At 39.6% G+C, this 209934-nt stretch overlaps 2 protein-coding genes and 1 long non-coding RNA gene across 4 annotated transcripts; 2 read left to right on the top strand and 1 right to left on the bottom strand.

Moving 5' to 3' along the window:
- The first annotated feature begins 30272 nt into the window (after positions 1-30272).
- Positions 30273-143221, top strand: TGFBR3 (transforming growth factor beta receptor 3). Its single transcript, XM_030455118.1, has 17 exons — positions 30273-30452; positions 44564-44738; positions 77518-77702; positions 94525-94662; positions 107339-107522; positions 113275-113443; positions 114859-115006; positions 119470-119659; positions 120359-120684; positions 121330-121479; positions 123321-123452; positions 123715-123882; positions 126584-126883; positions 127687-127804; positions 131745-131780; positions 133230-133337; positions 139453-143221. Exons 2-17 carry the CDS (start codon positions 44678-44680, stop codon positions 139569-139571), a joined length of 2532 nt encoding a protein of 843 aa, XP_030310978.1. The 5' UTR covers positions 30273-30452; positions 44564-44677; the 3' UTR covers positions 139572-143221.
- A 9692-nt stretch (positions 143222-152913) lies between these two features.
- Positions 152914-198391, top strand: LOC115598662. Of its 2 annotated transcripts, none has more exons than XR_003987814.1 (4): positions 152914-153393; positions 196413-196548; positions 197559-197729; positions 198235-198391. It is a non-coding gene; the product is annotated as an uncharacterized LOC115598662 (long non-coding RNA). The 2 variants fall into 2 exon arrangements; XR_003987815.1 differs by having other exon boundaries at positions 196417-196548.
- CDC7 (cell division cycle 7) lies at positions 189135-205797 on the bottom strand. The gene is made up of 12 exons (XM_030455302.1): positions 205763-205797; positions 203315-203462; positions 201207-201293; positions 199279-199414; positions 198588-198681; positions 198363-198505; positions 197011-197260; positions 196352-196447; positions 195341-195519; positions 194021-194103; positions 191008-191157; positions 189135-190172 (listed from the first exon to the last, which is right to left on the bottom strand). The coding sequence occupies exons 2-12, from the start codon at positions 203406-203408 to the stop codon at positions 189796-189798; spliced, it is 1689 nt and encodes a 562-aa protein (XP_030311162.1). The 5' UTR covers positions 203409-203462; positions 205763-205797; the 3' UTR covers positions 189135-189795.
- Between the last annotated feature and the right edge of the window lie 4137 nt (positions 205798-209934).

Below are 209934 nucleotides of genomic sequence, written 5' to 3' on the forward strand. Positions count from 1 at the left end.
TATATATTCTGGTGGAGGGGGGTTAATAATACAACAGCTCTGCTTTGGAACAGACATCTTCAGCAAGTTTGTCTATCCACTTGGTCACAGATCGTCTTTATAGATCTGACCTGAGGGAGGGGGCAAAAGAGAAAAATTAATAATAAATTCTAATTTAAAATAAATTATTAAAATTTAATACTATTAAGGGACAATACCTAGATTTAATGCTGTTTATGCATACACTTCTGTTTGTGGAGTGTTAGTAGTGCAGTCACAGGCATACCTTCATGGGTTAACTGAGACACATTTGCTTTACAGTGCATAACTGGATGTGCTGGACCACTAGAGATTGATTCTTTAGGTTCTGAACATTCTATTTGTAAATGCTTAAAGAGAAGATACATTGAGATCAGTAAGATTCCTCTAGAAATAAGCTTCCTCAGCAAGGTTAATCTATCAAATTCCAGGGATACATCCTCTGCCTCCCTCCCACAGACAGAGAACTAGAAGAGATTTAAGCTAAGCAGCAGGTTGATACTTGCAAACACTGCAAGTCTCTTAACACACAGGTTTAGCTACGTATTACCTTCCTTGCTTATCTCAGCCAAGCCACCACATAGAAATCCTGCAACTGCCAATATTTATGCTGTTTTAGCATAAATGTATTTTGTAACAGTACTTTCCATGCTTGTCTATATTCGTAACTGTTCTCTGCTGCTGTGCATCAGTTTTTTTTTTGTTTTTGCTTTTTTTAAATGTACCAGAAGGTTCATTCCCCTTGCCAAATAGTTTTGGATTACTTAAAATGCAAGGAGCAACCATGGCAATTTGTCTTTAGCCAGCACAGTAATGCTGTGCTGGAGTAGAATATGCAGATACTTAGGAATGGCAGAGGCTGTGTTTTGGGGTGCATAACACCAGCACTAAGTTAGGTGAGGCATTCATCAAACACGGTTATAAAAGCTTCAGTCCTTGCCCACCTTCTTGGCATATTGTGTTTATAGCTAAGAGTCTCACTTTCTTATCTATTAAAGGAAAAAGGCTTATTTTCTCATTTGCATGTTAGTTCCTTGCTTTACCAATGTAGCAGTTTCTTTCTGGGCATGCATTTGATCAAGCTTTACTTCATTCTCAATTTGTCCTGCTTTTTTCCAAAAAAACAAACAAAAAAACCAAACAACAAAAAACAAACAAACAAACAAAAAAAAACCAAAACCCCAAAACAACTGTGATAGCCTGCTTTTCATCCTGGTGTTCCATTCCTGAGTTTCACAGGAGGCTGTAAGAAGCTAAATAGCTACTGTTATCAGCACACCAGTAGAATAGTACCTATGCCCCACTCTTCTAATAAATGTAAGATCCCATAAGACATTATATATCACACACCTAACATTTTAATCCTCGTTTTTTATTTCAGCATTCAAAAACCTGCCTCTTAACAGCTCTTGAAATTAAAGAGGCCTCATAAATACTAGATCCTGAGAAACCAGTGGCTTACAGGTGATAACCAGCCAGCCTTATTAGCTTTGGGCAATTCACAACTAATTGCCACCTTCAGAGCAGAAAACCTTTTACCTTAGTTTTAGGGAAAACCACAACCCACTTCCCCCCCCCCCGGAGATAAAGAAGAACAAAAAGTAAGAAGAAAGCTAGAGAAATCTTTATAATCTACTCACTCAGTGTTTTAGCTCTCTAGCACACACCTGTAACTCCTAAAACCTGCCCTGTTAGTGGTGCTCATTTGAAAGTTAGAAGTGCAAAATAAGAACAGCTGCTAAGCACTAGGACACACCAGATGGTTATTTATGCCAGACCTACTCCCTAGTTAGTCAATGAAACAAGGTGGAGGGATGCAGAAAGATTAGATCGATTTTGGTTTGATTTTCTTCTCAGTTTTAAGGTGTTAGATAATTGGATGCTCATGTTTTATCAGCTATCCTTAATCATACTGTGCTGTGGCATAAGAATGATGTATGAGTAGTGTATCTGGTCCACAGTACTCACGCATTACTTTGCTCTTCAGTTCCATTGCTTAAATTAGAACTATATATTTTTAGTAAATGCTGTTGTAGCTTAAAAATGAGGACCAGGTGGTTTCCTAATAAATTTGATTTACTGTCATTAAAACTAAAAAGACATGGAATGTAGGTAGCTTCTTTTGAATGTTGACTATTGACTAAGCTTTTGTTTCTCTTGGTACACCTAGAAATTTCAGCCCTGGCACATCATAGTACAAAAATCAGATGTGTATATAATGTGTTGTTTCATTCAGATGTGTGTGTCAGCTTGGGACTGTTTGAATTCTTATCATGCAAGGAATGAATCTCTTTAACTTTTTAATACCTTCTCTCCCCCCCCCCTTTTTTTTTTTCCTTTCTCCCCCACATGGTCTCACAGAAATAGATTGATTAACCCAAGTATTACATTTGAAATAATTAATCTGTTTTGAATGTTAAAGCAAGTATCAGTGACCATTCTTATATGTCTACAAAGGCAGATAATATGTTTTAAATTGGAGCTGACCTACTGAACAAAGTCATTTGAAGGTTTCATGAATAGAAAGTGAATTTTTAAATGCTTGCTAGGGAGATTTGAGATAGTGTACTATCTATTTCTTGCAATCTTTAAGTAAAATAAAATATGTTTTACTACAGGGTATGTTCTTCAGTTGCTATAGATCATGTTAGGTGAAATCTGTAACTTTTATGCATTCTTATGAAAATTGCTATTACACGTAGCCATTTGTCCTTGAATCTTGATGAACTTCCTGGTTATAACCATCCATGTAAGAATTGTCTAGTGGTAAGTAACAACACCAGTCACACACTGGGTCAATATATGGTGACAGTTGAGGTTCAGAAATTAAAAAATAGTATTATCAACAAAGAAACTTAGGCTTGTAGCTTAAGCTAAAAGGGAAAGTTTGTTTTTTTGTTGTTGTGTTTTTTTTTTTTTTTTTAACTGTGACTGGGAGGACCTCTTGGCTTACTGACTTTAATCTCCTATAGTTTCCAGCAGCCATGTTCTCTATCCCTCATAAAATGTTTAAGCTATGTCTTAAGGATAGTTGAGTTTTCAGCCCCTATTCCTCAGCATTTGAAACCTATAATTCCTTTGCTAGCGAATCTTTACACCTTTCATATGAGATCATTCCCCAAGTATAGTTTCCAGAGCTGCTCTAGCGTGTGCCATGTGGTAGAATTTCTCCTTTTTGAAAAACTTTGCCTGCCACTGATATGCCTTTCATCCTATATCATTCTAAACTTTGAAAGGGAGGGTATCCTGTGGAAGAGGGTGTTCAAGTCCCTCAGTACATGATGGGAAATATACCTGGCATGGAGAAGTGGCAGCCCCTAGATGAGATACTGTGAAACTAGAAAAGGCTCTTCGGTACAGGAAATCTATCAAAAAACCACGCAGAAGCTTTTTGTTGAGAAGACCGGCCAGTTACAACAAGAGATGGAGACCTGGCAGAACAGTGGCTGCCACAGGGGACCTCTGGCCAGCACAAACTGAGATTTCTCTAACATCACCAAGACACTAAGTTCCCAGAACCAATAGATTACTGGTATGTTTGGGACGATTGGATGCACAGGGGGAAACACCTAAGCCACGGGTGCGGGATGAAAGAGGCATTACCAAAGGTAGCGCTTGCGGTAGCGGAAGCTGCTGCTCTTGTCAAACCCTCAGGGTCCAACCTGCCTAATGTGGCTTCTCCTGCCGCTTCTGCTCTGCCAACTGCCGGACTCTGTCCTGCACCTCCGACTGCTGTGCCTCAGCTGTCGCTGAGCAACTGGGGTGACGGTTGGAACCCCCCTTCTGTTGAGGCTGGTTACCAACCAACCTTGGAACTGATGACACGGCTCTTGGTGGAACTGAAATGCTGAGGCTGGGGGAGGTTGCTGAAACTGTGTTCCTAAGCACAGTCACAGCTGGGCAGATACCCAGGCGTTGCTGAGGGAATTATTTTGACCCAATGAGAGAGAGAATTTAATTCATAGTGGTGTTGAGTTGGCTCCTCATGCAGGAGGAAGCACAAACCCTTACCAGGAAATGATCCATATTGGGACAGTAGTAATGGAGAGGATAGAGCCACTTGTCAGATTGAGCTCTGAAATAAAGTAAAAACATTAGAGCACGTGGGGAATGGGGGAGCTGAACTGGATTGGAGTTCAAGAATGGTGGCAGAGACCTGATGAGTGTCCTAGTGATTTCTGGGAACAACTCTGAAAGGCTCTGCTAAAATACAGAGGAAAGACACAGCAAAATTTTAATGATGTGCTTGGAATTTTTGTCTTTGTGAATGAGGCAGCCCTTGACACAGAGAAATAACTCAAAGAACACATGAGCTGGTGTCAGGGAAAAAATCTGCAAAAGATTTTGAACTGCTGTGTTTGTATACAGTGTGTGCCAGTAAAGGCAAAAAGTTGAGTTGATAGGAAGGCAAAACTGAAAAGAGCAGGAGGAAAATTTACTGACTACTGCTTTGGCAAGGAATCTGCAAGTGAAAGACAGGGGCTTGTAAAGGTGAAGACCAGATTTGTGGTCTGAATGAAGACCAGGAAAAAAAGGAAAAAGGAACAGGAGATGTTGGGAGAGTTTTTGGAAGAAAACGGACATGTGAGCAATCCTGACTATTTAGCTTTACCCAGAGTGAGCTAAGGGCCTTGAGGCCGAGCTGCAAGGTTACTAAAAGATCAGCTATATGCAAAATATAAGGGAGTTGGCAGCAGAAAAGAAGAATAACAGGATGGGAAAGCATCTCATAGACAACACATAACAAGTTGTATTTAACCAGTTAGATAGTGTTAGATGTATTTAACCAGTTAGATGAAGAATGTCTTGTACAAACCAGCAATATGCTTATATTATGTTATCAGCCTGACTGTGTATAAAAGGGCTACTGCTACTCTCAATAAAGGGCAATAGTTTGATTATATTAATCTGCGTGTTGTTCACTGCTCTCTTCCTGACAAGGAAAGAATAGTGGAAGGGAGTGCTGTTACTGAGAGAATTTGAAACATTTACAGAGGGAATGCTCACTCCAGCTGTGGGAAAGGAAAAAAGGAAGATAATATTACTGGGGAGAATTGAATTGCCCCAGGAAGACTGACAATCACAGTAACTAGAGCAATGGGATCCTGCAGATCTGGGGGAGACTAGAAAAATTATAAATTTTTAGTATGTGAGTCAACCTACTGGACCAGTGAGGACATAATATAGATAAAGTTGAAGGTCATGAATTCATGGTAGACACAAGAGCCCTTTTTTTTTTATTATTTCTCCCTTTTGAGTCTTACCCTGAGAGAGGTCTAGGACCATGGACAGATTTTTAATACATGGAGTCCCAGGTCAAAGACAGCAGCATTTGAATTTACCCCTATTAGCAACCATAGCAAACAAAAATATATGGGAGTGATTTGTATTATTGGAGAACTCTTTGGTGTGCCTGTTCGGGAGAGATCTCTTGCTGGTTCTGGATGTGGAATTACACTTGTCACCTGTAGGGATAGAATTATGGATAGAATCAGGGGAGTGGCTGTGGTCACTGAAAGCCCTAATAATGATCTAAAAATACTGGAGATACTAAACTCCATACTAGCAAAGCAGTGACAAATGGATGTGGTATTGATAGTTTCTGCTCAGCCTGTAAAAACAAAAAATAGAAAATCTCCTTCCATCTCTACCAGAGCACCCTATTCGCCAAGAAGCTGAAAAAACCCCAAGCATTCAAAAGCAAATAAACTGGTATTTAGCCCAAGGAAAGTTGGAAGTGTGTGTGTGTTGCAGTATAGCACTCCTATAGTTCCTCTAACAATGAATAGATTAGGTGAAGATGGAGACCTGTATGATATCTGTGGGTAAATACCTAGCATGTAGTGGCTTACTATATCTTCGCAAATACCATCTTGGGCAAAATATTTTACTAATGCCTGCCTTCTTTAGTATCACTTTAGATGAGGACAGGCAGCTTTTGTTTGCCTTTCTGAGGAAAGGACAGCTAACCTGGATGTGTCTCCTACAAGGGTTTGGAGGGTCTCCTACATTTTTTTCACAATTATTTGAAAGAGAACTACTGGAGAACTACTAGGTGAATCAATTGTACAGTATGGAGATTATTTTTCTTGTATAAAATAAACTATACATCCATGTTTTGTCTTAGCAGAGGAAGGTCATTGTGCATCTCCATCCAAGTGTCAGCTGTGTCAGGAGAAAGTCAAATATTTAGGGTTTATCCAAAGATAAGGGCAACAAAAGATAGATCCAGAAAGAACAGAGACAATAGCAAAACTTCTGCATCCAGTAGCAAAAGAACCAGTTGTGCCTGGTTCCTTGTGCTGTGGGAATCTGTGAGCCATGGATTCCCAAGTATTGAGAATTAACAAAACTTCTGACAGAATCAATAATAAATGAGGAGGTAGAACCTATTGCATGGGGTCCAGAGAGGGGACAAGTTTTTAAAGTGATAAAATGAACTTTGGCACCAACTCCTGCTCTTGGGCTCTGGGATTATAGAAAGCCTTCAAATTCGTGTATGCATGAATGGAGCATCCAGTGGAGTGATAACTCCACCAGAGACCAACTGTGTACTCTGTGTATTACTGTGTGCAACTAGATATTGTTGCAGCAGGAACTCTGTCCTGTATTAAATTTTCTGATTTAACACCGTGACACGTAGGCATTCAGAGAAAAAAAAATTTACAAGATCCCCTGACACAGAAAGCAGGGCTCTTTTCACAGATTGTAAAACTGGAAGCACCAAATTATCAGCATGCTTTTCAGAACCAAAGATTTAATTATGTTGCCAAGAAGAAATGACAGTGTTGTTCAGTATATTTTTGTACTCCCTGGGAAGTCCATACTCTGTATGAACACTAAATTTGTTTAAAGTTTGTGGTTAGTGAAAGCAACAAGGGTGCAAAGTACCAGAAAGAGAAAATAGTGTATTGAGTCTGAATTTCACCTTTTTCTTCTTCATGGTATGCTTTCTTTGAATATGTCAGAAAGGGACCTGCTCTTCTCTAGGAGGTCCTGTAATCTCTACAAAAACAACAGGATATTATAAAATCCTGTGTCTTTAAGTAATGAATTAGGGATCTAATATCTGTTTTGTGAAATGCATTAAATCATGTATTTTTTGCAGTTTGGACAGAATCCATGGCAGTAATTTTCAAGTGCAGCTATGGTGTGGCAGTGCTGCCATCATGTGATGGACTTCAGAGAACCTGAGTGCTACTTCCACGTGTGTTGAAAGGTTTGATGGTTCCAGTGCTGCCAATCTCTTTGTTCTGCTATGTGAGAAACTGAGGATGGAAATCATGCACCTTGTGGCCTTACTTGCAAAGTGAATTGCTTTTTTATGAAGTTATATTTTTACATTAGTTCCATTTCCTGAGTAAAAAATCCTTTTCTGATTTGTTAATGGTTTATTTCGGTATAATTTGAATTTTAAACCTTCTTCACTGGTGTCTTTGTGCAAGCTGAGTTGACTCTCCATTGTGGCCAGCTGGGAGGATGTTTATGTTTTACATGTCCATCATTACTGTGCATCAGCTGAGACCTAAGAACTTCTTGGCTGTTCTAACACAGTTACAAGGTATTATGTGTTAGTACCCTTCATGATCTAATCTAACCCAAAGCAGATCTGACTAAAATGAATATCAGCCAAATTGTTTGTATTAATAAAATTGTCTCAAAGTTATGCTTGAAACCCAAAACTTGAATTGATGATTGAGAAGTAACATCTTCCAGCTATGTGCCTGATCCCTCCGTAAAAGATTAGTGCCCTCACAGGAGAATTTAATTAAATTTATACTTTTATGAGTTCTCATCATTTGCAGTCATCAATCAGTCACCATATATCAGTTGGAGATCCTTAAAATATTTTGCTATGTGTTTTCTGTGTACAGTGTCCTGCTCTGTTGCGATCTTTTACCAGTAGATGTCAGCTCAGAACCAGTGAAAGTTTATTCTGTTTGTTTCAAGTGGTTAAAATTAGTGGTTTTGGGGCTTTGGCCTTGACTTTTTCTGTCAGATTGATTGCTCAGAACACCAGAAAGCATGATTTCACTATTCAGACATTAAATGTTTCACCAGTGTGACACCTGTACTCTCTTTGATGTTTGTAAAGACAGAGAGAGTTCAGACTGAATAAACATGTGTTTGAAAAAGAAAGCCAATTATTCTGATAATAATAAACTTTAAGGAAAGATTTTTCAATATAGGACTCATTTTCCATGTTGACAGACTTCTAGATTAAGCCAATAAGCCAAGCCAAAGGAACTGCTGTGGTGCAGGGGGAGGCAGTAGTTTGTGGCAGCCTCTACGCTACCAGAAACAGAACTGCTGGAGCATTCAGAGAAGTCTCTGCCCCAGTAAAATGGTCCCCCCTGTGAGGCAAGGTGAGCAGGACATATGCTTAGTCTGAACTGTTCTGTTGGAATTTTTTTCTTTTCTTAAAATTATAGGGATATTTGTAGCTTGTATATATTGCTGCAACATAAACAGAGAGGAAAAAAATTGACCATCCATATTTAGGGTAGTGTGACCCTGCATACAGCCACAGGATCTGCCTTGCCACCACGAACTTACCTGATGATCACTGGACTATTGGCCAGCCCTGGTTACTGTTGTCAGACCTGCTGTGCTTACCTTGCTTGGGGGCTTTGGGATGGGGACCTTGCTGGTGAGGTCCTGTGCACACCTTCTGTGATGGAGCAGCCAGCTCATGCTGCTCCCTGACCCTAACCTGCTGCTATAGTCCATCTTATGTTATGTATATTACAAACTATAATTTGTAAATACATGTATAAATTTAAATTATACTTGTGTTGGGAGTTTGGTTCTCTGTAGTAGTACCATAGAGCCTGTAAAATGATTTATGACATGTCTCCTCAAAGATCAATGAAGATAGGAAATAATAGATAATTTCAGAGATTAGGTCTTTTAAACTGGTGTTTTATAGGTGGCATATCTGCTGCCACTTGGTAATCTAAAAAGAGGACATGGATACATCAGTTCCAAGCAAATGTTATTCCTTTTTTTGCAGACTTTGGCCTAGCTCAATGCAATAGTGAATACCAATATCTTAAATTCAGGGGAGTCAAGTGGCACAGTGTTTTTAGGAGACTTAACTGTCTTTTTGTCAAAAAGCGTGATTGAAGGGACATGGATACTTACCAGGTATCATTACTTCTTGGGAGAGAGGCTTTCTTGCTATTGCCAATGCTTCACAGCTGGTACTTCTTTGACATCAGAGGGCCAGGAACAGCAGAAGTGGCTGTGTTTAACAATAGGCAAGAGACGGATTTTGTTGGGCTGAGTGAAGGTTGGTGCTGGTGACAAAAATCCATTTGAATACCAATGTGGTCAGGGCCATCAATGAGACTGAGCTAACAAGCCCTGCACCTCTAGCAGAAAGTTATTTTCAAATGGGGTGTTTCCAGTAGCCTAAATGTTTAGAGAGCTAGTATGGGCAACCAGAGAGACTCCCTGTGTTCCTGGGGTTGGGTCAAGGCAGGTGAGAATACTGTATATTTACCTCCAAGTGATGTAGGATGAGAGTTTCTGAGAGGAGCTATAATGGTTTGAAAATTTTTAATTACCTTGCAATTAGTTTTCACTAGACAACCATCAGTTAATTTGTCATGGATGTTATTGAATTGTAGGTTTAGTGTATTTTTAAAGTGACTATATGTTTTACATGCTTTTGTGTGACATTCCACAACTTTTTAAAAGGTTGCTAATTTGTTTCTTGGCTCTTCTGTGTGTGGAGAACCCCTGTAGCACTACATTTTAAAAAAACCCAAAATAACTATTCAATTCAAGCCAATACATTTTAAGCCTACTAGCTGCTGCTTCAGATATAGAGAAAATAAGTCCTATGCAGTGTGCATTTGAATGTTCTGTGTGTTTATGTGCTCAAAACATCTAAAATAGTTACAGTGAAATGGTGCAAATTGCAAATAAGTTTGTTGAAGGTCAGTCTCATTGGTAATGGCTGTCTGAAGAGCTCTTCCACTTCTTGGCCATCCCCAGGTTTAGCAGCTCTTAACTCCTTGTCTGAAGAAGCTTGAAGCTCAGCACGTGGATGCTGGTGCTTCAGAACAGTGGCACTGATACTGAGGCTGGTAGAGAAGCTGCTGTGAAACTGTGTATGCAAGCTCTTGGCCCCAGGCTGGTGGGTGATTTCATGAGCATGAGGTCCTGCTTTTAAATATCTCTCCTTCTGCAAGGAACCTGCCCCATTGTTTCTGCCCATGCAATGCTTCATTCTGCATCTGCGTCTGTGGAAAACTCATCCTAGGCCTGCCTGTCTCTCCTCCATCATTAAACATTTCTCCCTCCGTTCATGTCAGCAGCAGCTCTTGCTATCAGTGTCTACAGGCACAGTATGTTAAGCACAGTTTAATAAGCTTAGAATTTGGCCTTAGGGAACCTCAACAGAGGCTCCAGTGCTGGTTTGAGCTTTGTTTTAGGCGAGAGAAGTCCTGGAGAGTATAACTGTTTCTGAAATACCAAAATGGAAAAAAGAACTAATATTTGAGACCAGTGGGAATATTCCAAATCTCTGTGCCAAAGAGCCTGTATCAGCAAATGGAGAGGCTTTGTAAGTGATCAGCACAGTCCTCGGGGGCTTGCTCTGTCCAGATAGATCATAGACTGTTCCTGCTCTTGCTGTAAGAAGCAATGCTGGCCAGCATTATTTCTTAGGGAGGAGAAATGATGATCCAGTGCCACACCAGGATGCAGATGCTTGCTGTCAGGAAGAATGGCTTCTCCTTCTTCCCTCTCTTACCTCAGCTGTGTTTTGCAAATAAACTAAGAAGGATAAGCAGCACGGATGTACATCTTCATACAGCTCTGTTCTGACAATGCTAACACTCCTCTGCTAGTGGAACATGTTAATCACTGTAGCAGTGTGGTGATATGTGACTGGTGCACAGGGGGAGGTGTCATGTTAACCAAAACTGTAATCCATAGTGAGAGAATGAGGAACTTCACGTGGGAAGACAGGAGAAGTCCTGAGTCCCACTCTTGCATCTTGGACTGTCCGAGCTTCTGCATGTTCTCAGCTGCTGCCTGAAGCTGAGCAATTGATACAGGGGCAGCTTTGAAAGTGGTAATGGAGAACAGACTGCTTGGGCAGCCTGTGTGCTGATACTTCTTAACCATCTCCAAGATCTGAAATGTCTTAACCTCTAATAGGCAGGAAGGGGAATATATGGAGAGATGTTTCTGAGGGTGAGAGAGATGTGGATAAATTCTGAATAATGAGCAGAGAGCAGGGAAGAGGATTTTGGTACAATCTTTCGTTTAACAATCTTTTTGTTTAAGTTGAATGTTTGTTCAGTAGCAGGATGTAATATTTGAAGAAATGTGGAGAATAACCCCTCTGTAGAGTGTGTGCAGAAGTTTCTGCATCTGTTTCTCTGAACCCTGCACTTGATGCATGGAACTGCACTGTGCATATCTGGTTGTCTTCATGGGAGGCTCAAAAATAACCTTTAAAAACAAAAATTGAGATGTTGAGGCTTTGTGGGGGAGAAAGAAGCTGAAGGCAAGTGGTAGATAGGAAAATTTTCGTTTCTTTCTTGAGATAGATGGCTGACTGGAATCTGTTTTAGCTTCAACAAGGGTAATAGCATTTGTGCAAGACTGCAACAGCAGAACATATTTATCTAACTTTAGTTTTCTGAATTTCTAAACCTCTGTTTCAACATATTTAGAATTCCTATTTTTTTTCACGAGCCACTACATTCTGTGTTATGCATTTGGCTGTATTGCGTGTGCAAGGGTTACAAAAAAGTCACTGGATGTGCGTTACTGCTGTACCTTTATAGTTATCTACACACCAAGATTAATCCAAGTTGTGGTAATGTTTTGCCTTAGAGCAATTGTACCAATAAGCCTTAGTCCTGATCTTAAGAGACGTACTCTCTGTTCCTCTGACAGTTTGTTTATTCTTTACTTCAGGGCCTCTTTGAGCTAAAACAGCCATTAAGAGCAAATCGTTCTGGACATCTTGTCTACCTCTTAGTAACAAACCCCATGCAATTTACTTTGATTTCTTCCTATACCTTTTCCAGGTGGAACATTCTAAATGTGGGGAAATCTTGTGACTCACTAACAGTGTGACCTTTCAGCATTCTCTTTTGATGATAATTGCTGCATGCATGGACAAATGACAAAAAATACAACCATGTATTCATGTATTTTCAGTTATTAGTATAACCTCTTGTGCTGTGTGAATAGTAGACAAAATTATAGTGGTATTGTTAAAGAGTGTGTTGGGGATTTAGTCCTAAAATAGATCTAGTCCCCTGTAATTCAGTGGAAGGTATAAGTGTTCTGAATTTGATTAATCCAATTATGTACTTAAAAATAATAAACTCAACAAGTGACTGAAAAATATATCCTCATATTAAACAAGATAATTTTTTTTTTTACTTTGTTATAAACAAATTATCTGGAAAAGGTAAAATAACAGAAATGAAAAAGCATTGTTTGCCTGTAGTACAGTATAGGTATCAAGGTAAAACGGAGACACCACTTCAGCTGCTGTTAAAGTTAATAAGAGCTGGATCAGCCCTAGCATTTTGTACATCTCTCATGAGGCACCACAGCTCTTGACTTCACTAATCCAGAGTTAAAGGTGAATAATTATGAATTTTATCCTTCTATTCAGAAAAAAAACCCAAACCCCTGGGTAGATTTAACATGGTAAAACTTGCTTTGTTAAACCTTTTTTAATTGACCAAATACCTTAAATTATTTCAGGTGCTGATATACTTTGTCTTCTTGCAGGAGAACTACTGAAATGGAGACAAAGGTCTGTTTATGAATTCAAAACTATTTATTTTGGAATTGTATCTATAATGACATTATTCAGAGATGAAGGTATCAATCTTTATCAAGCTAAAATCTCAGTCAGACAGTGCAAATAGGTTTATAATAGAGCAACAAGTAATCTACTGTCCTTTTAAGAACATTGTAGTTGCAATGCAATTTACAAATTGCTAGAAAGGAAATAGATTTTTTTCTTTTCATTTTCATAAGGATTTTTCTTTACATGTTGTAGCCACAGAAGAGGCAGAGCAATTATTTGTGTTGTTTGGCAAGTATTCTTCCTTTCTTTTTGTATAATCCTGACCTGAAACATTGCACTGCTTAGAATGAAGAAAAAAATATACTTTTATAGATCCATATGTATAGTGTTTATGCAATTTCTGATTTTTAATGCAAGCTTTTGTTTTTTTAATTATAGTTGAGGTTTCTGTCTTGTCACCTCTGTTTCTATTTATTAAAAATTTTGATCCAGGAAAATATGAACAAGTGAAAATCTGATTTAGTGTTTCGTATTGCATCACATTAACACCCAAGCTGCATAATTGTAAACTCTGCAGTAAAAATTCTGAACAAATTTATTTATAGGTAGTTGATTAGATAAATTGAGGAGCTGAAGTATGTAAGATATTCTGTTAACACTTTGTACCACATGTTTTAATGCTAAATTTTGAGAAGTGTTAAGCATTGATGGATAGGATGAACAGAGCTGGGAATGAGTTCTATTAGAGCTACAGCAGCTAATATGAGGGTTATGACAGCTTAGAGAAGCCAAAACCAAGAAATTCTTTAGAATTAGCACCTGCTTATCAGCTATGCTACCAAGAAAAATGAAGCACTGAGAGAAAACTCAGATTCTTTTTTTCTGTGCAAAATTTGCTTATTCTCAGGTGTTATTGCCCTGTAGTGAGGATCTGAGGACTTAAGTAGATTTTCCAACATGAAGAAATCTTGTCTTGTCTGTATGATTTTACACAGAATATGTAAATTTCAGAGGTGGTGCTCAGCTCTATTTCTCAGCAAAAATATGTGGGAGCATAAATAAATATTTTATGAAATATGAATAAAGGTCTATTAAATACTTTTTTTCAAAGCTCATGGGAAACCTAAATTGAATGGTGTCGCTGAAACTCTTTGAAGAGATATTTGAAGTTTTTAACATGCCTTTTCCATTTACTTGAGATACTTTCAAATTCCTTTCAGTGTTGCCGTGTAATTAAAAATTCTGTCAAACGCCAGTCCTCAGTTGTGCAAAGTTTCCAGCAAGGGCTATTGGATTTGTCCTAAAAGGATTTACCCCAGTACTGGAAACACTGCTTTTCTACATTGCTGCTTCTTTTTGTTACAGAAGGAAACAGTCCTCTGTAGTTGTCAGGGAAAATGTTTTGCCTCTAAGTAAAGTTATATTGTTAATTGTTTATTTGACATCTAAAAGAGACAGACAAGGAATCCTCAATTCCCTGTGTGTCAACTCATGGAAGTGGCTTTCTCTGCATCACATCATAGAATCATAGAATTTTCAGGGAGGGATCTTTAAGATCATTCAGTTCCAAATCCCCTTACATGAGCAGGGACCCCCAACTAGATGAGGTTGCTCAGAGCCCTTTCAAGCCTGGACTTAAAAGGTTCCAGGGATGGGTTTCCACCTTCTCTCTGGGCAGCCTGTTCCAGTGAATGTAACAGGACTGGAGAAGACAGAAGATGCCACGCATGCTGGTACAACACCTGCTTTGCAAAATCTTTCTTGCCTGGAATTGCAGCAGGCAACAACAAGATAAGTTTGGAAAAAAAAAAAAAAGAAAAAAAGAAAAAAAAAAAAGAAAAAGAGAAAAGAAAAGAAAAAAAAAAAAAGAAAAAGTGATAAAAACACAGGTAAGCTTTTAAATAAAGAGGTGAAAAACTTCGATTAGGATAATTATATCCCTTAGCTAAATGCACTGTGCCATCATGCATCTAGTGTTTTACAAAGTAATAGCTAGAGCAGGAACAGCTGTTCACTTTATCTTACAAAAACAGTGAATAAGATATTAATAAAACTCATATGTTTTTCCTTGAAAGTTGAAAGGAAGCTTTTTCCATACAATCTGCACTTTCCTTGCGGAAATAATTATTTCAGGATACTGTTTCACATCTAGAGTTTAATAGGATCTAGAAAAGGAATTGACAATTAAAAATACCCAGCAAAACCAAACCTCAAGTGTCATAGTCTAAGTATGAGGAACTAAAGGAGGGCTTTCATACTCTTGAGAGGGGCAGAACTCAGAGGCATCTGTTCCCTTCCATTTCCTCTCCATACTCTGTAAGGTCAGGCTCTGTAAGGTTCCAGCTTTATGTCTCTCATCTTTATTCCCCTTTTATCTTCCCTTTGGGAGAGTAGAGGAGGGGATAATAGAGAATAATTCTGTCCTCTGGTTTTGGTCTGCCCAAACTTCTAAGCCATGACACTAAGCTTGCTTGATTTTACAGTACTCTTAAGTAAAGAATAAAGCATTTCTGAATCATGGGATTAAAAAGAACCTTTACCTGAGACAGATGTGACCTAACTGTCTCTTGCATAGGTTTTATGAAACAACTGTGGCCAAGGACAAAGCTCTGCACCAGCTGAACTGTGGGCCTGACCCAGCACAACACTGTTACTCCTCCAGTCTCTCTGATTCTCCCTGACGTAGAATGAGGTCTTCACCATACCTTGACACCTACTGGTTTTAGAAGGAATCTGTGTATCTGCAAAGAGGGCAGTTTCCTAGGTCATACCAACAGTCACAGTCCAGCTCAACATCCTATGTTGCACTAGCTTATAGAATCACCAAGTGTTTTAAAATAGTGCTGCAGTTTTGGAAACTTAAATGTAACTCAGGTACATCATGTTCACAGGCTCTGGTGACTCCCACATAACTGGTGAGGAGCAGGAGCTTCCATTCATTTTGCCACATCTGTGCTATTCCAGATGGGGCCCAGGTACATCTTGCCATACATAGTTTGCTTAGGACAGGGGGAAGGAGCATTGGGCTACCTTCTGCTGACCTCCACCACAGGGTCTATGAGACTCCAGGCCTGTCTTTTCTTTCTGTATTGGCTCCCTTTTCAGCTTTTCCTGGGGAGAGACAGAGCTCATGCTTCAAGGCACACTCTGGTGTCTTTTGTTGCTAAAAATGCTGATTAAGATTCTGAGGAGAATCTAATTGATGCAATAAGATTGTCTTGTGTTGATCCTGAAGTACATGTGGTAAAAAAATCCCTTTTGTGGTGACAAACACTGTAAAAAATTTATTTTCATGTCTAAATAAAATAGGTCACCTCCACTGTGCCCTTGTTTTACCTCAAAGATACACTGTTGAAGAGATTTATCTGATAATTAAGAACCAGCATGGAGATCATTAATTTACACAAATAATTTCTATTAAATAGCTTCTGTGAATAAGACTCTGAAACTGAAGCCTTGAAACTGATTTTTAGTAAATGAAACATTCTACATCATAGTATTTACTGCTAAAATATTACTTGCATGTTATGCTGCTTACTGTGAAAGGTGGGTGCATGTAAACATAAACTCTTCTAGATATATCAGGGCTGCCCAGATTGAATACTTTTTCATTCTCTTCTTGGAAGTGGATTTCATATCTTTTAAGTGACAACTCCAGTCTTTCTCATTACTGTAGCATGTCTAAATGCAAATATTTATCTTACAATGCAGGGTGTAGTTTTACTTGCTTTATCATTGGCATTTCCTATAGTTTCATGTTGCTTTGGAATAGTAGAGTGTAGCGGGAGGAGCCCTTCTTGCTCCTAGGGCTGATCCTGAGGCCTCGGGGTTTAGCCCATTCCTGGACGATGTCCTAGGGCTGTTCCTGAGGCCTCAGGATCTACCCCTTCTTGCCTGCTCCTGGGGCTCCTCGAGCTGTGGGCTTCTCCATCCTCACTGAAGAGTGAGAGCCCCCTCCGTGGGTGTCAGCTGCTCTCTTATTGGCCCCCTGCTCCTGCACATGCTCAGGAGGGAGGCCAGACACAGGTGAACCCACACCCACTCATCAATAACTCAGGGCACCTGGTCCTGTCTCACTACAGTAGAGTCGTTCCATCTCTAAAGTAATGATAAAATTATAAGAAAAACTAAGTTTGGTACTGCAAAAATAGACCCCTTTTGCCCCCATTGTCTCCCTGCCCTCAGTGCTGAAGTTGGTGGAGCCACAACCAGTTTGAAGTTTGTTTACAGTCTTATGCAAGGGGCTTTTATTCTACATATATTACAAATAATGGCTTTGGACTAATAGGAGGATCCTAGAATATTACTCTGACATCTGCAAGTCATTATAGGCAGTTAACATTCCTGGTCTAAAAATCTCTCCAACTCTCTCCCCTCCTTCTCTTCTCCCAGATCTCTACTGGGAAGAAAAAGCCAGCCCCTGTGTATTAGAAGAAACTGGTTCTGATATGTCTTACAGAAGGTATGTGGATAATCCATACTGTCAAAATCCTATCTCTCTCCTGTGAATCAACAGTGGCTTGACTACATGACAAATAGTTTGATAATAGAAAACCCCCTTACTTTTGTGAGAGCAAATTGCCTAGGGAACATCCATCTAGATGCTAAAGTTCACAGGCTTTTCAGTCTGAAGAGGCCACTCTTATTTGTGTCAAATAATGTGTGAATTCCCCCAGTGAGCAGAGCAAACAGGGTGGGGGCTTCGACTGAGTAATGTGGTATCCTACAAAATCATACGTACTTCTTTCTTCGATGATTTTGGCCTGGCTCTTGTCTTTTAGGTGTCGGTCTTTGGCTTGTGTTTGTTTGCTAGTACCACTAAGAGACCTGAACTCATATAGGTGGAAGCAGTGAGGGGTTCCAGTTTGCATTTTTCCAGGCAGGTTATCGCATGGCAGTAGTCAACGCAACTTAGACTCTCAGTTTCATAACTTCCAGGGAAACAACTTACTAACTTGTTGGTAGACACGTCAGTGGCTGGTTGAGCTGGGGCTTGATGAAAGTGTGCATTATGGATAAAGTTCCCTAAAGACCTCACTGTCAAAAATGGGTAAGTTGATACCCGAAATCAGAGTACCAGAGTAATCCATGTGCTGTTCTGGCATGCAGAAGAAATTAATATTAAAACTAGTAGAGTAAAACAAATTTGTTAAAGTTGGTTGTAGTATACAGATAAGGGGAGAAAGTAATTTAATTAGATGAAAATATTTTATGAAATTTCTCAAATTTCAATTATCAATTTCTCATATTATCTGACAATTTTGTAGGCTCTTTTTCAGATCAGTATATCAGATTAAATTGATACTTGCTTCATTGTTGGTTTTTTTTTTTTAATTGAGAGGAGAAACATTAAAGTTTCATCTGACCAGATTTAGTGTTTGCAGAAAATGTGTGGTAGGTAAGTGTGAAAGACTTGCAGCTTGCATGTGCAATTGATTGCTTCTCTTTTCATACATGCTAACTTTAAAATCAAAGTGATAGCACATTTCTTTATTATATAGTTGCTAAAAATAGAATTTAAAATTATAGTTAATTTTGAAAGTTTTAAAAATTATGCTTACTCTTTGGAACGTTACAAGAACTTTAGGAAAGCAGAAAAAGGAGTGAACTAATAAATAGATTGCTCAGATTTACATAGCTTAACCAACAGTGGGCTTGTATAATGCTTTACTTTCTAGTGTGTGATAAGCCCCATGTGCAATATCTGTGTTGGCACATGGAGGATGGGAGCAGAGGGAGGTGTTTCTCATTTAAATGGTGCTGCTTCCTTTTTTCCTGAGCTTGGCTATACATACTTTGTTGCTTAAAATTTCCCTGTGTGTATTAACAGTGTAGCATAGCATTCAAATAATATAATTTGTGGTGGGTGTGGGAGTGACGACCTTGTAGTTGGGTTTGGGAGTACCTACCAGGGGAACTCTCTTATGAAATAACTATTACTTCATGCAGTGTGGTCTATTCCAAATGCTAACCATTTACTCTTCAGACATTTTTCATGAGTCTTACAGATAAGATATCTCTGTGGGGATTGATTTAGCTGTGTTCAGAAAACTAAGCCCTCACCAGAGATGGGGAAATCACCCCACCTCTTGTTCAATTTGGTGGTAGAATATTAACGAGAGGAGTGTTAGTCTCTGGAGTTTCCCCCACCCTTTATCACATCAATTTCATATTAGCAATATTTATTATCTAGGAAGGTGACTCAGTGTCAGCTGTTTTCAGTTTTTGCTTATAGCACCCTAGAGAAAAATGTATATCTAAGTAACAATTTACCTTTACATTTCTATACTTCATTGCAGTGGAGCTCGTCACAATACCATAGTAACAGTTGCTTTGCAGATTCACTTTTGACAGCTTTTGATTCTTTGCCATAGTGGAGATGGTTAAAAAGCTAACTTAAGGTAGGAGCTGATAAACTTGCAATTCTGAGTAATTAAGTGCTATTATTTGTTGAAAGAATTTAAGGAGGAAACATTTGTCTTAATTTAAGGAGCATCAGATATGTACAAAAATAAGTCAAAAGAAATACTCTGCATTCTTTTGCTTCAAGACTCGCTTAATACATAATGTGTATGCATATTATATCCAACAGCGTGTGCAATGTGTAAAGACAATCTTAAAACTTCTACAGCTGTTCACCACATGTGTGGCTGCATGGGGAAAACAAGTATGAGCTCAGAACACTCCCATCTTATGCCCCTATGAGAGATGTGTATAGTTACAGGAAAAAATGTACACATAGCCCATGTTAATAAAATGCTGATAGTTACCAAGGACTAGGTTTTGAGTACTACAATAAACCTGTATTTTAAAAAAATACACATAGAAAAAGAGAATTCAACTAAATTGCTGAATATGTTGGCTTAGATCTTTACCTACAGAAATTCAACAAATACACAAAAAACAACATGGACTTTAGTTTTACTACTTAAGGTAGGAATTACCCTCATATATTAACTGCATTTCTTGTCATTAGAAAAGAGAGCAGTCCAGTCATATATTTTGTCTTTCTTTTGCTATCTTGACCTAATAGATGCTAACTTAGCCTTTCTGCTGAATGGATGGTTTCATTTATTGCCATCACATTTTTTTACAGAAAAGGTAAAAGAAAGCATGTTCCATCAGAAAAATCACAGTTGGTTTGTTTGTTGGGGTTTTTTTAACCTGTGCTAAATAAGCCTGTTTTATTTATTATGCATCTGTTAAAAAAATTACCTTTGTAATCCCCTCTACATTAAAGTGTAGTTTTTATATTTCTAAAGAAGAAACTTTGGACCCAAAGTATTCAGGTGCTTTCTCATCAGGCATCTGAATTCCATCCCATGCAGTGAAATAGACAGTGGTTGAATATTTTTACCTTTCTCTGGCAATGAAGTTCTCCCTAGCAGTGGGCAAGTACAAAGCCAGGACACCACATGGAATCAAAAGAGGGATAAAGAAGGGCAGAGCAGTTCATGAAAGCTGTTTCTCTTCACTGGTGTAAATTTCAACACTTAGAAGCAGGTATCTAAAAATCTTTAGCAAATTTTAATTTTCTTTGACTGTGAACATCTTAGAATAGTGTCAGAGCTTTCTGGCAGACAGCAAGTGTTAGTGCTGTCAGTGTCCTGCAGTGTCTTGTCTGTGAGTTTCTCTGGCCATTGCAGGTCCTTGCAGAGTAGCTAGGCTAAAATTGTGTCCTGTGAGGCATTTGGGATATGCCTACTTCTTCATTTCATGTTGGATCAGGAGCAGGCTTTGGAAATGAACCTCACCGTCATTCCCACCTGTGAAGCTTTGGTTTGCAGTCTCATAGTGTACAAATGTGATTCCTTCTGGATGAAATGAAACTGTAACCCAGGAACTAACATGTTTCAAATACTAATGGAATGTATTCCACAATGGAATTGGTTGGTAGTAACTCTATAAATAGTGTGTAGTGTAGCCATCAGACCTTTAACAGATTCTGTTTAATGTAGAGTTCTTAGGTAGAACCCTTCCTGTTGCACTGCATTAGTTGTTAATAGAGAGATACTCATGCTGTGGTCATTAATACATCTTGCTCTTTCTTTAAGTTATTATGGGAATCTGTTCTTGTATCTCTTGTTCCTTTTGGACTTAATTACTGTTCATTAACAAAGCGGTTGGTCTGTTTCATGGGAGAAACAGGATGAGAGAGATGGAGGCTAGCCATCATGAGGCTATCATGAGGCCTTTCTCACCCTCATAATGATAGTTTTGTGGCTCACACTTTAGAAACTATTTTCAATGTAGTTAACTATTCTGTTTCTGTTGTGTTTTCATATTAAAATATCTTGACATCTGAATGTATAGATATCTAAGTAACATGAAAAAATGTGTTCTCTTAATCTGTGGGATTACAAAGAGCTTTCTGGTTTGTAGATTTTCCTGTCTGTCTGTGTGTACTTGGATCTATTACTTTATTTTCAGAGTGGGTAAATGTTCTCTTTCCAGAAGAAGATGTTGTGCAGGAATGGTTTGTGGGTTTTTTTAACTTTTCTTCTTCTACCTCCTCCAAAGAGCAACTGAGTGAAACAAATGAAGTATCAAAAAGAAAATGCAAGCATGTAATGTTTCTTTTGGGGAAGTTTTGTTCTCTTACACCCTATGCAAGTTTGGGGGGTTTTTTAGGTACATCTTGGCTAGTTCAGAGTAGCATCATTTTTTCTGTATGAGCTTTGAAACCTCCTGCAGATCCATATTGTCATGATGGATGCCTACCATGCCATCATATAAGTATCTCAGAAAAAAGATTTTGGCGAAGATGGAAATTGATCCTTAAGGATCCTTAATTGATCCTTAAGGATCCTTAATTGATCCTTAAAATTAGAAAACCTGAATAGCAAATTTACTGGATACATATTTTTATTATCTCTGCTAGAAGTATAACTTGCTTTGATTATCTCCTTTCACCCATGGTTTTAACAGCACTGAGTGTGGAATTCTGTTGTCTGTCTGATAAAACTTCAGATGGCTGAATGAATGCACATTTCACATATTGTGAGTATAAGCAACCTGTTTTGTACAAAAGGTTCTCAGCCCTGTGATACAGCAGGGCCTGGAATTTCCCTGCTTTTAAACAATTTCCATGTGATAACACTGGGGGCTCTGGCTCTGATGTACTTAGTTTGTTGATGTCTTTCAGCTCATTATCACCATATTTTTGACATTGCCAATTCTATGGAACAAATAATTCAGAAATACATAAAATTCTTGTTAAATTGTGCAAGGCCAGGAATGTCGGTGGGTTACAAGACGCATCTGTGAGAATTACCAAGGATTGTGTTTGGGAATATTAATGACAATACAGCTAGCTGAATATAGTCTGGACAGCTTGTGAACTGGTATTTCACAATTTTTGCATTTGGGTCTGTGATTGGTGGTGCTGGTAGTTTATTTCGAGGTGCTTGCAGCTACTTTCCACTTAGCTATGTGGATTTTTCTGTAGCAAGATTGTCTTTCTCCACAAGCCCCATTCTCACTACTGCAATCAAGAGACATAAGAATTAGAAAGATCTTTTCTCTAAAGGTTTGGTAAAGAAGCAGGTAGGAGGTGAGGTTGGTTTTCCTCCTCTTTTTTATTCTTTTTTCTCAAGAAATCTCTTTTGTGTATATGCGAAAGAAAAGGAAAAGTGCATTTGGATTTTTTAAGAGGTGAATAGCAACAAAGAATGGATTTTGATTGCAATTCACACATATCAACATGAAATAATTGATAATTTATGAATCAATATATAACATGAGATGTCTTCCAGCAGCAAATTATGTGTCAAATTTAAGTTTAAACCCTTCAAATGTTATATGTATGCACTTGTCTTACATCTTCACTCAGACTCAATGAGACATTTGAGACTGATAGGTCACATTCCCTGACACGTGTTACTGTAATTCCAAGGATGATGAACTAACACATGTGAAAACCAATCAAATATCCAACAAAAGGCATTAATCAGTAGCATTCTAAAGCAAAATAAGGAATGTAACATATTTTAGGTCACATATTTCATCACTTGGATGAAATTGGCATCCAACTCGTGCCAAAAAGCTGATTTTTAAAAATACACACAAAGACAAAAGAGTATATCCTCTGAAATAGTTAATACTGCACAGTTTATGCGAAGGAGGATGGAGCAGCAGTGCACTATCAGTTCCTCAGACTTTTGGAGTTCAAACAAGAAAGGAATTGGAGCCTGAGCAATGTGTTCAGTGATTTCCAAATCCAGAATTTTCCCACAGGTTGGTGTTTAAGTTCATATAGCTGGTACATTTAAATGGATGACTTTTCCTTGTGGTGGAGCAATTTTGGAAGAAATAGGCTGCTGAAAAGAGACTCATTCTCTATGGTTCTGCTTTTAAATTGGGCTGAAAAAATACTGTATTAAAATAGCTTATAAGCATCTTGTGACCTTCTCATCTTTGGGCCCCTTCGCTTTATTTAATAAAATAAGAACTTGCAACTTTTGGGTTTTTGGTTGGGTTTTGTGTGTGGTATTTTTACTTCATATGAAATCTAATTTCACTGGGATTTGTAGCTAGGTTCTGATCATCTAGCCAATTTACTATTTTGGGACAGAAATGTAGCTTAAACAGTCATTTCAGGCATTTTTACTGGGCTAGATGAAATCTGCTTTATGAAAGACAGTGATTATGTATCTAGCAGTTTGATTTTTGGCTCTGGTTCATCTGTGAAGCACTTGGTAGTTGAATCTCCTCCCATTTCTGTGTCATGACCCAGTGGTTCATGTCCTTGCACTCAGATCAGCTTGGAAAAGAAAGAAAAAGAGGAAAACCAAATGAACAAAAGATCAAAAGGGCTAAAAGAAAATACCCAAGCCACGTAACTAACAGGGTGAGTCAAACTTCTATGCTTGAATACTTTGTCTGGCATTCCTTTCTTTCACTTACCTTTGCTAACTTGGGTTGTTAGCTCTCTATGCAGCAGCTCTGTCTGGATGTTTATCAGTAAAACATGTTGCACCCTGTGGATATTGTATAAGTAAAAAATTATAAAGTAATGAGGCCATTGTATACAGGAGAAGATTTTAGCCTGGTATATTTACATCTTGGCAGCAAAGAATTCTACCCATAATATGGTCTTGAAACCACAACCACAAGCATAATGTTCATAACAGAATACAGCAGTTTGGGACCTAATCCTGCAAGCCTCGTGTGCAATTTTAGTCATATGTGTAATTCCGTATTTTAAATATTAGCAAGGCTGAATATGAGTTATTTAATTTTATTAATTTTTGAGTTATTTAAAATGTGGGCTTTAATCTGAAAGTATATGAATATTTTTGTGTTTTGGATTTTTTTTATATGACTAAGTTACAGGTATGTTAAGATCAAACACCAAGAGAATTGTCCAGAACTGAAGAGTTTAACGTCACCTTGACTTCTGCATAATTGATCAGATTTTGCATTGGACTGAATTGTGGTTTAACCCCAGGTGGCAACTAAGCCCCACACAGCCTCTTGCTCAAAGAGTTGGAAGAGTAAAAGTGAGGAAACTCATGGGTTGAGATAAAGATGGTTTTACAGGTAAAGCAAACACCACACACACACTAACAAAGCAAAACAAGGAATTAATTCACTGCTTCCCATCAGCAGGCGGGTGTTCAGTCATGTTCAGGAAACCAGGGCCTATATGCTTAACAGTTACTTGGGTGGAAGAACAGCATCACTCCGAAAGTCCCTTCTTATTTCTTCTTCCTCCAGCTTTTATGCTGAGCATGATATCATATGGTCTGGAATGTCTTTTGGTCAGTTCCTGTCAGTGGTCTCATCTGTGTCCCAACTTCTTGTGCACAGCCCACTCACTGGTGGCATGGTGTGAGGAGCAGAAAAGGACTTGATGCTGTGTGAGCTCTGCTCAGTATGCTCATGAAAACATCTCACTGTTATCAACAGTTTTCAGCATAAATCCAAAACACAGCCCCATATTAGCAACTATGAAGAAAATTAACTCTATCCCAGCCAAAACCGACACATGCTCTAAACTGTCACCATGCAATGTGAGGAAGGGGATCCAAATAGAAAGAAGTGATTGACCAGCAAAAGAGGTTCACATTTTTCTTTTTTGATCTTTTGTGGATTTTTCCCTTCTCCCATATGATCTCTCTTTCCTCCCTCTTCTAGTCTGTTGTGTTTGCACTTGTTAGGTTGAGGACTTACAAACATCTTATCAGAAAAATGTTGGAAGGAGGGTAAGGGGCATATTAGAGTCAATAAAAGAGGAGAACTGGGTATAGGGGAGGCAGTGCAAGGCATGCAGAGGTAAGAATGAGAGGCACACAGGATGGTAAATCATGCTGGAGGGTTTTGATCTTTTTCCTTCCTTTTTTAAATCCAAGCTCTTTAAGAACGAGTTATTTGAGTTTGATAAGTAGTATCACTCTTGAGCTCAAACCCCACCTTACCTTCCAGGATTGCTTTGTATGGGACTTGTTTGTGTTTGGAATTCCTCCAGATTTGCTGCTGCACTTGAAATTCATTCCTTAATCCAAAGTAACTTTCAAGTGTAGACAAGCCTAACTGTTCAACACTAACATGTACTTACCTTTGGCAAAAGTTTTAGGTGTTCAAGGAATGTGGGATCATTCAGTAAGGAATGTAGAATTTTACCTCATTAGTTTGTATTAATGAGTTATTTCCTAAGGAGCTTTTAGTGGCTTAGTTTTATTAACTGAATTTTAGAAGATTGTATGGTTAGAGTCATATAATTGTAATGAATTAGTTACGGCAGCATAACAACCCATACCTATGTTAACAACCTATGGCTGTTAAACCTTTCCTTTCCCTGCCTCCCTTTGCACAACAAAACATTTCCTCTTAAATCACAAAGTTAATTTTAAATAATTGCATTTTACCACAGAGAGGTACAGAATGAGTGACCTGGACAGTAACTGCACTCATCTAAACATACTCCTTGTATGATTCCAATTCCAAATCAGTCTTATGCACAAGATGCCCTTTCAAGATGCCTGTTCATCCATCCCTTTTTTTGAAATTTAGTGAATTCGGATATTTACTCTTTTCGGGACTTTAAACATTACCAATGTTTCTTTAGCATCCAGCAAAATAAGCGGCTGGCCTGTTTTCTGGATCCAGAGCTACATCATCTCCAATTATTTAGTGTAGAACATGGTCTATAATTTAAAAGCAAATAGTCAAACAGTTCTTAGAACAGTGTGGTCTTTCCTATCTTTGATTTTTTTAATTATTTCTTTTTAAAGCTGTAGTGTCTGGTACAATCCGTCAGCCTTGAAAAGTTTCTAAACATTGTGTGATGTATGAAGAATTTTGTAGAGAATTAGCCCTTACTAATGTCTGAGAACCACATTCATCGTGCTTGGAAAGGACCTTCAAGGTCATCAAGTCCAGCCGACAGTCCTACCCCACCATACCCATTAAATCATCTCCTGAAGCTCCACATCTACTCATTTTTTTTAATACCCCCAGGGACGGCAACTCTACCACCTCCCTAGGCAGCTTGTTCCAATGCTTGACCACTCTTTCACTGAAGAAATTTTTTCCTGATATCTAATCTGAACCTCCCCTGGTGGAACTTGAACCCGTTTCCTCTTGTCCTTTCACCCATAACTAGGGAGAAGAGGTCAACACCCACCTCACTGCAGCCTCCTTTCAGGTGCTGGTAGAGAGCACCAAGTTCTCTCCTCAGCCTCCTCTTCTCCAGGCTGAACAGCCCCAGCTCCCTCAGCCTCTCTTCACAAGACCTGTTCTCCAGACCCCTAATCAGCCTCGTTATCCTTCTCTGCACCCTCTCCAGCACCTCAATGTCCTTCCTATTACCTTGATACCCAAAGCTGCACACAGTACTCCAGGTGTGGCCTCACCAAGGCTGAGTATAAGGGTAGGATGACCTCCCTGGTCCTGCTGGTCACACTGTTCGTGATACAGGCCAGGATGCTGTTTGCCTTCTTGACCACCTGGGCACACTGCTGGCTTGTGTTCAGCTGGCTGTCAGCCTGCACCCTCAGGTCCCTCTGTGCTAGGCAGCTCTCAAGACACTCCTAGCCCATGCCTGTAGTGCTGGCACAGAATGTTGTGGTGGAGATGCAGGACCCAACATCTGGCCTTGCTGAAGCTCATACAACCAGCCTTTGTCCTTAGGTCAAGCCTGTCTAGATCCCTCTGCAGAGCATCCCTACCTTCAAGCAGATCGACCCTTCCACTCAGCTTAGTGTGGTCTGCAAAATTACTAAGGATGCACTTGTCCCCTTGTCCAAATCATCAATAAAGATGTTAAACAGGAGCTGCCATAGCACTGAGCTCTGGGCCACAGAGAATAATGTCTCTGACGTTGAAACACTTTGTGACAAGGAAACATTTAAGTTGCTCATTTATGGAAGTCTGTGCTTTCAGTGTTAGAATCTCCAAGTCAGTTTGAGAATAAACATTTTGCAGAGCTATTGTACCCTCTATTTGTTTTGGTCAGTGGATTAGTTTTAAATAGTACTATAAATAGGCAAGTGATCATCAGATGCCTACATCCTGCAGCGACTGTTTAAAGCCCACTTGTATCTGTGGCAGCAGATTCATCAAGAGTATGATCATTAGCAGGAAGTATATTCAGTGCTGTACCAATTACAGCACGTAGTCTCTAGCTTCATATTTAGTCCCAAGGCCCCAATTGAGTGTCATTATATGAGGCAGAGAGGATTCTGTTTCTTAAAACTGCAGAAATTACCCAGGCAATAATGATTTCAGTATGGTAAGGTTCTGAGAACAAGTGAACTTTAATTCTGTTAAACTCCAATGTACTAAAAAATGTTAGTTTATGTGAAATTTGATTTCACAAGGAGTACTGTGGCTTTGGTTCAATAAATTGGCATTGGTTAAGTATAAATACATTGAGCTTTAGTCGTGTCTGCTTAAAATTATGTGCTTGAAGTTATTTGTTGGATCACTGGTAACCCTGCTCAGCTGAGCTCCTTGCTTTTGGGCACTCAGGAACCTGGCTGACACCCAGGCTGATGGGCTCACGTAGACCCAAAATAACATGAGATATGCCTGTACCTTCTAACAGACTGTGACGTGAACACGTTTGGCTTAGGGCTGATGAAGGCTGCTCTATGTATGTTGCTTATTACTGTAAAGATCTAAAATAATCTGAAGAAAGGCTGGAAGGTTGTTCAGCTGAGAGAAGAGAAGGCTCCAGGGAGACGTTATTGAGGCCTTCCAATATTTAAAGGGACATATAAGAAAGATGGGGCAAACCTTTTAGCAGGGTAATGGTTTTGAACTAAAAGAGCATAGATTTAGACTAGATAGAAGGAAGAATTTTTTTACAATGAGGGTGATGAAAGACGAACAAGTTGCACAGAGAGGTGGTAGATGCCCCATCTCTGGAAACATTCAAGGTCAAGCAGGGCTGGGCTTTGAGCAGCCTGATATAGTTGAAGATGTCCCTGCTTTGTGTAGGGCTGATGGACTAAACAGCCATTAAAGGCCTTGTCCAACCCAAACCATTCCATGATTGTATGCATATGGAATGATACCCAAATAAATCAGCCCTCTCCCTGGGGGTGAGTAGTTAGTTCAGGCTGGATGTGATTTTTATGGGTTGGTATTTCTTCTGGCTTGGGTGACGTGCACTCAGATGACTCGTCAGTGCAGGTTAGAGCTTTATGACCATGATGTGGAATTAGTAATTGAAGCTGGCCCTTAATTTTTTGTAAGTTTTAAATTAGTGGTAGTTATTCACAGAAGTATTCCTACTGCATTTCATGGGCAATAAATAAAAGTATTGGTGCAAATTTGTTGCAAATTGATGCTGTCAAAAAGAAAAAAAAAACTGTCATTTCCTTAGGCTTGACTCTGTAGCACACTGAAAACCCCTAAGCCTCTTGCAAAAGTGAGCTGTCACAGCTTTCATACATCTTAGTGAGAATAATACATTACATTGCTGGACTGGGTCAATGCCAGCTAAGTGAAATCATCCTGCCCTGGATAAGCTAGTTACTAGATCAGCAAATATTTAAAAATTAAGTAGAAATGTAGATTATATATATAATTGTGTTCTACAGCTGCAAAGATAGAACACTGCACTAAGATAAGACAAAATTTCCTTGTTTTTAATAGTAAATTGGGTGTTTTATGTCTATTCTGCCATGAAATTAAAATTAAAAAAAATATAAAAAATTTACAAAGCCAACTGTGTATCATTATGTTCCTGGCTGAGCATTGTGAAGTGGGAAGTATGGTCAAGAATGTTCTGGGTGCTCTGTACATAACAGACTTGACTTCAGGGGCAAGAGTCAGTTGTTAACCAATACCAGTGAAAATGGTGAAAATACTTTGGCTGGGGTCAGGCCTGTGTGCAGAGAATTGGAGTTTGCCAAGACTTATACACACCTTTGACTTCACACACTGTAACAGCTCTCATTTGAGTGAACCGAGTAATTTGATTTAATTGTATTGGGGTTGGGGTATAAATGAGTATTTTACAATAAAAGTAACTTTTATTTATTTATTTAAGTTTCAATCCCATTTTTAATCAGTGCTCTGGAATTTCAGCCAGAGGAAATAGAGTAGGCATACAAGACAAATTGAAATACAAACATTTCATTTAGTTATGCCAAATATTAATTTTCTTCTTAGTTGAAGTGACTTCCCCACCTCCACATCTTTCTTGCAAAGCACAAGGAGCATCCTTCATATAGACAGAGAGTGACAGGAGTCTGACGTGCTCCAACATGTGCAACTTTTTCAAACACTAAAAATAAATAAAAAATTGTCTAAGTGGGCTTAGGCTGCCAACATGCAGTCTGAACTTGTATTTCACTTGTTTCTGCAGGTTTTATAGGCCTGAAATATTTAATGCAGACTAAATACTTATTATAGCAACCTTTGATTTACTTCCTAGGAGTCTCTTACAAACACAAGCTCTGAGGCCCTGTTTTCAGGGGTTCTCACCACCTCCCAAGGCCCTGCCATCCACTGATGCCCAGCAGTGCAGCAGAACTGCAGGAGTACGACTTGTTCGAGTGGGCAGAGAGAAAAAATAATAATTAAGTGGCAGTGGATTATCCCAGCTTGCAAACTGGCTGAATGTCAAGAGTGGCTAAATTAATAAATGAGTAAGTTAATTGACAGAGTAATAAATCTCTGTCTCTCTGCATGGTCTCCATGCCTACACAGGAACATTTGCTTATCTGGACGGTCAGACTGGGGTCCGGGATGCCCCCATCCCCACTGCCAGTCCCGGGACAGGGGGACGCGACCGCCGCCCCCGGGCGCCCCCTGAGCGGCCCCGCGCGCCGCCGGCTGGGCGGGGGCGGTCACGAGCGCCCGTCACGCCGCGCGTCCCCGCCCCGCGCCCAATGGCGACGCGGAACCGCCCGCCCCCGGCCCGCCCCGCGCTGCCGCCCCGCGGGGTTACTGGCGGGCTGGGGGCCGGCCGGGCCGCTGCGCTCCTCCTCCTCCACCTCCTCCTCCTCTTTGCCGCTCCTCCCGCGGACCGCCGGCCGGGCTGTAGTGGCCGGCGCTGGGCGGCCTCAGCGAGGGTTGCCCTGACGCTCCGTCCCGGCTGGTCGAGCGCCGCTGCTGTGTCCATGGCGTAGCCGCGCTGCTGCGCGCCTGGCCCCGCGGGACGCGGCGTGGGCAGCCCTGCTGCCAGGTAGGTGCCGTGGGCGACACCCACCCTGTCCCGTCGGCGGGCGGCCCGCGCCGGGCGGAGGCACCGGGCACCCCGCAGGGATGCTCCGGATGTTGGGGCGGACGCGGGACGTTTCGCTCCGCGACATGTCACCCTGTGCGGGGCTGAGCAAGGGCAGCAGCGGCGGGAGGTGGCTGGAGGGACTCCGGGGGGACCTCTGGTCCCTTGAGGAGCTGCCGAGCTCAGGGGCGCTGGAGCTGCGAGGGGGCGGGCGGTATCCGTGCCAGCGATGGAGAGCGGTGGCAGCGGGTCACCCGTCCGGACCGTGCAGGCAGCGTGTGGCAATCAAACGGGGAGCAGTGAGGTGGGCTTGGGGCTTGAGGCGAGTGAAAGCTACAGGTGTCCCAAGGAAAATCGTCTGCGTGTGGCTGGTGGGTACGTGCTGAGTGAGTTACTCGCTGGCATCAGGTGCCTTTACAGCTGCTAACACCGGCGTGCCTGTCAGGGTCATCATACCCCTAACGAGGCCAGCTGAGAACGTAGCAGGGTGTAAATTCAGTGCATGTGAGAATAAGACAGAGGCCCATTTCATGTCACTTCATTACAACTTCATTGAGGAGTTGTTGACCTGTGGGGTTTATCGTTGCCTATTGTGCAAGGCATGCACTGGAATCGATGCTCTGCAGCTTCCTGTATCCATCTGTCCTAGCAATAATATGCCATTCAAGTTATATGTAAATTAAGTAACTTTTCAACTTGTCCCAGTTTCAGATACACTTTTAATTCCAAAGTTATTGTGATTCAAGTCAAACAGCATGGGATGTGATACTGCCTGTTCTTTTAAAAAGGAAAGACTTGTGCTGCATGTGTGGTTATACCTTTTCCAGTTGCTGTGGATGTAATCAGATATAAATCTAATTATGTCAGTTTTGTTAAACTGATTAAACTGTTAAAATTTAATTGCTGTAATTTATTATTTTATCCTTAAATACATTAACATCAGCACTGTTCAGTTTTAACAGAAAACTCTTGACAGGGTTTGTAACCAATTAGACAGAGACTAGAATGAATAATTGCCAGTATTTTGTGCTAAGAAAGGAATTTTCCTGGTTGGCTCTGTATTTATACCAAAGTATTTATTTATTTATTATTTTGATGAGGCCAAACAGGCTGATATTGGATCCCCTCTGAGAAGGAAATCCAACGTGTGTGAGCCACCTGCTTTTTGACAGCTTGTGGGACCTTGTTAGGTTCAGCCCATCATGACCTGCAGCACAGTTGCTATTGTAGTCTCACACACGGAAGACTTTAAAACTACACGTGTAAATACAACTTCTTCCAAAGACAAAATCTATTTGTTTATCACTTCTTGCCAGGAATACTTTTTTTTTGCCTTTACAGTCCTTGTTTTTTCTATGAATGTTGGTAGCTGTGATTTATTTAGCACTGCACAGGTGCCCTGTCAAAGCATTTCCAACAAGAATATTAGCTAAATGTCAATGGAAGATGCTTATTCATTTGAAGAGCTCCAGTTTAACCCATGAAAGCTTACAGGGCTTTAATCCTAGGTGGGGTAGGTCTGCTCTTGTGAGGATGCAGACCTGGGCTGATACCAAGTGCTGCAGCCTGTGCTTGGTGTTCCTAGTTAGCTGGGGGAGGAAGGGAGGGACGGGTGCTGGAGGGGGGGCAGGTTGTTGGCTTCCTTCAGTGAAGAGTCCTTTACTCTGAAACTTGCTTCCCCCAATTGTTTGCTGTAGTCCAACCTTGTTATGTTTAAAGGGACACTTCAAATTTTTTTTCTTCTGCTGTTTTCTCTGTCTGGGGATGTCTTGTTTGGTCATTGATTCTGATGCACATTTTGTGTGTCCAAAGCCTCATCTAGTCAGAGTGGGTAAATGATGTTTACCCTGGATGTGATTTCTTTTAAAATGTAAGCCTCAATATTTGTTTCTCTTGCTTGCAAAACATCTTTTAATACCCCAGCATCTTGGTGTCTGCCTCTAGGAGCAGTGTTTTGAAGCTAGTTGCTGAACCAGCAGGGGGAACACCAAACGCTCTCTCTCTGAAGTCTCTTTTCCTACTGCAGTTGTAATTTGCTAAAATTTTGGGCCTATATTTCAGTAGTATTTGTTTAGAATATGAATGTCAATTTTCTTGACAAGAAGAAAAACAAACAACACCACACAGCCATGCATTGGAATAAACACCTTATTTTTGAATGCTTGTTTATTAGTTTGCTCTAACAGGCTTGTTTCCTGCTCTTCTAAATGGAATTTTTGTCATGTTAGCCATAACTGAACTTGAAAAAACATGAAATGTTTATTTATGTGAAATATCTCTTTGAAGATGTTTGACATGAATTAACCCAAGAAATTATATTTTGAGGAATTCTTTAAGTCTTATGTAATGAGCTAGACAAAATATTTTCACAGTAAAACTGTATTACTGTATCACTTTTATGATGGCAAAGAGAAATCTTGGGAGCTAAAGTTGAAAAAGCAAAAAAGCTGTTTTCTCACAAGGAACAATTCCTAGTATTTAGGGTTTCCATAAGGGAGAATATTTTTGGACAGTCTCCTAGGTTTTAAGAAGTCATTACTATTTTTTTTTTTTTTCATGTAAGTCAACCAACCTTCTCAGCATGGGTCAATAAGGGGTTTTCTTTTTTATTTGTATTGGTGTTACAATTGATTAAGTCTTTTGTGCCAGGAGTATTGAAGGTAAAGGTTGTTGCCAAAGAAGGTTATCTGGATTACTTGCATAGATCCATATTGCTTTCCAGTCTGTGAAGCCTGATGCAGCCAAATGCCAAATACCGAAGTATGGGTGTACAGTTTGCTGAATGGGAAGCGAGGATGGGAATTTGCAGCATGTCAGCTATTCCCCAGTTAGAGCCAGAGAATGGGTTCTTACCTAGCAGTAAATGTGAAATATCTTGCTGGTTAAACTTTAAGGTTGAGCTGTTGTTCACTCATGGTGGGGCAAAAACACGTCTGGGAGCATTTGCACAGAATAGTCAGCAAATAGTAATTTGCTGCTTGGGAGTGATCACATTCTCCCAGCCTTAGGCCTTCCAGCAAGTGGGGACAAAATACAGTTAAATTGAAATTAACCAGACCCGTGTCAGGTTTAAAGGAAGAGGCTCCTCTGATTCTGGAGTGGCACTAACTGCAGACTGAGGTGTTAAATAAATATCAATTGACTTCCCATTGTTTCAGTGACCAGCTACACAGGTATTCCAGTGGCCACACATTTTTCTCCAAGAGCATTGTCTGAGCCTTGCCAGATACTGAAGGTACAAAAAGATGCATGTTAAGTTCCATTCAGGATCTCCTTCTTCCACAGTTTTTGTGGAATCACAAAACTTTTCCCCATATGGTTTCTGAGATGGTGAAGTCAGAGTGAGATTTCTGTTTTAATGTTATTTGAAATATAGAACTAAAACTAAGAATTCTTTTGATATGTCCCATAATATTCTGGTAAGACATGAATTGCCAAGTTTTGGGCAGCTTATGTAGATCTCGGAAACTACTCTGTGGGATACAGATTACAAATATCTTTGCAATCACATTACTTTTGATCTAGTTCCACTAAATATTTTGTATTATAAATAGGCAGTACTTCTATAGCAGTAATGTTTGTGGTGATTAACAGCGGCATACTAGTTTCTAGCCATTTTATGAATAGAATCATATTTTGCCATAAATTTTTACTAGCAAAAAAGTAGTGCAATTGGAATTGCTTTATCCGTAACTGTGGATTCACATTTTTATGTGCTGGCAGTCATCCAACAGAGCAACATTTCTTGTGCTCTTACAGCAACAATTAACTCTATGGTAGCCAGAATGAAAGATTTACACATTTCTGGAAATCAGTGAAAAAGGGACCTTAAGGCTTCTACTTACATATCATACTTTTTTATTTTCAGTCTGGCAAAATGGACTCTAATATCCATTACAATCTTGAGTATCTAAGTAGCTAGATTTGTCAGGTTTAGCAGAAAGCATTTTATATATTATAAGTTCAATCGTAGAGCTTACAAGTAATTATGTCTGGCAAAATGTGCTATTTTGATGTGTTTATAACAAAAAATAATTTGAGAAAAATACGAAAACCATTATTTCATACTCATTCTGTGATCAGTATTTTGAAATGAACTACATTTGTTTATTGTTAAATCGAATTCCATTATACTTCATGTCTTTCTTTCACAGTCTAATTTCAATGCACTAGTTAGCAGAGTTAATTTTTTTTATTTCTTCCCCCTTACTCCCCCTGCTGCAACATGTTGCAAGATTTTGAGAGTCAACTGGAAGGTAGATAGGGCCCCTCTTTTAAATAAGTTTGGTCGTGACCTTGCAAGAGAGTTGTTGAGTTTGCAGGAGAATAGCTTATCTAGAGGTCACAATGGGTCTGAAACAGGTTAATTATAGAGCTAACATGTAGAGGTCATTTTTCTCCACAGAAAGCAAAAGGGGCTGGTAAAAGAACGCCAGTTCACTTACATTTCCTTTGTAAGCATAGGCATTTTCTGTTGGAAATCTGTTTATGTCCATTGTGTAAGTCAGGGACAATAAAAAAATCCCAGAGTATCCAGTGAGCTTACATGTATTCAGCAGATCAATACTACACAGTATTTCTTTGTCAAGAAGCTGAAGGTGAAGATTGTGAAGTGATCTTTTGTCTTGGATTTCTAAAAGTAATTTATGTTGTGTCAAATGCAGCTATAATATTGATTGGGAACTCTTGATGGTATTTTATCACCAATGCAGATTTTTACAATGATTGGAGTGAAGCCACATTCTGGTTTGATTTATGAAACAGCTGTTGCAGTTTTGGGGAGCATTGGCCTTTTCTTATTTTAAGTTTATTACATTAATGATCCCAATTGCTTGTCCAGTATATACAGGCTCATGCTAGGTGATGGATTAGTTTCTCCATCTTCAAAATGACCACTACTTCTGCATACTTGTAGATCTGGTGATCTGTTTCACTCTGGTGATGAGGTACAGTGACTTCTTTCTGGTACATGAGGTGGACAAATTATTTATATGAATGTAGGAATTTATTGTGACCTTACATCTCCTTGAAGTTGTGTTCTGAGGTTTTTCTCCGTCACCATGTATACATTTAATATAAAATAATGAAAGGCAGGAAATTCTACATGGTAAAAATTATATGGGAGTTTGTCTACATTCTGTGTTAAGACCATGTTTCTCTGCCCAACAAATTAAATTACCCTGGTTATTTGGCAGACAATTAGGGATAGGGTTGATGATGCCTACACAAAGGGAAGCTCCTGTTGCCTTGTGCTTTTAACTGTGTAGTGCTTTGAAGGTCTTGCCTGTTTGTGTGTGAGAAGTGTCAGATCTTGCAGATAGAGGTGCACCTGAGAGTTTACTGGCTAACAGCTTACTTTTGATAAACATGATTATCTAGGGTCCATGTTTAGCAACCTGAAGAAGTAATCTATCAGTCTGCCTGCTTTCTGGAGTATGTCTTATTCCAGAGAACACAAACCAGTACATACTGGTTTTTTGTGGGGTTTTTTTGGTTGTTTTTTTGTTTTGGTGTTTTTGGGGTTTTTTGTTTGTTTGTTTGTTTCTCAAATGTGGTTTTGATACTGCATACAGTTAACTTTAAAGTATCTAGTAGTTATCAATTAGTAGTTATATCAATTCCCCTATAATGGGAAATGCTAGTTTTCAATCCTGTTTAATTTGCTGATATTTCCCCTGTCCCTTTGCCTCCTTTTGCCTTCTCTTTGTCTCCCTCAAAGGGAATTGCATCCTTATATAGTGAATTTTTACTTACTAGTTTTGCTTTTCCTTATTGCCGCTTGTGGATTTCCTACAATTAATCCTGAAAATTTTGGGTATTTATAGGCTATAGTTTCCAAACCACTTTTCTAAGTGTATATAGATAATTTCAAGATTAAAATCCAACACAGATTGATTTAGCTTTTTTCTTGGTAGGAAGGTTCCAGCTAGAATATTTCTGGATGCAGTTCTAAGGTTTTGCAGTTAAGTCTTGAGAAAATAATGGCATCAAGCATTCATTGACAGAATAATTTGCTGAAATCTTTTATCCTGAGTAGAAGAAGCCTTACTGAGTTGTTTGTAACTTTCCACCCTGCTGTGGCTCCTTCTCCACAAAGATGTCTTCCCTAGGGTTATATCTTCCTTGATAGGTACATTAGAGCTGTTATCTGTTTGGTTTAGGTGTGCAATTAGAAACTGAGCCAAGTAAAACTTAAGATAAATGAAATTTTTGTGAGGTTGTTGGCTGCTACTGTGTTTATAAAGAATAAGATATTCTAGTGCCAGGAAACCTATTCTGTTTCCAATTAGAAATCATAAAAATAAAGTAATTAAGCCAAAAAAGTTTAACTATGAGGAGGAAAGGTTGTAGAGATTTGTTTAATGTAATTTATTATCCTCTTGTCTGGCATGAAGATTCCTGTGCACTAGAAGTGTTTTTGTTGCAGGGTAAACTTTTCAGAAGCTGCATGTCCTTTTAAAAAACATGAGCCTGTTTCCTGTGAGTTGTGGTGGGATATTACTGGTTGAGTTCATTGGGAACCTGAGTTTTATTTAACTGTAGATTTGAGACTCGGAGTTCTTATGCTGCCATGAAAACTTTAATCCAGTCTTTATGTACATTTCTAGAAGCCTCTGGTTTCCTATTCCTCTGCTACCTGAATATTTATCAGGAAGGTTCTGTATAATTGTGCCACTGATATTCCCTTGTAAGAGCAGTGAGATTTGAGATTTTTTTTCATCCATCTTCTAACTAGAAGACAGAAGCAGAACTGCCTGAAGTACTGTTGTCTTTCTAAGCAGACATTATGGAGGGGCTGTGTCGCGGTCCTGTTATGACTTTTTTGCTGTGAAAGAATAGTCCACCTACAAGTTACATAGAAAATACGTGGCTGAAGCTGTTACTAGATTGCAGACTGCTTGAGCCATAACATAAGAACAGTACAACTAACATCTTTTTTCCATTTCCTTTGGAGATGTTCTGATGTAGGGTGTCCCCAGGGGCTCTACATTAGAGCAGGAAAGTTCTGATTCAGTACTCAAGTTACATGTAGAGTTTTGGTCGTAAACTGTATTTGCAGTGCTGTTTGTATTCTATTGTTTAGATATTTGATAACCTCTAGGAATTTCTGCTGTTGTCAAAAAGGAGTCTGTTCGGAAGAGTCTTGTGTACTCCTTCCACTGAAAGACTCCTGGATGCACTTCCTTCCCTTCCACCTATTGAAACCCTCCTACATCCTGATCCTGTAAGAGGCTGGTCTCTTGTTTACACATGGTAAGCAGAATGTTGCCGTTCCATAAAGATTCAGCTGTGTATCTCTCAGTGCCTGGGGGAAGGGAAGTCCTGGGAACATAGAACAGCAGGATTTTTATCCTGTTTCTGTAAACTGTCTCTTATTTTGTGCTGTTGTATACAATATCATGACTATTTTTCTGATGTAAGCTCACAGCAGTTCATGTCAGGTGATTTAAAACAAAATGTTGTGAAGCTGAAGAGAAAGTTGGTTGTACTGAGAATAGGCATCCCCATTCAAGCTGGAGCTTCATGCTGGCTGAGCAAAATACGTAACAAGTAACAAAACCAGCCTTGTTAAATTCTTAGCAAAAAAGGTGGAATGGTGTCACATCTTTTATGGACTCATTTTTGTACATTTTGTAGCTTCCTGTCATTTGGCAGGCTGCATTGTAAAACATTAATAAGAAAATAAATAAACACAGAAATACTAAAACAAAAGTCAAATGGCATAGAGGGGCACAGTTGCTAAATTGCATGAAACATCTTCTCTTGGCACTTGTCCAGTTCCCATAGCCTTTAGCTGTGACTTGTTGAAATGTCCCATTACAAGCACAGCAGCATGTGAACTGCAGGACATCAGAGTTACTTTTTCATGAGCTTTTGATATGTCAGGATTTTTAGTTTTATCGCTATTCATGTGTTCCCTGAAAATGAAACCACTTTGTTGTTTCTAGAACAGAATTCATCCACTTTTCAGTTTATGAATAAGTTACTGTTTCAAGTTCTGAATAGTGGAACCTCATGTATATGCCTTGGACATAGGCATTAAAATAAGTACATACAAATTCTCAATTCCACATTAATATTTGCTAATCTTGTTAGTCAGCTTTCTGACCTGCACATGAGTGGATCACGCAGAATTGACAGAAGATAAATGTCATCTAATAAAAAAATCTGCTGAAATGTATATTTAACTGGAGTAGGGTTATAAAGAAACTCTCTCAAAACCTGTTCTATTACTAGGTTTGTAGAACTGCTCATGTAATTAACCATTTGGGATTTTTTTTCTTTTAATTGAGCTTGTGCATACTTGATTACAAATTATTGTCTTTTTACTTAGGCATGGAATGCATGTGTTCGTTGCATTTGCACAGGAACCAGCATGGAGAAATGGGAGAAAAAACAGTTAAATAAGTTAAATGGTTGCCATGTGCAAAACAAACAAACAAAAAGTGAAGAAGCTTTGGCTGTGAAGGCCTTTTTGGATGGCCTAGAAACTTGGGTCCAAGTTGCTATGGCAAAACAACACCAAGGGACAGATCCTGCTGGCTTCACTCAAGTATCCCCATTCACTTCAGTGGGACTTGTGTGACTTAGAGGAAAAGGATTTTTGGCTCCTTTTGATAGAGAAGTGTTTCTTAGTGTCATAGAGACCTCTGGCACTGCTCATGGAAAGAGGAGAGAATTGCCAGGGCCCATGTAGATAAGGAAGAGAGGAAGTGGAAGTTACTCTTCAGGCAGTAAAGGAAAAGGTTAGACAACAAGGAAGGAGGATATAGTTAAGGCAAAGGAAGAACTTCTATGGGAGAGATAGGTGGTGATTAAAGAAACAGATGGTGGCTGTTAGGGAAGAGACTTAAAGGAACAGAAATAAAAGGGAAAATCAAAAAATACTCAGTTCAGCAATAAATGTGGCAAATACCTGTGCTATAGAAGCCTTAAATAGGAAACAAACAGCCCCAAATCTGTGGCAGTGGCCACCTGCAGACATAAATATTGCTAGGTTGAACTGTGTAGAGAAGCTTTTAAAAAGTAGGCAAAAATAAATTTACCTGGAGAAAATGGTTAAAAACTGAAGCTACAGAGACCACTGATCTCAGAGGAATCTGTAGTAGGTATTCTGCTAGAAGTACAGAAACAGGCTGAGTAGAAAGGTGCTCAGGTGTTCTGAATACAGAGCTTAGTCTGGGTGTTTTCTTTTTTAGAGTAAGCAGCATGCTTCTAACTTCATATTAGTATAAATTACTTCATGATAGTATAAAAAAACATTCATGTTAGTATAAAGGTGACTTTTTAAATTCCAAAGATACTATTAAAATCCACAGAAGACTGGAATTAATTTCATTCTCTTGTTGAAGGGTAGAGAGATCACAGTGTACTGAAGTGATTTGAGTTTACTAGTGCTAGCTCTGACAAAGTCAGATTTTATGAGTTAAGGTTTATTTGTTGTCCAGCTTAGAGCAGCAATGAGATCTGTCCTTCTGTGGCTTGCCATGCTTACAGGCCACTCAGGGCATTCAGTGTCCTCCAAAGGCATCATATTTTCACTGATTTCTAGCTAAGCATTAAACATTATGCATTAAAATTCTTAACATTAGAGGCTCCTACTTCAAAACTTCATATTCTTCCACCTCTTGTCCTCATGTAATTAAAAATGTTTCCCTCAGTCTTCTTTCAAACAATAAAAACTGGTAGAAGATTCTTCCTGATGTTTCCAGTAGCACTCATTCCTGATTGCATCTGCAAAATGATACTTCTCAACAAAACAGGCTCTTTTGTGTGTTTTAGGCCCTCATTTTTATCAGAACTAGTGGCCTTACAACAGCAAACTTCAGTGAATACAATCCCAGCAGACTGCCCCTATTAAGTGTCTTCAGCTCTGGCTGCAGATGCCCTCTTTTGCCATCCTTCTTGCAGCTCATAGTGATAGAAAGCATTGGCATGAGAACAGTGTGCTTTGTAAACCCAGAGCTCTCATGTCATCTTCTCTTCCTCATTGGGATATTTTGGTTATACTTTTAATATGCCCTTTTGTGACCCCAGTTACTAAAATAGCTCCAGATATACTCTGAAGGAAAAGATGATTCTCTTGGAAATTTCATTTGAATTTCAAAATGACTAGCAGTTGTGTTTATTTCTTGGATAAAGAGTTTAGGTTCACAATCCCTTCACACAGCTTTCTTCTCTTACTTCAAAGGAAATGTCCCCCTAGTCTGTGGACTGCCTCAACTTTTCCAAGTTTGCAGGTTTCCCATAGTCTTCACGTGACAGAAGGTTTCACACCAAAGCAAAATCTGGCATCTTTTGTGCCACTGCTAGATTTTTCTCACCTATTTTCATGTTTGTTTCTCTTTGGTCCTGTCAGATAGTCAGATAATAATACCTTCATAGCTGACTTCAGTCACAGGTTAGAATAATCAGATTTACTCAAAATACTGGCAAATTGCCTGCTTTAGTAGGTTTATTCTTAACAGAATTATTCATAGCACTTTTGCTGGTTCTCTTTGACTTGAATTGCTGCTGTGCATCTGCCAGTTTAGATATCACCTATCCTAAATTCATGAAACTTGTCAATTTGTCACCTTTTCACATAGTTTTTCAAAGTTTGAAGTTTGTCCTCCTTTTAAATTTGTGGATTCATATCTTCAAGCAAGTGAGCCTTTTCTTTGGAAAGCTCTTCCTGATTCTTAGTTCTCCATTGTTCACCCTTCACAAGCTGCCAGAATCAAAGTAGAAGCCTGGGGCTTTTCAATCCTGTGCTGCCTGCTCAGAGTTACACCTTGTGAATGTTACTGATCAGGGGGTTGCAGTAGGAATCAAATCACTTATGTCTTTATGTACTGATGGAAATGTGTATGTATTCTCTCCTTTTAAAATAATCTTCTCTAAGTCAAACTCGATTTGACACTTGGCCTTTTGACATAGTGATGTGGTTGGCACAGAATGGGAAGCTCAGCTGCTCTCAGCAGCAGTGCTTTTTCTCCAATTTTTTCCCTGTGCACATACTCTCCAAAACTGTCTTATAAAAACATCACTGAAGACTGAGAGGTTTGTGCTGATGCAAGAGTGATTAAAGTAATGTTTAATGTGTGTTTTCCTATTTAGTATATAACTGAGTGTATGCGCTGTGGTTGCTCTTTTTCTGGTTTCTCTTTTGTTTGTTGTTGATGAAGTGGTTATACATGAGTAACTCAAGTTTCAGAATGCTTTTCCATTGCCTATCTGCACATATGACGTCTTGCAGAATGTTATGATGGCCTTTTATGACTAATGCTGGGTAGAACCCTCATGATTTGCTGTATTTGATAATGTTTCTTTGTCAGCATTTAAAAATTGTTACAAACCAAATACTCTCACTGAATGGATTTAGGTTTCTTTTTATCTAGAGAAATAGCAACAAACGGTTCCATGTAAATTTGGCTTCCTAAATGATGTTCAGGGTCTGTCATAAATTCCTCATGGTTTGCTGTTTGGCAATAAACCTTGTTTCGTTTGGATTTTCATTTAAAAAACTGTGTTAAAGGGTTGTCTAACACACTTGTCAAGAATTTATTATTTCTTTTTTTTCTGTTCAGTAAAGGTTGGCCTTCATTTACTATGAAGTTCCATCTCCCTCTTGGATTTGAGGGTTTAGCTATGTAACCTTACACTCTAGGGGAAGATGAGAGATATTTAGGAACTTGTGGAATGCTTCCATTACGTTCAGGTTGAATATTTTTTGAATCTTGTGAATTGTCCAAGGAAACCACTATTTTCTGAGAGTTTCCTCTTTTGAACTGTCTCTAGCATTGGGTTTGTTTGCGTTCATCCCTCTCCAGAATTTTTTTCTTGAACATGAGCCCATCTTATTCAAAATGTTGTGGAATAAATCTGGAGGTAGATCATGCATGTTTGAGATTTTAGGGTGGACAGTTGCTGCTCTGTGAGGCTGTGGTGTTTCTTTCTCTTGTAATTACAGAAATGTATTGTTACCTCAGTCATGTGTGGTAGTGTTGTGGTCTCAATGTTTGTGTTGTTTGGGTTTTTTGTTTGTTTTTGTTTTGGTTTTTTTAATGTATAGATCCTAGCAAAGAGTGGAAAGAACAGTTTGTGCCAGAGAACCTGTAAGTGACAAAACATTTTAAGATGGAAATAGGCAAAATTGTACAGAAAACTGATTTCACAGGTTCTTAATTTTTGAGGTCAAGGTTTCAGATTAGTATGGCCAAGCGTTTTCACAAATGATGTCTCAATTTAATTCTGATGGAAGAGAATCTTCAGTTTGGGCTGTATAGTCATACATAACTTGGTGAATAGCAGAGAACAAGATACCTCCATCTTGTTTACACTGTGCAGAGCGCTAAGTGTGCCTCTTCAGTCCCGAAGTAAACTTTTCCCCAGACTGAGCACCAGCAGGTTACTAGGTAGCATTACTGGAGTTACTGTTTCTCCAGGAGTTTCCTTTGTTCTCTCTTGTTGTCTGATTCTAAGTCCCTGGAAGGGTAGCAACAGGGACATGTTCAAGAGAGAACCAGTTATAGAATTTCAACTTAAAATACCATACCTCAAAAGCAAACAGGAAACAAAAGCTGATGTGCTGCTTGTAAGAGAATAGCTGAGGTTGAAAGCAAGCTGTGTGAACCCCCATGTTGTGACGGATGCCCAGCTCCTACCTTGCCCTGCTGCTTTCTGTGCTGCAGGAGCAGGATGTCTGGGTGCTCCTGCAGGGGGGATCTGGGGTGGTTGCTGGACACCCAGTACTGGGGACTGAGTGGTGAGTGTGGGGTCTGTTGGATGCTGTAGATGTGTCCTTGAGCACTGGAAGTCCTCTCCAGATGGGTTCCTCTGCACAGGGCATCACCACCTCTGTCAAATAGCATGTAGAGAAATTCTGCAAAGGAGCTTCTGGTGTTCCTTGTAGGACTGCTGTCAGCAGGTGTCTTGAAGTGCTGGTCTAAACACAGGTTTTCCTTGTGCAGATGTTTGAGCCTGCACAGTGTGGCACAGGGTGTATAACAGGCTTGCCTTTTGCCTGACTTTGTACTTCATTCCGTTTTAATGTCAGCAGGAACTTTTTAAATGGCATTTCTGTTGTCATGGTTTACATTTTTGTCCTGACTCAGCATTTTGCTATCGCTTAGCCCCGTGGTGGTTGTTTGGAATTGCTTGCATTGCTTTGTGGTGAGTGTTAGTGGTTGCTGAGGCACCATCTGTCATTTTCTGCTCCTGAAGGCTGGTAGCAAAGTAGAGTAGCTAAGAATTTTATTAGATTGAAACAATACCAATGTTCTTGTTCCTTACTACTTGCTCCGTTCTCTCATTCTAGACATCTGGATGACTCAGAATAGATTTAACAAAACAAAAACATTGAATAGGATATTGTGTGTCTAGTGCTTCCCCTCAAAAATCTGCAGCATGCATACCAGGGTCAGAAATTTCAGTGTTCTTAATGCCTGCAGGCGTCAGCTGTATTGTCATTTATTTGTATAGCAAGTTTAAGTTGTTTTACTGACCTGGTATATCATGTCTTGAAATCTCTTAAAATAAAGATTCTGAGCAGCTTTACATTTAGCATTGGGTGGCCTTGATAAGATTTCAGAATTTGTGATAAAAATAAAAATGGTGAGTTAAATTTATTGTGGTACCTGTAAACCAGTCGGAGGGCATGTGAAACATTTCTCTGTGGTATAATAAAGGTAGCAGCAGATAAACAAACAAATGTTTGTATGTCCCAGCAAAAGTCTGAATACTTAAAATAAACATGTCTGAGGCTATGAATACCATTGGCAGGCTTCAGCAGGATTTCAGTATTACTTGACAGAAAGAAGTCTGGGATTTGACTTCCAAGTAGATCACAACTTGCAGGATGTATAATGTGAAAAAGCAACAGCTGTGCTGAAGTGGGATAGGGGGTGGGTGGGGGGAGAGCACTAAGCTGTTAGTACCTAAGGTATCTGGCAATATGAAACACAGTCCTCTAGTACCTCTTTAAAGAATGAATTCTGTTTCTCTTGTTACAGGAGAGAAAATTTTAAATATCTAGTAACATTCTTGCAAGTTATATTTGTATTGAAATGTATTTTTACTTCTTTCTGTAGGCAATTAAAGTCTAGAAGATTTGATTTCAAAACCTACCACAAATTTCAAAGGAAGTAAATCCACATGAAGAACTACAAAGGGTGTTGATTTGAGAAGCTACAGTACTTGCAAAAATGTCTTCAAGTTGTGCAACTTCAGTGTTCGCTTTGATGATTTTTTGCTTTGCATCTGCAGGTAGGTGTCATTATGTAAATCATGCATTCGTTGTAACTTATTGTATATATTCAGAATTATTGATCAAGTATACTTTTTCATGCTGGAAAAATGTAGGGCAACTGAAGTTTATATTTATGTCAAGGTTTTATATAAAAGTATTGTGATCATAACTGCTGGTATGATGATGTGAGAAATAATGCTGTTCCTATAAGAGCATTTTATTGCACCAATGTTTCCCCTTAAAATCATTAAAGAACTGCAGTAGTAACATCAATTACTTTGGTAATTTATTTGTTTTTTAAAAAAAGGGGGAATTGCACGGGGCACGTGCTTTGTAAAGTGGAAGGTTGCTGTGGAAGCCTTTGGGAATGGAAGCAGGGTAACTGCCAGTGAGACCAAACTGTTATCTTTGTGAAGAGGCTGGATTTATTACCCTGTGTGCAGGGTTGTTCTGGTAAAGCTGAGCTATGGTCTTTCCACAAAGCTAGGCTGGAAGCTCAGCTCAGTGCTTCCTTCAAGTTTGTAATCTGGAATTAAGTTCTGATTATTTTGATTTATATGTATTTTGTTTCCTGACAAAATCCCAGGAAGGTTCATAATAGATCAGAGTCCATGAATCCTTCCTGCCCTGCTGGGATAAACTTCACCTCTGTTGTTCTTGGTAGTTATTAAGTTAACTGCCATTGGTGATGGCAAAGACCTTTTAAATAACAGTTGTCAGTACTACTGGAGGTCTCATAGGTTAGGAAGATATATTGCCATTTATGGGGGTTGTTCCTGTTCCACATGATAGAGATTTTAAAAAATGGGTTGCAGTAACTTGTGACAGAGAAAGGAAAACTATAGAGTCCAAGTACCTGGCTTATATTGTAGTTTCTTCAAGCACTGAAGTGATTCTTCTCAGTATGTTTGTCAAAGTTCTTCCTGTGGTTGCAAGGGGAAGCCTCTTCTTATGTGTCCAGCTTGCAAACAGCTTGGGTCATTAGAGAAGAGGCCGAGTGGATGTACAGAGAGTCAAAATGAGGTAGTGGGAAAAGTGGACAGTGGACAGATGGCTTGCTTAAATCTGAGATGTCCTCACTGTGGAAAAGATGACCAGCTTTGGAAGAGACAGGGCTGAATAATTAAATGTGTTACAATTTGGCTTCCTTTCATCATCAGCATGGAAAATTGTTGTTTCAAGCCCTCAGGCCTTGTGGGACTTTCTCTGGGGTTGACCTCCTGAAGGCATCCCTCCAACATTAGTAACTTGGATTATTTAATAGTACGCAATGCTAACATTTTGCAATAGCTTTGTTACAGATGAACTTTCAGCAATACGGGGGCGGTCTGAGAGTGTCTGTGGCTCGAGCTGAAGAGCTGAGTGCTGGTCTTGGCTGAGATGAGCCATTACTTGGAGCAAATCTGAATAATTCTAGATGACTAAAAATCTACTTTGAAAGAAGGTGCTAGTGTAGAAAATAAAAAATGTTTTAACTGATCACAACCTCAGCTCCATTTTGCTGCTGAGGAGATTGCTTGCCTAAGAAGCCAGCTTAGGTCTGAAAGCCAGCTTTAATTAAGACCCACTGTTATCAAAAATATTACTGCTACTAGAAAGTTTTGGTGTCCAGAAAACTTTACATATCTGTCTTGAAGTGTATTGTGGTTTTTCTTGGTTTTGCTCCCCAGTTCTGTATTTCCTTCTGGCAGCTACTCTTGAAACAAGCTTTCGAAAAGTACTATGGCCTTGGATTTGATCTGATGCTTATTCATAAGTAGAGTCATAGAATGATTTTGGCTGGAAGCACCCTCTGGAAGTCTAGTCCAGCTCTCTGCTCAGAGCAGGGATAGCCTCAAAGTTATTAATTTCTTGGAGACAGGTTCTTCCCACTGTCTGCATGGGAAAAGATAGCTGAAGGGAGTAGAAAGGGTCATTGTTGGTTAGGGAGAGGTGAGAAAGCACTGTTGTGGTTTCTAGCTGTGCTTGTCTTGTGGGTTTTGGAGTTTTTTTCCAGGCTCTTTATTTTTGCAATAAACTTTTAATGATAACAACTGGTTAATGTCCTTTACAGAGTATCATGAGTACATTAAGGTAGGAGGAATAAGGAACTGATGGACTCTCGTGAAGGGGGCAGGGAGATCTCAGACAAACATAATTACAGCTGAGGAAGGACACTTCGGTGAAGGTTATATAGATAGGAAACATTCTATGTTTTTCTGTTAGTAATCACTGAGTGCTGTTAACCCAAACAATTGTGTTTTAAATGCAAGGAGTTTGTGGCTATCGGTGGAATATATGTGAGAGCAAGCACTGCATTCTAGTTGTGTGCAGAAAAAGCTGTGGAAGATGTCCCTGATCTACTGTCAGCATGATGGCCATGGTACTACAGTCTTGGCTCTTAATTGCCAATATATAGAACCCACACTTTTGCAGGCTGAACCCTTAACATACTAGTATAAACAAAACCGAGAAGTATAAATAAAGCTGAGAAGTATAAATAAAACTCTGGCGTGCCTGTGGTGAGGCCCGGGGGAGGCAGGGGGCAGCATGCCACCTCCCCAGGGCCTTGGGTTTTACAGACTGGGCCTTCCAGCTTACTCAGTGTTTGAGCCTCTGTTGAGGCTGCTGCAGGAGACCACACCTTTCTTCTGTTTGCTAGTCCTACACAGATACTGCTATTAGTGGTCTAGGATTTGATGCTGACTTTCCAGCATCTTCAGCATTGTTATCTTTTCAGATACTGGTGATGATCTAGGCAGAATCTGTGCTTTGTTTTGCGTGTTTTTTCTTTCCATTCTTGCTTTTTAAGGTACTAATGTGTGAAATATATCTCAAAAAGCCTACAAGTTAGATGGCATGATGCACAAAGATGTTTATTCAAACTTGAGCCACAATACTGCATGCTTTTCGTGCTAATAGTTTAAAGAGAATACCTCACTTAACTTTGCATTGAAAATGGGCTGTGTTATTATTCCAAAAATATATTGTCTATTTCTCTACCTCCTCATACTGCCTGGATGTGTGTAGCTAAATGCTGATCTGAACCTGATTTACTCTTAACATATACACAGATTTCTTGTAAGTTCATGTTTATACAGCTTCAAAAAAATGTCTACAAAAAACCCCTTGATTACTATGAGATTTTTCTTCCCCATGGAAAGTTGAAGCCAGGATGGAGAGAAGAATTGCTGGCAAACTACCTGCTTGCCTGAAGGAATTATATTTTTGAATTGGGCTTAAACTGGGGTCTGGCAACCTGCTGCAGGAACTCCACACAAACACTCTGAACACGCTACAGCCTTGGATAACCTCGTAAGCAAGTCTGGCTTTGTAGTCTTGGGAGCAAAAATGTTCTGTACTAATGTGGCTTAAATCAAAGGCTGAAACATATTTATTTTACTTATTGGCAAATTTGTGCAGTTGGGTGCATGATGTATGTCTTGGTAAAAAGTCTTAGACAACAGCTGAAACACATAGCCACCTAAACTCTGTAGAAGGCCAAGTGTTCAGCAAGATAGGTTCTTTCATGAAGGAATAGGAACTTTTTTTTTTTTTAACTTGAACTTATTTTTCCTTCCTTTTTTTTTCCTGCCTTATCTGGAAAAAAGAAAGAAGGGTCATAAAGCCCATGGATCTGCTCTGGCCAAGGGTCTCATTCTGGGACAGATCCTCTGGTGCAAATCATTCCTGCCGATGATGAATCAGAGCAGCCCTGGCATCTGACACCCTGCAGAATTTGCCCATGCAGCTTTGTTCTGCTTCTCTCACCCCCCCGACATTTGGTGTTGCCTGTGCTTAACTTGTAGACACCTCTCTCCTTGTGACAGTTTTGTGTCTGGGGGGCATCAGGGTGATAGAGAGGCTGTAAGAATTGGACATATAGAAGAAGAATTTACTAATTTTCTGTAATACTCAACTTACCAGTTTATCTGCTCATGTCAGATCTACTGCTACGGTTTTCTTTTAATAGCTCTTCATTCCCTGGTTGTCTATTGTTATCTTAGTTTTGGCTTGTTTATTTTTTTTCCCCTGCCTATTTCTTCTTATAAGTAATATTATGTTGTTCAATGTGTGTGTACTTCATTTTCAATAAATGTTTGCTTGTAAGCTAGTGTATCTAGTGTATGTTTTGGATCTGTGCCCCCCAGATACGGTGGTGACAGGTGCCATGTTGATCAGCACAACAACAGGAAGAAACAGGCCTTGTCATGTCATCTTTTATTTTTTAAAAGAGGAACTTCCCCTGACCCTGAATACTGTGTTTCCAAAAGCAATATAGGGTCTTTCAAAGTATAATAGAAAGTTCTTCCACTGGAAGATGGAGAATGTGATCTTGAAAAAAAAAACGACTGCTAGGAGTCACTCACACAATTTTAATTCTTTTTATATTGCTCTTGCTGGGTGGTTATTTCCCAGTTTTCCAGATGGAATAATATTCCCCTTCAAAATATTTGTTGCCAGAGGTGTGTGTAGTTTTGCTTGCATTTCTGAGAAATACTGATTAGGAGTCACTGGCCAGCTTTTGAAGGTTGAAATGGTTCTAAATTTTTATACTTTCAGTATCCAGGTGGTGATTTGAAGCATCTTAATATCATGTTATGATATAATAATGAATAATAATGAATTCCTAACTTCATCTCAACAAGCTTGGTGAAAACTTTGAGAAGGCAAAATGTACATTAAAAAATTATAGTTAATCTTGCACAAAAAGAAGCAATATCTTTCAAGCAGTAAATGACGTTTTTAAGTGAGCAGTTTAAATATGACTGATGAAAACTTGGAAGCTAGACCAGATCTTAAGGTCCTCTGAAATAATATTTCTTAAGCACTACTGTTTAGTGATTTTTTTTTTTTCATGTGCAGATTGGGTTCTTAATCTGGTCTGTCTTTCTCAGCCGGCTCAATTGAATCAGACCCTGTGCCATTCCTGTTGGTTGATGCATAAATAGCATTTTTATCTTCCAGAATCACTCAAAAAATCTGAAGAACTTTGAATATCAGGGTACAGAGAAATATATTTTAGAAGAGGTAATTATATCACAGACTTGGGATGGCTTGAGCTCAGCATACTGCATTTTCCTGTATCAGCAAGGCTCAACCTAAATACATGTGAATTTTAGCAGAGTTCTGCTGAATTCTGTAGGATTCTGTAGGATGTGGGCTCTGATTCAGCAGAGCAACGGAGTCTGTATCTTAAGTGCTTTGCTGATCAAGAGCATTTATCAGTAAATGTGAAAGTCTGGTTCTTTGATTAACACTGACACTGGACAATGCTGAAGCAATTCTAAGAAATATCAAGCCCACCATGTGGTGGTTGCATTGTGTAGATGCAGGCAAATGGCAGAACTACTGAGTGTCTCTGGAGGGAAGTACTCAACTGATGGAAAGTAGTTTTGAAGAGAATTTTTTGGCATGGAATGGTGAATGGCATTAATCTTTGTCTTTCTGTGGAAATTTATTGAAGTTTTTCTAAAAGAGAAACTTCTTTAACAAAGTTCTAAGCAACACAATTCTTTTATAAATAATATACTAAATATAGTTCTTTTGTTTTCTGAAGGGAATTGGGATTTGGAATTTTGCTTCTAGATCTTTTAATATCCTTTCTGTACTGTTGGGCCCTTATTAACCTTTTCTTAGCTTCTCCATTTATTGTTTGTCTTTAAAATAATACAAACTCTTAATCTCTTTAATAAAAGAGTGAAAGGCCATATTTGGTGAACTAAAGATGCCATTTTTGTCTTGTGGAACTTGAAGGAGTTACAGTTTTCTGGACTCAAGGGTCTACAGACTAAAGTGAAAAGTACACTGGGATATAACTAAAGAAAATGTCTTCTAACTAATATGTATTCACCTTTTATTTTTTTACTGTTTAAATTTTTCTTCCATCAGAGTTACTTCATCTGTTGATACGTTGAACTGGCTCACCGTGCCTCTACAGAGTAACTTTACTTTGTGTTTCCTTGTTTCTTTTGCCACAAAATATCAGTTGTTTCATTTGGACTAAGCAGGGCATATGCAAGCATCAAATGGCACAGTTTTATTTGGAGCCACAGGAAGAATTGGGCTCTTCCAGGGGTTTCTTTCACATGAAAAAATGTACTTAGTCTTTTTCTTTTATAACTTTTTTTTCACTGAAATATGTTGGCATGAATCAATGTTGGTTTTACTACTGGTTATGTTACGGTGAAGAGAGAATAAGGGGTCCAGGTATATTCCTTTTCAAAGAAGATAAGTAATGTCATCTTCTGTAGCTAATGACAATTAAAGGAACTCGAGCTGTAATTTGTAAGAGAGATGAATTTGGAGTGAAAAAATATATTTAGTGCAAAGACTGCAATGTTTCTTTACCTGGAGGCACTGAGTGAGATTCTTCTTGGTGTAGTAGACTTGTTTTAAGTCAATTGATTTCACTAAGGATAAATTTTAACCCAAGGTGACAAAGCCAAGGGTTATTAATAATTCCACAAAATGCATCTGCTTCAAGCTCAGTGTGCCTTTCTTAATTTTTTAGAGTATATTTTATGAAAGATGGAGGTATTGTATCTTATTTGGCAGCTGCAGTGCTTTGACACTTAATAATAGGCAGTTAATATAAAAGGGGTTTTATATTATGTCATGTCAGGGATGGAAAGAACTAAAGTGAAAATGTCGTTGTTCTCATTATTGGAACCAGTGCATAAATGTATCAAAGGAATTCGGGGCTAGGTGTTGGAAACCTTTTTAAGTCTTGTTTCTCTCTTCTCAGCAAAAAGTTTACTTTCCTCTGGAACAAGTTTGGTATTTGGTGTTGGTGTGTTTTGTTGTTTTTGTTTTATATTTTTAATGTATATATTAACATTTGATGCCAAGAGTGTGTGAAGAATTGATTTTATCATTATCTTTACTTCTTGTTTTCTTTTTGTTCACTGCCTAAATCACCAAATTTGCCTTGTGTCCAGAACGGTTGATGCAATTTATTTTGGAATAAACAATTTTTTCCTTTGTATTACTAATTTCCATTTGAATAGAGCTGTAAAACATCTTTTCTACTGGAGCTATTTTGATTCAAGCTACTAAGTTAAACCAACATTTTTTTCTTAAAGACTGTGTGCCTTTCATTAAGTGTGAAAATCTGTGGCAGATAAATAGTGATTTATCATCAAAATGTCACCTTGGTTATTTAGGCTTCAGCAATAGATGCCCTCTCCCTGGAAGTCTTCCAGGCCAGGTTGTATGGGGCTTTGAGCATCCTGGTCTAGTGGAAAGTGTCCCTGCCTGTGGCAGGGAGGTGAAGCTGGATAATGTTTAAGGTCCCTTCCAACCCAAACCATTCCAATCCTGTAAAAGTGAGGAAAGGAGGAAAGGTTGTATGGAAATGTAAGTATTGATGACATAGCTACATTCGGTTTACACAGAGGTTGCTGTAAGGCAATATGTTGAAGATGAGAAACTTTTACAGCAATGGCCACAAGTTGTGTGTATTTGTGTGTGTGTTTAGTCCAAGTGGGGGATTGCTGGCTGCTCTTGGGAAACACCTGCTGTGGATCATGAAAGGTCTGTGTATCTCAAGGTACTTGTGGGGAGGTGTGCTCCCTGCTCTGTTGTGTCTGGGGACTGTGATAGTCTCCTGCCTGCTGACTGACCTGGGCTTTTCATACCACCATCACAGAGTTGCACTGTGTGACTCAATATGTGTATATTCATCCTCTGAGGTGACTAAATGCCTTTCTGAAGGACCCTTGGGAGAGGGTTGAGTGAGTTATAGGCTGTCTGACTTATTCTTCCTGGCTGTGGCCTGTTCTTGGCCATGAGCAGGGTCTCCTGGAGAGGAGCACAGTGATGGGTGAATGGCCAGCTGGGTCAGTTCCTCTATTGGAATCTTCCCATAGCCTGATGGATGTGGGTGTATTAACTGCACAGGGCTAACCTGTGGGCCTCAGCTTTTGACTGAAAGACTAGAAGGTAGTGTCTAGATTGGTGACTTTCTCTATGGTCTTGTCATGAGTTATTTTATCTCTCAGTCTTGGTCTCTTGATATGTAATACCTCCTCCACCTGTTTTTGGAGGCATGAAAATGGCAAAGGTTTTATTTAAAGGCCTGTCAGACTTTTTGTCTTCCTTACTTGTATTTAGACTATTGGATGCTGAGCTGCACTAGTTCTTTCTTTGTGATGTCAAATAAGGAACCAGCAGCTGGTTGAAGTCATAAAATAAGTTAGTTATGATGTTCTGAGAAGTGTCTTAACTGATGGAGCTGCTTCTTTTTTTTTTCTCCCCCTCTCTCTCTCTCTTTTTTTTTTTTTCTCTCCTCTAATCACTAGTTTTACAGGAAGTAGAATCAGTCATTCGTAAAGCAAGGGGATGAGAGAGGTGAGACTGCTCTTGCTTTGTGGTAGGTTAAAGGATTTCAGGTGAAATGTGATTCTCATCATTAGAAGAAGACTTAGAACAGCAGGTAGCACTACATTGCATCCCATGAGCAGTTTGACCAATGTGCTGGAAGTTTAATATATGGCTTCAGTTTCTTGCATTAGAGTAAACTTCATCTTTGGAGATGATTATTAAATCACACACTTTGTAAAAGTTACCAGTTTTCTGCATTTTCTGCTTTGAAATGTTAATCTGGCAAAGTTTCTTTCTGTAACACTAGTGAATTCTAAGTAGTAAGTAATTGTTGTATGGGATAGTTTTACCTTCAAGCTGTAAAAGTAAGGGGTATTTGAGAAAACTGGCAAAAAAACTGCTCAGAGATTGCCTTGGATGTTACTTGACTCAATTGCTTTTTGAAACTAGGCCAATAGTAGTTTTTCTTGCTGAAACTGCTAGTGGCCATATCATTCTTCTGGCACTAATGTTTGATCTTTGTGATAACATCTATTGTCACAGATGGCAGTAAGGGAGCTTTAATATGCAAGGACTGTCAGGTTTTTTTAAAAGCTTACAGTTGATTAAACTGTAACACCTAGGCAAATGCTTCTCAAGTGTCTTCTTAAAAGGCCAGCTGACTTCAGTGATAGTTTCTATAGCAAGGAGAAAAAAAAAGTAACTAGAATGCTCAGAATAAGGAATGCTTCCTGCCAGTAGCAGAAAAACAAAAGCAGTTCTGGAAAAGACCCTGTTACATTCTTTGTGAATTCTCTTGAAATCTACGTTCTCTTATTTTTTTAAGTAAGCAGAGCTAGAGTTTTTAAAGCAATTTCATGACGGTAGATTTTTAATAGAAGAATTTAAAATCTGAAGTTACTTAATTTGAGGTCTCTGTTAAAGTTACTGGATCTTAAAAGTACATTTGCATCAAGAATTCTGTGAGTAAGTCAGCACTTATAAATGCCAGACTGAACTTTAATATAGCTGATATGATTCAGGACAAAAGAATTCTAATGAAATTGTTATGAGTATTGAGCTGCATAATGATGTTGTTAAAATCTTCCTGTATGCACAGCACCAAACCAGCTAAGTCTTCTGTTTGCTTTAACATCACAGAAGCACTACCCAAAAGTGTTGAGCAAAAAAAACTGTCAAAGACTTCTCAAGTAAAGGTTGTGAAAAGATAAGTAATTTTGTCTGCCTCAGGGAGCCCTAGAATGTATCTTTCTCTAGAGAAATAATGCATTTAAGATGTTTTTATAGGTCAAGCATTCATGTGTCTGTGTATGATTGGGCAAGATTGCTCTAAGAAAAAGTAGACTGAAATTACAATTTATCAGGGAGGATTTCTGAGTAATGAATAAAAGCTTTTTGGTCTAGTGGACGGGATTAATATAATTAGAGCAATAGTGATTTTATTTTTTTTTGTTCTACCTCACTGAACTGAGTAAGTTGATTCAGTTCTGGTATCTGCTCTCTCCTTGTTACAGTTGCTCTCATTAAATTTTTGAAAGCAGAAATACTCTGTTCCAGTGGAAGGGATATGATTTTTCTCTAGTGCTCGTTGGTGTTGGCCTGTGTGCTGGTGTCCCAGTGCTCCCTGGTGAATCCCTTGCTGGAATTCTTCTCTGGGGATTCCAGTTAGTGCTTTTTGGGCTCCTAGCCTTTGTAGCTGGAAAGGGTTCATGTTCAGATTATAACTTTCTGCACAGTCTCTACATCTTCTGCCCATGAATTCCATTATAAACCAGTCAATAGGTATCTGATCCTGATATAGTCATATGACATTACTCCTCTAGGACAATTTTATGGCAGATATTTTGGAGCAGTATAGCACTGCTCCTTCACCCTTAATGGAATTAATCCTAGGGTTAATTCAAAGAAGCTGTGGAAACCCTGTCCCTGGAAATGTCAAAGGCTGGATGGAGCTTTGAGCAGCTTTATCTACTGGGAGGTGATCCTGCCCATGCAGGGGGGTTAGAACTAGGTCCTCCATGCTATTTTGGAAATAGACCATGAGTGGTACAGTTAGAGAGAGATTTAGTCCTCTTGTCTAATATTTCACAGGAACTGTCTGTATCCAAGATGTGTTTTCTTAGTTAGGGTGATCTCATTGCTAATGAGTAATTGATGCCTTTGTAAGGCTCCTAATGTACACACAGAGCATCTGGCTCAGATTTCTTAAACAACCATCCTTGTAATCTCCTGGATAATTTCACAGAATTTTTAAAGACAACAGTGCAGTTATGTTGGAAGTTTATATAAAAACGGTATTTTCTTATACAATGACTTAACAATGCCTTGTGGGTTCTATATGGGGTCTCTGCATTTATGGTAAATGAAAGGTGTAGTTGTCTGTCCAAGGTGGTTAATTAAAATGTTAATAATTATGTTAAGGGTAGTTAAAGAACTGGCAAATGAGAGCTTACTTCTGTGCTTTCTTTCCTTCATGCTTTATTTTTGAATATATTTGATTTTGTTCTTGTAGTCCTGTTACCCAGAGAAAAGGATGTTTGTACTCAACAAGAACTTTATTCTTCTTTTCCAGTCAAGCTCAATGCACTTGCAGTAGAGTTGAGAGTAGTGGGACTGCTGAACTGCTCTGCCTTTTTCCTCTCATTACAAGTCAGGTCTGTGTTGACCTCAGAGAGAGTCTTTTATTCAGTTGTTTGTATCCCACTAGAAAATGTTGGTATCACTCTTCAGTTGATGGGTGGCTTTTTTTGAGGCAGGGATACAGTCAGGCTCATGCTTAATCAAGTGACTTGCCTTGCAGTGTTGTTAAGGCTGATTCTGCATTGTATGGCCAGTGAATTCCCATGAATCTCCTGAGGTGTTAGTAAGACAATTGGCCTTAACTTTAAAGAAGGGAATGGAAGTTTAATCATTAATTCATTGAGAGGAAAGACAAGATTCGGACTGGCTCTTTTACACTTGCATGAGAACTTTTGAAGTCCTAGAGGAGCATCTTGTTTTTCCTGCACCTTTGTGCAGAAAAGCAAACACAGAGACCCTTGAAGGTGAGTGGCAGGGTTAGTGAAGCCTCCCTATTTTGCAGCAGCTCATGTTTGTACTAGATCAAAATTCAGTTTCTTCTTACAGAAGCAGAGTATCAAAGTATTGTTCAAGTATTTTGAGTAACAACCTTTTGTTCACCTGATGACACAGTTAGACATTAACTACCAAGTAAAATCTGTCTTCTCTGAATTGGAGTGTATCGCAACAAAACTATTGGATTTTATTGGCATGACTACATATCCTTACCCAAAAGCAGATGAAAAGCTGACTGAAATGCATTTTTGTTCATTTAACTCAAGTAACTGTACCCATAAGAAGAGTTTTCCAACTTGGCAATTTCCAACAGTGATATACAATACATTATGGAAAGGAAATGCACCATTGTACAATGTAATGTTGAAACTTGCATTCTTTGCCTATTGAAATCATTAATAAATGAGGCAGCAGCCCTTGTCAGGAGAAACTCTAAAACATCTGAACTTATCTAAACCCTACAAAACAATAAGAAAAAAAACTTAGTGACTTAATCCAGGCCCTGTGTTAGGTTCTTTGTCTGCTAGTTTGTATTAAAATACCACTTAGTTGATACACAACTTTTCTCAGATGAGGAAGACAGTTCCTAGCTCTTGGGTTTTTTTCCTCCAAATCAAAACCTGATGTTACTCCCTAATTGTGGGTACTTTGAAATGCGTTGTTTGAATGTTATTTTAATCTAAATTAATTATATTTATATATGTATATATATATGTATGTATGTATGCAAGATGCATGGCAGTGGCACCTTTAGACTGGTAAATTCCAGCAAAACAGATTTTGCTGTACAAACTGCCACCACCTACTGCTGACTCGATAGCTTTTACATATACCTCTAATGTTTAGCAAGAAGATACATTACTCATTATATTTAATGCCCTTTCTGGGGAACTGTTTCAGAGCTTGGAAAGCATGTAAGAGATGTAAGAGGCCCCACAGACCACTGACTATTGGGAAGTTGTTTTACATCTAGCAAGTTCCAGGATATTGTGACTGTTTTCTAAATAATTATGTCCTTTACTGATTGCACTTGAAAACAAAGTTATGCTGTTCTAGGTGTTGCCAAAGCACTTTGACAATCTCACTGTAAGGTTTCTCACTGCTCACCCGGTACGGAAGGCTGGGCTGTTGGTTTGTCTTTTTCTTGGAAGGAAAAAGCCACCCTCCTTGCTGTGGTATCTGCTTGCAATGAAGTCATGTGGCAAGAAATCTTTTGTTACATTGCAGCACGACTATCCTTAGGCTTTTACATTTATTTAATATTTTGTGGCTAGTTTTTGCAGAATCTATCTGATTTTTTTGTTTGTTTTCCTGAAGCTTTGTTCCTTTTATTGTTCAGGAAGGAACATACAGAGTTTTGTGTACTGTAGAGGACAATCAGTTATGCTCTGTTTCTGGCTTTGCTTCCCTATGGGAGTCCCAGCAGCATCTGGTGTCAGGGGGTCTCTTGCCTTCCTCAGGCAAACCCTAAATGAGAGTTGAACTCTTGCCATACAAGGAGATGGATTTCAGCACCTGTGGGGTCTCTGCAAGGGAAGTACTTGAGGTGTGTGTGTGTGAACACTATATTTTTGTGAAACCTGAATCAGCTTTGAGGTTTGCTGGGACTTTTTTCCAGGCAGCAGTGATACTAAGATACATGCCTTGTAAAGATTATGTTAGCATTGGGCACAAATGACTTATTTCCCGATTTAAAACTCTCCAACTTCCCTTAAAGAAAAAAAATTAATAAAAGATTATTTGAGGAGAAGAGCCATTGTGATTTCATATGGAGGCCATCTCAGTTCTCCTTTTATATCTGGTGCTCGCCTGGGAGTACGTGTTGTACTGGTGTGCTGAGCTTGAATTGTTTTCAGTTTTATTAATAGTTTTGAGAATGCATTTAACAGTTAACTGCCAATGTGCATGCTCTTTGTGGTTACAGCTAACAAGCAGCTGGGCAGTGCATTAACGAAATGTGGATTCAGTTAACTCTTGTAGAACCACATCCCTGCTTTTCTTCAAATGCTCTTCTCTGAACTATATGGGCAGAAGAGGGCATTTGCTTAATAAGGGAAGAAATGAGCAGAAGGAAGTCAAGGAGCAGAAAATCCTTTTTTGTATTTTAGAAGGAAAGAAGGGGTACAGTGTACAGGGCATGAGTTGTTTCCTAGAAAGAAATAATTGAGTGATAGCATTTAGTAAAAAACCCTTTAACAAAATTACCTCAAGGGAAATGGAAAGAGACTTTAGTTCATAATTAATTTCAAAACTCCAGCTGATATTGCAGATAGCCTTCTGAGAGAGATTTCTTAAGTGGGGAATTTTACTTGTTTGTTGAGATTGATTTTACTTTGGTGTGAGGTTTGTTTAATTTCTGTTGGAGCTCTTGGAGGGCAGTGACAAGCCTTTAAGGGTACTGGTTAGCAAGCGTTTTATTTTACAATTGATTTTATTTTATGATTACTTTTGCAGTTCTGAAAATCCAACTACTGAACTCATTATATCAAAACTTACATTTTACATAATTGAAATCATGCCTGACCAGTGATGAGCCTTTCTCTTTCCGATTAAGAGGATACACAAGTATAGGGTATATACCACCAAATCTTTTTACATGTGTCTGCCATCTGCGTGAGCTGAATTACTCCCCGTGAATCAGGCATACAATATGCATGCTCTCTTTTCTGTATAAAGATCTCCCAGGTTGTTTAGAGCCATCCTTTCTCACTCTCCATTTAGTCCTTTCTCTGGCAAGTCTCCCATGGACCTCATCTGGATTCTTGCCTGATTAAGGACTAAGAGCTTGACTCTGTGAGATAATAAAAACCCAGCATCTCCCAACAATCTACAGTTTTCAATGGGAGTTGAAGGCAATATGTGCTGCTAAAGTGTTCAGCATGTGTGCTGGGTTTAAAGTAATGGTTTCAGGACCTGGCTGTGTTACAATATACATACTTGCTGGCCCTAACTTGGTTAAGCTGCAAGTATATTACCATGTTCTAAATCCTCTATAGAAAGGAAAACACATGGTTTCTCTGTGGATTTTGTGGCTTATTTAGAATGAGTTTTCATTTTCTGGATGTGTGTATTGAGATGTTCATCACCAGAAAATTCCAGTTTATTGGTACTCATACACTTTTGGAGCTGTTTTCTGAAAAGCAGGGATCCAAGAGAGCAGATTCCTTTGGGAAGTTGAGGCCATGAAATAGTAAGATCTAGGAAGGGTTGTAACTTTAACTCCTGTTGCACACTGCCTTCTGAAATGATTCACCATTTCCTTACAAGATTCCTGTATCTCCAAAGTTTTTTTTAAAAACAAAGAAACGCAAAGTTAATTATCACATCCCGGAAGAAAACGCATTACAGAATTGGGACTTATAATGAGATAATGAGCACTGTCGGGTAGTGACCTTCAGCTGTTTGTGTGGATAATGCCCTTTAGACTTTATTTTAACAGAACGAACAACCCAGAACCAAGGCTGCTTGTTTAAAAAACAGAACTCCCACAGAGTGTCATGGTTGAGGGGGGAAATAAGTATTGAAATTCTCACATAAGTTCCAACTTAGCTTTTAATTAAAAAGTTGGTAAGTGTGTAATGCAATTGAACTTGAAAATTGTTTCTGATGTACAAAAAGAATGTTCTTTCATGTTGTGATGCTTCATATAGATTTATCTCTGAATGATACTGTGCATTTTAGGTTGTGCACTCAGGTTGAAGGGATAATACTTAAAAGTTCCTCAAGTGGAAGGCTACAGAATGGCTACAGGATGACTATGAAAAAAGTAGCTTTATATTGAAAAACAAACTGCAAACATAGGTTATATTTAATTAAAGCAACTCTTGTTGAAAGCATAGATATATCGATCACCTGAAGAACTACATAGCTTTTTGGTGGTAAAGCTCTTTTCAGTCTTTCAAGACTGGCATCTCTGTTTCTATAAAACCGCTTTTTGGCACAGATAATTTTTTTTTCCTTTATAATTGGCTTCATACAAGATTCATGGGGCTGGGTTACACTGTGATTGGACACATGGTAGTGTCTGGTCAAACAAGATAATGTTCATATGTTAAAACACGTCATGCTTGTTATCTTCCTCCAACATGGATTTCTGTTGTGATGACCTAGTGACACACTGTTTATGCAGATAGGAATAGCTGAGCTTGTAAGCTTGGATAGCCTTTTGCAGAGGCCCAAGTGATGCTTGCCCCAAGGAGATTGCAATGAAAAACATATGAAATAAAGACTGGCAAAGGTGTTTTTGAACATGTGGCAGGATGTACAAGATGATGATATCAACCAATGAATCTGTGGGCATTTACCTTTTTTTGTAAAGACTTAAGGAAGTAAATATGTTTTCTTTTTAACTAAGAGGTGAGAATTTGTGATAAGAGAGTAGAAGGCAAGGGCTGTGAAGGAAAGACTTGGAGGGAGTAAAGCATAATTTCTGTTAACAAATCTGTGTTTTACAGTTCATGAATACCACTTCCATGGTATTCCTGAGGAAGAGCAGGAAGGAGGTGGCATAAGGTTTTCCCCCACACCTGTAAATGCCTTTGACTGTTTTCAGCTGGGGAAGTCCTCTGTGTTCCCTGGCCTATATGGAAAGAAGCTGGTATGGTGCAGTGGAGGAAGATGGAGTACATGCCTTTGTGCACTGCTTGTCCTGGCAACTGATACAAAATAGTCTTCCCAATCCCAATTTTTCTTAAGTGATTCTGAGATTTTAATTTCAGTAGAGTCTCAGCCTCTGTCATTTCTCATTCATGGCTGGTATTGTTTTTCAAGTGCTTCAAGTATGTTCAAGGGAGGAGAGGATCAGGTAGGGCATAAGGCATACACAGAAGAATGGCACTCTGGCCAGGTGGTGTATGATTCTATCTTCTCACCATCAGCTTCTCTTCATTAAATGTTTAACAGTATGCTCTTTCTTTCCTCAGCCCCTCCGCCGCCCCAAGGAAGATATGAATAAAAGTTGTGGTTTGAATGTAAAGCATTCAAAGGGAACATGCTGTGTTAAGTAAATAGAGTGAATTTGAAGTCTCATTTAAAAGCCCCCAAGTTATTTGCCTAAGGACAAGCTCACTTATTTAACTTCTCAATTTCTTTTGCACTGTAAATTAGTGGTAGTCATTTTAACAGGTTATAAAAGGAAAAAAATATAGCCATAGTTATGTTAGTTCTAATTATTTTTCTTAAGTGCTAAGCTACCTTTTAAATGTAATTATGTATTTAGAAAACCTACATTTTTGCTGAATTCCAAGCATTTAAAAAGTCTCAAGTCCTTGACTCTGAAAATACTCTGAAAAATATTTATCTAGCCTTATAGCTCGATCTGGCAATTCTGCTTTAGGTCACCTTGCTTCAAGATACCTTCACTGTAATGATGACAGTGCTGAGCTGTGGAGGAATGGCCTGTGGGCTCGAGGAGAGATGGTTGTTTTTCACACTGCAATATTAGCTTAACAGCTGAGTTTAATATGTAACATCGCACTTTAAACAGAGCTTGTTTTCAGAGTGTGGTGTAAGCAGTGAGTTTGTTAATTTTCAGGTATTGTTTCTGTTGCTTATGGTCAGCCTTTTTGTGCAGAGGTTCAGAACAGGGATTTCTTGGGCCACTTGACCTCTGCACTTGTATTCCACTCATCCTGTTGAGTCAGCCTTGTTAAGAGCACAAAGTTCAGTTCTTTCCAGCTTTGGGAGGAAAAACCAAAGACAGTTTCTGCTTTTCATAGCTATAATCCAAAAACAGTTGGCTTGAATCTATATATTTAATTGTTGGAATATTGACAGTTTTATAGAAGCAGCAGCAGAAGATAAGAAAAACCATGCACTTGATCTGGACAAATGTTGTGCCCAGCAAACCTCTGAATTCTATTGATGGTATTTGGGTTGTGTGTTTTCTATTTGTTTGGGGATCTTTTGTTGTTTGTTTGCTTGTTTTTTTAAAAGCTTTTTTTGCTTTTTTTTTTTTTTTGTTAAAGACCATAGATATGGTTGGTTTTGATTAGGTGGTTTTAGAGCTGATATGAGTCAGAGGTGCTTTTCCTCCTGTAGAAAGCTTTCTCTTACTTTGAGGCAACAAACTGTACATCAAGTAATGCTGCACAATAAAACCCAGTAATTGAAAGGGATTTGAATTTTGTCATTCAAATGTTGTATTAATGATTAAGACTTCATAGTTTTCCAGCTCTGTGTATCATGAGTATGACTGTCTTTCTGCCCTGGAGAGACTGGTGTCTTTAACACAGGTACCTGGCAGCAGGTGGTTGTTTTGGTATAACCCCAACAACCAGTTGTGTGGAATGGATCTAGACACTGAAATACTTGCAGTGCCCAGAAACAATGTGTTGTAATCCTGCTTTGAGTTACTTTCAGCCACCTGAGCCTTCATCTGAATTTAAGATTTAGTCTTTGTATGATGTCGCTCAGCTACATCAGGCTACCCATGACAGTCAGAAAATAATGTACTCTGCCCTTTTTATATAGTGTCATCTTTTTCTGATGGGAAGCTTCCGGAGAGAAAAAGGAGTTGGGCTTTCAGGACTTTCTAGGGTCTAGGAGCTCAGTTTAAGCTACTGTTACTGATCTGAAATTGCTTCCAGGTGTTTGGAAGCCCTGGACAAATGGACACAGTGTGTGGACATCCTGGCTACAGGTGCTACTTAGCTGTGTAACCACCCAGAGTCTCCTGTGTACAATAAGCCTCTTCTGCCATGGCCAAAAGACTTAACTTTTAATACTGACTCTTCCTGTATCCTTCTAAATTTATCCCTGGACATATTGTGATATTTTAACAAATCGCCCTGTTTCATTAGTTATGTAGTTGAAGCTGTGTGTGGTGTGATAGTTGTTTTAGGCCTTCAGATAGTACAGTGGGTTTGTTAGGGGAATGTGGAGAGATGGGTCTGCAAAATAAGAGATGCACAATGATATTCAAACCTGTAACATCTTGTAAACATGTGTTTTGTGCCATAAAATAGCAACATATAAGAGTAACCTTCAATTTTAAGCATATTTAAGTCAAACAGGACCTGTTTAATCAGAAAAATAAGTAAAACCTGCTGATCTTCATTTTCAGCTACTTTTTTTTTTTTAATATCAGTCCCCACCTCCTCCCACCTTGAAACCTGGAGGAAAGTCTAACTTGGTCTGAGAGCTGATCTGTGAAAGCATTTGACAGCTCCTTCAGTCTACTTGAAATATTATTTTGTTTGGATAAGAAGCATTAGATTAATTCAACAGGAGTAAAGTAACTAATGGCATCTGAAGGACTATGCCATGATATTCTAACGATTTCAGTGAACTGAAGCTACAATGTGTCTGTTTAAATTATTAAAACCATTCAGACTTCTCTCATATCAGGTCTTATACTGCTACATCTACAATCTTTGCCATGTAGCTGTAAACGCACTTTCCAGGAGCTTAAGACAGAAAGTAATGAATAGGAGGAAAGGGGTATTTTGAAATGCAATTTGGTTATGACTTAAGAAGGAGGTAGCTCCAGTCTTGACTTCCACCTGATGTATTGATACTGTGGGTTGATGGCAATGCTGGTTAGGAAAGCAATTTTGAGATCTTGTGTCATGATTGCAGTGTCCTGTCGTCGTAAATGGTTACTTCAGTAATGCTGACTAACTAACTACATCACTTCAGGAAAAGCTTCTATGGTCCCAACCAAGTCTTCTGCATTCTCTTCAGAAGTGGAACAAATTACTTTATATGACATTTCAACTTAATTTTTTTCAAATACCTTTGGAGAATATGTGTTTCTGAGTTCGTAAGTATATATATATATATATATATATGCTTACACATGCACATATGTGCATAAATACATATTGAGGTATTGCATGAAGCCTTTTTGGTAATCTGAGCAGTTGCTAAAATCTGATTACTTGTGTTTCTCCACCATAGAAAGATTTAGTCTAAGTGAAAATGCATGAGGGGCTTTTAAAAGTGGTAGTTTGTGTCACTCTTGTGCTGATCGTAGACTGGAAGGAAAATGTATTTGCACAGTCAGCACATTTTCTGAAGTCAGCAGTATCGCTTTATAGGAAGGTCTTTTTATGCTCAGTTTGGGGTTTCATGAGCACAGTGCAGTCTGGTGGCTCCCTGCTGCTCACCCTGGGATGTGCATGCAGGTTCCCCCCCTGTAGCCAGCCTAGGTGCTCCTCAAGCCTTTCTCCATGCCATTCAGTGCTCTGAAGGCTGGACAAAACCAGCAGTCTCTTTATTGGTGGGTTAGTTTCCTGTCCTGTTAGTGAGCTGAATCAGCTTGCAGGAAGGCAGGTTTGATGAACATTGAAATGGGCATGAGGTAGCTGGGAACTGTTGGTGGGAAGGAGAAGAGAGGTGGAGGGAATGAGACACACCACCGTGGTTTTGGCTGTGGTAAGGTGTTGGATGATTCACCCTGTCTTTTAAACCTGCAGCATTAGGTTTCAGTGGGTTTTCATTCCTCTGCCTGTAGAATCAGCTGTTAATCTATAGGTCTGTCAAAGCTGCCACCCCATGAGAGCCATACCCTGGATTCTGGGCACAGAATTTGCCACCCGCCAGCCAGCAGGTTGGTGCCTGGGGTCTGCCCTGACCTTGGGCTGTTGCTGTCTGACCAAGCTTCAGGTAACATCATGGCACGAAGACACCACTCCCAGCTGCTGCCTTGCCTTGGGGCTGCACCCCCGTGTGTGTCCAAACTGCTGAACCTCCCCACTGGTCTGTCTCTTTCTGGGGTACCATGGCTCCCATCTCCAGTGCTGCAGTTTCTGCAGAATTTAACTTATTTATCTGGCTGTCCTCAGACTTTTCACCTCAAATAATGGTCTGCTCTAATTAAGTGAGCTTTATGAATCTGATGTACAAAGTGGAAGTAGATATGAAGGAGGGATATTGTAAGTGCACTGCATGTGCACAACCTAAATTCCTTGATTTTTCACTACTGAAATTTTGTAAGAGGCATCTTTAGAGAGGATTTCTTATGTTTGATTTTTTTGTGTGCTTCTGAGTATGCTGAACCAAGTCCTTGCTTGTTGCTGGCTTTAGAAATATTCATAGTTTTGCTGAACTATATGAGCCATCATGGCCAGAGTCAGCCAGTCCTGTTTGTGTTTACATGACTTAAAAATGGTGACTATTGTGCTTGCAATGGTAAACTGCAGGGGTAATGCCTATTAGCATGATGATTTAGACAGTTTGTATCTCTGTGGTAGTGATGCTTATGTTTTAAATAGAAAGTGTGTCTGTCAGTTTCAATAGGCTCTGCTTCTTTATTTTTGCAATTATTTTCCTGCCCTGATGGTTAAAGTCATCTTGTAGCTGACCTTGTCACACAGCAGGGAATAGATGATTTGATAGTATTTTAAATAATGTTTTGAAGATCCTAGCATGTGGACTCTTTTTTTGTCTTGTTCTATAATATGTCAATTGACACTGTTTATAAATATAGGCAGATGCCTGTGAGTCTGTATAAACATATTATATGAGCTTATTATTTAGGTTAAGATAATCAGGTCTACAGAGGGCTTATAGTACAATGTATATCTTCGCCAAGGAGCTTGAAAACTAACAGGATAAGAGATTATTTTAAATGAAAATGTCACCAGGGGAGAGATTTTTGAGGAGTAATTGGCATATATGGAAATAGGGAAGATAAATGCTTCTAAAAGCCTAATTTAGGTCAGCTGCTCATGCTACTCTAGAATGTGTCTGCATGTATTTTCTTTGCTCCCCAAGTATATCCTGTATTTTTGATGTACTACTTCTTCAAAGGAAATTGAGGAAAAATTTTTGAGCCAGAAAAAGGAGTGACTTTGGGTGATCATTTTGTATTTAAATAAGAAGCAGAAGGAAAGGTACACAAGTAAAAATTTTTCAAGTCACATTACTGACAAGCTTGATGGCAGCTGGGACTCAGTATTTTGACTGTCCATGGCCTGTTTAACATTGTGTTAATTTCTGTCCTTTGCTTAACACCAAGCATACCTAGAGCTCTCCAAATATTTTATTTTTGCTCACTTGGCGGAACTTTTTTTTATTGTTGTTGCTGACTCCTGTTCATAATGACTCAAAGTTTGGGCTGCTTCTGTCTTCTGCAGCATCATCTCAGTGAGTTGTCACCTCTCAGAACTGTAAAAGAACCACCATACACCTGATCAGTCAGATTTTTTAATTGAATTTGATATAAAGAAAATGTGGTCATACGGATCACTTACGAGCAGCTGAGCCATCAGTTCTAGGACCACTGCTCTGTTATGTTCATAACCCTTGTTGGAAATTCTGCTATCACTTGAGAGATCTCCAGCAACCTGGTCCAGCCAACTTGTCTGAGGTACCTCGGTGAACCTGGAAAAACATTTGCCAGCATTTAGCTTTGTGGTTTTTAAAATACTGTGGACACTGTTCCCCTGTCCAAGGGCATGGTGTCCTTGAGTTCAGAGTACAGCAAGGACTTTATAAGCATTCCTCAGCACTGGGGCCAACCTGGTGTTTCCTCCTCTCCTTTAGACACACAAAGCCTTGAACAATTTTGGGCACAAGGTCCTTCCTAGTTAAAAACAAAACAGATAACAAAATTCACAAGTCTCAAGAGGACCTCTAGCAAGGCATATTCCAGACTTAATTTCCTTGCTGATCCTACAACTGAGGCTCAGCAGAGCTGTTTAACTAAGTGGGGGTTGGGGAAGAGTACAGTAGTTTTTGCCAGGTCTCCTATTTGTGTACTTTTTTTTTTTTACATTTTACAAGACAAGACTGAAACTTTAAATGTTTTGAGGAGAGAAGATTTATTTTGCTTAAGCACTCTACACAGATTAGTTTTCAAGGTCTGTGCAGTGAAACGTGTAGCGATAGTGAACTTATCCTTAAAGGGTCAGTTACAGGAATTCAACCTTCAGTTGAACTTATAATCTTGTTATTTTTAATTAGGAGGACTGGTACTCTGAGTTATGGAGCCATCTTCCCCCAAGACTTTTTCTTTCCCTTCAGCTTTTGCTGCTTTTGAGGTCTATTGCATTTGGTGGGACTGAGGCAAGCAGTTGCCACTGCTGCAGCTGGAAGCCTGAGTCACAGGGCAACATTTCTTCATTTTATGAAGGTGCCTGTCCACTGATGAGCATTTTCAATCCCTTTGCAGCTGAGGGAGATTGTAGAGGCAAGCCCTCGAGTGTCTTGGTCTGGCTGACAGCATGCAAATTGCGCATTTCAAAGCTGCTGCTCTCATCCTGACTGCAGCCAGCAGTGTGTTTATCAGATTCTCCTGACATTAGGCATTCAGCAGATGTTCCCTTTTTTAGTATAAAGTAATGTTCCTGATGAGTTAGCTGAGATTGAGGAGGGAGTGTGAGGGGCAGGAAGGCTTATAGAGTTTCATACTTTAGTGAAGCACCTATATGTCAGCACAAAAGGGCTTTTGACAGGCAAAACCAAGGGTGGGGTGTGGGAGGGCAGGAGGGATGACCAGCAACCCCCAAACCAAAAATACTTCTCTATCTGCTTTTCACTGAATGCCTGGTGTTGCAAGCAGGGTCCATGAGCTTCAGTATTGGCCAAGGATTAGAGGTGGTGACTGCTAACCTGTTCTTCAGATGGGTGAGACACAAATGGGAAGTCCCCATGCACCTGCAGGGGGTAGTGGCAAAGCTAAAGCAGAAGATTGCACCCAAGTTGCTGTTCAGCTGAAAGCTGATGCTCTGCATCTCTGTGGCTGTCAAAGAGAAGATACCTTTAAAAGGAACACATGTCTCACTCTCAGCAGATGGGCATGCATCCATATTCACCAGCAACCAGAATTCATTACTTTCTCTCTGAAGACCAAAAAATGACCTCCATGTAATCCAATTGACAGATGAAAGAAGAATGTCTTATTGAAAGAAGAGCCCTACACTAAAAGAAGAGCATACAAGGGTGTAGTAAGTGACAAGTGCTGGTGAAGTGAAATGGACTGTCTAGAAATTATTTAATGCAATAATAAGGGTTGGATAGAAAAGAAAACAACTGAAAGGGAAGTGTAGGAAGGTTGTGGAAAGAAATGCATAGAGAAGGCTCAGACAGAGCCCCTGTAAGTTCAATGTGTCTATATATGTGAAGAAAAGGAAGAATTTTAGCCCAAGTAAAAGAAAAGAAATAAAAAAGAAAGCTTTGACTACATTTTTGTTTTGTGTCTTGGATGACTTATCAAAAATTATGCTAATGTTATACATTAAAGGAAAATCTGTTAATGGTTTGTATAAGTCTGTAATATGGTAATCATTTAGAAATGTTTGAGTGTCTAATAGTAACAACAATTAGAATATTCTCTAAATTGGAAGAGTAGCTATCAAATTTCTCGTTGGTGTGCACCCTGAATTCATTACCATAAGACACCTTTAATTTCTCCTGATCTTCTTGAGGTTGCTGTCACTCACCATCAGATAAAGCTTTGGATATAAGCTCTCTTCACTTCATGGTGGTGTCCTTTGGACAACCAATATAGCACATTGTATTCTGGGGCAAAAGATGGCTAACATATGTAGATCCCAATGGAAGTCAGGATCAAGCATGTGACAGCTATTTCTGTTTCTGGAAACTGCCATAGGATTTTTGTATTTAAATAATGCTGAGCTAAACTTTAAGGGAAAAAAGCCAATCTAATGAATATGTTCTATAATCCTACTATTACTGTGCATTTACCTTTATCTGTACTTACTGATGCTGCTTGAGACAGGGTACCAACATTTCCTGTGTTGGTTCAAAAACCATTACAAATTTTATCAGCACTTTCAACAGTACCCAGGAGTATACGAAGGACTGAAATATACATTTGCAACTTAAATAGGTAACATTTTCCTGGGAGAGACTTGGAAGACTTAGGTTTTTTTAATAAACTTAGATCAGACCTCAGCAGTCTACACTTATACGTGTGTTTTTTGTGCATGCTCTTTCACAATCAGCCACACAGGAATTCAAAGTATGATCTGCCTCCTGAAAGTCATTTTATAAAGCCTGAATTTCCTTTTTTGTCATCTTTAATTTGCACATTTTCCAGAAATACAGTAATGGTGATAGTGTGGGTAGGATGGTTTGAGGAGTTTGAATATTGACTTATTTAAAATATAATGGCTTTGAAACTTATTTTAGTTGTTTTTCCTCTAAGGAGGCATTTAATTTTGGTAGGCTGCTTTCCCTCATTTTGGCCACAATAGAGAGCTTTCGTGTAAACTGAGCAGAATGCTTCCTGTCGTTGTCTGATAAAAAGTGCACTTCCATTCATTGTTTCCATGTGACTTCCTATCCTTTCTACGGTAAAGAGGAATAAATCTGAGACAATTTATGTACTATCTCTGGGGAAAAGAGACTTTCACAACAAAAAGCTGTTTGGAATAATGAACAAGGAATGTTAGAAATAGTTTGTGTTTGTTCATTCCTTCCTCTGTATAGTTGTGCTGCTGAAGACAACATCCATTAACAGTGATGAAAACTGCTGCATTTGGTTTTCCCATTAATGCAGTTAAGGCACAATGATTACTTGCCTTTTAGGTACTGCTTATTGTTTGAAATAATTCTTTTACAGTCTTGATACAATTTGCAATGTAAGTCAGACATTTCTGAAATATAGCCATGTCTGGGGGGTGGAAGCCCTCAGTCTGAATAATGTTGGCCACTGTTTTAAAAAAAGATGATTGATTCAGTTTTCTACAACTTGAGTATAGCAATGGAAGAAACTCAGCAGCCCTTTCTAAAAGTTGGTGGACTACTTTGTTTTCAGTTCTTTGGCAGAAAAAACCCAGAAGTTGTGCTTTCTGGATTTGTTTAAATGAAAGTCAACACATTTGTGCTGTTCTGTTTATACAGATTAAAAGATGCTCTTATGCTGGGGAGTGTTTTCCAAATAGTCACTTGGGAAAAGGGATGGGGAGAAAGAGAGCATGTATGGCCGTACACAGTTAAGCATGGAAAAATACTGGAGAAGAGTTCCTGTAAGCTGTGTTTTGCTGCAAACCTCAAGAGAAGGTAGGGCTCTGACAGTACTTCTGGTCCAAAGTGCAGCAGAGGTTACATAAAATACAGCTCTGTGGTACAGTACATCTGTTTTGAAAGACTTCTTTGTTCTCCTGATACAGATGTTTGTTTTCTAAGATTATGCCTCATGCCTAGCAATGTCTTGAAGTTGTGCTCAGCGGATGTGAAACCAAACAGAGAAGTCAATGAATGAAAAACCTGTTTAATTTAATTAATAGGTATCTAAACAAGACATCTGTAGTTTCTTTTGTTAAACAAAATACTGATGAATGTTACCCAGCTTTGCCTTACTTGCTTAGATATTGCAATGAGTTTTGCTGTATAATGAATGAATTTGACTTTCGTTTGTTTTTTCATAAAACTAATAGTGTAAGTATGATTCATCAGTTCCAAGTAGCAGTACTTTGCTTCAGAAGTTAAATTTTATTTGATGTTTAACTTTTCTGATTGAACTTTCATCAATTTTACATCCTGTTAATGGCAAATATCAGTAAAAACTTATTTTTAAGAAAGTAGAAGAAAGCATTTTCAAAATGTAATTTGAATTTTTTCCCCACGTGGAAAAAGATGTTAGATATGTTCAGGCAACATCTGAACATATCTGTTCAAGTTATGTTAGATCATATCTGCTAAACAGATGAGATAAACCTTGTGATTTTACCAGTAGCTAGGAGTAGTAGGAATAGGTATTTAGCAGCACAACTTCCAGAGAGACATTAAATATTATTTTGCTCAGAAGGAGAAACCAGCATCAGGAATTTACACCAAACATAACAGCAACCCAAAAGAAAAGGTTTGGGGCATGTCATCTGTAGGTCTGAATCGTGATTCAGCTGATTCCCAGTGGGAAGGCAGAAAATGCTAGATAGATTTTACTATTCATAACAGAAATGTCTAGAAAAACTGCAGGAAATAGAGGGTAAAAATATGCTGCAGATTGAGCATAATCTAACATATTGAAACATTTGAATAATTTGCCTGTATGTAGAATAAATCTGTGCACTATAGATGATAGTGGAATGGGAATTGAGGGTTGATAGCACATTGGTTGAGAGCACATAAAGCAAAGATCTGATTGCACATAGCATTAACGTAGAAACCAGTGTCAATCTGAAAAGTGTAGGTTAATGTGTAGTTCTAGAGGATAGATTTTTGTTTGTCTTTCCCTTGGAGGATCAGCGAAGGAGCAGGCATGGTGTCATGAAGTGAAGTTGTTGAAGATTAGTGGGCCTTGAACACTGGAATGGGGAACCTCTGAAGCATTTTTTGCATAAGCACATGTTTGTAGTTAGTACAGCCGGTACGTTTTAACTCCTATAACCAAACCTTTCCACCTGTACTGAATATTTATTAAAGATATATATTTTTCTTCTCGGTTTAATTTTTACAGCTCACTCATTTCAAATGTAGGTGGCATCTAAGTTTTTGGATGTTTGGTTTGGTTTGGTTATTTGTTTGAAAATAGCTAAAATCACTCCATGGATCTTTTCCATCATGAAAAATATTTTCTTGATGACAAGAAGCTTCTACTAGATGTGGTAAGAGCTCTCTGAAAATTAAGGATATGAAGGGAAACTTACCCAGCCCTGTGTACAACAGCTATGCTGTGTTTGTTTTCAGTACAATGCTTCTGTCTCATTTTTTTTCATATGCCTCCAATTGATTTGTTGGGCATACTCTTTTCTCATGGACTTTTTAGCTCCTTTGGTCCACTTCTGCTAAAGCCCTAAAATACATTCAAGGATTTTAATGAACTCAGCTTCAGTCCTGTTTTGGTTGCAGCTCTGCAGTCTGCTGTTCCTTTTGTATCTCCTTTTTCTTGCTTCTCTTCATTGCATCTTTCTTCTATTGGTTACACTTCCTCAGAAAGGAAAATCACACAATCCAAGAGCCTTGGGCAGTCCAGCTCCTTATTTTTGAGGATAGTGGTGGAAATGCTTCTCCTTTTCCTTGAGGAGAAATGTTGCAGTTTCCTCTGTGCCACTGCCTCTCATCACAAAGCAGCTCTGATATTTCCTACCATCTCATCTTGTCTTTTCCATATCTCAGACTTAAGGCTGCTTGCCAGAATTGACTGATCCTGAACATAGGTGTCTTACTTATGTGCTTGCTTAGGAGTGTGAAGCTTTTTTTTCATGGTCATCTATAGTAAAAGTTGCTCTTTATATTAATGGTGGAGGTTGTCCATTACCCTCTAGAGCATTTGGATCATCAGGTATTTGAATTCCCAGGTGGTCTTTTGTGAGGGAGTATGCAGGAAGGAATACAGTAGTTGTTGTTGCAGGGCCATCCATACTAGCTAAGTAGTAATGACTTACATTTTCTCTTCAACTGACAGGGATTATTTCTTTTTGTTGGTTCTTGTTTGCCTCTATCCTTGACTAAAATTTTTGAGTATAAATGCTTCTTTCTATGAGAAATCCTCATGATAAGGGTGTGTAGTTGGTAATAATTACTCCAGGTAGAATAGTGGCCATTCACCCGTGGACTTGTATCTTTAGAAGTGAGTGGTGAAGGTTATAAGAAGTTATTACTAAGTCTGCTCAAGTCCTCTGCAGTGAGTCTTAAGCTTTCCAGTTCGAGAGCAAATGGCTTCTCCTCATCTTGTTTTTGCAGAACCTTACCGTCATTCAAAAGTAGTTTTGAGGATCCTGACTGTTTTCTTCCTCCTTTTTCTAGTCATCATTGTAACTAGTTGATGTAAAAAAAAAAAAAATGCCCATAAATTAACCTCCAAAAGAAACTTTGTGAAAATGTATCATTTAGGCATACTAAAATCTCTGCTAGGTTAGTTAGCCTCCTCCAAGACTCACTTTTTAGCATATAAAGTGATGAATTCTAGCAGGATCTGCAGTAATTTATATTACCTTGTACCTGGCGACAGGGAGATCTCCAGGGAGATCTTTAGACTTGTTTCTCAAGTCTAAATTTTGAATATTTTATCTTTATTTATAATGTCAAAATTATAATTTTATAATCATTTATATATTATATAATTTATATATATAATTTATATTTATATCTATATAATTATATCTATATTATTATTTATATTTATATCTATTTATTTATAGACTTGTCATTCCCTCATTCAAAAATCAATTAGTATACATCTGTCCTCCTGAGGAGTGCTATGTCCCATTGGTATGGCTTGTACCCTCTGGTGTCACTTACGGAACTATGCTAACATGCAGTGGAGCCTCCAGCACAGTTTCATGCAATGTGCAGGAACTGGTCACACTTTTCAGCTGACAGCACTGTAGAAATCTCCATGGAAGTGCATCAGAAAGGTTACTAGCCTTTTATTATTTGAATAAAATCCATCACACTTATGAGTTGGTCTTGGGTTTTTGCAGTACCCCCTTTAGTGCCTTACTCCCATTTGTGCTACTTCCTTATAGGAGAACACATGTTACTCATTAGTAGCATGGATGATATGGGAAACAAGAATGTTGAAATTGTATTGAATATGTTCCAGATGTTGGTATCAAACAAGGTTGGTTCTGCATTAAGATTCCCTTTAAAATATTCTTATTAATTTTAAGTGGAAAATAATTCAATACTAAATGTTTCTCTAAAATTCTAAATTCACTGAACGTTTGCTGTTGTAAAACACATGAATAATGAGTGGTTCTTATAAAACTTCCTAACCTGCTTTCCATCTTCAAAAGGCTTTGCAGGCATTAAGCAACTAAAATTTGATTGTGGTAAGAGCCAGGATTTGCTAACAAGGTTAACTGAATGCATGGTTCAAACAAAAGCCCAGTGATGTCTGTGTGTGCACTGCATCTCAGCAGAGGAGGGGCCAACTGCTTGTAGCTGTACCAGGATGTGTAATCTGGGAGATAACTGCTGACTCTTGAAGTGCTGGTTTGATTGGGGATGATGTGCAAGAGAGTGTCTGTATGTGTCTGGGGTGAGGAGGTAATCTTGATGCCATAATTGGATGAACTGGCCCCTAAGCAGTGATGATAGTGAATCTTGGCAAGATGTCTTGTGTCACTGGTGCAGGGGGGTTTGCAGAAATGTGGGGCTGGAATGGGAAGCTGGTGGAAACTGATTCTGGGGTTGGTGCATTGCAGAGCAGCAGAACAGTGAAGCCCAGGCAGGATGAGGCTGTTGTTTCATGTTGGTTACAAATACAAATACAAGGTGTTGAGGTGATACACTGACTAGTAGTGTCATAGAGCTTTTTTGTTTGCTCATTTTGCTCCTACTGGAGGGAAAGTACCTCAGAGTGCCACCTACCTGTCTTAACTGGGAGATATGCAGGTGCAGTGGGTATTGGCTGAAAGAGATGTTAATGAATGTTTAGTGAATAGATCAGGCAGTGCTCTGGTGTGTGGGGTGTAAGAACAGACAAAGCACAGCATTAATGGAGAGTAGGTGGTAGAAAGAACTGTCTCGTGCCATGAGCATCAGAGGACTTTGTGGTCTTTAAATACCCACCAGAGGGGGTGTGACATGGTGTACCCACCATCGTTCCTTGTTCGTGAGCAGCCTTACAGCAGATGGGTGTGAGTGCAGCGGAGCCAGTCTCCCGCAGGTACCCAGATCAAAGTTCAAAGATCAAGGGGATACATCTCGGTCACTCATGAAGCTGATCTGAAAGCAACTTTACCAAATGGAGTAACTCTTCCAAAATATTGGTTTCTTGTACTGAGCATCTCAGAGCTGCTCTGTGAGCCCTTTCCCTCGCAACGCAGCCAGCAGCAGTGGCTCATCCTGTGCTGGCAAGGCATGAGCCACCATGTATCCAGAGGCTGTGCCACCTCACTGCTGTGCAAGTGGGCCCACACCAGTAAGCCTGCTCAACAAGTCCTGCTGGCAGGGTGAGGTGTTTCTGCAGGAGAGCTGGCCCATGCCCATCTGAGACAGTGCACAGATGGAGCAGGCATGCCTTGATCTGCCCCCCTCTGGGCAGGTAAGTTCAGCTGCACGTGGTTATCCAGGATGTGAACTTCTGCTCCTTCTGGGAGCGTTACCATCTTGCACGTGGAGAAGAACAGAAGGCCTTGGAGGAAAGGCTTTCTTAATGCACACTTGAGGTGCCACTAAGGGAGGCAGTTACGGGCAGCCTGGATGTGCCAGTCACTGTTTTCTTCACATGGATGAATCTTTGTAGAATGTGAGGGGATAATCCAGGTGTCCTCACCTCTAATGTGTCGAATTTATATAGACCAGATGAAGAGTATAGGGCAGGATTTGTACATGTATTGCATGGAAAAAGATGTTTACAAGAGAATCTATCTGCTGAGAAGAGGGTATTAGCTCTTTCTGGGGTCTTTGCTGAGGAAAGTGCAGATTTTTGTCAGCAGCTGAATTTCAGTCTTGTTCTGAGTCTTGCACCTTGTTCTTCATGTCTGTGTTATGATAAAAATATCTTAATAAATGTTAACTCCATTCTGCTCTGCAAGAAACAATTCATTGAACAAGCACTCCTTGGCTCTCAGGTTGTTGCCCAGCCCTAGAAATGCTTGTAGAGTTGAGAAATGCTTTTTGTACAGGTTGTAGAATGTGGTCTGCTGCAGGACTTGGATATCAGTGGCTGGGCTAATTGATTGGTATTCTCTGATCTGCAGCTGTACAGCAGGAAAATGAGGCCTCTCTGCTGGTTGTGTTACTGCAAATATTCTTCAACTGTTACAAAGGGCAACTTCTTAATAGATTTTTTTTAAAACTGAGTATCATTGCTGGGATTGGTCCCATTTTGTGTATGTATACTTAAAAAGGATTTTAAAAAAGCCATTAAATAGATTTCAAATCCTCCAAGCTAGTGGTGAGTGCTGCTCCAAGTTCCTTACATAGCAAGCAGAAAATTTGTTTATCTTCTGTACCCCAAGCACAGGCATGCATAATTTATGCCTTGAGCATTGCTTTTAACAAATACTCCTGTTCTGGGGGAGCTGGCAGGATATATACTATGCACCACTGGGTTTTAGGAATGGCTGCTTTGGCAGGACAAGGCATGTATGGCCCAGGGCACTGTGAAAATCTTCCTGTGCTCTGGGGCTTTGCTTTTTCCAGATAACGTCTGTTTAAAGATAGACTCTGGCTCCTAAATGGCCAGCTGCTAGCTATCTTGAGTGAACTGTCTTCTTAACCAGCCAAGTGTAGATCAGTGCTAATACAGTTAAACACATGTGTACACCAAAGTCAAATGATCTCTAGTGCTACAATAGCTGGATGGAGACTTTACAAAAACAGACAGAGTTCTGCTATTTGATCAGCTGAGGGTTTTCTGTTGAACTTTTCTCAAAAGAAGCATTTTACTTCAATTGCAGATGTACACTACCTGAGGGAAAAAACTATACTTGTAGCTTATATTTCTCTTCTGTGCCCTTCATCCTCTGAAACAGCTGGTTCATGTGAGTCTATTTCTTATTGGAGTGATTTTGGTGCAAATTAGGGGTTAAGACAACTATGTTCTCCTGAGACCTCCTGAATCAAAAACATACTGTATCTGTTACTGTCATGGGTGGGTTTGAGCTGCTTTGGAAAAGCAGGGCTGCTTTCCATAAATATTTGTCTTGCTTTAGTTTCCTGAGATATAGTTTAAATGTAAACTGCTCCGTATGTTTCAGCTTTTGTGCTATCTTGCTATGTCACATCACATTGTCTCAAGTACTATATAAGAGTATGGCACAACATCATGCTGTGGTGATTATTTGAAAGGGCGTACACTCTGTTTTGGACTAGATATCTGTTATCAGTGCAGATAATTGCTGTCAGACACAAAATAGACTCAGTAAACAAACGTTTCATTTTATCATGTGACAGATGCCTGCTGTTTTGTACAATGTATTTGAACGACATTCACTGGAAATCAGCACTGCTTCAAAAGCAACAAATCCAACTCACCCAAATCCTTCCTGATGTAATTGCTTTATACCAGAGATTAAATTTTCATTGTTGTATAAATGTGATTGTATTTTTCATTGTTTGGAGTTAACAATGTTTGACATAAACAGATAATTCACATCTAAGATGAGCCAGTTCCTCCTACCACTATTCTGTTGGGTTTCTTTTTGTTGTTGTGTTTTGTGTGTGTGTATGTGTGTGGTTTTGGTTGGTTGGCTGTTTTGTTTGGGGGTTTTGTTTGTTTGTTTTCTTGATTTTGGTTTTGTGGGTTTTTTCCTTCCTTCTTCAATCTTTCATCTTTGGTTTGTTCCCTGGTAAGGATAAGACTACATTCCATTTTGAAATTCGTAGTTTAAATTTCAACTTTTGGAGGGAAGTGAACCAATGAGTTAGCATATTCAGGAGATCTTAAAAGGGCAACAGAAACCAATGTCTTAATTTTGTAGACAATAAACATGAAGCCTCTGCTTTTGTTCCTGTGGGTTTTGTGATCAAAAGGATGATCATTATTTGACAGGTATAATCTCCGTATTTCTTGTTTCTCCAAATGATGTGCATCTGTGTCTTCCTCTGCAGGTCCAGTGCCTAGGAGTGAATGTGTCTTATCACCTGTTAACAATTCACACCCAGTCCATGCCTTACTGGAGAGCTTTACAGTCCTATCTGGCTGTGCAAGCCGTGGCACAACAGGCCTGCCACAGGAGGTGCATGTCCTCAATCTCAGAAATCCCGAGGAGGGTCTGGGCCATCACGAAAGAGAGGTAAAGGGGAAATTACTTTTTTTCCACATAACTGGACACTTGAATGTGACTGCAAAGGGGATTGTTCTACATTATCTGGCTGAATAATATTATTTCTGAGTTGTGGCCAGAAAGGCTACAAAGAAGTAGGCACAATTTGCATAGATTCTGCCCAGCAAGGCTTTGCATGTCATACGAGTGAACTGCTTCCATACCCGGCCACTTTCTGCATCACCTTTCACAACCATGAAGTATACTTTAAAAAGGTGACAGGGTGGGCAAAGGAAATAAGAAACAGATTTAGATCTACAAGAGGCCTTTACAGAATTGGCTGTCTTCAAAAGCAGATTGTTTACCTAAATGTGTTGTAAATTAACAGGAATACCTTTGGATCCCTGCCATGACTGCTATAAACAAATATTTAAGTTCGGATTCTTTTACCCCTGTAATACATCCCTAATGCCTCACTGTGGAGGGACTGCTGTACAGAAAGCAAGTCTGGCTGACTGTGTTAGTACTAAAGTACAGACCAATCACTTACTTAGGTACATTGAACATGGACTGGCTGCTCTGAAAGCAACAGCACAAGAATAAATTTTTTGATGTTAAGTTGTGAAGTACTGTTGTTTACTTTCAAAGTACATCAAAACAGAGTGTCAACGTGAAAAGAAGGCTTTGCATGCCATGACAGCTGAGCTGCTTAGTTTGTGTTCTTACAGAATTACACACATGGATCATTAGTGCTGTCCTGTGAGACTAATGTGCGTGTACACAACTAGCAGACTTTGTAATCAGAGGACAAAGATAATGATCCAGCAGGCGGAAGCTTAGAAAAAGAGTATCCAAATCTGTGCTGAAAGAACTTTTAAGTGGAGTCTTTTATAGTGATTTAAATAAAGGCAGAGTCTCTTGGCCATAATCAAAGTCTTTCCATGGACTTCAATAGCAGCCTTGTTGGTTTTGTAGTGTGTTCAGCTCAATGTGTATTGTATGTTTCAGTGTAACTTCAGCTGTTGCGTTCATTTTTGTTATATGCACTGTCTGAAATGTCTAGTATAGGATAAAAAAGGTTATTTACTATTTTTTTCAGTAGGCATCTTGGTGTCTGCCTTTGATAAAAAGAATGTCAGGTCTTATTCAGTTCAACTGTCATGAAATGATAGAAAAAATATGCCTGTTTTTTATTTTGGTAGAGGGTGGGAAGGCTCGGAATGAGCAAAAGAGGTTTTTATACTTGTTTTGGGTTTTTGTTTTTCAGAGCTTTTCTTAGTTTGCCAGGGACTGAGTTACCAGCCTGTTGAGTGCACTATGAATGCTGTAGGTAGACCAATTATCAGAGTTGGGGTTTTTTTGGTAACACAGTTTCTTATGAAACCTAAATAGACCTATGCAATTCTGCTATGTATTTGTCAGCGCCTCCCATCACCCAGAAACCTTTAAATCCACTGCTAAATCATAGACAAATTTGATATGAGGGTTAGATCCCACTAGGTAATCACAAATTTTGTTGAAAAGAGGCAGAGGAGTGCCCTCACTATGGGGACATGGTAGAGTGGGAGCTTGTAACTTCATAGTTCCTAAAGGTGCCTGGGGACTGGATGAAGTAAGCTACAGCTGGAGCTTGTACCTCCCAAGAGACCAGAATGAATCAGCTGCAAAGTGCACATTTGCATAAAACCAAACTTCCCCCAGGTCGATGCTCCCAGTGCTGCTTGCATAACAGCACAGGTTCTGCAGCTCTGCGCTCATAGCGTGAGCTGGGGTCATGCATGCATGAGGCTGCAGGCTGTGCCAGTACTGTCTCATTGTCCAGACAGAATGACAGAAGATGTGAATACTTGGCTTTGAATAAAAATAGTTGCTGTCTAGCAGAAAGAGGCGTCTTGTGCCTCCTCTAACATGCTTATAGTAAGAAAGCAGTTTGCCCCAAGCTGCCTTTCCTTTGTACTCCTGCAGTCACAAAAGTGTGTTTCACAATTTGTAGTCTTTACCTCCTTCCATCTCCCAGCCAGTTTCCTATCACAGCCCTTGGTGAAGATGTCTGCCCTTAAAACACTCAGGAAGCTAGAGCAAGGTTTGCTGGAAAGCATGTCAAGCAAAACTTGGAAGTTGTAAACAACTTGAAAAGATCCGATTTTACTTATAGGATCAGACTCAGAAAACAATACAGAGCAAATGTTATCTTTTCCATTATTGTAAAAACCTTCTCCAAGTGGCCTTTTGTCTTAAAGTTGAATGTACCCATCACCTAAAGTTACATTAGCTTGATGCATTGGCTGAGGTATTTCCTGGCGTCTACAAATGCTGATAGCAAAGGTAGAGATTTGTTTGTCATACAGTATTCCTAGTATGCTTCAGAATAAAACCAGTATTTTTGTTTGACAGTACATTACTTAGGCTCAGCAGTATTGAGAGCATGTTTAAAATAAATCATGCATTTGTTCAGAGGTTGGCTGAGGTTCTGATAATGTGGAATGCAAGATCTGAAAATCTTTAAGCAAGGGCTTGCTTTAGGGGAGGAGATCGGGTTTTGTTTTGTTTTAACCTTCCCTGTGCTGGATGCTGCTAAATTACACATTCCTGACTTGCTGGGAGGAGTATAAACTTCCCTAGCAAATTCCTTGGAGAGCTCATGCATTAAACATACTTGTGCAGTTATCTTGATTCTCATAAATATGCAGCATACGTGTACACATTCATTTAACTCACTTTGACATTTATGTAGAATATAAAGACAACAAGCATTCACAAATTTAAACATAGGAGGGAAGGCTGATACAGGGGGAGGGCACAGCAGGAGAGTATGTTCCTCCAGTAAAAACTGCAGGTTTCTCCATGAGGTTTAGTATGGTTTGTGTGCTTTTGTTTCCCTGTAAACCGGGGGAGAAAAAGGTGGACTGGACATCTATGTTTTCTAAACGAACTTTGCAAAACTAACTCAGTAATTTAGTACTTTCAGGTTAAGGCTGAAATCTGGTAAATATACAGTCCATATCATAAAATACTATAATCATATCTGTGATCTTAAAGGAATTTGTATTTTACCGTGTTAATCCCTGTCGGGGTGACATCTTGTTTATTAAGACTGTGAAGATATTTTCTTCAAGTAAGAACCCCAAAAGTTTAATCTTTTTAGAATGTCTTTTTAGAAATGTCTTTTGTCGGAATTCATATTGGCCATGCTTTATCATAGGAAATAGAATATGGCTGCATGTAATAGCCACAACTATATGTATTGGACTTGGCATGAGAAATGCAAGCCTTTTTTGTTTGTTTTGTTTGATCAAATATTCCTGGGGAAGTGAGTGCATGTATGCACTTCTGTACTGATCTGGGTCTCAGCTGAAAGCCGTGGAACTACTGAACTCTTAAAATAACTTTCTCTTCAACTTTGGGTATCTTCACTGCTTCAGCTTCCCAGCTTTTAGAATGGACAAAGTTGTTTTCTCTTGGAGATGCTTATTCTGTTATGAGGAAGAATTGTTGTTTGTGAAGATATTTGGTGGCTCTGGAGCTTTGTGCCAGAAAACTTTATACAAACATATAAAAGTTATTTTCAGATGAAAGTCCTCTCTAGATAAGTATATTCTAAGATCCTAAATTAATGGAGGATTCTTTTAAAATACCTGTTAGCTGATTTTCCCTGAACTGGTTCAGGCACACAGCCACAACTGAAATAGCTAAAGGGGGAGCGGGGGCATAAAAAATTAATCTCATGTGAATACTTAGGACTGAATACATATGAATACATGGAATCAGAGTTCCTGGCAATGGATTCACTATTGTTTTCACTGACATCCTCATCCTCAATGGCTTTAAGATGTTATGCCTAATACAGATGTTTACCATGTGTTATGTGAACTGAAGGCAGGAAAATCAAGGACTCATCTTTGTTTTTATAATTTTGAGCAATGCCACTGAGACTGTAATAATTCCACGGACTTCTTCCCCATTGTTTAATCAGTGTTACTTGGAAATAATTTTTTAATATTTTCTTTTGAGAGCAAACCTGATATTAAAAGGCCTGTTAGCTTCTGTGGAGGAGGCTAATTTTAATAGCCTGCTTATCGCTTACTAGTGACATATCTCAGGTTCCTGAGCCAACATACTTAAGTCTTTAAATGATGGTCAAAATTAACTAAGTCAAATATTTAAGTACTATTTGAAGAGATCTTCCAAGCTGTAAAAAAGGAAAAGACTGATACCATCTTTCCAGAAATACAGATAATGTATTTCTACATCTTGACCTTTGCAATGCCTCCTGAATTGAGACTAATTCTTTGTGTCTCAGTGGTTTTGTATTTAAGGACTATGACCACCTAGACAAAAAGGGTAAAATCAAGTTTAATTTTGCCATTTTCCCCCTACATATTTACTGTGTTATCCAGCATGTTAACTGTTTTTAGAAGTTTTAACACCACAACAACTCTACCCAAGACTATTTCAGGGGAAAAAAGTTTTGTTTCATGCTCAGGCATCTGGAGATGTGGGGACAGCCTTGAGATGAAGCTGTGATAAAGGGGCCACTTTCTGAACCAGGGCCATGGTCAGGGAGGGCCTGGGGGTCTTTTGGCAGCAGCAGGCAGGAAGGGAATTCAAGGTTTGTTATTTAACAGCTCGAGTTAGCTTTTGGTTAGGTGTTGGTTGCCTAGTCATTTGTGTGATTCCATTTTGTTTATTTCTTCCTCTCAGAGGCATCTGTTAAAACAAACTTTTGTTTGGTACCAATCAAATGTCCACTTCAGGATGTTTTCTGAGGGTTCAGAATCTTGCATACAGTAAAAATGAGGTCAGCTCCTTTTTCTACTGTGACTTTTTAATGCTCAGATTTTGGTATCAGCTTGACCAGTTGCTCTTAAGCTGACAAGACAGGCTAGTTTGATTTAAAATTTTGAAACACCTCACAGTTTAATTATCCAAATTACAATTACTAGGCTCCTATCCTATGCAGTCCTGAACTCACACTAAAATAGTCTCAAGAACAAAGATTCTGTTACTTCTGCAAGATTAAACTTTTGAGTGAGACCACAGACTTTACCAACATTAATATTGAATCTGTGCACTGCCAGATCACTTGACTGTATAAATTTGATATTTCTAGTCGGCTGACCAAAACATGTGGTGAAGAATAAGTCTGGGAAGTGAAGGACATGATGCTTGGTTTGCTAGCCTGGATTGCATCTGCCCTCTGCTTGTTCACAGTGGCACACTGCGAAGCTTACACTGCTGCACGTGGGTCAGTTTGGTATTTCTGGTAGTTCAGAGGAGTTTGTATTGAAGAAAAACAGTTCCTACTTTAGAAGATGCTTTCAAAGATGAAACAAAGAGCCATGCCTGTGCCTCCGTCAAGATACAGACTGGATCTGCACACTGAAGGAGTATTTTGCTGTTCTTGCCTCTCCATTATCTGAGCACCTTTGCTTGGCAGCAGGAATGGGCACTAAACCATCAGCAGCAGACTTACAAGTGTCAGTGCAAATATATGTGGGGTTTTTTAACTAGGAGTGGCATGAACTACCTGTGGTGAGGCAGCTAGAGAGAAGGGTGATGTCAGGTGGTTATGTTGCTGCCCACTCTGGGTTTGAAGGAGAGGAGATGGCAGTAGTGGAGAAGCTTAATCTTTCCAGGGATGAAGAAGTCTGCAGTGAGACTTCAGGTGAGAGGACCAGTAACTTCATTGCAAAGGATTTAATTCCAAAAGAAGACTAAAAAGAAGACTACAGTGTGGGAGAGTCTAATAGACTAAGTCATGTAGCCAGACAGTTCAGTGCTGGGAGTTCACAGGCTCCAGAGTAGCTTAGGAAGCGGCTTTTGCTGTTTGGGAAATTCTTGCCCCTTGCTTTTTGTGCTTGACTTCAGTTTTGCTGTGACACACATGCTATGCTTTTCTCATTGCTTTCCTCAGCTGTCCGGGTTTTCTGGTCCTATATTACCAGGAAGGGGTATTTACTTTTGCTCTGCATGGTTTTTATGGGCCACTGTAGATGTAGATCTCTGGGTTTTCAAGAGCACTTCCTTGGCTTCAGCCTTGTGTATGGAAGCCAGCTCTCCTGTTATGCTGAGTCCATCAAGATCAACTTGATCACTTTTACCCTGTTGCTGCTTGTTCCTTGATGCTCTAGCTCACAAAATCGTGCAGAGGCAAAGTTATCAGTCCAACCAGGACCTGCAGAGTGGCAGTGGAAAATTCATTTGGCCACCTGCAAGTCTCTGTGTCAACCTTGAATCTGACTGATGCTTTTTTGTTACATGGTGTTTTGCGTATCACTTATAAGAGTAAGGGAAGGGCCCACATCAGATCAAGAATGGGAAGCCCAAATGAATTACTGCTTCCACAAGTGCTCCGTGCCAGTGAGGTCTCAGAGTCAAGTTGTGAGCAATGCTGTGGCACATGCACTCCAGGAACACTCTGTATGTGTTGCTTGGAAAGCAGTAGTCCCTTGTCACATGCATCTCTTGATCCTGGGTATTTTCCAAAGCTTGCCCACTGCCTGTGGCAGCTCTGCTGGCTCACTAGGGTGATTTCACAGGCTCTTGTTATTCCTGTTCCCCACAGCCTTGCCCAAAAGCCTTGTCTGGGCTGCCAGACCTCAGGACTGTCTCGGAAGTAAAGCACAATAGGCCTTATAAAGCCTTAAAGATACTGTCAATGTGCTCCTCAAAAACTGAAATTATCAGTGTCTATCTCAAATGATGCCATATCTATTGAAAGCTGCAACTCCCATGCATCTAATACACTGATGTCGTCATGGCCTTGATTGATGGACACTGCATTGTGATATCTTTAGAAATGAACAAGCCAGCAGCCACCCCAGCTCTTAGAGGGCCCTCACAACCCTCTTTCCTCTCTTTGTTGGCATTTTGAAGCATCTGCGTTTGCAGATGGTCTTTTTTTTAATGTGGCTTTTTCATCTTGTTTGCTCTGGATGCAGTCTTTGTGGGTGGTTTTTAGCCAGCTCAGGATTTGCTGGTCATTGGCTTTGGCAAGCATTTCAAGTTCTGCCCACCAGAGCTGCCAGAGGAAGTCATGTGTTGGGCAGAGGAGGCTGTTTGTGCAGAGCCTGCTGGCCTGCCGGAGCGTGGCTTGATGCGCGTCTGCCCTTCTCATGACTTGGAAAGTGCAGTGCAAACTCCCAGTATTTTCTCATTTTAGAAATGGGACTGTTTGCTGTGTGCGGAAAGTGAGACCTGGTCTGAGTTTGAGAGCTGCATGGAACTGTGTCTGAAGCTGTGCCAAGCCTCACTACAGAAGGCTAAAGAGTTCAGAAGAAAAAAAGTCAGAATGACTTCTGATCACTCAGTTTTCTGTATTTGTTTCAGATGGCTCTTAAAAATTACCTGCAGGAAGCTGTTAGCTCTGCTGTTAGTGCCCATGAGTACTGATAGGATGTTGCTGGATTGTAGAGAGAAATGTGGCTGCTGCCCCTGTCTTTACTAGATGGACCCTTCTTCCCTCTGTGTTGTTCACGTGTGTGAGCACACAGTGCTCATGGGCTCACATGGGCTGTTCTTTCAGGCATGTGTTTTGATTTTGATCATAAACTGTGATTAACATTCTTGATCACCAATTCTCTCGTCAAAACTTCTGACATTAAGTGTTCTTGGAATACTTATAAATTACTGCTTTGTCTATAGTTAGTTTTCCCAAGTTCATATAAATAAGGAAGTGATGACATTTCCAGGAGTTTGTTTATATCACAAACTTGATGGACAGGTTGGAGTCTAACTTTGGGCTCATACATATGTATGTGCGTGTGAGCAACACTTGTCATGAGTCGTGGTATTCATATTTTTCTCTGGAGCGTATGAACAAAAAGCTGGAATTAATGAAACTGTTCTCCTCCGGCCTGCCAGCATTGGGGAAAATTTCCAACATAAATTGTGTGGAGCTTGCTGTGCCTGACAGCCATGCTCCTGCATCACATGAAAAGTAAAATTTTGCAGTGGCAAGTGTGATAAACACGAGGGTGGCAGTAGTTAGTGTTTCTAGATAAGAGGCAGAATTTGGTGATAACTTTGTCAGTGAGGGAAAGGCATTAAAATCTGACGTCTTTCTGGAGGTAGGTGGTGCCTCTAACCCTGAAGAGTCGTTAAAGTATGGCTTACTCTTCTGTCATCACCCAGGAAGAAGTTTTCCTTTCTTCTCCATGAACACGATTGATCTGCCAGTGCATGTGAATATGCAAGTAAAGTTTTGAGAAAACTTTGTTGGGAAATATGACTCTGAATGGCATTAGTTTTGCAGAGAAGAACAGTGCCATTTGCTTCGTAGTGTCTTTTCAGAATAGACCATTGAACATCCCTTCTTTCCTCTGTTTACTGGATTTCTAGTGATACTTGCAATGAGGTAAATTTGACACTGAAATGCTCCCGAAGCTACATGGAAAATAGTGCATGGGAGGAGCAGCAGTCTGTTCTTACACTGTTAGCTGGAAAGCGAGTCAGTATTTTCTTTAGTAAATCTGTTTTCAAGCAAGAATGAGCAAGACAATGAAGAGAAGAAGTGTATGGAATGGCATAATTGTGCAAGAAAATACTTTCGTGACAGTCTTAGTAACATCTTGAGGATTTAGTCAGTTTTCATGGCTTTGATTCAGCCAGTGTATACAGATTTGAGTAGTTTTACTTATATGGGTAGGCCTGACTAAATAGAAGATTTGGTTCCTGAGGGGTTTGGTGCTTCTGGTTTCCCTGTAGTCAGTATTATAAATTCAGGCTTTGAAATAGTCCCAAATTACTGTTTCATTTGTACAGAGAAAAAAGTCCTGATTATTTTTTGAAGATTGATAGTAGGAAAAAAATGGGAGGAGTGAAGACCTGCCCCATGGGAGTAGAGATACAATATATCGGTTACGGTTATTTTTCACCTTCTGAAAGCAGTTTCCTTTGTATTTAATTTCTAATACCATTTGTGAGTGCATATATTAGGCACAACTCATACTTGGGCTGATGGGTTACTGACAAAGTAAACAAAGCTGTTTCCTAAATCTGGTGGTGCTGCTTAGGTTTTCAGATTTTTATGACTCATGCACACGCGCTGTTCTTTACCCTGGCTTGGAAAGCAAGAATTTTGTTTTAAATGCCCAATAAAACCATGAACTCTGCATTTTACACTTCCCTATGTGACTGCCTTTCTCTAAATGCCACTTGTAGAATGAGATTTCTCTTTTTCAGTCATCTGGATATATGTGTGGTCTGGCTGCAAAACCTTTGAGGAGTAAATTATTTTATATGTGGAGGTCTTCAAATGGCATAACCCTTGTCCTGTGCAGTCTTTAATCTGTTACATGTTTGTTTGTAATCTTCTTTTGCTTTGTGAAGTCATATTGTCTCAGCCTCCTCACCTGTAGCTTTTGAAACAGTGGAAAGTAAGGTGTTCATTTGTTCAAGATTTTTAGCCTGAGATTTAGAAATTTCTGTATTCAGATTCCAGTTTTGCCCTGATGTTCTTATGACACCATGTGCCATGTTTCATCTGCATGAATGAGGTTTTGCAGATGAGATGAGCTATGAACATGATGTGTCTCCTGCCAGGGCCTGCTATAGATGAGAAAGTGCAGATGCTGAATTTTGTAGCCATGCTCAGTATGGTACTGAGCTGTGACTAACAAGACCTGCTAGGAGTCAAAATGTAACAATACTGTAGTGGTACCTTAATGCAGCTATGTGATTTCTAGTTGGGTGGCTAGCACCTATCTTAACTTGCTGAAAATACAGAGAGGAGAAACTTGGGTTTACTTGGAAAACCCTGCATAGCTTTGTTCAGAATGCCTCAAATGCATTTAAGGAAATTGGTCCCAGCAGAAGTTCTATCTTTTATCTGTCAGTTTAAGAAGTATTTTCTTTGAGGCGGAGGCTATTTTTTTTTTTTTTTAGTGTGAACTCATTTATCCTCCAGCTTAGTAGTGATCCCTCCACCCATCTTTGACTTTTCATGGCACTGGACATTGTTACGCAACTAACTGGTAATAGTTTAGGGCTTGCACAAGGCAAGAGGAGTATGATATTAAACTTACTTTGCAACCCAGATGATTCACTGAAAAAAGGCTTAAATCTGCAATGTATGTACATGTAAGTGCAGAATACAATAGTGTCTGGGAAAATATTTACTTTTCACATGAGTCTTGTATCTTAATTTTTAAAGTAAAACTTAGTGTTACAGATTTGTATCATATGGCCCTTTCATAACAGTAGGCTAGATGCTGTCCTGGTGACTTGCAGGAATGGATCCCGTGCCCTTAAACACATCTAAAGCCAACAAGAATTTTTCCCACAAAATGTAAAAAAGGAAGACTTTTCCCATAGGATTCATTATATGGCACGTGAGTGATATTGACATCTACTAATTTATGCAAAACTGAGGGAAACGTTTTTAGGCCTCAAGCACTGGGAAGCCTGATTGTAGAAGGGCAGATGGCACAAATGGTTTCACTTAATCTTTGGGAGCCTGAATGTCTAGTTTGGGTTACAGGAGGAACGGGCAAAGTGTTTCCAGCCTTGCTCTGGTGGACATAGGCTTCCCACTGATCAAACCATGGGGCCATTACTGTGGGGTGGTTGGGTCTGTGGTGCCCATAACTGGAATGTGAAGATGAGATTTGGTTGGCAAAAGCACATGAGCAGAGACTTTCTGCTTTCTTTGAAAAGTGCAACCCTTCCAGCAAGATTACCTTTAAGCAGTAACACCACGTGAGCATATTTTGTGTTTCTTGGAAAAATCAGTGAACTGTCTCTTGGAAACTGTTGGCTACTGAAAGCTGGACACTGCAATCTACCATTGGCTTGCTATCAAATCTGTAATGCAATATTCAACAAGCGTAGCAAAAATACAAGGGGAAAGAAAAGTGTTCCTTTTTGAATTCACAGTCCCTGCCTAAAGAAGACAATTTTTCCTTACTTTCCTGTTTACAAAAAAACCCAACCAAACAACCAAACAAAAAAACAAAAAAACAACAAAACAGCCTGGAGATCCTTCCCAAAGCAAAGATGAACTCTGGAAAAGCATTGCAGTACTAGATCCTGCCCCTTGAGGTGGACTCACAGATTAATCCTTGACTGAATTCTTTTTACATTTTCCAAGTGAATTGCAATAGAAATTCAGCTCCTTTTACAATGGATAATACATACTGTAAAGATAAGGTTTTTTCATATTTGTTTCTTTAACTGTTGTAATATCAAAATAATTTGTCCTGTAAAAATTAATTCAACAAAGAGTAAAAACTCAGAGGGCAGAAATAGGTATAAAACTTCAAATTTCTTCTTTAAAGTTTGCCTCCTTTTAACTGATTACCTTAATCTTTGCAGCTGCGTTATGAGTTGTCATAAAATCTACAGTGCATCATTAGTAAGTCAGAAAATGTGTTTATATGATCCAAGATCATATAAAGACATCTGAGAGTTAAAATTCGCTTTTCTCTTTTCTTTTAGAAAACAGCTGCCCTAGTCTGGGCAGTGTAACTCAATACAGCACAGCATATTTTGTCCTGGTTTAATAGCACAAATTCGTAATGGCTGTTTTGGAAAACGTGCTATGGATTTATCTAAAGGCCTTCACACTAGAATAGTTAATTCAACCTTACAAATCCTTGGCACTTGACTTTCGTCTTTTTAAAACAAAACACAGAGTTTGTTATTTGATGCCTTGAAGTCAGCAAAACAAAATGGTACTTTAACAGCAGTGTTTACTTTGATCCATTTTCAGCATTTGTGCCCTTGCCTTTCACGTAGTACAAATTGCTTTACCAGAGTAACAGGGCAGGAGCCCGTAGACTGTTTTTCTAGTTGGTTTCTGTGGTGATACTCAGCCTTCCATGAAACTCTGATCTCTGGGGACAGAGGAACCTCTGCAGTTGCCTTAACCTTGCTGCTGCTGGAGACCTTAAAAGAACTCTGCAGCATCTGCAGACAGTAGTGCCCAGCATGGATGCTTGCCAATATATCTGGCTAAGTAATGCCAGTGTACGTTGGATAGACAGGGCACCTATGAAATGTGGTACCTTTTCAAGGTCTTTGTTTTGTTTTTTTTTTACAGATTTTATAAGAAATATTGAAAAATGCATCCTAGCAAAAATGCCAGAATTTCCCTCTTGTTCATATCCTAGTCACAGTTATATGCTTTGTGGTTGGTATGCTTTTAAAAAATGAACTTATGTTGTGTTGTAAGATAAAAATCCTAAAGATAAGAATTCTAAACAGAATAGCTTTCATTTTTAATTTTTGCATATGACCAAGTTGTCACATTCCTCACAAGTCAGGCGTGTATTATTTGGAGGAGCATCTGCCAAAGGAGGCCATGAAGGGCAGACAGTGCAGAAGAGCAGCTTGGTTTGACAAACAGCTGCTGAAGCTGGGCCTTGCTAAGAGGACCATTCTAGACACATGTCCAGAAGGTCTAGACACTTCTGTCCAGAAGTGATTACACAATGAAAATGCTGGCTACACAACTCAGTAGTCAAATAAATCCTTCACTGGGACTGAGGGGACTGCTGGACCACGTTGACAGAGCAATTGCAGCTGCTTGTTAAATGGACTACTAAGTGGACTAGGTGGCCTAAAAGTAGTTCAGTTCATTTAATGATTCTGTTTTAATTTTCTTTTGGTATAGTTTTTGTTTGACCAAATGGCATGTGGAGCTGTCTGAGATGCAGAAGACTTTAACAGAGGCAGTATTTTGCCAAAAATTACAAAATGTGTGTATTTTATAAGCTTCTTGGAATCTCTAAGTATAGGTGGAGAGGATCACTTTTTAGATGCCTCCTTACTTCAAAAAAAGAGGAAAAAAAAAAAAAAGGCTTATATGGAAGTTTCAGAAAAATAAATTTTATCACAGTTCAGTGAGTTCAGAATTTCCCACCATGTATTCGTATCTAGTTGCACACTGCTGAACATGTGTAAGACTGGTTTCTGTTGGGGTTTCTGGCCAGTGATTCACAAAATATCTAATCATTATCACTGTTGTGTATATCATGAAGCAGACAGTGACTGGGGCAATCATAAATACTAGAGGAGGAAGTAATTACACTATAAGGAGTCTATAAATTTTGTATGACTTCTCAGTGGGAATAGTTGCATTCAGGGTAGGCACCCCAACTGTTCCTCAGCAGAGATAGCTCTGAAGCAAAAATGAAGTAGAAAAAATATGATGACCAAGATGGTCCTAAGACGTTGAGCAGCTTCATGGGGGTTTTCAAGTCTGGAAAACCAAGGTGGTGCTGAGGACCTTGTTACATCAGAAGCGTAGTGACAGGGTGTGTGTGTGTGTGTGTGTGTGTGTACATACATATATATATATACATATATATATATATATGTGCCAAGCCATACAGTGACAGAGGCTGCTGCAAGAGCATGCTCACATGAAATATATTCTTTCTTGAAAGTTTAGGGCTAGAATATTAATGCTACATTATGTGTTTTATTGCTGTCTTAGCAGTAAACTGAGGAGTTCAGTAATGCAAAATTACATTTGTTCTGAAAATTTCCAGAGGAACATTTAATTTACTTATGAAAAACTAATTGCTTTTGTGTTATAGTCCTGTAGCCTTACTTAACGATCAGTCTGCACTTTTCAGGCAGATATACAGGAAAATTCCATTATATCATAACTTATCCTCTGGTTTCAGCCAAAGGCATGAATAGCTATGTTGCCACTTCTGAGTACAGCTCAAACTTTGTTGATCGTTTCTATGCATGTATGGAAGTAATCATATGTGTAGGAATCAAATCTGTATGTAACACACAAAGCCTAAAGGAACAGCAACTACGAAATGTGACAGTACATCCAGTTGTAGAGAATCTCTGATTTTCTCACTAAGGTTGTGCAATTGCTCTCTCATGTGACAAAACCAAGAGGCAGAAACCTTCATGAAGTCTAAAGCATCTGTCTTGTGTGAATGATATTGCCTTTTAATAAACTTATCTGAGATCAGTTGAAACAGAAGTACTTCTCTTCTCCATTTCCTTATTACCCAAAGGACATGGTCTAGCTATTACTGAAATTAAGTTTTCAGAGTGTGTTATTTCTTGTATCATTTCTGGTTTTAATAAATGCCAGACATTTTAAATAGCAAACATTCTTAACATTTCTAGTAGGACCCTCTTCTTTGCATTTGACTTGACATTCTTGTAAAAACACAATCAGGGTGCAAATCCAAGCTGAATGCCCCTGTTGGCCAGTATGAGAAGACTGTCACTGTTTTTCTGTTTTTTTTGGGGTTTTTTTGTTTGTTTGTTTAAGTACATAAACCTATGTTATAGCTCATTTCATCAATATTTACATCAGTCACTACTTCCTTTTTGGGATCAGAAGAAACCAGTTATCATTGCAGTGAATATGTGGCTCTAGATGCATATAAGAATGGATGTGTCTAATATTTACTCCACTTAGTGCAAAATATTTTTCTTATGTACATTTTGAATTTTAGAGAGTTTAATATTTAATGCACACTATGCCATTTGGAGCTGAAAAAAATACCAAAATAAAATTTGAACTCATTTGCCAGATCAGGCAAAGATGTATGTGGAAGATATAACTGGGCTACTTAGGTAAATTTAGATTACAGTATTTTTATTGCTTTGTAAGAAAAGATAAACTTAGGTCAAGGTAATTATCTTTAATAGTTTAAGCTGCTTATTACTAATTAGCTGTGATTACAGCTGAAAACCCATGAGAATGAGGGCTTTTTAATAGCACTTCTAAATGCCTTTTTCTGTCCACATTTGCATCTCCATTTCTAGACAGAACAACAAAGTGAGAGCCTTGTAAAACAAATTATTTTATCTTCCCCCTTATTGTCAGCTAACACAATAGTTTTGGCTCTGTAGCTTGAGACTGGAAAGCAGTTTTATAGCTAAGATCATGACTGCTTGGCATTTGAAAGAAGTCCCTGTCAACTTGTTTGCCATTCAGAGTGCTAACACCCTGCAGTTTCCCCAGAGGAGGTATTTCATTCTTTTGAGGCAGAAAACGGAGAGAAATGTGGCCCCTGGAAGATGTGGTAGTCTGCCATACTTGATGTTCTCTTTTGGAAATGCATCACTAACTACAGCTGGCCTCCTGCCAGGAGAAGCTGAGCCAGGGAAGGTGGCTGCCTCTGAGGGAGATGGGGGTACCCAACATTTCTGCTGGTACAGCTGCCACTGCCTGCCTGCTGAAGAGGTGCTCTTTCTTTAAAGCAGTTTGGCACAGAATTATTCTTTTATATCAGTTTTCCAACAACTTTTAACAAAGCATGACAAAGTTGAAGACAGGGATGTCTTCAGTGTCCCCAGAGGCGTGCTTATGGGATTTGACATTTCTTTTGCTGTGGGGACTTCAGACACATTCATTCAGTGGGTTTTAAGCATCTAGTAAATTTGGCATGGAAGCATCTGCTTACCATTTGGTCTGGTAAGTAACAAAGTTAGTTGTCTGCTAGCTTTTTCACAAATTCTTAAGTAGGTCTTTCCTCCTCCTCGTCTTCCAGGTGTCTGTCAGACCTGAGACCTAGGTTTGACTTCCACTTTGCAATGATGGTGAACTTGTTGCCTGAGGAGGGGGAAGTAAAAAATAAAAAAAAGAAAGATATATTTTTATTTTTAAAATATTTTCAGCAGTAGTAGGCACTGCTGAATAGTAATATTCTATTTGGTCTCTAGCTTTCATCTAGTTAGTTTTCCAGATGAATCTGCGTTTACTTCAGTGGGAAACTAACTGATGCTTATCACTATGTAAGAATAATGCAACAAAGCATACATAGTAGCTTTGTTTTCTCAGTTTTCCTTTCAAATTCTCTAACATCAGACAAAATTCATTCTGAATTACATGTACTCTCATTTCTGTTGCCACCACTACAATTGGTGATGTTCATGTTCCCTCAATACCTTTTTTCTAGAAAGAGCTGTGATTGAACCCAATCTGCTACTCACTGTTGTGAGCCATCAGCTTGCCAGCTGTCTGCGGGGTGTGTCAGCTTTCCCTTCCACACTAAAGGATTTTTCCTGTAAAGCGGGATGGGACTGTAAAGCCAAATACTGACTGCTTAAAAATCTTATTCGGTATTTCAAAACTAAAAGTTGTTACATGCTAAAAACTGACAGCCTATTCTCTGTTATGCATTGGTTAGGGTTTTGTTTCCCAAATCAGCCCCTTCCTAGAAGAGCAGCACTGGGACATGAGGAGCTGGGTAGGAGAAACTTCTAGGCACCACAATCTGCTTGCTTAAAAATCACCTCTAATAGATTTCCTCACCTGTATTTTTCACTTTCTTGTGATCATTTCCCCCATGTATCCTTTAGTCCCTGAAGACAGGCATTTTCTTTCTCTAGTGTATGTTAAAATTCCTGTTGGGATTCCTTCTATAAACTAGTGTAGTGCTTGCTTGTGTGTCTGGATTTGTTCCTTCTGTTTTTTCTTTTTTTACTTTTATTTGTTTTTCAGGTTATATTTATGGCCTAATAGCATCAGCAGATGAGGTTTCTACTTCAAAGCCAACTTTGTAGGCTACCATCTAGAAACCAGAAATTAGAGTTTGCTTTACAATTCTTTTTATCTCCTTGTTCTCCAGCTCTCAGTTTAGTGGTTTGACCTTTTGCGTAAGCTATTTTTCATCAGCACTTGCCAAGGTCTTCTTAAACACTTCAGCACTGCTTTGCAAATGTAGAGCTCAAATGTTAACTATTTCATTCTTAATATTATCTGTGCTCTGTTGACTGATTTTTTGGGGGGGAAGTAGATTAGTCTGTGGGTCAAGAATTCTGAATGCCATAATTTATTTAAAAGCCCCCTTTGATACATTATTTCAAATTACAGTTTGGTTTAGAAACTTACGAGGAAGTGTTAATCTATTTCTCTGTTTCTACACAGGTCACATTACATTTGAATCCAATTTCATCAGTGCATATTCACCAGAAGCCTCTGGTGTTTCTTCTCAACTCTCCTTTGCCTCTGGTCTGGAAGCTGAAAACAGAAAGACTGGCACCTGGAATTCAAAGATTTTTCTTTGTAAGTATACACAGTCTTCTTGCCTGCTGTATCTCAGCTACTTGTTGCACAAGACATAGAGTTAATGGCATTCATTTGGAAAGTTTATAAACATACATTTAAAAAAATCAAGTTAACGGGAGGTCAAGTTTCTGTGTAGAGCTCTGGGGAACAGTTAGGTGGCAGGGCCAAAGCTTTTTGGGAAAAGTACCCAGTTACTTTTTATGTGAATGCAAGGAAAAGGAACCAAAGCTACTTTTTCAGAATACACATATCATGTAGTTATTAACACTAACAGATATTCCAGTTCAAAAAGCTGTGAGGTTATAGTACACTGCCAGTCCTGATTAAAGTTCAGTAGTACCACAATGCAAAAATCCACCCGTTTCAAAACCACAAGAAATACTATGGTGGATGCGAGTTGGGTGGTCTATGACAAAGACAAAAAGTCTGTATTTGTTAAGCTCAATATATACAATGACAGGTTTTGCTTCTAATGAAGCTTGTCTGTTGAAATGACCAAGCTAAACCCAGAATGATGTAATTTTTTTTCTCAGAAAGACTGCAGTACCGCTTACAATGTTGGATCCAAACATTACCTAGTATTTGTAAATCATGTCCTTACAGTTGGCCAGGACACTCAAGTTTGCTGTTTGTAGTGAAACAGAAAAATTGTTTGGATTAAATTTTTAATGCATGACATCATGTCTAATCATGAGTTGTCTTTATTAAAGTTACAGCTTTTGATATATTCAACTCTAATTACATATATAAACTTGATTATTTTAGTGGCATCCTTATAGGGCTTAATTTTGCTCCTCCAGAACAGCTGACAGTGGTAGGCAAGACTGCTTCTGCAGTCTCAGATGGGATTTTAATGGTGTCACTATGCATCAGCAGGAGGGACAGATGCAGCATTAGTGCACTGGGAAAGGGACTCGGCTCTCACAGTGGACATGATACAGTGATGACACTGTTAAGAGTATCATCACTTGCTGGGCACCAACAGTTTTCTAGGATTATTTTTATTTTTCATGTCACTTGGGTAGGAGCACCCTTGATACTTTGAACTTTGAAAGTTTCTGTCCTTGTGCAATGTATTACTGACTGGTGCAAAGAACATGGACTTGTTTGTATTCCAAGATATTCACAAACTCTGTCAGAGACTCTTGACTCCATCCTTACTGCAGCCAGTACAGTTCAGATCTGCTCAGAAAATGTCTGAGGAACAAGATGACAGCCTCTCCTAGATAGAAGAAATGTCACCTCTCATGAGTTAATCATGACTTGGACCCACTTTCAGTTTAGTTTTGATCTCCTCCTCCTGCTGCTACATCATCACTCCCATTCCATATCAGCAAGTTTGTGTTCAGTTGTCTTTTCTCTCTTCCTCCTCCTCCTCTAGGCTTTTCCCTCTCCCCTCACCTTGCTGCTGGGAGTGAAGCAGTGCTCTGCTGAGAGCCATCCATTTCAGAGACTGTGATAGTGTGCAGGCTCTGATTGTGCTGGGCTGGCTTGGGCTGGCTCAGTGGGGCTTCAACAGGCTGCATTAAGGCATAGGAACAATAGGAATGTGCCCAAGGCCTCAGCTGCCAAAAACTGTATGATTAGCTAAGTGTTTGCTTTAGAAAACTGTTTAAAGCTCTTTTGGCTACAAAAACAGGCTTGAAATGTGAGCAGCAACTGTTGCAATGAGTGCCAAACAAATTGTCTGACCTCGGGAAGTGGCACAGCAAACCTTGCTGCAGATGTTGCAGGAAGGAGTGGGCAGAGCCTCAGGTAGGGTAGGAGAACCTGATAGATGCTACAGATTCAGCTCTCTGTTGAGGGAACTCACCTCCTGTCAGTACTCCAGCTGCTTTTATGCCCTACTAGTCACAGTCAGGGCTGAAAGTTGTGATTCTTCATGATATCCTCCCAGCATGTGTCTGTGGCACTGGAGTAACACTGCTCCTCATAAGCTGTGCAGGTATGAGACCTTGCTTGCCCATTGCAAGGAGTGTGCTGGCTGTTAATGTTGACTCATACCTACTCAGATTTAAACATCTGAGTAGCTCTCTGCAATGATTTTGAATCTAATCAAGTGCCAGGTAATTTATGTATTCTCCCTTCCACTGTGTTAAGGCTTGTATTTGTATTACTTTTGTAGAGACTTGAAGAATGAGGTAGCAGAACAGAAAATACCAGGATATCTCTCCCAATTCAGTCTGTGTTCTCCCTCTTAAGGCAATATTATTGCTGCTAAGAAGCTAACTTCACTTTCTTACCCAGGATTCATCAGCCTTCCCTTTTTGCATGGACCAGTTTGTCAGCAGCTGGTGTGGCTTGGGATGATAGGCTATGAGATACAGACTGGAAAACTTAAACTGGGGTGATCATCTATTGCTTTTCCAGAGTTCCGCTCTGCTCACAAAGACAAGTTAATTGTATTCCCAAAAGCTTTCTGAAAAAAAAGACTGCAGAATCTTGCAGGGCAGAAAAGATGGAAAATCCTGATTAAATTCTAGTAGCACCTGTGGATCAATGCAACGTACCAAAAAGAAACTGAAGGGCTCTAGTTTTGCAGCAGAGCTGTTTGCCTGTGTTGGGCCATGCCAAACTGCAATCCCTGGGGCTTCCCCTGGCCTAGAGGACCTTGTCCCTTGGCACAATTTGAGAGTCTTTGTTTCAGGTGAGTTGTGGGGTAAATGGACATACAACTTCTACTCAAATTGTGGATAGGCTCTCTGCCTCATTACCAGAGCCTTCAACTACTTTTACAAAACTGAGCAGAACTTGCATTCCTGACCCTTTGACAACAGTTGGCTTATCTATGTACTTCTGCAGCTCTGTCTTGTTCATTCTTCTTAAATGTATAGCCAAGCCAGAAAACAGAGTATTTTGAATCATAAAAGATTTCAAATTAAAAAAACCCAACAAAACATGTTTTTAGCAGCCATGAATTCTGTGCTCAAAACAGAAATCTGTGTCACGCATACCATAGGAGTGTGATAACTATTGTGTCTGTCTCTATGGAAGCCTCAGGCAGGATAATCGTTGACTTGCCAGCTTCTCCTTCTGACTTTTCATACAATTTTCATTCACAATTTTATTAATATACTGGATGTGAAGTATGAATTGCACGATTTCATTTATTGAGCCCTAGTTAGATATGTAAGTGTAAAGAAGATTAAATTACAACTTCTGGGACTTAACTGCTAATAAAGACAACACTCCTAGAGCAAGGTTGAAGTTTGTAGCTAAAGCATGATGTGAAGTCCTAGCTGTTTTTCTTATTACTAGCTATTAATTTTCTTTGTAAAGCAGCAGAACAGAGTTCTTAAACTGCTGCAGGAAAGAGTATTTTAAGAAACAATTAATATTTTAAAATTAATTATATTAGAAGATCCAATATTATTTCTAACAAAGAATATAACTCGAGGATTTCAGCAGATAATGAGTCAGAGCATTCTGTGAAGTGACGTTTGTACCACTGTACGGCTGGAGAAACTAAGGCGTGCTGAGCTTAAATTATATTTGTCTTGGAGCAGAGGGCAGACTCAGGGCTATTTGTTGTCAGTGTCCTCATTAGGAAAATGGTCTGCTACCTGCACGGTGTGAATCCATTGTTTGAGTTTCCACTAAAGCTAAGCTGCTCCAGATTGCTTTATTTAAAGGACAGGATGAAAGGATTCAAAGCTTGTGTCAGCACATATCCAAAAGACCAGTACAAGACAGTACTACTGAGTTAGACTGGAGCTTAAGTTCTTTTCATAAAGTCCAAGCTTGGATTTTTGCCTTAGACTTGGTCTTCCGTTAGGCAGAAGTTGAAAATGAATGGTAAAGAAACCCTAACTTTTGGATATCTGGTTATAGAGTATAGGGAAGCATAGTGTAATTTCTTGATAAATATTTGTAATTATAAAAATATACATTTGGTGTATATGTATGGTTTCTGTACTTATTTTTATCATGTGATGCACACAGCTTCACTCAGCACAATGATGTGTCCCACACTTTGTCTTCATTGGGGCAGCTTACAGTTTCATTTTCACAACATGTCTGCCGGTGGCTAAATCTCACAGAGGAAAAAATTATTAAAATTAAGTATCATGTCCCAGACAAACTGAAGGTTGTGTTCTGGGCTTTTTAAAATGTTGGTTTGAAGGCTTTTTTCCAAAGCCATAGCAGTGAGTAGAAACACAGTGATACTTAGGGAGCAATAGTCCTTTGGAGGAAGCCATCTGAGACAGGGCATGGGTGCTAAAGGGAGTTGTTCTTTATTGGCCTTTTGACATATTGTGTTTTCATTTTGTCATCTTAGGGCATCTTTTCCTATTTATAAGCCAGAGAGAACACTAGTAAATAGTCTTAAATACTTTTTTGGCATTTTGATAAAAACCTGAAATAATTTTTGTGTATGTTACAGAAAGGTGAATATATGGTGACAACAGTGTAACAACAACAATACATTTGGCATAGACAGGGTTATTTTCAGACTCTGCACAACATGTATCTTGATGTGTTAAGCAGGTAGTGCTGGGAAATTATTATGATTTTGATAAAGTAAATCTGGAGTTTATTCTTACAGTTTCAAAACTATCATATCGAAAATACCTAAATATCATGACATTTCAATCTGAAAATACTTGAAATGCGTTATTGCACAAATTCTGCCTTACCTAGGTAATCGAAAATCACCACTTTGATTACTGGTGACCTCGTCATTAGTCTTAATTGAATATTTTTACATGTCACAAAAAATACAATGAGTTGGAAATAGGCATTTTCATGTTCCTGGGCTGGCCCATCAGCCCCATCATCACTCAGAAGCACAGTGTATGGGTGGGAAGGACTGTCCAGTTCAACAAGCAGATACTTAGCATCTGTGCTAATGTTTTTTTCCCCTCAACTGGAAACAAACGCCAAAATTTTATCATATAGGGGGAGTGTGAGAGGAAGTTGAAGGACATTTTCACTGGTAATTAAGCTGATTAGATTCTGATAGATTAAGATTTTACACAAACTAGAGAACAACTGTAGAAATGCTTTTACATATGATACTCTTGCAGGTCAGTCTTGCAGAAAAACCTTGCCAGACCTCACACCTCTCTCAAGTTTTTGTAAAACAAAACAATTTCCTCCCTTTCCATTAAGTAATTACTTCTTTCCTTCCCTAGAAGCAGTTTAATGCAAACATATTTTGGTAAAAAGACAGAAGTTTTATGAAACTGCCCAGGAAGAGGGTTTTATGGGTGCTACGCAGCAAGTAAAGTTTTTCTTTAGATTTGGTAGCCTTCTCAATTGCTTTTATACCTTAGGAATGTTTTTAATGGGCAAGTGAAAGTAGTGAGAATTAAAACAAGGAAAGAAGAGACTTAATCCTTTGTGATTTCCTGGTGAAAATCACTGAATAGATCCAAAAAACTCTTGAATGTCTACAAACATGATTTGATTTTATTTAAGGTGTCATGCTTCAGCTCTTTTCCTTAGTTAATCAGGCAACAGATGAGTAAGAACTATGGATGAGAAATCACTCATGCAAGCAAATAACCTTACTCACAAGAACCCTTTTAATAGGACTGAATGTCTGTGTTAAGTTGGTAAAATGGAGGAAGCAAGAGGAGTAATGATAAATGCAAAAGCAGATCACACGCTCTTGGCTTGAGATTTAAAAAGAAAACAAAGTCTTTAAAGAAGAATAAGTGATAGAGTGAAGAGTTTAATTATTCATCATTTCTGTATTTCTAAGAAGAAAAAAATCCATGTTTTTATTACTCCAACAAATATCTGGTTTATTCCTTTCACTTCATGAAAATATGGTTCACATACTTTGGGTCTCTGCCACCAAACCACAGGCTGTTCTATGGTTTGCACTAGATTTTGGATGACTGACAAAACTCACTGAAAAACAAGTGTTATTTGTTTTCCTGTGCCTAGTATTTAACGGGAAATCAGGAGGCTAAATTTCCAATCATTGGTTAAACAGCCCCAGATGTGAACACTGCTCTGCTAGGAGAAGAGTGAGAAAGGATAGAAATGAATGATTAGTGATAGATTCGGCTTATACTCAAAGTATAAGCAGTAGATTTTCAGTGTTCTGTAATTGTGTAAAGAAGAAGTTAAAAGGATGTTTCTAATAATATAGAATCCTGAGTGGGGGGGGTTTGTTTGTTTGTTTTTGTTGCTTTTGTGTTGGGTTTTTTGTCCCCTAAATCTTCAGAGTTCTACTCAGGAGCTGGAAATAATCCTGTAGTTGCCCTTTTCCACTTGGCATAATTCATACTCCCCCTTCCCCTCCCCACACCATTTTCTGGCCTTTTGAAAGAATGTGAAAATAGCACTAAGTGTCTAATTAAAACAGTGTTTAGTAAACAGTAACTCATTTTATGATTTTCACAATAGTAAATGTCCCAGGAGAGATTGTCTCATGGCCTGATTCAACCCTGTGCAAGATCCTGCATTTCTGAAGTCTGTATAACTGGTTTACTCCCAGAAATATCAGAACTTCAGGCTATGTATGGTGCTTGTTCTTACATTCTTGTCAATAGGGTGGAAGGATTTTGTCAGAAGTACGGCTGGCAGAAAATTACAGGGAATGCATATTTGGAAGTGATGCATTGTCCAAATTCAGTAAAAGGAGTTTAAGGGCACAATAGCCCTAGTAAGGCATCTTTAAATATCTAGAGGGGTTTTGTTTTCTGTTTTCTTCTTTTTTCATTTGAAGTGTGCTTCAGCAAGGTGTTACAGAAGGGAAGTGATATTTTTGGCTTAGGAAGCGAGATACAGTATGTGAGGCAGATATGCAGTGTATAGTTAGTCTCTATGTAGCTGCATGATGTCTCAAAATAGGGCAATTTTATTATATATAGGTGTCCTCTGCTTTTGGTGTAAGCATTTTGGATTGGACAGCAGTATTAAATACCAACTTGCTAGTGAATTTCAGGGGTAGCAAGGTGGATCATTGTGCCTTAGTTTCTCCTTTCATGGAATGTTCAAGTCCTGTACTTTTTTGGAGCCTGGTTTGCAAAGAATATTGCCATATAGTCCATACTAGGTCTTCCTCTGTCCCAGGTAACTTAAACCATCTCAAAACTCGGGTTTTATTACTTGGTGTTTCAGCTTCATGAGCAGGCAGGAGGCTGAAGGGCCTAGAACAGACACCTAGGATGGTCTTTTCCCTTCTGTATAGTCATGGCTCCTTCCCTTCTTTGCTTGTTTCAGCAAATGGGGTTTAGATAGTGGAAGTTTACAGAAGCAGGCAGTGGATTTTGGCAGTGTATTGGTGTCAGTGACATGGAGATAATAAATCGCAACAGGTTGTGATACTGAGTCATTGATTCCAGTGGAAACTATAGCTATTGCACAGATATCCTCTTCTTCCACTAAACTGAGTCTAAATTAAAACAGAATCCCTGCAAAAGCTTCTGCTAGTTTATTTTGTTCAGATCAAACATGCGTTACCTTGAGTTAATTAAGATGTTGTTAGATTCAAGTCAGATGAGTGGACAATTACTTGTGTGCAATCAATAAACCTCTGCGGAGCCCTAAATTGTGGTAACAGATTTCCCTTTCACAAGGATTTTTTCATTTCCTTTGAATCATTCTAGTAACCATTCCATGTGGGTTTGAAAGTTGCACTTGCTTTGACAGTTTCAGCTTTTATGGGAAGCACCAGGATCTTCAGATACGTGTGCAGGAGTCTGATCCCATGAGATTCTGCTTTCATCCTGAGAAAATGCTGAGCAGCCTTAATTCTTATAAAAATCTTTAGTGGTTGGTGAACAGAGCATCTCCTGGGAAGCAGAATTAAAATCTAAAATGTGACTAGGATAATGCTGGTTTTTTACATATTTGTTTTAAAAAATGTGAAAACTAGAAGTGGAATTTTATGACGACTAAAAGTGATTCCAAGAACTCTAAACTGAAAATGAAAGATTGCCACTGCCTGGAAGCATCACACCTCCCTGGCTGGTAAGGACTACACAAAGCTGACAGGCAATTCACAAATGTTGCAGGTAAGCACCTTTCAAAGCAGCATGTTTCTTAGTCACTCAACAAACACAGTTATTTTCCTGGTGATCACGTTGTATGTGGACTTAGGAACAACAAAAATATATTTTTGAGTATCTGAATACCTGATATTTCTCTATGACTTTGGTTTTCCTCTGTAAGGGGACCAAAGTGTATCAAAGTAGTTATCACAACACCAGCTGAGCCTGAACCCCATCTGAGCTGCTTTGAAAGTCAGTTCAAGTTTTAAAATTTTATTCTGAGCAGATTTACTGCTCTTCTAAACATTCTGCCAGATGTCTGATATTTCATATATCTCAGCTGAAAGTATGATGGATGCTGTTTTTATTCTGCTAGTATATTTGCCTCAGCCTTGGCTTTATGGGTGGCTTTGTTAGTCCCTTGTGCTGGATGGGTTTGGGTGGGTAGTGATGTAGCTGTGCTGTGAAGGGAGGGATTTCTTCACACTGTGTAGCTGTGGACACTTTGTATTCTGAGTCATCTCCCCAAGGTGTCTAACTCTCTCTCTCGGCTAAATTTATGAACTTGCTTCATACTTGAGAGTTCTGAACTATAACTACGTTAAGTACTTAAGATGTCATAAAGCAAACAAAGCAAATATCTCCCCCTCCTCCCCCCTGATCAGGTTCAAATTAAAAAAAACAAATGGGCAATAAACATTTAAAAGGAGAGAAGGAAGCAAGTGAAGTAAGAAACACAAGACAGTATTTTCAGTGTACAGTGTTCACCCTCACCAGTGTATATATTTGAGATGGCTTAGAGTTGGTTGTAAGAGTTGTTCTAGGAATAGTAATTTATGTCATTTGGCACATCTGCCAGGTAGCTGATGTCTTGAACCACCATGGCAGTTTTGCAAAGGTAGTTTTTCTGTAACAGTTGGAAGTTTTCTTATGGTACATATAAAGGCGCTTTTTTCCTTTTTTTCTTTTTTTTTTCTTTTTCCCCTCACAAATGCACGTTTCCTTGCCTCTGTACAATGGAAAGAAAATTACAGCCTCTGTTTCCTGCAATGGTCGGCAGGGCAATTGAAATATGTGTAATTGAAATATGTTCCTAAACATGTTTTGTTCTTCAGTAGAATACTTGGGTTTTGGTAGCAAATTTGCAAAATACTGTACTTGTTCCTCATTTTCTCTTTGAAGTCTTTGAACCTTGCTGGCCATAGCCAGTATCTTGCAAACTGATTTTCCATGTCAAGCTTTGAAATTTGTTCATTTAGCCTCAGAAATATGACAGGTTCTGTAGGTGAACTCAGTGGCAGAGGATGTTTCCAGTGCAGTCACTTTTAATGTCCTCACAACAGGAGGAAACAGAGCTGGTGCACTCTTTCCACTTTGCACCCTCTGAAAATAACCACTTTAGGAGATCGAAGTGTGTGTGATGGCAGTTTCTTAATCACTCTGTGTAATGGGTGTCCAGATAAATATTCAGGAATATATAAATTTTTAAAACATTCTTTAGTTTTAATCCCCTGGCTTATTGTAAGTACATTAGAGAACTGCTTATGTTTTTTTCTGAAGAGTAAGTAGTTAATGTTCAAGGCAGGTGTTGAAACGGTGATGGTTGCCTTTTTTGGAAGAGTCTGTTGATTTCTTTCCAGAAAAAATAATGTGCTTGGCTCATTTAACCTTGCCTTAGGTCCGTGTATTAAAAATCTCAACATTGGCAAGCACGGCAGAACTCTGCACTCTTTTTAAAAACCTGGTAGTGGAACTAGCATTTCAAACAGACTTTAGAATGCGATTAAAAAAAATAAATTATTATAAGTTTTGTGTTTATTTAAAGAAGTTTACTCATGATAATCTAGTGAGGATGTTTGTGCCATACTTCTCAGTTGATCTGCTTTCTGTCAGTTCCTCCATAGCAGAGCTCAGTAATTTGGGGGTTCATTAATAGGATCTTTCTCACAGGAAGACGTTTGTCATGCGGCAGAGTGATGCAGGAGGTTTCCAAGTTTTACTTAGTAATAAATGGAAAATGAAGTGTATTCTGAGGAAGAAAACTGTTGTGCTAGCAGAAATTTAAATATCTCAAATATCAAATTAAAAATACAGTGAAAATTAGTTATTGCAAGCTAATGCATTTCTTTGGTCAATATTTAGAGGGAATAAATTTTATCTTGCAGTTGCCTCAAATGTCCTTAAAGAAGTATCAGTGTAACCTTTTCTCTGATGCTTACCAGAAAAAAAATACCAGAAACATTTTGAAATAGTGTAAGTGAAAAGCAATTGCTGTACTTATTGGGTGAACTGTAGCATTTTTGAAGTAGTTAAGGAGTTTTGTTCCTGAGGGCATCAGCATCTCTTCAACATCCCTGCAAAATATTAATGGGTCAAGTCCTTAAATCCTGAAATTTTTATGCATGGGAGATTTTCTTTTAGTTAGGCCAGGGCTCTAAAAAGATGTCTCACATGTCCAAGTGGTGCTCTGTATCAGATCTCTGCATGACCTGTCTTGTGCTTTGTCAGTGTACTCTCCATCCTATGAGACTGCACTGTAAAATTTAATGTTAGCAGCATTGGAGAGATGCCTTTTAAAACTAATCCATGGCTTTTTCAAGATACTTTATAGCTATCTTTTTTTAGCATTGTGGATTTGGGGCAGTGGACTTTCTTAATGGCAGTTTGCTTTCTTGTTTGAGAAGTATACTACTTTGATCATTGTGTATTCTGTGTTACAATGAATAAACCTTTTTAATTTAAAGGAACTATTTTATGGTAATCACATGATAAACAGTAAATAAGGACGATCATTAGGAGTTTAAACATGCTAGTTTAAACTTTTAAAACCATTCTGGCAAAGATTTCTAAGCTGTTTTTTTTCTGAGAGGTCTTGTTGTTGAACTCTGAATTACATGATTCTTCTCTTAAAAGGGAGTATGTGGTATATGAATAATAAATGCTAACGTAATAGCTAGAGGCACAACTTTTAAATTCTTTCTATGTGCCAAAAAGTATAATTTATATGTTTATTTTGACAAATATTTGTTGGGGCTAAACAAACTGATACATAACATCCTGAGATAGTGCTGTGAACAATAGCTTCAGGGAAGGTAAAGGTTGGTGACTTCAGATTATCTCTGCTAAATACTTGCTGTTGATGTATTTTTTTGTTTAAAATATTAGAGAGACTTGTGACCATTATTGTGCAATAACATGTAAGGAGTAAAGCAGGTTAGAAATTGTTACAATGTATTTTTCACTCTTTGGATCTTGTCATTACTGGTTTGGGATTTTCAGTTATGAAAAAGTCCCATCCTTTTGTTCCACCCAAGAAATTTGGGTTACTAGAAAGACGAGGAGAGGGAAAGGGAAGGAGAGCAGCAGAGTGACTCAGACATTTTCCTCAGCTGCTCTGGGGACAGCACAAGAAACTGGTGGTACTTCCACGAGGTCTTGTCTCCTGCAGCACTTTGGAAATAGGGGCTGTGTGTGATACCTGGGCAAATGCTACTTCCACACTGCTACAGGGAATACTGTCCAAAGGAAATCTTCACTGATGTGTTCAAACCTGAAAGCTCATTCATCTTGCTGTGCCTTCTTACTCAAGTACATGTAATTCTTGACTTGATGTTTTAGATCTTGGTGCAAGTGTGCATGGAGGGACCAGCCTGGGTAGGGCATGCAGACCCCAACCCTCAAGCACCTTGAAGAAAGAGACAGTGTGGGGATGGGTGATGATTCCTTGAAGTTGGGCAGATGAAGGAATGCTTTTCTTTCACCTCTCACTATAGGTACTTCTTGAGAGCTGGCAAATGTTCTGGAGGTGTTTTCCCCATCCCTGCACAGGGACAGGATTATCAAAAGGCTGCTGTTGGGATGATCTTGAGTTGCAACAAATCTGGAATGACTTGTTTATCTTTCAAAAGCAGTACAAGTTGATGCAGGTCCTAATTTCTGTTTGACCCTGTGCTCTCCTTTTTTCTTGGTGATGCTGTTGCCACTCCAGTGAAGGTGTAGTTAATAATCTTAGGCTTCACTATTATAGAACCCATTGCACTTCTACTTACTGCTTTTCCATTTTGACCATTTTAGTTTTGACAACTTTTTAGTTTCTCCAATTAAAACGTGAGTTAATGTAACCTATTTATAAGGATTTTTCTAAACGTGTAACTTGTCTGCTTTAGGAGATAGACTAAAAGCTTTCCTTATTCTCTGTAGATAAAGCAAGAGTAAATATCTTCCCTTTCTCTTAGTGTTTCTCTGTTGGCTTTATCTGCCTCTGAGCTTTGACTCCTGTTCTTCCTGATCTGGGAATTAATTCAATGGTCCCCAGTTTGAGCTTCATGTTCTTCTCTTGCTTCAATTCCTCAGACCATCTTCTTGCTCTCTTCTGTCTTAATTTTCCTTTTGTCTTCCAGCCCACCCCAGGCCCCCAAAGTTCAGTTCCTTTTGCAGCAGTGTTGTACCATTTCTTGAGCAGTATGACTTCAGAGGGTGGCTCAGAGCCCTCTGTCAGCTGCTCCATGCACCCCAGCCAGGGTGATGGGTACTCATTTTTTAAAAACAGCCCTGGAAAAGGAATCATTATGAAGATGTTAAAGCATGTGAAGTTCAGGAACTGTTTGGAATAAACTGTAATCACATTCAGTGAATGCATTTGGATGTGACAGATCACATTGCTCGAGCATGCTGTCTGTGTGGATAAGTGTATCACATTAAAAATATGTTTTTATTCCCATCAGGTGTCTTTAGGTTCCGTTGTTCAGTTTGAGAAAGGAAATTTCTCCTTGTCAGCAGAAACAGAAGAAAAACTTTTTCCTGAGAAAAACGAACATCTGCTACAGTGGGCCCAGAAGGAATATGGAGCAGTAACATCTTTCACTGAACTCAAAATATCAAGAAATATTTATATTAAAGTAGGAGAAGGTAAAAAACAAAACTAAACCAGCATAATCGTTAGGCACTTCTAACTGTTGAGAATAAGTCTTGCTTGTAGTATTATTTCCCCACTTAATCTTCAAATACCTCTCACTTTCCAAGAGATGTGATATGAAAAGGGAAGGCAGAGAAATAAGACCAAGTCTAAAAACCAAATCTTGGATTTAGGCAAGTTTTAATGGATTCTGGTGTCATAATTTTATATTTATATATGTGGATGTAATTAGTCAGAATCTTAGAGGAGTCAAAGCTTCGCCTTTTAAAAGGAGCAAGGTGCTTCATAATGATTGTTTGGGTGTCTTAATCCGAAGGACTGAAGTGGAAGGTAATTTCTAGAAAAACCCAGTTTATATATTTTTTCAGTATTTGCATTTATAAGTATCCAGACTACTTTGGGCAAAGCATTATTGCTTTCCTTACCAGAGTTGTCTCAATTTGTTGTCCTTGTTTATTTCCATCCCTAGGAGAAAGACTTCCTGTCCCTGTGAGGTATATGCCAAATTCATCAGGTGGTTTAGGGCAGGTGGAAGAGGACTCCCGTTCCTCAAAGATTTCACAGATCCCTTTTTAGGGGAATTGGGTTGTAGCCCTGTAGCTGAGCTGTGTTGGAACAACTTAACAATATGAGTCTCTGCAGCACCTTCTGGCTCATGCTTTCCCTCAGCTGGCTGCCAGTCACATAGCACATAGCATGTCTGCTGGGGGGAGTTGCACCTCAGCTGGTCATTAGCCTTGGATAACACAGGAGAAATGGCTCTTCACTACATGTTTGGAACAAGGCAGCCAGTTTAGGAGGGTTTATGCTCTACTTAGCTCAATTTGTGTTTGTTTTCTGGAAGATATATAGATAATAAAAGGAACTTTACAGGGAGAACAGATTTTCCTGTATTGTGCAGGGTGATTTGGGGTGAAATTTTGTTTTTCACAGATACGAAATGTTTTAAGCTGTCAGTGTTCTTCACCTAATGGTCTGCAATGCAATGTTGGTTTTATTATCCAAAGATCTCATCCAGGCTCAGGCTAAAGCAAACATCTAGGTTTATGCTAAACAAAAGCAGCAAGAATAAAGGCTAGTAAAGGTGAACTGGAACTGATTTGCATTGCAGCATGATCCAGGTGTTTTCAAACTAATTGTCATCTCTCAAGAAGTTCAGTGATGGGAAAAGAAGAAATCAATAAAATGTTATATTAACATCTAACAAATACTGGTGGACTCAGCGTTTACAAGCACCAGCACCCTCATTTAGTAATATTTCAGCAGTATTTCTAGAGAAACTCCTGCACAGCCAAACTGTCTACCAAAAAAAAAAAAAAAAAAAAAAAAAATCAATCAGTCAATCAAACAAAAATCAACAAACCCAGGGAGCACGAAAAACCCAACCAACACACAACCCCCAAAAAATCCCAAAACAAAGCAGAAAGCCAACAACACAAACTTCTGTGGAGACTTTTTTTCCTAACCACCTGTATCTGATCATTTGATTTCCTGAAGCATGAGGCTTGCCCCCCCAAATCAGAACATGCCTGTGTTGGTTGAATCCAAATCCTGCCAAATTTCTACAGGATTCCCCTGCATGATTTTTGCTCTACTTGGCAGCAGTCTTGGATTTTAATGCCAGAAAATTATTCATAAATATATTTATTAGCTTATTAAAGTGCTCTTGGAATAGATATATGGGAGTAGTGGTCTCTGCATTGCAGAGATTAACTTTTTTATTTAGATATGTCAAAAAACAGATAACGTTTTGGTTGTTAGTTGCCTGTATCTGGTTAAACTATACAGGTAAACAGGAGAGCTTTGCATCACTTTAGAATGTGTTAAAACACAGTTTAATTAGGAGTAACTACACAGAATGGAACTTGGCAGGCAACCAAAGTAGACAGTTTCTGAGAAGGCTCCTACAAACTAGCTCAGTTGTAACCATATTTGATTTTGATTTAAATTCTTGGCAAAGGAATGAATGTGTGTATGGGGGGTTATGTGTGTGCTCAGGGGTAGGGAGAGGGTCAGTTCTTGAACTGCAGCAATTGTGCATGGTCCTCTATGGAAACCAGGTGGGCAGTGTACCTGGTTTGCTTCTCTGCCGAGAGAATGATGGAATCACTGAATTCCATAAACCACAGCATACCCTGATGCACATTTCAGCCTGTCATACAAAATTCACACTTCTCAAGTGCTTACTCAGTTACCCTCGTCTGCCAGTCTGTGAATCACTGCCAGTGTTAATCATAATTTATCTCTGGTCATATGAAGCACTGTGTGACCAATACAGAATATAATAGCACTATTTACATAATTGCCCACATTTCAGCTTCACTCAAATTAGAAAAATCTGAAATTGTAAGGTGTTATACTGTTCTAAGTGACTCCACTTAGACTCCACTCCACTCCACTACTCACTGTAGCTGATTACTGCAAACAGAAAATGCAGGCCAAAGGACAGACAGATCTGAAGAAGGGTGATCTTTTATAGCATCAAACTGCTTCTGAAGCCATGGTGCTCTGAAATAGCTTTTGAAGCTGCAAAGGGAAGGAAGCTGAGTGAGCTAACAAACTGGGTCAGGGTCAAGTGCATCTGAATCCCTGAATGAGGGTTTGGAGGAAGGGGGCACAAGAAATGGGGTTCTTGTTCTTCCTTTGCTTTGAGCAGTGAAGGAGATGACCAAGTGATTGCCTTTGATGATCACTGTCAGGTTCTAGAAAGCAGGGCTGGTCATGGTGAAAATTACCTTGATACATTTCACTCAGCAGAATTCAGTTTAATTCCTCCCACCTCAATAAGATATGGTTGTACAAGTCAGGAAGACTTATTAATTAATGTTACCTAATTTATCCAGTACCACCAGTTTAAATCCAGGGCAGGTGTGCTAGCCTGGAGAGAGCCTAATTTCAAGACATTTTTTAGCTAAATATGAAAAAAAGCAACAAACATTAAAAAACAAAACAAAACAAAAAACAAACACAAAGAAACCTATAGTCAACCATGGCAAAATATAGAGTGGAAAATGTCCAGCCTGGTTACAGACAGTAACACACTTCTGCTGTCTTGGAAGAAGCTGAAGGTTCAGTCCTGACTCTGAGTTTGTACCTGTGCACATATCCTACACACCAGAGTTGTTTGGTTTAATGCAATGCAGATGATTGCACTGAGTCAGTCTGGAGCTGTGGTTCCTGAGTGCTGCTGAGAGCTCCCACCTTCCCTCCAGAGATCGCTGCAACCCCTTCCCTGCTCATACCTTGCCATTAAATGTAAGCTGTGGTTCTGATCTCCATCATGCTAAAGGCTGGTAAACAGCAAAATACACATGAAGAAGCCACATCATCAGAGTGGCTGAAGAAAATCCCCAATGCCTCATTTATACCCATCTCGGACTTAAAAAGGCAAGCTCTAATTGGATGGGATTTTTGTTGCTGAATCAAACTTGTGCTGCCCAGGGCATGTCTTGGAGAATAATACCTGACTAACAGTGCTCATTTTTACAAAAACCTCCTAATGATTTTAAGTTGGGATACCCAAGAACCTGTGAATGACAGACACAATGTCTGTCCTCAACTGCAAAATGGAGGTGCTGCCCACAGAAACTACAGATCCCAGTGTGCAGTCTGGAGGCATCTTCATCTGAGCAGCCTGGCACAGGCCTAGGGAAGGTGGCTGCTGGCTGCTAACCACAGCCCCACGAGTGCCTTCTGAAAAGTGGGGCCCCACAGCATCTGGGCTTGCTGGCCAGAGACCTTCCACTGAGGGTGTTGCAGGCAAACTGCCTGTGATTCCATACTGGGAGTCTGTGGAGATTAGAGAGGCACAGGGTCCATAAACTGACTGATTGTTGGCTGGTTTAGTAAGGTTTTTAATTGATTGCTGGCACCTGCAGTAATTTTCTAAAGTAAGTAGACAGTCCTGAAACTAAGAAAGAAAAGTAGTGCAGTGACCAAAGAAAGATGAAATGGATCCTCTTTTCTGTTCCAGCCCAGATCGTGGTGACTGGCACGGATGAGAGTAACTACACATCGGTGAGGGGGGAAGTGAATGTGTAAATCAAATAGCCAGAGACAGGGTTAAAATCAGCTGCAGAGGAAAAGCGTGCTGTCGAGCAGAGGCCCATGCTGGGGAGCCTTGGTGCTGGGGGTGGTGAGAGCAGTGGTTCTTGAGAGCTCCAGACAGCTCCTTCCTTTAATGGAAGGTCCAGGACTAGGAACCAAGTTCTAAGCAGTAGCAAACAACAGCATGTGTGGTAACTATCCACACTCACAGGCTGTTATTTTATGGTTTGATTTGTGTTGTATGGCAGCTGAGGAGCAAATACCTAGTATCTCTGTGTCTGCATGTATGTATGGATATAAATATATAAATTCAAGTCCAGTGCGGACCATTTGGGATCATTTTCCATTCTGTGCAGCTGTGGGAGGAGCTGGCAGAACTGCAGCTGTGTTCAAGGCTAATCTGCCAGGGCACATAGCAGATGTTAGAGGAATGATTTGCTTGTGCAGTATGAATAGTAACAGCCTCATGCAGCTTTCATAGATTCTATAGGAAAGACAGCAAGGTTAATATTCAAAGACTACTTTGTGTAAGATCAGGAGAAGAAACTCCCCTAATTGATTCTGCAGTGGCCAGGGGCACAGGCGTCTCTGGCCTCCCTGCAAAGTTTTGTACCTCGCACAAATGCTCTTTGGGGGTGCAATTTCAGCTCTCATTTAGGGACTGAATGCTAACAGTGGTCTTAGCTCAGATTTTAAGAGATCATCCACAGTTTTGCACATATAATGCATTTTTTTTCTGTTTTTTATCTTGCTAGTGACCTTAGTAGGAAATCTTTCTTTGTAAGGCAAAGGTCAAAGAGCCAACTATTTGGAATTATATTCTTACAGGACTTTTTGAACATGATCCTAGGTCCTTCTATTCATATGTAAAGTTATCTCAGAAATATGAGGTATTCTTATTTTTCAATGGAAATACTGCTTTCTGAGCTGCAGCAATGTAGGCTGTGCATGGGGACTTCATACCAAGTGAATATTTTTTTTTTTTTTTATCATTGTGTACCAGCCAATGCCCATGATACCTAGGCAGTTAAAACCATAAGGAAGATATATTATCTGCTCTTAAATTTTCATAATTTCAGTTATGGATGTTATGGTCAGGCTTAATAGCAACAACTGATTTCATCCTTTTCTTGCTATGCTGTTTCCCATGCACAAGAGAACTGAGGTATTTCTAGACACATAAGAAAATATATTGAGTAAGGAAACAGAAAATGCTGTTATTTTTAAAATATAATAAGTTTGTAGTAACAAGAATAAAGCACTCTGTAAAGAGAGAAGAAATTGATCACAAAAGTTTTCTATGAGTTAATTTCAAAAGAAAGAAATCTTTTTTAAAGTTGTAAGATAAGAAACTACATGCATTTTACTAATTCAGAAAGATACCCATGTATTTTGCTTCAGTGTTGTTTTCAGATTTCTCTTTGTAGGGTTTTTATTCTCATGAAATATTTAAATCCATAAGTAGAAAGTGTTCAGTTTAGAAGTAAATATTTTCCATCTGAGATGTGCTGTGTTGTTGTAGCACTGATATCCCTTTCAATGTTATGTTGATTTGTCACAAGTGCTTATGATAGACAATAGATACACCTTTTAGTCAAGAGATTGTCATAAATTATACTGAAGTATGTGCAATGCAAACATTCATGTAAGCTGATGTGTAAAGGTGCGTATGTTTTCTTTTTTTTTCCCCACCTCCAGATCAAGTTTTTCCTCCCTCATGCATCATAGAAAAGAATTTTCTGTCTTTAAATTACCTTGCGGGATACCTACAACCCAAAGCAGCAGAGGGGTGCCTTATGTCTAACTTAGTCCAGGAAAGAGAAGTTCATATCATTGAACTCATCACTCCAAATTCCAATCCAATCAGGTAAAGTATTATCTAAATGCACTAAATCTGTTTGAAATCAGAGCTAAAGACCTCACCTGCCTGTTGAAAATCAAGAGGGGTAATTAGCTCATAGAAAGATGGTGAACCCAGAGTCTGAGAATATTCTTGCCTAGCAGCATTGGGAAAGTAAGGAAGTGGTGAGATGCAGTGGAAGTGGAGTAGATAAGCCTAAATTATCTGCCTCTGTGTGATGTGAGCTGCAGCCCTATCCTAAACAGAGCTATGCTCTGTGGTATCAACATCATTTTAAGTCCCTCACGGTATTACACAATGACAGCCCTGTCTTCAGGCCCTCTGGGCTTTTGGCTGTAGCTAACTGTGATAGGAATTTGGTTTTCAGATGATAAGACCGCAATTTTTTTAAATAGTATCTTATTAAAGTAAAAAATCTTATTAAAGTAAAGTAGTAAGTATCTTATTAAAGTATCTTATTAAAGTAAAGTAGTAAGTTAAGTTCCTCTTGTTTTAGATTTTTGTGTTATCCACAGCTACCTTTACAAAGTTTGTATCCACAAAGAAACAAACAGAAGCTGAGCTGGGCATACAGGAGGTGAAATGAAGGTCCCAAAATACACTAAGTCACAGTGCAAAATATTAGTTGAAACCTGTTGCTTGGGGTTGAGCACGTTCTTATGATATATGCCCTATATGATGGTTTGAAAGTAAAAGATTTTCTGTTGAATTAATATTTTGCACAATGAGATATTACTGATGAGTAGAAACCCATTTGCTCTACTTATTTTACTGAGATCTTGAAAATTTGGATAGTGATCATCTATTTTCCAGCAAGCAGTAGGCTGGACATCTGCCTTCGTTTCTTTTTAAAGTAAGTATATATCCAGAAGTATTGGAAACTGAATGCACGGCTTAGTTCCTCAACACACGCAAGATTCTAAGTGAGGTAATTTCCACATTTTAACTGCCTCGGCAGAGATATTCCCCAATATAGTATTTGTACTAATTTTTTGTTATTAACCTGATTGATTTGTCTGTTTGCTTTTTTTAAGGTATTATTTTGAAATTTAATAAGTTATAACCAGAGGAAACTGAAACAGATATACTTAGGTGCTGTCACAGGAAAATAAGAAAACAACATTCACTTTGTAAAGCAAACTGCTAGGCATGTAATTAACTTGCTCTTAAATGAGTAGCACACTTGTAAACAAGAAACAAAAATATTCTATTTCTTAGAAGTTTTTCTTTCTACTGTTGCGCAAAATTATTTAAGCATATGTGGAATAACAATCTGTTTAGCACATGTTGTGTTGCCCGGGATAATCTCCAGCATTTTAATCAGCTGGCCAGACAGTGGAAATATGATGGATTGGAAGAAGGTTGATAGCTGAAAATTTCTGGCATTCTGGTCTAACTTTCTCTTTATTTTCCACATACAGTACTTTCCAGGTGGATATAATTGTTGACATTAAACCATCTCAACCAGGCGCCAAACTCATCAGAGACGTCGTACTTATCCTCAAGTGTAAAAAGTCTGTCAACTGGGTTATCAAGTCACACGATGTCCAGGGAAAGCTTGAAGTGATTGTAAGTTAAGGCACCTTTGTTTTTTGAGTGTTACCATACTGAAACAGTATAGAATCCATTTAAATGTGATACAGTGCTAGAGCATAAGGATTTCTGAGTGTTTTCTCTCTGAGCTCTATATTAAATTATTACTACATTTCAAGGACTATATACAGAAACTATGTTTTTTTTCTCATTAACTTTTAATATATGGGCTATTAAGCTGACCAGCATATTGAAGAAGCCCAGTAGTTAGTGCAAGGGCCTATGTCTTTTCAACATTTGTTGAAGTACCCTAAGCATGGAGTTGGATGTTCATTTCTGGTTTTACTATTACTTTGGTGAGTGGATCTGCAGGTTCATCTCAGAGGTTGGAAAGATGCCTATGAGTGCAGAATGAATAGATATGTGGCACATGCCCACACCCCTTTAGAAGTGGAAACTTTTTTACTCCCTGTGATTGTAGTACTCTCTAAGCCCTCTTCCTGCCAGTACCTCTATCCCCAGGAGTCTTTGGTCCAACTGACCCTGCCTCTCTTCAGACTGCAAATAATAAGTTTTTAAAAAGTTAAAACTAAGCTCTCTAAAGCTTTGTTTGCAGCCTTTAAATGTATGGCCTGTTTCTGTATGGAGTGAAGAGTTAGGAGCACATTGTGCAGTTGAGCTAAATGTTTGCTCAGGTAAATTCCCACTTTCTGTATCTATAAGAATTTTACTTTGCTTGGTAGCTTTCTCCTTTTAAGACGTGCAAGGGCAATTCTGACAGGATCCAAAGGTGGTTTGATCTAAATCTCATCAGAGGGCAGACTGGTAGGCAGGATTTCATGCTAGATTTTGACAGTAAGAGAAATAAAAGGAAATTACTTATGGTGTTGCTTGGAAGACTGAATGGAAAAATTTTCTATGGTGGAAGATGACATTCCCTTTTAATCCCTGACACATCTTTATTTTACAGACAGGAAAGGATGTTCTGGTCATTCTGTAGGTCCTAAATAGTCAGCCTTTAAAAAGAAAGATCAAGGTTAGGTGCCCAGGATTGCCATGCTTGTAAGCAGAAGGGCAAGAAATAATGCTTGCCTTGCTATTACTTAAATTTACCATAATTTACATAAATTTACCACTGTGTCTTTAGTCCTAAATCCCTACTTTCTCAGCATAGAGAATGGTACATCGGTTTGATTCATTCTTGGAGATAACCAAAGTACCATATTTCATATTCTTGATTTATATGCTTGTGTGTGATGAATTTTCAGGAAGAGGAACTGTAGAAGATTTCAGAATGTCTCAAGTGCTGCACTTGAATTTAGAAAAGCAATGCTGCTGTTCTTTTAAAAGTTGTTCTTAATAATTATTGAAAGTGTAAGTGAAAAATGTAAGTTAAAATTGTTTCTGTAAATGAATAATAGAAGGTAACATTTTATTTAGATTAACAAAAAAGAATGTAATACTATATATGTAAATTTCAATATATAAAAGACTTCTCATATTTATGCAAGGATTTGTGAGTAACTGTTTGTTATAATGTTTAATTTATACAAATACTTCATTTTCTGAATGTGTGTTTGTTCTCCTTCATTTAGAAGAGGGCTTGGGAGGGACCTAAAGCCACCCCCATGTGATTAAAAAGCCTTTACATCCAGCATTTAGAATTCGTTCATATCTCTATTAGGCTGAAGGCCTTTCTAAGCCCAAATTTAGACAATGCATAAAAACATTACTAAACAATTAGGTAATGTTTCACAATGTTCTTTTTATTACTTGAATCAGTTCCATGCACTTCAGTTTTCCTAACTTCTTGCCCTCAGTACAAATCAGAATTTTCTTGAGGGGATTGGCAAACAGAGAGGGAAAGGTTAGTGCGAAGCTGCCTCAGACCCAGGGCTGTGAATTATTAAGGTCTAAGTTCATAGACAAAAAATGAAAAATACTTTCTAGGTCATCTAGCTTATCTCCCAGCTTGCTATGTTTATTGAAACTCTGAAAGAGGATGGACACAAAACCAAGTAAAATGGGAATAGATGAGACAAAGCAATTGCACAAAATATGCTGTTTGCAGTCTGTCCTTACATCAGCCCTCATGCAGTGCTTGTACGTTTCGGTACTGGAGGAGTCTCTGCCACTGATATTGCATCCTTTGGATTTGCTGTCCTTTTACAAAGCTACACTGGACAAAGAAGTGAAATTACAGAAAGAAAATAAGTGTATTGAGGGGTAAAGACTGAGAGATGTGAAACGCACAAATCAGGCCTGCAATGGTTTCAAAAGCTTGGAGGGACTGTTCTTTACATGAGAACAACTCCCCACCAGTTTCTGAAATGGTCCCTCTCTGTTCTGAGTGGGTTAGTAGGTGGCTCTGATCGCCTGGTTTCATACACCATGTGTGAAGGTGTTGGCAGGGCAGGCAAGTGAAGGAAGGTATTCCTTTGAGCCATTTGCATGGTTTTGTAACACTGAGGTGTTGCAGGACTGAACATTTAAAGGCTCAGCATGGATTAGAGAGGTATAAACAAGCCCTGGAAATGGTCAGGTGCCAGCTATGACAGTAGAGTTTTGAGATATTTATTCAGCTGTCTCTTCATGACTAAAAAAAAAAAAAAAGGAAAGCAGAGAGGGAGATCCAGCAAAGTTGGGGTAGCATAATAATTCCAACCAGTCAAAAGTCAAAGCTATGTGGTAATATGAAAATGTGATAAATCATGTTAATCATGTTCACATTTGTATCCCTTGCAAAATAAAAGATTGTTTGATCCAAAACAGTAATAAGGTACTAAAGCTGGGATACTTCATGTTTCCTTTTTGTTTCTTATCTTCAATGGCCTTTGCTGGTCATTGATAACTGTACTGGTGGCGGTATCCTCAAACCAGACACTCCGCACCTAGAATTTCTTTCACTTCAATTTTGAAGCTGTATTTTAAGGATGTTGAACTGGATCATTAGAAAGAAACTATGGGAGGGAAACAGATATAAATTATGCCATTTCATCAGATTTCTCTTTGAGCTTTAGTCACATCTTTGTTCAGAAGCTCATTTACTGAGGTCAAGTAGAGAACTGCTACTGAGCTCTGTGACACTGGGTAGCAGGACCACCATAGGACCACTGTCTAAAATTGACCTGGGCAAAAGAGATCAGGCTATTAAATCTTTCGATGTTCTAGAGTGAAAGAGAGTTAGGACTTGTTCATAAGGAGGGAAACTAATGGGGATTTTACAAAAAAAAAAAAAAAGGAAAGCTGCCTATATGATGGAGAAGATAATCAGGCATGGAAGGAAGTGTTGTAGAGCATTCAGTGATATCATCTGTATACAGAAGGTGCAGTTCAATTTCCTTGCATGTGTCTCCTGGTGTCTGGATGTTCTTAGTCTTGTTCTGTAGTCCTTGATGTGATTGTTACAGTGATAATAGTAAAGTTGCAAATGTAAAAAGACATACATATATATATTTAGATTTGTGCAAATACATGTTTAAGATGTCAATCACTGAAAAGCAAGTTAAAGTGTAGTACCAATGAATATTTTCCGACAGCCCTTGTAACAGCTAGGAGTGTTTATGTTCCTTTGATTTCCCCATGTGAACAAGAAAATTTGTTGGTTTTTTTTCAAAACCATTTTTCAGTAAACTGAATGATGACAGACTGTGTGACTCATCTGTATTCCATGGTCAACTCTGATTAGCTGTTATCTCTAATTATTTAATAACAAATAAGAGGTCTGCAAATATATTTATGAGTTTGCTCTATTGATGTAAGTATGTAAAACTAACATTGTTAAATACTTTTTATTGTTATAAATTTTATCTATGTTCAGAAAGTGTATGTTGTCTTTTAGGTAGTTTATCCTTCCATAAATGTGTGTGCTCTCACTATCACTCTCTTGAGCATTTCATTCAGTCCCACTTAACATACACAGCATTATGCAGGCAGCACACAACATTTCTAGTATGAAGCTTACTCAGGGAAGCCCAGACTGTCCTTGGTGCCAGCTGACTTCAAAGCTTTAGCTGGTATCAGGTCTCTTTCATAAGCATACTATGTTTTCCCTTTTTCAGTAATGTTCATTTGACCAAAGGTTTTCCCTCATGTAGCTTAAGTAATGCTCTAACCAAAGAAACGAAGGGGATGTTTGAAATATCAGTTGTCATCTTGAGTTCACCTCACTTCACAAAAGTTGTTTCAACTCAGTTTTGAAGAGAATAGGGCATTAAACAAATGGCTATAAATGTCTTTCTCTAGTTTATTAATCTAGAGATTAACAGCTTCTGACTAACTTGATTTATTGTACACCAGGCTGGGAGGAAGGGTGGGCTTTTCTCCATGTGTGCAGGAATTCTGTGCCTAACATGGCAGAATTTGTTTTATTTCCCAGTTCTCCATTTGCTGTTATTTAAAAGTAAAACAGAGTAAAAATCATGTTTAATCAGTGTCACTATTCCATTTTAACTATTGTTGACTGGCTAATCACAAACCAAGCTTCTCTTTGTTTGCAGACATCAAATAGTATTGGTTTTGGAAAGGAAACAGAGCGATCCATGAGAATGACTAAATCAGTAATACCTGATATTCCCTCGTCACATGAGAGTTTGATCAAGTGGGCTTACGAGCATAACTATAGTCCAGTTACTTCCTACACAAAAGCCCCTGTTGCTAACAGATTTCATCTGCAACTTGAAGATACAGGTGAGCTTGAAGACTAAGTTTTAGCATCTAGAAAAAAGTACATCTGGTGTTTCCAGGGATATGTTTATTTGAAAAGTGCTTCCTCAATTCGAAGCTTTGTTGTTGGGAGTTGTACTACTTTCACTGTTTATCATCAAGAATTCTGGTAGCATCTGTGAATACTGATTTTAAAAAATAAAAAATCAGTGGCTCTTATCAGAAGAGTCCTGGCAAGTTGTGTTATTTCCTGATATGTTGGTAGAGTGAAATGGTTATGTTTTATTGAACTCACAAGCCATAGTCATAAAATCATAGTATGTTTTGGGTTGGAAGGAGCCTTAAAGATCATCTAGTCCCAACCCCCCTGCAGTAGGCAGGGACAGCTCCCACTAGACCAGATTGCTGAACTGTTGTAGTAGCTGCCCATGCTCAGTGTCCACTGGAATGGACTTCAGCAGTTGAGTATCCTGTTAGATAATAAATCCAGTTTTGATTTCTACTTTCTTTTTTTTTTTCCAAAAGTGTGAGCATACTGTTTCCTTGAGACAACTAAGTAAACATTTGTTTAGAGGAAGGTAGTTACCTGACAAGTAGAAAGAATTCTGCTCACAATGTCCTTCAAGGGCTTCCTTTGATTATTTTTTTTCAACCAAAATTGTACCCATCAACATTGCAGAAGATTATCAAGTAACTAATGTTTTTGGTTTTGTTTTTTTGTAGAAGAGATGAATGATGAAGAAGACCATTCCCTTCCTCCAGAGCTGACAGAATTGCTGGGTGCTAATCCACTGCCTGCCCCGAAGAATCCTGCATTAAGTGATGGCCTGACTTTTCCTTTTCACATTAACAGAGGAAGACATGACGCAGTGGGAGAAGGAATCTTCCCGTCCAGTGATTCCATGGATACATTAATAAATCATGGCTTTGGGCATTCCCTTTCAAAACATAAAGAACCTGAAGAGGTTCAGGGTAGTGCTGATGTGGCCCTGTCAATAAAGTGTGATGACAAAGTCATGACAGTAGCTGTAGAAAAAGACTCTCTGCAGGTTGGTGTGATCTCAAATTTTGGCAGGCTTTTTGGCCTGGCCATTTGATTTGTGTTTAAACTGAAAAAATAAACATCCTGAGCTCTTCAGCTACCCAACCCTCCAGAATTGGTGAGGGAACCACCAACTGTGAACATTCCTCAGGATCATGTTTCTTCTTTCCAACTATCTAGTATTTTGTAGAGGGATTTCTGAGTAAAGTTTTGCAGAGTTGGTTATGTGAAAAAATTGCAGTGCTTAATCATCAGTCTGAGTTTTTAATGCTCAGAGTAAAAAAAAGCTGCTTTTGATAGCTTTGTGAGACCTGCATAGATCTGTCTTTACCATCTACCAGTTGATAGGTTGCTTTTGTCCATTTGCATCATGGAAAAGAGCCTGGTATAGGCAGCATTCTGAGTTCATTTCAGACCAAACAGAGTCGGCATTATTTATCAGCAGATTAATAATGAACCTGTTGTTGTCTTTGTTCCATGTTACATTTACTTCCTATCTCTCATGTATAATGACATTTTGAGAGTGACCTTCCCTAGATATCTGTACAATTAACTTTACTTCCTTCAACCAGCAATCATGAGCACTATTCTGAGCTTCACTTGTAGCAAGAGCCTAACACTTACAGACACTTACAAAGTGCCTTTGTTTCAGGCCAGCGGCTACACAAGGACAGAACTCTCACTGCTGGATCACTCTTGCAAAGCCAGGATGAATGATACCCATTTCATTTTGGAGTCTTCCCTGAACAAATGTGGGACTCAGACAGCATATATCTTGAACAAGATCGTTTATTTTAACTCTGTGAGTATTTTAAAATGAGGACCCACCTTCTGTGCTGTGTATTGTAGGAAGCCATTTTAGTGAGATTTAGTTTTACAAAAAATCCTGATCTTTTCCTGTCTAGTTCAAACCTAGATGCGTCTACAGTCAAGGATATAGAAGGCTGCACATTCAGTGCAGTTGGACAGTCAGTTGGAAAAAGAGGAGCTGGACTTAACTGCTTCTACCAAATTGCATGGCTGCACGTTGGGGGCCATATGTACCAGTCTCCAAGATGTTGCACCAACTTTTCCTATGCTGTTTTGACATATCTATACATAAGCAGTACTATGTAACTGTAAAGAGAAATAGGAATGAAGTTTTGTGGTTGCACAAAGCTAATACTACTTAATTCATATGCTGAATTATGTTAGGTGAATTTTTTTCCTCTGAAACTGTATGAAAGCAGGTTTCAAAATGTGAGGAAAAGACATTATCTGTGCATGCTTTTCTCTGATAACTTGTTTTCATATTTGCTATCAGTTGATGTACATGTTGTAGGAACTCTTCTTGAGTAGTTGGATATGAGTGATGTCGAAAGGTTGCCCACTTGGGTTCTGAGCTACTGCTTTCCAGGCTGGCTAAGCTTCTGAGCTTCAGTGCACTATAGCTAATATGGGTTTGGAATTAATGACATCTTCCTGAGCTTTCCAGTACGTAGAAGCAACTATGGCAAATGATGGAAAGCCTGTGGTCCAACCCAAACACAACTAAGACTAAGGCAGTCTGATCTGACTTTACCTGGTTAAAAGCATTCTGTGCTGGCAAGTCTGGAGCACCTAACTTTATAAGCAGTCCCAAAACAAGACTGGATAGAAAAATGTCCAGACTACAGAAGAGCACAAGTCTGGAGCTAAATACTGTCACAGAACCATCTCTTCATATGACCCTCATAGAATCATTTAGGCTTCAAGGTCAAGTACATTGAGTCATTGTCTCTATATTCTGTTATGCCCCAAATTAAAATGGATGTTTGCCTCCTCTTATCTCCTTTATCCATCATGTCTTTTGATAGTCTTAGCTACTCACTTAAACTCTGAGTCATGTATGGTATATTTCTGAATTTGGGAGCATTTCTCCTGAAAAATAAACACCAGTCAGGGGAGCATCAAACAATGTATATGTAACTTCTTAGCAGTTGGTCTATGTCCAGGAAAACAAAGAAGAAGTCCTCGAAGGGCGGGAATCAGCTGAGGAGCTGCAGGGTTTACAAAAGAATCAAAGTGCAGAACACTGGAAAACAAAACCAGGAATTGTCAGGGAATGCAATCGAGAAGTGTGCAGAGGAGGAAAAAACAAAAGGGAGGAAATACAGAGAAAAACAAAGGGGAAAATGGGTAAAGGGGTGTCATGTTTTTGGGTGTACATTTCTGAAAAAATATGCAAATGAGAGAAGAGAAAATCCTTTAATGATTGTTCCCCCATCTGGTCCTTTACACCCTAATGATTTCAATGAGTGCCTTAAAGACTGTAAGTTGCAAAAAATCATTGAAGAAAGCCACTTCTTTTTTCAGTGTTGGTTACAGAAATACTAAAAATAGAATGGAAATGCAGGGCTGCTTATTCAGACACAAGCACCCAGACTGTTGTCTTTGATGGCTCTGAATTCTATAAAAAAAAGCCCTGAAGAGAGTTCTCTAAGTATAACCTGCATAGTTTACATGCACAGCACAAAGCTGTTTAAGACATGCTTTCAAGATCTGCTTAGCTGGTGCACTTCCTTGGCCTTTGTATTGTTCTGAAATGAGATGAAAATAATAACCATGAAGTGAGAGCGCTTGGTTATCACCTAATTTTATGCATTTGCAATGCCTTTTGTGCAGATTGTCATTCAGCTGTCATCACCAGCTGAAAGCAGTGGCTTTGATGATGATGACATGGAATCAGGTGATAATGGATTTCCAGGGGATGCTGACGAGGGAGATGTTGCTTTCTCAAGCTGGCCTGAAATAGCGGTAAGTTACTCTCTAGTTTGTACCTGACAACAGGGACATCTCTATTGTAGTATGCACTTCACATAAATTACATTAATTGTATAGTAGTTACTTTGTCTTTTAACACATTTCTTCCCACTTCTATTTTTTGTGATCCTGTTGAAGATTTCCACTAACCAGGTGGAATGTGGGTGGGCCCATATAGAGTGCATTCCAATTTATCCCTGTCCAGCTGCCCCTCCTGACTCTGAGTGTATCTGTATTCTTCTTTGTTTGTTTTCAGTTCAATTGCACACTTAAGCAGCCAGAGGATGACAGAGGCATCTTCTGGCCTCCTGAACCACACATCACCAATGTGACCTTCAACATGGAGCTGTACAAAACAGATCTGTTCCTTGCTCCCTCCCAAGGACTCTTCTCTGTTGCTGAGAATGGACCAATATACGTGGAGGTAATAAACTGAAAAAAGATAAAACTAACGGAAACATTTTGCAATGCCATGCATCTAGGTCAAATTTGTTCCTGTCAGTTGAAAAGTCTTGTTGTGCAGTTGCTTTTTAGGCAGACAGGTAAGTTCTTAGTTGGCTGCAGAGAACAGAAACTGTGGGCTAAAAGCAGGACAATGTTTTGAGTCAAAACCAAAAGGATTCCTGCAAAATGCATTACCTTAACTACAAGGTACAGTGGTCATTCTTGCCATGTCTGCTTTTCTGTGCAGAACCTGAAGTGGTCTCTGAGCTCTTACTCTGAAGTGGCATTTCCTGATGACAATTACAGAGTTTATTGGTAATATGGCTGAACCTCTTCTAAAAGATGTAGACATGCAAAAAATGGTTGCTAGTGTCTGTCTTCTATATGCTTGTGTTCTGGTGTTACAAAGTTAATACAGATTCTGATCTTGCTCTGATCCACTTACAAACCCCAGCTGCAGTCCTTTTGAGTCTTGTGACACAAGAGATCAGACAGCTTTAGATAAATAAACCCGGCAAAGTCAACAGCCAGATACCCCCAACTTCAGGTGTGTTTGGACTTGGTGATATTTCCACATGTTCTTGTGGTGTCTGTGAAATCTAGGGAATTCCAAACCACTATTCAGTATTTCTGAAGATAGTCACAATAACAGAATTTTGCATCTTTAAATTGTGTTATGTATTAATAAATACAACACTGGCAATGAAATAGTATCCACAATTTTTAAATGAGTAAGTCAAGGAAAAGGCTTCTAAGACCAGGAAACTGAGTGAATTGACAGAAGTAAACAGTGTTATGCCATGTTTCTTTTGCCCAAGTTAGTTCCTTTTTGTAAGCCCATTTGCACATTAACATAGTGTCTATTTGACATATGTACAGTTTTCTTTGTTGCTTCAGTATGTTGTGGTTCTTCCTCATTCTCTTACCCAGTGAAAAGTACTTAAAGTAGTTTAAGCAAAAAGACAGCATGTCCTGCTCAGTTAAGAATATATTTATAAAAGATGCACTATTTTTTTGTTTTTTTCCATTTGTATAAAACTGTCTGCTTCCTTCAGCAGCCTGGGATGAATCCTCCTGGCTCTGAGCCCTCTGCTTCTGGAGCTGTTTATTCAGACTGATGTTCTGATTTCTTTATCACCTGTTCTGGCAGAAATCTTTTTGTTTCTGTTTATCCTTCTTGCACAGTGGAAAACCTGTATCAGTGTTCAGCTCCTGTGACTCTGTTTTTATGTTTTCAGCTGATGGAAATCTTTGTTTTTCCACTTTTTTGTTATTTTTTAAATTTTTTTTCTGTTTTGTTTCTCTTATTAAAAAATATATTTTGGTTTTGGTGAATAAATTGCTTAGGTCATAATCTGTAAGAACTCTGTATCTCCCTTTTCCTTCTCTGTAAAAATGTTTTTTGTATTTGAATCTTCTGGCATTATTTTCTTTGCTCTTTGCTCTCATTTTCATGATCTCACTTTATTTTGATCTTACCTTTATCCTGTAGTCTTAATTCTTGAGATATTGTTCATCCTTTTGTTTACTTGATGGTGTTTCATAATACTGTAGTATGCCTGTTCTCCTTGCCATAATCTTTTAAAACTAGTTAACACCATCAGCTTGATTATCTTTCAGTGTCTGTGGCTTGACTTCCATTCAGTTTTTATTTATATTACTTCAGAAGATGCTCTTTCTTCCTTAGATTGTTCAGCACATCTCTTCATCTCTAGTTTGATTGCTGCTCACATAGGGGAGAGAAAAAATAAGAAATGCCTCTATCCACTGCATGACTCTTAGCATCCAGAATTTCTGTGTATACCACAGGAAGATCTGGCAGTCTTTTACTTAAATATACAAGCAGCACTTAAGGATAAGTATGCATTTAAGGCACATTTCTTCTACTAAGGAAATTATTGCTTGTAAAATTGTTTTCATCAGACAGTGTTAATGGTTAGACACAACACTTATATTTATTAAGAGCAACATGCTTCATTTCTTACAAAATCCATGTGAATTTTTTCCTAATTATTCTGTAGCATTGTCTGCATTCCAGTCTACCTTAACAACATCAGTGCCCTGGAAGTTTGCAGTCTTAATTATTTTTCATAAAAGAACATGAATTTCAGACCTACAATATATTAAAAGGATCATTTCATAAGAAATTCTGGCTTTTTAGAGGGCTCCTCTGCCCTCTGAGTCCAGGAATGCCACCCACACATCAGACCATGACCTCTCCTCTGCCTCTGCATTCCTCCCCTGGCTGGGGGTGGGTTCTCTGTTGCGTCTTGGTGCTTTTTTCCTTCTTTCTCATTAAAGTTTCAAATAGATAAAAAGACATGGAATTAGTAATTGACTTCCATACATTTCTGCTTTGTGTCTGGGCAAAGCAGTGCCATCTCAGGTGGCAGTAGCAGTCATTAACTGTATGTCTGATCTGGGCTGTGTTTTTTTATCTGATGTTGGAAAGATAAGGGATTGCTGTATCTATTCGCTGCTAGGCTATTAAACAGCTGGGTTTGAAACCACAGATTCTCTGTCTCTCACTTTGACAGCCTACCCTTAACATCCAGCCTTCAAAATAGTTCAGATTGGAAGCAGCAGTGGAAAACTGCTTAAAAATTTTTTGAAAATGTTAATGAAATGTGATCTAAAAATGTCATTTCTGAGATCTTACTATCTCTTTCTTTTTAATGCAGGTGTCTGTGACTAAAGCTGACAGATCCTTGGGCTTTGCCATTCAAACATGCTTTGTTTCCCCGTTTTCAAATCCAGATAGAATGTCTGACTACACCATCATAGAAAACATTTGTCCTAAAGATGAATCTGTTAAATTCTACAGTATTGAGAGGGTGAACTTTCCAATACCTCATGCACAGAAGGACAAAAAAAGATTTAGCTTTGTGTTTAAACCAATGTTCAACATCTCTCTGCTCTTTCTTCACTGTGAGTTGACTTTGTGTACGAATAAAGACAAAGATAATCAAGGATTGCCAAAGGTTAGTAATTTCTTGAAGTCTAAACTTCTGATTTAGATGAAAAAAAGATATTTTTTTAATATGAACTTTCAAGAGAATAAACAGTTTTCTACGAAATTGATGTAATAAACATGGTATGTCTAGGCTCAAACTTTTGATAAGAGTTGTGATATTATGTGCTTTGCAAAATATAGTTTCTGTTTAGATTTCATTAGGATAATTAGAAATTGCTTTTTACTGTGCAAGTTTTTCAGATTTATCTTTGCTATCCATATTCAAAGCACAAACAACATTAACTTTAATTTCCAAATACATGCGTGGTATCAGAAAATATTGCAATCTGATTGTTTCAAAAAAGAATCACTAAACCCTGCTCTTCAACTAATGGAAATTGATGTAAATTAGTTGTTAATGTGTTCTAAGAATTTGGAATTTATTTTTACTGTGGGGTTTATGCACATCCCTCTTAAACTGTATTTTTTAAAGGTGATTTGTCATTGTTGACCAACACATTAGTGGCTATAGTTCTGGCTACCAGATTTTTTAAAAACATTTATACTAAAATAAAATAATTACTATAATTTGAGTTAAATTGTGAAGTTTAGAGGACCCTTAGTGAAGGCAAAGCTTGCATTGTGCAATACTGCTAAGAATTACCCTTGTCAGTACATTGCATGGGGATCGTTCGGAGGCTTTCTTCTCTTTTTGGCAAATAATAAAGGATAAAACTTATAATGAGGTAACTGTGCAGCTGGCAGAGCTGTCCTGGCAGATGGGTGTCTCTAGCCCCACACTGACTACTTTTTTTGCATTTGTATTTGCAGTGCATTCCTCCTGATGAAGCTTGCACCTCTCTCAATGTGGAAATGATCTTGGCCATGATGCACAATAAAAAAACCTTCACAAAGCCCCTTGTAATAACACATGAAGGAAAACCAGAAGGTATGAAAATTAGCTGGAATTATTTACTAAAGCTATATATAACATATTGTGTAGCATACAGCTGCTTGAAATAAGGTGGTACTTCAAGCAAGTGGCGTTGTATAATCATGTGGTGATACTGTATTTGGAAAGATGTTATTTATTTACACATTTCCCTGGCAGTTGTCATCTGTCAATGGCAGTTCATTGGTGGGTTTTTTGACCATCTTTATTGAGATGGGTGGTTTAGTCAGGCACTGAGAAAAGAATATGGGTTTCAGAAGTATGAGTATAGCAGTAGAGCTTCCAGCAATTTCTCTTTGCATGGAGATTAAAGGCAGTGCTCTGCTCCCTGCTGTATCATTTCTTTATTGTGCTTGTAAATACCTATTTAGGAATAACAACAATGGAATTACAAAGTATTAAGGATGCTAGAGCCCGATAAGTTTGTAAAGCAAAGCTGTGGTCAGTAGAGAGAGACTCATTAGACTGTTGAGCTTCTAAGAGCAAAAGATGCGATACACAAGTGTATTTTAGCTCTGCTTCAGTGGGACTTGTTTGATTATGTAATCTTTATGCCAAAAAATGCATGATTGTGGCTAGTAACTGGTTGAAGTAGCTGGAAAATCTGAGGAGCATTATGAAATAATGCAGACTGCATCATGAGACAGTACTCTGACTTAAGAATATGTCCTGTGAGTGATGAAAAATAAAAACTGTTTTCCCAGTTTCAATTAATTTGAAAGTTTTTCTTGGTGAATCCCTCCGACAACCACATCAATCATGTTTTGATACATTCATAGAAGAAAATGTACCTGTGTTACCCTTTCTGCCATGTGTTAACACAGCAGTTTAATCAGAAGCTTTAGTGTCTGCATGTGCACATCAGAATCTTCCAGTTGTGTCCAAAGCTGTTGGACTTTTGAAATGTTTTTTGAGGAGTGTCAAAAGGATGAGGATCAGAAGTCCTTTCACAGAATTTCAGAATGGTAGGGGCTTGGAGGAACCTCTGCATTATGCAGTGTTTGCTTTTTAGTCTTTAGAGAGTTAAAAGTACTGTAGAGCATTGCTACCGGACATCAGCAACAACTGTTTCTGTTTGGCTCTGCAAGTCAGCTCATGTTTAGTTTTGGGGTTTTTTTTTTATAAATTTGCTAATACAGATCATAGCCACTATGAAATAAAGGCAAGTGTTTGATCTGTCAGTGTGGTATAATTAAAACTGTACTTTGGGCCTGATTCTTCACTCTTTCTTCTTGAAAAGCTCTCATTTTTTTCCAGTGGTTGTTCTATGGGGAATGAGTAAATCCTGCAAATGAAGTTCAGCTTTCAATAAACAGACTTGTACTCTGAGCTCTCTTGCCCTTCCGATGTGTGGAGTATTGTGCACAGCTCCCATCTCGGGCTCTGCTCAGAATGTTGTCTTTGTCAGAGGCACAAGGTCTTAGTGTGCAAAGACAAGCTACATTTATAAAGATTAGTTACAAGACAACAGTGTGATAGAGTATTTTGTTGCATTGTGGGTGATTTAGTCTAATTGTGGGATGCTTGGTGGAAATCTCCCCAGCATATCGAAGCTTTCAGACACAATACAAAGTGGCATAGGAACAAGGTAGCTTTGTTGGGGTGCAGTTTTTCTGCAGTGAATCAAGTGACCCCTTCCAAAAAGCCAAATGCCATTGTTGGCCGCTATATGAACCTAAGCGTTGGAAAATATATATAATATATGTTGACATTACTGAGCAGGAGAACTTACATCTCAGAAGTGCTGTTCTTAATTTTCTCTCATGCAAACAGGTCAGCTTTCATCATTGCAAACCATCTTAAGGGAACCAACTGCCACTGGGTTTGCTCTCTGAGCCAAACGTAGAAGTTATTCACTTCACTTTTGAAAAGTCAGAAGGACCTGGTCATTGCAATCTTTTTTTTCTTCAGACGAGCTTATGACTGCCATTGAGTATAATAGAAATCAAAAGTGTATATTGAAATAACTTCCTCCTCTCCTAATTCTGTTATTTACATGCTCAGTTGCTTACATTATTGCAGTAGATCACACACACTCTCCCCCTCCACTTAAATGAAAGGCGTATAGCTAGGAAATACTTGTTCTGCTCTTGAAATAATCTTACAGTGTCATGGTTCAGGTTCTTGCTTAGTGTGGAAACTTTCACAGCAAAAGCGAACAGTTCATGGAAAGGAGTTCATATTAGCAACTAACAAGTGCCTCTATCCTACAAAGGTATAGAAAATCATGATCATTTCTAGATTATTGTCAGGCTGACTGATAACATTTTTTAATTAGATGCTTTTCTTGGACCCACAAGGATTCCCACTGCTTCTGTGTTGCTCTGAGCAACCCACATTAAAATATATATAGGAACTGACTCACTGGGGAGAACTGATTATGGGCTACACAGTCTATTATCAATTAGCAGACATATTCTCTGTAGAGAGGCCAGTGACAGAATGAGCATGGAAAAATTATTTTTCTCTCAGCTCAGAAAGCATTTTCTTGGCATGTGCGATATGCCAATGGAGTGTTTGGACAATCAGATAGTGCCCTTACCCATGATTGTACTGTTCAGTGTTCCTTGGTTTCAGTCCAGCCCTCCTCACAAATCTTACATTCAGTTATGCTTTTGCTCTTAGTGCACTTGATGGCTTTCCAACTTACCTGGTGTAGGCACAATCCCCCTGACCCTGTTCTCACCTGGTTGGTACTACAGTTCCACCTGGTTCCTGCCATCCTGCTAGAAGTGATTTGGAAGAGATGGTCATGTTAGAACAAGTGGCAGTAATACAGTGGAAGATTAAAACACTTATTTGGATATTGTAGGCATATGTGTCTCAGAGCTTAATGATCTTACAGGATATTGCTGGAAGCTTAACACTCCCATTTGGGTTTTAGAAGTCAGAAGCAAAGTCTTGGGTTTAAGAATACTTTAGAGAAATATTTGTTTTCAGTATTTTTGCGTCACTGTGCAATTACATTTTTTTTCAGTTACTAAAGGTACAAAAACAAGTACCGAGACACTGCTTAATCAGTGTCTCTTACAGCTGTTGCACTGAACACACTTGGATGTGCCAGAATTTAAATGAGGTCTGGGCAATCCAGAAGCAAACTGCAGCTAACCAAACAGGTCCTCAGGTCTGAAGCCAGAATCTCTGCCTCTTCTGCTTGAGGTGGCATTCTTGGAGAAAGATAAGAGAAGCAAGTTAGGCAAAAGAAGGGAAAATTCTTCATTTTTTGATGTGTTTACTTATTTCTCTGTTACATGCTGCTGATGATGTTTGATATTGTTGCCAAGAATGATTAGCTTTGATATCACAGCTATGTTCTTTATTTCCTACATATAACTAAAAAGACAAAACAAATGAAATAAACAATGAAAAAAACAAAAACAAACCACCCAACTTCAAAGACAGAATACCAGGTAGGAATCGAATGTGTGAATCGACATACTCATGCACTCTGGACAAAGCAGTGTTTATCACACCGTAATACTGACTTTTCTTTAGTGGTGATAGCCAGTATTAGGTTTCAAATTTTTTTTTTGTCATTGATTTTGGCATGCTGGTGTCTCATGTTTGTGATCAGTGAGTAGTCAGATTAACATAATCACCTTGAAAGAGCCTTTTCAATCTGTGCTCTTTAAGAGCTCCACATAGGGAGCCTAACCTGATGATATCTGAGTGGGAAAGGTTGTGGTGTTCCTGCCAGCAAAATATATGCTACATAGAACTATACTGTAGGTTTGCTCCTCCAAGGAATGACCAGGATACAAACAGATTGTTTTCTAAGTTAAGCAAGATTATTTTCAGGCTGGTTTTCCTGAAGTTCCTGGTTTGTAAAAACTCTAAATTATGTCTTTCTCTCAGACAGAAGGTTGCTTGCATAGTTTATAGACTAAATGTAGAACTCTGTCTAATGAATGTTTTGTGATTTATTTTTTTTTATCAGATCCGTCCCTTCCAAAGCCAAATGTGAGACAACCACGTAAGTAACTCTTAAACCCATCTTTCTTAATCTTTAAATGTTTGACAAGAAAATATTAGATCAATGAAGAAAATTATCTTCAGGCTTTGAGACTAAATTTATTCAAAACAGTAAGAGGAATGAGAGATTGTTTCTCTCACTTCAGCCTCTCTGTTACTTTCTCCTTTCTACTAAGTTTTCTCCTAAGAGGAAAAGACACTGACTGGTATCTTGTGGCAAAACCAGTTAGTTTTAGGGGAGTCTTTTCTGTTTGTGTTTAAAATTACCAGATGTGGTCAAAGGGATCAGAAATAGTCTCATAGAGGGAAGAGAAGAAAAACCTAAGCCAGTATCTATCAGGTTTTGCCTATGCAAACCTGGTCACAGGCACCCAAGGCCCTTGCCAACAGGAACTGCTGGAGAAGACATATGTCAAAATATGAATTGCCCTGAGGACTTAAGGAGCTTTTGGGCTGAGAGATGTGCATAGGGACAGCTGTCGGATGCAGGAACATATAGTGAGGGTGTTGGTTGTGTTTAAGTTTAAGAACCTAAATTCCACTGAAGAATACTTCAGTATGCTTATTTTCTGGCCAGCTTAGTCAATAAAATGTTATTCACTGGCCTGAGCCATTTTGTGTACTGGGAGACATTAAAAATACTGAAACTAGAAATCATTTTTGTAAGAAGGTATTTCCTCAAATGATTGCTAAAAGAGTGATTATTCTTTTTTAAGTATTTCAAATCACCAAAAAATAAAATCAGAAAAGCTGGAAGTTTCTCTGTTTAGATGATTAACGTTGGGGGGCAATAAATCCAGGAACCAGATGCTGTTACCCTGAAAATGGTAATGCAAAAGGGCCTCTCCCCTAGAAAGTGATTTGCATGTGTATGTTTCTATTTTTGTGTTCTGGAATTAATTTCAGTTATAGAAAGCATTGCCAAATGTGAAAAACAATTGTTTCTATTTATGTTTTCGCTGACTTTTTGCTGGCATCTCTTCCTTCTTAACAGCAGTTCCGTTCTCCACCTAGATTTTCAGACTGAACTTGCAGGCAATGCAAGGGAAAGTTTGCTTGAATGTTAGGGCATTTAAATAAAAAGTATCTTTTGCCAGAAATCTCTGCCTTTTCAAAACACATTTTTTAAGATACATGGCTATTTAATTGAGAGCAAGTTATTAACAGACAACAGAAAATGCTTAATTTTTGTAACATTTTCCTGATATGGGTGTGCTGAGCTGGGGTTTTTATTTGTCATGTGGAACAGTTGGGTGGACTGAAGCCAGTCTCTGAAAGCATCACTTCTATTTCCTTCATGCAAATTTGCTAGTCTATTCCTTTAAAATGGTGCTTAATTAACTATGAGTATTTAAAAAGCTTTTCTATGAAAGTGTAAGGGTGTATTTTTGTAAAATAGTGTTTGCCTCTGAAAATAAAAAATCCTTGTTGTTGTGTGTTTATTTTGTAGCTGTGTTTTACGGTCTGGACACGCTGACTGTTGTGGGCATTGCTTTTGCAGCATTTGTAATTGGAGCCCTGCTAACAGGAGCACTCTGGTTTATCTACTCTCACACAGGTGAGTATGAGAGCTCTTACAGACCTCAGTGCAGCTCATGCTGCAAGAAATGTGGTTGCAAGATGAAAGGAAAGGGGAGGGGGCCTAGCAATAGCTGCCCTGGACCTTTTTTCTTGCTCTCTATTTTTGCAAGGATGTTTTCCAGCAACTTCTCCCATAAGGCTGTTGGTGTGTATCAGCAGATTGAGACACACCCTTCCCTAAAGGGAGGTGTTACACGTTGTAAACATGATTTACAATTTACTAAAATAATTTTAAACAAAAATCTTGAAAACTCACCTGGGACATGAGTAAAACTGAGTATTGCTGGCTTGTGCATTATCATTAACATCTTTGTATTTCAAATTTAGTTAACATTTCAGTTAATGGATCCCTTTTGGTTCCTATATTTCTTTTTCAAAAATTCTTGTGGTTACTAAATTAGGCTCATGTGACTGGGAATATGATGTGATCAGTACAAGAAGTGGGCCAAATAGGTAATACGTGGATATATTCTGAATGTAATTAGACTTGAAATTTTTTCTTGGGCCTTGGTTACACAGGATTTTTGTCCCAAGTAATTATTCTTCCGTTCTTCAACTTGTGTGTAATCTCACTTAATTGTGTCCAACCAAGTAACCAGGAATATGCTTGAATTGGTGCAGGCTTTATGCATAGATAATTCTGCAGTCTCTCCTCAGAATTTTTTCTATCCTGAAGTAAGTTAGCAGAAATGCTGTGCTCTATTGGAAGAGGAGTGTGTTTTGGGAGTTTTCTGTTGCTTGTACAGAGGTGGTACAGGCTAAGCCTGGACACTTAGAGGGCTTTGATTTGCAGTATCTGACCTTGGCTGTTGCTGGATTATGGTGTGTCTTGGGATCCTTACACCATGCAGGATCTCCAACTACTTCCACTTTTGACCTTGCAAGACCACAACAAGATCTCTGGGAGGCAGGGAGAATGTGAGGCCAGAGACTTCAAACCTGTGCAGCTATGAAGCTCTGGAATACTGTCGCCCACTCAGGGTCTTTATGGCATCTAAAACGTCATGAATGCTATTTAGGAGCAAGAATCCAGCCCTGTGGGTCAGAGCTTCTGTAAATACTATGTCCCAGGAGCTTATGTTAATTTGGAAAAAAGAAGTGGGTATTTTTCCAGTTGGCAATACAGCAGTTTTGTAGAAGCATTTGAATGCTTCTCAATGTATCAGCTGTGTATGAAGCTTGTTTGGAATTGAGGCAAATGTAGAAAATGTAAAGGTTGTGATAATATATATGAACAGTATAATTCTACCTCATATACTACTGAAGCATTGTGGCAGAAAAGTAAATGCAATTTCAATGGGTAAATTTATACATTAAGAAGGTAATTTCCAAATAGGTAGCCTTAATAACAAAAAAGTTAAAACAAACTGATAGCATTGGTCTTGTATTTGTGGAAGTCCAATCTCTGTTCATATATAGAACTATCTATAGACATGTGTTGTGTGTCAGTAGTCAAGGAACACAGAGAAATCAACATGATAAATCCTTCAGCAGCAATAGGACTTGGACCAATCCCATGAAAAGAATTATAGTAACTAAGTCCATCAGTTATAGTGACCACTTAGAAGTAGCGGAGGGACGAGCTGCTCTGATTTAGTATTTGAAAGCTGAAAATAAGAGGAGAAAAAGGCCTGACAAAAAGGGGACATTGTAATTCATCATATCAGAGAATCACAGAAATGATAAAAAATATTTAAGAAGTTATCTGGTTTGGGTTGTGAAAGTGAACCTATATCCCCATGCACATAAACAAAGCACAGCATGCAGCAGAGTGCAGTCAAGGCTCTGGCAGGGACAGCCTCTTAGAGGACAACTGCTGTGGCAGACAAGATAATCCAGCTGCAGTGGAAACATTTTAGAGCTGGCTGTAGGCTTTTATTTCCTATTAAAATAAGAGAGGGGAAAAAAATCTAAATTTCATCTACAGAGTGGCTGTCTTTTGCCATTAAAGAATTGTGCATAGCTGAATTGTGCTCTGAAATCTCATCTGTTGTAAGTAATACTGGCTTCCTAAGACAGGATTTAGACCAAAGGCTGGAAAATATGAGTTCATTCCAGAACTGTGTTTTGCTGATACTCGAAGCATGGATAAAAGCTTCTATGAAGAGAAGAATGGCAAAACTGACATGTGTGAAGTGAGGCATTTTTGTTGCTGTAATGCTATTTATGCAATACAGCAAAAGGCCACCTTTTTGTCAGTAGTAAATTTTGCTGATATAATTGTATCAGTGTGTCTCTACTAACAGACTCGTTCTAGGACTGAGAAAGCTTTACATGAATGAGCTTTTTGTTTGTCATGATAGGCTGTTAACAATTGACAGCAGGAATGAACTACAAAATAAGCAAAATTTCACCTCAAAATGTTGAATGGGGTTTATTGTGTTGGGTTTTTTCATGTAGGACTTTTGCTGATTTCAGTAATGAAAAAATCAGAGTTTTCTGCCAAAGCATCAAGACTGTGCTTTAAAATACTCTATTTAATACTCTAATTTTCTGAAACAGTTCAACATTGAGTACAGATATTCCTAGATACACAGATAGTAGGGGAGGAGAGGAGGGAAGCTAGGATTATGCAATGGAGGAGGAATTTTAGCTGACTCATCTTCAAAAGGACTCTATACTTTTGATCCTTTCCCCATTCAATTAAAGGATGTGAAAAGTGGTTGAAAGCTTTCCACAGCGGTGTTGGTTCTGCTCAGAGAAGACACAAGAAGAAAGGGAGAGTAGCAGAGATTTCCTCAAATTAACCCAATTTACTTGGGAGTCTTAGAAGCAAAAATCTTGTGGTGTCTGTGGATGCAGAAACCCTTCAAAATTTAACCATTTAAGTATCTGCCAACAGAATATCTGCCTTATTAGGAGTAACTGACCACATGTAGGAAGGAACAGGCACAGGTCTGATTAGGTAATGAGGCTGCTAAGCCAAGTAAATGAAATGCTGTGTTGCAGAGTTGCTTCATTCTCTCAGACATTGTACTTTCTTTCTCCAGGAAGCGTAACAAGAGGATAAAATGTTCCAAAATCTGAGAAGTTAAAAGCGTCCCTCCTCCCCCCACTTCTCCCTTTTTTATGGGATCTGATTTTAAATAAACTGACATAGCAACCAATTATATTTGGCAAATGGAGATAGAAAAGCAAACATTCAGACTTCCTGGACAGGGAGTACAACTGGCAGCTTTCCTAAGTGTGAATAACAAAGTGCATGCTGTCGCATTCAGATGGGTAAGAGCTTGTTTACTGTCAATAGATGAGACATGTCCATTTTGAGCAGTTCTGGTTCAGTATCGTGAGATACACGAAGCTGTTTACATGAAAAGGGCGGATAGAGAATTTCTCTTCAGCAATAACTTATATTTCTCTATGGTCTTTTAATGAATATTTGTTTAAAATACTTTGCTACAGATTAGCTCAGTTTTGAAGAAATAAAACGTAGGAAAAACCAGCCAGTCCAAATGTAGCTCCTAGCTCGCATTCAAAATGTCACTGTGATTTGGATTTTTTATTCAGGACACTGAGAATTTGTGGTTGTTCCACAAGAGATTGTGATAAATGCTTGAGGTGCTGCAGAGCTAATCGAGTTACAGGAGAGGGAAAGGGGCTCCCAGCTCAAACTGAAGGGAAGGTGCCTCTTAAGTCGCTTTCCAGAGGAGCTGGGAGCATTAGAGCCAAGCTGCTGGGCTCGCACGGGGACTCCGGCTTTGCATTTGTCACTTTGCCATAAAATAAAAACATATGTTTAGCTTATAAGTGAATTTATGGCTAAATGCATACAGATTGTATTGACATGCCGAGGCTGACGCAGAGCTGTGTGCAGTCATGTGGTTGGTAGGATGGGTGACAGGGAAGCTGCAAGCAGAGCCAGCGGGGGCCCTGCCGGGGGAGCCGTGTGGCCGCCGCTCCTCAGCCCACTGCTTGGGTCGGGGTTCACCAGCTTGCTGGTTTCTGGTGTTTGTGGTCACTTGTTTTGTTTTAGAGAAAGTGAGTTTGCTTATCTCTGCCTTTATAAGCATATCCTGTGGTACAAAAGGAAGACTTGTACACAAACAAGTCAGGAGGGGAAGACCTCCAAACAAGGCTTTTTAAAGCTTTTACAGCACGGTAACAGACACTGATTTTGTACAGTCGATTCTGTTGAGTTGCAAAGCTGTTTCCAGTTCAAGTTAGAGCTGAAACTTGGTTTCTTTGGAGATGACTGGGGGTTAGATTCTGACCTGCTGCATGTGAGCAGAAATCTGCTGCTTATGGACCAGTGAGATTGTTATTACTTCCACTGGAGAAAAAGAAATAAAAATCTCCTCACAATAGTAAATGCTGGACTGAGTGCTGAATTCACCAGTGAGATCCTAACCCTCTTTTTAAACATTTTGTTGGCCTCCTGGGCAATGTGGTTTAGTTTGTTGTTTTTCTGTCCTCTCCCGTCCCTTCTTTCTTCCCCATTCCTGAACCAGCGGGGTGTAAGGCAAGAGCTGTGCTTTGCAGGGCCTTACTTGCACTTACAGCTGTGGCTGCAGCCTGAGCTAGCAGCAAACCCACTGGTTTCCATGACAAAGAGCACTTGCAACCTCTACTGTGAAAAAATCCTTCTTTGTAGCAGACCTCTGAATACTGAGCAGCCTGCAGAAGGACATGTTCTGGCCACAGAAGCGTTAAATGCACACTTCCTCTGCGGCTGCATTCCGAGGAGCTGGGGGCTCTGGCAGCTGGGCAGCAGAACACAGGGCATGCGGATGTGCCAGCACAGCTCCCGCGGGAGGAAGCTGGATCATCCCGGCTCTGTAACCCTCTGTATGCAGGCTGTGCCTCCAGCCTTCAACCTGTCACTGAAGCAGTCACTGGGGAGTGGGAGCTCTACCAAATCCTGAGCAGGGGAGAAAAATTTGACTCTGCAGGCGTAGCCCATGGCATCAGGTTTCAAATAACCTGGGGCAATAGGAAGCAGGAGATCTGTGTTAGTGTGAACTCACAAGGCAGAAGATGTACCAACCTTTTCCCAGTTGTTCCTGTCGGTGAGCTGGCAAAACATTTGCATCTTGCTCGTTTGCTGGGAAAGGTGCTGGTGCTGACTGCACCCCTATTGGTCTGCAGCCCCAGCAGCAGCAGCAGCCTGGCCATGTGGCCATGCTGAGGCTTCTGTGCATGTTAAAGTTAGTCTCAACGTCTTTTTTGAAGATACTATTTTGTAGTATTATCAAGATTGCATATTTGGGTACTGTAACTTAAACAAATGCCACAGTTTGTTTTCTACATGGCCTCATGATGATCTTGTGGGTATTCATGTAATGGTGAGGTTTTTACTTCCATGATTGTTGAGAGATGAATTTCTTCCATCAGATCCCAGCCACGGGTGCAGAAAGAGTGTGAGGAAAGCAAACAAAAATCTAGGTTTTGTCAGGACCCATACATTTGCCTTTAACTCCTAGTGCTTGATTTGGCAATCCAAATGACAGAGCTTTTAATTTATCATCAGTAACAATTAACAAGAAATTATGAGGCTTGTTCTCACTACAAGCTGCAAGTGCTATGCATTCTGTGGCAGCTATAGGGGAACTTCCTGCATGTTATACATGGAGTAAATCAAAGCAATTTTGCAGAGTAGCCTGTTGTTTTCCTGCATGAAGAAAACTGGCCATGTCTCAGGATATGTGGTATCCTGCTGACTGGAGAACGTTGTCTTCATCTCCAGTTTTAGTAAATATGCTGCTCCATAAACTGGCACTAAAATAAAGCCTACATTCATTGGCCTTTTTCCATGGAACAGTCAAAGCTATAAAGCAGTTTCAGTCATGTAATGGGACCCATTTGAGTGACAGCTGACAAAAGAAGATGGACAGTCTGTATCTTGCTCAACTAGCTTTTAAAGTTTAGCTATCAACTGCCTTTAAAATGCTTAAGGAACCAGCAGCAGCATTTTCCCCATGCACTTAGCAATGCTGAGGTGCCAAAATCTAGTAACCATGTAAAGTCTGTCACCCAAGATGTTCATTGCATGGAAATACAGAAGGGCAAGACTGGACTGGAGTGGATTGTTGTTTTCATGACATCTAACATCCCTCTTTTCCCACCCCCTCCTTTTTCTCTCCCCTTACCCCCAGGGGAAGCAGCAGGAAGGCAGCAGGTCCCTACATCCCCGCCAGCCTCCGAGAACAGCAGCGCAGCACACAGCATCGGCAGCACACAGAGCACCCCGTGCTCCAGCAGCAGTGCAACTTAGCTCCAGGGGAACCACTGAGGAGCAACAGAAGAGTGTAGAGGTTCCAAGGACTGTGTGTTGACATCAGCATTTTAAAGTTAAAAGGATTGGTTTGGTTGCTTTTGAGAAAAACGAGAGATTTTTCTAGAGTGAGGAGAGAGACAGGAAAAAAAAAAAAAAAAAAAAGACTGATTTTCTTTTGGGAAAGCCACTGTGTGTGTGTGAGTGTGCAGCCTGTTGGATCTTCTATAGCAAGTTATGCTACATGTGACAAAGCTACTAATTTTACAGTACTGCAACCTGTTGTAGGGGTCCATGGGCCCTCAATGTGAAATCTATGCCAGTTTGGAAAAATGCTGCTTTGTCTATATGACTTTTTTCTTTTCCTAAACCTTCTCATTCACACAAGGTATTCATTAAGGGAATTCAACAAGATAAGCAGAACAAAGACTGTCTGGGGTCAAAGGATTTCTACTTGTTTAAGCAAGAGAGCCTCAAGGTCAGATATCTCTGGTTAATAACATTTTATTTCTACAGTTGTGTTTAGCCACTTTTGAGTAATCTTTGTTTTGTTAAGCTTATAGCTATAGCATCTCATTTGCTTTCCTGTTGTGTTTTCAGCTTCAGGTTCCAGGTATTTTTGGTTTAATATGCATTGATTTGCTAATTGGAGAAGAGCACACTCTTAACATTCCCTTTCTTGTTCTCTGGGCCAAAGCTTTTTAGTAAGAGATTTTTTTTTTAATCTACTATACCAAATACAGACACACACAAACATTAAAACAAATAATGTTCTTGTGCACTAACATAGATTTGTGTGTACCTTTAATGGCAAGGTCTTTATGCAAATAGGTGTATACCTTAGTATACAGAGCCTAACTTATCACTTTAACAGTTGGGAAATCAGCTCAGTCTTCCTTCCATATATAAAATATATAGTGCATACATTTATATAAAACAGGAATATAATACTGTTTCTTCCATTTATACTAGGTAGATAGAGGAGATAAAAAAGGTGATTTAGTTCTAATCCTTTAGATATCCCAAATTCCCTTTGAATCAAGAGATGGTTTTGAGGGCTCAAAGAATGCACAGTAGAGCCTATGATGCAGAATACTGCCTATTGAAGTTAATCTCTTAAGATAGTTGTGCAGTTGCATTTGTCAAACCGTTTTACAAACACTGCTTGGATAGTCCCAAAGTAGTGTCAGAATATGGGAATGGCAGAAAGGTACTGATTGTCGGAGTATTTTTTAAGTGCCATTGCTGTATCTTGACCAAATCAATGCCAAATGAAAAGTAACACTTTTAATGTATAACTGACTGTTATGGTGCCACTTTGTAATGTGTTCTACTGATCCTTCTCCTTTGAGGAAAAATGAGCACTGTTTTGGGTTTTTTTGTCTTAAAACGAGAAGAGGAGCTTTCATTAATTTTAGTGGAGGTTACCTGTGTTCTGCAAGAGGAGAAGGGAATTCATTACACTAGAGTGATAGTCCCCTCTGAAGTCTGAGCTGCAGATTTCTTTTGCTGATCCTACACTTGTGCCTTGCTGATGCCAGGATGGTCAAAGTGCAAGATATGCAATAGATATAATTGCCCAGGATGGGGTGGAATATTACTCACTTTAAATCAAACCTGTTACTAATCCTGCAGACATTTATGCATATGAATAACTACACACCTCATCCTTTCTAGTACAAACACATGCTTAACTCTACACATCTTATGGCTGCTTTCTGAGCCCATGGAGATGATCAGTGTATGGAGTCAGACATACAAAGTGTTATTTGTTACCAGATCAACGAGTAGTCTTGGTGACATCAACAGGATTGTCACATAAGTGTAGTTATCCCCATGTGTAAGGGTGTGCAGGATTGGCTGTTCTGAGGTGTCGGGGGGATGAATGTGCTACCTGTGTGGTTGAAAAGAAAGCGCTTTGCCTAACCTTCAGCAGAATGTATTGTATAAACATATTCTATGTGTAAAGTCTTTAAAGATGTCTTCAAAGAAGACTATAGAGTCTTTAAGTTCAATCATAGCTATATTTTACTACATTAAATTCTGTATAAAGATATATTTAAATGTTTTAGATAAATGTAAGTTACTCTATATGAAATTTTTAATTTCATTTACTGTGAAATTTACATATTCTGTAAATTTTTTTCTGTTTTAACCCTTTCCTTCCTCAGATGTTTTATTAGATAGTTTCTCATAGGAAGTACTAGATTTGGTTGTTGGGATGAATAGGTTGAGAAATTTTATGTAAAATAGGTGATTGTATGTTTTTGAGGGAAACATGCTGCATTATCAATATTTTTATCAAAAATTTACTCTAATTTTAAAATAATTTAGATTTCTTTTTACCGCTGGATAAACCAAAAATATATAAAGATCAAAGATTCCATTTCTTGAGTTGTATTTGAAATACAGTTTAAATTAATGAACTTTTGATGTACTCAGCTACTTAATTCAGCAATTGTAATCAATCTGAATTAGTTGTTTATTGGAGGATACCAAAACCACATGTGATTACTTAGCAGATGGAACAGCCATTTCTGCTTTGGTAAAGAGAAAGAGAACTGAACCCAGACATTCCCAGTTAATAGCTTTAATGCAAAATTGTACAGTACTTTCCAGCAGGTGTTAAGCTGCCTGCAGTTCAGAGTGCTGATGCACCTGGAAGGTCTACTTTTATAGCAGCCATTTGTCTCCACTGCAGGTTTCTGTGTGGTGTGTCAAGCTCCTGAGTATGTAACCCCAAAGCCACTGGTTCCCATCTCTGTCAAACCTTGGTCTCACAGAGCTGGACCTCTCGTGGGAGGCACTTGTGGGGTGTGGAAGGCCAGGGAGACACTCCTGTCCCAGCCAAGGGTTTAAAGCAGGGCTTTGGAGGGATGGGCTTGGGGGTAAATGTCAGGGTGGTGGAATTGACTGCAAAGGAACTTCTTATGTAAGAATGGGAGGACTGGGCTTAAAAGGGACACTTCCTGCCTGCAAAAGCTGTTAGTAATGTACTTAAATCCAAAGTAGGCTGCTTATTGTGTCATGTATCATCTAACCGCTCACTCTAACCCTTTACAGTACGTGGTTTGGGACATTACTATATCCATGTCTGAAGAAGTCAGATCTTTGTTATGCTATTTTTGGTAGCATTTTCCACATGGAAATGGGTTTTGCAAAATATCTGTAGATGTTGATGATTGTAACCTTCCCCTACCCTTTTCTAACAATTTCTGCCCTGTATGTACCATTCTTTGTTACGTATATCTACCTCATACTTCACAAGGAGACTGTACTGTTGGTTGTGCTGACAGCCCTTCATGTGAGGTGACTGTTCTGCTCTGTTGATGTTTGTCATTTCTGGGGTGTTCACAAGAGTTATCACATCTTTGCTGCCATGTTCCTACCAGTTCCAAACATAATATTCTCACCATCAAATAAATACATTTCTTTAAGATACAAATGCCAGATTTTTTAAATCAAAGAATGGGAGAAATTTAGTTGCTAATACCTGTGGCCAGTCTGAACACCCCATTTGTATTTCATATTATGTTCAGTATTTCAGAGACTTGTGGAAACACTTAGTTGTACAGTTTTGATAACCACAGTGTCATTCATGTCACCTTAGTCTCTTGTGCATAATAAAATATATATCAATTTATTAATAACTGATGCAGTGAATCATTTATTTGACATTGTACAGAGTCTGCAGCAGTAGATCAAGTTTTGTATCACTGCCATGTGAGTCCTCGTGTGCCATAAACTTCAGTGGGAGTTGTGTGTGTCAAGGCAGGATTTAATTCTGTATAATCACCTCAGGTTTTTCCTTTCTGTGTGCTTTTGTCCATTGGCATTGGTTGGCTTCTCTGTATTGTGGTTTCTTGCAGAAACCAGTAGGTTATTTAGTTAAGTGCTTGTTTTCTTCACTCTAATTAGAAGTCCAGAACTCTCATCCTGCAGGTGATTATTATTGCATGTCAAGACACATCCTCAGTCCCATCCTGCACAAAGCTTGGCTTGGGCGCAGTCAGGCTTAGGTCTGTAGTTAGTGCCCTAACTGATGCAGCAGAGCTCCCCTGGGCTTCTGGATCCTTGATGTCAAAAATTACTGAGCACATGAGCAAAGCTGAGATGCTGAAATGACTGAAGCATTTTCCTTGAAAATGCTTGACTGTGTATCAGCAGGGCAAGGATTTGGGTGTTTGCTATCCTGCTTATTGCTTTGTTTTCTGTATTTCATGTGCAAAATACTCTTTATAGGCAGCCTGGGGGAGCCAGCCTCATTGGTGTTGCTGTGGGTTATCCAAGGGTTGTGGTTATTAACTCATGAAATAATTCCCTAAGAAAGGAAACCAAAATGCTGAATGATCACTTTTAAAAATCAAGATTATTTCAGTACAGAAAAGGTACTAATTGGAAGCAGTCATAAGCTTACTTGTTGACTAAGAGATGCAGCTCACAGGGGTGCAATAGATTTACTGCTTCACAACAACTGTATTTCAGGTTTTTTTCCTCTAGAAATGAGCTCTGTAGAGCTGATTCTAAGTGTCAAGGTACAGGAACTGTTCTTCATCTTCATCTTTATGATTTGCATTTTGACTGAAACATGCTGTTAAAGAATGATCGGTCTCTCATATGAGGAATTAACTTTAAAATGCAATTATTAACCAACAAATTGTGATACACTTGCACAAGTATTTTTTAGACAGTAAGAAGTAAGAGTGTTACCATATTACATAGTAAGCCTTGGTGTTGTGCATGTTTGTTTCTGTGAAGCATATTAAGTGAAGTAAGCATTCTAAAGAGTTAAAAAAAAATACCAAGTGGCAGTTTGGGGAAAAACACAGTCCAGAGCTCTGCCATTTTAAAGAGAATTAAATTTATCAGTTTCCTCCAAGACAATATAGAAGAAAAAAGAGCCAATATTTCGATGCATTTTCATAGCTGTCACTTTGCAATTTAAAGTGGATATTTATGAGGCTGGACGTCTGTTTTCAGCTTGGTTTTTATATTATATTCCCAGATCTCCAGCCCTAGAGTTGGCCTTGCAAACCTGGGTGCATTTACACTGTTCAAATTCTTTGCGTAAGAAAGATCGAGTTACATCAGTTCACCTACCCTAAGAAGGCTGTGGCTTAAATTATATTTTTATAGAGTCACATTTGCCAGAGGCATTCAGGGACTCAGCAAAGCACCCAGAAGATGATGTGCACGAAGGTGGCTCCAGGCCTGCTGTGCAGCCAGTCTCGCCAGCCTGGCACTTGCTGTGCTGTGCAGCTTCTGTGTTTAGGAAAAGTATAAAGAGCTGGTTTACAGATAGCTGAAGAAGAAAAACAGCACAAATGTTGTTGCTCTTGCACTTTCTTAGAATGACAAATTTTTTTCCATCCAACTATTTTGGCACGTCTGTCTGAAGAATTGGATAAAAAAATACTTGGGTGGAATCTCTCTCATTCTGCTCTTACTGCTGCTAGTGAGCTGCCAGCACTAGTAAAGAACATATTGTACAGACAAAAAATTTTATCAGTTTTTAAAAATCAGAATATTAAGTGTTAAGCAGAGATAGCTGATAGTATTTAAAAACATTTCAAGTGGCTCAGCAAACTTGATGGTTTGCTATGTAAAAATTTTATAGTGTGCTTGCTAAAACCAAAGTGCAATCCCTTTGAGTGACTATGGTGTTCTCAGTTCTCTAAGTGTTTCACTTGCAGATTTACTTCATAAATGGAGTGACAGGATCAAAAAGCTCTCAATCTGCCCTTCAGTACCAGCAGGCATATACCACTGTGGACATAAGAGCCTGGGATGTAGGGAAGGTCTTTGCTCTATGCAGTATTTTTATTAGTCTGTGATCCTAAAAGTGATCAGCACCATTAACTGTTAAGAATGGAAAATAAAATAAAATAAACAGGAAAGGTTCAGAGGCTCATACAGGGCATTTGAAGCAAGAACATTTAGGTTTCCACAAAAATTCAGAGTGCCAAAACCTGTCACAGAAAATTTAAATCACTGAAAGGAAGCTATAAAATAACATGAAGGAAGCAGTTAGAAAGTGTCTGGAAGGAGGAGGCTGAAGACATGCCACACTTTGGCCTGGAAAAAGCTGGAGCTCTCAGGCATCTCAGGTCATGGGCATCACCAGCCCCCAGTGCATCAAGAGCCCTCAGGGTGGGACATGACCTGTCAGCACCAAGCGCCTACATCCGAAAACCAGGTGGGATTATCATGGACAGGACCTGCCACAGTAACTTTGGAATATGTCTGTCCTTGTGATACGCCCTTTATTAACAGACTTCTCCAGACAAATAAGGATTTTGTATAAGCTAAGCAGCTCTGTCTGGCTTTTGCTTCAGGCAGAAGGGCTGTGAAATTAAAAAAGGCTCCAGTGAGGAGTCACCAAGCTGAGTAAGAGACCGCAGTGCTGTGCCTGGCTCAGATGGCACACGGTTGTGTTGAGAGCAGGAGGAGGAAAGGTAAAGCACCAGACCTGCCTTCTGGGGAACTCATCTGTTGCTGCAAAACTGCTCAGGAGTTTGAAATAAAAGCCATGGCTGTGGATGAGAGCAATCTTCTGCCTCTCCCTGCCCAGCTCCCGCAGGAGCAGGGGGCAGTCGGGTGGAGGGGCAGGACTGGCATGGTCACCATGGTCAGGGTGAGACCCGGGGCTCCTCAGGAGGGCTCAAAATGGCAGCGTGGGCCACAAGCACCAGCCTGGAGGGTTTGTAGTGGAACTCGGACAGAGTGACAGGAGGCAGCAGCCAGCAGGGGAGTGCCAGGAGGGCAGTGGGAGGGGTACAGCCGTACTCTGCAATGGCTCCGGGGGAAGGAGTGTCTGGGAGCCGATCTGAGAGGTCAGCCATGTGTGTCTGTGTATGCCGATGGGGAAGGTGTGAGGTGAAAGGTGGAGCTGTGATGAGTGGTTTTAGACAAAATTAAGTATTGTTGCTGAGAGAGGCAGGTGGGTGTTGATGGGCTGGCGAAGTGTCTCTCATTTTCAGCCTGATAGTTAAATTGCCTTCTAACTGAGCCACCATGTGGGGACGACGAGGGCCCCTGTATGGCTCTGTACAGGGTCTCTGTGTGCAGGTGGCACCTGTGCAGTCTGAGGTTCCAGTCACGAAGCCAGCCTGTCCTCACTCTTCTGTTTTAAGTGGAAGAAGACCCAAAGGGGGGGCTTTGTGTCCTCTGTGTCTTTATCCATTCTTTTGACAAAGTTTCAAACCCTCTCTCAGAGCCACAGACCTTGCTTGGCAGGCAGCCCTGGTGCACAGGGTAGCATGGAAGGAGCAGGCTACTGCCAAGTGCCAGACAATGAAGTGTGCTGAAGATGTGGGATATGGTCAGCAGAGAGAGACCAGAGCAGGTACAGGATGACAGACACTTACATAAAGAAGAGGGTGAGTCTGTGTTTTTATTTAACACAGACTGAAGCTGGCGGTGCCCTCAGTCTGATGATGTGGGGATGCAATGTGGGTAATTAAGGATGGATAAAGGATGAGGTTAGTGTCAAGATGGTTGACAGAGAAAGTTGTATCAATGCTGTGATTACAGATATTTTTGGATGAAAAGCAGAGAGTTCTAATTTTGTCCAGGGAGGGTTAAGGGATTATTACAATGAAAGCCTGTACCTCGCTGACATGCTTTGTACCATTACAAAGCCAGAGCAAGTACATCTGTGTTTTTACTGGCAGTGTTTAGTTAACTTTTCTGTGACTTCCCTCAAACATGGGTCCCTAAACTAAGTCATGTTTTACTAGATGTTAGACAACAAGGGTCAGGCATAAACTGAGAGGCTTTTGCTGGGCCAACATGATCTGCTCTACTGACAAGGAAGCTTTTTCCTGCTTAGGTTGTATCCATCATCTGCATCATGAGATAACCTACAAAGGAGGCCATAGCTATATTGAGAACTTAAGAAATCTGGCTCTGGCAAGGCTTTGTGCACACCTATTTTATTTTCTGTTTTAATGGTAAGAGTAAGGTTATGCCAAGTTAATTACAGATGATTTCTCCATTGCTTGCTTTTGTAAATTTTCATTTATGGCATTGCTTTCATACAAAGGTAAAAGCCAAAAAGCTTAAATAAAAAAATTTATCATTCATCTGTATATACAAAAGCTATATATAGAAATATGTATCTATATATTTTTTAAGATCTATATTGAAAATCAGACCTCATACTTCTACAGTGCATACTTGTCAGGATCTGGTTAAACAAATGTGAACCAAGAACAAATTTTCTATTCTCTCTTTTAGAAGCTGTAAGATATATTAATTACTGTGCTTATTTGAGTAATGGCATATAGTATGGTTGCGTGGACCCTAGCTTCATTTTTATTGTTTTCCTTCACTTTTACTGAGCAAAGATAAAACTGTAATACCAATAAGCTATGGAATAATGTGTTTATGCTTTTAAATATAAATGCACATGTATATACAAACACACATCATTCCATCTAGTAATGGAAGAGCTCCAAAAGGGAAAGTGCCAATATGTGTTAGAGGACAAATGCACGTGGACATGAGTAGTGCAGAAAGCATCCAGAGCATGCACACCAGTGCTTCTGTGAACAAGCATTTTACATCTGGAAGATGTGACTCAACTGTGTTCTATTTCAAAATCCTAAAGGTCTGGTCTGGATTGTCTTCCCTGAGTTCAGGCAGTTAGGGAGGCCATCAGCCTGTACTTCCCATTGGTTGCTGGCAGTCCCTGAGGCCAACTCAGCACCCCTTGACTGTCTCATTCCTGTATGGGCACAGGGGAGATCCTAGAGCATTTCCCTTCCTAATCAAGCACCTGTGGCTAACCAGGGTGAACATGGATGTCCATCTTCTCAAGACAGCATTGCTCAGACTGGGGAAGAGTTCTTACAAGAATCATGTAGTTAAAAGGGAATGAAGTGATAAATTCTCAGAGCTTATGTGTGCTGGTGGTGTCAGTGTAGAAATACAATGATATACATTTATCTTGACATAATCAAGGTATAATTTCATGGAGAGAAGCTAGAGAAGATCAGGATCACTGCCACACAGGTAAGCAGCTTTTCTCTCTAGGTGGGGTAAATTAAGTGCTGCCTCCTGCTTACAAAGCTTTAAGATTTCCCCTTGCATTTAAAGAAACCAGTTTGTGCAAAACCAGAGTCACTTGCCAGCACCCAGGCTCAGTGCCACACGTGAAGAAAAAAAAGAGTTTGTTGTTATTCAAAGTCCATATTTCATTTTTAGATCAACTAAAGTCCATGCTCTCAGCTGGTATAAACCTGCTCCTTTGACTTCAGTTAAATTCTGTCTGTTTACATGGGCAGAACATCTCTCAAGTGCATAAACTGTGCTTTAGCACTGCATAACAGAAACATAATCTGGCAAGCAGCCAGTTTGAACAGCTGCCAGAGTACTTCAGATCCAAAGATGATTCCTTGAAGCCCAGCTCTTCCCTCCTTCTTTAGACTTTTATTGAAAACAGGACCTATTCCACAGTCTCTGAAGTCATACTTCTTGCAAGTATGCAGCACACTGCCCACTTTCTCCACGCATGAGTTTCACTTTGCAGCTGTAAAGCCTTCTTCCTCAACTCCAGTCAGTGTTTAAGCTCTTATTTCCAGAAGAAGTTTTAACAGTTCCAGTGCTTGTCCTGTTTGCATTTAAGTCAAGCAGGCTCACGTTACAGGTTAGCCAGTGCAAAATTACTTACTCTTTTCTTAAAAATATTTGTATAATCTGACCAGGGTATGCAAGGTAGCAATGCACTAGAGCTATTCTGGATTCAGTGAATTTTGTAGGTTTTACTATAGAAACCTCCAAGTTTGAAGGTGTTCTGGGTGGTGCACATTCAAACATAGGAATTATGTGCTAATTAGTCCCAGAGAGAAATAATGTGGAATATTCACATAGGAATAACGTGTTAATTTGTCTACAGCAAGTCCCACAGGCTCTATCTGACACTGCAAAGCCCTTGGTGGATCTGTACCTGATCACAGCACACAGGAGATGACACTTGAGATCTCTTCGCTCATGGAGGAGTTGTGGGCTTGCCCAGCCAAGTGCACCATGATGTGTTTGACGTGGCTTCTGGGACAATGTCACCCTGGAAAATGGAGAGAAATGCTGCTGATGTGCAGAGCACTGGGCTATGATTCCCGGGTGCTGTCAGTTCTGAACTGGTGAAGACAAATGGCTTCCAGACTGACAATGGGCTTGATTCTGACAAGGGTGACAGCTGTCAGTGGGCCACTGGTGCTCTTGTGTCTCTATTCTAAATAACGCTTGGTTGGGCTTCCAAGGAAAACTGTAGCATTAGTCATACGTGAATCAGCTGTAGCAACCCCACCCATTATAAGCCTTATGCACATTGCGTGTTTCCAGATGTTTCTATTTGTCTACTGCTTCAGAGCAGTCCATGCTCTGGCTGGGCCTGAGCTAGTTAGCAGTGCATGGGATGAAGTCCATTTACCAATGGGGCTTAAAATCTGTTTTCTTCTAAGCTTTCGGGATGTTTCTTTCTCCTTTTCCCTCCAGCTCATTGTCATTCCTGCAATGAGTGCTGTCTGTTGACACTTCTGAGCATGCTTTTTGGACAAAGCACCACCTTTCTAGCTTGAAGCTTTTGCCTTTGTCTTCTAGAAGTGAGTTTTCAAGTTCAGTGACCACACAGGAGACAAAGCTACTAGCTTGGGGCAGTTGAGTTCTTTAGGATTAAATATTTTCAGAAAAGAGTCTGCAAACAACAACATATAGACTGTCCCTTGCATTTAGGGTTCATCAAATGCCTTGGAATAGCAACCAAAATAGTAAAAATGACACACTGCTCTCAGACAAGTCAGAAGTTACAAAAAAACAAAAAAAGAAAAAAAAGAAAAAGCTATATGGGCTAAGTATGTCTGTTTTGTTTTGTTTTGGTTTTTTACTATTTAGGGAAGATTTTAAGTTTATGGAAAGAAATAACTTTCCAGTTTTGTAAACATAGACATGTGAAGCTGTTGCACAGTGCTAAAATATTTTTTTACGTAATTAGAGTAGTTCTTTTATCAGTCATCAGATTTAAGGAAACCACTCTTCATGTATCATGGGCTATTCTTTCAACATACTCTGTGATTCATCATCCAAAACTAAGAAATTGCAGGAATGTTCTGTGAACTTTTCATCTTTCCTAGGACTCACTGCCATAGAAGTGCACACTCTGTGACCCCTGACAAAAGCCTTATACAACGTGAGATTCAAACTGAGACTTCACCAAGTCTTTCATGGAAAATCCTGCATTTTCTCTGCAGCTTTGCTTTATTTGATCAGAGCTAGCATATAAATCTTGCAAAAACATCAGTTTTACTCTCCATAACACAGTAATAAGAACCTTTCACTGGTGATGCTAATTAAGAAAAACATTTCTCCATGGCAGTGGTTTTCCTTTGATGTTCCTATCAGGACAATGCAAACAGTCAAGATGCCAGAAAGCTGAAACTGTATTGCCTGCAAGTATGTCAGTAATACCTAGTGTTGCAGGCCTGTCTTCCAGTCAAGGCACATGGGGTTTTGTGTGTAAATTATTGGAGTCCTAGTGGGAATTTCCCACATAAATCTCTCTCCTGTCAATCAGTTGAACAACAGTGTCTTCAATGCTTCTCTCTGTTTACGTATCCTCCTCCTCTCACAGTTGGAGTTCGTTTTACAATAAAAGCTGTTGGGCTTATTTCCTTTCTTTTTAAATTCTCAGCACAACAAATCAGTTTTAGCAGCTTTCTGCTTCTTAGTTGTTGTTACATCTGTGCACTCCAGGTACTGCAATACACACCTTGGGAGTGAAAGGTTCACACACTGTAAATTAGACACAGACAATATCTATTTGGGCCATCTTGCCTGCTTGTCTGAGACATCTGGAGGTTGGGATTTTGTAGCAGAGAATCAGTGCTGATTTCTACAACACAACACCTGATTATTGCCCGAGTGAGTCGGGTTCTGGTATCCGGACTCAGGAAACTCGGGGCAGATCTTGACAGGTCTAAATCCTCGGGGTTTGGGGGCAGTTTATTATATTGCCTGATATTTATACACTCTGCTTTAAGCCCTCTGGGGATAACTCTTATCTGCTCTGTTTCATTTAGGCACTGGTTCTCAAGAATGACTTTCCCTGGCCAAAATGTCTTTCAAGAAAGATAACCTTTTACTTCCTATGGAGCAATGTAAAGCACTCCACAGGCACAGCACAGTGGAGAATGCAGCTCTGCCAGTAACCCTGCCAAGGCATTTATCTTTTCTCTGCCTTATTTTTCTTTCACATGAGGCTTTCACATCCACTTTAGTACGTTAAAGATGATGAGCTTTTGTGAGATGGCATTCTGGTGCAGGTGTCTCTGTTCTACTTTAACTACTTCAGCAATCTGCAGTAAAATGTTAAAGGCTATAACACCTTGCTGCTAAATGTCTTCTAACTTTTCTTGATGAAAGGCACGTTTGCCAGGTGCAAATAGTCCTTCACTAAACGGACTAAAATTTTAAAAGCATTTCAACAAGAAACTTTCCATAAAATTTTAAAGCATGTATTTCTTAATCCTGTTGTTAATTTGTTTTCACCATGCTATCTGCAAAGATAAAATATTGAATTATCAGTAGAGTTTCCTATTACAAATAACACTATGACTTAGACATAAATGAAGCTATTTTATCACTAACAACAGGTATGCCCATGATGAAGTGGAACTCAGAAGCTCTTATTCGAGGGACACAATCCCTTTATGGACAAAACTGCCTCTTTTTTTGTTTTTAATATTGCTCACCTGTAAATACATGAGCTACATTAAAGGATAGTGCATACAGTGTAAAAGGCTATTTTTCCTGTTTTCTGCTTCTAGTTATCATCTGGTTTGTTTACAGCACATTGCATGTGTCATAAGATGCAAAATTTGTGGAAAAGTGTTAAATGTCAGGCTGTAAATGAAACACTACCAAGAATTATGAAGAGATGTATGTGGTGAGGAAACATCATTGTGCAGGGTAAACTTGAAACAATAGTGTTTTATTGACTTCCTATTTCAAAACTAATTGCGTGTTCTGAGATTACTTTGGGTCTGAGAAATGAATGCCATGTCTTATATTACTTTACAGTTTTTCACTTTTGTGTAGAAGAACATTCTCTAGATGACAGAAGAAGAATATATCCTGGCCTAATAAAGTTGATCTGTAGGTCAAAAGGATTAGTTTAATAATCATCATAAATGATTAAAGGATATTTATCAAAAGACACTGAATCCTGCACTTCTGCCAAGGTTAGTTGATGTTAAAATTCCTCATGCTAAACGAGTGACTGTTGTATCCTGACTGGATTAATCATACCCACTGACGACAAAGTGCCCTTTGATTTAGAGACCCGGGTGACCACAGTCAGAGTCTCAGGTGTGCCTCAGAACTGCTCTTCCCATCTCCCAGGCTGAGGCTGACCACCAGGCTGAGAGCTGGGATACCTTGGCCTGCTGCTAACCTCCATCTGCCCTGCAATTTGGATAAAAGTTTCTTTTATCCAAATACCACTGTTTCTTTTGCCGAACCTTTGTCTGCAGGAAGTCAGTCTGTTTGGCAGCAAGGTCTGCCTTTCCCTTTGTGGGGCCTTGCACTGTGCTGCTCATCTTCTTAGGAGCTGGGGGGTGCCCTGACCCCTTGGGGTGTGTTGGATTCCTGCCTACTGTCTCCTGCTGCTGTGACAGGCTGGAGCTTTCTGCAGCAACCACATCGTTCCTGCTCTAGGACATCTTCCTCTCCTTGTACCCAGGCTTATCCAACCCACGGAAAGGGATCCTTCCATATTTTGTCTTCTCCATTTTGAATTCTTTGTACTGAGCACTCCACTCAGATGGTAAGTGCTTACATTCAAATAAATGAGAGCACTTACTAGAGAAAAAGCAATGGGCAGTAGTTGCATTGGGAGTGTGTGTGTTATCCATGAGGTCTTCTCTGAAATTAGGGTGAGAAATTGGAAGAAGTGGCAAGGGGCAGCTCGAATTGTTTTGAAGATTTCTTGGAATACAGTGTGCCACACAGATTGCTTTCTGGGAAGTTTATTTTGTGTGATTGGCTTTAGTATATGATGGATGCAGTATGGAAGTGACTCATTCATTACTTGGGTGCAGGGGGGGTGAAAGAAACGAGCAGTTGGCTGTCACTGCAAAAAGTTTTCTCTAGTGAACTCTCTGAGGGATTCCCATTTTGACTTTTCAGATAAATCCTCTCATCCTATTCTCAGCCTAATGAGAATGTCCCTCCTGCTTTCACAGGAAGACATTTTCCCAGTTATGCAGCCTGCTTGGAATAAGGGCTACAAGGGAGATTAATAAATAGCAAAGGAAGGAGTTAGGACTTGGTGGAGGGCAAAAGTGAAATTAATTAAAATCAGAATTTCCATTATGAAGCAATTTATGGTTGTTTGGGGTTGCACAAATACTTTCCTACAATGTATTCATGTAGATATTATCCAGCAGAAATCCATTAGTCAGTTAAATAAACAGGCACAAGTATATGGTTCTTTTTTTTTTTTACTTCATTTAACTCTCCCATACTGAGTATGTACTGACATTCAGTGGGGAGGGGGTTGTTTGTTAAGTGACCATCAGGACATTAACTGCCCACACCTGCTGCCAGGCCCGGGGTGTGTGGGTCGTGTGTCCCCTGTGGGGTGGATGCCTGGGAACTGCTTCCTGGTACTGGGTGCAAGGGGAAGGAATGGATGGCTTTGGTGGCAGAGGACACTCTGAGCTTGGCAAGCAAAGGTAAGGCAGCTTAAAATTAGTGTGCTGCATTCTTATTTTTGAAACAAGGGTTTTGAATGTAAAACTACTGAGCTACAGTGAGTATGAACCCTACAGTGATTTTTTTGCACATAAAAGTAAAACTATACTCCAACAGCAGAAGAGCCCTTCAAATATTTATTCAACATTTGTTAGAAATAATGTATTAGTGTCAATGTGAAAGACTATGTGGACAGATCTTGTAGATGCTGAAATGGAGGGATTGCTTTAGCTAACATATGGAAAATATTTACAGACCTTACACAATGGTGCTAAATAAGAGTAAGTAGAATGTCAGATAAGCACTGCATTCCTTTATTTTCTCTTAAGAAACAGGAAAAAATATGTCTCTTTACTAGCAGAGGGAGAGGATTGACTCAATATTTGAAGGCAAACTGATTTGGGGGAAAGTGTGCATTTTAAGCAAAGTGAAACATCAGTTTTAAAATCCTTAATAAATTCAAATATCAGGATATCTTTTCTGAAGCCTGCATAAAAGCAGATTTTTGTGGAGTAGGACCTTGGGTTACAGCTCAGTTTTCTTTTCACGTCCGTTTAACTACAGTTAAAAATGAAAATGTGACAATGACCCCCATCCTCCTCACAGTGTTGGGGGGGGGGGGCACGCTAAGGCTTCTCTTCCTTTCCTCAGCCACTAGGGTTATACCAAAGGATTTCTCATGGAATCAAAAGTCTTAGAGACTGAAAGCAGCAGGGTCTCTCGGAGGGGCAACTCAGAGGTAGGGAGCAGAGGGTGTCACACAGCCCTGAGCATGTCCCTGCGCTTGTCCCTCCTGGCAGAAGGCAAAACTTGTGAACTGGGCTTGTCTTCCAGAGCAGAATCCAGCTGCTTGGTCTTAAGGCTAATTCCATTTTCCTGTGCTTTTATACTATTTCAGTGCTTGTATTAATGTACTTTGCTGCTCCCAAAGCTCTAAGGGGTTCCCCAGGAGCATCGCAGAGTAGCAGTGCTGTGCCCCAGCACCTCAGCACACCGGGGTCATTGCTCAGGAGGAGAGGGGCAGAAGGGAGCTGACAGCCCCAAAGGGATGCAGCAGGACTGGTGCTGACTGGGCTCTGCCTTCCAGCAGCCAGAGTGGTTCCAGCAGGCTTACGGACTTGGGCTTGGGTTATCAAGTTTTACTGTAGATTTATTAGTATAGAGCAGGGTTTTGTGCAAATGATCCCATCCACTTGAAGTGATGGGAGGCTGGGCTAGTGATGCTTTTTTATTTATTTTTTTTATTTTAAGCCATAAAAGTTAGCTGGCTTTCTAACAGAGGCAATGTTGCTAATATATAGGAAATAAAATGCATTGCTAACTTGGTGATGAAAAAACATGCCTTTGAACAAGTGTGTTACTAAAGCTGAGACCTAAGAAAGTTGGCTAGTGTGGAATATTGGTAGTTTGAAACAATGACATTTTCAAATGTTGCCGACCTAAGGATTTTCTTTGACTTTTACTGGTGTTTCTTTTGGCTATGCTTACTTGTTTATCTAAGCAACTCTGGTCATTCAGAGAGAGAAAAGGTAAATAAAGGAAAGAAACTCATACAGGCCACCACAAATAACTTCTGCTATAACAGCTACACTTCTTTCATTTTGTGACTCTGAAACTATATTAAAATATATTTATTCAGTAAACTTTTCCATGTTTCTAAAAGGAGCAGGGTAGAGAATACTGATCCATACCAAAATGCTTAGGAAGTACCTAAGATTTATTAGCTTTGGCACAGGCCTGCAAAGGGAGTCCAATGTCATCATGTTTGAAAAAGGAGAACGGTGGCAAAGGGTGATTCAAGTGCATAAACTCAGTTAATTTACAACATGATCTTGGTTTTAATAAAAAACAGGAGAACTGGTACACAGTGCTGGCAGAAAGTCTGAGGTGAAATCAGATTTAGCTGTAGATACTCATAAAGAAGCATAGCCAGTGATTGCCATTGCTACATTGCTGCCTTAGCTTTTTGAGATGACCAAGTCTGTATGTTTGGGTGGTTTTATATTGTGTTTTTTTTATGAGGGGGGGTTTTGTTTGTTTTGGATTTTTTGGTTGGTATTTTTGAAGGCCAGTCTGTGACTGCATCTGAGGTACTTTTTGTATGACTGTGCTGTCCTGGTCTGCTCTGACTTCCACTGACAAACATGCACCACATCACTTGCTGCTCAGTGCTCACACACGTCAGTGCTGGGTCAAAAAGGAACCAGCTGTGGATGCATCTGAGCTGTCTCTGATACAGCTCCAAGTCTGGAAAAAAATAATTCCTCCCTCTCTGTGCAGACAGTGTTGTGCAATGGCCTGAGCTCACTAAATACTTTTGCTATACAGTGGAAAGTAACCTAGGTACAGCATCTGCGTTAGTGGCAAGAGGTTTGTTGAGGCAATAGATGTTTGGGGGTTTTTGCAACCTGTACTCTGTCTCTACCATTTATTTTTTTTTATGTTGATGGAGTTACAAGAAATTGGGACAACAATGCCATCTTGGCCACTGTTTCCACAGTATTTTCCTGCTAAGTAGACCTGAGTGATATAGCTTTATAGTAGAACTTCAGGAATCAGCTTAATTCTATCACTGCCATACACACAAAATTAATGTTATGGAGTTTGTTATCCAGTTACAAACTGCTTTGAGAAAATACTTTGTGACATCTTTGCTAACAGTATTAAATGGTTACATGAAGAAAGGTGGCTAATTATTAAAGCAAATGGAAAAATTCAAATAATGCAATAAAAAATCCTCATGTGCTTTGGTATGTGGTATTGTAATTTTTTCTGAAAGGGGTTAGCTTGGCTAGCAAGATTTCTATCATCATCCCTTTCCTGTTCTACCCCTTGTGTACCTTAGCTCTGTGTTGCTCTTGCAGGTGGTGTTTGTTGCAAAATGCATCTAACCTCCAAGGAATCTTGATGACTACTTCTCAGCATACAAGATGCTATTTGTGCCAACTGGTCTCTTTTTCTGCTTTTGACATTAGAAGTTTGCCGTGGTTTTTCTTCAGAAGTTTTTTGCCAGATGCCTTAGTTATTCTCATGTTTACAGGTTTGCAGTTGCTGAACAGTATTAAGAATATTATTTATTCCCTTTCCTTCTCTAAGTTCTGGGCTTAGACAGAATCTCTATCTCACTCACTTTCCTATTTAAGGACTTCAGCAAGCAGTGTAGCATTCCTGGGCTGTTTATTCTCTGAAACCCTCTCCAGCATCAAAGGGAAGGATCCAAAACAAAGGCTGTCAGATAAAAACAGTTAATACATTCAAGTAGTATGACAGTTAATGTTTGTGTTTTAACTTAATATAATATGAATGCTATGACAAGAAAATGGCTGCAAATACAGTTTACAACTATAAGTTTACTTACAGCAAGTGCTAGACAGCAGTGCTAGCAGTCTGCAAGCTGGCCTGTCTTTGTGACTACAAAGAAATACAATAGATATTGTATTTCCCCATCTCCTTTCCAGGTAGTCAAGATAGGGAAATACAGCTTATATTCAGGGTTAGGATAATAAGGTATAGAGCTGGTGCAACTGCCCTAAGATTAGCAAGGACTACATTGCTCACAGCTGGGGAGTAGCTAGAAGTGAAAAAACTCAGTAAGAATCTGGTCTTGAAAAAGCTTCAGTGATCTTGGGGGATGTGGCTAAGACCAAGACCAGAGTTAAAGTTAGGGTATGAAATGGAAAAAGCCAAGGGTTCCTTGTGGTATAGAAGCAAAAAGTGGTTGCCAAGGGAAATGGTGGGCAATGTGAGGACTTTGCCCTTGACAATTTAGGGAGTAACTGGTGTAAAAAGCTTCAGTCCATCCCCAGTATTATACTTGGATTTGGGTATAACAGAGAGGCAAAGCCCAGGCGGACACTAACCCAAACTCAAACCTTAATCCTAGTCATGGGCTGAGCCCTAACCCATGACCCCCAGCTATGGCCCAAAGGAATAAGCTGCCAGAAATCAAATGTTTGCATAGTCCACTTTTTGCAGCTGGTAGGTGCCCTGCTCCACCTGGTGTTCCTAGCCCTGGGAGTTCTTGTTCATCCTAACACTGACCCTAGTTGTTGGCTGATCAGTATATAATAATGCCCAGTTATCACTTAGACAAATATGCCAGGAGTTAGTTTTTGGTGTGTCTTACCTATTCTTTTGTTTGCCACTTTACATTCTGGTCCTACCTGGAGCTCAGCTGTGTCCCTCTCATAGAATCATAGAATTGGCTGGGTTGGAAGGGACCTCAGAGATCATCGAGTCCAACCCTTGAACCACCGTTGCGGTTGCTAGACCATGGCACTGAGTGCCACATCCAGTCTCTTTTTAAATATCTCCAGGGAAGGAGAATCCACTACTTCCCTGGGCAGCCCATTCCAATGCTTGATCACTCTCTCCGTAAAGAAATTCTTTCTAATATCTAACCTAAACTTCCCCTGGCACAACTTAAGACCATGCCCTCTTGTCTTGTTGAAAGTCGTCTGGCAAAAGAGACCAACCCCCACCTGGCTACAACCTCCTTTCAGGTAGTTGTAGAGAGTGATGAGGTCTCCCCTGAGCCACCTCTTCTTCAGGCTGAACAGCCCCAGCTCCCTCAGCCTCTCCTCATAGGGTCTGTGCTCGAGTCCCTTCACCAGCCTGGTTGCCCTCCTTTGGACCTGCTCCAGGACCTCGATATCCTTCCTGAACTGAGGGGCCCAGAAGTGGACACAGTACTCGAGGTGTGGCCTCACCAGTGCTGAGTACAGGGGCAGAATCACTTCCTTGGACCTGCTGGCGACGCTGTTCCTGATGCAGGCCAGGATGCCATTGGCCTTCTTGGCTACCTGAGCACACTGCTGGCTCATGTTCAGCTTCCTGTCAATCCAGACTCCCAGGTCCCTTTCTGCCTGGCTGCTCTCAGCCACTCTGTGCCCAGCCTGTAGCGCTGCATGGGGTTGTTGTGGCCAAAGTGCAGGACCCGGCACTTGGCCGTGTTGAACCTCATCCCGTTGGAATCAGCCCAACTCTCCAGTCTGTCCAGGTCCCTCTGCAGAGCCCTCCTGCCTTACAGCTGATCGACACACCCCCCCAGCTTAGTGTCATCTGCGAATTTGCTGATGATGGACTCAATCCCCTCATCTAAATCATCAATAAAGATATAGAACAGAACTGGGCCCAACACTGATCCCTGGGGGACACCACTAGTGACCGGCTGCCAACTGGATGCAGCCCCGTTCAGCACCACTCTCTGGGCCCAGCCCTCCAGCCAGTTCTTAACCCAGCACAGGGTGCTCCTGTCCAAGCTGTGGGCTGCCGGCTTATTCAGGAGGATGCTGTGGGAGATGGTGTCAAACGCTCCTAACACTATATATGGGTTCAACCTGAATCTGTGACCAGCAGGCATGGCACAGAGGCCATGGCTGAAATTCTTGTGCAGCCTACCACTAACTTTAAGAGCTTCTTTTTAATCCCACAGCAGCTGGAGCTATTATTTCAAGGCAGTGAGCAGACTAGGCAGTGACTTGACAGCCCAGGTTACTTGCTGTACTTAATAACAAGTACATTACAAAGAAAACATAAGACAAGAAGTTCCTTCTCTCCAGACCTATCCTGCTTGGCAGCCAAAGAGCTTCTATATTGGTCTGTACTGAGGCTTGTAGCTAAACTATTTAACAGAGTCTACCAGAACCTCCCTGTCATGGTCACAGTTCATCCTATTCTCTAACTCAGGGCAAATGGCCTCTTGGTTAGCACAGCTTGGTACATCCTTTCTCCAAAGATACTGTTTCACAAGGTTGGGTAACAAAGATTTCAGGACTGTGATTCTGTGTTCAGCAACAAAGCAAAATTTTTTACATTTAGCCTTGCATCAATGGTTACTAACCCAAGCCATTCAGCTAGGGACAGAATCACTGTCAAGGCCATGGAAATGCACTAGCAAATGTAATGCTGAGCAAATGTCTAGTACATCACATCACATTTTTGAGAACAACCACAAGGTAAAATACTCATTCTTTGGCAAGGCAAGATCCCAATTCAGAGGTGCCAAAGGAATTCACAAAACTTTGGAAAGCTCTACATATTCCTTCCTCTAGGGAAAGGGGGAACTCAAACATTATTTCCTTGATTGTTTACAGCTGAATTTGAAAGCTGGAAATCCACCAGGGACATGAGAACTTCAACACAGTTTTGTTGCTACAATTAGCACTTTGTGGAATATTGATTCTGAAGCCATTGAGCTTGTTCTCAGGAGTCTGTTTTGTAAGTTATATTGGAAGGTTTGCATTTTATAACCCAGTTGGAATTTACAAGATTCTTACATGCACTGATTTAAAAAAATCAAGGCTATGTATTGAATTTTTTTTAGATCTCTGCTGTGCTAACACAGATAAGAGAAGGGTGTATTCAACCATTCAGCCACTGTTAACTCAAGGACTAGCAGACCACACTACCTGGCCTTGGATGAGGCAGCCAATATCATTTAGATATAGAAGGTCATTAACAGCAACTTCTCCTTGATGTGAAAGAGAACATTTTGTTCAGTAACCTTCCCTAGCCCTGGGCTTATCATACTGTTAGTAATACTCTTTGATAGTTTAAGTATCTTCCCCTGCATGTATTTGTACTCACAAGTGTGTTGCAGATAGTGTCTAAAGCAGCAGTGTCTGAGTCTTCATACCGTCCCTGTTAGTGCTGAAATTTACTCAACCTTGGCAAATAAAATAGATCACAGACCTGAGTAAGTTGCATGGTACTTTACTAATCCTCTCTGGTGTGGTCACTTGTGCATGTGAGAGATTGCCACAGTCTGTGCATCTCCCAGATTCCATCTCCTTGTCTGATTGTTTTGAATTGAAAGGATTGAACAACATTGAAAGGATTTTAACAACAGAGGAAATTCTGGTGGTTTGTATAAATTTCTGAAGAAGAGGTTTTCCCTATTTTCTTTTTCAAAGCAATTTTTGATGTGAACAGTCCATAACACACTATTTCCAAAGTCAAATCTCCAGGACAGCACAAAATTTACTGTGTAAATTCTGTTTATGACAGTCCCTAATTTGCTCCTTTGCTGATTTACATCCCACTCCAGTGAATGATGTCTCATGCAAAAATTGATAGGCACACTGCTGGTTGTCCTTAACCTCCCGTGTTACTGAGTGATGCTGAGAACCAGTGCAGGTTAGGCAGGAACTGGTGTTTCATCATGTTGCTGTGGTGGTAATAAGCTTACAGACACAGTCTGCAATGATGGATCTGGACAGTTGGCCTTGAAGAAAAGTCTGGCCTGTTTAAGGGCTAACAGAACAAGAGGAAAGAGCTGTCACACCTCCAGTCTGTTTCTGTATAAGAGAAACACTGGACTGTTTTGCTAGTTAGAGTGGAAAGTGTATTTGGTCTATGTCTCATAAATAAGAAGACACAAATACCTCCCCACAAATGAAGCAGTCAGGAACAAATTGAAGAGAAAAAAAATAGCTCACCCAAGCACATTAACCACTCAGGCTTAACTTGACTTCAGGCTGCAACAAAAGACTTTATTAGCCCCTACACTTGATGTACTCAGTTTATTTCATCACCTAGGGGTTTCTTTTCCTGCTTCTGGCAAAACAAGAACCTGTGAAGATAATTGTGTTCACAAATGTCACTAACTGTGGAGGAGAAAAGTGCTGGGACTCCTTCACATGTTTGCTCTTGTCTCTGCCCGGGAGACCAGACAGTGCTTGCTCTGTCAGGAGACGCTGGCAAGAGCGTGTGTTCCTTTGGCAGACATGCAACTTGCTCTATTCACAAAACAAAACAAAAAACAAGTACACAGTGTCCTTTCTCCTCAAACACTGGAACTGAGCATAATGCCATTTCCTTGCTCAGACATCCAAGCCTGCCTTCCAGCAAGTGCTGTGCCCAGGTCCTGGCTCTGCCTGCTGCTGGCTGGGCTGGGGCTCAGCCCGCCCCGTGGGCTCCCACAGCTGCAACCCACCCGTGCCCCAGCTTCATGTTTACTTCTGTCTCCAGGGGAACTGCTGAAACCAAATAGTTCAGAATCAAATAATCCAAGCCTTGACATCTATCAGCCTATATCCTGGGCAGTGCTTTCAGGTGTTTCTCTGAAACACAGAGCAGTTAAATTGCTAGTTTATTTTGCCCGAATGCCATTTTCTGGCATCTCATAGATAGGTGAAGGCTCTTGTCATCTCCTCACATGCTCTATTCTGGAAGATTTTTGTTGGCAATGCTCAGCTTTGTGCTTATGAGGACCAGTTAATATTTAGGTGATGCTTTTTTTAAAAAGGTACTTGATCTTTAAATCTTTGCGTTGGGTTTTTTTTCCTGCCTGTGCATTGTTTATAGTGGTCTGGCTTCTTCAGTGCTGAGGAAAGCATTGCAGACACCTTCTGCTGATATAAGATACTGTTAGCAGAAGTGTAGCAAATACATCAGCAGACAACAGAGGTACTTAAGCGTTTAAGAAAGATTGTAATAGTTATTTTACATGTTTTAGTTATTACTGCATTTCTGACTTTTCTTGGATAATTACTTCTCACAAGCAAATTTGCAGACCAGCTGTGCTGTGCCAGTGTGGCATGCAGTGACTGCGTGAACACTGCCACCAGGGCGAGAGGGAAGGGAAGGGGGAGAGGAGTGCAGTGGAGCTGTCTGGTTTGTTTTTTAGAAAAAAAACTTTCTAAAATGAAAGTCTCATCTTTTATAAGCATTTTGCCATTGAAGAAGCCACCTGGGTTATTTCAGAGAGGAACTGAATTTTTGATCCTAAAAAAGCAGCAGAAAGTTTCCACAACCCTTGGTCTGATGCATCATGTGCCAGTTGGGTGATACTGCAGGGTGCCCAGCTGGCTGCAGATGCTGATGGAGAGAAAGCTGAGACTGAGCAATCCACCAGGCCTTGTCTGAAGACATTTTTTCCAGATACCAGGAACTATTATCTCTCCTGGCTTCCTTGAAATGTTGAGTGCTAAAATAAGTGCAGTAGATGGAAAAACTAAGGAACATACAAATGACAGATTAAATAAAGGGAAGGCACAAACTTTCACATTTCAGGATTCCTTCACAAGCACACAAGTAGATTACGAAAGATATAGGTGATATTATGAAAACCAAGATATATAAAATTCTGTATGACATATATTACCTCTATAGAAAACACACAGCCCTTTTAAGTCTCAAGAGCAAAATCTGTTTTTCTATAGATGGTAAATCAGGTTTTCAGGACAGAGGGAACAATTTTTGAAGTTGGAGGGAAGCAATTGTTCCTTGATTTGGAAAGCAGGGCCAGGGCAGGATGATGCAGCCTGCTTACCAGGACACAGATCTCAAGCCGCTACTTGATTACCTGTTGCAGTCTTCCCAGGAAATTGGAAATTCTACATGGAATGTTTATGAAAGAAACTTTTCACAGTTTACGCTATAGTGGAATAGGCAATTCTAATAACTTCCAATTACAATAACTTATTATATATATATGCACATATATAGTTTTATGTTATAAAACTGTGACTGGCTTGGGACAGTGCTTACAGAGAAAGTGCTGCCTCCCTGGACACCAGGAGAGGTCTTTGAGCTGGAGCTCCCCCAGAATAGCAGGAGGGAGCTGCTGGTGGGGCCTTCTCATACTTCTCATGAGGTGCTTTCTTTGGGAACACCCTGATCCGAGGCTCCAGCTGCTGGACATGTCAGTTCCCCAATGGCTCTGGGAATGCCATCTTCTCACTTCTCCACAGAGCCTCTCAGAGGGTGTGTCCTGAGGAGGATGTGCTCATGCTGCAATGCTTAATTCTGTGGGAAATGCGCCCAGAGTACCGAACAGCCACCTCCAGTAGTATCTTAGAATTGTGAAAAAGTACTAAAACAAAAAAATGGCAAAATCTTAAACTACAATATCTCAGAGGAGCCTGTTTATGCAAAAATGTTCTAACTGAAGTGAGGCCTGGGAATGCATGAGCTGTTGAGTCACCTTCCACCCTGACATTCTTTCTCTTTTGCTGTTACCACAGTATGTTTCCCTCTTATGTGGGAAGTTCTGTCAGTGTTTCGTTGTAATTAGCTGGCAGGCACTGGGGATGCTCTTAATGAGCCAGCTCGGTGCTGCCTGGGTCTCAGGAGGGTGACTGACAGCCAGGAGTTGTACACAATAGATGCAAAGATGTTGACTTTTGCAGGAATGCATGAAATTTGTGTAAATAATCATGTCGATCAGATGCATATGTTCTGGATAATGTCTTGTTCAAGAAGCTTAATTTGAAGTGAACAGAAAAAGAACTATCAATGGCTTGAAACTGGTGATTGCTTGAATGCTCTCAGGTCCCTATGGATGTTGTACAGAGCTTGAGAAGTTTCTGTTGCATGTTGCTGGTCCTTTCTTTATTCAGTCTTCTCCTGTGTAGTCATCTTCTATCTCTATAGGCCTGGTTTTTGTCTGGGATGTTAATTGAAACGTTTTTTTAAAAACAAGACATGCATGCATATTAAGTAGGCTGGCTGTTCACTCAGAAGAGCTACAGTGATGTTTAAACAGAGCAGACAAGCATCCCACTGCTGCCCTCTGACTGTACAGCTCCGTAGGGCTGGGACATGCTGTGTATGCAAGGAAGCTCTCCTGAGGAATATGATGTTTGCTGCAATTGATTTGTGAATGTTTCTTGGGAAAGAGAGCGTATGACAGTATGAGATCAGCAGACTGCATCAAGGAAATATTAAAAAATAAGGGACACTTTCTCCCCTCATTTTAAGGGGAAGCAAATTTTTCTTCAAAACCAGGATCAAGCTCTGAGTGCAGGGGTATTTCCCAAAGGACTGCATGTTCTCTGCTCCCCTTAGGTGTACTGAAATGTCCAAAATGCTAACAGGTTCATAGTTTAACATTGCTAATTCTAAGGAAGCCTGACAGAGTGCAACATTTCTCTCATCGAAAGCCTCTTTTAATAGCCTTGTGCAAAGTGCTCTAGGGTCAGTAGAAATGTTCCATCTGACCTCTGTAGGCACTGAATCAGGTAATACATCCCATCTATCCTAGTCATCTGTGGATGTACGTAAATACCATGCTGTAGAAGGTGCTAAAACTGTGTAGCACAGTTAATGAGTTTTGTAGTATCTTTAAAATGTTCCTTGTAAGTACCAGAATACAATACAGTCCTTTAAAAAAAAAAACCATCACTGCCACGTCCCAAAAAAAGCCCTACAAAACAAACAAACAAAACAAAACCAAGACCAATCAAATGAAAAAACAGAAAGAACACAAAATCCTTATCTGGAGGTCTGAACTATTGAAGGCAAATACTGAAGGTCTTCTTTGAAGAACTACTCCCTCTTACTGTGTGGTGTCCAAAAACAGTCCAAAGAAGTTCTGTGAAAATAAAGGTAAACAGAATGTCCTGGTGTAATAAAGCGTACTCAAGGAGCCTGTGGATCCCTGCATTTGGAAAGAACAGGTATATTAGCAAATGGATTACAGATGCTTTACAGACTTGCTTTCTTTATTGTGCTGCAGTTGGAGTTATCTCTCTGGATAGTACATATCTCTACTGTCAAGAGATTTTAACTCCTGTTAATGTTAGGGAATGGATGTTACTACTTGTTGGCATAGGATTTAGCTTTATTCCTGATTAGACCTCAAGTATGAGTGTTTTGTCATTAAACTTAAAATTCTTAGTAACTTTGTCCTTCTCCAGCAGTGGCGCAAAGTACCACAAAATGCAGTAGCAGTACTCCAGTGTTTACATGTGTTGGTTTAATAGTGTGTGTATATATACACACAAATAGATACATCTTGAAATTTGGGGCAAGTACCAGGAAAATTCTTGTCCAGGTTTCTATAGGTAGTTTAAGATTAATTTAAAGAATCACAAACTTTCTAAAATGGATACTACTTTTGGTACGGTGAAAAGCAGGATGTTACTTTTTATTCTGTGGCTAAGAAATTTAAAATTGAATGATTGGTGCTCTACTTCTCCTTCAACATTCACTCTCTAAAACATGGTTCTGGATGTTTTGATACTTTTTCTAACTTCTTTGACATTATTGCAGATCTATTGTGCCGGGATCCCATTCTGTAAGATGCCAATGGGTAACAGCTCATGAAATCCCTGTTAGAATGATGTCATCAGTCATCATTAGAGATCTCTCTCCTTGGAACCTTTTGAGGTTGTTCTGATTATTCTGGCAGCTTAAGGGGCAGAGGAGCAACAGCAGCCCAGTTCTTTCAGCAGGAACTGAGTATTAGGTGGGATATCCCTTTGCTTTAGACTTTTTTTCCTTCCACGTGCTGTTCGTCTTATAAGACCTTTCTCCCCAGTGCTGGAGATGTCCACTAGAAACTTAGTCTTTTTAAAACCTCTTTGCTTGCTTTTTCTGTGCTGGAGTGGAAAATTTCACTACATTAATGACAAGCTCATGTTCAGAACAAACACATTTTCCTTTCAGTACTCTGCTAGGGGAGGGTGAGAGTTCATATTTTCTTCAGCTGTTATTATGGTTGACTTTTGAGTCTTTCCATTTAAATGGTTTGATTTATTTCACTTGTCAGAAATTTACACAGTCAGAGTTCTGGTAAAATATACAAATATTTACAGATGGCAACATAGTCTGGAGAATTGTCCTGATAAATAGTCCTCTTCACAGCAATTTGCAGGGTATCCAGAATGAAGTGACACTGCAAAAGGTTTGCTAGAAACAAGCAACAAGAGACAAATAGTCTATTCAGTGGAGATAGCTGGTCTCCATTATGATTTTGAATTTGCTTTCTCTATTTTATTAGCATTTTCTTAGTCCACTTCACTGGAGAGAAGTGTCATCTACACTAACTTTATTTGCCTCTGACAGACCCTTCTGCAGAGCAGCTGCCTATGCCCTCTGAATTAGACCAGGTCAAGGTTTAAGGAGAGTTTCACGTTTCATGTATCTCCTGTTTCAGGAGCTTTCAATATGATAAAGTGGATATTTGAATGTACCTGGTGAGGCTGCTTCCCTCTACAGCTAAACAAGTATGTGCTGCTTCTATACATTGCATCTCTACAAGCAGGAAATAGGATTACTCTAGAGACTACCTCTGTTTCAGGAAAAATAACGGTGTTTGCAAGATCTCATAGTCTAAATCAGATCCTCTTTCCTGTCCTCCTCTCAGAAGTCATCAGTTGAAGAAAACAGCACAGTCTCTGGATCAGTCCTTGTGGACCTCGGGTCATAGCAGCAGTGAAGCTTTCATCATTTATCACCATATGAAAGACTTGGCTGCTGTGAGTGGGGCAAATCTGCCCTGGTGCTGGTTCTTGCCCTTGCACCAGGACTCGTGTTTGTTTACATGACTGTCTGGCAGACCAGACCAGAGGCACAAGCACAAATGAAAATTAAAATTAAAGTTTTGGGGCAGAAAGAAGGGGGGAGGAATCAGTCAGTTTTCATCTTGATTATTTCTCCTGGTTGCACTGTCATTTTTACTGGAAGAGGGGAATGTAAAATCACCTCTTCTGACAGCAGCCCTCGCTTCAGTCAGCATAAGCCAAGTGTAAAACCACTGACCAAACCCCAGGCCTTAAAGCTCTCCTATTTGGCAGAAGAATCAGAAGCATGGTTATCCACAGCTTTTGGTTTGCTATTTTAAGCATCTGGCTTAGTGAAAAATGGTTTAAAAAAAAAAAGAAAAAAAAGTTGTCATTACTTTTAACTATGAAGAGCATGCAGCATGGAGTTCATGCAAGATATTGATGTTTGTAACAGCTTCAGATCTCTTAAGGACCTGACATGCTCTGAGACCATAGCTTTATTCTGTTCTGATTAGAGTATGTCCACAAAACTTATGAAATGGCACAAACAAGATGTCACAAATGCTACTTGATTATTGAATGCTGCTTTAAAGGCATTGCCCCTTTACCTCCCTGGAGAGGAAGTTATGAGAAGATACTAACAAGACCCTTATTGCTGCGAAGTGAATGAGTCCTGAAAATGTAATAACTCCTTCTGGAAATTGTCTTCAGCCTCCTAAGCAGGCTTCCTAATCTCAGGTACTTCAGATTGTTAGGGAGAGGAAAGTACTTGGGATGTGGAGAGGAGGGGTTGCTGAAGTCTACATAGGAGCCTTCCAATAAATAACAATGTATTGTAGCATGGTAGATCTAACTTCCACAGACATCTAAACAAGGTAGTGTGTCAGTCTGCTCCTTCTTCTTTCCAAATGCTTCTCTGTTTCTTCCTTTGAGCAAGTCCATTTCGAGCTATGCTAAATCCTTTTGACCTCCAATATGCATGGACCCTCAGCTGTAATTGTCTCTTATCAACATTAAGGCTTTTACAGAGAAAACAATACCCTGCCCTCCCCTCTTCTATTTATAAAATAAACATCCCAGTAACTGTGTAAACAGTGAATATTCATAAATTATTGCAAAGCAGATCCAGTTAATTGCAACAGGATCTTGATAAGGCTACAGCTTATGTATGTGGACTGTGCTGTAGCACTTTCTTGACTACACTGTATTTGAAATGTTAATCAACCATTACCCTAGCAAGAATTTATGAAGTTCTTTTGTAATACGGCTGCCACCCTACACTTAAAAAGTAGCCATGTTAATACCTTGCTGGGATGAAATATGATGAAACATATTTAGACTGGCTTTGGCTCTTTTTGGAGCTTAGCACTCTCTGACCAAGTTCTTCTAGATGTGTCGTATGTGGAGGTTTTAATGCTTATTACCAGGTTTACTTATTGTATGTTACAAGCCATCTAAAAATCAATTATAAAACTAATCCTGCATTTCTTGTGCATTCAGTATTCTCACTGCAATCAGTGTCCTTGTGTGCAAAGAATGGGCAGTTGAGTCCCTGTTTTTACAAAGAGAAGTCCTCCGTAGAAGTCAGTTCAAAATTCTTTCAGAAAATTCAGGCTAAAAATGTTGATGGCTATGGTGTTGTGTCATAGCTATGCCCAATATTAGAGATGAAAATGGTGCTGCATGGTAGAGCTGGAGGTGATCTGTAAACATTGCATACAGCAAGTACTACAGCACGCCCGGGCACTGCTGCCTGGTAAATCCTGATAAATCTGAGATGAGGGCACATAGATGACTGCAGGGTGCCTGGGGGTGCTTCATTGCCTTGCACCTTGGCAGCACCAGTGCCAATCTCCCCTTTGATTTTGATGTTAAGTCAGTTTGAGACACTACATTAGGTACCATGCCATGAGGATGTGGTGCTCTTCAGTGCAGTGGAGAAAAGAAATCACAGCTTCTAAAAATTTGTTGGAGATAAAAAAATAGTCGCTAGATCAAACCTTGGTATAGGAATCAAAGATGCCTTTAGTGATCAAACAAGAAGTGACCATGCTGTTCTCCATGTAGCACCTAACACTAAGTGAGTGATATCAGCTTTATGAGGCCTGTATAAAAGCTTTTTTTCAAATCTCCCTGATCACTTATCTTGGAAAATCCAATCTTAACCAAGCTATATAAGAGAAGTTTAACTTAAATTAAAGATATAAAAAATTATTTGCGTAGTTCAAGTGAAATGATGGAAGATTAAATTATGGCAAATAAACATGTTAAATGAGGGTCAGGTTGCTCTCTTAATCAAATAACTTTGCCAAATATTTACTGAAATAAGACAGACTGTTGTAAAAGTATAAATAGTTTGTTATTTAAAGAAAAGATTCTTACAAACCTTATTTGGTATGATTCTTTGATCGTGTTATGAGTGGCTTTTTAATAGCGGGATTTCCATTGTGATTTTTCACTAGTAAAAAGAAGTAACCTTTTTCTGGCAAAGTAGATTTTCCTATAAATTTTGATAGAAAACATACTACTTATGAGACATGTTATAAACACTTCATACATTAACTTAACCACTAAATAAATATTTAATTAGGATGTTGCCATATGTGGGATTTGACTAGATAATTTGTTACTGTACAGCAACTTGTAATCATCAAGGTCTGAATCCCTGATAAGAAAGTTCTTAGAAATGTAGGGTGGAGAGGGAATGTTCTGGAAGAGAAAGCTCATAGTCTTTTGCCCAAATATGTTCTTTATGCATGCTTGTATTTTGCAGAACAGAATTGTTGGGGAGACAGTTCAGAAATATCCAGGTTGTGAGCAATCCTGACTTACTTCAATTTAGGCCACATTGGGTTAATGGTTATTGAGGCCTAGTTAGAGGCTTTCTGAGAATGAGCTACTGGGAAAGAGATAACTTAATTGGCAACAGAGGAGGAAAATAATTATGTGGGAAGAAGGTTCCGTGAGAATGGTATGTGTGGTTGGAGTACAAGGCCACCTGCATGATAGGATGGTGTAAACAAGGCTTCTCTATATGAAGTGAGTGCAAGTTGCTAATAAACGATTTCATACGATCATATTGGTGTGCACATGGAATCCTTAAGCCTCCGCAGACTGTTTTCCCACACAGAATATGTCCAGAATACAGAAAATAAGTTGCTGGGGCTTTTTAAATAACATTTTTTAATGGTTTTTTATATTTGAAAATTTTTAAAACTAACATTTTTAAGTATAGCACGAGAGTATATACATAAGGTAAATCAACATCAATATTGAGAACAAATGTGCACATTTTCAGTCTCCCTGACCCTGCAGAGGTGGGAGTGCCTGATTGCTCAGCCCTGCTGTGTACAATTCACAACACTTCTTTAACAAAAGACTAAAAAGCATTTAGAAAATACAAATTAGTCTCTTGTAGTGTAGAAATCCTGCATAAGGAAATTTAAACACTTATGAAATGAAAATTACACACTGCTTAATACAGAGGAAAGAGCAGAATTATTTGATTAGGTCTCAGTGCCACAGATGTTAATACCCCATATCCAGAGTAATTACAAATGGGATGGGGGTGGGAAAGTGGTAAATGTTACCAAGTGTGAATGGATGGGGCTTAACAAGCATCCCTGATGAACAGCTTAGGCAGTGGTTCTTCACCAGAAGGTTGACCCAAATCTTCTTGGTTATCCTCTGTTTAGTGTATCTCAAGATTTTGCAGCTGTAAGGCCATGGTTCCTTTTAGCTGAATGGAGGATTACTCATGGTAGAAAATGTCACATGAAAAATGTTGGGTTGTTTTGGAGACAGTCTGAAACAGAGACTTGGTGAGGTTTTTAGTCACTCTGTGTATGAAAAGCAATTTGGCCTGAAATCTTGAAGGCTAAACTGTCTGGCTGAAGATTTGAAAATAGTACTATGTCTGCGTAAGTTTTGCTGCTATTTTTAGGATTCTGATTGTGTAATCTGTAGCTGTGATGGTGTTTATGTGGTTCATTTCTTTGGCTCTTGTGGCTGTGGTAGTGGAAGATTTACCAACACTATCAGCTTTTACTTCCCTTGTTTTTCTATGACCGTCCAACCTTGCTTGAAGCATCCGTAGGAAGTAGGTCCATATTGTACTGAGATGTTGATCACAAGTACAAAGGCATTAATTTCTTTCTTGGTGTGAAAATGGGATGCTCCAAAGGGATTTGGACACAGGTCTCCATAGTAAGTGATGAAATTATTGGGAGTGACTTAGTCCAGGAAAGGATAAAGCCTGGTGTTCTCCAGGCAAGGACAGAAAACCAACCAGAGTCCCAGCTGCAAGTTACCAGAAGCTAGAACCATGAAATAAAATGGTGGCTGCTTGCTTTTGTTAACAACAGCTCCATCCTGAAATTCTGCCTGTCTGCACATCAGAAGGAGTAACAGAATATCAGATATTTTCTACTGAAGACCAAAAAGATCATTGATACAGCCATAAAAAATGTAAAGTGTGCTGTATTCCTAAAAAGACTTGCAGTTACCCAGTAAGACTATGAAGCCAGCTAAGAGCTAGACTGCCACCTAACTCTGAGCATAATCTCCTGTTATACTGTTTTAAAAGTCTGGAAGTATTCCAGATATGTGATTAGATGATTTGAGTCCAAATGATGCCTAAGCAAGTGAGGCAATAAAGAGATTACCCACAGATGAAGCAACTAAAAACATGTCAAACAACTGAAAAAGGGCCAATAGAAATGGAAACAAACATAAGGGCTACAAAACCATAGCAACAGTCAGTGTTGCTGGCTACAGTGATCTTGTTTTAACTGGAAATAGAACGAAGTAATGCAGGGGTTGGAGAATAAAAGATAAAGGCAGTTTCAGCATTTTCTGTTGTAAACCATGCCTTTTATGGAGGAATACAGCAGAAAGAGGTGCGGTTTAGACAAGTGATGTCAAAAGATTGGAACAGATAATTCTGTGAATGAAATGCATTCTACATCTAATACTTTTCAATGAAAGAAAATTCAAAGCATTAGCAGTTTGTGCTTACCACAGAAATAGTGCTGATGCAAGCACATTGCACAGGATCTTTCCTGTGCAAACGTCTGCAGAACAATCAATCAGGAAAAGAGCAATCTTTAACCAGTGACACTGTTTACATGGAAGGCAATCCTAGTCCTAAAGCTGTGTGAAATACAGTGGTAAAATGAAATGTCTTTTTAGTATGAGAAAGGAGAGAAGTAAAAGTAGCAAACTTACAATATACAAAAGATTAGGAAAAATATCCCTGAAAATTGACGACAAGAAAGAAAGTGAACAGCAAAGCTGAGCAATTCTAGAAATGTGTTTTGAGGGCTTGGGAGTTTGCCAGTACTCCATACTCTGTGGCCCTCCTTCAGCAAATTTGGAGCATGAATGTGCCTTATACCTGTAAGCATTCTCAGAGCTGAGGTGTGTGTGGAAATCGAGCTGGAGGCTGATGTAATGCTTCAGACTTTATGCTCACAGGTTTTCCGGTGTCCTGGTGGGTGGATTTCTTGCTGTCTTACTTTGTAGCTGCATATTTGCTACAGATGGCAGCCTCCTGGGCAACAAAATTGACTCTCTCTCCTACCTATGGGCCAGCTAACAAATCAGAGGTTTCTACCCTCTAGCAGATTTTATAGAAAAAGTCAAAAGTTATTTTCTCTGTGGGTAAACAAGTGATGGATGTACAAACAGTACAGTCACTAAAACCTTCTTACTGTAGGAAACCAGACTAAAAAGCAAGGCCTACTAAATTAATGCAAGGAGAAATGTATTAGTTGTTTAACCAAAGGGTGTGTTGATTTGAGTGACAGGATATGTCAGATGAAGGCATGAAGGGCTGGGATTAATTTGTTTGTAACACTCAAAGCACCAGACAATAGCGTCAGAATTTCTGCAAAGCTGAGAAATTCTCAAGAGGGTTTGCTCATCTGCTGACTTGGATGAAATAGTGGGAAGAAGAGCATCAGCAAACAGTTTGATGAGGCAAATTCCAGAATATTCACTACAAATAAACTATTTGGAAAGCACTGATTCCTGCCATCTTTAGTGCTGTGCTCCCAGTGTCCCACTGGACATGAATGCAAATATTTGATGGTTAAATAGGTTTTGACCAAAAAAATTTGCAGAAACACACTGAAACAGCATGCTAAAATCTATGTTTTCTGTTTGAAATTGAGACCACACACTATTTTTTTTAATTGATAGAGATCACAGATAGTAGGGACTTACAGGGATGGGAAAGCCTGAAACAAACGGGAAGAAGTAGAGCAACTGTAGGCAGGCTGGTGCCCTACAATGGAGGAGGTGCTGCTTACATATTAATTTTATGTGGAATTCTTTATAACCTAGGTAAAACTGCTCTGCTGTCTTTTTAAAGGTGAGGTTGTACAGGAAAGTCATCTATTTTTTAACCATGTTGACAGTGTTGTTATGTTATCCAAAAGCTGAATTCTTTATAAGTTATTTCTGTTCTAAACTTCAGCACCAACACAGATGCAATTGTACCAACAGAAGAAAAAAATCCCAGCAAAACATGGCTTCAAAAGCACTGAGCAAAGCAGAAGAGAGAATCTGAATTTTTAAAAAAATTACAAACAAGACTGTAGGACTGGGGTAGAGATATGTGCTCTGTATATGCATGGGCTGGGATTTTGATGTTTTTTCCTTTTCAGTGGCTGTGTGTTATCCATGGATTTTGATTAAACGAAACTAGAACTGCCTCTCCGAAGTGATATAACAAGGTTTCTAAAACAGTGCAGGGCTCCTTTGCTTCAGTGGTTCATTTTAGAGCAAGGTCAAAAAAGAAGCTATGCCAGTGTTCTACAATGGCTGAATTGCTACATGCTTTGACATGTCCAAACCCTGAGTATATTGCTGCAAGAAAAATCATAGAATCATAGGATGGGTTGGGTTGGAAGGGACCTTAAAGATCATCCAGTTCGAACCCCTCTGCAAGGGCAAGAACACCTCCCACTAGACCAGGTTGCTCAAGGCTCCATCCAGCCTGGCCTTCAACACTTCCAGGCTGGGAGTATCCACAACTTCCTTGGGCAGCCTGTTCCAGGATCTCACCACCCTCACAGGAGAGAATTTTTTCCTAATGTCTGACTTGATTCTCTCCTCTTCAAGTTTTAAACCATTTCCCCTTGTCCTCTCACTGCACACCCATGCAAAAAGCCCTACCCCAGCTTTATTGTAGGCCCCTTCAGGGGGAACACTGCTATAAGTCACTAATACTGATAAAAAGGAATCATAAACAAGATATTCTGAATGAAAACCTAAGAGGAATTGGCTATATTCCTGTGGGGTTTTCTTACGCAAAAATGCCCACAATTCTCTCTGTAGTACAGCATCACTTTTCATCAGGGTAACCACTGTCAGGAACATAAAATCGTTATGGCCAAGTATTTCCCACTGCCTCCACCCAGTCAGGAGGTTATTGGATAGATGTATTCCATCTGAATACAGATGGAAGTGGGATTTTTTCTTCCTTCTTTGTAGTATTTCAAAGAAATAAATGGACTTGTTAAACTCAGTCTACTTAATTTCAGCTTCAGAAGCACAGGGAAAGAGCTGGAGAAGTGAAAATCTCTCTTTGAATTTTCTTTATCTGTAAGACAGTAGATAGATATATATTCCTTTAGAACTTCAATTTTTTTGAATGCTGATTATTATAAAAATTAATGAAATTCTGTCAATTAAGTAAATATTTTGACCCTGTAAAAATACTAGTGAATATCTCAAAGTGGATAAAACATTGGACCCAAGGAGAGTCTATTTAACTATTGCTGATCTTGCACTTAACTAGTGATATATTTACTTAATCCTAATTCAGAAAAAAAAATTGATAAAATCTTGAATTCTGGAGAACATAGTTCAAGGTATTTGGATCCTTAACAAAACCAACTTTTTTAAAATGCAAAGAAAAACAGATCTGTAAAAAATCTGGGAGGATGTGATTTCTAACTTTAGCATAATCAACAGATACAGCTATTTCTTAGGTTTTTTAAAAATAAGTAGAAAACATAGGGAGTGGTACATGGAGGAGATTGTATTTCACTTCCCATCACCTCGCACTGGGAGGAGCTCCACTGGGAGGAGCTCCACGGGGAGGAGTGCCAAGGAATTGGCATCTGTGCCAAATTAGAGAGAAGCAGCAAAGGAGTGGATGCGAGCTCCAAGGGTCAGTGTGTTACATAGCAAATGGGCACCTCCTTTACAAAATGGGCAATATTGGGACTGTTAATTGTTTGTCACTGTCTCATCATCAGTACTGAGTAGAGATGCTTTGTTTACCAGTAACCTGCTGGGTGACACAGTGGTGAAACCCTCAGACCACGAAGAAATGATCATACCTTAATACTACTACAAATATTTCAACTATGAAGAGCGGTTTTTGGTTCTATCTCCTAGGAAAGCCATCTCTGCTTGGACAGGCAGAAATGAAGAGGGTCACTAGCACATGCTTACTAAATACCAGTTTGTGACTGCAGGTGTGTGGATTCTGCCACCAGCAGTGCAGGAACTTCCTTTGCAGTAATGTTTGTATGGGTTGGACACTTCTGCCTCCTATACCAGCTAAGCTTACAAGAACTTTCTGTTCTTGCAACTTTGCTTGTGAAACTTGTTCAAAATTATCCAACTAGCCTCCCTTTCCAGAGTTCCTATAGGTGGAGAGAAAGCTGCTTTCTTTCACTGGCCAATATGAAATTGATAAGCTCTCTTACACTCAGGCTTCCATGCAAGAACTGTGCTCCCAGTGTCCCACTGGACATGAATGCAAATATTTGATGGGCACATAGGTTTTGACAAAAAAAAAATTGCAGAAACTGCATTCGGGGTTTGGGAGAGGATGTATGTTTCTACATTTGCATTTAGAAACATACTTCATGTTTTGGTGCAGCAGTTCAGCCCATTTCTTTCAGAGACAAGGGATTTGCAAATACTTGATGTATCTGAATTCAGCATATTGAATCCTCTGTAGAGTTTCTCTTTGCTTTAAACTCTCCTTTTCCACAGTGCTCCTGGGTGTCAGGAGAAGCTTGGGATGGTGCCCAGGCCCATACTGGCCTGTGCCAATTCGGGACCAGGTTTGAGCAGCCTGTCCTGCAGGAACATCTCATGATGACTGGAAACCTCTGGGGTGCTTGGCACCAGAGCCTAAGAACAAGACATTTCTTGCTCCAGCACTCCCCAAAGCAAATTCGCTCTCCTTTCATCACTTGGAGCAGCTTCCTGGTTAGAAAGGAAGCAGCTTGAGAATTATTTGGGGCATGCAGAATCCATGACTGGTGTTAGGAGAAGAGCAGGAGCAGGGCAGGTTGACTCTGCTGAGTCAAGCTCAGTTGGAGCCCTGCTCTTGTATCCTTTGCTGCAGCCAAGTCTCTCACAGCCCACTTGAGCAGTGACCAATTACTCATGCTTGCAATGGGGTGTACTCACCAACTCTAAAATACTTGATTACAGCAAAGTCCCACGCTGCAGACCCAGCAGGAGGTTTGCTTCCATGCCTGCCTCAATTTCCTTTCCCAGACTACCTCTTTAGTGGAATAATTATTATACAAACTCCAAAGCTCAGCAAACTGCTCAATATTCTGGTTTTACAGGAAGTAAAATCTGAGCTGGCCACGTCTGCTTTCTCAGCTGTGGCCACTCAGCACCCCAAAATCCTGCACCCCTTTTGCACAGAGTTATGGAACAAGCGTAGGCCCAGGCTGTGACTTTTTATTGATTTATTTTATACAGAAAACCAGAAATGAGTGTGATGTGGCAGGAAGCAGCTTGTGTGAAAGGCACAAATGGAGGTTGAAAGATGACAGTAAGACGTTTTCAATACTAAGTTAAAGCCAGCAACGCCAAGGTTCCCGAGGCTGTCTTTAAAAAGTATAAATGAAGTAAACCTCAAAAATTGCACGGTCAATGTATTTGACAGCACGAGCTCTTAATTACCCTAACAGCTGTTCTAAAAACCGTTCTCTTAAGAGCGACTGAAGTGTTGGGGCAGCTGCCTTTTTTTTTTTTGGAAACATGAAGATAAAAGCAATGGGGTCACAGCAGTAACCTCCTCCTGCAATGAGCCAAGGCAGTTGGGGTTTGAACCTCTATGTCAGGGCCTCCAGTGCTCCACCAGTCCCCACCAGCTCCCCCTCTAGCCTCAGCACCACGGCCCGGGGCTGTGCTTCAGCTCAGGTTTCCTGAGTGTGCTCATCTCCAGCTCTGGCCCTGCCTCCTGGATGAGGCTGGAATGAGTTGTTGCCTTGTCCCCAGCCCCATCTTCTTTTGGTCCTGACTGGGCCCTCTGCATAGACCCTGGACCCAGTTTATCCCTTTGCTTTACCTGGGACTGCAGATGCGCCAGCACCGTGCTCTGCCTGTCCTGTTCACACGCTGTGAAATTGCATCTGGTTGGTGAGGGAGCTGCCTGCACCGTGGTCACCTTAGCTCCTGGCTCATGTCTTGTGGAGCAGCCCTGCTCCTCCTGCTGCTCTTTTACCGGGGCACAGGCTTGCTACTGAGAGTGGAATTACACATGGTGCTCCAGCTGGGAGCTGCCTGACACTGCCACCAAGCAATGCATACCAGCTCTTCTGAGGTGGGTCTGTTAAGTCTCCTGTGCTTCAGAGTGCTGCAGAAGCCAATGGAAATCAACTCCATCCTGAGCAGGGTTGTGCTGTTCTTGCATCTCAACAGGCAACAAAGCTTCTCAAGGTGTCTGGCTGCCCATGACTAAACTGATTGCCAGCATGTTTCCTGACCTCTCTTTCCAGGTCATATCTTTTTCCCCTGTTCTGTGGGCATTGATTGCTTCTTAGGATGAGCTCAGACTTTTGTTTAACAAATTTCCTGTTGTTGTAGGGACCAGAGCAGGGGTGGTGCTCATTTCTTCAGTGTTCTTCCTGTGGTGTTTTATCAGGCATTGGAGCTCCTGCTGCAAGTCTGAACCTTGCTGATGTTTATTTAGAAGTATTTCATTGCCTGTGGTGATATTTGGCTATACTGCAATGGCTATACTGCAGGTATCTTGAATTTGAGGAAACAGAACTCTTAAGCAAGATGCCTCAGTCTTGAAGAAAAAAAAAAAAAAAGAGAAAAAAAAGTGAGAGAGATGACTACCCAAGAGAAAACTTACTTCACCTGTATACCAGGGGGGATGCTTGATCTCTGATGTGTAGCTGGGACAGCTGTGACCTCCTCTGCCAGAAATAAAAAAGACAAATTCTGACATTTGATTTTGGCATGAACAACCTCTTAAGAAAAAAAAAAAAAAAAGGTGAAAGCAGAACCCAGAGAAGGCTGTGCTATACAGGTGTTGCATGCATGTTCCCTCCCTTCATTCCCTAATCTTGGCTGCCTGTAAATAGTTCTGACCCAGAAGACAAGAACTCCCCTGGCACAGCCCATCTGAGCTGGCACCTTTACCTGCCAAGGTCAGGCTCTGGTATCCCTGCCTGGATACCCCTGCCTGAACCAGGGCCTGCAGCACCAGCACACAGCAAAGGCTGGGCTTCACCTGGTTGGAAAGGACCAAACACTATCTTAAAGCAAACCCATGTTTTGAAAGGAAACTACAGTAAAATCTCCCTGCAAACCAGCAAATTCTAAACTGAGGTGCTAGGTGGTTCCTTCTAAAGATTAACTAGAAATAGGAGGAGGAGGGTGTAACAGCCTGCCTGTCTTGTAACATTAGAAGCAAAATACAAAAGAAGATGGAAAAGTGGGCCATAATTAATCTACCAGGATGCTATAGCTCCCATTTCACTTCACTACAGTAATAACTAAATGGAAATCCAGATCATGACTGAGCACATGAAGAAATAAACAGTTCCTGTGTATTTCGGAGAAGAATGAATTTCACATTGCTGCAGTTCCCAGTGGTTCCTCAGTTTACTTGGAGATGGTCGTTATCAGAATAGCACATTCTTTGAAGATGAACAAAACTTGTTTTTGTTTTGAAATTACATATTTCTACATCATCAACACCCTAAGCAAGACATTCCATAAACTTTTTTTGTAGTGCAGTTTTATAATGACAAAACCAGGCTATAATATACATAGGACATTTAGAAGGTCTCGAGGTGCCGCCCATGTTTTTGGGGGCAAATTCCCTGGTTCCTCTGAAAGGATTGTTAACCCATGCTGGAGAATTCTGCTGCCTCAAGTATTGCCCCATCTGAGAGATCACTGAGAAACTATGGCTCTCTCGGGGTGAAGAGAAAGAGTATCTTACACACTTCTAGCACTGTTCATTGTTATGAAAACTAATGGAAAAATCAGATTTTGAAAAGTTATTATGCAGTTTCTATGCTGCTAGAAATCCAGCAATTTTACAAAGAACTTTAATCCTTTTTGCTACAGATGTCCCATCCCTTTCCCTGTGCTTTGCTGTGGTCTCTCTGTACAAAAATGGTGGAATTTGTGTGAAGGTTCAAGCAGCACTTTGGTCCCTTACAAAGGCTTGACCAAGCTCTGATAATTTTTAGATCTGATTTAAAAAAAACTGTATAGAGTACTTAATAAAAGAATTAGTTGAGATTTTCTGAAACGGAAACAATTTGCTGGTACACTGAAGTGCTCCATATTGCATTTGTTTCTATCTGGGGCACATTCCTGTTGCTCGGACTGACTGAACTTCCATGTGTGCCTTCATCCCTGTGATGGATGAGCTTACTTTGTGCAGCTAAAGTTTCTGGGTAACCAGGTTTGTTTCAACAAATGCAACAAGGTAGGAAAGGAAGAATCTGCACAAGTCATTGAGATCCTCACATGTGAATGCAGTACATTCATTTTATCTTTTAAGATATTTTCTTAGGCTTTCTCTCATAGATTTGTCTTAAATGAATCATTTAAGCTGCTTCTTCATTGTACGCTTTAGAAACTAGGAAGGGCTAGAAAATTTATTTTGGGGTTTTTTTTGTTTGGTTGTTTTTTTCCAAGTGTGGCAAGCCTTGAGCATTTTGTGTCCCTCTTACCACTTCTTCCCAAGTGACATGTGCATCTGCAGCTTTTTGGAAAAGGAAATTGTAAGAACGAGATATTTTCAGTATAACTTATTTTGTTGCTGTTAGTTGCTGTGTGTCTGGAGCACTTGGGAAGGATGTCTATGCCAGTTTATCTTCATAGTCAGTAACCTTTTGCAGGAATATGCTCATTTATTCACAGGCTGTCTATGTACCTCTGGCACAGAGGGTTTTTTGTTTGGTGGGTTTGGGTTTTTTTCCAACAGCAGATTTTGCAATCTATTTCACAACCACTCTTGTTTTCTATATGCGTTGATTGCCAACTGTAAGTAATGGACAGAGTTTTATAGACAATGCATGAGCATGTTCTCTGTATATGTTCTAATTCTGGCCAAAGTTGCATTACCCAGGCCTCACTGAGATGTATTTCTGTATAAAACCCTAATGAGCATGTATGTATTGAGCAGGCTCTGGAGATGAGTGTTGGAAACATATCTTTAAAGATTCTTTGCGGGAGAGAATATTTTGAAACTTGGCATACTGCTTTTGGAGTGGGTGCAGTTTCATTTAGTTAAATCTGGGTCTGTCTCCTGCTCTTTTTATAGCCCAGGTTCCCTAGGGTAGAGGGAAGTACCTAACTGCAAATCTGTCTTGCCAAGTTCTTGGCAACTAGAGCTTCCCCCACAATGGAGTTTGTCTCTAAAGCAGATAACATCCATTTGGAATAACCTGATGCTTTAGGCTAGCAAAGGATGAAGAGTTTTGAGATTAAACTAAAATATTTGTAACACATTTATTATTTTCTAAACACTGTGGATACAATACTTCTTAAAATTTCACCAGTTGAAAAGAGTGCCTTAAAGCAATCTTTATATTTTTCACCTCCCCTTGCGTTTTTATTCTTGCACACTATGGGTTTAATGTGGTATATTAAGATCACTGGGTCAATAATCAGGCAAGAGAACATTTTGTATCTGTGTAGCACAGAAATATGTATGTATTTAATTTTGCAGGAAATTTACGTGCTTTATTTGAATGAACTAGGTTGTTAGAGTTTGAGAAGTACTTTTATGGCTTTGTGTATGTTACAGAAATCTGGCATCTGAGTCAGTGTTTGCAGTATGTGCATACCAAGGAGCACATATCAGCAGAATGAAGGGCCTGCAGTAACTGCAAGTCAGTCAGTCCTGAAAATCTGCAGTACTGCAGAGTCAGCACGAGCCCCACTTCAGATGAAACCTAAACATCTGTTTAACTTTAGGCATGTGCTTAAGCTGCTTTGGGTGGTTTTCTTTTTAATCGTTGTTCTGAGTGCTTTACTTCACAAAGTTATGCTTAGGAAGCGCTTTTCAATCAGGATGGAATTTGTTCCCAAGGTTCAGCCTGTCTTTGCATAGCAGGGCAAGATGTAGGCATGCAGTCCAAAAATGCTTCCCTTCCCTTCCCTTCCCTTCCCTTCCCTTCCCTTCCCTTCCCTTCCCTTCCCTTCCCTTCCCTTCCCTTCCCTTCCCTTCCCTTCCCTTCCCTTCCCTTCCCTTCCCTTCCCTTCCCTTCCCTTCCCTTCCCTTCCCAGACAGCCTAAAGGGAGCTGTCTCTAATCTGGATAGTCAAAGGATGGGGACTGCAACTGCTCCACAATAAGAAGAGCCAACAAAATGCTCAGTGTTCTCTTTTCACTCTCAGCCAGTGCCCTGTGCTCAGTAATACTGCCGTGTGTAGGCTGACCAGCAGTCAATTTTCTGAGGGACCCTGGCTGTGAAAACTTCCAGTGGACTGGTTACTTCTTACTCCGTCCTGCTATGGAAACAAATGTCTCTTCCTTTTAGATGGAATTCCATTTCATTTAGCTGCTTCTCCTCCTGTGTGTTTCCATCTCATCTATTTTATTCTGTTCTTTGCCTGCCCAGACTTTTCCTGTACCCCTACTGGTTATTAACTGGAATAGTCGGCATACATTTATTCTATTATTCTATAATAAAGTTCAGATCTAAATTATCACTTGTCCTAGCTCTTATGATAGTGAGGTCAAAGAATGTCTTTTGAGAAGAACTGTGCCTTAGAATGCTTGGAGGAAATTACATTCCTGCTCTGGCACTGATGTGACACCTGAAAAGCTACTGGCATGAGAACACCAGTCCAAAGTCTTTCATCTGAGCTCTGTTCTCCAGACAGTGGAAACTGTTGTGTTTATCCAGCCAGATGCAGGAGCCCAACTTGCAGGCCCCTTCTGACTCTTTGGTCACCAGCAAGTTTGGGGAGAGTTGTTAAAAATCCCTCCTATGCTTAGGTCTGGTATACTTGATTACAGTAATATATACTGTATACTATATATACAGTATATTATATACATATACTTAATTACAAATTTGATAAACTCATTTCTGGGAAGCAGAATGTAGAAGTCAAAGGGGGAACATCTTTTGCCTATTGTTACCAGAAAGATTAGTTCTGAACTAAGGAACATAAAGCTTAAGAACAAATGGTATGTTTCTGTTAACTATGTGGAGGGGTTCAGGAAAAAAGTCAACCCAGTGTAGGAGCACTGACCAGCAGGGAAATCTCCCTCCATCCCAGTGGGAGGATATTAATGACTCATTAAAGTATGTTTGATGGGAACTGGAATTTATTGTGGCATCTGGTAGCATCCATCTTTCAGGTTTTTGTCAGTTTTGATAAAGAAAAATCCTGTGCTGCTGTATCCAACTCCATTCCTCCTGATAAGTAAGCTGCATATCTTTGAAAGCCATCTATTACCCTGTTTGTCAGGTTTATAAACTTGTAAAGATTAGTGGGAAGAGAAGGGGGAGGGTTGCTGCTTGCACTGTGTGCATCAGGAAGGTGGCAAACTGAGTGGGGGTGAGCAGGGAGGGCAGGGACACCCTATTGGAGCACTTCCTTACCACTGCCTCCACACCTGCAACTCCTGCCCTAGAACACTGTGTGGCCCCAAGTAAAAGGAAACCCTGCCTGTGGTGCTGCGATGTTCTCTGGGCCCAAGTAGCTGCTGGTGCTGCTTATTTGGACCAGTGTTAACTGTTGAAGAATGATTTCTTCTGCTGGCCCCCAAGTGATGTCTTGGAAGAACTGCTCTCCCGGTAACCACCCCCTTGAGATCCTGTGGCTGGTAGAACTCTGTATCTGCAGCTCCCTTGCTTAGTTGTGCAGGATGCTTCAAACTGGGTGGTGCTTTTGGGACCATGAGTTGGATCTGACCTAACCACTGAAAGCAGCAGAGGTAGCTTAGCAGTACATCCCCACTTTTCTCTCTGCCTTCCTTAGCAGACTTGCAGAAAGCAGCAGCCATGGGATGCCATCCAGGAATGTAAAGTGAAGAGCACAAGCACAGCCAGCTAGAGCTGACCCAACTCCAGCACCTAATGGCACTTCGTGAAACACACGTGCACTCACAAAGGAGGCTGTGAAGCCATCTCAGGGCACTGCTGATCACAGTTGTCCTGTTCTCTGAGAAGTGACCTCTCCTCTCACACCACTTGTAATGATAGCAATTGTGTTTCTTGTGCTACCTGAACATTTATTTTGACATCTTATTTAATGTAGTTTAAGTTTTTTCAGAGGCCTTTCTCATACTTTCCAGTAAAATCATGAGGAGGAATTATTTCTCAAACTCCAGTTTGTTGCACAGGAATATGAAAAAAAGCCTTGCAGGGATTAACCCAAACAACGTGCATGTGGCTGAATTGCAGCACTGAGTTTCTTCCCTGCTTATTCTGAGACTTCTTTGAAGGCTGCAAATTAGCATTCCACTTAGGCTGATACTAGCAACAGGGGATGACTGACATTAATATTTGGAAGTTGCATGGTAAATCTAATTTTCAGATTTGCATGCCAAAGCTTAACATGTACTGAAGCACTTAAAACTGACATATAGATATTGTAGCTACAATTTAAATGTGTGGGATGTCTCAGCATTTTAAGGCCCCGATATACAGATATTGCTGGGTTGAAAGCAGCAAGTTGTAAGCACAACAGTATGGTTATCTCTTGAGTAATTAGTAAATGGTGGAACAGAACAACACCATCTCAGAAAACAGACAGTCAGCACTTGAAAAAGAATTTGGTAGTATAGTTGTCAGGACGTAACTCAAACTTCCCTCCCCTCCCAGAATGGGCTGCCTGTAAGCGAATATTCCAGAATACTGTGATTTTTGCAAAGACAACTGGGATAAATATCTATAAATTCAAACTACATACTGTTTTGTTGTGAAGCAGCTGTAATGAATGTGACTCGAGTTACAGAGCTGGTTGCAAGCAGACCTGCAATGGAAAACATGTGCCTGATTGTTCATGTGAAGGTTCCAAGCAGGCAAGAGCTGCTTGGCTGTGAACTGCGTGGAGTATGATTGGGTGCTATGGTGAATTGTCCATTGTAAACTCCCCTTGTTCAATCCCTTAAAATAAAAAGTATTAGAGGAACAAAAAGATTCCTGATCTGAGTCTTTTATCCCCCTGCAATCAGTCAGTCAGTTATTAGTCCCCTTATTTCTGGGATGTGGAAGAAGCCCCACAAGTGGCTAAGGCAGCCCTGGGAGTGGGGTTTACAAGAACGCGTGCCAGAATTTGATCCTCTGATAGGATTTTTGGGAGAGGTGGTGAGAGGAATGCAGGTGGTGAGGAGATTTTATCAAGGAGCTGTCTCCTATTAAAAATGGCTTGTGGCATTCATTAAATAAAATTGTAAAACTTTTATGATAAAAAGTTAATTTTCTTCAAATATTCCCATTGTTAGGCTACATCCCTATCACATCATATTAAGTAAAACTAATTCTGAATTATTTGTTACAAGAAGTGGATCAAATCAGATACCTTTGGTAAAAAACTTCTTAGCATTAGTGTTTTCAAAACAAAGTATAATTAGGGCTTAGATTAAAACCTGACTTCTGAAAACGATGAAAGAATGTTATGCAAGAAAGCAAATAACAAGTAACAAAAACACCCTCTTCCCTGACATACCCCCCCAGGAGGATTTCAGTCTTTCCAGAAACTGAATAAACAATACTCTGAGGATACTCAGGAATGCTTGTTGTGGTTAGTTTTTAATGTGATACAGTATAGCATTGTATAGGGATAAAATTCTTGCAGTCAAAGCACATGAAAGTTAAAAGGGCCAAGTCATGGGGAAGCAGCATAAAGTAGAGGCACACTTAAAAACCTTTGGTTCTATGGGTTATACTGTACCTTCCTGATACAAAATAACCAATTTACTGGACCCTCACCTCAGTGGTACCAGAAATTTTTTGTTACCGAAGTAACAAAGCTCATATGCTGGCCTTGGGAAGTACATTGATCAAAGGGACACCCACTGCCAGTTTAAATATTCCCTACCCCTTGAACAGGCCAGCCAGGAATGCAGCAGCAGAAAGGAGTATGAAACACATTTGTATTACCACTGACCTGGTACAAGTTCTGTTTTCTGGAAATGGTACAAGAAGAATTTGAGGTGAACATGCTGTGGCCACACTAGTAGGAACAAATCACAATGTGCTTTAAAAATAACAAACATACAAAAACCAAAACCAAAACACAAACAAACAAACGAAAAACCCCCACAAACCCAAAAAACCAAAACCAAAACAACCCCCACCCCCCTCCAAACCTCTAAACTTAAAACTTTTACAACAATGTGGCAGTAAGTACATTGCTTGAGTAATGTCTGAGGGCTGACCTTGCTGTAAGCCAACCAATTGAGATCTGTTGTTTCATTGCAGAACAGAAATTAATGAAGCCTTAAGTATTAATTTCCTTTAAAATGCTGTTGTTCTATTAAGTGCCTTCAAGAGTTAGTAATTTTTTCCCATAGCAAATGAGTCTATGAAATATGGCAATAAATTGAAGAAATGGGAAAAAACACGTTTTTTATTTTGTTGTCTTGTGCACTTTACCTTCAGGAAGTATGAAAATTTCATCTGTGCTTTGCTTCTGCTCAATACAAACACTTCACACACATCATTTAGTTCAGGAGAGGAACAAACCTCCATCACCAATATCTAAGGCAAGCTCTAAAGAGATTTTTTTCATTGCATTTTGCCAACGAGTAGCATGTAATAGAAAGATGCTAGGAAAACAGATGGTCCTTGTGCAGGAAATATTTTTTTGCTAGGCAGTCATATCCAATAGGATGTTTGACCGTAGCCGGAACAGATTACAAAGCCCACAGCGAGTTTGATGTGTATTTTATTTCTGCACAATCATGATACACTGATTGCTAATTTATCCATGTCAGAGGTGCCCTGGAATGAAAATCTCCTTCACATTCTACATTAAGGTTCCTGACCAGAGGAACTTGGATGGATATTAGGCAGTTACAGAAACACTTTAGGATTCCACCACACCTGGTGGCCTCAAGAGGCCACTCAAGGATTCAGGGAAGCCTTTTGCAGCTTTTGCATAGGAAGTCGTGGCTTTCTATTGGTTCCACATTGCTTTTATTTTCTGGAGATAGGAGAATATGTAACCTCTAGATACAGCAAATCTATAAAACAAGAAGAATGAATATTCTGAGTCAGAATAGTGGTGACCTATTTATTTTTTTATCCACGTAGTATTTTCCTTTAAATAAACATTATTTGAGTCATCTCAGAAGTAATAGGATGATGAACTCAGTACAATTTAGAGTTTCATTTACCACTTAGTAATATCCAGAAAAAACTCTATTGCTGTTTTTCAGGTGTTTCCTCAGATACCCTCCTGTTTCCTAGCTATCATTTACAACTAGGAAAAATACCATGAACTCGACACATGCCAGTTTCCACACCCAGCCTGGTCTAGCACAGAGAATAAGCTCATCTTGCCTGTGCTAGATACATAGATGCATTTAAATTTGTTCTCAGGATTGCAGGTATCAGTGTCTCTTGATCTTCGCAAGTTCATCCTGTTTTTTGCTGCTGTTTTTGGTTTCCTTCCAATTTATTCATATCCTTTTACAGCATGGTGGTCAGAACTTAACAGTTACCCAGCTGCAGCCTCACAACATTGCAGCAATGTAATTTCTGTGCAGTTTCTTTTAATTGCAGTTGTCATGGTAGGAGATTAACCTTCAGTTTTTTAATATCTCCATTATGTGATTAAATGATAAAGAAATCTTGGTACTTGTCTCTTACTTATGCCTTTAAGAGATTCTTAGAAATATAAAATAGAAGCAGAAAATTCCATGGTAACCACTGCTCACCTCTAGTATTTTCCTGCTGTTTTCCTTAATTATTTTTCTCTTCCACTCTCTTTTTCCCCCCCCTTCATTGAGACCCCATTGCATTTAATGCTTTGCTTCTGTCTTTCATTCTTTTGTAGAGTGATTAAAAAAATACTTCGTAAGCATCTGCTTGTTCAAACACATTTTTCTTTTCACTTAATCCTCCCTCTGAAGAAAAACCTCTCCATGTTAAATAAATAGCTCTCTGGAAGGAGGAGTAACAATGTATTGTTTTAGCTTGTTATGAGATATACTTAGAATGGTTCCTTACAACATTTTATTTACCCTTAATGTTCTGGTAAAACAATTAGTAATGATTTTCACTTCTTGGCTGTAAAACTTAGGCAGTGGTTAATTGTTGTAGAGCCTGCTGCAAGGAGCTGCTCAGTCTTGTAGTTAGCAGGAAGGCTTAAAAAGTTGAAGTTGTTCAGAAAGTTCACAGGACAGTTGACATATTTTTGCTTGTTGTCAGCTGGTGCTCTCCTAAGACCATAGACAGCATGAGTGAACGTAGGAGGAAACAGTACATCTGCAGGCACTGGCAGACAGCATTACTTGCCAAATTTGGCCACAGTTCCTTTAAATAAGTAATTTCTCAGTGGTGTGCTGTGTTGAAATTATATAAACAGCAAATATTACCGAGACCTGGGCCCCAAGGTCTTGTGGGTTTCAAGATTTTCTGCAATCAATATTCTGACATCTGCAAATATTTTTCTCTTAACAGCTGATGCCAGGAACAGAGCAACAATACCAAAACTTTCTAGGTATTCAAGATTTTGAATATATTGAAATAATGTCTCCTCAGCCTTGGTCAGAACCTTTGCACTATTATAACCACCAGCTCGTACAAGGCTTATACAAAAGTTATCAAAGCAGTAATCTTTACTCAGAATGGCTTGTAACCTCTTAAAGCAACCACTCCATGGAAAAACAGTGTACCAAGTTTCAGTCTCCAGAATTATCATGAGTTTTAGAGTAGCTTCTACTGAACATACTGTAACTTATTTTGCACACTGAATGTATTGGGGTAGAGGTTATTAACATTCTTTTTCCTCCTTAGGACCAGACAATAGGTATCTCCTAGCTCCGTGGTAAGATTTCCTTCATAATTAAGATACTTCCACTATGCCAGTCAAATACACCAGTGCTGTCTGAAAAGTGTTTTCTATCACTGAGGAATTTATACAGGAAACAAATGTGCATAATTCTTCCTGAACAGAGACATCCCACAGGAAAACCTTACTTAATTTTTATAGAAGAATCTCTAGACCGTCTTCTGAAGTTATAAAAACAAATCTTTTATTTAAGATATTGTTAAAAAAATCAATTTCTATTACAGAAATCAAACCTATGCATGTCACATGAGACATTTGGAAGACAGCAGTTGAGTATTTACCCATGTTGAGTGAGTTGCCCATGGCACTGAGAAACATGGGCTATGCAAAATGAGTAACTGCATTTATTACTATTGCCTAATTAGGAAAGACCAGACAGGAACAAATATGTACTTTTAAAACAGTTAAGGTTTCTTCTGGTGATGATAACCTGGCCCCTCCCCTAGCAACACTCCCAAAGCAATTCTGTTCTCTGAAAATAGTCTTAACAAAATGAATACACGGTTCCATCTTCAGTCTCTTTTGTACTAATGGGAACAAAGCAGAGATATGCAAGTTTGGAAATAAGTTTCTCAAGCACTTTCAGTCGTACCTTAAGGCAAATTTGTAAATTTTAAGGGAATACCTTAAGAATTAAGTGTAGAGCTTGTGAAACTCTTCTTCCTTGTAGTTTTTGATCAAAGTTAACTTTCTCAGAGAACAAGTATGCACAGCACTAACCCCTCAGACATGTCTTAGGATAAGACCACGTTAGTGTTCATGCAATTTTTACCTCTGCAACTATTTTTTAAAGTAAAATGACATTTGCAGCCTACCCATGCAAACTACTGAAAAAAATTCAGTAGTTCTTTGCACAGTGTGGTGGTATTTCAATGAGTGTAAATGTTGTGGGCAACATGGTAAAAATGCCTCAGTATCTCATTTTCACATAGACCTATGAAAACAATAATAAGATACAGTATCTTCTCAGTGTCTCATGTCTTTGAAAAAAGGATGCAGCAAAGCCTCTTTTGCAGTTATTCTTGTTGCAGGGTTTAAGTCTAGTAGCTTATCAAGTAGGTCATATGCTTCATCAGAAACCTGATCCCATCCTTTCATATCTGGTGCCTTCATTTCCAAAGCACCCTCATCTTCCTGGAAGCTCTTTAAGTGTTGGATTTGTTTTCCAAGTGGCCCAGGGCCACATGGGTTTTCTGCTGCTCCTAGCAAGGCTGAGTCATCCACAGACCTGCTGAGCACTTCACCTTGGGATCTCTTACAGCTCCTGTTTGTTCCTCTCAACTTCTCACAGAGGGTTCTTAAGTTCTGTGCTGGGACAACTTGGGTACACAGAACTGATTTACCTAGAAAAAAGGATTTACATTAAATGACATTTTATTATAGCAAGTCATAACGAAAACAGCCCCAGTTCTGCTCAGAACAAAGCTGTTTGGGTTTGCTTACCAAGTTATGTAGTGGCAGTTGTCACCCACCCCACACACCATCCTTTTGCATTCCATTGTCATTTTAATATAACCAGAAAAAACCAAGATACCCTGATTTTCACACCTCTACCTGGGGAATGAAAATCAGTGCTGTCAGTTATGCTTCCAGGCAGCAAGTGCTGCAGCATTTGGTTTGCAAACAATTAGAGGAATGGTTATTTTAGGGGGTTTATGTGTGTTGTGCTGGTTTTGGTTTTTTAAACAGGTTGTCTGCTGGCTTTTGAGGTTGTTTTTTTTTTTACCATCCCTTTTTGAGGTCAGGGGGAAAAGTAAAGTTTACATTAACTAAATATTAAGTCATACTGACTTTAGCCTCCAGGGAAAATTTGGCAGAAATAGAAGCATTGCCTCAAGATTCTAACCAAATGCCAGCAGAAAAAATGTAGTTGGCCTATTTCACCTTAAGTGGCCCTGATTTAATGAAAGGCAGCAGGCAGGCAACCCATGGCATGAAGTACCCAATATACAAATTATAAAAGACAGAAAAATGCTAAACTTTCTTCAAGTTCTTTATACAGAAACTTATACTTTTAGTGCTTTACATGCAAAAAAAAGTTATTTACCTCCAAAATTACTCCCAAACCTAAAATATACTTATATATTAAAAAAAAAAACTCACAGATTGTAAGTCACTGCATTAAATAGCATAACAATTATACATTCCCCCTTTTCCCCATAATTAAGGCTTGCATACCAAAAGTTTTAGCAGCCTGAATGGTTTCTCGGGATCCACGAACTGTCATGATTTGTGCCAAAGCAGTTAAATCATCACTTGCTTTGTAAAATGGATACCGTCCACTGAGCAGAGAAAGGAATATGATTCCTGCAGACCACATGTCAATTGCTGCAATGGAAAGCAAACTTAGTAAGAACTGAACTCACAATTTGATCACAAACAAACCCACAACTTTCTTTTAAAGGAAATCATGATCTGAAAAGTTTGTCTCTGAAAGTTACATTTTGAATTACTTACTGACTTTGGTCCCATAGATAACACTTCAGCAAACAGTGGAAATTACTATAATTAGATTGAAGAATAATTTCCTGCTTTGATGCAGAGGGAGTGTTTAAGCTTTTCCATAAATTTTCTCATATGAGTAATTCCATTCACTTGCTAAACTTAAAATATACCAAAACAATATTTTAACCAGGGAGACAACAGGGGGCAAAACACTGACTAGTTTTGATACTTAGTTTCAATTTCTTTAAATGAATAAAACCTTATATGATGAGCATAAATAAAAAGTAATTCACAAATTAATGGGAATTTGTGTTTTTCTGGGACTGAGGATGCCACAGTTAGGCAGTACTAAAAAATTACTTTCTTCTCTAAAATATAATCATTTGACAAGATAGCCAGTTTAAGAACTGTAACAGAAGTTATCAATCACTTTCATGGTGTTATGAAGAGTACAGGGAGTACTCTGGGGACAGATGCAAAAGCACGATGGAAACTTTAATACTGAAAGTTATGAGAATACCTGTCTGACATAAGTTTTTGGCTCACTAAGATAACATTTAGAGAGAAGGCAAGGAAAGTGAAGGAGAGTTTGAAGGATTCTCAAACTGTGAAGAGAAAAATTAACAGTTGGGAAATAAACCCATAGTTATTCTACTTTTTTTTTTTAAGAAAAAAGAAGTACTAAATTAGGCAGTAATTAATTCGGACATTTTAATTAGAAACACAACTAGCATAGGACTTGGGGGGAACAAAAAGTATGATGTTGTCTTCTGTTGCAAAACCAGATTTTAAGCCTTTTATTAAAAAAATAAAAATCCAAGTTAATCACTTGGCACAATTTACAGTGGAAAAATTTTGTATCTTCTTCATAGTTCCTGTAAAAAAGTTTTAGTATGACTGTATCACTGCTGAAAGAATCATACTATCTGGTTGAGGTGTTGTGTATCACCCCAGATACGTGTTTTGGAAAGCTGGAGTAATCAAGGTCAAGACTTTCAAAAATGTTTAATTACTTAACTCTTGCTGAAATTAACAGACTATGTATCTGACCTAATGTAAATCCTGGCCCTACATTTCTAGTAGAGCTGGGACCATCAGCAGACTGCAATAACATCAAAAACATTACTCCCCTCTCTGCTTTTGTCTAGTGTTACCCACCTAGAGGCAGAACAAGGGAAGGGAATCAGGGGAACAAACCAGCTGAAGTGTAACTGGACCTGTATAATGTCAGCCTGGGAGATGAGGCTGCACTGCTGCACTGTGAACCTGAGTCAGATTGATAGTGGATTAAGGGTTGGACTTGATGATCTCAGAGGTCCTTTCCAACCTGGATGCCTCTCTGATTCTGTCATTCAGACACACTAAGGTAGCTCTGAAGAGTCAGATGGATCAAGCTGGTAACCCAGTCTCAGCAGAGTTAAGACTGGCAGAAGTACAAGGAGGTGACTACAGCAGTTCCAAATGCAAGTGGACAAGAACACTTGTTATTTCAAATACAACATAATTGCATAAATATCAGTATGAGCCTACCCAGTTCTAAATAAGGCCTTTGTTGACACACTGCAAGAGCTCAGCACTCCGTACTTTTAGGGCTGTCTGTACCACACTGGAGGGTTTCCAGATATACCCTTATTTTCTGTAATCCTGCTCTGCTTTACCCTAGAGAACAGAAAACTGTCTGAGAGCACATTTAACACTAACATGTATCCAAGGTCTCCCAGGTATGCCTTCTTTCTGCCTAAATTGTGTCTAGACAAATTCAGATTATCTGAGTTTGTCCTGGATGTCCCCTAGCCTGCAGAGCTGGCTGTTGGGGTGCAGGCACAGCACTCGGAACAGGGCACAGGAGCTGTTTCAAACATTAAGCCCTCTAGGGATAAGATGATCAAATGGGTTCTAAAGTATAGAATTCTGAAAATTGACAATTTTCTTAAAAGGTATTTGTCAAAAAGGTGTCTAAAACCTTATTTTAAATCCAATTTTTCAGGGCATTCATATTTTTCTGCCTTTTTTCATCAGTCAAAACTCCAGGTCATACACCAAATACTTAACAGGTAACTTTTCTTCTATTGGTCCTTCATTCTCCAGGTAGGCACCACCTCTCCTTTCCTACTTGCATCAAATAATGCATTAACCATCCATCTCTGATCTGCCCTGATACTTACCCAGACTATTGAAACTTATTAACTTGATAATTATTTTTTTAACCCTAAGAAGTTAAAAAATCAATAAGGAAAAAGATCGACATTTACAAACGAGATACTTGAAACACTAGCACAGAGGAAAGAAATCTGATAAAAGGTATTAACCAAGACCTTCTAAAACACATCTGCAGTTATACCATTAGCTGTGCCTGCTATGACAGCAAGCTGCATATGACAATATGTCTAGAGAAATCTATAGTATGTCCTCTCCTCAAGATTCGACTTGAATAACACAAGAAAGCTGATGAAAAGAACAGCTTTGTTTTCTTTTAAAATGCGTTCCGTTCATCTCCTGCATGTGGCATTACTCTTCAAATGAATTCAGACATATCCAAGTTTCAAACACAAAAAAATATCCCTAACTTTTTCTTAATGTTAAAATAAACTTTTGGTTAAAATCAGTCAATACTTGATGAGCATTAGATGGAATTATAAAATTTTACATGTACACAAACCCCCTCCCATATAGAAAACAACATAATGTGCATAAACAAGGATCAAAAGATGAAAAAAGGAATTGGTTTCAGGCTCTTGTGCAGTACCTGTTGTCTGAGTGGGACACTTTGTTAATACTTCTGGTGCTCTGAATCCAGGTGTTCCTGCTCTGGGAGCAACTTGCTGACACCTTGTAATAAAAGACAAACATGCTTAGAATATCTAAGTTGGTAAGTTCTAATTATAACAATGATTAATACAATTTTTAGAATATCCCTGTGTAAGATGTTTAAACAGTCTAACCCTGCCTTATTCAAGTTTTATAGGAGCTTGAAGACTCTTATAATTATCTAGCATTAAACTATGTTGCATAAGATAACCTTATTATAGTATCTATTATTTTTATAGCATATGTTAATGCCACAGAAATACTTACTGCATACTTCACTCACAGTGACCTTTTTTAGTTTAATTCAACAGCAGCATCATTTTTGCTAAAGGCTTCTTTTCACTGGAAACTTTACCATTGAGACTAAATAACTAAGGGCAAAAAAAATGTACAAGATTCTTGAATGTGGGTGTTCTGGCTTTGTATTAGTCCACAGCAAACTAAGGTTCACTATTTGAGTGTTGAAAATAACTTATTTTTTGTTAGTTTAACTTAAAGGTGTGAAATTATAATTTTGGAAAAAAACAAACCAAAACAAAAAACACAACCAAAAGCTTTCTTGTATGGCTTGTATGCCTCCCTTCTGTGGGCCACTCCTCTTTTGAGCCTGGCAAATTCCTTATATTTACACTTTTGAAATGAGGTTGATACCACCATACTTTGACGGCCTGGAAAGAAAGGGGACCCCACAGTTTCATGACTTTGCCTAGAAAGCACAATTCTCTGCTTTAAAAATGTGTTCCTTAACATATGGATAAAATGGTGTGGCAGAACCAAAACTAAGTGCAGGGGGATGGAGTTGAACTGAGTTATTGATTCTTTAGCCTCTCCATTATTAAAACTTGAACACTATTTTCTAAATGAACAAATACAAAATGTTTCCTTTCTATTCTGCATTTCATTATTTCCAGAATCCAGACCACTGGCCTCATTTAGGCCTATTAGATGATTACTAATGACAAAATGATGTATTGAGTATTGGAATTAACTTAAGTGATTTTCTACAACACATGTAGGTGAATAATAAAATAATAAAATTATTAACAGTGAATCTTTCTTGACACAGATAGCAGCAAACCCATTACTCTGTGAATTCCATAAATGGTTCCTGTTTAAAAAGAGCGCACTCACTGTTTTAAGGGTTGCACAGATTAAATGCTATCTTTCTCCTACTAAATCAGCTGTCTAATAAATCTAAGTTTCTGTCCTTGCTTAACAGCACAGCAGACAATTGAAGAACATTATCAAAGCAAATTACCTTGAAAGGCAAACACTGCAAACTCTATCCGTTGCGAAACAGTCACAGATCAGGACTGAGGGACAACCACTGGCAGCTTTCCTGGCTGCCCCATTGCTCACTGTTTTGGTAGAAATAATCTTCTTCTTTGTTACTAACTTCCTGGATGAAACATCTATCATCTTTGACTGTTTTATGAGCTGTAATGGAGATATTTTAGAGAAGGTGACATATTTAAGAAGGTTCCTTTTGCATATAGGTAGGCCAGTTCCTAAAATACCAGGATGGAACAGGTACTCATCAGCAAGAAGCTGCAATTTTAGACCAGAAGGCAGCAAAACTTTCAAACAGTATCACAACATCTATAAAAAGCACACTGGAGCTTTCTAAATATTCTGATTTCCTCCTCTTCCCCTTTGGAAAACATTCTTCAGTGTTTACTAAAAACCAACTTACATTAGATATTCTGAATCTATAAGAAAAGCATTTTTCAAATTAATAAAATGTTTCAAAGATTCTTTTGCTTCAATATGAGAACAAAAACAGTCTACATGAAATGCCACAGCAACACACTGACATTAATTCTCTTTCTAAAGTAAGATGACCATTACTGGCCAAACCCTCTAGTTTAGGTGGAGTACTCCCTTAGCCCATTACATACTAATTACAAAAACTACAGAAAAATATTTATGGTGAATTTTTTCTCCAGCCTTAACTGCAGAATTAAAATCTTGAAGCTTTACAATCTAACCATAAAAGCACAGATATATATGTAGAAAAAAAGATTAACTTAGCATAAAAAAAAGATCAGGTAGGGATACAGCTATGTAACTAGCTCCTTCAGAGTTTTTAAAAGAGACTAAAAAGAAACATGAAAAATTCATCAAGCCTTTCAGCAGTTACACACTTAATCTGCTCAAAACGTTCTAGTTCCACAGTGCCCTGGAACAGTGTCCAGTCTTACAGACCAACTAACTCTGTAACTTTTCAGATAGGTAACAAACTACTCTCAGTGATGAGTCATACTCTTACTTTTGTACTTGAATTCTCCTGGTAGATGGAACTGTGCACATTGAAATTCCTCTCTCCAAAGACAGAGCGCTGAACACAACGGTGCACAGAATCCTCCTGCAATACCAACAGAAAGGACAATAAGGATCCAAACACACAGTCAGCTGGATACTGACAGTTAAAAAAAAGTGTGAAGTGACAAAAACAAGAGCCGCATGGTAAGTAATTTTCAGGCACTAGTTTACTGTCGATGAAGAAAACATGGTCTAGACAGAACAGCAAACATGCTTAGAAAAAGAATCACACCTCAGAAGTGCCCCAAGACAGTCTGAATGTCATCTGTACTGCATTTGTTATGCAACATAGATGAATAATTATTGGCTGGGGAAAGAGTTCCACAGTATCTGTCACTCAGAAGAAGATTCAAAGCTGTTTAAATAGTAACCCAAGCCAGCATTTTATATAGCCTTAAGCATTGTATTATATCTAACAGATAATGAGTGATGCCAAGAGGGTTTATGTAAAACTATCCACTTTGATTTGAAAACTGTAGTTTTGTACAGCCCATCAGGACCCCGCAAGACAGGCATGCACAACTCTTATTCAAGTGTGACATCTCCCCCTGTTGGATGAAGTAATACATTAAACATACAGCAATATTAATGAAAAAGACTGAGAACCTTTCCTCCTCTTCCTTGTTTCATCTGTATTTTTGAAAGTGAGATGGGTCTTTTATCAGCTGCTTGTGAGGCTGACTGTTGAGCTGTCTGTTTAGATGCTGTGACACTGACAGAAACCTCATTTCCCAAGGCTGTGGTGGGATTATTTTGCAAGGAACTTCCCTGCTGGTCTTCAGCGTGGGCAGTTTTGAGAAGTTCAATTTTTGTATCGGGGGTTCCTTGTGCCAAGCCAAAATCTACTAAGGCATACCTGAAAGACACAAACTTAAGAGTCAGGAATCACAAAGTACCTACCAACCAGTTCAATTTCCTATTAATTCTTTGTTTACTTATCTTTCTTTCACATTTTACTGAATATGTTGCTTACCTGCACTGTTCCCAGCATTACAGTGTTTCTTCTTTCTCCTCCTCTTGCCTATCCCCTCAATGTTTTTAACCTATACCCATCTTACTTCATAGTTTCTTGTCCCAAAATATTCTAAGATGTATACTTTTTACAAAGGCTTAAAAAAAATACTCCTAACAACTCTCTCCTGGGGTTCTTTTAGTCCTACAGTTCCAAACCTACAGCCAACAGTCAAGGATAAGTGACTCGACCCTTGTGAGATTCCCATGGGCAGAGAGAGGCACGAATGTAGCAGTGAAGAGAGACATGATTAATAAAGCTGAGAGTTTTGACAGTACCAATACTACTGGAAGTCACTTCAGTCTTCAAACAGGTAAGAAGACATGAGTTCATGCTCCAGATCTGTCTGGAAAAATAATTATTTTTTGCTACAATTTGGACAGAGACAATCCAGCTGTCTCTGAGTCTCAGACCAACTCAGTTCCACATCCCAAGCAGAGATTAAGGCTCAGAACAAACACTAGAAGAACAAAACAACAGTACAAATTCATTTTGAGAGATTAAGTTTGCAGCTTGGCAAAAAAAGTATCAGTATCTTGCTTTTTGGAGGCTTTAAATATTGTAACTTGCAGGTGAAAACACAACCCTACTAGTTATAAAAATTAATTCAATGTAAGGTGAAAACAGCCCAAATCCAGCTACCTTATCTGTTTCAGTTTTACTCTACCTATGACTAAATATTTGCAAATATCAGACCATATGCCATAAATCACTAATAAATTTCTTATAAACAAAACAACCCCAAACCACACACTGATTTTATTCTCATTCTTAAAAAATAGAGTACTTTCACTCAAGTAGAATCCTAATTTTTCCAGGTATGTGTCAATCTATGAGGCAGATACTACATTCAGTATGAAAACAAGAAATTCCTTCCCTCCCTCTTGCTCTGCCAAGGCACATGTCCCCAAGTGAGATGACAACGTGGTCACCTGGACAGACTCACTCTTTGAGCCTCCTGTTGTAGAGGAAGTTACTGGGCTTGACGTCACGGTGAACGATGCCGAAGTGGTGAATGCGCCTCAACGCCTTCAGCAGGTTGAACATGTATTCCCTCACTTCTTCAAAGGAGAGAGAATTCAAAATATCCTGAAAGGTTATTTGGATATTGTAATAACATAACTGCTTTAAAATAGAAAGTTTTACTACTTGTAAAAAGTGTGGGACTCACCAAGAAGGATTCGTGTTCCAGATATGGCATAACAATAACCACATGATCATTTTTCCTGAAGCAATACTTCACTCCCATGACGTTATCTTGTCCCCTAGAAGAAAAGTAGTGGCACTGAACTAAGACCAGAATATGGATGCTTATTTTCCTTTATTTCTTAATAACTTCAGTCAGCCTTTCTTTTATAATCTAGTATTTATTTTGACAGATACCTTATCAGCATTCAGTAGTTATACAGCTGCCTCTCACTATTCTCTTTGAGTTCTGCACTTCACAAGGAGGGCTCCAAAGACATTTGTGGGGCCACAGTTTGTAGTGACACTGTAATTAAAGGTAGAACCTAACCTTTATGATACCAACTACATAAAAAAGGTGCTCTTCAGAGCACTCTAGCAACAAATATCAATTCCTAAAACTGATTAAAATAGGGTTTTTTCCAAGAATTTTAGAACTGGAATTTTTGTTATCACAGAGCTAACTCATAGAACTTCTCAGGTGGAACTAGCATAAAAGGGCATCCATTACAGGTAAGATACCTCTTTTCTTATTTGCTCTTGGTAAAAAGAATACACACTTCTACAATTAAAAAAAAGAAAATTAAGTACCAAAACTTTAAATAAACGAATACATAACAGTGAGACAATGTTCAGCAGTTTAGTCACAACAATCACTATTTTTTTCATTTATGTACCCTGCTACAGTGAGGCACTGAAGCTCAGCAGCAATTCGCAGAGGGTGGCTTGTTGGAATCAAGTGTTTCAGAGCCATTTTTTCCTCATATCCTGCTTGTAGTTGTGCTGTGGCCAAGTAAACAGAACTAAAAGTACCTGTAACAAACAGAGAAAAACACTGTCTACAGCATTTTTAATTAGGCCAATTCAGATTTTTTCAGAAGAGATCTGTTTACAATCTTGCAGTATACTTGAGACTACATCAAAAGCAGATTCTAGAAGAGAAAAATGCAGTTCCTTTCTTCCACTACTGAATTCAGTGATCTTGTATACAAGTTTTTTATGTCAGTAAAAATGCAAATGTAACACTGTCTAACTTGCCTGTGACACAGAGCTCTTTGAATGTAAATTTCCAATCTTTGATTTGCTTTCTTGTTTAGGTAGCTTACTTTCATCTGACATCTAACTGTTCTCTCTGTATAAGTGAGCTATATAATGCAAATCTGGAAACCACTGCCTTTGCTATTCAGAGCACTTCTGAAAAGGCCACATTTTTCTTAATTCTGTTACCTTATCTATAAAGTAAGACTTCTCACATGATGTGTAACTTTAATTTTTGTGTGCTTAGAGCACGACTGTGTAGACAGAGTGTGACACTCATTTGAGAAGGGAATGTATGGCCTGTACAATACACTTACCCATGCATTTAATTTTAAGGATATCCTAATACACCTGTTAGGAAGTTAATTTATCTTACTAATCTAAGATATCTAAATATACAAGTAAGTACTAGCTGAACATACTAGCTCAACAGTTTGTAAGTGTCTAGATACATCAAAATGCCAGAAATAATCCTAAATACTTCTTGCAGTCATAAAAAAATGGGAGCCCCATAGATTAAGTAGAATTGATTACAGCAACAAATGTTACCAGGTTGACTCAAGACATCATTTTTGGTGGTAAGAATTGCTAAAATGAAAGTGACTCCAGAGTGGAACCCTGAGTTGAAGCTTGTTTTCTCATAACACTACAGGACTGCAAGTGGTATTTTTTAAAAGGATTGTGTGCTCCCAAAAGCAAAATCAGAGTACTGTTCATTATACTGTCCTTCCTATGGTAGGCAGAGCTGTTTCGGTTTGGTTTTGAAATTTTGTACTGCTGTGGGGAATGGAACTAGGATTTGGGGGGGGAGGGGGGAAGCGCTTTTTGGTTTTTGAGACAAAACCTTTTAGCCACCTAGCCTGCCACAACTCTTCCATCACAAAACAGCCTAAAAACAATCCAGCTTTCCATCAACATCTTTATTTAAAATTGTGGAATGCCACAACACATTGCTGAGCTCAGATGGATAAAATTGCAAGACGTGCTGAAATCCTGCACTCAGAAGTGCCCAAGAATCTATTTATAGTCATGCCTAACATATATTAAAGATTCCTGCAATAATACCTATTGAAGGCCAGGTGTGCACAAATGTCCTCAAATTTGATAATATATTTTTTAATTATTTTTTTTAATAAAGTAACTATAATCTTTCAGTCTCCTCCTTCAGTTCTGCCCACAATATTTCAGTGGAAATAAACCCAACCTAAAGAGCAGCAGTTAAATATATCTGATATAAGTTTTGATATAAAACACAGATGCATATAAATAAATTTCTCATGTAAATGAGAAAAAGAATGGAGTGTCAAGACTTATTTACCTTAAAAAAAATTTAGTTATGGAAACTGGAATGCTGGTTTTTTAAAGGCCTTAATATATCAGATTTTTGAGAAAATGTATTTAAAATGTCCCTAATTAACACTGCTCTATCCTCTAAAATATACTAGAATTCCTACAAAGACCAACAGAAATCAAAAAGGCATTTGGCTTCAATTGCATATATTGGGATCTTAACATGTAAGTCAGAAATACCATAAGAAATCTAAGCAAGCTAAAATAAAACATTTACCTTCTCCAATTTTTTCCTTAATTTTGAACACATTTCTAAGCTGGGGCACTGCTTCATAGAGTTTTTCAATATCTTTTTTTATTCCTGCTGTGGAAAGAATGGGGGGAAAGTAAGTTAGAAATTTTATTGCTTGATTCAATATCAGATCTATACTTGAGATCACAATTCATAGTTCACAGGACTGTCAGTTCACATAAACACAGGAAAAAACAGCAGAGATGTGTCTATCCCTGCTGACATTACCATCTGCACAGTTGATATTACTGCATTTTTCATTACACTCCCTGATAAGATGCAGCATTTAATTTTTTATTTTCACATATCTGCCACCCAGCAGTTCCTGAGAGGGCAAATGCCTTCTGGTTAGTAAGACATCAGTTTATAGCTGATTGATAAATGTTTTCATGAGATTTGTTACATCAGTTTCATAAAAGACTAAGCTCTGATAGTTGTTTCTGCAGGCACAGGAGCAGTTCCATGGGGTGCAAATGAAAAAGGTAGGTAAAAACTTATATGTTAAGATCAATAATGCAGTCTTTTGCTCTGTTGCTTGAAATAGTAAGTATCTAAAATCACATTTGTTGTGCATTCAGGTTGATGCACTTTGTGCTGTCATCACTAGATGGCATAACAAGGGTGTTGTACTGGATTGTTTCAAAAAATTATGTAGTTTTCCATACATTTTACTAATCCTTGTAGTTTTAATTATTCTTTATATGCTGCATAAGAAGTTACTTCTTTTGAAGCTATGAATTATGTAAAAGCTGTGACTACTTTCTGTAAAACAGGGGTGAAGAATATTTTTTTATAGAGAAATAAGCAAAAGTGGCATTTGAAAAGGCAATCAAGTGGAAAGATTGGTTAGTAATTCGAGTTATATTCAACTTTCAACTGGAATTTCTTTTTTTAAATTTCAAAAATTTATAAAGCAAACATACTAAAAAGTACTTCTGAGAACTAAGGCCTGCTTCCTCCCTTCTAATAATTTACTTCTTTTTTTCCTTCAAGCTGCTCTCCTCCAAGTTATCTTAAGTTGGGTTTGTTCACCCTGGAGAAGAGGAGGCTCTGAGGTGACTTTATAGCAGCTTTTCAGTATCTGAAGGGGCCTACAAGACAGCTGGGGTAGGGCTTTTTGCATGGGTGTGCAGTGAGAGGACAAGGGGCAATGGTTTCAAACTCGAAGAGGAGAGATTTAGGTTGCACATTAGGAAAAAATTATTTCTTGTGAGTGTGGTGAGATGCTGTAACAGGCTGCCCAAAGAAGCTGTGGCTGTTCCCTCCCTGGAAGTGTTGAAGGCCAGATTGGATGGGGCCTTGAGCAACCTGATCTAGAGAGAGGTGTCCCTGCCCATGCAGGGAGGTCGGAACTGGATGATCTTTAAGGTCCCTTCCAACCCAAACCATTCTAGGATTGTACCATCAGTGTACAGTAATAATATTCAACATATTGTGTGAGCAGATTTTAAAGTAATTCTTTACTTTCTGGAATGTACTGACCTAGAATGAAAAGTCTTTGCAAAGCAAGTTAATTAAAACATTATTCAGCACCACGCTATGTAATTCTGGACATGGTTGTACAGGGGACTGACAGAGGACTATCTATTTCTAGGAAAATCAGTAGCTATTATATGTAAACTGGCTCACCATCCACAATGACTGAGTGACCATTGTAGAAAAAATCCAAGTTTAAGTAAAGACCCAAAAAAGAGCAACAAAACCACAATCAGAGCACATGTTTGTAGTTCAGCTTCCCTAGTAAGAGTAAGAACAGTGCTGTTATGCACACAGACATGACTAAAGAAATTTATGGATAAGGCTGGCAATTATAAGTTAAAAGGCAAAATACTGTTTTTGTGTATAATAACATACTCTGTAATAAATAAATAGTAGGGTTAGCAAACTATGACAAACTGCTGCTGAAGTTTTTAACACAGAGAAAGCAGCAATAAACTTAAAATCAAAAGGAACCTGAAATGCTTTAATTTCATTAATTCTTTACACAATAGAACCCTATACAGACAGGCTTCTAATCGATGCTGAAACTTCCTGAAGCAAAGATAGTGTGTCTGTAACAAAACAGTGTCAGCAACCCCTGTTTCAGCACATACCAGGAAGCTTGCTGCTCTGCTCCCGCTTCCTATGGAAGTCTTCATCCTGCTGAGGGTGCTGTTCATCACAGCGAGACTTCAGCACTGCCTCCATTACAAACCAAACCCAGAGTAAGAAATCGAGATTTCGAAAACCCCTTCTGGACACCTGGGGGAGCAAGCATATCTGGTAAGACTTTCTGGCCCTGCACTCACTTCCCGAGACGAGATTGGAGCAGTTCCTCCGTGCTACTGAAAACAACTAAGTGTCACCCATCATCCAAAAAGAAAAATAAACCACTAAACCCACTCTATCCTTGTAAGAGGATGAAGGGGGAAGGGAAGGAAGACTGCAGGATAAACTTAGGGACAAGTGATTTTTCATTCATCTCTTGTATTTCCACGTTTGCATTAAACCATCTTTTCCTGAAGTTTGCTTTGAAATCCAAGGAACTGATGTACACAGGGATAGATAGCTGCACTGCATACTGCAACACTCACACAAGGGCAGAAAAGCTGAAAGACATTATAAGAGAAAAAAATACATTTTCACTACAAGAGATTTCTCTGTCTTCTAGGTAAGACCACAACACATGACAGAATTATTTGTTGCCCTCATCCCATAACAAAAAATAATAGCACAGGATTATTTTGAAATGTTTCTTGGAACAAATCTTGGAACACTGCAAGTAAAACTGTAAATTAGTAAAGTGTACTAATAGTGTACAACCAAAAAACCCTGATAATTCTAATTCATGAGGAAAAGAAAGGTAGAGAGCCATGGGGCAGGACAGCCAGCAGTAAAGAGAGCCTGGAAGCATCACCTCTGACAACACTGGTTCCATTCAAAGCTTTTCCTTTATTATAACTTAACCAAATCTTGGCAGTTTTTGGCTGAACTTTTCCACACAGGGGAACAGATTCTGAAAAACCTGAAATTAAAGGATCTTCTGTTTTAGCTATGGAGATCGAAATACATTTTTATCCACAAAGAATGTGAACTACCTTTAGTCTGTCATCTTCACGTGACAGAACAGCAACAACCCACAGTCTTTTTCCAGGAAGCTTGCTGAGTGGGATTTACAAACTACCAGAATGAGATTACTGGTATTTCTAGACTCTCAAAGACAGACACTCCCTCTGCTAGTGCTGACTGTGCAGATAAGCCTGTTCCAAACCCGAAATGGCATGGCCTCATTAGCAGAACAAGGAGTGCAAAATTAATTAGACACCCCCACTCTCACACAGCCTGTTTGCTCTGACTCACCCCCATGCCAGCCTCGGCTCTAGGTGCTTCCCGTTCAAGGATGGCCACAAACACTTTGTTTGGAAAAAAATACAATGAATGCTTCCGCCTGCCTGCAAGCTGCCTTGGGAACGTGTTCATGTTTTACTTGCCATAAGGAGGATGAAAGGGGCTCAGTAATCCAAAGTGTCATTTCCATTAATTTATGTTAAAAGCACAAGATACTGTCTCCAGAAATGAATACCTCAAATACTTGAGCATATTAAAAAATTGTTTACTAACTTGGAAGTGGGCTTAACAATTATAAAATGGAACTTCAAAGTTTGATGAAGTCAGATATTTAGTTTTTATATTAAAGCCACTCGAGACACCATTAGAGATTTAAAAAAAAAAAAGAGCGAAATGATCCAAGACTTTTTCTCTTGCACTGAAATCGCATCTCCAGTTAAAAAGAAAAATATTATCTGTAATGAGAAAAAACCCCAAACACACAGGGAGAAATTCAAACAGGCCACGTAACTTCAGGGTCTTGAGCCTGGACACAGAACTGGTGATAGCGCTGCAGAGTCCTGGGCTAAAGCAACAGCGGCAGGAGCCGAGCCCGCTGGCGCTGAGCGGGACCGTACGCACAGACACCCTGGGAAAAGTGCAGCAGGCCAAGAACAGCGGCTGATCGGAACAGCTCTGCTTGGTCATTTAAGAACAGCAAATTCTGTGGCTGCATTAAGCCTCGCAATAAGTCTATGTTCTCTGCAGATGCGCAAGGAGCCCACCACACACCCAGAAGCCGAGACGGTGCCAACGCCGCCAGGCGGAACCGGGGCAGCGGGACACGGGCGCGGCGCTGGAAGCGGGGGGGGAAGGGGCGAGGGGAAGCGGCTACAGCGGGGGCGCCGGGACCCACGCGGGTTCGCCGCGGGGGTCCCTGGGTGGCCACAGCCGCGGAGCGCAGGGCGGCACCGGAGCCCCCCGAGGAGAGGCCCTCAGCGCCCCTCCGCCGGGAGGAGCGGAGAACAGCCGCGAAGGGGGGGCGGAGCGGGGCCTCCCCAAAGACAAGCAGGCCGCGCCACGCCGGTCAGGCTCCCGTCCCCACGGAGGAATCGCGCGGTACCGGTGCCCCCCGAGCGGCCACGGCCCTCCGCGGTACCGAGCCCGGGGGAGGGGGCTCGGGGGGTGCGGGGCAGGGAGGCCGCTGCTGGCCGGGGGCTCGCGCAGAGACTCACGCGGGGCTCGGGCTGTCGCGAGGCGCCGGGGTTTTGCCCGCTGCCGCCTTTCGGTGACCGCCCCGGCGCCACCAATCGCGGCCCTGGGCGGAAGCCGCGGCCCCGGCCAATGGCGCCGCCGGTCGGAGGAAGGGGCACTGCTATTGGCTAGCAGGAGGGGCAGACCCGCCCACAGGGGCGGCTGGCGGCGCGCGCGGTCCGTGAGGTGGCGCGCGGCGGGTTTGAACCTGGGTGGGGCCGGTCCTGGTCCCGGTGCCGGTCCGGGGTTGCGGGTGCGGGGCGGCGGCGGGGCCGTAGCCTGCCCGGTGGGTGAGTACCGAGCCCCACGCGGCCCGACCGCAGCTGCAGCCCCGCCGCCCCGCGCAGCCGTGCTCCGGCCGAAGGGCGGACAGCGCTGCCCGGTTGTCCCCGGGTCGCCGCCACCGGGTGTCCGGGTCTCGTAACCAACATGGTCGGGAGCGAGCGACCGCCGTTCGGCCCCCGCTCTGCGGGAGTTGGGCGAGTTCCTCGTGTCCACCCAGGCCCGGCCGGGGCCCTGCCCGAGCGGGGCTGCGGCCCCGACCCCAGAACTGTGGGGGCTGCTCCGGGCGCCTGGAGCTGTTCAGGGTGTTCGTGCGCTGTGTAAGGATGTCCAGCCCGTATAAATGTTCTTTTCTGCGTGTGCTGACTGCGAAATAAATACAATCACTGGATAAGATCTTGTTCCTGTTAGCTCTGCTGTAAATTCAGTTAAGTAGTTCAGTGTCTCTGCAATGGCTCTCCAATTAGACAATTAATGATGGAGAACATAACTTGGCTTGCAGTGTTGTCCTATTACCTAATTATGTAACAGAAGCGATTGCAAAATTAATACATAATTAAAAATATACACACATCTTGACTAGTCTCCCTGGTAGCCACTGGCCAACAGTGAGCAGCAAAACAGAAGATTTGTTGGAGTTTGTTAAGTCGCAGGCTGGACCTGGTGATCTCAGAAGGCCTTTTCCAGCTTCAATAATTCTGTGATTCTGTGACACGAATTCAGTGCTTTTTTTTTTTTTTCTTCTTCCATTTCATTGCTTGTGTTAAAGAGCAGCTCTCCTCCATTTGATAATGCCATAGATCTCTTGTTGACTAGAACATCAACTATAATACCGCTGTTTATTGCATACTTCAGGTATAGATGCCTAACTGCACCCCTTCGTAAATAACATCAAAGCCTGGGGTTGTGAAAATTCCCAAGGCAACACTGTAACTTGGCCATTACCTTACAATTAACTCTGCTTAGATTAACAAAAAAACCTTAAAAGCAGAAACAGTTTCTACCACTTTTGCTAATGTGTAGTCTCCTATTGCACAGTTTAGAAGGAGGGTGCAGAAAGGAGTTTATGAGCTCCTTTGTGTTTGCAGGGCTTGCTTAGATGGGTGTGGGGTTTTTTCCAACTGTTGTTCTAACATGCTGTCACGGTTTAACACTGGCCCGGCAATTAAACTGAGTGACAGATGCTCTCTATTAGTCTCTCTCTCCTCCCTGATAAAGAAAGGAGAGAGAATAAGGGAGAGAGACTTATGGGTTAGAAACTAAACTACACAACTTTAATGAAACAGTAATGATAAATAGGAAAAATTACTGAATATATACAAATATACAGGAAAATTGATACCATGTTCCTCCCTCCTTTTCCCTCAGTAACTCTCACATCACCACCGAGGCTGCAGGGCAGCCCTGGGTAAGTCCAGGTTGGACTCCTGGAGTCGGCAGCAGTCGGGAACTGGAGGCAAAGACACACAGATATGGGCTGGCACGGATCAGGACCACAGGCAGAAGAACAGACAGAATCCTCCCAGGATGCCGAAGAAAACAGGGAACGGGTGAAGAAAGGGAAGCAGGAAAGGCAGGAAGGGCAGGAGGCTGGAAGCTGGAAGCATGGCTTGGCCCTCTTGATGCCTCAGATTTATACTATGGCGTATATGGGATGGAATACTCAGTTTGGTCAGTTCTGGCATTTATCTTGTCCGTTCCTCCCCAAAGGAGGGCTGCAGGTGGGACCTTTTTATTCCTGCTGGACGGTAAAATGTTCCTCAGAGCTGAGCAGTGGCCTTGGCTCTGCATACCAGTCTCTAGCAGTAACTATAAACATCAAGTGTTATCAGTCCTAGAAGCAGAGACTGTCTGAGAAACTTGCTGTTAATTTCAGCAAGTGCAACGACTTACAGGAGACTTAGCTGAAAGCAAAAGTACAAGACAGAAAATCACCTTTATCCTGGCCCAAACCAGGACACGTGCACTTTCTGTTAAGATCTCTTAATAAACCACTGCATCAGATTGAGATGTAGCTAAATCAAGTACACAAACTCAATCATTCCAGTTAAGGGTGACAGTATTCAATAGCAGATTATAGCAAACATGAATTAAATGAGGGATGATGACTAAATAATGCAGGCCAAATTCTGTTTTATGCATATAATTTTCCAGAGTTGGAAGGGCAGCATAAACAGACATGAACCCAGGCTTGTTCTTCTGCTCATTCTAAATTAACCTCTTGGGGCAATCTTACCTGCAGTCATGTCTGAATAGTGATATAATTAATTGATAATAATTGAACCCTGCATTACTTTTTCCAAATTAATACTTGCAAAATAACCTGGTGATGTTATTTACAAGTAGCATATTTAGCTCCTCTGCCTTCTGGCCAGGTCAGGGTTTCAACAGACCTCCTTGGCCTGCCTGCCTGCCTTGGAGCTATCATCATGTAGAAGAGTACTGACTCCTGTACTCCTCCCTTTATTGGCATTTCTCTGTCAATCATATCCAGATGACCTTCCCTACATTTAGGTTGCTTCCATACATGGGTGAGAAATCCTTTTCATGTAGTTGAACAAAGCAGTCAGATGCCTCTGATTACCGAGAAGTGGGTGTGAGCCGGTATCAAATCCACCTGTGCCCAATCAGGTGAGGCTCTCGTGGCGCAGCTGGTTAAGACCCAGTACTGCAATGCCGAAAGCCCCAGGTTCGAGACTCCACAGAGAGCTTCACCTTGGAGGCAATGAGCGCTAGTGGCACAATAAAGGTAATACAGTGTTCTGGAGTGAGCTAGTCTGTGGCCGTGAGTTTCACCTTTCATTGGCTCCCTGCTCTTGCACATGCTCAATAGGGGGCCTGCCCTGATTGGGCACAGGTGGATTTGATACCGGCTCACACCCACTTCTCGGTAATCAGAGGCGTCTGACTGCTTTGTTCCACTACACTTTTCATCGTATCTTCTGACCTAGACCCTGTCTACCTGTGGTTTCTTTCCCTGCAATACCTCAATTTATCTTGGTTTCAACACCTAAAATAATTTTAATTTAGGTCCCAGTCATTTATCTACCTTGATCACTTGTTCTCCATTTCCTCCTTTTCCATTGATCCAAATGTGTTGTGCTCTCTCGTGCTGTCTTTCCAGTGATTCTGGTTCTCCATCATGTCAAATTTACATATATCCCTTCTCACAAGCATAACTGCACTTGTAATATAATCTAATATTGTCTCTTATTTTATTGTCCTACTCTTTTTAGTCTGTCAGAAATGCCAGCCTTGATGCTTGCCTTCATTTATCTCTCTGTAAAGGGTTTTGCCTTCCTGGTTCTCCTCTGGTTTAGGAGGAAGTTTAGTCAATTGGCTGTGACTCTACTCATATGAATAACTTTGCAAAGCTCACCTCTTCATCAAAGTCTTTCTTCATATATATCTTTATAGGAGAGTGACAGATTATGTGTACTGTTTCCTCTATATTTCCTCAGAACTTGCTTAAGTATCTCTAGCTTATTTTGCCTTTATTCAGAATGAATGTAGAACAGGTACAGGCACAGCTTCTGTCCCTCGCTACAGCCTGAGACACTCCTTTCCTCTTGGCTTGGATAAGCAGAAACCCCTTTGCTGTTGGGGCAGAGAAGGTTCCATCTCATTCAACACAGCTGCCAGTTCTAAAAAGGCAGCAAGGTAGGAACTTCTCAGAAGGAAAGAGAAGTTAACATCAATGGAATATGACAAACGAAGCAGCATGTCTAATGCACTGCAAGCCAAATTCTCCACCATCTTCTTCTGTGGCTTTAGTTCTAGTCTGTATCTGGAAGATGAGAAGTCAGATGACAACCATGCAGAATGTTCCTATGCCTGACAGGCAATTGCCAAAGGCCACTTCTGGAAGCTC

This window comes from Calypte anna, chromosome 8 (assembly GCF_003957555.1).
Source record: "Calypte anna isolate BGI_N300 chromosome 8, bCalAnn1_v1.p, whole genome shotgun sequence".
Taxonomy (NCBI): Eukaryota; Metazoa; Chordata; class Aves; order Apodiformes; family Trochilidae; genus Calypte; species Calypte anna.

Bases quoted from the DNA above. Each gene is read 5' to 3' on its own strand.
- TGFBR3 (XM_030455118.1), top strand. From the start codon at position 44,678: ATGTCTTCAAGTTGTGCAACTTCAGTGTTCGCTTTGATGATTTTTTGC. The intron at 123,453-123,714 runs GTAAGTTACTCT...GTTTGTTTTCAG, and splicing joins CAAGCTGGCCTGAAATAGCG to TTCAATTGCACACTTAAGCA. The intron at 133,338-139,452 runs GTGAGTATGAGA...CCTTACCCCCAG, and splicing joins GTTTATCTACTCTCACACAG to GGGAAGCAGCAGGAAGGCAG.
- CDC7 (XM_030455302.1), bottom strand. From the start codon at position 203,408: ATGGAGGCAGTGCTGAAGTCTCGCTGTGATGAACAGCACCCTCAGCAG. The intron at 198,682-199,278 runs GTACATAAATGA...CTTTTCTTCTAG, and splicing joins CAGTGCCTCACTGTAGCAGG to GGGACAAGATAACGTCATGG. The intron at 198,506-198,587 runs GTGAGTCCCACA...ATAACCTTTCAG, and splicing joins TGGAACACGAATCCTTCTTG to GATATTTTGAATTCTCTCTC.